The sequence below is a fragment of the Podarcis filfolensis genome, assembly GCF_964270895.1.
Source record: "Podarcis filfolensis genome assembly, chromosome: 11".
In the NCBI taxonomy this organism is placed as follows: Eukaryota; Metazoa; Chordata; class Lepidosauria; order Squamata; family Lacertidae; genus Podarcis; species Podarcis filfolensis.
The window spans coordinates 51,384,694-51,628,486 of record NC_139613.1 but is presented as its reverse complement, the minus strand read 5'-3'; the positions used below and the strand labels follow the sequence as shown (position 1 = coordinate 51,628,486).

The 243,793-nt window shown below is 44.3% G+C and overlaps 2 protein-coding genes and 1 long non-coding RNA gene across 8 annotated transcripts; 1 reads left to right on the top strand and 2 right to left on the bottom strand.

Annotated features, from left to right (window-relative positions):
- Positions 1-575: 575 nt before the first annotated feature.
- On the bottom strand, positions 576-121,262 carry SEMA4D (semaphorin 4D). Of its 6 annotated transcripts, none has more exons than XM_083576732.1 (18): positions 120,878-121,194; positions 100,592-100,634; positions 83,016-83,157; positions 45,964-46,085; positions 33,663-34,052; positions 29,605-29,750; positions 28,145-28,207; positions 22,586-22,684; positions 20,176-20,269; positions 19,162-19,275; positions 18,257-18,408; positions 13,140-13,315; positions 12,893-13,049; positions 11,270-11,492; positions 10,026-10,141; positions 9,637-9,809; positions 5,490-5,536; positions 576-2,970 (listed from the first exon to the last, which is right to left on the bottom strand). In XM_083576732.1, exons 5-18 carry the CDS (start codon positions 33,751-33,753, stop codon positions 2,051-2,053), a joined length of 2,571 nt encoding a protein of 856 aa, XP_083432858.1. In that variant the 5' UTR covers positions 33,754-34,052; positions 45,964-46,085; positions 83,016-83,157; positions 100,592-100,634; positions 120,878-121,194; the 3' UTR covers positions 576-2,050. The 6 variants fall into 6 exon arrangements, with proteins under 6 accessions (XP_083432858.1, XP_083432857.1, XP_083432859.1 ...); XM_083576731.1 differs by lacking the exon at positions 83,016-83,157 and adding an exon at positions 43,723-43,778; XM_083576733.1 differs by lacking the exon at positions 120,878-121,194 and adding an exon at positions 120,691-120,806.
- A 36,919-nt stretch (positions 121,263-158,181) lies between these two features.
- Positions 158,182-165,830, bottom strand: LOC310745156. Its single transcript, XR_014539996.1, has 3 exons — positions 165,592-165,830; positions 160,339-160,484; positions 158,182-158,255 (listed from the first exon to the last, which is right to left on the bottom strand). It is a non-coding gene; the product is annotated as an uncharacterized lncRNA (long non-coding RNA).
- Positions 165,831-183,533: 17,703 nt separating this feature from the next.
- On the top strand, positions 183,534-185,736 carry GADD45G (growth arrest and DNA damage inducible gamma). Its single transcript, XM_083577305.1, has 4 exons — positions 183,534-183,813; positions 184,015-184,146; positions 184,335-184,548; positions 184,957-185,736. The coding sequence occupies exons 1-4, from the start codon at positions 183,761-183,763 to the stop codon at positions 185,065-185,067; spliced, it is 510 nt and encodes a 169-aa protein (XP_083433431.1). The 5' UTR covers positions 183,534-183,760; the 3' UTR covers positions 185,068-185,736.
- The last annotated feature ends 58,057 nt before the right edge of the window (positions 185,737-243,793 follow it).

The window sequence follows — 243,793 nt, the reverse complement described above, 5'->3', positions numbered from 1 at the left end:
CTGACCTCTCTTGCCATTCGACTCCTTGGGCTCATGCAGGAAAGAAGTTAAAGCAAATGCGATTTGGTGAATGCAACCTGCAGGAATGGGTAACAGCATCCTCCGACTTACCCGTAGCTTGGCAGAAGAGGAAGAAGGTGGTCTGAGCACCCACGCGCCGGATCTGGTCACTTAGGAACGGTGGCATCAAGGTGACTGTGGCAAAATCTGCGCTAGACCAAACATCAGGCTGGGGACTGATGGATGGAGGACGTGAGTCACTTTCCATACAGGACAAAGAGGAGGAACCAGTAGGAGGGAAAGTTATGGGAGATGAAGCTGTGGCCGAAGAGGACAGAACAGGAAAAAGAAGAAGAAAAGGGCACTAAGGAAAAAAGTTCTAAGAACATGCCAAAGAAACAGTTTGCAAAGGAGGGAGAAATGAGCAGCAAACATTTAACCAAAAGAAAGTTCCTTCTTATTTCTGTTTTGAAATACAGGAAATCACACCTGTTCAAATCTTACAGCGAGAAAACCCTCTAAGGCTTCTGGTTTTTTAAAAGACAAGTTGTTATTGCTCAAGGACAAGGATGAAATACAATGAACTTCAATATTTATTTCCTTATTTTTTTCATATATACAGAATCAAAAATAGAAAAATAAAAGCAAAAATGAACCATACAAAATCTAGAACAGTTTACACTAAGACCATCTAAGGTGTGTGCTGGGGAAATATTTCAACAGGAACAAAGAAAAGAAAAGGACTTTGGGACATGTTGCCTACTCAGTCGTCTCTATTTCTAACCATATTTACATGAGACACAAAAGACAGCGAGAGACAAGGATTTTTAAAAACTGTACAGCACAAAGGAGTTTTACAGACAAATAGTGCCATTGTTGAGTCCCAGGAGAGATAAAGTGGTCGACCCTTTGGGCAGTTTTCTGCTCTTCTCTGGTTTCTTTTCTCCAGTTGCCTTTTTGGAAAACATTGGTGGAAGTTGTGAAGAAACAGTGAAAATATTTGGCAAAGTTGATTATGGGAGTGAGAGAGGCTGGAGCCCTATTGCTTCCCAACTGCGGGGAAAAGTTACAAAATGCATGACATCCTCAACAGTCTCTTTTGAGAGGTCCATCGCATGTTTGCCAAGGTCCGCATTGTATCTCTGAAACAGAAGCCTCTCACACTGCTGCGGTTCAGTGACTACTGTTTGTCCACAATAATCCACTTTTTAAAACCTTAAAACAATTCCATAAAATCAGTTAATGTGGCAGTGTCCAACTACATCTTTTTAACATCTTTTTTCTAAAGCTAAACTCCCCACAACCCAAAAATGAACATTAAGCTCTCAAAATGATTACCATATCAACGCCTCTAAAAAAAGGGGGGGGGGGAGAGAGACATTTAACCGAAGCTTATCCCTGAGAACCTTATGCAACTCTAGAATACATCATATTCTAAAAAGGTACACAAACAGTTTTGGAAAGATCCAACATTTCTTTCACCAGCTAAAACTACCAGACAAATGCATTAAAATCACTAGATGCAAAGAAATGTCCCAATCTGGACAAAAAGGCTATTATTTACCAATCTGATAAACTAAACATCATTTCCAATTTGGAATTAAACTGAAATTAGATTTTTAATGGCAGTTAAATACGTGCAGGCAGGAGCTACTGAAATCCTTTTTGGTATGGCTCTGCAACAAGAGTTAATTTTACCTTCTATGAAAAAGAGGGATTAATCAAAATAGTCAGTATGTGCAAGTGTTAAATTTTCCTTGGCTGGGGAGCAGGGGAAGGGCAGCTTAGAAGCTCACCGTGTGAAACCGTAACTGGCCATTTAAAATAAAGAAGAAACACATAAGAAATAAGTGTGTAACAGAACCGTTTTCAGAAAATGAGAGATCTCTCTCTGCTCTATCCAGGTGTGAAATGACAATGTGTCACTTCAAAAAAGCTGAGAACACGTAGCCCTTTCTGGCCCAGTTATCAAATCTAAAATGTTTTGTGTTCAGAAACAAACGATTCAGAATGACAGTACTTTCATTAGGGAAGGTGGGGTTTTTCTCCTTTAATCCCCCTCAGCATCCGAGTCAGCAAATTTCAGTTCGCACTTGACATCAAAAGGTTTGTCCTTGACTTCCTTGTAAGACTGCGAATGGTCCTCATCGTGTTGAACATGGCCGTTTCCATAGTCGGCTTCAGTCTCGTATCCCGTGTCATGTGCCGGTTTTGGGTGCTCCCCGCTTTGGGTCAAGAGACTGCCTGGCTCCACCAGGGTCTCCTTCACGCTTTGCTCACAGTCAGAGAAATCGGCCTTGGGCTTCTTCTTCCCAAGCAACATAGCGGAACGAAACTTCAGGCACTGGTCCGGCAGAAACCCTTTGTAACAGTTGTAGGCAAACAGGCACAGGAAGAGCACGAAAAAGAAGAGGAAGAGGAACATCAAGAGGGAGTTATCGTTGGACCTCAGAAACATGGTCTTTGCAGAGACCTCGGGGGGCGAGTTCAAGAGCTCGACGTCAGGTGCGGTGCTCATTAGGGTGGGGACAATGGGATTCGTCACTATCCTGGACGTTGTGACTGGTACCACCGGGGAGGTGGAAGTGTGAGCGGCCGGGTCTTGGATAGCGACAGTCGGCATTTTGGCTGCTTCCGCGTTGCGTTCGGTCGGTGTGGTTGGCTGGGCCGGGCTCAGAGTGGTGTGCTGAACTTTCCTCAGTTCCAAAACATGTTTCGCCAACACTTGCGAGAACTTCTGGTTCTTCACTTTTTCTTCCGACAGGCACTGATAAACGCCGCTGTCGCCCTCGGACAAATTGAAGATCAGCAGCGCCTTCTCCAGCAGCCGGTACTTCGGACTTTCCACCTTGAGCACATCGTCCTTGAATTTCCAAACCACCTGGGCCAGGTTGGACTTCTGAGAGCATTTTAGCTCTGCAGTGCTGCCATGCTTGAAAGTGTGCTGCAGATAATGCTCTCTTACTTTATCTGGAACAGCAAAATAAATGTAAACGAGAACAGAAATGAGTTTTCTTTTCGGTGTGGGGAGCAGGCCAATTCAGCCATGCAGGCATATACTGGGGAAAAAACTATCAGCTCACAACAAGTGTCACGCTAGCCTGAAACAACAACACATATACGCATCACAGGGTACAACTTACAATGGATGTGGCAAGCTATTTGTCTAGGAGAAAGTGGTGGCATTCCTAAGTATCTATGGAACTGCTTGCTAAGTTCCAAAGATGGAGTTGGGAAAAGAAATCTGTGCAATTAGCATATGTTTTGTGTACGGGGATGAGGGGAGTAACACATGAATGTTTCTCTAAGCCTTAAGTCTTAAAAGATGATGTTCAGTCATCGCAGGAACAAAGACTGCGTACACAGGCTCATCCCAATAAAATGAGCACACGTGAAATTGCCAGGGGGAAAAACCCAAACCAACCCAGAAAGTGCAAAACCTCAAAAAAATGAATGATCCGAAGAGTCATAAACATTGCTGAAATATTTAAGTGCAACTACCTTTTATCTGAAATACTGCTTTGCGTTTAAATTCTTTTGCAAGAAAACACAACCACCTGGTTCACACAACACAGTAAGCCAAACTATGGCTTTCTGAGACCATAGTATCTTCCGAGTCTGGCAGCGTTCCCTGTGTGCAATAGGGATTGCCAAACAGAGCTTTCAGTAACTCACACGTGGTGGACAAAGCCAGAAAGTATTTGACCATAAGAAGCTCCGAGTCTATGAAGCTTTGGATCATGTGCCCATTGCAAAGAAAATACTTGGGAGTTCTACTACACCAGGCCTTTTTGGTGATGGCTCCCCACCAATGGAATGTTCTCCCCAGGGAAGTATGCCTGACACTATCACTGGCTACTTTTAGGCACCAGGCAAAAAACCTTTACAATCAGGCTTTTGGTCTTTAGATAGTGCGGTCTCTTTTAGTAGACGTCAATGCCTTTTTATGTATATCACTGCTTTTAGCTTTTATTTGTATTAACTCTGTACTGGTTTCAATTTTCGTATTCTAAGTTGCTTTTCAGCTTTCTCTTTCATTAAAAAACTGACTAAAAGCCCAATAAATAAATAAAAAAGACCAGAATCTCTATTCAATGTATTCACACCATATATTTTTTTCATTAATATAGCAGCAATAGCAACAGCAACTCTTTGCAGAAAATGTGCTGTTATGGCAAGAAATCCCGCGTGTTGCAGCCAAACTGCTGACTGAGGTTGGTTACAGGGAACACAGTTACTCCCTCGTTTAAAACAACCGGATACTGGTCCATTTCCAGGCACAATTCAAATTCCTGGTTATGATCCACAAAGCCATATGTGGCTTGGGCCTAGGCCACTTGAAAGATCGTGTCTCCCTGTGTGAACCTGCCTGGGTGCTAAGACCCTTGGGCCTTCTCTCGGTCCCATCGGCATCACACCTAGTGGTAACACAAGAGATAGCCTTTTCTGTGTCTCAAGAGAGGCTGGACTGTCTCTTTCTGCTAGTTTTCTTTCTGTCCTATTCAGAGAGGCTTTTGGAAAGCAAGGAGCAAGTGATACTGATCAGCGGCGTGCTGTCAGCACAAACTGTTTTAACTGCTGATTCTAGCTGTGCCCTGATGTGTTTAAATTAATGTTTCTATTCTATAATGTTTTTAAATGTAAGCCACCTTCAATGCCAACTTGGGAGAAAGGTGGGATATCAATATGTTGATGTTGTCAATGATGATGATGATATTCAATGGTTTGAGGCATCATCTCTGGGGATGCAAAACTTGTCCTTTTGGAAGGCACACTTTCAGTCAGAAACATTAGATTAGACATTAATATGGTGGTACCTTGGTTTTCGAACACAATCCGTTCCGGAAGACCATTCGAGTTCTGAAACGTTCAAAAACCGCAAACTCAATACAGAAAACTCAATATGGAAGCAGTGCGGCATGTTCGACTTCCGAGACGTGTTCGAAAACTGAAGCATTTACTTCCGGGTTTACGGCGTTCAAAAACCGAAACATTCGTCAACGGAGAAGTTCGAAAACCAAGGTACCACTGTACTGATTTCATAAACCCCATGACAATTCAAGGGTATAAAAGGCCATTTCCTCAAGTGATTACAATAACAGCTAACAGAGGGGTCACCAACATGTGCCCTCAGAGGCCTTCTCTGAGTTTTGGCCCCCTGCTCCTCTGAGAGAAGCCTCCTTCAGCCAACAGAAGACCTTTTTGAAGCCTAATTTGGGCATGGAGGAAAGGTTACAGCTAGGGAACAGTTGCGGCACATGTGAGGGGGCCATAGACTGCGAATTGGCCCTATTTTGGGGGGTGGGGGTGGAGGAAAGCAAAAACAAGCCAAAAATAAAAAGGTGTGTTGTTTTTTTATTGTAACAAAAAGCTACACATTAAATGGAAGCGTTAGATATTGCACCAAGCAATTATGTGGAGGAGCTCAGCCCAAATGTTTATTACACTTATTATTTCACCAACTCTTTTGGAAAGAAAGAAAAGCTTACCAGCAGTACAAGAAGAAGCATCGCCACTAATATTCTGAATCCAGTCCCTACAAAAGTAAACAGACAGTCAGAGAGTCAATACATTTACCATCGTCTACCCTCCCTACCCTCTGTGTGCAAATCTCTTCCCACCTGCAAATCTGTTATCTGCCTCCCTCCGAATGCCTGGAAAGGCAGCACTGACAGGATTTGATAATATCCAAACAAGTGACGCAAGGAGAGGGGGAGAAGAAGGAGCGCAGAAGCCGTCGGATCACCTTTTTGCTGAAGGGCAGCATTCCACAAAGTGACAAACAGACCCTTTATTTAAATAAACAAGTTGTGTGTGTTTGCAACTGTTTGGAACACGGTTTGGGAAAGCCGTTGTTCAGGAACCCTTTTGGAGTAAACACTTCTCAGACGTGGCAGTGATTTTGAGTCTGTTGACTCCAAATTTGTGCCGAAGCCAGGTAGCTTTCTTTACAGACCTTTAAATGGGAAAAATCATTTAAAATATCTGCAGTCTTCTAATACCTTTCTCCTATAGTGTGTGTGCTTAGGATATCTGGTTTTACTTGTGGCCATGGAGGCGAAAGAAAGATCTAGATAAAGAATAGCCCACAATTTTTTTCAGGCTAACAGCTGCTGTGGATTTGGCGGTGAAATGTTTCATAGGATAAGTTGGAACCACGTGTGTTATGTCTTGACATCCCAATACCACGTGTGTGAGCATCGTGCTTCCCTTTACTAAGCCACGCAGAAGATTTCTAGACTTTGGGAAGGAGGTGCCAGACTTTAATACTTCAATACTCTGATTTACCAGGAACATTCAGGGGACTAGCCTAGTCCCGTAGTAGTAGTAGCAATATATTTATACCCTGCCCATCTGGCTGGGTTCTCCCAGCCACTCTGGGCAGCTCTCAACAGAATACTAAAAACACAATAAAACATCAAACTTTAAAAACTTCCCTAAACAGGGCTGCTTTCAGAGGTCTTCTAAAAGTCAGATAATTGTTTATTTCCCTGACATCTGATGGGAGAGTGTTCCACAGGGAGGGCGTCACCACCGAGAAGGCCCTCTGCCTGGTTCCCTATAACCTCATTTCTCTGTGGGGGAACCGCCAGAAGGCCCTCGGAGCTGGACCTCAGTGCCCATGGCTGAAGAATGTGGGTAGAGATGCTCCTTCAGGTATACTGGGCCGAGGCCATTTAGGGCTTTAAAGGTCAGCACCGACACTTTGAACTGTGCTCGGAAACGTACTGGGAGCCAATGAAGGTCTTTCAGGACCAGTGGTGCTGGCGACCACTTCCAGTCCACTGACCGCACACCACTGGGTAGGGAGGGATAATGTAGTGCTGCTGACAGCCTGACTGCTGTAATGGGAAACTGACACGTCCCACCTAATTGGTAAGCCAGAGAAGGAGTGGTGGAAAGTAGGCAATGATCTGACTTGCTAAAACTGCGTACTGCAGCTGTCAGCCTAGGGTGCTATTGGTAGGCAGCTCCTGTAGTGGCCTGGTATTCGTGCCCAGCTTCCTGAGGATGCTTAAGGAGGTTCTCTCAAGGGGAAGCCCTGGAATAACATTATGAACTGCAGAACTGGGCCCTGAGATCATCAGTTGCGGTGCGTCCCCAAATTCCTTCTCGAATAGATACTTTTGTTCTGTTTGAGACCTCCAGGTATAGGGTGGTATATACCGTATTTTTCGCTCCATAAGACACACTTTTTCCTCCTAAAAGGTAATGTGTGTCTTATGAAGCGAATGCTCCGCAGCTCTCTTTAAAGCAGCAAAGCGGGACAGGAGCCACTTACACGGGTGTAAAGCAAGCACAGCGGGAGCCGTGTAATCCTTCCGCCCCCACGCTCGGCCGCCCCACTGGGATGGGTGCGCACACACGCGTACCACCCCCTTGGGACGACGCTCGTGTGGGTGACGTGCCGCCACATAAGACCCTCCCTCCGCCACTGGTCTTGCCAGGACAGTAGTACCTTCCTTTGCAGAAGTTTGAAATTTGAAGGGCGGCTGTGGTTTGGTCCTTGTGTTGTGTACGAAGGTATGAATTAGGTAGGTTTGACTTTAAATGGGAATTGAATCAGATTTCTCCCTCATTCCTCCCTCATATGAAAGCCCCCAGAACTCTCTGCAATGAACAAAATGGAGGAAAGTCCCACTTCTTTTGGCTTTATTAAAATAATTGTGTAGGGCCAAACCATACAGTCCTTAGAACTAAGGGACTCAATGTGGGAAGCTCATATATTTCCATTGCTAGGGGATAAAGTCTCTCTTCATTTGTTAATGACAGGGATGATGGCTCTTAATGCCACTGTTGACTGCTGTTCACTTTACATGGTTGAAATATTATTCTGATATACCGGTAGTTTATTAAATAGTTTAGTACAATATTTGATTCAAAATATTTTTTTCTTGTTTTCCTCCTCTAAAAACTAGGTGAATTATGGAGTGAAAAATATGGTAAATTCAATAAAAAATAATAATTAATAAAATACAAGCAGTGGTGGTGAGGAACAGGCCTTCCAGCAGTGGGCTGTGCTCCTCAGACAGGCTCACCTAGTGCCTACTTCAATGTCCTTTGGGTGCCAAATACCTTTTTCGTTTCCCCAGGCTATGAAAAAGTGAAGCCATTGCTCTTAACAGCTAAGGGCGTCCCTTTTAAAACCCGGCTGCAGACTGGAGCAAAATGGCTGCCATGCTGGTCCACGCTCCCAGTAAACCTACACTCAGCTGCCAGGCTAGAGAGTAGGGTGCCCCTGTGGACAATGTGGCTGGCCAACAAGTATGCATTCCCACCATTTTCATCATCAACCTCTTCCCACCGTTTCCCCTGGGGCCAGACAAAATGGGCGCTCCCATCCGGGAGAAGCTGTCATTATCTTTGTTTTGGCTTTATGTATGCCAAGTACAGCTTAAAAACTATGAAATAAATATATAAAAGCAATACGAAGATGCGGTAAACAATGATTACGAAGATAGTTATCAATTGCAATACCGGTATGCTCTGCAATGACAAAATATCTGTAACTATGGAGCTTCTGGTTGTTGTTTTAAGAACAGTAAGGCAGGTTTGCATGGTTGAAAGATGAACAGCTGGATATGCATCTAGCCAGGGGTGTTCTGACTTGGGCAATTTGTTCTTTCAGAGCCTATGTTTGTGAACTTGTTTTCTTACACTTACAGTCCACCAGTCTTCCAGGCCTGCTACATTTCTTACATTTATATTCTAGGCCTGCTTAGCTTCAGCAAAGAGCCCATCATGGGACCATGTGTTTTTCATACGTAAAGTAAAAAAATGTTAGATTCTGTTGGTATACATTAATTATTATGTTGATTTTGAAAGGCAATTCAAAGTTGCAGCGTTTGGGCTGTGCATTCTCTGTGCTGCTTTTTAAGTAAAAGCCTATGCCCCCAAAAGCCTGAACTCTGCACGAATCTATTTTGCATTATTTACTCTGCCCCTCTTGATTATGCTAAGTGGCAAAGAGCTCTGCACTCCATGATTCAGTAGGAACTTTTTCGGAAATCACTTCTCCTCCTCCCTACAGATTTTTGAGATTTCACTAAAGATTGCCCACACACTAGAAGTGTCTTGCGGTACCTGTTTAGAACAAGAAAGATGACTTGTGAAAATCCTATGCATGTTTACTTCAATGCAAGTTCCACTGAGTTCAAAGGATCTTATTCCCAAGTAAACATGCATAGGATTGCAAGAAGAACAAGGAAAGCTGCAGAGGATTCTTCTTAAGGTGTTGCATTTTGTACCAATTTCTGCTGACAGTGTGCTCTTGCAATTATAGAATACACACGGGGGGGGGGTTGCATTTCTTAGTTAACCCACGTAAATATATAAATTTCCTCTACTTTGCAATACATTGGTGGTACAGTGGTACCTCTGGTTGCGAACATGATCCTTCCAGAGGCCCATTCGCAACATGAAAAGAACGCAACCCGCAGTGGCGCATCTGCGCAGGTTGCGATTCGCCGCGTCTGCGCACGACGTCATTTTGTGCGTTTGCGCATGCGGCAAAACCCAGAAGTAACCCTTTCTGGTACTTCCAGGTCGCCACGGGACGTAACCCGAAAGAACGTAACATGAAGTGGACATAACATGAGGTATGACTGTAACTAGCAAACATTTAAGTGCTTTTACCTTTCGGTCTCCCTCTCTTTGAAGATATCGACACAGAGAGAGGTACGGGCATTCCAAGCACAGTACGGATCTCTTGCCAGGACGCAGTCCACACAGCTGGTGTATTTGTCACAAAACGCAACGGGAGACTGGACTACTCCAGCGTTGGACCCGGCATAGAGATATTGCTTGCCCTGCAGAAAGAACATGGGGGGAAAGTTACAACTTTCTTAGCATCTCACAGGAACAGTGCCTTTGGGACAGTCCAGGACAGGCTACAAAACCCCCAGCAGAAATGACTGAATTCAACAGCTGCTTTCCCTCCACTCCACCCCAATGGCAGGGTTGGGTATTCTTGCTGTTCTGGTATCTCTCTCTCGCCCCCAGCCCAAATTCTTACTCAGTCCTACCTTTTTCGAAGAAAGTAACAGTGTCTGAATGGGCTCAAAGTTTGGGAAGAGCTGCGTTTCTTCAATGATATGCATTCCGTTTTCGTAGCCAATGGCTTTGTGAAGGGCTCCTCGGTCTGAAACAAAAGGACCACACTTTGGTATATGTAAAAATCAAAATACAAAACCAGCACACACAGACTACAGTCTGATGTTTTCACCCTAAGGCTCCTGCTTCTTTCCCCTTGTGCCTTTCATTGTGTGTTTCACTACACAGCTACCCAACCTTGAGCATTTTCATTCTCTATCCAACGTTCATTTCATCCTTTAATTCCATTTCTTCTCCTTAAACTGCAGTCGTTTCACCCCTTCTGAGCAGTCTGCTACCAGGACATGAGCTGGATTCTTATACTTTGGCTGTGAACTTTTTTTTTTTTGGTTAAGCACCAACCTTTTTTAGACCAACCTTGGAATCCAGCAACATTTAAGGTACAAGTTCCCTCAGACCCAGAGAGCTCAGCAAACCTAGGAGCTGTGTTCCATAAATATATGGGGACCCAAGGTTTGGGAACATTATGGACTACTCAAAGTGTCATACTCAGGTGAGGAAATTATTCTTCAACTTGTTCTTAAATCAACATAATGTTAAATGATTTCCTTACAATGCTGGTCTGATAGAGCCATTTATTTATTTTTAAAAATACAATCCACCTTTCCTTGGAAAGAATAATTAAGCCAACTAACAACTGGCAATTAAACAATTGCTTTAAAAAAAGGGGGGAATCACAGAAACAATTACTATACAATTAAACAAAACCACATACAAACAAAACTAAGGTATCAACACTAAGCAGCCATCACCAAAATCTTTACCACATAAAAAGTGAGCAATTCTGAGGGAATTTCACAACAATGGTGCCATGACTGAAAAGGCCTTTTCTCTTGTATCCAAACTGCTGAAGCTCAGAGATCTGGGTGTAGAGGAAGGTTCATATGGGAAGAGGAAGTCATAAACGTATCAAAGTCCTGGGCCATTTCACAGCCTCAAAGGTTTAAAATGCAGGACTCTGATTTACAAATATATGCGTTAGCAAACTAGTTGGGTGGAGTTAAACCCCAATCTCACAGGCAATTTTTGCCAGTCTTAGAACCCGGGATGCTCTGAATTACAACAAATATGTAGCTCACAAGAGGGGCTCAATGAGCTGAAAAGCCACCTTATCATACTGCAATGTTGTCCAGTTCTCAGAGTGCGGAAAACTCACCTGTGCTGATGAACATGACATCATACAAAGTGCCATTCAGGGCCTGGACTCTGTCTACCACAATCTGTGTATACTTCACATCTCTCTTCACCAGTCGGGGCCGGTCTCCAATTGGAATCACAGAGTCATCCATCAGAGGATGGTCTTTGACAAACTGCAGGGTTTTGTCGGGTAAGTTGAGCGTAGTCGTGATATTGTCTGCTCTAGCCTCCTTGTTTATACACTGTCCCAAGAAGAATGTATGTCATATGATTAATGAGAACTTTAAAAAGGAAGAGCAACAGATTACTAATAAGCAAGACAGGGAAGCAGTTCTAAAACAGTTAAAGCATTGTTTAAAATAAAAACATTACAGCTGCTACCTTTTAAAATATGTATTTATTCACCGTGGGATAAGCCAGATTCATATCTTTCTTTTAAGCAGAGGTGTGCTCATTCCATTGACAATCAAGAAATAAGCAAAGCGTCTGCGAAGTTTGTGCAGTCTTCTTCCATGGAGGCCTCTGTTATTTGTCTCAAACATTATCTGATTGTATGAAGCAACAGCCATGTATGGCAAAAACATAACAAGGAGATTCCCAGAAGTGGATAAAACTGTCCTAAACCGTGCAAGTATTCTTTTGTGCAAGCTTTCACTTTATCATGAAGTGGAAGAACATCTCTGTTCTCAGTGGCTAAAATATATCTTGATGATGGAATGCAAATATCTTTATAGGTAAATTACATGTATTTTGGTCTTCTTGCATAGTGCAGTTGTTTTGTGTATAGTGGTACCTTGGTACTCAAACGGCTTGGCTCCCAAACAGATCGGCTCCTGAACAGCGCAAACCTGGAAGTGAGTGTTCCGGTTTGCAAACCTTTTTCAGAAGCCAAACGTCCGACGCGGCTTCTGATTGAGTGCAGAAAGCTCCTGCAGCCAATCAGAAGCCGCGCCTTGGTTTACGAACGGTTTCAGGAGTCGAACGGACTCCCGGAACGGATTAAGTTCAAGAACCAAGGTACCACTGTAGACTGCATTCAGATTTTACTATTCAGAACATTTTCTTACCGGATTCTGAATTGCGTAAGTAGCTTGCAGCCAACTGTTAAGTGTGAAGACCTCCTCACATGGTTCAGGTCACTTCTAACCATGCCTGGGACTCCCACCCCAAGGAACAATTTGCCTTGCATGAATAGGGTTGGTTCAAAACATATGAGCTATCATTTACACTGATAGCTTTGTGGGACTCATGCCATGCAAGCTGAGGTCCTGGAAGCATCCACACCGCACAGGAATATGTGAATGAGGCCGCTGGCAAGCACCCCAACACCTGCCGCTAGGAGATAGAGGAAGCTGCAAATCTAAAATAGCAACCGACTAAACTAGCCAACCCATATTCTCTATGGGTGTGTTTGCAAGGAGCTTCCTGTGGCAAACAGTAAGAGGAGTATGTCATGGGAGAAACCATAACCGGCATTGGGTTGTGTAGGCATCACACACCTGCTGTGCTGGTCCTCTCCATCTGCCAGGAAGGGATTAGCACAGTTGGGGGACCCAGAGGCCCTGAATGAGTGCATGTGGCACATGAACATTTGCCTATTATGAACAGGATCGTAACCAGCCCTCAGTTTATTCAGACTTACCGCTCCAGGCCGGGGTTTAGGAATCTCTCCATTGTATCGCAACCATTTTGTGTGGGACTGCTCAACGGTCGCGATCTGCATGTACTTCCCTTTGGCAAAGACATCCTCCACTGTCGAGATGTTGTAGGCACAAACAGCTGATAGCCCAACGTTGTTCCTTAAAACACACACCAAGGAAACCAAAATCAGCAACTTGTTTCACACTTCCTCAGAAACAAATACTTCCAAATGTTCAAGCGTTACTTACAATTGTGGGGAGAAAACCCCGTAGATCACTGGCTCCTTCGAACTTGGAGTCTTCAGGATGAAGACATCATTGACAACGTTGAAAAACAAATTTTTCTCTGGTACAGAGCAAAGCAACCTGGCCTTGAGATAGGATGTCCATTTTTTCTGTAAAGTTCTGTGTCCACCTTGATCCCCCTTTAAAAGAAAAATGCATTCAAAAGTAAGCAGATGCCTTTTCCAAAGTATACAGAATTCTGCTACATTAAACTGTATAATTGCAACCAATATTTCAAGTACAGTTTGTATGGACAAATTCGCCAAACAAGGTGGATTGAGATTAGCATTAAGAGGTTACTATTAGCACATATAACCTGTGAGAGATAGATAAATTCTGTTCTACATTGTATTGTGTGTCGGCCCATCTAGTCTAGCTTCCAGTTCTTGCATTGACCAGCCAAATGCCTTTGGGGAACCTGCAAGCAAGTCCCGAGTATAGCAGCACTGTCCGCACTTACAATTCCTAGTAGCTAGAATTCAGAGGAATACTGTCTTCCACAGGTGAGGCAGAACATAGCCTTATCCTCCATGGATTTGTCTAGCCCTCTTTTGAAAACATCCAAGTTGGTGGCCATCACCACCTCTTGTAGGACCAAATCCCACCCTTTAACCATGCACTGTGTGGAGAAGTCTCCACTCCCGGACATGAACTGCACACACTTAGGGCCTCAATACTCATGTGTCAGCTGCTTCAGCTGCAAATCAGCAGAGAGACTCCGAGACGAATGGAAAAGTTCATTCTTTTTTCCAAGGAAATATAATACAAACAGAGAAACCTACGGTGAGACTGTCTGCAGGTAAAGCAGTTGCCAGAACTGATGATCTGGGCCTCCCACTTCCCCCTAAGTCTCTTCCCCATCCAGCTGTTTTCCCAGCAGTCTTAAACTCCATCGAGGGACGGGACCCCTTGCACTCTTTGTTCTGCTACATGCAGAAGTCTCTAAGCCCTTGGAAGCAAGAAGCTGAATACAGTAGGACTGGCAGGCTCCAGTGAATCTGTTCCAGTCTCAACCCCACACCTCTTCCTCCGCTGCCTTGTCCTACGTCTGAAGTGCTTTCTGCCTCTCCTTCCTCTCTCTCACTCAAGCCTGTTGCTTGTTCAGCATCCAACCATTTTGCCCCCCACTCCAGCCTCTGACCTGTCTTCCATGTCCCACCACCACGCCTCTGGCTCTGAGCCTTCCTCCTCTGAGGTTCCCCTAGGGGGCGTTCTCCAGCTGCAGCCTCCCACCACTCCTCATTGTCTGGCCAGTCCCTGACAACATGTTACATTCATGGTCTGGGGACTGCTGCAGAAGCTATCCCTGTGAAGGGAGTATCACCGTTTTGGTTTATGGATAAAGGTAAAAGGACCCCTGACCATTAAGTGCAGTCACAGACGACTCTGGGGTTGCAGTGTTCATCTCACTTTACTGGCCAAGGGAGCCAGCGTTTATCCGCAGAAAGCTTCCGGGTCATGTGGCCAGCATGACTAAGCCGCTTCTGGCGAAACAGAGCAGCGCACGAAAACACCGTTTACCTTCCCGCCGGAGCGGTACCTATTTATCTACTTGCACTTTGACGCGCTTTCGAACTGCTAGGTTAGCAGGAGCAGGGACCAAGCAAAGGGAGCTCACGCCGTCGCGGGGATTCGAACTGCCAACCTTCTGATCGGCAAGCCCTGGGCTCTGTGGTTCTGAGGAACGCCTGCCCAGTGTCAGCATTACCCCTCCCCAAAATAGAGCAAATGCCAGTTTGGAGACCAGCTAATGAGTGGGCTCCCTTCCACCACAGTGGAAAGAGCCATGCATACCAATCTAAAAAATGTAACCTTCATCCAGCAAAGAATGAATTTTAAGTGCGAGCCTCTTATGGGTGAAATATACATTAAGCATTAAAATACTAACTGTGCTCTCCCAGCTTTTGCCTTGTCTGCACTTTTCGAAAAAAGCAGATGTCTTAATATGAAATGCATTCGAGGTAAGCAAGGATTTTATTTTTCACCGAGGCGGTTTCAAAATAATGGTAGGCAATTTATTTTCCTATGTAACAAAAAATGCACATATTTTCCTCCTCCAATCTATATATAGTTCCACACAAATCGTTAAGAATGAGAACCCAGTCACTTGACTGTTATAGTGCCGGTTAAAAGCAATGACAGACAGTCAGCAGACAAGAGGACCATCACAGATTTACTTCAAGCTACTGAGATCTCATAAATCTTGCAGAGTGTATCAGGTTCTGTTGCTTAATTACATCCAATGAGTTTTTAAGCATCTGGTTTTAAAATGCAACCTCACTGCCCCTGGAGATATCTATCTATCTATCTATCTATCTATCTATCTATCTATCTATCTATGGCAGACAGCATGCTCAGTAAATGTTTCTGGAAATTTTGCAAACGTTTTAAAAAATAAACCTTGTTTCACATCAAGAGGTTTTCCCCAAAGCCAGGCAGCTACTATTTTGTTTAAAAGGCATGAGAACGACAGAATTACGGCTGGTTGCAATCGTTTTCTTCCAGGCTATGGCAGCTAGCCACCTGTCACATCACAGTCAAGCAAGAAATTTTCTTGGTGTGAGAAAAATGTTGGCTTTGTCTGGTACCCTTTAGAAATGCGTCTGGCATAGCTCAGGCATCCGGCTTCCCTTGAAATTACGATGGCTAGAATTCAATCACAGCTTATGAGTGATGCGTGAAACGAGTGAAGCGGGAGAGTATAAAGAGTTCTTAGTCTCTCTCTTTTTTAAACTAAGAAAATTAATTTCCACCATCATCTAATAATGGGAGCAACTTGGTTTCCCTTACTGACACAGAATCAACCAGTTTTTGAATGCAGAATGCAATCTTGAATCCTTTTTCTTCTTCTGAAGTCTCGCTAAAGCTATGTCCACATGGAAGCATCTAACAGTCAGGGATTGGAGCTACGGTGCTCTGTTGGAAGCACTGTCAAAATCTTGAGGAAGGGAAAGACTCCCCTCCACGGAAAAAGCTCTGGACGCACAAAGGACACAGAGAACCATGCAGACTGTGCTGTTCATGCTAGCTGAGGGACATGCACAGTGAACCCAGACCATCAGGGCAAGGGGCGGGGAAGCAACATGACAACATCTTGGGATTGAAAGGGCCACAACTTTGTTCATTGTATCAGACGGCTTTGGCATAGGCACTGGGGATGTGTCCTGAATCAGCCAACCCAATTGCTGGCTGATTACTTCATCAGGGTCGATTCGGGTTAAGGATCCCTTCCATGACACACATCAAATGTGAGTGATCTCTCCAGGATGCCATTTGAAGAGTTCTATGGCCCATTTGCCCCTGTCAGGGCATTTGGACAGAGTCCTTCTCCCTAGAGGCCTTTACTTAAACTTCTTAATAAGTAAGGGAGTTAGGCTCCTTGCTTAGACCAAGGATCCATGCCAATGACTTTACCTGCCAGCAAGCTGTGACAATTGCTGTGAAATAGGCAACACCTTCAAATGTGGCCCGCGTTGTCCCGAGGCAAATTCCTTCCTGGCGCCAAATATCATTGACAGAGTAAAAAAAGTAAAAGCAGTGCTTTTTTCTAGGGGGACGCATACCCCTAAACATTTTGTGAATCTAGGTTTGGCCTCATTGAGGGGCAGTATTTCAATATGAGTAGGAAAATGAGTGTGCCCCTAAACATTTTTTTTAGGAATAAAAAGTACTGGGTAAAAGGTAAAGGACCCCTGGATCGGAAAGTCCAGTCAAAGGTGACTATGGGGTTGCAGCACTCAACTCGCTTTTCACGCCGAGGGAGCCAACGTTTTTGTCCACAGACAGTTTTTCCGGGTCATGTGGCTATCAGGACTAAACTGCTTCTGGCACAACGGGACACTGTGACAGAAGCTAGAGCACACGGAAACATCGTTTACCTTCCTGCTGCAGCAGTGCCTATTTATCTACTTGCACTGGCATGCTTTTGAACTGCTAGGTTGGCAGGAGCTGGGACAGAGCAACCGAAGCACACTCCATTGCGGGGATTCGAACCGCCAACCTTCCAATTGGCAAACCCAAGAGGCTCAGTGGTTTAGACCATAGCACCACCCTTGTCCCAAATAAACAAGCACACAATCACCATTGTGAGGCTCAAAGCAATGAAGCTGATGCCTCCCCAGCTGTTGCCATTGGCTGTGGGTTTCTTGTGATGTCACAAAAGCACTTGGCAACTGAGGGGATATGAAGGCAGGCCAAGGGGAAAGCCCTTTTCTGTTTCCAGCAGGACACACCTGGCAATGGATGTGACATTCAGCACTGCCCAGGTTTCTTCCACTTGGAGAAGGCAAAGTGGTGAATGGAAGGAGACAATCCTCTGGCAGTGGGATGCTAGGGAGCGATAATAAGGCAAGTTTGCTTGCTTGAAGGCTACTGGTATCACTGATTAGAAGCTGGCGGACGTCTCATGATGGGCCTAACAGTAGCTTCTGGCACAACGGAACACCATGACGGAAATCAGAGTGCACAGAAACGCCGTTTACCTTCCCGCCACAGTGGTACCTATTTATCTACTTGCACTGGTGTGCTTTAGTACTGTTAAGTTTGGCAGAAGCTGGAACAGAGCAATAGGAGCTCACCCTGTTGTGCAGATTCCAACCGCCAACCTTCTGTTCGGCAAGCCCCAGAGGCTTAGTGGTTTAGACCACAGCGCCACCCGCGTCCCCTGAATGACAGAGTAACTCCATAGCAAGGCCATGCACTGCCCGCTTACCTTCGGGCAGGGCCATAACATGTAAGGTGAGCAAGCGGGATGTCCACTGCCAATTGTGCTGCTGGAAGTAGCCTATTAAAATACACTGGACAGACCTGAGTGATAGCTGTGGTTCAGCCAGGTACGCCTCAAAAGTACAGCCCCTTAACTTGGCTGCAACTGGCCAGTTCAAATTTAATTGGTAGAGGACCCCACTGCCAGAGCAGCAAGTCGTCTCTCTGTAAGCCTGGACATCTGGAAATATAGACTGCACATCTGGACTACAGTGATTGGGGGGAAAACTGCTAGCACACAAAGCAGTGAGAGTGTTGTTTCCTCTCACCCCAAAATTATTTGGAAACAATGGGGAAATGGTTCAGCTCATTCTCACCTTACAAACTCTGGCTATCCTTGGAATCATCAGCTTGCCAAGAAATTCATATTCCACAGAAACCTCAGTGAAAAAGAAATACACTTTGTCGTCATCCTCATCGGCACTGTTTGGGTCAGCTCTTATCACATCGGCAAAAATGAAGTTTGGTTCTAGAGAAGTGAAATACAAAATTGGTTAATTTTAATAATTCCCCCGCCTCTCAATATTTCCTGTTAATTACTCATTGTGGAGATTTTATATACACACACGGTAGCTGCTCCTTGGTCCTAATAGTATATGATAACCTAGATCTTTACTGTAGCAAATATTTCGATTTCTATATTTCACAAACCCTTCAAGAAAATTTATATTAAAAAAGAGCTATTTTTGAGATCAAGATCCAAACACACTTTTAAACTGAGAAATCTGCTCTACAATTCCTTGAGTTTTTGGTGCAAGTATTTATATAGCCACAAAAACAACAACACTGCTCTTATGGAATAATTCTTGAAGGAATCCTGTTAAGTTATTACAATTCAGCACTGACTTACAGGAAGAGGTTGTTAGTCCATATTGCATTGCCATTTCCCACCCCTCATCCCCTTTTAAGAGCATCTCAAAAGTCTCCTGATAATCGAAAATCAGATAAAGGATAAACCAAACCACAACATAGTTTCTTCAAGCTACTTTAATGGATTTCATGAACCAAAGGTGTTTACAATTTTTGTTATTTCAAGAGGCGTATAGTCTCCAACCCAGACAGAAGACTGAAACAATTGTGTATTTCTTGGGGAATGGCAGAAGAAAGAGATCTTTCTGGCTTTGGAAAGGTACAAAAGGGGTACTATTTCGGTAAAGAAATTAGTAGACAGTACATTTTAGGCACATTCCAACAAATGTTTATTTCCCCCTCCAGATCTTACCGTTAAGCCAAGGAATTGCATATTCTGTCCGTAAAGGATTTTGCAACGAGTTCCTTGAAATAATTGGTTCACTTCCCAGGAAGTTGTAAGACGTTCCAGAGTAAAGATCCCCATCTTTGCAGCAACAAAGGATTACATGGATTAAAAATATATAGTAGTATTTAGCAATCTTTTTTCAAACTGAATGATGCCATAGGTAAAGGTAAAGGGACCCCTGACCATTAGGTCCGGTCATGACCAACTCTGGGGTTGCAGCGCTCATCTTGCTTTATTGGCCGAGGGAGCCAGTGTACAGCTTCCGGGTCATGTGGCCAACATGACTAAGCTGCTTCTGGCGAACCAGAGCAGCGCACGGAAACGCCGTTTACCTTCCCGCCGGAGTGGTACCTATTTATCTACTTGCACTTTGACATGCTTTCGAACTGCTAGGTTGGCAGGAACAGGGACCGAGCAATGGGAGCTTACCGCAGGGATTCGAACCACCGACCTTCTGATCGGCAAGTCCTAGGCTCTGTGGATTAGACCACAACGCCACCCGCGTCCGCTCCTATTACATCTTCCATCCCCTCCCAACCTCTCCCTCCTGCCTGACACCTGCTTGCAGAAGGCCTGCACTATATGGCTATATTCCCAGCTGCCAGGCTCCAACACACCTCTCCTCCCTCCCTATGTTCAATGAGCTAAGTCAAATTACCTGTTGTGTACGGTCCCCATTGTACCATTATTAAGATTTAATTCAAAAATTACTCCACTGGATCGGCATTTAGCGCTGACCCAAATGACATTGGTTCAAACGGCTTTTAACCAAATTTGATAGTTTAAGAAGCAGAGGACACGATGGGTGACATCCAAAAGATTATGTGTCTGGTCATAATGGGAGGAGGAGCTTTTAACAAAATACTGGGGTAAATAGGAGCGGCTCAAGAAAAAGGAACTCAAGATATTAGCACTAAGCATAGGATCTTCAGTTCTTCCTATAACAGGATACAGAAACAGCAGGAGGTTTGTACTTACCAACCATAACTGATGTATAACTTTGTGCCGGATCAAATGGACACCTTCCTTTCCCATCATCATTTCTACCCACAAGTTTAAACGATGTCAGGTTCTACAAAACAAATTAAAACCTCTTCTTTACTTTCCACATGGAATGCAAACAACCACAACTCAGCATACAGCCATACCTCGGGTTGAAGTAGCTTAGGGATGAATGTTTTCAGGTTGCGCTCCGTGGCGACCCGGAAGTAAAGGGGCGCGTTACTTCCGGATTTCACCGCTCGTGCATGCGCAGAGCCTCAAAATGACATCACACGCATGCGCGGAAGCAGCGAAACGTGACCCGTGCAGACACGTCTAACGTTTACTTCAGGATGCGAACGGGGCTCCAGAATGGATCCCATTTGTATCCAGAGGTACTACTGTATAGATCTGAACGCTTCAAACCAACCCTTTCAGTACGATTAGAGATACAAACTCATGCAACCCCTTTTAGCTCTCTCTCTTACATTATAAAGTCAACCTGGTGGAATAACCGCAATTGTCACATGGCGTTTCCAGATTTCAGCTTATTACATTCAGGCCCATGACTTAAGCAACAGATGGGTGAAATTCAACCTTTAGATATGCTGAGGCAATTTACGGGCCTGGTTCAGTACACAATGATTTCTACACATCAAAATGAAGCTGAAAATAGTTGTGAGAATCAGCCCTCTGTCCCTTTGTTACACATAAGAAGTATACACTTATAAAAGAAATGTGCAAAATCTAATGCTTGTGATCCGGGAGCAGGGAGAGAGAGACTTAAGTCTTTAAAGTCTGTGGCAGTTCCAATGAGATGAAATTAAGGTTGTGCTTAATTAATGCTGGACTGTACATATTTTTAAACAAAATATTTATTTATGAGTGGCATGATATTGTTATATGAATGAATTAATAAAACCATAAAGCGCAAAGTCCCAAAGATTATGATTTGGTGACATAGGAAAAGTTTGTGTCTCTGTAACACAAAGTGTTTGCCTTTAAAAAAAATAATTATAACCTGGTGCTGTTAATTCTCCCATTGCACATACAGGCACATATGCATGGAAGTTGTCCCCTGAAACATATGTGAGGATACCATGGGATTGTGGGGAATGACAAATGAGGACAAACGAGGAATGAAACAAATGAGGACTTCGGTGTGTTATCCTGGTGTGCTAATGCATACAGAGGAGCCAGCAGGAGGGAAGGAAAACATGGAGGTAGGAAGACAACACAGTTTAGATAGCCAGACAGAAACTAGGAAAAGAACAGAGAGATCAAGCAAGCAGCAGAAATAAAGTAGATTGTGTCATGAAGAGTGATTGCACTTGGACAATATTCTCTTGGCTGATTAAGCAGTTTTATGCAAGACCCTTTCACCTGCAAATGCCTTTGTGCCTTCTATTGAGGTGTGCACCACTGAAACCAGGAAGTCACTAATTGGCCTAATTGTTTTCTGAAACTGTGTATTTAAATGTCAAAAGCTGCCCCGAGTGGTACATTTGCACAAGATGGGGAGAAATAAAATAAAATAAATAAAATAACCATAGTAATTTGTACAAATTGGGAAACTATGGTTACCAGCTATGATCTATTAAATCACAGTTATAAGTTAGTTTAATATTGTTCCGAAGGTGGTGCCACAGTGTCCGAATTTGGATAAATGGGAAAGTTCATGAACAGATACGTGAAAGCACTACACATGAGGGGACACACTTGTGCCAAGATATGGGCCGGTTGACTTGGATGGATATACCTATGAAGAATTCTTGAGTGCCAGAAATGTCTCCAAGAAAATGAAAATGAAAATGAGAAAAAGCCAGTGTATATGTGGCAGCTGAGAGTAGAATAACCTTTCTCTTGCCAGAAAGTGCCAGTATACTACCCAAAACAGTAAAGAACTATTCTGATGGAAGATAAGCTTTTTAAAAGGATGAAATTGCATTAATGGAACTGGAAAGTGATTAATATGTAAATAAGGAAGCTGGCTGTGGCAAGGCCAAGAAAGGACAAATTCTGGCAACGTTGCGGAAAAGATGATAGACAGACTTACAGATAAGGGAGACAGAAAGGTCACAGTCTAACGTCAAAAATCCTGTTCTTGGGAACAAAGTAAGGTCCGAGTGAAAGGAGAACGATGGTAGAGTCAAGAGACATGGAAGGTAGACAGAGGTGGATTTTTAAACACAAGGAGGACTTCATTCTGAAGTATTCAAGACTATGAGGCTATGGCATAGCCAGGAGCTGACAGAGACAAGACAGGCAGAGAAGTGAATCAGAGTATTTAGGGAGAGACACAAAAGGGATGTCAGTCACACAGGAAAGTTTGCAAACTTATGTACATGTCCGTGTCCTTTTATCACCCAGCTCAGGAAAACTGCTTCTGCAGTTGCCCCCTGCTTACCAGATGATCACAGATGGGCTGAAACGCGTTAGTTCCACATACATAGAGTGAAGAATCATCCAGCTGTTGTAAGACACGGACGTAGTTAAGGCACTCTGTCTGTAAAAGAGAAAAGGAGGAGGAAAATACTGAGATTTCAGAAAGTGCAATAAGAATAAGAAACCCTATAAGCGACTTGCACAGCTTCAAACCTATACACACAAACAAGTTCAAGCCTTGGTTTAATTAGAAGAGATATGAACGATCCTCACGGCTGTGCATGCAACTGCTTTGCTCTTCTCTTGAACAAGTGAGCAAACCCAGGAAATATCCCATTAACTACAGTTTCCTGTTTCGTCTTGAATAGGAAACCATGGTTGATGGCTTCGGAACAAGCCATTAGAGTAAACCATGGTTTTAAGTTTCCTTAACATCCTGGCTTGTTCAGAAGCTGTTAACCATCGTTTCAGAGCTTTGGCAAAACGGAAAACCATGGTTAATGGAACACTTCTTGTTGTGTTTGCTAAAGGGGCTGTATGCAACAGGATGCTCAAATTCTGGCTATGGACGTCTGAGAATGGCCGAAAGTTCACTCAAAACCCTGCTTGTTTTTCTCTAAAGCAGGAGTTCCCAAACTGGTTCATGGACCACCAATGGCCCATGAACTTCATACAGTTGTTTAGAAGAGTGTTTGTAAAAATGCAATTTAAAATCATATAGCATCTAGCACAGGACATTAGAATTCCTACGAGAGGCAAAAAAATAAGTAAGTGGTCCGTCAAGACCCTCAGCCTTGGTCAAGTGGTCGGGGGTGGGGCAGAGTTCGGGAACCAATGCTCTAAAGCAGAGATGTCCAACAGGTTGATCACGATCTACTGGTAGATCCCTGCGAGGTTTTGGTAGATCGCGGTTGATCTCCTTAGCATCGCTAAAACTGACTCCTGCTTGCCCCCCCCCATTGTTATTTGATCTCTGGAAGGGAAGACGGCTCTTTCTCCGTGCTGCTGTTTTCATCCATAGCAATCTTTTTGTGAGTGACTTTACCCCTTTGTCCCTTGCCTTTAACCCCCCCCCAAAGCTTTTATTTTAATCCCTAAAAAGGGGGCTTCTCTCCTCTCCCAAAAAGCTCAATAACTTTGAGCTGAAACTTTAATTCTGAAAATAGATGGCAGTCTCTTGAGAGTTGGTCACCCCTGCTCTAAAGCATACATGTTCAGCTGGTAGACCGTGATCGAAAGGTAGATCTCTCGGATGCTCCAGGTCAACCTTGGGATTTAATAATAATAATAATAATAATAATAATAATAATAATAATAATAAATAAATAAATTTTATTTATATCCCGCCCTCCCCGGCCAAAGCTGGGCTCAGGGCGGCTAACACCACTAAAACAGTGCAGCATTATAAAAACATTATAAAAATTAATTAAAATCAAAATTGATGGCAACCATAAACTAAAGTTTTGTAAAGATTGCCAAAGGAGGGAGTCAGGCTGCGCCCTGACCAAAGGCCTGGTGGAACAGCTGTCTTGCAGGCCCTGCGGATGTCAAGTTCTGCAGGGCCCTTGTCTCTTGTGACAGAGCGTTCCACCAGGTTGGAGCCGCAGCCGAAAAAGCCCTGGCTCTAGTTGAGGCCAGCCTAACCTCTCTGTGGCCTGGGACCTTCAAGATGTTTTTATTTGAAGACCGTAAGTTCATCTGTGGGGCATACCAGGAGAGGCAGTCCCGTAGGTACGAGGGTCCTAGGCCGTATAGGGCTTTGAAGGTTAAAACCAGCACCTTAAACCTGATCCTGTACTCCACCGGGAGCCAGTGCAGCTGGTATAGCACCAGATGAATGTGATCTCGCAGCGAAGACCCTGTAAGGAGTCTCGGAGCCAGTGCAGCTGGTATAGCACCAGATGAATGTGATCTCGCAGCGAAGACCCTGTAAGGAGTCTCGCTGCGGCATTCTGCACCCGCTGGAGTTTCTGGGTCAGTCTCAAGGGCAGCCCCACGTAGAGCGAGTTACAGTAATCCAGTCTGGAGGTGACCGTCGCGTGGATCACAGTGGCTAGGTCAGGGCGAGAGAGGTAAGGAGCCAACTGCTTAGCTTGGCGGAGATGAAAAAATGCCGCCTTTGTTATAGCTGCAATCTGCGCCTCCATGGAGAGGGAGGTATCGAAGATTACACCCAAACTCTTAACGGACGGTGCTGGCACTAATTGCACCCCTGCAAGAGATGGGAGTTGCCCCCTCAATCCCATATCGTCCCGTCTCAGCCAGAGGACCTCTGTCTTCGAAGGATTTAACTTCAACCGGCTCCCACGTAACCATCCAGCCACAGCTTCCAAGCATCTGATCAGTGTGTCTGGGGCCGAGTCAGGATGGCCATCCATCAACAGATAGAGTTGGGTGTCATCAGCATACTGATGGCAGCCCAGCCCAAAACTCCGGACAAGCTGGGCGAGGGGGCCCATAAAGATGTTAAAAAGGATCGGGGAGAGTATTGCACCCTGGGGCACTCCACACACCAAGGAGTGGCGGGATGACAATTCCCCCCCCAAGCGCCACCCTCTGTCCCCGACCAGAGAGAAACGAGCGCAGCCATTGAAGGACTATGCCCTGGATCCCCACGTCGGCAAGGCGTCCAGGAGTTCGTGATCGACCATGTCGAAGGCTGCTGACAGGTCTAGAAGAATCAGCAGCCCCGACCTGCCTCGATCCAGCTGCCTGCGGAGATCATCTGTTAGGGCGACCAGAGCCATCTCTGTCCCATGACCAGCGCGGAAGCCGGACTGGAATGGATCCAGAGCCGATGTTTCATCCAGAAACCTACCAAGCTCTTCAGCAACCGCTCTCTCAATCACCTTACCCAGGAATGGAAGATTCAAAACCGGGCGGTAATTGGATAGATCTAAAGGATCTAATGATGTTTTCTTTAAGAGCGGGCGCACCACTGCCTCCTTCAGTTCCCCTGGGAATGTCCCGGTGCCAAGGGACAAATTGATGATATCCCCCAGGGGGGCCTGCACCTCGTCTGGACACACTCTAATCAGCCAGGACGGGCACGGGTCGAGAGGACAAGTGGTGGGCTTTCCAGCTCGGAGGAGTCTGTCCACATCGGCTGGGGATATCCGGTCAAAGTGGTCCAATACTGGACCCGAGGACAGTCGAGGGGCCTCCAGTTCCTTTACTGTATCCAAATTGGCAGGGAGGTCATGGCGGAGCAACAGGACCTTCTCCGCAAAAAAGCTCGCAAATGCCTCACAGCTGTGTGTCAAATTGTTATTTAAATTTGGCTGTCCTTCGAGGGACATTAAAGACCGAATTATACTAAATAATTGCGCCGGGCGAGAGCTAGCGGATGCAATGGAGGCTGAGAAGTAGGACTTCTTAGCGGCCTTCACTGCCATCTCGTAGGTTTTCATAAAAACCCTATAAGATGTTCTTGAAGCTCCGTCACAGGCACCCCGCCATACCCTCTCTAGCCGTCTGAGGTCCCGCTTCATTTTCCGGAGTTCCTCGGTAAACCAGGGAGCCCGGTTTCTGCGGGGTCGCAGAGGGCGCTTAGGTGCGATCTCATTGATGGCTGCCAGGAGCTGGGTATTCCAGCCCTCAACAAGCTCAGTCAATGAGTTGCCAGGGGGAGAAAGGTCCCGCAAGGCTTGACGGAATCTATCAGGGTCCATCAGCCTCTGCGGGCGAGCCCAAATCGGCTCGCCACCTAAGCAGGGTGGGGGTGGAACGTCAATCCTGGCTTTCAGAGTGTAGTGATCAGACCATGGCACCTTCATCGAAGGAAACATCTATACCGACGCCAAAGATCAAATCCAGCGTGTGGCCTGCTTGATGTGTGGGGCCCGAAACAAACTGGGAGAGCCCTAGTGTCGCCATGGAAGACACCAGGTCCAGAGCCTGTGAGGAGGGAGTGGCATCAGCATGGATGTTGGAAGTCCCCCAATACCAATAGGTTAGGGAACTCCAAGGCCCAGCCGGCCACCGCCTCCAATAGGCCTGACAGGGTGGCTGCTGGTGCGCTAGGTGGCCGGTACACCAGCCAGACAGCCAAGCTCACCTCAGAGCCCCACACTAGGCCAACACATTCAATGCCGGGGATCGATGGCGATGGTAGAGCCCTGAAAGAATAATCTTCCCGGATTAATAATGCCACCCCTCCCACCCCGGCCCACAGTCCGCGACTGGTGGAGGGCGGAGAATCCCGGGGGCGCCATCTCTCGTAAGGTAACAGTTTCCCCTTTGCGCACCCAGGTCTCCGTCACACAAGCCAGGTCAACTCCCTGCGAGGTGAAGAAATCTCGCAGGGTGGCGGTTTTGTTGCCTATAGACCTGGCATTGCACAACACCAGTGACGGAGGTGAGTAATCCTTGCTCACCCTACCCTCGTCTCTCGGGATGGGGCACAGATTGGAAGGGGTACGAGCATATCCGTATCTCGATCCCCTTCGCCTATGACATCTGCCCCCACCGCCATACCTCCCTTAAAAAAGGGATTGCCTGTGTTCTCCTGTTTGAGCGTGCATTGCCATGGCCCCAGTACTCTGTCCCATCGCTGTGGAAGCTTGCCTTTGTGGATGAAGGAGTGATAACTGTGGGTTGTTGTGATCAACTCTTGCCAATCCTTCTGAAAAGAAGCTCAACAACTCTTGCCAATCCTCCCTCCAAAAAAGCTCGACAACTCTGGTCTATGCTCCCAAGAAAGCTCAACAACTCTTGGCAATAACAATGGGTAGATCACTGCTAGTTTTATTTTACTGGGAGTAGATCACAGTCTCTAGAGAGTTGGACGTGCCTGATCTAAAACAACAGCAACAAGGAGAAAAGCTAAATAAGCTCATCCATCAGTGAACTGCGGCTTCCCATCATCCATAACTTCAAATATGTTGCAGCACAAAGCCAAGGCTGCTTGCAGTTATGGGAGAGGTTGGCTCTTTTTCATACTTGGTACTGCTGCATTGGGGACGCGGGTGGCGCTGTGGGTAAAAGCCTCAGCACCTAGGACTTGCCGATCGAAAGGTCGGCGGTTCGAATCCCCGCGGCGGGGTGCAGAGCCGTCACTCGGTCCCAGCGCCTGCCAACCTAGCAGTTCGAAAGCACCCCCGGGTGCAAGTAGATAAATAGGGACCGCTTACTAGTGGGAAGGTAAACAGCGTTCCGTGTGCTGCGCTGGTGCTGGCTCGCCAGATGCAGCTTGTCACGCTGGCCACGTGACCCAGAAGTGTCTGCAGACAGCGCTGGCTCCCGGCCTCTAGAGTGAGATGAGCGCACAACCCTAGAGTCTGTCAAGACTGGCCCGTACGGGCAGGAGTACCTTTACCTTACTGCTGCATTTGAAGAAGAAGGGAGGAAAGCAGCACTACCATGCGGCAAACCATCAACTCTACATTTTTTATCACACATGCACACACAACTGTTCAGCATCATGACTTACAGGAACTAACACAGCAAAAGAGACACATTAACTCTGCTGAAGGTTTAATTAAAGGGGCATGGAAAATTAATCACTTCTGCAATACTACTAGGGAAAAAAACTTTCTTGAAAGTCAAGCTGATAAAGAGACAAGCAACCAACTCTTCTCACCTGTTTGGATTTGCCCTTTTCTGCACATTTCGTCTTCTTGTCTTCTGTGACCTTCCAAAACACCTGGAGGAAAACAGAACCAGAGTAAGAACAAATCAAAGGACCTTTTCAGTGCTCCCACAAAGAGCAATTAATATTACAGCGTCCAAAGCCATCCTGGGGCAACTGCAAGCAGTTATACACCCCTTTTTTTAAAAAAAAAAAACCTGCTCTCTTGGAAATGGGACTTTTCCCAACACACCTGCAGTACTGGAGTTGGAGAACCTTAAGCACATGTGTAAGATTACAGTAAATTACTTCAAATTATTCACTGTGCTTCCCATGAATTTGATTTGCATAGGAACGGTTTACAATCTATAGTGGTGCCTTGGTTCTCAAACTCGTTGGTTCTCAAACACCTTTGTTTCCAAATGCCAAAACCCTGGAAGTAAGTGTTCTGGTTTTCTAACATTTTTCAGAAGCCGAACATCCAGTGAGGCTGTTGGCTAATGTTTCCGGGGCCCCTACACCAATCTGAAGCCGTGCCTTGGTTTTCAAACATTTCAAAAGTCAAACAAACTTCCGGAATGGATTAAGTTTGGTGCTTTTGTTTTTTGCTATTTATTTTGTGTTTTTGTTTTTGAGGCTTTTTTGGTTAAATTGTTTTTGTGACTGTGTGGAACCCAGTTCAGCTACTGATTGATTGTGTGCCTGCAGAAATGGATAAAAGCCCCCCATCCAAACAATGACTATCATCAGTGCAGGTATGAAAAATATTTAATTTTAATTTTTATAATCCACAATACTGTCTTATTTATTTTATAGTATAGTACATTGATTATTGCTTTCATTTAATGGATCAATCGTCTTCTTAATAGTAAAATTCATGCTGTTTTAGGGGTTGTTTTTAAAAGTCTGGAATGGATTAATCCGTTGTGCATTACTTTCTATAAAAAAGCACCCATTTGGAACAACAGACTTCTAGAACGGATTAAGTTTGAGAGCCAAGGTACCACTGTATAGGGCAAATGACAACCACTCCCCTTCCACCCAGCCATTTCCCAGACTGAGAAAACAATATAAACAACAGGAAAGCAATAATATAAAATGATCTTGCATATTAAAGAATACGCAGCTAGAAAATGGCTTACAGGTTTCACCTGGTAAAAGCAGCTCTCTAGCACTAAGCATGAATTAAGAATGAATAGCTTTTAAGCAAGGGGATTGCATTTTGAAGCTTTACAACAATGCATATTAAGATGCGCTCCTATAGTTAACAGAGGAATGAATCATATTACTTTGAGCATGCATGTTTAAATTAATTAAATATTAATTAATAAATAATTTTATTATTTATACCCCACCCATCTGGCTGGGTTTCCCCAGCCACTCTCAGCACCTTCCAGCACATATAAAAACACAGTATGTTTGGGCTTGGGCTGCTGATCATGAATATTTAGTATACAAAACTGCATACTTACCTCTTGCTTTTTTTCAGTAATGTTCAATGCATTTAGCGCAAAGATCACTTCTCTAGCTCCTACGTACAAAACATCCTTATCTTCGCTTAGCAACAAAGTTGAGTAGTTAAATATTTCGGGCTCTTGAAAATATACTAGATGAACTTCTGTTAAAATACAATTAAATTTCAAGGCAAACATTAATTCAAAATGCATTCACTTCAAGGCAAACTTTATTTACAATTGACTAAATAGTTGCTTGGTTTCAAATCCTGGCCTAGATCCATTGATTTTGAGATGGTTAACTAAAGTGGCACAACCTAATGACTGGACATTAGTGGAATTGAAGGGAGAGAAAGCAATCCAAAAGCTTAAGCAAATGCAAATTTGCTGCCCTGGAGGCCAGGATTGTACAGAGAGTCATTGGAATGTTTGAAATGGGGTTCTTCCTGAGTGAGAAACAATGAAAAGATTTAGGGGGCCCTCTAGTCAAGTGATATGCAGAAGCCACAGAATAATGGCTTTTATTAGAACCAACCTAAATGTTAAAATCTATGTAAGCTTTCCATATCTGTTCATCAGGCTGGAAGTTGATCAAAACTTGGGAGAAAGAGGGAAGAAACACTGACCATGTTGTCACCCAAATTCTACAACGTGAAGATGGAGGAAGGGAGATATGCAGGTGTAATTTATTATCTACATTAGGTGCCTAAGGGATTTCAGGGTGTCTTGTGAGATGCTGGGGAACTCAAAATGGCGGCCTTTTCCTTTTTTTGAAAATGTAACATTGAGTAGTCAGAAAGAATTGGCCCGATGGGGTGGTGCTGTGGCCCCACTCTCCCAACAGCAATTTTGGTACCGCTGACCAGGGTGGGACAACAGCAAGGGCAGGGCTGTGTGGGTGCACAGCTGGCCGGCGATTGATGTATTGATACATCGCTCAGGACCAGTATGAGGGGCAGACCGTGATGGCGGTGTATCGCAGGTGAAGCTGCCATCGTTCAACTCCCTCCAGCATGTGCTGGTAGCAGACACAGCGGCCGTTTCACCAGCGATATACCGTTTAGTGAAGCCGCCATCCCACTCTGCCTTCATGCCGGCGCAGAGGGAGAAACAAGTTGCATCAGCAAGGTGCCAATACAACTTGTTCCTCCCTCTGCTTCTTTAAACTGTTCGGCTGAGGAGCGCATGGCTGCCCTTGCCTCAGCCAAGCTGTCTTGCAGAGGCCCCAACTCACCGCCAGCTCGTGTGAGCCAGCAGCGGGGTGGGAGCTCAGAGTGTAGCCATTCCCCAGCTGAGGGAGCCCCGATACTTCTCTAGCTCACTTCCAAGCGAGAGAAGCATTGGGCTCCCTCACTTGGGGGGCAGGAGGCTTCGCGCTCCCTGTCTGAGTGACCCTAATCCTTCTCCTGCTCAGCTGGTGAGCGGGAGAGTGCTTCCTCACAGAGATGAAGCTGCCATAGCGATCTCCCCCTGATGCCTTGCAGTGGTGTGGTAGGAAGCAGGGTTTTGAACATTGTGATGTAGTAGTAGTAGTAGTAGTAGTAATAGTAGTAGTAGTAGTAGTGATGATAATAATAGTAATACAGTGGTGCCTCGCAAGACGAAATTAATTCGTTCCGCAAGTTTTTTCTTCTTGCGAGTTTTTCGTCTTGCAAAGCACGGTTTCCCATAGGAATGCATTGAAAATCAATTAATGCGTTCCTATGGAGACCGCTTGCCAGGCTGGCGGTGCGGAGAAGGGCTTTTCTCCCCACCGCAAGCCTTCAGGACGGGTCCGGGAACAGAGGGGAAGGCGCGCAGCGCTTCTCCTCTGTTCCCGGGGCTTGCGGTGGGAGGAGGGTTTTTCCTCCCCACCGCCAACATTCAGAACAGCATTCTGAACGTTGGCAGTGGGAAGGAAAACCCTCCTCCCACCGCAAGTCTTCAGGACAGCCATCCGAAGGCTGGCGCGGGGAGAAGGTCTCTCCGCCCCACCGCCAGCCTTCAGAGCAGCCTTCCGAAGGCTGCCGGTGGGGCGGAGAGACCTCCTCCCGCCGCCAGCCTTCGGAGCAGCCTTCCGAAGGCTGCCGGTGGGGCGGAGAGACCTCCTCCCGCCGCCAGCCTTCGGAGCAGCCTTCCGAAGGCTGCCGGTGGGGCGGAGAGACCTCCTCCCGCCGCCAGCCTTCGGAGCAGCCTTCCGAAGGCTGCCGGTGGGGCGGAGAGACCTCCTCCCGCCGCCAGCCTTCGGAGCAGCCTTCCGAAGGCTGCCGGTGGGGCGGAGAGACCTCCTCCCGCCGCCAGCCTTCGGAGCAGTCTTCCGAAGGCTGCCGGTGGGGCGGAGAGACCTCCTCCCGCCGCCAGCCTTCGGAGCAGCCTTCCGAAGGCTGGCGGCGGGAGGAGGTCTCTACGCCCCACCGCCAGCCTTCGGAGGAGGTCCGAGGACAGTGGGGAAAACGCGCTGCGCTTCCCCGCTGTCCTGGAGATTTCCCTATGGGCTTTCGTCTTGCGAAGGAAGCCCATAGGGAAATTCGTCTTGCGAAGCGCATCGAAAAACAGAAAACCCTTTCGTCTAGCGGGTTTTTCGTCTTGCGAGGCGTTCGTCTTGCGGGGCACCACTGAAATTTATTATTTATACCGCGTCCATCTGGCGGGTTTTCCCCAGCCACTCTGGGTGGTTCCCAACAGAATATTAGGTAAAGGTAAATGGACCTCTGACCGTTAGGTCCAGTAGCAGATGACTCTGGGGTTGAGGCGCTCATCTCGCTTTATTGGCCGAGGGAGCCGACGTAAAGCTTCCGGGTCATGTGGTCAACATGACTAAGCCGCTTCTGGCAAACCAGAGCAGTGCACGGAAACGCTGTTTACCTTCCCACCGGAGCGGTACCTATGTATCTACTTGCACCTTGAGGTGCTTTCGAACTGCTAGGTTGGCAGGAGCAGGGACCGAGCAACGGGAGCTCACCCTGTCTCGGGGATTTGAACCGCCGACCTTCTGATCGGCAAGTCCTAGGCTCTGTGGTTTAAGCCACAGTGCTACCCGCGTCCAACAGAATATCAAGAACACGATAAAACATCAAACATTAAAAACTTCCCTAAACAGGGCTGCCTTCAGATGTCTTCTAAAAGTCAGATAATTGTTTATTTCCTTGACATCTGATGGGAGGGTGTTCCACTGGGCGGGTGCCACTACTGAGAAGGCCCTCTGCCTGGTTCCCTGTAACCTTACTTCTCTCAGTGAAGGAACCGCCAGAAGGCCCTCGGCACTGGACCTCAGTGTCCGGGCTGAATGATGGGGGTGGAGACGCTTTTTCAGGTATACTGGTATCGCCAGATCACAAAGTTTGCCGGGCAATACATCGCAATGTTGAAAACTTGACATTGACCTGCCCTACTATATAGGTGGGAGCTCAGGATTTGGCTTGGCCTGTGTGGTTGACCACTTGACCTCCCCCCACAACCAACCATTCTATATGTGGCAGTGATTATGTTGCTGAGGGGCAGGGAAGCAGCAGCCCACTGTGCCAACTGAAAGGAGTTACTCGAGTCAATCCAAAAAACAATGGTTCCTTGTGAGGCACAGAGAAACATAGGAAAACAATAATTGGAAACTAACTATGAGGTAGTTGTTCTTCAAGGTCTCCTCATTAAATACCAAGGAATAACCAAAGATGTAAATGCAAAGGTAGCAAAAAAAAAAAAAGTTGTTTACTATACAATGCCAGACTTCCAACTCTTGCTAGAAAGTTCTGAGTAGGTCTTCCACTTCCATTATTTCACTGAGTTGTCGTGCCAATTCTGTACACATCAACACTATTTTGCATTGGCTATACCAGGGTTTTCTGAACATGGGTCTCCAGTTTTTGGGGGGACTACAATTCCCATCATCCCTGACCATTGATCCTACTAGCTAGGGATGATGGGAGTTGTAGTCCCAAAACAGCGAGAGACCCAAGTTTGGGAAACCCTGGGCTATACTGTATGACAACATTAAACAAGCCTTTAATCTACTGCTATGGAGGATTTTGTATCAGCAAAATACAGAACTACTACTCATTTATTTTATGAATCACTATCCTTACCGTAAGCTACGCTCTTACCTTTGTGTTCCCAGGTAATCCGGGGCACTGGGCCAAATGCTGCTGCCATTCCAAGAAATAAACTCACAGCCCCGTATAGAACAAGAGCCATGTTAAATGTCCTTAGTCTATGAATGCAGATGGGCAACCACAGCAGCAAAAGTTCATTTGGCAGAAGAAACGCCTTTGGAGTTCAGAGGGTCTGCGAAGATATGGGCATCTTCATACTAAACGCACGAGCCGTCGGTTCCTTGCGAGGGTGTTTCCGAATGCCTGCTATCTGACAGATCACTTCCCCCAAGAGGCATGCATTTGCCACAGCAGAGGACGGAAAAGATTTCTAGAAGGAGCCTCAGCAAAACCTCTACTTCTTAAGCACATGCTTCTGATCCGTTGGGTTGGTGTATAAAGCTGCAGAAATAAAAGGCAGAAGGAAGGAAGTTGTCAGGTTTTCACAGTAGCTAATGATTTCCAAGCTACACTCTTTCCTTTGTTAAGAAACGTCCCCACAGCAAAGACTCTGGTTTTATAAAAGGAAACAGTGGCTCATTTTCAGAAATAGCCACAGGAAGCTATTAACAACCATAATTTTCCATGAGCTCTCATTATTCATATCTGTCATATCAATACTTGCAGACAAGCGTTTTGGGGCTATGGAAGGGAGATGTTGCATTTTCGAAGTTCAAGGTGTATTTTAAATATTTTAACAAAAGACTAAAATGGAACTACATATTGCCATGCAGAGGTTTCGGCTGCAGGCAGCTCGAGACATTTCTGTGCAACCCATGGGCTTTCTGTAGGAGTTGTATGAATCCCAGGATTTTGCTTCAAAACTATGAAGCATTCAGAGTCTTAGATTCCCAATTTCAGATACCATCTTGGGGGGAATCTTGAAGGTCATGAAGTGAGCTTTGCGGCTAAGTGAACCCCATCTCTTCACAAAAGAAAGGCAACTCCAAAGATTAATTGCCAAATGCGCTATAATCTACTGAATTCAATTTTTTGGAATTGCTATATTTCACCGAATTAGCAAATTCAGTATATGACTAGACAGCGCTATGCATTTAGCTGAATGTTTTGCACGCCCATTCTCTGCAGATAATGGTACAGAACAGGCTTGTGTTTGAATGCATGCAAAACTGTCCCTATTTTCTAATTATTTCAACCAAGTACCTTTCAGTGGAACTCTAGGCATGAGACCAACAGGAAGTCAGCACAGATGCATAAATATATAAGATGGCAGCTTTAATGACTCAGCTAGATTTATTGTGTCTGGGCAAATTATGTAACTTCTTTGTTCGAGCTATTCCAGTTCAATTTCTCATTTTCAGTCTACATAAAAGGTGAGCCAGCGGAAGAATGTAACCATGGCAACTAATAAGCACCGAGGGATCCTGACATCAAGACAGATGCTTACCAATACCTTTCCTGGGCCTTGCATCTAATATATATAGGAGATTTACAGATCTACTATGAAGATCCCTCCACTGTGGTTCACTGGAGGTGAATACAGACCAGATGAACTTGGGACAGTTTGTTTTGGATTTTTTCCTCTTAAAAACCCTACCATTTTCTCTTCTGTGTTCTCTTCTTTTGCCATGACCTGTGGCAGCCTTCTATGCATGGACGTATACCTATTTTGGACTGCGCTGAGCTCTGTATTTGCAATTCTGAGCTTATGAATCAAGGTTGACAAGTCATGGCAGCTATTGAAAGCCACCCCTGGCTCTATCTAATATTCCACCAGGATAATCCTACTGAGTCCATCTGGGTGACCCATTTTAATAATACTTGATAACTACTTAAGCTTCGCTATTTGCTTAGTTTTCAATTTATGAATATTTAGAACTGTAATTCCCAGTTGTAACAATCGTACTTCCCATTATTTAGGGAACATTCTTCTGCTTAGTAACTGCCAACCCTCATTTCTTTAAAATTCTGATCACTTGGAATTCTAGTAAAAGGTCTTGCTCATTATCTTTTACACTCTGTGTTTCTGAGCAAATATTAAGTTATTCAATGCATTATTTTCTAAAATAAGAGAATTGTTCGTGTGTGTGTGTGTGTTCCTTAAATAGTATATTGGAAAAGCCATTTACTGTTATTTGAAGCCAAAGGCAAGTAGTGCTTATTTTACACAGCGTATCTTTTCATAGACTACAGTCCTACTTCTTTAGATGCCAGAGGTGGTGCCGGAACTGTGCCTGTATACTTCTAAGAATTATAAAGTCAATTTATTTTAATGACTATTTCAACTAATTAGTTTGCACCTTTGTTCAGGAAATAAGTGGCGTACTGATGGGATAAGGCACTGCACAGAGGCCAATTTATCATACAGCAGCAACTCAGGAAACTTCATATACAGTCGTACCTTGGAAGTCAAACGGAATCCGTTCCGCAAGTCCGTTCAACTTCCAAAACGTCTGGAAACCAAAGCGCGGCTTCTGACTGGCTGCAGGAAGCTCCTGCAGCCAATCAGAAGCCCCATCAGATTTTCGGCTTCCAAAAATAGTTCTCAAATCAAAACAGTCACTTCCGAGTTTGCGGCGTTCGGGAGCCAAAACGTTTGAGAACTAAGCTGTTGGAAAACCAAGGTACGACTGTAATTCCTCTTTCCAAAATCATGACTAGAGTGAAAGGAGAGAAGTCGCTCCTACCGTCGCTTGCAGAGACATGAAACAGTTGAATCTAGCTAAATGAAGGGCAAACAAACAAGCAAATCCAATGGCTAACTCTTCAGCAATAATCTTCTTTTTGTTTAGCTCAGTATGTTTTCCTGTGAAGGCATTTCCCCAACTTACTTTGCTTTCTGTTTTCTCTCTAGAGTCTACACTTGGGATTGATATCTGAGGATGGGAGGGTGACGAGGGACACCTAGTGTTAATCCTACCTTCCAACCCACCCTGGAAGCAACCCCCCTAGCATTATTTTGTTGTCTCTGTTGACTTCATAAGTATGAGTTTGGGTGGTATTTAGGGGTTGACTGTATGAGGTGGGCTGGATAACTTTTTCAGCCAAAGAGCTGCAACTCCACTTCTGGTGGCAGAGTGGCAGTTTCCCAGAGAGAACAATTGACCCAGCTCTGGTTTAGGCTGCAAAGCAGCACCAGCAAATGAGAAGGGAAAGAGCTGATAAACGAGAGACCTTCGTTGGCTCTCAGCACATTTCCGAGCACAATTCAAAGTGTTGGTGCTGAAAGCCTTAAACAGCCTCAGCCCAGTATACCTGAAGGAGTATCTCCACCCTCATCATTCAGCCTGGACACTGAGGTCCAGCTCTGAGGACCTTCTGGCGGTTCCCTCCCTGTGAGAAGTGAGGTTACAGGGAACCAGGCACAGGGCCTTTTCGGTGGTGGCACCCTCTCTGTGGAACGCCCTCCCACTAGATGTCAAGGAAACGCAGTCCTGTTTAGGGAAGTTTTTAATGTTTGATGCTTTTTAATATTCTGTTGGAAGCCACCCAGAGTGGCTGGGGAAACCCAGCCAGATGGGTGGGGTATAAATAATAAAATTGTTGTTGTTGCTGTTGCTGCTGCTAAGATGCATGTTGTGTGTTAGGAGGACAAAATACATGCACAGGTAGACTGAAAGTGCTCATCCTTGATGCTGTTTCCATTTCTGCCCCCAGACCAAGGGAGATAAACTTATTTATTTTCCTCGCCCAAACTCTTTTTGAGGAAAGGACTGGTGGCCTCGAACCCTCAAGTTGGGGTTTTATAGGTGGCATCAGCATCAATGAGGAGGATCTTTGTAATGGGTATAATAAGAACTTCGTGCAGACAGGAGGGGCTGTTGCCAGCAACAAGGAGATAGGAGGAGATTGTGGACAGATGTCTAGTCTAGTGCCCTAATCTGTGAAATCACTCCATTCTGGTGGGAACTGATAGTACTACACAATTAAACAAAAGATTACATGTATGAGGTTGGACACACAGACTTGCAGTGAACATGAAGAAACAAACCAAAAAGAATGAGCATTACTCAAAGTTCTATTTGCAACAAGCAGAGACATTTAGACGATCACTTAGAAAGACACCCAACAGAAGGATAATTTTATGACAGGAATTCTGCTACACTATATAATCACCTGCCTCACATAATTAAAAATCAGACAGATGGATGGGGACCGTGTATATGTCTCTCTCAAAAATATGCTTATATTTATTCTTTCACACTGGTTCAATGGCAGCACTAATAATCTTTGTGCCGGGAGAAATTAGTATGTGTCACCAGAACATACAGCTGGTGCAGCCAGCAGCACTATGTTAAAAAACGATATAACAGCTTCCAAAGTTGGGGGGGGGGGAGACACAATCACACAAGTCAGGCCTCCTTATTTTTAAAGGCACTTACAAAAGTCAATTTATGACATAATGTTATGTTTAAAAATACCGTCATGTGGCTTGAACAAAATGGATGGCAGATATGCAATGGCCACCATTAGGGAAACTTACATTGGTTTCATGCAGGAGTAGCTCAAGAGCTCAACTGAAAGAATGCAAGAGAAGCCCATCTGTTTCAGGGATGGGCGTCCCTGTTATTGCACTCCAACTCCCAACAGCCCCAGCTACCATGGCCAGGGGTCAGGAATGATGGGAGTTGTAGTTCAACAACATCTGGAGGGCTAAAGGTTCTCCATTCTTGGTCTACCTATTCAAGGTTCCTGTTTTCTACAGAGGTCAAGAGGCCTTTGGAAAGTCCACAAGCCAAGGTAGGGCTCTCCTCAGCAGCTGGAATTTCCAACTTCTGAACTGGAGTTCCAGTTAGCCATCGTAGCTACTTAGTCACTGGTAGACTTATCCTCCATGAGTCTGTCTAATCCTCCTTTACAGCCATCTAAGTCAATGGCTGTCACCACTGTGGTGGTGAACTCCCTAAGCCAGGCATGTCCAACCAGCAGATCACGATCTACTGGTAGATTCCCGGCTGATCCTGGTCAATCATGGGATCCTTATCGATCATGGGATTAAATAAAGTTTACTGAAAATTAACAAATAAAAGCTGAAGAACTCTGGGCAATCCACCCACCCTACGCACGCTCCTCCTCCCTCCAATAAATAGATCACTGCCAGTTTTTTAATACTGGGAGTAGATCACAGTCTCTTGGGAGTTGGACGTGCCTGCCCTAAGAAGAAGAAGAAGAGTTTGGATTTGATATCCCGCTTTATCACTACCCAAAGGAGTCTCAAAGCGGCTAATGTTCTCCTTTCCCTTCCTGCCCCACAAAAAACACTCTGTGAGGTAAATGGGGCTGAGAGATTTCAGAGAAGTATGACTAGCCCAAGTTCACCCAGCAGCTGCATGTGGAGGAGCGGAGACGCGAACCCAGCTCACCAGATTACGAGTCTACCGCTCTTAACGACTACACATAGCTGTCAAGCGACCCTTATTTGGCGGGACAGTCCCTTATCCCAGCGCCATGTCCCGCTGCTGTCGCATTTTGCTGCTGTCCCTTAAATTTCCTGGGTTTCAAAGGAAGCAGCTCCTCTCCCTCCCTCCTTGCCGGCCAGGGAGGAGGGAGGCTCCAACTGTGTGGCTTGGCTGCGTTGCTCACCCAATAAGGAAGCTAAGAACGACTGGGGGGTGGAGCTTGCATGCCTTGTGCTGATCAAATCGGCTGTGTTGCCTGGGGACTCGCCTTTGCTCAGCGCTTCCCAGCGGAGAGGTGACGGGGTTTTCCTTGAGGCTTGAGGCTTCGTTTGGCTGCTGGCTGGGCTTTCTACCTTTGGCTCGGAGGGGCTCAGAAGTTGAACATACCTGTGCTTGGAAAATCCCTTATTTTGGCTGCTGGTCCCTTATTTTCGAGGCTGTTGGTCCCTTATTTTCAAATCTGTAAGTTGACAGCTATGCCACTATACCACACTGGCTCTCCGTTAATGCTTTGGGTGGAAGTAGTTGTTTTGTTCTGTGCATTCTGAATCTATCACTAATCAATCTCTTTGGATGAACTCTGCTTCAGCTATTATGGGAAAGCAAGGGAAAAAATGCCCACTTTCTCAATGCCAAACCCCTTTCATATTTAGCTCTATCACACATGCTATACAGCTTACAACTTGGATCTTGACACCACCAAAAGAGTATGCAAGCCTCGCCATTCTGCACTGGTAGCTGATTCTACCCAATCCCTGGGAGAAGCAGCAGCAGATATTGGCTTTTCTACATGTTAGCATTCTGCATGCAAGGAATTTTCAAAACAGAGATGGGGTGGGGGTATTTAAAAAGGCAACACTCATCCCACCTACATTCTCAACTGGCCCCAGGCTGAGGAACCTTGCAGGGCCTATGCTTGGCCTGCAGGTGTGCTCTGCCTTCGAGAAACATGGCCGTGCACGATTTGCAGCTAGCCAATCAACGAACAGAACCCGATTCCAACAGATTTACCCTTTGCCTGTAAAGAATACTGCATATCTGCAGCATAAGTAAACAATACGATTTAAGCATTCAATCCGACAGTTGGCTGCTGCTTAATAAAATCCACCCGACCAACCATTTCTCTGCCAAGAGCTCGTTTAATGTGCCCCTTGGGGATGCGGAAGTACCATTTCTCAGGTATGCGCACCAAGCCCTACTGATGCGATCTGGGGCAGAGAGCCAAGAAAATGCGCTTCACATCCAGTTCCACTTGGCTGCTAAGGAAAAGGTCTTTTGCCTGCTACAGTTATGCGAATACAGATAATAAGAGAACCTGGAATGCTTCCATCACGCCTTAAACGCATGGTTATTTTACTGAAAGGGTCTTTTGTGAAAATGGGTGTGTCTCAATATGCATCCCATTTCCAGTGCTTGTTTCCAATTAAGTAGCAACATTTGCTTGCAAACAAATCATGCTGAATTGGGTGAGTATGAAACAAATGTAAATGAAGATTAAGGTTGTTAATTTAAAGCTGCTGTTTAGACACAAGCCCCATATAAAAATCTATCTACATAAGCATCATTCCAAATGCAGCAAAAAGTTTAAAAATTATTATTATTATTCATTTCATTTCTATATTTTTAAGGAAAAAATCTCAAGGCAGTTTTCAACCTACATTAAAACATGCATGTGTTTGTAAAAATGTTGCTGATTCATAACTGGTACAACTACGCATCTCCATGTATTTTCAAGCATTTTCAGCCAAAATATTTTATATACCACCTTTCAAGTCCAGTTCTCAGGGAAACTTACAGATATAAAACAGTATCACATGTACAAACAAGCTATAACAGAATTTGCCAATAGCAGTCGGAGCTGTAACAGAACCTAATTTATCAACCACTTAGAGCCTGTGTGAACTGTTAGAATTCCTGCTCCATAGCTGCAGTCATGGGATTGTTGTCTATCACATGACGGTATATGTTTTGACTCCACAAAGAGGGAAGTGACAGAGACAGGATGTTTGTGTTACTGTGTTCCATGAAGCGGGACTATTGTCCTTTGTTCTTTCTTTCTTTGCTGTCAGATGCTAGAGAGAGAGTGAGCAATGTTGCAGAGCTCCGCGCATGTTTATATGTAAACAAAGTAGATTAGCCAAAATGCTGAGTTGCTGAGGTCTGTTACGCAGCTGCGCAAACTCTGCGGATCCCTAAGTGTGCTGGTGTCTGTTGGCATTGGTCACTGTGATGTTTGGGCAGAAGAAAGCTTTTGAAGCTCCCAAACGATCGACCAGGAGGGCATGTGTCTCTACCAGGGTCCTACTCGAGTATAAGTTGAGCTCCTGACATGAACATCATTTTAATCTGGTGGTTTAGAAGTTATCAGATTATGTGCCAGTTCATATGGACTTACATGGAATGGACTTCAAACAGCACACCAGTACAGAGAAGCCACCGCTACTGGTAACCAACTATCTTACTTTTGAAGGCTTCTAAAGAAGATGCTTGAGTGCTCACTGGAAGGACAGATCCTGAAGCTGAGACTCCAGTACTTTGGCCACCTCATGAGAAGAGAAGACTCCCTGGAAAAGACCCTGATGTTGGGCAAGATGGAGGGCGCAAGGAGAAGGGGACGACAGAGGAAGACATGGTTGGACAGTGTTCTCGAAGCTACCAGCATGAGTTTGACCAAACTGCGGGAGGCAGTGGAAGACAGGAGTGCCTGGCATGCTATGGTCCAGGGGGTCACGAAGAGTCGGACACGACTAAACAACAACAACAAAGAAGACTCTAACAGCCAGATAGGTTCATACGAGAGCATTTGGTCTTTCTAATACACGTTTTAGGGATTTATAGAGCAAAATCAGTGAGTTTCAACATTAGCCATATTTAGGGCAGGTTTGCCCTGACAAAAAAAGCTCAACAACTTTTGGCTGATCCTCCCCCCCCAAAAAGCTCAAAAACTCTGAACAATCCAAAATCCAATGGGTAGATCACTGCCTGTTTTTTTTATAGTGGGAGTAGATCGCAGTCTCTTGGAAGTTGGACGTGCCTGCACTAGAGTATGCCCTAATTCTGAGATGGTAGCCCTCTGGCTAAGCTGTATGGCAACAGGTAGCCCACTGAGGTTTTAAAGACCTGACTCATTTTTGTATGGAAAAACATTCATGCATTTTGAAGACTCTACGACTGAACACTCCTCCAAACAATGGATAGCCCAGACACAGCTTTACCATCCCAGTGAGAACCAGATCTAACACCAGGTCTTGCGTTAGATCGATTCCTCTCTCTCTCTCTCCCAGAGGGCAAAAATGAAGATAGATTTACAGCAACCTTTTCCAACCATCAGTTGCTTACTCCAGTATTAAACTTCACCTGTAAAATACTTCTCCTCACCCCTGTGCTACTGGACATCAAAGCCTTAATCCAAATGACAGTGTTGAAACAAGGGTCTGCTCCAAATCCTGTAACCTGCAGATGCTCCACAGTTTGCCCACCCCAAGCCAACAGTCTTGGCAACACGCGTCAATGAAGTTTAATAGAATCTGCCCAGTAACTGGCTATGTCTAGAGCTGCTGGTTCGACAGCTGAGAAAAGTCAACTGCCTTGAAGACCACCCTTTAATAAAAAAAGATCTTGTTTGCTGTTGTGGGCCACCATCTGTTCTTGAGTTGACGCTCCATTGCTACACAGACATGGCTGATTGAACATGTAACCAAAAAGGAGTGGGCAAGTGAGGAGGTGGCAGAAAAGTGAAGCAGTAGCCACATGGTAGAAAGAATGTATATGCATGGAGGTGACGTGCCTATCATTCAAAAGAACCTGGAGATGGTCCAGGCCAGCCTTCACCACCCTGGTAAAGGTAAAGGAACCCCTGACCATTAGGTCCAGTCGTGACGGACTCTGGAGTTGCGGCGCTCATCTTGCTTTATTGGCTGAGGGAGCTGGAGTACAGCTTCCGGGTCACGTGGCCAGCATGACTAAGCCGCTTCTGACAAACCACAGCAGCGCACGGAAACACCGTTTACCTTCCTGCCGGAACGGCACCTATTTATCTACTTGCACTTTGACGAGCTTTCGAACTGCTAGGTTGGCAGGAGCAGGGACTGAGCAATGGGAGCTCACCCCGTCGTGGGGATTCGAACCGCTGACCTTCTGATCGGCAAGTCCTAGCTCTGTGGTTTAACCCACAGCGCCACCCGCGTCCCTCCACCACCCTGGTACCCTCTAAATAATCTGGACTACAACTCCCATCAGCCCAGCCAGCATGGTCAATGGTTAGAGATGTTAGGAGTTGCCTGGAGGGCAAGTGACTGGTGAAGGCTGCCCAATATATGAATAATGCAAAAGTATTGTTTAGCTGTAAGGAGATGTGCAGGGATATAGTCTCTGAAAATGGCACTACAACCATTTCTGCCCGGAAGTCGTTCTGCATGCTACTTCAAAACCATCCAACTATCTTTTTCTATCAATCCAAGGGAAATAGCAGTGGACAACTGTGCAATTAGCCAGTAGTAATTTAGAGGCAGTGGCAGACAACTGCCATTGTGGATTCAATATTTGCTAAACAAGACCACTGGCCTTTAGCCATTCACAAAAACAAAGCCTTAGCCTTCCTAAGAGTTAACGGAGTGTTTCAACAATCATTCCTTAAGCAGCAGGGTTCAACACGCTGTGAGGGCAATGGAAGAAGCTAGATAATAGACAGAGAAAACAACATGCTCTCATACCTATTTACAGAGTGCAAAGTCCTGCAACAAGGGCCTCAGAGTTCTTGCGGAGATGCCTGTCAAGATGGGTTAAGAGGTCTCAAGTTAAGCATCTCAGCCTGACAGACATTAGTTGCCGAGAAATATTCTTTAAGTCATTCATTACTGTGCAAGTACTACAGCCTTTCCAGACAAGTGACTATGCAGGCTATTTTATCGAATGAAACTCCAGCTCTATAATTGTTTAATTATATGGTTGTCAAAGCCACAAATAGCTTGTTTGAGGAGTACAAAGTTCAATACACACAGACAGAGAAGTTTTCATGATGTTTAGCTGAACGGCTTCCGTTGGCAGAAAGAGAAGCAGTATTTGTCACATGAAATTACTGTTCATTTTCTTAGGAAAGTCCCCCTACCCTCACTTACCTGGTTCATTCCAGACATTCACATTGTACTAGTTCGCTTTCCTGCAACTTTAAAGACACTGGTTCCCAGAAGTAAAAAACAAAACAAGAATGTGTTGTTGTTTTTTAAAAACACCACTTTTGCCATGCCACCACAGGTGAATTGAGGTACCTAAGAATATTTTGGTTTGTCAGACAACTGGCTGGTCAGGATTCACAAGTGGAACATGCCCTGATCTTGGAGTGGGGGGTCCTTACGTGACCTTACCTAAATAATTTATTTTTATTGCTGGGTTTTAAAAAGAACCACAACTAAAAGTTGTAATAGAAAACGTCAAGGAAGGTAGGTTCTATTAGTCATAATATGCAATTGTAGTAATATAAATTCTGTTCGTATTAGAAATAATATGCAACTTCAACATGAAAAGAAACATTTTTTTCATTGCTAGAGAAAAAAGGTCAGAAATTAGCATTCATATAATGCCAATGACACTAGTTTACTGATCATTCTGAAAGAGTAAGGGTCCCCATACCCATTTTCCTCCCTTCCAAATCAGACGACTTTGTACTGTGGCAATAGATCGTCTTGTGCCCCAATTTTTCAACCCAACTGCACAAAAAGCCATTCCATGATAAACCGAAAATACAAGAACATAAGAAGTTTTCTGCAGTGAAGAAAGATACCCAGTTTATCAGAAAATTCAACTAACCAGGCCATTCTACTTTGAAACTATGGTAGAGTCTACTGCTGTTTGTCTATTTATTTCATAAAAGCTATATATCAGTACCACTTCATTATAGAAGAAACCTCAAAGAGGTTCAGAAAAAAATGCCATTTTCTCTAACCAGTATTATATTATTGTTCGGTTGTTTTAATGTAAACTGATAAGCATTAGTTATGTAAAATGCATGCAACCTTTATGATCTATGCAAATAATTTGTTATCTGTAGTTAAATTGTGAAAGTCAAGTAAAAAGATTTCAGAAAAGAAAAGACAAGTCAGTTGACAATGTCAATGGCAGATCCTTTTCTGCACTATGGACTACTTGGATGGGGGGGGGGGTATATAAAACAGAAGAATCCATAAAGTGCTTGTCCCATAAAATTAACATCTCAGAGCCCAGTTGAGGTTCATTATTGTATCGCTACCACAGCAACAAAAACATTTCTAACACAAAGATTTGCTTATTTTTAAAGAGAGAAGTAAAGGACTATTATGATTCTTGAAATAATAAAAAGGGGGTTTTGAGTCATACATTTCACAGCGCTATCTATGCGCCAATGAACACTTTTAAAGATATGCAAACAAAAAGCGGGGAAAGGGGAAATGTAGAACAGTAGAACCACCAGGGGGGAAAATGAACAGAATAAGAAGCTGGCTAGAATCCACTCTGTAAATCAGTAAACTTAACAGCAAATTAAGCTGCAAGATTCACTGTGCTAAGGGTCAAGTTGTTGGAAGAATCTGGATCTAAGTTTCTTCCTACCGGGCAAAGATCACTAGCAACTGAATTTGGGGTGGGGTAAAAGTGATATAAGGGACGTGGGTGGCGCTGTGGGTTAAACCACAGAGCCTAGGGCTTGCTGATCAGAAGGTTGGCAGTTCGAATCCCAGTAACGGGGTGAGCTCCTGTTGCTCGGTCCCTGCTTCTGCCAACCTAGCAGTTCGAAAGCACGTCAAAATGCAAGTAGATAAATAGGTACCACTCCGGCGGGAAGGTAAAAAGAATCCCCACTGAAAGCTCCTAACCATCAATTAACCATCAATTAACTTACTTTGACAGATCTGTGTGTAGTATTAACACACACAAAGGGAGTGGGGTGGAAGTGAAATTGAAAAGATGATATAATACAGTACCTGTCACCATTTGGATATTTTTTTTTTCTATTTTCCTTCCCAGGAATTAACTCTTTAAAGTATCTGTTTTCTTTATGGCATAGTAAATGAGGTCCAGCAAGGTAGCCCAGAAATCTTCAGTACTGTTAAAAAAACCCAAAAATGATTATTATTTAATAACTTTTGTTAGTCACTTTTGTGCCACAGCAACTCAAAGCAAGTTACAATATTTAAAACAAACATGTACATACATTAAAACCAGCATTACAGAAACAACCTAAAATATAATTCTATTTTTTTTGGTTGAAAAACTAGATTAAAACATCAACACACAAAAATTGTAGGTTATGAAAAGGGACACAATCGCCCTGTCTCTCTCCCAAATAGATAATAATAATAATAATAATAATAATAATAATAATAATAATAATAAAATTATACCCTGCCCATCTGGTAATCATTGTAGAGCAACCTAAGAAGTTTCTGTGTCAATACTAGGCCTAAAAACCGATTGAATTTGATCTAGAAAATTCATGCAAGATAGCCTAGTACAACAATATCTGGAGGGCCTCAGGTTCCAGAAACTGGAAGGTGAGTGATACACAAATATAATGCAGCCTGTATTGGCTCTGCCATGATCCCAGTCTACATGCAGATCATCAGGAGGCACGATGGGTTCAATTCACAATGTGCAGGGATGTGAACCGCCCTGAGACTTATGGGTATAGGGCAGTGATGGCCAAACTTGGCCCTCCAGCTGTTTTGGTACTACAAAGCCCATCATCCCTGACCACTGGGTCCTGTTAGCTAAGCATGATGGGAGTTGTAGTCCCAAAACAGCTGGAGAGCCAAGTTTGGCCATCACTGATATAGGGTTATATACAAATTTAATGAATAAATAATAAATATTCTGCACAGGTGAATAACCCCCTACCCTCAATGAAGCCCCACACTGGTGCAACTTGACAATCTTATTTAATACCGGGGTGTGTGTTTTTTTTTGATATTCAAGTTCTGAGATTAGAAAAGTTTTCTGAAATAATTTTTAGGGCTCCAAAATGGCAGTATTTGTTTGTAGCCGACCACTAATTTGTCACTGGTACCACACACAAACCATTTCTGGTGTATAAAAGCTGAAGCACGACACGGCCAAGTTGGTAGGCCGTACCATTTGATATTTACATTCAAAGTTAGTAGCCTCTGACAAGTCTACCATTGTGACAAGATATAGCTGCCAAATGTTTAGTACTTATATGAAATGAGAGGCGGGCAAGAAAGCAAAAGCAACTGCGATTCCTCTACCAACTCAAATTAATTCCAGTTGGAAGTTTATTTCAAGTGGAAGAAATTCCAGGCAAAGTGGAATCGTCAGCCGCCACTGTGGTGATCTAATGTAGCAAAAGCCATATTAAGTGCAGGATGCTTTTAGGGAAAGCAAATGCTTAATTCACACTTTAACATCCATCCACCCCCTCCCCCAGCCTTGGTGGCTTTTAAACAGATTTAAAAGGGGGTGAGTGGAATCAAAGCACTTTTGCAGCTATTACACAGGTATCTCAGCTTTTGAAATAATCACACCGTTAAGTATTTCAAGGCTTTCTGGATAGTCAACAATAGTATCGGGTTGCATTAATTCATGACAGGGCTGGTTATAAATGGCACGAAACAGCTGTTGCCCAGAGGATTTAACTCTGTAGTGTTATAGAGAACTCAAAGAACAAAGAAGACGAAAAAGAAGCAGGAGAAGGAATGCAGGAAAGCTTTTCAGAAGGGAAATGTCTTGCTAAGAAACTCTGCCCTGGTTACTCTTTTGGGTCCCATCAAATGCAACCAGTAATTTAGAAACCAAGAGAAGGTTCTTCCTCTCTAAGGCTGCAATCTTATACCCGGCTGCAATCTTATACCCGCTTTCCTGTGAACAAGATAAAACTTACTCCCAGTAGACATGCATATCGCACTGTAAATTATGAACAAATTTTGAAGTGTCTATGTGCACGCGAGCACACACACTACACACACATACAGGTGCTAGCATTATCTGAAAATGTTAAATGTTATGCTGCCTCTGTTGCTGTTTGACATATAATCAGCAGTTTATACCTCCAACATCTGATTTGCAAGACAAAGCTCTACTTACAATGGAAGTTTACAGTCTGTAGATTACTGAATGATTACTCTTGCTTCTGAGACTCTTGCTGAGCAATGCCACTGAAAAGTTATAGCTCAAAAGACAATTCTAAAGAAAGTATGACAAGCAAAGAACTCAAATTGGTTTCACGAAAATGCAAGATCTTTTTGCATTCTGCAATACATTTGGTGTTCAGTCGAACTTTTACAAACACTCGTTCACTCTTGCCACAAAACTACTCTCTCTCTCTCTCTATATATATATATAGGCGCAGGTGTTTAAACACGGTTAGCCACATCAAATGTACTTTCGCAAGAAATTTCAGTCACATCTTCCTCCAAGCCTACAACCCCACAAAGCAACATAATCTAGTCTTGTATCAAGGTGTTCCTGACCAGCAGCTGAGCTGCCTTAAAAAAAAATAGTTTGGCAACCTTGAAAACTGCACACAATTCAAATTCCACGTTTCAAGCAATCTACAACTAAGTGAAAAACATTTGCAGAAGAACTAAATGAGAGACTCCCACAGCCCTAGATAGGCTTTGTATTTTCATCTCAAATCCTCCCACCTGGCACAGTATTGCATGTTTATTGCAGCTGATTTTATAAGACCTTTTTTTAAAACAAAAAACAACCTACATAGACGATTTGAGCCTACGCACCCTGGGCTAAGCCAACAGCAGTAATAGTTTATGACATGATAAATGGCGAACAGCAGCACCCGCCAGCATCTATGCCATTTTTGTATATTCTGTAGTTCTTACAGCGCTGGGTACCCTTGCAATAAACAAGTTGGTGCACTAGACCAGTAAAGAGTGCTTCATTGATATGCAGAAGCCCAACAAGGCTATTTCCATCTAGACTATCTCAGATGGTTACTAAAAAGTCATTTGTGGGATTACTATATGTTAACTTTAATGTGCCTGTGGCAGCAATCGTTCCCCCAATGCCAAGCCTATGAATTGAGAACGCTGCCCTCAGTTCAAATGAGTGCAAGGGAGGATAGAACTCTATTATTACACGCAGAGCTGGCCTTCCAGCACTTAATATCAGCCATTGGCTTCCTGCCTGCTCAGAAATCAAAACTGTAGAAATAAATTGCTATTCACAGCGTGCCAGTAACTCTGACACAGTTACACATATAAGCACACTGGGAAATGAATCTCAGGCCGTCCAAGACGACATGTTGCAAATAAACTCCCAATAAAACCCTTCATTTATCCCTTTTTAAGCCACGTCCGCCTGGAGGGAGAGGTGTGTGCTTGGGAATAGTCAACCGCTCTGAGGTAGTGATGGATGAACCACTCGTTCTTTGTGATTTGCATGAATGATTGTTCAGAAGTCTCGTTTCCACATTTCTCTACAGGCTCTTTTCGCAAAAGTCCATACTAAAGAAGTGGCGCCCAGCAGATTGCCAGATGAAAGTGCCAATGGTTACTGGCTAAAGCTGTGTCAGGGCATTCAACTCGCTGCTGACAACAGCAACACTTGAAAAATGTACCAAGGCATGAAGACAGGCCAACTGTCAGGAAAACAGCATTGGTGAAAACATTGCTGGAGAGCTCATCTCAGACTTCAGCAAGCAGATGAAGGGTAGGTAAAGGTAAAGGACCCCTGGGTGGTTATGTCCAGTCAAAGGTGACTGTGGGGTTGAGGCACTCAACTCGCTTTCAGGCCAAGGGAGCTGGCATTTGTTCACAGAAAGGCCAAGGGAGCCAGTGTGGTGTAGTGGTTAAGAGCGGTGGACTTGTAATCTGGGGAACCGGGTTCGCGTCTCCACTCCTCCCCATGCAGCTGCTGGGTGACCTTGGGCCAGTCACACTTCTTTGAAGTCTCTCAGCCCCACTCACCTCACAAAGTGTTTGTTGTGGGGGAGGAAGGGAAAGGAGATTGTTAGCCGCTTTGAGACTCCTTCGGGTAGTGATAAAGCGGGATATCAAATCCAAACTCTTCTTCTTCTTCTTCTGGCTGATGTGGCTGGCATGATTAAACCGCTTCTGGAGCAACAGAACACCATGATGGGAGCCAGGGCGCACGGAAACGCCGTTTACCTTTCTGCCAGAGCGGTACCTATTTATCTACTTGCACTTTGACGTGCTTTCGAACTGCTAGGTTGGCAGGAGCTGGGACAGAGCAATGGGAGCTCACTCCGTCGCGGGGATTCGAACCGTCACCCTTCCAATCAGCAAGTCCAAGAGCAGGGGTCAGCAAACCTACCGTACCTCGGGCCGGTGTCTCCAGCGCCGATTGTGCAGAGGGCCGGAGGAGCGCGTCCCCATGTGTGCACATGCTATTTCCGGCGCACTTCCGGGTCGGAGCATTGGAAATAGCTTGTGCGCATGTGCACGGGCCTCCCCTGACCCGGAGGTGCACCAGAAATAACGCTTGTGCATGCGCACAAGCTATTTCTGGTGCTCCTCCGACCCAGAAGTGGGCAACCACGCAGCACAGTACAGCACAGCGCACCACAGGTAAGAGCGGGCGGCACGGGTCGCAGCGGGCCAGATAAACGAGTCCCTCGGGCCTTATCCGGCCCATGGACCTTAGTTTGGGGAGCCCTGCCCAAGAGGCTGTGGTTTAGACAAAGCGCCACCCATGTCCCCATCTGCAGCAAGCAGATGAAGCAATGAGCAGAGCACCAGCAAGAACTATACTTGCATAAAGAAACCATGGTCTCAGAGACTGCAATAGACATCATCCAGACTCTGCCTGTCTTGTAAGAGTTAGATATCCCTCCTCCCCTTGAAGAACTGAAGGATGCTATCAACTTCTAGGCAGGTGACAAAGCCTCAGGACAGGATGGGATCCCAACTGAAGTGCTGAAACCAGCCTCAATTCCTCCCTTAGGACACACCTCGATGGCTTTGTCTTTCAGTGATGGGGGAAATCATCTGTGCCACAAGACATGCACGACTCCAGCACTGTGACCCTCTATATAAGAAGAAAGGTGATTGCCATGATTGTAACAACTACCGTGGAATCTCCCTGCTCAGTACTGTGAGGGAAAGCCATTGCCTGGTGTTGTTCTCAACAGAACACAGTTACTCGCTGACAATGCGACTGTACCGACATCCAGTCTGCTGTCAACAACACAGATCTGGATACTGAACATTTTTTACTGGATTTAGAGGCAGGAGAGAAAGAGCTGGGAGTCAACAGCGCATTGGTCCTATATACAGGCGCACAAACCAGGTGTATGGGAAATTCTCGTGCATACTTACCCCAAACTTTAAATCTCTTCATAACTTATAAAGATTTAATTTGCTTTAAAAAGTATAAACAAAAACCCTGAGATTTTTCACCACATAAGGGTTGTTGCTCTTTGTCCTTTTAGATGCACCTAGCAGTTCTCCGTTACTCTGCTGTAGATCAACTTTCAGATATTTTGGACGGCAATTCCCATCAACCTTAATCCATTTATATGTAAAGCATATTTTAAAAATACAGCTGTGACTGAAAGTTGCATGTGTGTGCAAAATTATAGACGTTTCATGTATAAAACCAACTCGTAATAGCACATACAACCAGCTGTCAGAGCACTCACAGAAACTAATTTAATCAGCCATTTAGATACTAGCAAAATCCTGGGTAAGCACCATTTTAATGAGGAGTCAATATGTGTGGATATTCATTCTACTAGCAGGGGCTGATGGGAGTTGTAGTCAAAAAAAAACCTGGAGGATACACCAGGTTGGCAAAGGCTACTGTAGATATTGAGGTCATGTGATCAATCACACAGCTTATTATCACTGAAGAAAAACAAACCACTAATTATTTTGGCAACTGCATCACACCAACAGGGAGTGGGGGAAATCCATTTGAATATGAATGACTGGAAGCCTGGAACAACTTAAATAGAATAGCATAATAGTGATCTTCAAAGGAAACGTAAGTTTTCTTGAGGCTCTGTTATATGAATTACAACAACGCTCTAGATTCATTATAAAAGTTGGAATTATTACAACTTTGCAGTGCAATGTTCAAAGCGTCCAAATATATAAAAGCAAAAGATACTCCAAGATGCAATTAAAGCATTTATAAACCTCTCTCTTTCTGCTTCCTGTTTATGCCTCCTTACTAGGAGACCCAGGCAAATATCCAACCACTAAATCTAAGTGCTTGTTAATTTCAAAACCCTGCCAAAATAAAAGCTCTGGGGAAAATTAGGCATTAAGGAAAGAACAGCCCCTAACCCCCAACACTGGAAGCCTAATAGTGAACACATACTGTAGAATATGCAAATTTTGGGGGGAAATGGGCAAACTTTATTTATTGTTTTGCAATAATTTTGTGGTGGTTTCCTAGGGGAACCAGTATCTGTGTCACATTCATTCACTTTTAGTGAAGGCAGATCAAAAAGTTACATAGCCACCTTTTCCACATTCCCAGTGTAGTTCTCCTAACTTGACGAAGGACAGAGAGTGCAAGTTTGCAACGTACTTAATTGTCGAAGGTGGGAAAAATCTTCCAATATCAGGCATTTTGCTGTGCTCCGGAGATTCCATAGCTCATGAGCCATGGGATGGCTCCAGAAACTTAATTCCCAAAGGGGGCAACGGCAGAGTAAGCTGGACAGGAATCCACACCTCCAACAGTTATAGTTAGGTGACCACATCCTTACAACAGAGGCCACTGCAGGGTCTATTAGGTCAGAAACGACAGGGTTTTGTTGAGGCAAACTTATTTTAAGGTTCACAGAGGATGCAACAATAAAACCGGCATACACTTAAAATGACCTCGTAAGGCTTGCAGCCCCAAACCTCACTAACTATAAATATGTACATATGTGTTGGCTACTACTGCACGTACCGTTCTAAAAATGGTAGCCACAGAACTGTCCTGTGCACGCTGTGCTTCACCATGAAAGTAAAGTGAGAACATCTGTGAAAAGAAACTTCTGCCAGAGGATGAAATGCTAAACCACAAAGCCTGCATTTCGGTCTACTGTGAGTAATATGCTCCTTGACACTTAAACCTATTAACTTAACACTCCCACTTCCATTTTTTATTTTTTTGTATTTTTACAATAGGTTTAACTGTGAAAATAACCACAGGGTTTTACTGTGTGGTGAGGCTACTGTTTCTTTTTTTATCGTACTGGACCCTGGGACCTAAAACGGCCGTCAAGTGGTTCTCCATCTCCTGCCTGAGAGGCTTTCATAGCGACTTGCTCAACTACTCTTCTGTCATGGCATGTCAATGCAGTCCAACCATATGGGCAAACCACAGCAAGAGAATACTAATGAACACCACAACTTTTCCGAGGTAAGTGAAAGGCAATTCTGTTAAAAACCTTGCAGCAGGCCTGGCCTGACCATGAGGCAGACTGAGGCATCCACCTTGGGCGGCAGAACACCAAGAGGCGGTGTCATGGAGAAGGGGCGGCAGCTTCCTGCGAGATCTCGTGCGCCCCGTGAGATCTTGCTGATGTCATGGGAGTTCTAACTCAATATTGATCCACTTTTCAAAATAAACCAACAAGGAAAATATGGAATAAAAGCCCCCCTGCTTGCTAATTAGATCTAAAGATCTGTTAAAACAAGATTTTGAGTCAAGATTTTGAGTGACAGACTGATAAGATGAAGATGGACAATTAGAATTAGGAAATTGGAACCAAGAGGCAAGAAAGCAGAATATAAACAAAAGATATTGCCTCTAGAAACCAGGACATGGGGAGTCCTCTGAAATTATTTGAATCTGGAATATATAATTGGTGATATTGTATTGTATTTGATTTGTTAATAACTGGAAGATTTTTATTGGAAACTGATATATATATATATATATATATATATATATATCTCCAGAGCAGATTCCAGCATATAGTTAGCAGAGTAAAAACTTAAACATGTTGCAGGATTCCCAAACAATAGACCAGAGGCAATGGTATTTCATCCAGCAGAGCTTCACTGCTACTGAAGGCAAATGAGCATAATGGTCACAAATCCAACACATTCAGGATTGGCACTGCCCACAAGAAATCCAGTTGTGGCAGACTTAACTTAAACTTACAATAACTTATAAGAAGTCTAAACCTTAACTCTCAGCACACTATGTACAGAACACCAGAAGGAAAAGAGATAGAAAGAGAAAGTGAAACCCAGGCTCCTCCTGGCCTTACTTTTATAGTCAGCATGACCTTGAAGAGGAGATAACAGGACCAGTTTAAGCCAACTGTACTCAGCTTCTCTGAAAGAATAACCCAAACATCATAGTCAAAACAAAAAAATTTTTTTCCTTCCAGTAGCACCTTAAAGACCAACTAAGTTAGTTCTTGGTATGAGCTTTCGTGTGCATGCACACTTCTTATCTGAAGAAGTATCTGAAGAAGTGTGCATGCACACGAAAGCTCATACCAAGAACTAACTTAGTTGGTCTTTAAGGTGCTACTGGAAGGAAAAAAAATTTTTTGTTTTGACTATGGCAGACCAACACGGCTACCTATCTGTAACCCAAACATCACAAACCTTCTTGCTTGTTTCTTTCACACGGAGAAGCCTCCCAAACCCTCTTGAAATAATTAGAATAGGAAAGATCTCTACACATCAGATCAATACTTTCTGTACTAAGAAATGCAAACTGACAGCTGGAACCTGCCTCACAACCCAGGTGTGGAAGGCTTTGGTGTGGATGAAACAGTGACACATTCTGCCCCTGGTCTGGGGACAAATGGAGGTGTGTTTTTTCCGTCGGCAGAAAAGTAGGGCAGATTCAGACAGAGTCTCTGGGCAGGCAGGATTTCGCCCCCATACGTCTTCTCTTTTCGTCGCCGCCCGCCACATTCCATAAAAACGTACTCAATGTATGTGACAGTCATTAAAATCAATGTGCTCAAATGAACCTTATTCTTTCCGTACATGCCTTCCTTGACAGGCCTCACCCATGATCAGCACAAGTCCCACCCACCGGTATGCGGCCCAAGAACACCATCAGATGGGGAGATTGCCCTCGTGTCCACCTTACATAAAGGCAACAGACAGACAGAAAAGGATGTTTCGCATTCTTTTCTCGTGCCAACCTTCCATGATGGAATAGGACTACTTAGCAAGAACATTCTTCTCTATATTAAAAAGTGTGCGTGGCATCGTGGCAATCACGAAAAGAAAACAAAGGTAGTTTTGAAGATCTGCCTCCTTGTTTGTTTTTCATCCTCCCTTCCACACAAAAAAGCTCTGTATCTTTTTCTGAAGGCAAAAGCAAAGAACAGGATGAAAACTAAAAAGAAAAGCACCCTGAGGAGGCTTCGCCCTCCTTATAAAAACAAACAACAGCGGGGGAAAGAATACTACTAAACAGAATACAGGGGAACGTTCTGGAAAAGCTGCAAACCTGTTGTCTTTCTAATATCTCCAAAGAATGAATACACATTATATAACAATCAAATTTAATGCTACTGTCAGAGCTACCCTAGGTCCCAGCTCACAAAGGACCAACGCTGCTTCGTTGTTAAGTATAAAAGTCTTTATTGAAGTTCAGTTTCACTTCCAGAGCCGCAGCGCGCAGCCCCACGTCTCAAGTGTCAGACAGCTGATGCTCCGTCTGAGTCTCCTCCCCCTTGACACCAATTTAAGATTCTAGCCTTGCTCCACCTTCTCCGCTGCTCCTTCCTCCTCTGGGTCCGCCTGCCCGCCGGGGTCTCGCCCTTTCTAGCCTCTTCTCCCGCTGATTCCCCTGAGCCTTCTCCCTCCCTCCGGCGGGCTTTAGGAGCTGGTTCCCCATCCGGGTCTCCTGCTGTCCCGCGCGCCTGCACATTTGAACTTGGCGCGCGCGCCCAGCCAGCAGCTTTCCTCCTGACCGTTTCACTGCTGCTGTCACTGCTTCCCCCATCGGGGGGGCTAGCTGCAACTGACCTCCCCTCCGTTGGAGGCGTGGTCAGCCCTGACTCCCTCTCTGGAGGAGACACTGCCCCTGACACATGTGACTCTTCCCCCCACTACGCTCTGGTGGGGAAACTGGTCCCGATCCTCCACTGCTGCTTTGGGGTTCCCCTCTGGCTCCTTGTTTCTGGTGCGTCCCCCCTGGGACCCCCCTTGCCCTGACCATAGGCGCCCCCTTCTGGGAATCTTCTGATTCGCTGGAGAAGCTCATGGAATCTCTCGGGCCACTGTCATACTCCCCTACGCTGCCCTCGGATTCTTCCCCTTCGCTCTCCCAATCCTCTCTCCTCAGTGCTCCTGCTCCTGATTCCCTGACAGCTACCAATGAAGTAAGATTGAACAATTCCCTTGAGGCCAAATCCTTCTGGAAACATTAATTCAGCCTCATTGGTTGAACTCAACATATCAGCGCTCAGAAGCAAAAACTTTGTTTTTGAGGGGGTTCACTTAACAGCCTGTGCTTTGAAAGGGAGCCCAGATCAGAAACAGGAATGGGTTATGTCTGAGTGGCCAAACCATTTTAATGCATTTTACCTGTCTTCCAAATCAATCCAATGGCCACTGAACAAATAATTTAGAAGACTTGACACGCCGGCACAAATTCTCCATCTGTGGTACCGCAAACAGATCTGAGACATCGTGCAAGGCAAACATTGTGGGTTGGTTATGGGAAGTGTCAGATTCAGAGTCATGCAAAATTGTTATGTGGTGCAGAAATCCTTACTGCCATAGCTTTGACTACATGTCCAATGTTCGTCCTTTTTCTTAGTAAGGTCCTAGGACAGGATGGCAACTAGCAGGCAACGCAACAGTTAAGAACTTCCCTTCTTCCGCATACATGAATGAGTGTGCCTTCTTTTGTCAAACGGTGCTGTCATGGCCATAACCAGGGCAAAGTAGTGATCCCGAGCGTGCTAACTTTGTTTCATTTTTTAGATTATTGTTATGGGCCCCAGTCTAGCCAAAAATCGTGGTGAATAAGTCCTACTGAAAGTAAGAGCATGTATATTCAATCACAGCTTAACTTGTTCCATTGGTTTCCAATGGGACTCTCGGTGTAACTACATTAAGGTTGCCTAAAGAATTTTTAAGGGACGCGGGTGGCGCTGTGGTCTAAACCACTGAGCACCTTGGGCTTGCCGATCAGAATTGCACCTAGATTGGGGCATTCAGCCATACATTTGCTCTGCAGCGTTTTAAACACCGCAGAGTAACACAAGAGTTAAACAGTGATGTGAGTTTGCTGGAAATTTTTGAATTGCAAAATTTGCCAAAAAGCCTTCCTGTGCAAATTGAAGGTAATTCATGTTTGTTTGTTTGTTTGTTTGTTTGTTTGTTTGTTTCAGTCTGCATCAGAAAAGTGATATGATTTAGCATGTTTACTGCATTTGTGTTTAGTGAACAAAGCTTAAAAAAAAACAGTGAAATGGTCAAACTTGTCTAATATTTATTTACAATTGGCATCCATTGGTTGTTACAAATGAACTTATAGAAGCAGAAGATTTCCCTGAAGAAATAAAGTTCTGGGAAATTTTAGGCCCTGTGTCACTAGAGCAAGGTCCCTGCCTCCAAGCAGCTTACAGTCCAAAGGAGCCTAGGACTGGAGCTACCGTAATTTGACTTAGCTAATTTGATCTGCAAAAAGAAAGGAATGATTTACAACAGCAATTGGCTGTCTGTGTGTGTGTGTAGGGAGTGGAAAGGAAATCTGTATAAACTGTGGGGATTCGTTACGCAATTCATCATCATTATTTTTTAGCAGGCCCAGAGCAGAACAGAATCGCAGAGAGCAAATTGTGAAACAAACCTGTACTGCCATGTCTTATAAATACTTTTTGGGTCATGTTTTAAATGCATCAGTTCAATTAAGGAGTAACGTAAAAATCACAACACTTTTTAGACAGGACTGCTTGTTCCTTCACACAAAGCTTTGGGTTGGCATGAAGTATAGGTCACTTTTACCTTTATGCTAATAATTGGGTATCAGAAATCTACTGCATTTTTGTATCGCATAATTTGCCTCTCTCCTCTGTTCACAAACCCAGGTGCAGATCTTTCAATACATGAACTTCAAATTTCATATCAAGTTGTGCAAGCGCATGCCTGCGTGGGGATTAATGGAAGCTCTACTTGCACAACAGCCTCATTGGTGTTACATGGATTTTAACTCCTGCAAAGCTTAATACGAGCTTTTCCCCACCCAATCAAAATGAAATACAGGGTGAAGAGCCATTTATGACAAGCTGATGATAAAAAGAGGCACATATGAAAAGGAGATAAAAAGAATTTTCATATCCCAAGACTCTGCTGCCATAACTATTAAGAGTGTATCTGACGAAGTGTGCATGCACACGAAAGCTCATACCAAGAACTAACTTAGTTGGTCTTTAAGGTGCTACTGGAAAGAAAACAATTTTTTTTGTTTTGACTATGGCAGACCAACACGGCTACCTATCTGTAACTGTATTAAGAGTGTGTTTCATGCATAAAGTGATATGGCATGACAGGGAGGGGACAAGAAAACTGAGAACTGATCACAGATGCATCATAGAAGGGTGTTGATAGCCTTGATCCCAGGTTCTGCTAGAAGGGACAGGTACTGAGTCTATTCTTTCACACTCACAAACACAAACTCAGAAGGTCCTGCAGATCTGGTTACTAGAGCTTCAAGTTTCAAGGTGAACAGTCCAGTTTTGCTTGAGAAATTGAGAAACAAAACGGCACAGCAAAAACACTCAGGTCACATGTAAACTGCAAGTATGTGGCCTACCAGAAAGGAGGCAATGGCTGCTTCGCTGCTCCTTGAGCTCTTCTGCTGCTGTGCTGACCTAACCCATGGTTTGGCTTTGGCTGCTGTCCAAACCTAGGTTAGCTCTCCCAGTCAAATCATGAGCTGTAAAAACCCTTTGGTTGCAGCTTGTGGTTTGTGATGGCTGAGCCCAGCTCAGCACCAGAATGACTTGAGGAAGAGCAAAGTGATCATTATCTCTTCTCCAAGAGAGCCTGCATGTTTCCTCATATGCGCCATGCCATGAACTGGCATGAGGGATGCAGGTGGCGCTGCGGGTTAAACCACAGAGCCTAGGACTTGCCGATCAGAAGGTCGGCGGTTCGAATCCCTGCGACGGGGTGAGCTCCTGTTGCTCGGTCCCTGCTCCTGCCAACCTAGCAGTTCGAAAGCATGTCAAAGTGCAAGTAGATAAATAGGTACCGCTCTGGCGGGAAGGTAAATGGTGTTTCCGTGCGCTGCTCTGGTTCACCAGAAGCGGCTTAGTCATGCTGGCCACATGACCCGGAAGCTGTACGCCGGCTCCCTCGGCCAATAAAGCGAGATGAGCGCCACAACCCCAGAGTTGGCTACGACTGGACCTAATGGTCAGGGGTCCCTTTACCTTTACCTTTATGAACTGGTTTAGCTTTATGTGCAAACAAAGTCATTCTCACTCACCTATATAATTCACATTGCCATTCTACTATATGCAGTGGTACCTTGGTACTCAAACGCCTTGGTTGTCAAACGCTGAAAACCCGGAAGTGTTCCAGTTTTCGAAAGCCAAACGTCCAATGCGGCTGTCGGCTATTATTTCTGGGGCGTCTGCACTAATCAGAAGCTGCGTCTTGGTTTTTGAACATTTTGGAAGTCAGACGGACTTCCAGAATGGATTAAGTTTGTTTTTGCTATTTATTGTGGGTTTTTGTTTTTGAGGCTTTTTCAGTTAATTTGTTTTTGTGACTGTGTGACTGCGGAAATGGATAAAAGTCCTCCATCCAAACAATGACTATCATCAGTGCAGGTAAGGAAAAAAAATACCGTATTTTTCGCTCCATAGGACGCACCAGCCCATAGGACGCATCAAGTTTTTTGGGGGGGAAATAAAGGAAAAAAATTTTATTTCCCCCCCAGGCGCTTGTGGTGCCGGCAGTGGGGAGAAGCGCTCTTCTCCCCGCAGCCCGCCTTCAGACCAGGTCCGGGGACAGCGGGGAGACGCGCTGCGCCTCCCAGCTGTCCCCGGAGCTTGTGGGGCAGGCAGCGGGGAGAACCGCTCTTCTCCCTGCCGCCCGCCTTCAGACCAGGTCCGGGGACAGCGGGAAGACGCGCTGCGCCTCCCAGCTGTCCCCGGAGCTTGCGGGGCACGCAGCGGGGAGAAGCGCTCTTCTCCCCGCCGCCCGCCTTGAGATCAGGTCCGGGGACAGCGGGAAGACGCGCTGCGCCTCCCCACTGCCCCCGGAGCTTGCGGGGCTGGCGGCGGGGTCTCCCCTCTCACTCTGCAGGCTTCAGCGAAAGCCTGCATTCGCCCTATAGGACGCACACACATTTCCCCTTCATTTTTGGAGGGGAAAAAGTGTGTCCTATAGAGCGAAAAATACGGTAATTTTAATTTTTATCACCTACAATGCTGTCTTATTTATTTTATAATACAGTACATTGATTATTGCTTTCTTTTTATGGATCAATGGTCTCATTAGATAGTAAAATTCATGTTAAATTGCTATTTTAGGGGTTGGTTTTAAAAGTCTGGAACGGATTAATCCATTTTGCATTACTTTATATGGGAAAGAACACCTTGGTTCTGGAATGTTTTGGTTTTGGAATGGACTTCTGGAACTGATTAAGTTTGAGAACCAAGGTAGCACTGTACATATAACAGAAACTTGAGTTCCAACTGGTCCATAATCAAACACATGCAACCAGTGCTTGCCTTGGTGCAAGCTGGGCTGTTTACCTTGTAGGCTTTTCTTTGCAAACAGCAGGAATTTGATGGAAGACAAAACAGCTGCATTATGCATGGCCATTCAGTGCACTGTGGTTGGCAAAGTGCTTATCAATTACCTGGGTTTTGCAGCCACAAATAAGGAGGTTATCAAATGAGGAACGCCCCACAGCTATGATGTCACAAATGACAGTCTGACAGTCCTGGGAGTCAGAAAGTACAGACCGCAGTTCATGGAGCTCCCTGCACTTCTGCTCCTTATTATTTATCAAAGCTTTCAAACAGAGAGGCAGGATTCAGCATTCAAGAAGAAACAACTAAGAAGAGATTCCCCAAAAGGGTATGAGCAACAGCAGTGCCACAGGGAACAATTACACACACAAACACTGTAAATATTATCAGGGTGCCTTACACAATATATGTATCGCAAGATAGTTACAAAATTAAAAAGCATAAAAGAGTGAATAAAAACCGTGTGGTAATAAAATCATTTGTGGTGTAACAATTAAGCTGAGAAAAAAGAAATGATTTCACCTGCTGCCAAAAAAAGTAGCATAGCAGGCACAGTCTGAGCTTCCCCGGGGATAGAATTTCATGAACATGGTGTCACCATTGATAACACTTTCTCCCGCTGCCACCCACCTCCCTTCTAATGGTAGTGTCGCCTGGAGGACAACGTCAGATGATGATCTGGTGCAATCTTCCCCAAGCCTGGATGCCCAGATGTTGTCTGAACACAATTCCCATCATCCCTGACCATACTGGTTTGGGCTGATAGGAGTTACAGTCCAACAACAACTGGGACTCAAGGTTGGGAAACGATGATCTGAGGTGTGGACAGGCTGATGTGGAGGGACATGTTCCTTCAGGAGGCAGGTGTTTCTTCAGGTACCCAAGGCACATAGGGCTTTCAAAAGGTAAGCAATGGCGCTCAAATTGTGCTCAAAACAAACCAGTAACCAATGTGCTTTTGGCCAGGTTGGCCTTCAGTACCGACTAACAATAAATAAAATATATAGCGTGTTCTCCTTCATGGAGAGGACGTGTTGCGGTGGGGTCTTACAAGACACCCCACTGTTGCTGGGCGGGTAAAGGTAGTTGGCCACCATTGAAATTGGGCTCCTCTTGTCATTGGGGAGAATTTGATGTTGCCATTTTTCGATTGACAGCCAAGAAGTTTTATATTCCCCGTGCACAGCGTTGAGCTTCCTCTTTTCGCTGCGTGCATCAGATTACCTGCCCACCCTCCCTATATTTAGGGTTGTTCGCTTTGACCTTGCCATGCCTGTCATGGGGTCGTCTGCTTTGGGGGCAGGGGCCTGGTAGGAATTTTGTCCATTTGGCTGATTGGCTGGTGCCATTTGGTTTTTGCCTAATGCGTAGCAAATCGCCACAGCTTGTAAGGTTGCGGTTAGGCATTGGTTTTATGAATTGATTGGTGGAGGGGCATGGATTGGCTGTGCCTGCCCCTCTAATGCTGCTGCTGCAAGGGAATTCCGGTAAAGGAATCCAGGGGCTCGCCATGCTTTTGTCCGAACCCCTGTCAAGGGGCTAGGGCCACGCAAGAGCCCCTGGGATCATTTGAGGAGAGGTGAGGGCGTGGTCCCCAGCTCCATCTTTCTCCCCCAAATGTTTTCCCTTTCTGTTTTTTTTTTTATAAAATATTTATTGAAATTTTACAAAAACATAGATTTACAAAATACAAAAAAGGGGGAAAAACATACAAAAATACATAAAAAAGAAAAAAGAAAGATAAACATACAAAGTACGAAAAAAACGGATAGATACAAAAGAGTTAAAAACAAACCCATTTTTTGTAACTTTAAACTCATTAGCTTGTTTCTTTGACTTCCTCACACCTCCCCTTTTTGTATTCCCCTTTAAATAATCAAATCAGCAAATCCTTACCCACTTTCGTTTATCTTAACTCTATATCTTAACATATTATAACTCTATATTTTCATCCATTATCAATTCATTTTTGCATATTCTCACTAACTTTGTTGCTAGTGCCTCTTATTTTCAATCCAACATCATTTTTAACATTCATTAATTTTGCAGTGTTTCTGAAGATAGTCTTTAAATTTCTTCCAATCTTCTTCCACCAACTCTTCTCCCAGGTCTCGGATTCTGCCAGTCATTTCCGCTAATTCCATATAGTCCATCACCTTCATCTGCCACTCTTCCAGGGTGGGTAAATCTTGTGTCTTCCAATCTTGAGTATTCTTGCTGCTGTTGTTGCACAAATGTTTTCCCTTTCTGACTTCTGCAGCGGTGCGAATGTCAGTCTGTCCCCAGGCAGGGACAGATAGTCGCAACCAATGCCTAAGCAACCACTCACATTATTTGTATTTTAATAAAGTTGTGGCCAAAATTATGCCAAAAACCTTAAACAGAAATTCTGTGTGAATTGTGTTTTATTGGGGTGGCTTGGGGACCTCGACACGCAAACAGTCAATAGGTCAGCAGAACGGCATGGCTGGGGCTGCATTGCTCTCCTGCCTTCCCAACAACACACATCACTGCCGCTAACCAAAAGGTCAAGGAAGGTTGTGGGAGCTCAGTGCATGAGCATTGAAGGACTGGTTCTGTTGCTGAGTGAGTCTGCACCATGAATAGCTCCTGCTACCTTGACCTTCTCCTTCTCAGTAAGAGGCAGGGACACGTGGAGAGCCGCCTTGGCTGCTACTGTGCACAGTCTCATCCTTTCCCAGTCCAATTTGCGTAGTGTAGGAGAGGAATAGAAGACTCCTTGTTTCGTATCCTGCCAACACTTCCCCTCAAATCCCTCTTCTCGGAATTATGAATCCAGATGATGTCATATAGAAGCTGCTTTCTGCGAACACCTGTTTCTACAGCAAGGTCAAGACATATCTAAAGAGTCAGGAAATGAAGGATTTGTGTTTTGAATTGCACCACACTTAAATTTCGGGATACAGTGGTACCTCAGGTTAAGTACTTAATTCGTTCCGGAGGTCCGTTCTTAACTTGAAACTGTTCTTAACCTGAAGCACCACTTTAGCTAATGAGGCCCCCTGCTGCCGCTGCGCCACCAGAGCACAATTTCTGTTCTCATCCTGAAGCAAAGTTCTTAACCTGAAGCACTATTTCTGGGTTAGCAGAGTCTGTAACCTGAAGCGTATGTAACCTGAGGTACCACTGTAATGTTTTTTGCATGAGAAACCAGACTGCGCACTTCATCTTTTGAATAAGTGTAACAGGTTTTTTTTTACAAATGCAAGTAGCGAATTTAACAATGAACTAGCTTCAAACCACCTCATAAATTTATGACAAGTTTTTAAATGTGTGCCTTCCAACTTCTGAAGTCTTCTCCACCCCCAAGACTCCGGTCAATACTTTTCCTAGTATCAGAAAGCAGATGCAAGGAGCCTCTGGAATAAAAAAGCACCACACCAGCACTTCTTAGCATATTAGAAAGATGTATATTTCCCTTTTACATGAATTAGCTGGCCTAATTATAGTAATCACACGAAATGTCACATAAAACCCCCCCAAAACCATTGGCATGCCTTATTACCACATGCAACAAGCCGTGTTTTTCTTCGCACTAGTTGCAAACAAACCAGTTTCCCACATGAACTGGGCTATGACACCAACTCAGCCTAGAAAACAAAGACCAGCCAAATCCAGACTGCCATTTCTCCCAGCACTTGTTGCTAGGAAACCTTTCATCCGCTGGCTCATTTGTCGATTATCATTTATTAGGCAGAAGTTTAAATCATTTTAAAACACAGGCTTCATTTTAGCTTTGTTCACAAAGAGAGAGAGAGCGCACACAAACTTTTAACAGTTTATTACCCATCCGTTGTAGGTTCACCCTGAGGGCAGATTTTGAAATAAATGTATTGTAGCTCCTGTAGAAACCAAAAGAACCTTTTTGGTCAGCTGCTTGTTCTGAACACCTCACAGCATGTGTAAGGTATTTGTCATAATAAACCATTTCTTCCATGACTGAACTAAGCTAATGTTCTATATATTGCTCAAGAAAGGAAAGGGGGGGGACTTTAAGTATTTATGGTATTCTGCTATTAAGCTTTTTAGCTTGAACTCATTTTTAAAAATTAAAATAAAAAAAGTTATTTTTAGCTCCGATATTGCTTAAAAGATTAGAAGCCTGCCCTCAGCATCACGGCAAATTGACTGCTAGCCATTACGCTGCTGCACTTACAATGACCCCCATTTTCAAGATTTCCAGCATGCCCTTGACAGGATTGGAGGCCATTTGTTAATGTGGCTTGACACCGCATTTTTAAAAGCAAAAGGTGACGGTGCCAAGCTAAGCTTAGTGATGGCGATCCAGCTACTCACACTTTAAAAGCTATCTGCTCAAACTAAATGCAAGCTATCAATCCAGGGCCCTAATATTTTGTTCCATTCATTCAAGTTCCTGTGCAGAGATCATCCTCTGGATGAGCTATCACATTCACAAAAAGGATGCTGCACACACGGTCCCCGTAACCGGATTGGGTGTGGTGTATTACATTGGGCCCTGGCCTTCGATCAGGGAGGGTGAAGTTTAAATCCCAGCTTAGGTATTAAGTCCTGAGCAAGTCATTGGGAGGTCACTGATTTGACTGCAGCCCTCCGTGGCTCAGGAAGAAGCTTCCCGAGGCTTTCTACCCCTCAAGATCCTATACCTTGGTTCTCAAACTTAATCCGTCCTGGAAGTCCGTTCCAAAACCAAAGCGTTCCAAAACCAAGGCGTGCTTTCCCATAGAAAGTAATGCAAAATGGATTAACCCATTCCGAACTTTTAAAAACAACCCCTAAAACAGCAATTTAACATGAATTTTACTATCTAATGAGACCATCGATCCCTAAAATGAAAGCAATAAACCAGGGGTCAGCAAGGTTTATCTTGTCTGGGCTGGATCGGTCCCACGGAGATCCCTCCATGGGCTGGATTGTGCGCCCGCCCGCAATTTTCAGTATCTGTGTCTGTGCACATGTGATTTTCGGTGCCACGGAAGCAAGTTCCCCCAGTGGTTCCCCCAGCTGACATGCTGGGCGTCCCTGGTCCCCCCTTGGCAATGGCAGCGGCAGTATCAGCAGCCTGGAGCCAGCCTGGTAGCGCAGTAGGCTCTGGCTGGCTTCAGGAGCTGCTCGCTGCCATGGCACCTGCCATTTTGCCTCGCCGGAAGTCCCCTATGATGTGTCTTGTGCCGTTGAACCAGTCACACAACAGTCATTCCCTACTAATAAATCTACAACACTTAAAATATAAATCCGGGGACATCCCGGGGACAGATTTGTAAATCCGGGGACTGTCCCCTGGGAAACAGGGATGTCTGGTAACCATACCCCATACGCCTTGGGGGTGAGCCCCACATGCCTGCCCCAGGCAGCGCAGGCATACGCTCCGCCGCTGTTGCCAGAGACCAAAATAGCATCTTCCACATAAAAGGCACCTTCTAGCACTGAATGGCAGCCCTTTAAGTATACCCAGGCAATTATAGCCACTTAGCCAGCAAAGAATCTCCCATTATATCAATAAGAGAATTTTCATTTTTTTTTAAAAAAAGAACTCTTCAGGGGACTGGAAGGAAAAAGTACCGCATTTTTCGCCCCATAGGACGCACCGGCCCATAGGACGCACCAAGTTTTTTTGGGGGGAAATAAAGGGGGAAAAAATTATTTCCCCCCCAGGCGCTTGTGGGGCCAGCAGCGGGGAGAAGCGCTCTTCTCCCCACCGCCCGCCTGCAGACCAGGTCCGGGGACAGCGGGAAGACGCGCTGCACCTCCCAGCTGTCCCTGGAGCTTGCGGGGCAGGAAGCGGGGAGAAGCGCTCTTCTCCCCGCCGCGGCCTGCAGACCAGGTCCGGGGATAGCGGGAAGACGCGCTGCGCCTCCCAGCTGTCCCCAGAGCTTGCGGGGCTGGCGGCGGGGAGAAGCACGCGTCTCCCTGCCGTCAGCCTCCAAACCACATCAGGAGACAGCGGGATGGCGGCGTTCCCCCTCCCCGCTGTCCCCCGACCTTGTGGGGCTGGCGCTGCGGCTCTCCTGAAGCCTGGAGAGCGAGAGGGGTCGGTGCACACCAACCCCTCTCGCTCTCCAGGCTTCAGCGAAAGCCTGCATTCGCCCCATAGGACGCACACACATTTCCCCTTCATTTTTGGAGGGGGGAAAGTGTGTCCTATAGGGCGAAAAATACAGTATCTCACAACAAGAAGACCGAATGGTTCCTGCTGCAAAGCTCCTGGCTTCATTCACACTTCCTTTGAGCTGCGAACAGAAGCTTGTCTCCCTTTTACACAGGAGAAAGTGACTCATTTCTGAGTGGGCAGTTCACCTCAAGGAATAAACCCATCCCCACATCACCACTGCTACTATTGTTATCAGTAATGTGTGAAAAGAAGTTTTGCAGTGGAAAACTAGGGTGATTTGCATCAGAAAAAAATCTGATGCCCCAGAAAGTAATCTAATTTACCCTTTTTTGGGGGGGGGGGAGGGTTACGTGCATTGAAAAGCTATAAACTTCGAAACTGCCAAGCTTTGATTAACACTGCATTTGCAGTTGGCAACAAATCATTGTTACTAAAAGGATATTTTAATGTGGATAAATAAGGCACCTGAAATGTTTCAACTGTACATCACTGTTTGTTAAATATTATTTGTATAGCACTTGCAATAGAGGCTAACTGCTGGCAAATGAAGTAATGAGGAGACACAAAGAGGGAAGTTTGGACAGAGAAGAAAGGCAGGAAGATTGGACTCTGTAATTAATAAATCACAGCACCTTTATTAAAACAAGCAATTGCCGTTCCAAATGGGCGAAAATATCATTTTTTGTTGCTTTTCTTAAAACATACACACGGGGGGTGGGGGGTGGGAATCCTATAAAGAAGAATCAGAAGTGAAAACAAAAAGTCACAGGAAGTTTTTAAAGGAGAGAAATAAAGAACTGTATGTAGCCTAAAGCAGAAAAGAAAGAAACTAAGACACAAGGCGAAGTGAAATAACAGCAAAAGATGACCAAGGAAGTGTCAAATGGAAAGCCAAGCAGCAGAAGAACAATAGGAACAGAAGTGCAAGAGATCGCTTTACTTGCAACACGGACATTTGAATTTAATAATTTTATTATAAAAATACCAGATTGTTGCATCAAGCACTTAATATTTTCCCTAGTGAGAAACTAGTTTTGCTCTACAGCAACTTTTTCTTTTTTTCTTTTTCTTTTGGAAAGGGCTTGCTGCCATGGCAAAAGAACTAAGTACCAACTCTAGCCAACTCTGGCATCTGGACTGGCAGAACTCCTTTGAAGACCACATTTGACCCAGAGGCTGCCAGTCACTAACGCCTAACTTAAATGCACAATTAATAATGTGCATTCTATGTGCAATTTATCCAACTGTATGGGATAACCATATTAGCCTGATCTCCTTTATTTACTTCCACTGAGAGCCAAATTTATACAAGCACAAAAGAATCTTCGCTACACAATTCTTAGGAAGTTTAGTAAACCTCTGGATTCATTCAGTCTGTCTGCCACACCTCTTCGTTTCAATCTGTTCTGCTAGGTAAACAGCTACTTCCTTCTTGATCCAAAATATCATGTATCCAACACTTCTAGAGAGTGACAAATTGTGTTTTTCCTGAAATAGCCGCTACTGTCCAGTCATTCGTACTAGTTTCTAACACTGATATCTTTGCGTAAAGGTACCTAAAATTCAGATGAGAACAGGTCACACTGCTGGCTAGATGCTGCATCAACTGACGTGGTTGTGTGAGCGCTTGTGTATATTCAGAAGTTGAAATCAATTCCAGAAGCATGGGGTCAGGGCCAGCAACATAAAATCCCCATTGTCTTCCAATTATTGTCACACAGAGCCAGAAACAGAGCCAAATAAATTGATTATAATTACATACTTTAGCAGGGAATAAACAGCAAAACCAAACAAAGGCATCTTGAATCACCAAGTGTGGTATCCCTGAAAAAGTATCTTATGTCAACGTTTTATCAAATTAGATGTTTGTTCATGGATTTTAAACAGGTTGTATGATCAAGAAAGCTCTTTTGCTAATGCTCATCAGGAATGTAAGAACAAGTTTATTTATAAAATATTTAACAGCTTACAATGCAACAATTATTTTCAGGGAAACTACATATTCAGTGCAGCCTGAAAATTTTAAGAGATTCCTAGGTATCTGGTATGCAAGGACTTAAGGCAAACCACCTAATATTTTGAAAAGTTTCCGTGACTTTTTAGGTTACCTGTGCCACTGAACTCTTCAGAAGTTAGAATATAATACTAAACTATAATGAAATTTTATTAGTATGCATATCAAAAAGAACTGCTCAGTGGTTGAGACTTATGCATATAAAATACAGCCTGCATTTCCAGTTGAAACAAAAAAATGCTTTCTTTCACCACTGCCCAAACAGACTCGAATGCAGAACACAAATTACTTCCAGAATTATAAACAACCGAACACGAGCCTACATAATGGCAATTCTCTCTGCATTTGTGGGCAGATGCCAAAAGTTAGAATAAGCAGAGTGAATTTGTTTAATCATAACCACTGTAAGCTGCTCATCTTTGTAGGAGAATGCCATTGATTTGTAGCTAGAATTCCACTGCGTGAACTGGTGGAAACATTTGCTCAGATAAGCTGGTTAGATGTAATTCAGCCCAGATGTCTAACGAGGCTACCAGTCTTTATTAGATGAGATTTCCAAAACACAAAAAGCGAGAAGGACGAGGACAATTATGCTATGTCCATATTAAATTCAGGTTATATACGAGCATTTGCCTCCAAACTGCAAACAATTCACAAAGTGAGAAGCCTGTATGAGTTCAGTTCTGGTACCAAAAACAATTTTCTAGCCTGAGCATATGCTCAGACACCCTGTTCCCCAATTCTAAGTGTTTATCTATCATCCTAAGTCACTGTTTTGCAACCATCTTCGGATTCTAGTAAAGATAAATGAATTCCACAAGTTCTGCCTACCCCTGGTTTATGATACAAATCAACTTCAAGCTGTGGTTTATGAAGCTGGCTTCTTTCAATATTCAGTTGTGCCTTGGAAGTCAAACAGCCTAGTTCTCGAACGTTCTGGCTCCCGAACGATCGAAACCTGGAAGTGACTGTTCTGGTTTTCAAACATTCTTTTGGAAGCCGAACATCCGACAGGTCTTCTGCAGCTTCCGATTGGCTGCAGAATCTTCCTGCAGCCAATCGGAAGCCACGCTTTGGTTTCCAAACATTTTGGAAGTCAAATGGACTTCGGGAACAGATTTCGTTTCACTTCCAAGGTACGACTGTACCACAGTTAAAATTTGACTATAGGAATTGGACATGATGCTATCTGCAGTTAATTGAAATCAGACGTGAAAGCTTTCAATACCGTCCTCACAGCTGCACCAGAGGATTGTACAGAAGTCTGAGGCTTAGTCATTTAATTATAAATCGTTTGTGGCTGCATCTGTAACCCAATTTGCAGGCAGCAATGTGGGTGGACGCTTGAAAAGCCACAACCAGCAGCTCTGCACAACAAACTGTGTGTGTGTGTGTGTGTGCGTGTGTGTGCGCGCGCGTGTGTGTGTGTGAAGTACCTCTCCCCAAACAGCACAAACAGATCCAACTGTTGAAACTAGTGGCGACTTTGGCAGGTTTAAAAAGCATATAACCCGCTTGGAAAATGGCTTTACAGAAACAGCTGTCCACAAGGTTCTGCCCCAATGCAGTCCATCTGCAAATATAAATTGGACCTGAGCCATGTTCATTGAAATTAATGCAGCAATGTTTTGCTGACACACCAGCATTGTTCTCATCTCAAGGGAATAAATCTGTGCATCGCAGTCCCTTGATTATATATTAGTGCTGATTATATTTATTCAATGCCTTGGAAAAGGAATACACCAAAATAGATATCAAAGCGAACATCAACACTTTAAAACATTTTATCTTTTTTAAAATTGCAGTTTTAAAAGACCTAACACTAGAAAAGATGACAGACGCCAGCAGTCTAGGCGTCCAAAGATATCTGGGTGATGATGGGGTCATTTTGTAATAATGGGGTCAGTGGTATAGCCATCCAGCACAAGGTCATTTTCCTTTCTCCGAACGTAGAGTTTATTGATTGTAATTAAGCACAGCCTCCTGCAGCAAGAGTAGCTCATGTGGCGTCTGGGTCAAAAGAGTTTATGGAATTCGTTGCATATGCACAGTACAATTTTACCCTTTAAAATAGCAGGCACCAAAATATTGCTTTCTATACTGCTCCCACCACAACCCTCCCCCCCTCTCCAGTTGCAGGAGCATATAAATTGTGGGTTTCTCAGCTGGGGTTAAAATAAATATTCTTATTACAGAAAGGTTACGCACTAATGTAGGCACTGCACTTAACTAATTTTAGGGCTGAACAAGACATAGCATAAGCAGTGGTGGCAGGTGAAACGGTTTGGTGCGCCACAATTAGCACCATCTATTGCACACAGTTGCTGAGTGGACACTTAGCCCTGCGCAGGCTGCTGATTTCAGCAGGGCAACTATCCATTCAGCAACCATGAAGTGCTATGTTGTCGGCTGCTGTGCTTCTGCGCGGCCAGCTCCTGATGCCAAAAGCGAAGAGCGGGAATACACTCTCCTCACTCAAGTGCCACACATCAGCTACTGGCAAGCCACTGAACTGGCTATTTCTGTGAGCAGGATCTCCCACGAGTAGCTTTCTTTGCTGTTGTTTTTACTAGCTATTATCCCCAGGCAGCCACTTTGAAGAATGAGGAGGTGCCACTCTGGCAATCCTTTCCCCAGTCGAAATTGCCCCAAGCTTTTTACGAGCTCCGCAAGGGGGGAAAGACAGGTTTCTCCCTCTGTAACAAACCCCCTCTGCAAGGGGAAACGGTAAAAGCCACTGTAACTAACTTCGGGGAGGGATTTTGGAATGGGAAAAGGACAAAGGACAAAAGACTAATTATGCTCTTCCCAAGCACAAACTTTCTCTGTCTCAATGGAATCACTAATTAGTTGAATCCACACAGAAATTCCCGAATGTACATCTCCTGTCTCCCATATGGGTGGACTCTTAAAGCTTAATCCTGTCATATTTACTTGGAAAAAATTCCCATATGCCACATTTGCACCTAAGCCATGGTTAGTTACCCAGGGCAGGTTTGGACATTCAAACTATGGCTTGCTTTTCTGCAACAAACCACAATTTGAAACAGTGATTGGTTGTTAGCTTACAAATTTGCTTTAGCTATGGTTTGTCATTTGAGCATCCTGGCTTAATTCTGGTTTGTTCGGTGTCCCTTCTCAAACCACAAAGGCATGAGGTAAATGTGACTAGAAATCTTCTCCTCAGGCTTTCTTCCCCAACTTTTGCTGGTGCTTTTCCAGAAGCATTCTTCTTTTCTCTTTCTGCCTAGCAATAAACTACTTTCTCCACTTCTTCCTGACCAGGTCACATCACACCAACCCACCTAGCTTTGTGAAAGAAAATTTTAAAGGGACATCTTTTTAATTAACTTACATCTATTCAGTACTGCATGTTGAAAGCGCAGAATGTATAGGTTACCACTCCAGAGTAGTGTGCTGCATAGCAAAACAATGGGAATTTTATGTGGGGTGTTATATAGGTCATGACCTGTTCTTGCTTACTAGGCGGTCTCTGAGGAATAATTTGGTAAAACTGGTTTTTCTGGAGGCTTGGAGCTAATTGGTGATTGATATCCCTCAAGGCTGGTGAGGGATGTTTTGAGACTCCATGGGGGAAAATATGATTATTAGGCCTGGGTGATATATCAATATATCACACAGGACTGGTATGAGAAGCAGACTGCAATGTCATTTTCATTCAGCAGTAAGGTAAAGGTAAAAAAAACCCTGGTTAGTTAAGTAAAGTCAAAGGCAACTATGGGGTTGTGGCGCTCATCTCGCTTTTCAGGAAAAGCACACAGCTTTCCAAGTCATGTGGCCAGCAGCACCAAACCGCTTCTGGTGCAAGAGGACACTGTGACAGAAGCCAGAGTGCACAGAAATGCTGTTTACCTTTCCACCGTGGAGGTACCTATATATCTATTTGCCCTGGTGTGCTTTTGAACTGCTAGGTTGGCAGGAGCTGGGACAGAGCAACGGGAGCTCACGCCATCGCGGAGATTCGAACTGCCAGTCTTCTGATTGGGAAGCCCAAGAGGTTTAGTGGTTTAGACCACATCTCCACCTGTGTCCTCAATAAACAAGCACACAATCACTGGTAGGTCCACTTGCCATTGTGAGGCTCAAAGCAATGAAGATGATGCCTCTCCACCTGTTGCCATTGGCTGTGGGTTTCTTGTGATGTCATAAAAGCACTTGGCAACTGAGTGGATATAAAGGCAGGCCAAGGGGAAAGCCCTTTTTTGTTTCCAGCAGGACACACCTGGCAATGGATGTGACATTCAGCACTGCCCAGGTTTCTTCCACTTGGAGGAGGCAAACTGGTGAATGGAAGGAGGCAATCCTCTGGCAGTGAGATGCTAGGGAGTGATAATAAGGCAAGTTTGCTTCCTTGAAGGCTGCTGGTATCCATGGTTGGAAGCTGGCAGACGTCTCATGATGGACCTAAGAGAAGCTGGCGGATGTTGGTGAAAACATTATCTGGAGAGCTCATCTCAGACTGCAGCAAGCAGATGAAGGGTAAAGGTAAAGGTAAAGGACCCCTGGGCGGTTAAGTCCAGTCAAAGGCGACTATGGGGTTGCGGCGCTCATCTTGCTTCAGGCTGAGGGAGTGTTTGTCCACAGACAGCTTTCCTGGTCATGTGGCCAGCATGACTGAACCACTTCTGGCGCAACGGGGGACCGTGACGGAAACCAGAGCGCACAGAAATGCCGTTTATATTCCCACTGCAGTGGTACCTAATTATCTACATGCACTGGCATGCTTTCGAACTGCTAGGTTGGCAGGAGCTGGGACAGAGCAACAGGAGCTCACCCCATCACAGGGATTCGAACCGCCAACCTTCTGATCAGCAAGCCCAAGAGGCTCAGTGGTTTAGACCACAGCACCACCTGTATCCTCTTAGGAGTGCATTTAAATGGTCCCTGCCTCTTCCTTGTGAATTTGGCGTCATGGCTTTGCCTGCCTTGCACCTGAAGCCGAGTTCGAAATTAGCCAGGCACCAGGCGCATTTTGCACCTGGCCTTTGACCACTTGTGACCAAGTGAGGATGCCTAGAAGCCAGAATGGCACCTGACATCTCCACCATCTGGGGATCAGTGGATCTCAACAGTTTTCACACACTAATACATCATCCTGCAGAATTCTATCTGTTATATTTTATCTGCACAATCGTAATGAATTTCTGGAACCATGATGCTTTTTCTGTGCAGCCTGAGCAGGAGCAGTCACCAATAGGAAAAAGAGGAATGGGCCAAAATATATGGGAACTGCCCCCCCTGAATCGAGTGGCCTTTCTTCTTTAAGGTTCTCAAAACCCTTAACCTAGCTTGAGGTTGCCATCTGAACTAGCCAGATGTTTAGCTGAGAATCAATCACAGTCAGTCCATCATTTGAAAAATAAGACTTTAGAGCCATCTTACCCAAAAATGGCAACTAGACATTCCATTTTGATGACTACAACCTTGATTTAAGGAGCCATTTGGCTCCTTATATACCTGCATTTCTTATATATCTGTATTTCTAACACTGAGAAGGACAGGGCATGGTTTGGACTTTTCCATGCAAAGAGAGAAACTGGAAGGTCTGGGAGGTGTAAGTAGCCCCTCACGGGCCCAAGGTTCCCCATCAGCAATAAACTCAGTAGCCATCAACCTTTTCAGAATTGGGATCCTATCTTTAACTCGAACATGTACTTTAGGACCCACTCCTGAATTATTTGTTACTATACATTTGTATGGTGGTAGCACAGATGGGGAAGAAATGGAGGCAGTAAGAGATTTTACTTTCTTGGGCTCCATGATCACTGCAGATGGTGACAGCAGCCACGAAATTAAAAGACGCCTGTTTCTTGGGAGAAAAGCAGTGACAAACCTAAACAGCATCTTAAAAAGCAGAGACATCACCTTGCCAACAAAGGTCAGTATAATTAAAGCTATGGTTTTCCCAGTAGTGATGTATGGAAGTGAGCTGGACCAGAAAGAAGGCTGGTCGCCGAAGAATTGATGCTTTTGAATTATGGTGCTGGAGGAGATTCTTGAGAGTCCCATGGACTGCAAGAAGATCAAACCTATCAATTCTGAAGGAAATCAGCCCTGAGTGCTCACTGGAAGGACAGATCCTGAAGCTGAGGCTCCAATACTTTGGCCACCTCGTGAGAAGAGAAGACTCCCTGGAAAAGACCCTGATGTTGGGAAAGATGGAGGGCACAAGGAGAAGGGGATGACAGAGGACAAGATGGTTGGATACTGTTCTTGAAGCTACCAGCATGAGTTTGACCAAACTGTGGGAGGCAGTGGAAGACAGGAGTACCTGGCGTGCTCTGGTCCATGGGGTCACGAAGAGTCGGACACGACTAAACGACTAAACAACAACAAGCACTGCTAAACAGTGAGGCCCGCCGCACAGCTGAAAACCATTGATCTGACTTGCCATCAACTCCTGCTTCCTTGGAGGTGGAGAAGACAATACAAGTCACTTCCTCCCAATAATTTCATCCTCTCCATGGAAGGAATGTTCCTGAGTGAATTGTCTGCAGCACAGTAAACACCGCCAGATCAGTAATTGAAGTTTAACGGCAATGCACATAATAGAAGTAAGGGAAAGGAATAAGTATATTCACGGTGCTCTTGTTGGCACTTGCAATCAGCAAATCCACAAAACTGCAAGCAGTACGTTCCAACACACAACACACAGCTCCCAGGCTTTTCAGCAGAAAATCAAAACAATTGGGAAAACAGAGAAGCTGTTCCTTGGCAAATTATCCAGGGATAAGGAGCCAAAAATAAATCTGTCAGAATGCATTATCTCCTTTCACACTGCACAACCCATGTGCATCGGTGCAATGGAAGAAAGAGGCTCCACTCTTCCCAATTTTGCATTCTAAGCCACAAGTTACTCACGATCATCACTCTTCTTCTCTGAATGCTGCCCTCGTTCTCTTCCTCCCAATACACCAACTTTTTTTTAAAAAAAACTACTGTTGTATGGGCAGACACACATGCACAAGTATGCTTGGCACTGGTCAGTTTTCACCACAGAGCCAAGGCAAAACTGGAGTGACAGACAGCCCTGAGCTTCTGGGTTTATTTATTTGGCACATTACACAAAGGTTTCAGAGCAACCTACAGTGTAATTAAAAGCATAAGCAGGTAAAAAATACATTATAATACCAGCACACTCACACAATCACACATACAATTTATAAATAACAGGAAAAGCCAGCTGTTTGTAAAGCGTGGAACGGGATGTTCTGCTATATTTGGCTGGAGTTGTTCACCCTTCGCACAGTGGCGCTCAATCTATGACCAGCCTACAACACTGGAATCCCACTAAAGTTGTGCATCTTTTGCGTTTGTTTGTGGATGGGTGCTAGAGTCACATTTCAAGTTTCAGAAACAAAAGTCCTGAAATGTTTCTGCTGGGCATGCCCCGCTTTCTATTCCTTTTTTCTAGCAGCCTTCCAGAGAAACAAGAGAATGAAGAGCAAGACATAGAATTGCTTGGCTAAAGAAGCTACAAAGATAGCTTTCGGTTTTCCTTCTCCGGACACATGAACTAAAGCTATAAATAAATAAATACGGAGGAGGAAGATGGCAAAGGTTCTTAAGGTCAGGTTGTCCGAAAAGCCTGCTTCCTGTAAGCAGCAAAACATTAAGGATATTGATTTTGTTTAATTAAAGCAAATTAACAGTTAAGTGATAGCGAAAGTTAATTGCTCCTTAAAAAGCCATTCATATTTCTCTTGATTTAAATGAAAGCAGCCTTTGTATGAACAAGGAAGATTAATTTTCTGCCCTTGACAAAAGCATTACCAGAATAAGAGAAAGGCAGAACAGAAATTCAATTCATTCAGTCTTTTTTGGGTACATTAATAATTTCCTTTGACATATCCTGTTGCCGCTTTTCCACATGTACTTGCATTTTCAGAATTATATAGATGTCTCCCCCCATTAAAAAAAAAACCCCTCTATTATCCGAACAAAATACAGCAGCATTTTCAAGAAGATAAACCTGCCCTACACACACCTTGAAAGGTAGTGGGAATCTGCTTCAGAAAAGGAACCTTAAATTCTTCCTATTTTTCTTGAGGCGAAGCATGCAAGTTGATTCCTAAAGGAAGTCAGCCATCTTACTCCACCACAACGCTGGTCTTCCTAACCCTACTTGAAGCCCAGTGGTACACTATTTGAAGGAGCACCAACAAATTCAGGAGGAACTGTAGTGCTGTGTAGTTTGAATTCCAGTTCTATACACTGTATTTAAGAGGAGGAACATCAGCAAAACATGCCCTATTTAGATGTTTGAATGCTAAATAATTCAATCCTATACTCACTTAATCTGGGAATAAACAATACAAAATATGATTGCTTCTATACAAGGGTATGGTTAATATCTGGGGTCTATAATGATCCCTTTAGTTCTCTTTTCTATCAATTCAAAACCTCCTGGAAGTGCAGAAGTGAAACTTGGGGGGCAGCAACATTTTACTCCCCCCATCCCACTATTTTTAAGTGGGAAAGAGACTGGAATTTTTTAATTTAAAGAAATGTATGCCATACTTTTCTTCTTTGGAATGGTGAGTTGAAGTACAGTTGTAAAATATACTGCCGCAGACAAATTACACTGCTGCAGAACTCCTAGCTAAAAACATTAGAGGCACTAATGTCAATATTGATAATACTGAGGCCGCAGTTATCTGGATTACTGAACAGGCAACACCAGTGGGATCCAATTAGGAGCCTGCTAAGCACATCACTCCCACAGAATAGTGGCAAGGACCTTGTACAATACAAGCTCAGGGCCTCTGCTTCTCATCCATACATTTGCTCAAACTGAATGCTTTAAAATACACACAGCTACAGAACACAATTTAAGAGCTGAGCATCTTTTTTTCATTCATTGAAACCTTCCATTTCCATTTATGATCAAACCATGTTGTTGTTTAGTCGTTTAGTCGTGTCCGACTCTTCGTGACCCCATGGACCAGAGCACACCAGGCACTCCTGTCTTCCCCTGCCTCCCACAGTTTGGTCAAACTCATGCTGGTAGCTTCGAGAACACTGTCCAACCATCTTGTCCTCTGTCGTCCCCTTCTCCTGGTGCCCTCCATCTTTCCCAACATCAGGGTCTTTTCCAGGGAGTCTTCTCTTCTCATGAGGTGGCCAAAGTATTGTAAACTGGGTTGAATCTCTATCTACAAAGCAGTGGTGTTTGCCAGTTCCATATCCTGGCTTCTACTTCAGAAATCAAACCAGTTTCTGTCCAGATGTCAAGAGGAAACTGTGCTTGAAGAAAGCCTGGAAATTTCCTAAGAAGCCCCAGAGCATGTCTGTTCCTATTTTGCAACACAGTGGTACCTCGGTTTACAAACTTAATCCGTTCCGGAAGTCCGTTCTTAAACCGAAACCGTTCTTAAACCGAGGTGCGCTTTCCCTAATGAGGCCTCCCGCAGCCGGTGCCCTTCCACCATTCAGATTCCGTTCTTAGACTGAGGTAAAGTTCACAAACCAGGATGCTACTTCTGGTTTTGCGGAGTTCGTAAACCGAATAGTTCGTAAACAGGGCTGTTCTTAAACTGAGGTACCACTGTATGTCCAAATATAAAATTGGGTGTTAGTGTGTATATTTGAGAAAATGAATATAAGGTGGGTAAATGAAGGTAGGAACCACAACGTCCCTTGCTTGTTGCTGTTGTATAGTCGTATGCCTGGGGTGGGAGAGGTAAGATGTTTTGCACATTGGAGAGAGACTCAAACCTGCAATCGCCCAGGTGTGTTTGTCATTGCATTAATAGAGCGTATCACAGGGCTCCTCTGGCTGTCTCTACGTTAGGGATACTTCCTTACAAGTCATTATCATTGGTCCATCTAGTTCAGTATTGTCTACTCTGACTGGCAACAGCTCTCCAGGGTTTCAGGCAACATGATCTCTTGAGTTTTGGGGGCATGGCAATGTAACCAACAAACAAATCCCTCAGCCTGTGCACGTTGATTCCCTTTGTGGTAGCAGGGAATGAAGATGTCCTTTTCTACACAAAATAAGTAAACTATATCATACTTATACAGTTCAATATACAGTCATACCTCGGGTTAAAGACGCTTCAGGTTGAGCGTTTTCAGGTTGCGCTCTGCGGCGACCCGGAAGTAACAGAAAGTGTTACTTCCAGGTTTCGCCGCTCACGCAGACGTTCAAAATGACGTCACGCGCATGCGCAGACGCAGCGAATTGCGACCCGTGCATGCGGAGACGCGGGTTGCGTTCTGCTCTGGATGCAAATAGGGCTCTGGAATGGATCCCGTTCGCATCCAGAGGTACCACTGTACTGATTTATGATACACTTATTTCTGCGGGTCTACTCCGAACATGACTTGAGCTGGATGCACACCATGTCTTACCTTCTGGTAAGAATACTTAAGCAAAATCAAGAAAGAGCAACTCTACACTGTCAGGCTTGGTAGTGGTGGATAGAGTTATTTGTTTAGGACAGGGGTGGGAAACCTTTCTGGTCCGGGTGGGGCATAATGTTAGCTCCCCCACCTCTTGCAGGAGAAATGTGACAGACAGATGGGCCTTTTTTGCCCTCAGGTGTCTTCAGAAACCTCTTTCAAAGCACTAACTTGCCCAGCGCTTTGAAAGGGGCTTGTGAAGACCCAACCATCAGCTGGTCGTCATTGTATGGTCTCAAGCATTGGGTATGTGGGGAGTGGAATGAGGAGGCCTGGCAGCCCATGGGCCAGAGGTTCTCCACCATGGTTTAGGTTATTATTCCTGAGACTCAAAACTACCAGCAAATTTCCTTTTTGTCCCCGTCCAAATGCTAGCTCTGAGAAGTTCATAGTGGTTCTGTATGGGGTGGATTTCATTCCAAAGGGGGGGCGGGAATCTGCTTGGCACGGAATCAAATACAAATTATCGGCCTCTGGTGAGCCGCCACAAAACTGCAAGTTTGAACACTTTGAGCTTGCAATCTGATTTCTGCAAGTCTCAACATCATTCGTCTTTCAGACCTGGTTTTATCACACAGGTCACACACAACACTTCAAAGTTCAAAATGTTGCACCGTCACATATTCAGCCTTAAGAGCGTTAATTTTTTCCCCCTCCAGACATTTCTCACTGCATATAGTCAAGCCTCATCATGTCCAAAAACAGCCTCTCCCCACAAAATAGGATGAAAACGATGTTCTAGCAATGCCCTTTGCACTACACTGCAATTCAGAGTGTTTAACCCACTGGTGCTTGTCTGGTCTTATGTACGTCAGAAATCCAAACCAAAAATTTGAGGGTTATCCCACTTATTTGCCAAGTGACCACAAGATGATAGCTAGGCACATTCAAAAGATTCTTTGAATCTACTATCACGCCTCTTAAAGCCAAAATATAGCCAAGGAGTTAGACTAGTCAGATGGTTGTACACTAATAAAAGAATGAGCATGTAACACAACCAAAGATTTCTGCGGCATGTTAAAGGCTAACACATTTATTATGGCACAAACCTTGCAAGGAACAGTCTGGGAGTTGCTTTCAATTTGACATAGATGCTTGTACGTGACAAGAGTTCACACCACAACGGACACATGATTGCCACCTTAAATACATTTTTCTACTGCGACACAACCACAGGAATCTGGTGTGTAAAATGAGAGGTTGTGTCATCAGAGGTCATGGGAGGGATTCGCCTAATGCAGGGGTCAGCAAACTTTTTCAGCAGGGGGCCAGTCCACTGTCCCTCAGACCTTGTGGGGGGCCGGACTATGTTTCGAAGAAAAAAAATGAATGAATTCCTATGCCTCACAAATAACCCAGAGATGCATTTTAAATAAAAGCACACACTCTACTCATGTAAAAACACCAGGCAGGCCCCACAAATAACCCAGAGATGCATTTTAAATAAAAGGACACATTCTACTCATGTAAAAACACGTTGATTCCTGGACCGTCTGCGGGTCGGATTTAGAAGGCGATTGGGCCGGATCCAGTCCCTGGGCCTTAGTTTGCCTACCCATGGCCTAATGAGTCCCACTGGCAAAAGCCCTCAACAAGGTCTTCTGTGTGCACCATGATGCCCCTGAAATGGGGGACAGGGGTTCTGCGAGAACCCTCAGAACAGGAGAGAGGGATCGTTTCATCTGGCAAACCAAAATGCTTGCGCTGATTTAATCATCAACTTAGCATGGCATTGAATTCCTCCCCGTATCTTTTCAGGTGTGTCCCAGGCAGGCAATGAATGGACACGGGAAATGGCATTTCACTGAGACCATGGTCTATCTAGCTCAGCACTGACAATACTAATGGCAGTGGCTCTCCGAAATTTCAGGCAGGATTCTCTCCCAGCCCTACCTAGAGACGCCAGGAACTGAACCTTGTGATTCAACGCTCAATGAAACAGTTCTTAAGCACGACCATGCCATTCTGATCATATGCCTGTTTGACCCTTTACCAGTGTAAATTTGCAAAGTGGGGCAGTGCAGTTGATTCATCATCTCAGTCAGGAAACTTGACAGGCAGAAACAGCACATAGCTTCTTACTGGCATGTCGGGTGGACTGACTAACTCCAGGTGTTTTAAGTTCAGACTAGCTGTCAGAATAGCGAAATGTGACTCATTCAGAAATGGTGTTTACTAATCACCTAAATCACTGCAGACGTCTGAATGGATATCTGAAAATGGTTATCCATTAGGCATGTACAGTGGTACCTTGGAAGTCGAACAGAATCCGTTCCGGAAGTCCGTTCGACTTCCAAAACATTTGGAAACCAAGGTGCGGCTTCCGATTGGCTGCAGGAATCTCCTGCAGCCAATCAGAAGCCATGGAAGTCGCGTCAGACATTCGGGTTCCAAAGAACGTTCGAAAACCGGAACAATCACATCCAGTTTTTGATCGTTTGGGAGCTAAAACGTTCGACTCCCAAGGCGTTTGAAAACCAATGTACGACTGTACTGCTAATAGAAGACTGAGGAAGGCCAAAAGGTTGTGAAATATTAAAGCTACCCACTTTGAACAACTGCATTTGGAAGCCCACAATGGAGATGAAATGATGATTTTTCAAAATGCCTCAAGACCTGCTTGCATTAACGTATTGTATATTTCCCAGCACCATTTGTGCAAAGATTATAGACTTTTAAAGAAACTGGGTCGTAATCCTTTGGGGTTATAGCTGAGGAATTTATTTTCTATCTATTCTTAGGGGAGGAAGTTGAGGGAAATCCCCCCCCTCCTACCTTTCATTTCGACATTATTTCCCACAAGACAAGGCTAATGCATAACAAAATGTATCAGGACTCACCCCCCCCCCCGAACTCTGACAACACTTGCATGTTCCTCTGACAGAAAGGGGGGGCGGGAACCCGAATATGCAATTTGACCTGAGCAATTAAGCTCATTTCTTTTGTGAAACTTATAATGAAATGGATGGAATTTCCTTTTCAATACAGCTGCCTGTTCTAGTAATTGTCAAGGTAAATTGCACAGAAATACCTAATTTATTCACAAAAAGCCGCTGTGAAAGGGGATACTTTAGAGTATAAATGTCTCCTGGGGTTCACCACTTAAGATTTAAAGTGGCAAAGTATTTCTTGTTCATGAGATGTAACACCACAGGGCATTTTTATGGTAACTGGGAAACGAAACATCCCAACTCTGTAATTTATCAGCAATAGTTTTGCTGTACATAGGAATTTGTAGCCATCTCACTTATAAAATGAGGTTTGTAGCATCTAATTTTTAGTTATAAATATTAATAAGGTTTTTTAAAAAAGGAATTTCCATTTCTGAAAGCCAAGTCTTTATAAAATATCCTTTGGTCTATTTGTGTGGCTCAAAATCTGACTAAAAATTATGCTAAACTGCTCCAATCTCAATGTTTTAACTGTTTAAAGATTGGTTATGCAAAAGGAGAGAAAAAAGGAATTTTAAAAATGGGTCAAGTGAGGGCTTTCTGAATCCAAAGGAAACAGCTGCTTATTTCCCAGCAATTTTAGATAGATTGTGTATCAATTTTAGATAGATTGTGTATCAAATATTGCACCACAATGTCCAAAGAGGCAATGACAAGCTTTGCACATAGTCAGGACGTTTTGTGCAAAAGATTCCACGGGAGTAATTTATTTCTCGAGGCAGAAAGGAGCCCTGCAATGGTTTGTGTGTCACGAGCAAGTATTAGAATATAGGAGAGCTCTCGGGGTCTCAGAAGAGGAAGCAGCGGCTAGGAAAAAGCAAGCTAAATAATGCAAAAACCTTCAGCGAGAGAGAGAACGTGTCGGGCCTTGGCCAAGCGCCAAGATGATGCACAACTGGAAGTTCAGTTCTAGTGCCAAGTCGCAAACGGACATGAGGCAGGTAGAGTTCTTTGAAGGCAGGCAGGTGAGGTGGTCAAGGGCTGGAGAAAATGAAAGGAACATTGGAAGCTGCCTTGTCAGACCAATGGTCCATCTCACTCTGCACTGTGTACAGTGCCTGGAAGCAGCTATCTGGCATTCAGACAGGGGTCCTTCCCGGTCCTACAGGGAGATGCCAGGAACTGGAAGCGCCTGCATACTCTACCACTGAACTACAGAAGGCAAGATCACCTGCTGCAGGGTGAGGCCAGGTCTGTGTGGCTACGGTTCGAGACAAGGTGCTCTGCACGACGAACGGGACTTGGATGTTAACTGTCATACAAGCTCTGGACTGTCTCAACCAACTTCTGAGATCAATATTCAGGTTGCGGTGTGCGTTGGCTATATTCAGATTGCTGTGTCTGCCTAGAAGATGCCCTTGCTCTACAGAGGTGTCATCTGCAAGGTTTGTGGAGCAAAAATTAGCATCAAGTGTCACAGAAAATAAGCGAATACAGTGGTACCTCGGGTTAAGAACTTAATTCGTTCCGGAGGTCCGTTCTTAACCTGAAACTGTTCTTAACCTGAAGCACCACTTTAGCTAATGGGGCCTCCCGCTGCCGCCGCGCCACCAGAGCATGATTTCTGTTCTCATCCTGAAGCAAAGTTCTTAACCCGAGGGTTCCAGGCAGGGTTTCTCAAAAGTCCTATCCGGAGGCGCCCAGGAATTGATCCTGACACCTTCTGCATGCAAAGCAGATGCTCTACTATTGACCTACAGCCCTTCCTCACTGGAGACTTTCTGCTTGATGCCATGGTATGGGACTTCCTTCCAGCACCATATAGTATTGTTCCATCAGAAAACTCTAAAACATTTTGTTAGAAGACTGGGAGAGGGAAAATGTAGCTGGTCTATTGATATAACTACGCAATGACAGTGCAAACAGGAGACATCCACTTCCTGCAAGAACTATCATTCTCTAAAGTCTTCTCCCAAAATGGAGACCACTGTGGGCTTGTGCTAAAAGCTGTGGATCTGGCAGGCCTTTAAAGACTCCTTGCACTATCCCCCTTGGCCAGGGCTGCCAGAAGAAGCCGCTACACCAGCACTGAAGCAAGTCCCACATGCAACACAATGATATGCAGCATTTCGCCAGTATTGCGACTCAACCCAGTGTGTTGCAAAAGCAGAACATCGCCACATGTTTAAATGTTGGGCCAGTCACTGTCTCTTAGCCCAACCTACCTCACAAGATTGTTTTCAGCATAAATGGGGAGGGGAAAACTAAGTTTGTAGGAGGAAAAGCAGGATATAAATGTATGTATGTATGTATAAAATAAATATATAAATTCTTTAGAATGTATTATTAGGGTTCTAAACATTAGGCCGTTTTAGCTATGCAAAAGAGGGTTCTTTTTAAGTACCGTATTTCTTCTCAAATAGTTCAAATATACAGTCCAACCTATTGTAAATTGTAAGTTATTCAGGGACACAAAACACATTTCTTGGCGTAAAGAGGACTCGCTTTAACCGGTATTTTCCCACCTTCTGACGTAAATGACAAGCTTAAGTTCATTCTGGCATTGTTTTCCTATTTGATTAGCCATGCTAATTATGTCTCTGACTTTCTTTCTTTTTTGCCAGAATCATGAAACAATGGCAGAGGTTTTAGAGAGTAAGAAGAAGCATTGTCTCAGCCTTGCATGCGCCAACAGAAAAAGTTGCGTGGCCCCGTAATTACTTTCAGAGATTTCCTATGCAATCCTACTACGCACATCCAGCGATACTCACATGAAGTGAGTGGGAAAGGATCACCTCACACAAATATCAGCCAAGTACGTTTCAAAAGGGCTGGTCAGATGTTTCCATTCTGAAGATGAATTTAATGTGCTGATACCTGCAGTAGGTACCTGCAAGACACTTAACCACACCTAACTTCGGAGCAGTGAGAGATTTTACTTTCTTGGGCTCCATGATCAGTGCAGATGGTGACAGCAGCCACGAAATTAAAAGACGCCTGCTCCTTGGGAGAAAGGCGATGGCAAACCTAGACAGCATCTTAAAAAGCAGAGACATCACCTTGCCAACAAAGGTCCGTATAGTTAAAGCTATGGTTTTCCCAGTAGTGATGTATGGAAGTGAGAGCTGGACCATAAAGAAGGCGGATCGCCAAAGAATTGATGCTTTTGAATTATGGTGGAGACTCTTGAGAGTCCCATGGACTGCAAGAAGATCAAACCTATCTATTCTTGAGGAAATCAGCCCTGAGTGCTCACTGGAAGGACAGATCATGAAGCTGAGGCTCCAATACTTTGGCCACCTCATGAGAAGAGAAGACTCCCTGGAAAAGACCCTGATGCTGGGAAAGATGGAGGGCACAAGGAGAAGGGGACGACAGAGAACGAGATGGTTGGACAGTGTTCTCGAAGCTACAAACATGAGTCTGACCAAACTGCGGGAGGCAGCGGAAGACAGGAGTGCCTGGCGTGCTCTGGTCCATGGGGTCACAAAGAGTCCGACACGACTAAACGACCAAACAACAACAACAACAACTTCGGAGCAACGTATGAGTGTGAATGGATTCCCCTGACCTCTGCAATATGTTCCCAAACTGAAAGGAAAGGCAGGTCGTTGTGTAAGGGAAATGTGATGTCGGTTGCCATCTTACAGTGTAAATGTGGCAAATGCAATGAGGCCAAGACTTGCCACCAACCAGCCCCTTGCTCCCTTCAAACAATGTGTATACAAACCTGCACCGTTCTTTGCGGGAAACAACCAAGAAGTTCTTACCTCTAAGTACCCCGTGGAACCCAAGAGCTGTTATATAACTGAAAGCTTACTCAAATCCAATTCCTGTGGCCCGCAGGGCACAGCAAGACGTTCAACGCTACTGGATGTTACCAGCGGTGACAAGTAGCTTAATTCTGCCCCATTTACAACCTGCACCACACATGGGGTGCAATGTGAGAATGCGCTCAACGATGAATGTGGAAAGCTTCTAGGCCAGACGGCACGTAGGCACCACATGAAAAAGCCATGCCACACTATCTCATCCACGGTCGGAAACTGCAGCAAACCCCACAATGAACTAGCAACCCCTGAAAATCAAGCAACGAAGGAAGAACAAGAAACCAATACAGTGCTACCTTGGTTCTCAAACTTAATCTGTTCCGGAAGTCTGTTCCAAAACCAAAGCGTTCCAAAACCAAGGTGCACTTTCCCATAGAAGGTAATGCAAAATGGATTAACCCGTTCCAGACTTTTAAAAACAACCCCTAAAACAGAAATTTAACATGAATTTTACTATCGAATGAGACCATTGATCCATAAAATGAAAGCAATAAACAATATACTGCAGTCACACAATCAATCAATCAGTAGCTGAACTGGGTTCCACACAGTCACAAAAACAAAAAAGGAACAGCCACAAAAACACAAAGTAAATAGCAAAAACAGACCTCAGTGTAACACTCAAATCGGAAGTGCGGCACTCAAATCGGAAGCATAACATTCAAAACGGAGCGTGTGCGGCTTCCGAAAAAAGTTCGCAAACTGGAGCACTTGCTTCCGGGTCTGCAGTGCTTGGGCTCCAAGTTGTTTGAATACCAAGGTGTTTGAGAACCAAGGTACCACTGTACAGTGGTACCTCGGGTTACATACGCTTCAGGTTACATACGCTTCAGGTTACAAACTCTGCTAACCCATAAATATTACCTCAGGTTAAGAACTTTGCTTCAGGATGAGAACAGAAATTGTGCTCCGGCGGGGCGGCGACAGCAGGAGGCCCCATTAGCTAAAGTGGTGCTTCAGGTTAAGAACAGTTTCAGGTTAAGAACAGACCTCCGGAACGAATTAAGTACTTAACCCGAGGTACCACTGTATAGGATCACACAAAATGCCTGCTAGTTTAAGAGAAGCCATCTACACAGGTCTGGGCTTCTCACGTACAATCCTAAACAGAGTCACACCTATCTGCTAGACCAGGGATGGAAAACCTGAGGCATTCCGTATGCTATTGAGAGGGAAAGTCCAATGGTCAGGAATGATGAGAGTCTATGGTAGCATCTGGAGAGCCATCTGTTCCCCATTCCAGCACTAAACCCTTTTCCTTGGAAATAATCACAATTAACGTGCACCGGGCTGTAGTGCCAATAAGTGTTATTTAAGAATGCACAAAGGGGACTTTCAGGATCACATTTTAACTGCAGTGCAATACATTTCTCTAACTACTAACTTAATTTAATGTTTTCTGGAGAATGCCAGCTTTACATGAGATTAATCCCAAAGCTTTACCATAAAGAATAATCATTTCACAAGTAAGATGAATCATATAAGCTTTTCAGCAACAAAACTGCTGAGTATTAATTCCTATTGTTCAACAACAGCAGTAAATGGGAATATGACTAAACAAAGAAATGCCACTAGGATCTTAGAAATCCACTCCATATGAAATTAAGAACGCTGATCATGACCTTTTAAAATCCGTATGGGGAGAGGACAGCTGATGCCAGCAGGCTGACAGATAATTAGATTAAAAGGTTGCAAATTAAAAACAGACAAGTTCAACCTAGAGGGAAATTACACATTTTTAAAAACTGTTGAAAACCACTCTCCATTAGAACAGCAGGTCAGAGCTGCATGAGTTGAAGCTTTAAAGTGCTAGCTTCAGAAATTACTGACTGGAAAATTATAAAGGCTCTGTTACAACAGAATGTCAGTTTAAAAGGGATGCCAGCCTCAGATAAATATTAGAGCACCCTTTCTTTGTCTTCCATCTTGTACAAGCTATTGTACAGTTTAACCCCCTCCGCCTCTGCCAGTAAAAATCCACATTTCCTTCAGATACTGGAAGGGATCTGAGCAAGGGTTTTTGCTCCCCTCCCCCTTTTTTGATGGTTTTGGTGTTAAATGACCAATCGCCTCTGGCCCTCACACTCCCTCTGTCCCCAACCCAGCACACAGATTCGCTCACCAAATTCCCATTTATCACAAACCAACATTTCGTCCTTACATTCAAATGAGCAAATGAGTTTGCGCTCACCCTCCAAGGCAGAATTGCAAGCACCATTAAAAAAACCATGGTTTGGGATTCCAGTACGGATGGACCACAGTTTAATAATAATTCAGCTCTAGGGGCAAAGGGGCTAAACTTTCAGGGAGGAAAAGGGGCTGAAGGAACGTGTGAGCCCAGGGCTTTCTAACACAACTTCAAATTATAGTCTGGTTTTATACGCATCACAAGCTTACACGGGATATGATCCAGCATAAGGGCACTGCCAGATATCTTTAGAAAGGGAAATGAAAAATAATTTTTTGTTCAGCACTGGTAACGCATTGCAAAGGAAACCCTCCCACACTAAAATTGTGAGAAGCAAAGGCAACAGTGATAAGAATAGGAATGTGACGGTAATATTTGTCAAGCGTGAACATTACAAAGAAGCCTGAAGATGGCACGTGTCTTAATATATAGATTCCATTCTGAAGGTGCACTGTAAACTCTGCAGAGATTAAGAAAGGTGACTTGGTCTCAGTTATCCACCCTCTGGTAACCTCCAGGTTAAAAAGGTAAAAGGTAAAGGGACCCCTGACCATTAGGTCCAGTCGCGGACGACTCTAGGGTTGCGGCGCTCATCTCACTTTATTGGCCAAGGGAGCCGGCGTACAGCTTCCGGGTCATGTGGCCAGCATGACTAAGCCGCTTCTGGCGAACCACAGCAGCGCACGAAAACACTGTTTACCTTCCCGCCACAGCGGTACCTATTTATCTACTTGCACTTTGACGTGCTTTCAAACTGCTAGGTTGGCAGGAGCAGGGACCGAGCAATGGGAGCTCACCCCGTCAAGGGGATTCGAACCGCCGACCTTCTGATAGTCAAGTCCTAAGCTCTGTGGTTTAACTCACAGCACCACCCACAGGTTAGACTACTACAATATGTTACATGCAGTACTGCCTTGGAGATGTTGGTAATCTAGAAACTGCATTCAGTACTAATGGGGACTGCATGCTATGACCTGTAAAATTTAAACTGCATTGCTTTCAAAGTGCTGGTTTTGATGTTTAAAGCCCTTCACAGCCTAGGACCAGGACAACTGAAGAACCACTTTTCTCCATACAGTCATACCTTGGAAGTCGAACAGAATCCGTTCTAGAAGTCCATTTGACTTCCAAAATGTTCAGAAACCAAAGTGCGGCTTCTGATTGGCTGCTGGAAGCTCCTGCGGCCAATCGGAATCCATGGAAGCCCCGTTGGACATTCGGCTTCCAAAGGAACCTTCGAAAACACAAACACTTCCGGGTTTCGATCGTTCGGGAGCCGATTTAGGTATGTCTGTATATACTTCCCTTCCATTAATATAGTCTCTTCCTGCAGCTTTTCCTGCTGTCCAAGGTAAAGTTAGTGGCTACCCTGAGAAGTGAGGGACTTCTCAGTGGTAGCACCCCAGTGAGGTTCACCTAGCACCTGCTTTATTGCCCTCAGCACCAGGCAAACACATTATTTTAGAAGCAATGTTAATACTGCTATTTATGCTGCTGTTTTTATTTAGCGCATTACAACTTTGTTTCTCCCCATTCACATTTCTGCTGTTTTGATCCTTCTGTAAACTAGACATACACCATCACAAATAAGATTTTTAAGGGAATTCAACATCATGCAAGGTGATCGATAGCACATGGAACAATATCCCCATATCCCTTCTCCTGTTCCATAGATTTCCCCAGCCCCTCAAGCCAAATTTAGGGTGGGGTGTGCAGGGGCTTGTTGCACAAGCAGAAACTGACAGAACTCATTAACTGAATCCCAGCCTTTCTTACATATTTCTGAACATGACTTTTCCTCCCTTTGTCTCATTTTGATCCCAAACTTTCAGCCAAAGAGCTCAAGGAAAAATATAAGTGTTGCAGCAAGGGGCAGTAATTGAAGAACTCAAAGGCAGGTTAACATTTTTAGTATGAAATTAGTAATAGTGCACCTATGTGTTTTCCCTTATATCTGCACAAGTAAAAGTACTAGAGAGACATACTACTACTTTTCATGTGAGTTGAAAACTCAAGAGGTGGCACACGGATTATCCCTGCTCCAAAGGCCACTCAATGAACTTCAAGGTCCAGATGGCTTCTGAACCCAGGTTTCCCTGGTAGAAGCCTAACAGTCTTTGTGTGAAATCAGCCAGAGACTATTTGCAGCATATAGTTTGTACTTGTTTTGCAAATTAAAAAAAAAACAAAAACTGGAGGGAGAAGGCAGAGACATTATTTTACTCTCTATAAAAACCTCTTAGCAGCAAAGCAATAGCTGAATGCTTTTGCTTTAGAAGCAAATCAATTTGGCTCACACCATATATTCTTTCTCTTTTAGTGCCAATGTTCTAACAGGAAGGCTGAAAGTCTAACAGGAAAAGCATGCAAGCAATAGGAAGAAAAATGTTTGTATGTTTCACACCAATTTACATCCTGCCTTTCCACAAAAACAGCACTCATGGCAGAGCTTCTCCCTATAAATGGCCTAACTCAAGAGTGCATTCCCGTCCTATTTGCATTGATGGCACTTAAAAGCAACTTCCTTTAAAGTGAGCTACGCTGTTCAGACCCTCTTTATTTCCAAGGAAAGCAGGCAACAGCAGCCCCACACCAACATTTATTGCCCCAACATCAAGTCTTCTCATATTTTAATTCCAAGAACTCCTCAAGAACCACTCATGCAAGCTTCCTCAAAACAGCCCCCCAAGAAGAGGTGGGGAACTGTATTTCTCTCTAAGGTCAAGGGTAACCTGTCATCATGGTAGTGCATGGGCCAGAATCACAACAAGTTTTTTCCACCCTCTCCTTGCCCTGATCTTGCCCTCGACAGTAAAATTGGCTTCCAGGTGGAAAAATCAAAATTGGAGACTGAATTGTTAGAATCCAGTACTAAGAATTTGTCAAAAATGTACAATTTACTGCTGAAATGGAATACACAAGATGAAACGGTTAAATCAACTATGATTAAATGGGCTCAGGACATTGGTCATAATATTTTGTTTGCGGATTGGGAAATGTTGTGGACCACCGGGATGAAATTTACGGCATGTAATGCCTTAAGAGAAAATATTATGAAAATGATCTATAGGTGGTACATAACCCCAGTCAAGCTTGCAAAGATTTACCATTTGCCTGATAATAAATGTTGGAAATGTAAAGAAAAAGAAGGTACATTTTTTCACCTTTGGTGGACGTGCCCGAAGATTAAGGCATTCTGGGAAATGATCTATAATGAACTTAAAAAGGTATTTAAATATACCTTCCCTAAGAAACCAGAGGCCTTTCTCTTGGGTATTGTCGGCCAAGGGGTGTTAAAGACGGATATAACTTTCTTTATGTATGCTACAACAGCAGCTAGAATACTCATTGCAAAGTACTGGAAGACACAAGATCTACCCACACTGGAAGAATGGCAGATGAAGGTGATAGACTACATGGGCTTGGCAGAAATGACGAGCAGAATCCGAAACCAGGGAAGAGAAGCAGCGGAAGAGGAATGGAAAAAGTTCAAGGATTATCTAAAGAAATATTACAAAATTAATGAAAGTTAGAATGATGTTGGACTGGAAAGTAAATGGTTACTATTAGTAATGGTTAAGACAAGGAGAATAAGGAAGATTAGCTTAAATTTAAATTAAAATAAGGGAAGATTTGCTGAGTAATTGATTAGAACCTGGAATACAGAAAAGGGAGGCATGAGGAAGTCGGGGAAGAAAGGTTTAAGAAATTAAGATATGAAATGGTACTCGTTTTTTTTTGTTTTTTTTGTTTATGTATTTGTTGTATTTATGTTATGTTTGTGTGGTTATAAAAACTGCTTAATAAAAAATATTTAAAAAAAAAAGATCTTGCCCTCTGCCTCCCCTTTCTGCCCTTGCAGAAAGCTTCCCTCCGCCTCCTACAGTCCTTCTGTTTCAGCTCTCCTTGAAGCCACTTCCCTTCCTCAGTTTCCCCCAGACACATGAGATTCGGCTGAGGGCCACATGCAACTCTTGGTCCACAGATTGCCCGACTCTGCTCTGAATGCATGCTTCTCAAGTTTCCCAGGCCTAAGAGGAAAGCCTTGATTGCCAGTCAAAAATACTTGCAGTCCGAACAGAGAGACGTCAGCAGGAGAAGTGATGAAGGCATCAAAAAGCCACACCAGTCTTAGGCAACATTAAATACGGTACTTTCATCCATGTGCCCTGCACAAATTCATTGCACTGATGCTAGATTTCAGGACGCAGTGCAAGGAGCTGTGACCTCAACCTGGAAGACGGATCGTGGCACCAGATATTGTACATAACACCTGTGAAGACTTCTAGTGGTGCCCTCCATTGCCAGGTATGTCCTGCTGGAAACAGAAAAGTGCTTTCGCCCTGGCCTGTCTTTATATCCACTCAGTTGCCAAGGGCTTTTGTGACATCACAAGAAACCCACAGCCAATGGCAACAGGTGGAGAGGCATCATCTTCATTGCTTTGAGCCTCACAATGGTGGGTGGACCTATCAGTGATTGTGTGCTTGTTTATTCAGGAAGTGGGTGGAGCTGTGGTCTAAAGCACTGAGCCTCTTGGGCTCAGAAAGTCAGTGGTTCGAATCCCCGCGACGGAGTGAGCTCCTGCCAACCTAGCAATTCGAAAGCACACCAGGGCAACTAGATAAATAGGTACCGCTGCGGCAGAAAGATAAATGGTGTTTTCGTGTGCTCTGGTTTCTGTCACAGTGTCCCATTGTGCCAGAAGCTACTGTTAGGTCCATCATGAGACGTCTGCCAGCTTCCAACCACAGATACCAGCAGCCTTCAAGCAAGCAAACTTGCCTTATTATTGCTCCCTAGCATCCCACTGCCAGAGGATTGCCTCCTTCCATTCACCACTTTGCCTCCTCCAAGTGGCAGAAACCGGGGCAGTGCTGAATGTCACATCCATTGCCAGGTGTGTCCTGCTGGAAACAGAAAAGGGCTTTCCCCTTGGCCTGCCTTTATATCCACTCAGTTGCCAAGTGCTTTTGTGACATCACAAGAAACCCACAGCCAATGGCAACAGCTGGGGAGGCATCATCTTCATTGCTTTGAGCCTCACAATGGCGGGTGGACCTATCAGTGATTGTGTGCGTGTTTATTCGGGACATGGGTGGTGCTGTGGTCTAAACCACTGAGCCTCTTGGCCTGCCGATCAGAAGGTCAGTGGTTTGAATCCCCATGAGAAGGTGAGCTCCCGTTGCTCAGTCCCAGCTCCTGCCAACCTAGCAGTTCGTAAGCACACCAGTGCAAGTAGATAAACAGGTACCACTGCGGCAGGAAGGTAAATGGCGTTTCCGTGCACTCTGACTTCCATCACGGTGTCCCGTTGCACCAAAAGCGGTTTAGTCATGCTGACCACATGACCCAGAAAGCTGTCTGTGGACAAACACCAACTCCCTCGGCCTGAACGCGAGATGAGCGCCGCAACCCCAGTCACCTTTGACTGGACTTAATCGTCCAGTTGTTGTTTACCTTTTTTACCTAGGACCAGCAGGGCACAGCTGACTCCCCATGGTAAGTGTAAAGTTATTGGGGTGGTTGTCTCCTCAATTTTGTGTTATGCACGTCCCTTCCATGGCAGCCATTTTTTGACTGGTGTCTCCAGAACTCTTATCGAAATTCGTAATGTGCCCATTCATCCAAAAAGGAAGGCAACCCCTGATGTTTGGCCTCAGCCAATGCCTACTAGAATCAAGTTATTAAAACCAATGTTTAACATCCTGATTCCCAGCATGGAATGGAACTACAAGTCAATGGTGGTGTTTTTTTGGGGGGGGGTCACAGCTACGTTACTGGAAAGCAGAACCAGTAAGATCAAATGGGATTTTGCGTCCAACTAAACCCATTGGGTTGAGTTCCTTGTTCCTGGCTTGGAAAAATATCTCAGGAGGCCAGAATTAATTTAGACAGTACTGATTTTAACAAAATTCTCTTGGCTTTCTAAGGAGAAGCTAAACAAAATGCAATCCAGATCTTAGCTGCTTCCTCGCCTGCACCGATGGAAGCTAACGTGATCGGACGACAACGTGAGCAGTATTTTACAAGCCATTTTCATAATCAAAGCTAGCATGTACTATTGGATCTCGCTCTGGCATGCTGTGCTTTACAAGCCCATCTGGTCCTATTTAAACCAAATGATAGAATAATCCCCCCAAAGTTTGGGGATTCTTTCAAAGGGGAATCATTACTTTCACAACGCTTCTTGGGAGCATTATTTGATATAGACTGAAGCAACAGAGGCGTCGTGGGAAGAACAATGGCTACTCTGTCTACATAATAAAATGCCCAGTGTGCAAGCTGTCTGGCCCATTTAGACTGCTGAAAATATTATTATTTTCCCCCCTGGGTGGAAGAATTAAATTTACATTTTTCTCCCTGACTTACAGGACGCTTAGAAAATCCAACAAGTGAAAAATATTTAAGGGACACCACGGCTAGTAACTGTCACAATTTATTGCTGTTTCTACCATCATGGTCATATCAACCACAGAATATATATATATATATATATATATATATAGATATATACACACACACACACACACACACACACACACACACACACACATATATACATACACACTAAGGGACGCGGGTGGCGCAGTGGGTAAAACCTCAGCGCCTAGGGCTTGCCGATCACATGGTCGGCGGCTCGAATCCCCGCGGTGGGGTGAGCTCCCGTCTTTCGGTCCCAGCTCCTGCCCACCTAGCAGTTTGAAAGCACCCTTAAGTGCAAGTAGATAAATAGGTACCGCTTTATAGCGGGAAGGTAAATGGTGTTTCCGTGTGCTGCGCTGGTGCCGGCTCGCCAGAGCAGCTTTGTCACACTGGCCACGTGACCCGGAAGTGTCTCCGGACAGCGCTGGCCCCCGGCCTCTTAAGTGAGATGGGCGCACAACCCTAGAGTCGGACACGACCGGCCCGTACGGGCAGGGGTACCTTTACCTTTTTATATACACTAATCCAATATTAAAGAACAGAATCAACCCAAGGACATCTTTACATTAAAATGTACCTCAACCTTTGGGCAGCCACTGCAAATCTTGCAGCTCACAACTGATAGTTAGCAGAAACTTCAATGGGTATCTATTAACAGAAAAGGGTTTTGCCGCTGTCCCAGGGTTTTCTTTTGTGTGTATATTTAGGGGTTTTTTACCTCCTGGCTGATAGGATACATAGCTTCTGTTCAATTCCCCCTCCCCATATTTGTATATTTTTGTTGTTTTCACGAACAATATAAGTCAAAAATAAGTCAGAGAGACTTAAGGGGCTGTCGCTCTGCTCACGCTGGAGCCCCCTATGACTCACTCAGCCAGCTCACAGGTAAGGACAGCTTATCCCATTTTTAGCATAAGGTGGGGGGCTAAAAATTGCGGCTCACTTTCAGAGCTGGATCTCAACCTAGGACACTCATCTCATCATCCAACTCTACAGCAGACTCATTGTATGAATTTGGGTGTTTGCTTCTAACATGGAATTAATCTCCATATTGGGGGGAAATATCCACACTATTCTCTGTGCAGGTGAACTTTACACAGAAGTGTCTATATTGCTGTTGATGAACATGTCAGGAAGTCACATGCAGCACCCTAGCTTCCCTACAAAGCCACATGTAGTAACTTAAACATTTTTCTAAAATGATGTACATCATGGGTATGCAAACTAAGGCCCAGGGGCCGGATCCGGCCCAACTGCCTTCCAAATCTGGCCCGCCGACGGTCCAGGAATCAGCGTGTTTTTACATGAGTAGAATGTGTCCTTTTATTTAAAATGCATCTCTAGGTGATTTGTGGGGCATAGGAATTCGTTCTTTTTTCAAAATATAGTCCGCCCCCCACAAGGTGAGGGACAGTGGACTGGCCCCATGCTGAAAAAGTTTGCAGACCCCTGATGTACATGCTCAATATTTTCCTGAAGAGATTAATCCTGTCTTTGCACCACATTTGTTGAAGAAAAAAGTATTGCAATGGGGAAGGGAACAAGGTGTTATGTTCGTTTTCTCTAACAAGGTGCTCCCATATCTATAAATCATCACCCTAGCACAAATGCTATAACTCAAATTCTAAGGACTTTCAAACGGATTATAAAATGTCTGCGACTCCAAAGGATTAGGTCACATGCTGAAGCCTGCAGTTTTCAACTATATTCATGGCTTTCAGGCAGAAAGATGGAACAGCTGCATGACACATTCATCAGGAGAGACAGGGATTCATTTAAAATCGCTTGGGGGCAGGATGTTGGGGTGAAAATCAACTTCTCTCCATTCACAAAAGCTATGAGCTATCAAGCAGACTGCATGCCCACAGGCATTACAAACCCTCAGGATACCAGCCTCTTAAATCAAAACAATTCATCCCTTTGGACAGGTAATATTGTGTGACTAAGCAATACAATAAAGGACAGAGACATTTGCTTTCACCGTGAAGCAGACAGGAAAATGACTTATTTCCTGTTAGTCCCCCTTACTCATATCTCCCTTGTAATGCTACTGTTGCAAAGCACCTGAGCAAAAAACAAAACACAAATTCTGAACTAAGGGGTGTACCTTGCTCACCTTCTGCACAGATGGTTCATAATTCACAAATGCATCGCTTCCATGTTTTGCCCTATTTTGCCCCTCCACCCAAGACGCTGGCTCCCTCGGCCTGAAAAGCGAGATGAGTGACGCAACCCCATAGTCGCCTTTGACTGGACTTAACCATCCAGGGGTCCTTAAAAGGTAAAGGGACCCCTGACCATTAGGTCCAGTCATGACTGGGGTTGCGGTGCTCATCTCGCTTTATTGGGCGAGGGAGCCGGCGTACAGCTTCCGAGTCATGTAGCCAGCATGACAAAGCCGCTTCTGGCGGACCAGAGCAGCACATGGAAACGCCATTTACCTTCCCGCCAGAGAGGTACCTATTTATCTACTTGCACTTTGACGTGCTTTCGAACTGCTAGGTTGGCAGGAGCCAGGGGTCCTTATTATTATTATTAAACAAGTTAATACGTAGATGCAGAAGTAGGATCACAACCACTGGACCCCAACCTTTCCACATTTTCAGCAGAAGGCATAGAATGAATTATAGGAGTGTGTGCTCTCAGTACGCCTGAGCATGCAGATTCCAAACCATGTGGAAGAACCTCTGCACACATAGTTGTATGTCCCCAGAGCCCTATCACACCTTCTACTGAACAAGTGGTTGTCAGGACCAGCAGGCAAGAACACATTCCCCTGCCCGCAAGCTTTCAATACATGTACGAAGTGAACAGGGCTTGCATTGCCTACTGCCTAATGATCACACGAATATTAGTGAGCCAAAGTTGAGCCCGAATACCTTGACCTAATCAAATATAGTCCATCAAAGAGCTAAGCATTCCAGTTTTTAACTGGCATACAGATGAAATCTAGATTCTCCACAAGGGCTGGGGAGTGCATGTGTCACAAACGGCGGCTCTTCTTTTTTTGTCATTTGCACTAACAGCCAATGTCACATACCCAAAGAAGAGCCCAAATGTCTTAACTGAATTATAGTTGGGTTGGATTGATTTAAAATCAAGTTGAGGGCTGCTAGGGCTTCCTAAGGAAATCTGCAAGAGTAGGGGAAGTCACACACATACAAATGCCATCGATCAAGACAGAATTTAAGTTAATGAAGCTTTCTTCGTCTCCGAATAAAGGTCTCCCTGCCATGCAGCTGTTAAAACGTACAGAGCTTTATTTTTTTTAAAAGGACACCAAACGTAGATCATAGGAAGTCCCAGTGTTTCAAGAAACAAAATTATGCAGAACGGTGGATTTTATTTCTGAAAACGGTTTTCGTTAGAATACTCTATTTGCCTCATCCTCAAAGGATGACGTTTTATTTTTCTAAGTAGTTCTACCTGTGCGGTTAGTATCATCGCTGTGCAGGCTTAGCCCCACTGCTAGAGATACATTTCAACAAGCCACATATAAACGAAGGTGTACTAAAATTAACACGCTTAAAAATAGAAAGGCTCACACTGGTTACTCAGTGTGCGTCTGCAAGCTCTGCATGAGCTGCCACATAAACCAGTAGAAACACTTCCCACAGACCCACATGATAGAAGACTTGCTACTCAAAGCCTGCTACACAGGCTGAGGACGGAGGGGATGGATTGACAGTCATTAACAACAATAATTGCCTAATAAGAGGGATAGAACCTAAAAAGCTTTCACGTGTTCCTATAAACCTTTCTCTATTAAAAAAACAACAACCCATTTATGTCCTGATACATGGAAAAAAGTGATTTATGATTAAGATTTTATTTATTATGATTTTCACATCTTTTTTCAGTTTTGGATTAGTGCAGGGGTCAGCAAACTTTTTCAGCCATGGGCCGGTCCACTGTCCCTCAGACCATGTGGGGGGCCGGATTATATATTTTTTGGGGGGGGGGAGATGAACGAATTCCTATGTCCCATAAATAAACCAGAGCTGCATTTTAAATAAAAGCACACATTCTACTCATGTAAAAGCACCAGGCAGGCCCCACAAATAACCCAGAGCTGAATTTTCAATAAAAGGACACATTCTACTCATATAAAAACATGCTGATTCCTTTCTGCCAGTGTAGCAATGGCATATCTATGGTAAGGTAAGGGACCCCTGGATGGTTACGTCCAGTCAAAGGCGACTGTGGGGTTGCGGCGCTCATTTTGCTTTTCAGGGCAAGGGAGCTGGTGTTTGTCCACAGACAGCTTTCCGGGTCATGTGGCCAGCATGACTAAACCGCTTCTGGCACAACGGAACACCATGATGGAAACCACAGCGCAAAGAAACACCATTTACCTTCCCGCCACAGCGGTACTTATTTATCTACCTACACTGGCGCACTTGCAAACTGCTAGGTTTGCAGGAGCTGGGACAGAGAAAACGGGAGATCACCCCGTCATGGGGATTTGAACCGCCACCCTTCCGATCGGCAAGCCCAAGAGGCTCAGTGGTTTAGACCACAGCGGCACCCGTGTCCCTACGCTTATCTATGGACCCAGCATAATGCAAGTTCAGGATTGCTCAGTTCAAACCCTCCCTCTAGTCACAGTTTGTGGCTCCTCAACACAGACTAGTTTACACTGACACAGATTCTTCAATGCTTTACTGAATAAAAAGGAAGATAAGATCACTGACGAATGAAGGATAAAAACACTAGGAAGGAAACACCTACTTTTAAAAAATGTATGCAGACCAAGTAACAAACACATCTTAACCTGTTTCTGAAGAATCTTTGTAATTGAAAATGCAATCCATCTAAACCCAGCTGTTTTGCAAGACTTTTGTTTTTTTTGGCCGTATCCATTTAATAGGCACGTTTTTCATGCTTGAGCAGACCGTGAAAACCTATGCATGTTTACTTATAAGTAAGCCCCACTGTGTTCAATGAGGCTCCTCCCAGGTAAGTGTGTATGGGATTACAAGTTTGTTAAAACTAATGCTTTTTGGTTTTGTTTACTGTAGTTCAAGAGTGCAAAGAACGTCACACCAGGACTCTTAAATGTGCTGGAATGCACTGAACCTTGTATCCTTGATTTGCATATGGCTGCCTTCTTCCAAAGCCTCATTCGGTTATTCAGAAAAAAGGAACAGATTCTTGCAATCGCTCTGCTCAAGCAGAATTACGCAAATAACCAATGCCTTCAGTTTCTCGTACAGTAAGAAACTGCAGGGTCTCACACTATTGTTTACACAGTCTGAAGCAAAAAAACGCCTTCCGTGGTTCTAGGCAACGGCGAGAGATTTGCTGTCAAGTGGAAAGTCCTTTGAGAGAAGAATGACAGCATTCTAAAGCCAGCCGCATTTTTAAATCCCAGGCAGCCTAAACTGGATTTGAGATCAATATTACTTTCTTTAAAACAAAACAAAGCCAACACTGGGAAGGGAAGTGGAAAACACACAGTGAATCCGTAAGGGCAACAGCACTTTGCTTCCGCTTTTCATATTATTACGCAAGATCTGGCGAACCATCAATAATTTTAAAAGTAAATACAATAAGTGTATGCTCACTGGGTCTTGCCAATCCAAAGTATATTTTTAACTGGTGGCAGGCCTCGTGGAGTTCAAAGGGCATTTCTTACAAGTGACCGTATCTAGGATCACAGGCCGAAAGCATAATCCTATGCTCTCTCTTTTTCTAACTCGGAAGTACCGTATTTTTTGCTCTATAAGACTCACTTTTTCCCTCCTAAAAAGTAATGTGTGTGCGTCTTATGGCGCGAATGCAGGCTGTACAGCTATCCCAGAAGTCAGAACAGCAAGAGGGATTGCTGCATTCACTGCGCAGCGATCCCTCTTGCTGTTCTGGCTTCTGAGATTCAGAATATTTTTTTTCCTGTTTTCCTCCTCCAAAAACTAGGTGCGTCTTGTGGTCTGGTGCGTCTTATAGAGCGAAAAATACGGTACGTCTCATTGAGTTCAGCGCAGAAGTAAGTGTACCTAAGATTGCAGGAAGTAACCATAAAACTACTCACCGTGAAGATCAGAAAGTGGTTTATTATGGGACTCGCTGTATTCCTGTAGGGAAGGGAATAAAGAGTTTAATTGGTCTTCATTCTGTCAGTTTCTCGTCGTCCCCCCTCCCAGGAACTGTATCACAATTACACTCTTTCTGGCTGAAAATGACTCCTTGGGACTCCCACTGGAAGTAGTCAATGTCAGTCCCTAATCACTGGCAGGGAAGGTGAGTGATGGGAACCACTTTCACCATTTCCCTTGGGGAAGGATCCTGGCTCCATGACATGGAACTACCGTGTCTAGAATTCAAATGAATCCTTAACATTGTATTCACCTCCAGGAAGGAAAATCAACAATGCAACAAGCAATGAAAGAAAAACCTACCGAGCATTCGTAAGACTGCTCACCATTTTAAGCTAGTTATCAAGGATTGCCAGAAATCCATGCTAATATATGCAAGTTCATACTCGATTGCAGGGTGAGAAAGAAATGTGAGGCAACAAATTGTGATGTGCCCCACCTGGTAAATATATTGCCATGGATGCAGGATTTGTATAAGAGTCTAAACCATGGATGACATGTAAACAATATTAAAATACAGGAAAATGTTTAACGTACACAGAATTTAATACATATACAGAACAAAAAATAGTTTCTAAGTACTTGGAAAGCAGCACAGAAAATGCATTTCAAATTGTTAATCCCCAGTACCAATTTTTAGGTGTGACCTATATGCAGAACTGAATATTTCAGGTGAGTAGGAGCCGGGATGGATTTCTGGGCAATCAGTTAATTAGAGCAAGTTATATTCTAAACAACAAATACCCTTCAATTAATACAGTATTTGTGAACTTGTGTCCAGTTAGGGCAAACTACTGCAAACTGAATATACTTTAAGAAGAAGAGAAATGATGGGGGAACTCCAGCAGGAATTGTTAACATCAGTGTTACGTAACAGCATCAGTGTTCCGGCTACAATGAATCTAATTTCTCCCAAAATCTTCCTCTGCTGATTTTTATTTCAGATACAGTGGTACGGTACCTTGTTTTGCGACCAGGATCCGTTCCGGAGCCCCGGCCGCTAGCCGAAAAGGACACAGGGCAAAGTGCCATGCCTGCGTGGAGCGGTTTGCGCTTCCATGCATGCGCAAAGCACAATTTAGCACTTCTGGGCATGTGCAAGCGGCAAACCCGGAAGTAACCCGTTCCAGTACTTTGCCGCGGACGTTCGCCAGAATGGATGCTAGACGAGCCAGACATTTGCGGAGGTATTACTGTATATCTGTTCAATTACTTGTGAAGCTGATCTGATGTGCCGAAAATAATTTACTTAATTCTTAGAAATACTTAAGAGCACCCATGAGTATTAGATTGGAACTGCTTATTAAAATACATGAAAATTATTTTTTCCACAACTAAATGAGGAAATTGAAAAACAACCCGATTTTACTCAATAATTCCAGGTTTATGAATTGCAAAGAACCACCATGATCAGAAAAAACAGGGATTGAGTAGAAAAAGATGCCTTGCTCCTCCAGTACAACAGTATTGTTCTTAAGCTGTCCCATGAGAAACCATACCTAAACATTTCCTCCTATTATCCTGTTAAAGGAGGAAAAATAAATGCAAAATCTGGATGATGCAGACACTTGTTTCACTGGCAAACATCCATTAATAGTAAAATGTGCAGAACAAGGAAACACCTCATAAAAAATGATCAATGACCACAAATGAGAACTGGAAGACACAAACTAAGATGATCAAATATACTTCCAGTATGGCATGCCTGGGCTTGAGACGAGACATATGACTGGGCCAAATCTGTGCAAGCGACTACAAACAATTTCTCCTAAATTTGACAACAGACTAGAAAGGGCTGTCATTGTACAGTGGTACCTTGGTTCTCAAACTTAATCTGTTCCAGAAGTCCATTCCAAAACCAAAGCATTCCAAAACCAAGGCACACACCATGGAAAGTAATGCAAAATGGATTAATCCATTCCAGGCTTTTAAAAGCAACCCCTAAAACAGCAATTTAACATGAATTTTACTGTCTAACGAGACCACTGATCCATAAAATGAAGGCAATAATCAACATGCTGTACTATAAAATAAATAAGACAGTATTGTAGATGATAAAAATTAAAATAATTTTTTCTCTTACTTGCACTGATGATAGTCATTGTTTGGATGGGGGGCTTTTATCCATTTCTGCAGGCGCACAATCAGTCAATAGCTGAACTGGGTTCCACAGTGTCACAAAAACAAATTAACCGAAAAAGCCTCAAAAGAAAAACGCAAAATAAATAGCAAAAACCAAAGCGCCAAATACAGTGGTACCTTGGTTCTCAAACTTAATCCGTTCCAGAAGTCTGTTTGACTTCCAAAATGTTCAAAAACCAAGGCACGACTTCTGATTGGTGCAGGTGCCCCCCGAAACAATAGCCGACAGACGCATCGGAGGTTTGGCTTCTGAAAAACTTTCGAAAACCAGAACACTTAATTCCGGGTTTTCGGTGTTTGGGAACCAAGGCGTTTGAGAACCAAGGTACCACTGTACTATAAAAATGAGTCTGCTTGAAATAAATTGAGTACACAGTGGTCTTATGCAGCCCTAAGCAGAGGTGCTGGGGACTAAACACATGGCCTTCTGCTTGCTTTCACGGCGCCGGAAATCGCATTTCTTTGTTTTGCATTTCTTAATTTCTCTATTACTTTTAACTGTCATTAACTGATAATTCTTTTCAAAGTCTTCCTTGCAATATTTCACAAAGTCCTCCTTACAGAACTTTTTGCAGTCCTACTAGCGTAACCTGTTTATTACAATTGCTTTTCAAATAGTTCAAATATTTACTCCAGTCCTCTAAGAATCTCTGATCCCGCAGCTTTCGAATCCTTCCTGTTAATTTACCTAATTCTGCATAGTCCATTAACTTCATTTGCCATTCTTCTTTCGTTGGCAATTCTTCTTGCTTCCATTTTTGTGCCAATAATATTCTTGCTGCCGTTGTTGCATATAAAAACTTACTTTCCTGTCTGTTAATATCCTCCCCTACAATGTCAAGTGAAAATGCTTCTGGTTTCTTAGTAAATGTCTATTTCAACATCTTTTTCATCTCATTATATATCATTTCCCAGGAGTTTTTCACTTTCAGGAGGCACCTTTCTTTGGGGAGGGCGAGGCAGGTCAGAGAACCAGAGGCTTTGGCGGCAGCTGCACTGGAGGACTCACAAGGAGAGGGGAGAGGGCTAGATGTTGAAGGAACACCGCACAAGGGAGGGTGTTCGAAAAGGGGTGAGGGGTTGCCAGTTCTGCAGGCAAGGGTTGACATAACCGGGCTCCTGAGCACCTGCACCCGCACTCTCATAGGCAGCCGTATCTGCCAAGCGCATTAAAGCAAAAGCGCAATAAAAGAACAATAATAATAATAAGGGACGTGGGTGGCGCTGTGGGTTAAACCACAGAGCCTAAGACTTGCCGATCAGAAGGCCGGTGGTTCGAATCCCCTTGACGGGGTGAGCTCCCGTTGCTCGGTCCCAGCTCCTGCCAACCTAGCAGTTCGAAAGCACGTCAAAGTGCAAGTAAATAAATAAGTATGGCTCCAGCAGGAAGGTAAACAGCGTTTCCATGTGCTGCTCTGGTTCGCCAGAAGCGGCTTAAGCTGTACACCGGTTCCCTCAGCCAATAAAGCGAGATGAGCGCCACAATCCCAGAGTCAGTCATGACTGGACCTAATGATCAGGGGTCCCTTTACGCTTACCTAATAATAATAATTTATTATTTATACCCTGCCCATCTGGCTGGGTTTCCCCAGCCACTCTGGGTGCCTTCCAACAAAACACTGAAATACAATACCCTATTAAACATTAAAAGCTTCCCTAAACAGGGCTGCCTTCAGATTCTTCTAAAAGTTTGGTAGTTATTTTTCTCTTTGACATCTGGTGGGAGGGCATTCCACAGGGTGGGTGCCACTACCGAGAAGGCCCTCGGCGCTGGACCCCAGTGTCCGGGCAGAACGATGGAGGTGGAGACGCACCTTCAGTCACGCTTGCCATTAGATTCTCTCTCTTCCACGCTATAGCCAACTGTTTACCCTCCTCCTCTCGTCTAGCTCTCTGGAGCTACTACACCCATCACCCGAAATAGGATTTCGAACGCTCAAATTTCAGGCTTTCAGTTTAGTTGTTTTGTCTGCCTGCCAGGGGGCTAAGCGGAGCATTAAGGTCAAAGTCCAGCAGCTCTATAGCGAAGATTTAAGTAGAATTAATGACATTTGATATGTACATACTGTGGGTTCGCTCCTGGAAACATGAAAATGAGTAATTTAATTTCAAGAAGGACTGCTGTTACTTACATTAAGGAAAGCAAATGTACACATTCCTGCCTTCCTCTTCCCATCCTACATTTAATGTATGCACTGAAAAACCTGTTACATTTTCACGGCATGTTTCATGACTGGAACAAGGACAGTAGAGCACAGGATCAAAGCACTTAAGATACACAGTACAAGGGTGGGGTCACATTCTGAGTCTGAGGGCCACTTTCTCTCTGGGCAAGCTTCCAAGGGCCACATGGGCTGGGAGAGAGACAGTGGATAGAGCAACAAACGTAAACTTCACCTCTGTAGGGTAGTTTCTACCAGGGTGGATAAAAATCAATTATTTTAAAAATAAATCAATCAAAAAATCAGATTTTTAAAATTTAAATCAGATATTTAAAATAAAATACTTTTGGAGGAAACATCTTTCTAAAGATTGTTTTCTATTTAATTTACTTTATAGTCCAAAGACAGCATCTTAAAACCTAGACAGCGTCTTAAAAAGCAGAGACATCACCTTGCCAAAAAAGGTCCGTATAGTTAAAGCCATGGTTTTCCCAGCAGTGATGTATGGAAGTGAGAGATGGACCAGAAAGAAGGCTGATCGCCGAAGAATTGATGCTTTTGAATTATGGTGCTGGAGGAGACTCTTGAGAGTCCCATGGACTGCATGAAGATCAAACCTATCCATTCTGAAGGAAATCAGCCCTGAGTGCTCACTGGAAGGACAGATCCTGAAGCTGAGGCTCCAATACTTTTGCCACCTCATGAGAAGAGAAGACTCCCTGGAAAAGACCCTGATGTTGGGAAAGATGGAGGGCACAAGGAGAAGGGGACGGCAGAAGACGGGATGGTTGGACAGTGTTCTCGAAGCTACCAGCATGAGTTTGACCAAACTGCAGGAGGCAGTGGAAGACAGGAGTGCCTGGTGTGCTCTGGTCCATGGGATCATGAAGAGTCGGACACGACTAAACGACTAAACAACAACAAAGAGGGGTTTCACAGTAATTCGTGGTATAAAATGGATAAGGAAGCGTCCACAGTCAGTGAGAAAGGACAGGTGAAAGGACCACCAGGGAGGCAGGAGGGCATAATCTATTGTTCTCTTCAAAGTACAGTCCTCCCTTGGTTTTTGAACAGCTTAGTTCTTGAACGTTTTGGCTCCCAAACACCGCAAACTCGGAAGCCACTGTTTCGATTTGCAAACTATTTTTGACAGCCGAACGCCCAATGGGGCTTCCGACTGGAGCTTCCTGCAGCCAATCAGAAACTGAGCTTTGGTTTCTGAACGTTTTGGAAGTTGAACGGACTTGCGGAATGGATTCCATTCGACTTCCAACGTATGACTGTATTAAAAAGGCCAGACAAATGCTCCAGATGAGTATCTGACAACCTAGTCCCACTATTGATCCACAGCAGCAGTTAAAAAAACAGGCACCCAGCATTAAGAAGCAACAATGCAGAGTTGAAGACTTGTGTTACCAAATGTAGGAAGAATAATTTATCACTCTAGCAAGCCAAAAATGGTTCTGGCACCACCGAGACTTAAAAGGATTCATGCTATGTTGATAAGGATATGAAGAGAGGTCATTTGCATGTTCAGACCCAGACACCTCCCCCCTAAATAAATTCACACTTGACTCAAATTTTTGGTTTGGTTTTTGGCAGAATTTAGGCCACAACTTTATTGATTACAGAAAGTGACTGGTTGAATAGGCTCTGGTTCGACTAGCTCCCTGCCATGCAGGTAGCACTGACCCAGGGTTCCAGCGTAGGTCAGCCAAGGGTGAACACCTGGATAAGCGGAAAGCCTGGAACGGGCTAACTCTGCCACCCAAATGTCCCCCTGGACTCAGGCAAGGGCACAACCCCCTCACAGGAGTTGACCAAACCATCGAGTCCCTGGATTCTTTTAACGGAATACACTTCACATAGGGATGGCGAGAGCGTTCTCCCATCCCTATCACCTGAACCAGAGCCTATCCTAAACCTTACAAGTTGTGACGATTTGCTACGCAGCAGGAGAAACCCAGATGGCAATAGCCAATCAGCCAAGTGGGGGAAATTCCTGCCGTGCCCCTGTCCCAACGACAGACGACACATGACGGCATAGCAAGGTCAAGCGCAAAGCCCTAAAAAGTAGGGAGAGGTGGACAGGTGTTCTGATGCACGAGCCGAAAGAGGAAGCTCTGGGTCACGTGCATGGGCATAAATAGGTCTCTCTAACTGTTTGGACTGCGTCCCATTGGCCAGATTGTACCCAACTTCGACAGACCTACCAATCGGGTGCTGTGGCTTACCAATTGTACCCACCCACAACACAGGGTGTCGGTTGTCCAGGTCTCACCATGATATGTGCCCTCTTTAAGGGAGGACCCGATTTGCACACCTGGAGGGAACTGAATGGGCATCTTAAAGCAACCTACCCTGGCAACAATGCTACCAGCTTATTCCACATGCTGTCTGAACAGCCTCGTGGCAGCAACGTCTTGGACAGCCAAGGCTCCTTGAGAGATTAAGAGCTGCTGTTTACACAGGGTCTCCTTCATTCACCACCAAGCCGGGCTTCTGCAATGAGCTTGACTTACAGTAGGCTACATGGTGCAGCGGAGAGCAAATGGTGCTGAAATCTCTGTGCAAAAATACGACAGAAGAGGCAAAAAGTAGTCTTGAAGGCCTGAGCATCCCTACTTTGACCCTATGTTTGTTTTGCTATACACACCTGTGAACCAGCTCCTAAGTCCCAAACAAAATACTTCAGATTTCTTTGTGGATTGCTCCAGGCTGCCTCGAGCTTATGTTTTTAAAAATAATAAATAAATAAAAACCAAATTGCTTTGTGCAAAACAACGTGCCCATGGCAATAACTTGTTTCATAGTTTTCTGAAAAGCATTTTTTGAAATACAGTTCTTAACCTGAGGTACTATTTCTGGGTTACCAGAGTCTGTAACCTGAAGCGTCTGTAACCTGAAGCGTATGTAACCCGAGGTACCACTGTAAATAAAACAATTAAAATAACTGGCGTTCTATTGCACATGAGGCAGCGAAGGAACTGGACAGAGCCCCTTTGCCAGAGGGATGTGAAGCTCATAAAGAGAGCAATTAAACAACAGAAGGCAGAACTCACTGCCTTTTGAAGGTTGTTTGCACCCCACACCCACTTCCTGTAGAAAGTTTGATAGCGGAGGAAGTGTTAGAAAAAGTCTCAGAGGAGCGGCTTAAAACGCCTATTTACTGAAGTGTTAAGAAAGAAGCTTGGTTTTTTTAAGAAAAAAAAAGCAAGGGAAAGTGTTAGGCAAACCAATCTTTTCCTTGATAAACCACACACAGAAAAAAAAGGTAGAGGTTACAGGTGCCAGCTAAAAAAAACCCCAGACAATACAGCTCTGCTCTTTTGTCTTTAATAGGTTATCTAAACTATAGCTTGATTTGCATGATTCTAATCTGTATGATTCATTATACTGTATCCAAGTCTATCAGATTGAGGCCATCAGGGTGCTTGTCGGTATAAGAGGTGTGTGTTTGTGTGTGTGTTTCTGTAGTTATTAATTTAAAATTACAACCTGCCTTTCAGCCTTAACACAAACCGCAAGTCAGGTTACAACAACTCTCTATTCACTTTGGCCTATTTGAGGCACTGGTAAGATTTTAACTATGAAATAATAATAATAATAATAATAATAATAATAATAATTTATACCCCGCCCATCTGACTGGGTTTCCCCAGCCACTCTGGGCGGCTTCCCACAAAAGATTAAAAATACATTAAAACATCAGTCATTAAAAACTTCTCTAAACAGGGCTGCCTTCAGATGTCTTCTAAAAGTCAGAGAGTTATTTATTTCCTTGACATCTGCTGGGAGGGCGTTCCACAGGGCGGGCGCCACCACCAAGAAGGCCCTCTGCCTAATTCCCTGTAACTTCACTTCTCGCAGTGAGGGAACCGCCAGAAGGACCTCAGTGTCTGGGCTGAACAATGGGTGTGGAGACGCTCCTTCAGGTTTACTACTGAAAGGACAAACAGGGAATACTACTGAGAAGGAGTGCAGGAGCATTTAAGACTAAGATACCCTTACAGTGTCTCTGCAGTACGGATGGGGAACCTGTTCCTGCCTGCTCATGATGCTGCTAGACTGCAGCTCTCATCATCCCCAACTACTGACCATGCCAGCTGAGCTGATGGCAGTTGTAGTCTAACATCATGGCTGCAGGTTTCCCATCCCTGCCCTGTGGGAAATCTAGGAGCAGTAAGTAATATACTGTATGTAGCTGATTTATGCTACCTACAGCCAAGCGGTGTTAGAAACTCAGATATATAAGCTAGGGGCCCAATGGCTCCTTAAACTAGGGTTGCAGTCGCCAAAATGGAATGTCTAACTGCCATTTTGAGGCCAGACGGCTTGAAAGTTGTATTTTTCCAACACAACTTTTGGCTTCCTGAAATTCGTTCTGATTGTGCAGATGAATTAATGCGGGTAGAATTCTACTGGGTATGTTGTTAGTGTGTGAAAACAGGCAAGATCCAAGGATCTCCAGCTCCAGATGGTGGTGGCTTTATGGCGCCCAGGCATCTTCATCTGGTTGCAAGTGGGCGACAGCTGGGTGCACAACGTGCCCAACAAGTTTTGAACGCTGCAGTCAAGCATCTTACATATGCCAATCTATAGTTGGCGCAAGTTTGATATTTGTCAGCTATTGGATTTGAAGTATGTTAGCTGTAGGCAAAGGCCAAATTTTCAGTACAGCAAAACAAAGCAACAAGTATGGGTAGAAAATCCTAGCAGGGTGTGATATTCCTGACATCAGCTACTCTTTGTGTGTGAAAGGAGGGCAGGAGTGGGAATGAATTCAATTCTGAAACTTTTTAGGTACTGACTGCTACCCACAGTGCTCAACACAATATGGCCGCAGCAACAACAAAAATTGGAACTACATAAAATGTTCCGTTTTCCAACAGCGTGCGTCATTTTAATATGTTGCCTATTTTGTACCACCGAATGTCACTGTATGGAGATGTCTCCTATACACTGGTATAGATCATGGGTAGGCAAACTAAGGGCCAGATCCGGCCCAATCGCTGTCTAAATCCGGCCCGCGGACAGTCCGGGAATCAGCGTGTTTTTACATGAGTGGAATGTGTCCTATTATTTGGGGCCTGCCTAGTGTTTTTACATGAGTAGAATGTGTGCTTTTATTTAAAATGCATCTCTGGGTTATTTGTTGGGCATAGGAATTTGTTCATTCCCCCACCCCCCAAAAAATATAGTCTAGCCCCCCACAAGGTCTGAGAGACAGTGGGCCTCCTGCTGAAAAAGTTTGCTGACCCCTGGTATAGATGCATCTATACCTGGTATAGATGGCAGCCAGAAAAAGCCTTCCTGGGCCACACATTTATTAGAATGGCCAGCAGGTCACCTGCAAGCTTAATAAGTGGTAATGCATAGTTGATTTTTCATGCAAAAGGAGACAAAGAAAAAACAAATTGTGACAAGACATTACAACACTAAGGGCTACTAACATTAAATGGTCGGTATTACCCTAACCCAGAGCTGTCCAAACTTTTCATGTTGGTAACACACTTTTTAGACATGTGTCATTTCACAACACAGTAATTCAGTTTTACTAGCAAACCGGAGGTTAAACTAACGCACAGGGAGCATTTGTGCGACACACCCACACACTGCAGCTGATACACAAACGTGTCGCGACACACAATTTGGAAAGCTCTGCCCTGACCCAACAAGTGTTTGCAAAATACTTTGGACAGGAGTAGTGTGGGATTTTCGTATGCGATTCCTCTAAGGTCATAAATCAGTTTTACTTAGACAAGAAGTTAGTTACAGAAAAACCTGAAAATCTAGGAACAGCTGTCGAAATTATGCATTTCTAACCAATACAGGAACAAATAAGCAAACATGAGGGGAATTTCTATGGCTCAGTTAGTCCAGATAGCAGAACAATATTTAGCCACCTAAGGGTGAAGGCAGGCAGATATTCTGACGTTTGTTGAAAGGGGTTCAAAACACATGCTGCCTATGCAGAAATCAAATGCCTCTGAGTTCAGGAAACTTATTCTAACACGCTTTTAAAAGTGTATGTCTACTTAAGGATTAACAGCAACCAGTAGTCTCTAATAATAATAGACTCCATCTTTCCAAGAATGTACACAGAAGAAACCATAACATCCCCTGGCACTTGTAGGCCCGGCAGGATGTGGCAAAACCGTGCCTTGCCAACAGAACCTGCTCAAAATAGCTATGTTGCTAACCCTAGGAGAAACTAGATCAACATATGCAATGGTATTCATACGCTTAAAGCTACTTTAAAATACTTCAATTCTTAAAAATTAAACATGCTATATGCTAACAACTGTCTCTTTCCGTTTTCAAAACAAAAACGCAATTCTGCAGTTAGATATTTATCTGTTTGCCAATGGCTCTAAGGTCAGCCGGCACAGAAGTTTGGACTCACTTCCATGTATCTCATTTCCTTTCCTTCTGCAAGGCAGGAACACTTGAGAAAGCCTTTAACACACAAGTAGTTGTTTCGGCACTTCAGCCACTACAAACGTTAGGGACTTTCCACATGGAAAGAACTTCCATATGGCTGGCGTGGGCGGTATAAAATCTGAGTGCCCCATTATCACCGCGTGAAAGAACGGCCACCCACACCCATCTATTGGGATACTCCAGAATTTCCTGCATTGAAAATGTTTTGGATCATAGGTAGGCAAACTAAGGCCCAGGGACCGGATCCGGGTCAATCGCCGTCTAAATCCAGTCCGCAGACGGTCCAGGAATCCGCGTGTTTTTACATGAGTAGAATGTGTGCTTTTATTTAAAATGCATCTCTGGGTTATTTGTGGGGCATAGGAATTCATTCATACTTTTTCTTCAAAATATAGTCTGGCCTCCCACAAGGTCTGAGGGACAGTGGACCGGCCCCCGGCTGAAAAAGTTTGCTGACCCCTGGACTAGATGACCCACGGGGTCCCTTCCAACTCTGTAATTCTATATGTACATCTCTAAAAGGATTTTGTGAGCATGTTTTAAAAAAATACTTGCAAAACTTCAGTCCACCTATTTGCCTCAGCCACTAAAAAGGTAAAGGTAAAGGTACCCCTGCCCGTACGGACCAGTCTTGACAGACTCTAGGGTTGTGCGCTCATCTCACTCTAGAGGCCGGGAGCCAGCGCTGTCCGCAGACACTTCTGGGTCACGTGGCCAGCGCGACAACCTGCATCTGGCGAGCCAGCGCAGCACACGGAACGCCGTTTACCTTCCCGCTAGTAATCGTTCCCTATTTATCTGCTTGCACCCGGGGGTGCTTTCGAACTGCTAGGTTGGCAGGCGCTGGGACCGAGCGACGGGAGCGCACCCCGCCGCAGGGATTCGAACCGCTGACCTTTCGATCGGCAAGTCCTAGGCGCTGAGACTTTTACCCACAGCGCCACCCGCGTCCCTGCCTCAGCCACTAGCCATAGCGATAAAATAAAATACAATGCACTGAGGACAGAGGTAAAAGGTTAACTATACAAAATACATTCTGGAGGTTTACGTCAATAATCAAATAATAGATCTTATTCTAATTGCCCCTGCTAAATTGTTCTTGCAGTTTTTGCTGTCACCTGGTTACCTTGATCTACTAGAAGAAAAGACATGGTACAAATGGTTGAGGCAGTGTTAGAAACTGAGTTATGAAAACTATGAGCCAGGGGTAGGGAACCTAAGGCCCTTGGGTCACAAGCGGCCCATGGGAGTCGTTTAACTGGCCCCCGAACCGTCCCCAAACCAAGCCACCTGCTCAGTGAGTCCTGGCACGGCACAGGGACTCACTTCTGCGGCGTTGGAAAGCACATCTGTGCAGACACCGGAAATCGTAGGCGTGCACACGCATGATTCGGCCCACAGAGGGATCTCTGCTGGAGTGAACCGGCCCAGACAAGGTAAACTTTGCCAACCCCTACTATGAGCTAAACGGCACCTTAAACCTAGGAATGTCTAGGCACACTTTTTTAATAACAAGAATACAAAGTTGAAAATGAATGAACTGTAGCTGAAATATTACAGCGGACCCTCCGGATACGAACTTAATTCATTCTGGGGGTCCGTATGTACCTCAAAAAGTCCACATCTAGAGGTGCCGCTTCTGCGCACGCATGCGACACAATAGTGCGGTTCTGCACATGCGGCAAAACCTGGAAGTATACAGCCCACCCCCAATAATGAAATCTTAGGCACCGTACTGCACCCAGAGCTCAGAAACTGGTGGCGCTAATAAAATTCCCTGTCACAAAACACACGTAGAACAATGGAAGTTTTGAAGGCTGGGTCCAGCGCAAGAAAGCATCTGACGCCTGTGCTTGATCTATAATGAAGTTAAGAGCAACGCAGACGAAGTGTATCAGACTTCACATAACTGTGGATCAGGCTGCAAAGGCTTAAATAATTCAGGTTTGTAAAGGGGTTGCGTAAACATGTGGGATACTATTGAGCTCCAACAGTTCCCTTTACACCACCACAAATGGGTATTTTCTGTTATGAAATGTTCTTTTCTCACCCTCTAGACTCTTTTCTCATGCAAAGCAGGATAAATAGGTTCTGGGTTAAACATGAGGTGTTATGAATTTCAGAAGTATTTGGCTTAGCCACTTTGACAACAATCACCTATGTTCATAGTTTTTCTGTTCTCCCAGCCATTCTGATAGAAGGAGAATTGATCCCAAGAGCTGTATGACTAAAAAGAGCATCCCCCCCCCCAAACTACGGAGGACAGCCACCCAAACACCTCAGGCAATTCACATCTCATCATGGTCGAGGACTATCCAATTCCTGGAACATGGGAGTTGTGGAAGACTCGCCAGTGGCAGTGTTCGAAATTAGCCAGGTGCCCGGCGCATTTTGCACCTGGCTTTCGACTACAGTGGTACCTTGGGTTACAAACGTTTCAGGTTGCATACGCTTCAGGTTACAGACTCCGCTAACCCAGAAATAGTACCTCGAGTTAAGAACTTTGCTTCAGGATGAGAACAGAAATCGTGCGGCGGCGGCACAGCGGCAGCGGGAGGCCCCATTAGCTAAAGTGGTGCTTCAGGTTAAAACAGTTTCAGGTTAAGAACGGACCTCCAGAATGAATTAAGTACGTAACCAGAGGTACCACTGTACTTGCAAGCATGGCGCCTGACATCTCCACCATCTGGAGCAGTGTTCGAAACTCCCATTGTTCTAGGCCAGGGGTTGGCAAAGTTTTTGTGGCTTGGGCTGGTTCACGGTCCCGCAGACTGTGGAGTGGGCTGGAGTGTGTGTGTGCACGCGCATGCATGTGCAAACACTATTTGCGGCGCTCCTTCTGGCGTGGAGGAGGCGTGCGCAGCGGAGCTTCCTGCAGCCAATGGGAAGCCGGCCAGCATCGCAGAAGGCAGTCCCCGCTCTGCTCTACGCCGTGTGCTCTACGCACACGGGAGCCGACCGAGTGGGTGGCGGGGGTCCCCGAGTGGGCAGTGGGGATCCACGGGCCGGTTAAACGACCCCCATGGGCCACTTGTGGCCTATGGGCCTTAGGTTGTCGACCCCTGTTCTAGGCGCATTTTGCGACAGGGAATTTCATTAGCGAGAACAGTTTCTGAGCTCTGGACGCAGTCCTGTGCCTAAGATTTCAGGTTAAAACTGCAGAGTGGAAGGAAAAGAGGGTCTTTTTCTGCCTCCCCACTTCCAGCTACTCTCTGAAGACTGGAGAAGAGACCCTCTTAAGAATATTAGGGGGGTAGGCAGAGGAAGGACTAGACCATGTGAAAAATGAAGATAATATTTTAGCTGCAGTTCATTCATTTCCAGCTTTGCATTCTTGTTATAAAAAAGCGTGCCTGGACATTCCGTTTTTGTGCCCATAACCTGGGTTTAAGGTACCATATAGCTTTCATATCTCAGTTTCTAACACTGATCTGGAGGTACATGCCTGTGGATCCTTGAATCTGGACTGTTTTCACACACTAATACACCATCCTGTAGTATTCTATCCATTATATTTTATCTGCGCAATTGGAATGAATTTCTGGAACCAAAATGCTTTTTCTGTGCAGCTTGAGCAGGAGCAGTCACCATTAAGAAAAAGAGGAATAGGCCAATATATATGGAAACTGTCCCTGAATCGAGTGGCCTTTCTTCTTTAAGGTTCTCAAAACCCTTAACCTAGCTTGAGGTTGTCATCTGAACTAGTCAGATGTTTAACTGAGAATCAATCACAGTCAGTCCATCATATGAAAAATAAGACCGTAGAGCAGTCTTGCACCAAAATGGCAACCAGACATTCTGTTTTGGCGACTGTTCCCTTGGTTAAAGGAGCCATTTGGCACCTAGCTTATATATCTGAGTCAGTGCTGGTGGGGTTAAATTGACTTCTACCAATGCTAGTAGATGTATTTACACCAGAACAGTCCGTACAAGTGCACTTGACTTTTGTTTGGGTAGTCAGTCCAAACCGTAAATCAGCCTGGAATATACTTGGAGGTAAATTCCACTGAGGTCCGTGCGGCTCTCTTCCTAATAAGCATACTTAAGATTTCAGTTATGCAGTACAATCTGAAACATGTGACACAAAATAAAGGCCTTCTGATTCTAACTAGTCTGACTCCCACCTAAGTGCGCATTAGGACGGCAACCGCAGCCATCGTAATAAAGTAGCTGGAACATCTATGAAATCTTCTTGAAGTCATATAGGGTGGTACCTTGGTTCTCAAACGCCTTGGTACTCAAACAACTTGGAATCCAAACACTGCAAACCTGGAAGGAAGTGTTTCGGTTTGTGAACATTTTTAGAAGCCAAATGTGCTCCGTTTTGAGTGTTACGCTGACAATCTAAGTGCCACACTTCCGTTTTGAGTATTACGCTGAAGTTTGTGTGTTTCTGCTATTTATTTTGCATTTTTTGTTTTTGTGGCTCTTTTTTGTTTATTTTTGTGACTGTGTGAATCCCAGTTCAGCTACTGATTAATTGTGTGACTGCAGTACATTGTTCATTGCTTTCATTTTATGGATCAATGATCTCGTTAGATAGAAAAACTCATGTTAAATTCCTGTTTCACGGATTGTTTTCAAAAGTCTGGTACGGATTAATCCATTTTGCACTACTTTCTATGGGAAAGTGCGCCTTGGTTTTGGAACGGATTTCCGGAACAGATTAAGTTTGAGAACCAAGGTACTGCTGTAAATAGGTTCCATCCCCAGAATGCTACCTTCCAAGTCAGCTCCCGTATCTCGATCGCAACCGCTTTTCTTTCTCACAAGGGAGGCGCAATTCAAACTGTGACATGTACTTTTCCCTCTCCTGCTTGCCTAAGGCCTGAGGCTCACAGGATGCGCCATAGTGCGTTAAACAACTAGAAACACAGCATGGGCTCTGAAAAACAACAACTGATGCAGAACCTTCTTGCACCAACATCAGAAAAGTTGCAAAATAAGCAGCCTCTGTACAATCACCCTATGGGAACCAGAGCTTGATGCGAAGCCACCAGTGTTTTTTAACTGCCATGCACAAGCAGCATATCCTATCCCCAAACCATGCAATCAGTCTCTAGCTCACAATCCATGTGCGTTAGGTGCCTATTCATAAAAACATGAAACTTTCATAAACTGCACCATTGCTGCGCTGCACAGCTGCAGACTCAGTCAACAGGTAAATCAACAGGTGGGTGATTTGTTGCCCAACTTTCAGAAGCCCCTGGATTTGGCTCTGATGAAACTCATGCTAATGATTTAAGACGTCCACTCTGTTGGATGCCTACTGAATAACAATTAAGTTCGCTACCATACATACACATGAGGAAAGGAGGGCAGAGAGAGAATTAGATATTGCATCTTGAAAATGGATCTGCAAACAAAGGAAGGGTATTTTGTTCTTCATCTATGAGCATTTGTAATAGGAGATTTATTTAATCTCCTGTTCAGAAAATCACACAGCTCACTTTAACCCTCTCTTCGCTACCTATGGGCCTGGTGCTATTTGAAGCATGATGGGGGAGGGTAATTTTTCTATTGAGTGCTACTCTCAAACATATATTGCTGGAAACAGCACAGAAAAATCTGATTAAGGAATGGAATGCAATGTTGTAGGACAACAAGTTAAAGAAGCTTCAATATTGCAATACCTTTTGTGTTCCAGAGAATATTATCAGGGAATAAGGCATGGTCTGTGACTAAATAGCAGAAGAATAGCATCTTTCTTTCAGTGTCCAGGGCAAGCTTTGTTTCTCAATCAAAAAATGTCTCATTGTCTTACATTTTTGGAACGCAGCACAACTTGTGCCTTTCTGGTTTCCCCCTCATAGTGGAAAACTATCCTTCTTATCAAATCAGTCAGGAAATCAGCTCCGCAACAACAGAACCACTTGCATGCTGGCCCTTCTCACACGACCAAACTGACAGTGACAGCAAAAATTAGTTTCAATCCAAAAACGTTCTTCATTCATAAGGGCACTATTGCTATTACATAGAATCAAAGCCTTCTAATATGAAAAATCACAGCCGTTCAGATAAAGCAGAAAGCTTAGTACTGACAAGGCTATGAGACTTCTTAATTAAAAAATGCACCCCATTAAAATTCAGCAGAAGTGCAGTTTTGACTTGTTCCTTCACTGCACAGAAGAACTTTATATGCACAAGATAAATGCAAAATCAGTCCAAATAGAAATCAGAGGAAAATTTAAGCAGGGATAAGATAATGGAAAGAAAAGCAGCAATAGATAATTGCATGGGGTAATCTACAATTTCTTAAGTAGTTTGCAATTGGATTACATGGACAAGAGAGATATTTACAGTGGTACCTCGGGTTAAGAACTTAATTCGTTCTGGATGTCTGTTCTTAACCTGAAACTGTTCTTAACCTGAGGTACCACTTTAGCTAATGGGTCCTCCCGCTGCCGCTGCGCAATTTCTGTTCTCATCCTGAAGCAAAGTTCTTAACCCAAGGTAACATTTCTGGGTTAGCGGAGTCTGTTACCTGAAGCATCTGTAACCCGAGGTACCACTGTACTGTTCCACTATCAGACCCACCTGAACAGACAGACCATCAGGTGATAAGACTGCAGGGATTTGAAGTGCTGGGTGAACTAGTCTAATCCTTGGGGAAAATAATGTGTACATACATCTCTAGAAGTGTAGGAGACAGACAGCCTTTAGATTTTTACTGAAAAGGGTGGAGGCTACGTTGAGCCCATGCAAGGAGAGTCTTTGGTTCCTCTACCTACTCAACTTTTAAATACCATTTTTTTGTTGCATTTGCAGGCCATTTCACAGTTCTGGTGCACAGTTTTCCTGGGTGATTTATCCCCATTAATATAATTTTGCATGCATGAACTTGACATGCACATCATGTGAATGCACAGTGACCTTGCAAAATTTGCACACATAAAAACCAAGCTAGTCAGGTCCGTGTTGCCAGGTCTGCCAGTGAATGGTTTGCACCATGGGTCTCAGCTGTCAAGAAGAATGATGAGAACACAGCCCCACGCCTCTCCCCACAAACAAAGCACCCTAGCTCAGGTCTCCTATCCCTAAACCTGGCTAAGATGGAAGATGTACTATCCCAAAAACTCATGTTAATAGGATAAAGGGCTCCAAAGAGCAACTCTCCACCCAATGTTGTTCTTGTCACTCAGTAGTATCATTGCGGAGTCAGTGAATTTTGGGTGTCCTCTGAAGCTGCTGTCAAGAAGGTTCTCTCACCATCTGCCCATCCCATGGCACAACAGCATATAATAGTGCCAACCACTTGTTAAAACCCTTTTATCATGCATCCCTTTTATTGTGGTATTTTTTTAAAAAAAATATTGTGTAATATTACTCTGCTGTGGGCACACCCATTCGTGAAGCACAAAACCCCAACATGAAAGCTACACTTGAAAGCTGCATGGTATCTTCAGACCACAGTCCCAAATAACATGAAAGCAGGAGAGAAGCATCCTACTTCGAACCAGTTTGGAGAGAATGAGGGATTGCCAAAGGGTACCTGATGTCATCTCAGCCCATGCCTTAAAAACAACAACAACACAGCGTCACTGAAAAGGGTTTGCCTTAAAACCCATTAAGGTCAAAAGATAATGTTTTGAAAAACGTATGTATACACGGAATTAAGTTTTGAATGACTTAATGCTAAGAAAATACACATGCAGGTTTAAGCTCAGAAATAGCCCCCAGGGAGCTTTTTGCAGTGTTAGATTTATCAAAAAGCGGGGGGGGGGGGGCGGCAGCTCCTGTATCTTTTCCATGTTTACACTGGCAATCATCGAGAGCCCAACTGAGGGCAGGCGCATGGAGACAACAGGTGCACTGCGGTCCCACTCAACATCCTCTTCTCCAAAATACTCTGTCCATGACCTGAAGACACACAGACTCAGATTCCTTGCCCTAACCCACCCCAGTTTCAGGAGGATATTTCTACTACCCCTATTCCATTGAACAAGATGTACAGCACTCTATACTGCCGCAGGGAAGTAGCTTTCTGAGGGAGGACTTGTCAACAGATCCAGAGAGGAAATTTATCAACCTGTCAAACCGCACTGGGTTCTTGTTTTGTTTTTTAAAACTATCCAGAGCATCACTGGTTATTTTCCACTGGGTCAGTCCGGGCCCATAAGTACCGGCTATTTTTTAATTCCCTTAGCTAGTGGCAATATATTTCCCCATAAATATAAACATTAATGATAGGGGCAAGACAGCAGCCACTCAACCCGGATTAAAATGGAAAGCTAATGATATTGCATCCGTTTCCAGGGAAAAGTTTAGCAGATTAATTCTTCTCTTCCCCACGCCCTCCTTCCTTCAGTTCTTTCCACAGCAACTCCATTATTGCAAAAGGCCCCTTCCCTTCAGCCTTATGTAAAATCTCACCGGGGAGGCAGGGAAAAAAGACCTTTTAAACGTCCTCACCAACCACCACCACCAGGCGGAAGAAACACAGACGCAGCCCCCTAAATCATGACAGGGCAATAGTGGAAGCCCACCTCTTCCCTTGAAGCCTGCACACAAAGAGAGGCTGCGTTGCCCCCATTGATAAAATATAAATAAAAGGGCGTCGGGGAGACGCTGCGGGTTCACCGGAGCGTCTGCACAGGCAGGTGAACATGTTAGACACCGGTTGCAGAGGATGCAAGCATGCATGCACTCCGGCTGCAAAGCGCCCAAGCGGGGAGCCGCTGGGTGGAAGCGATGCAGCGAAATAACGCTGAAATAATGCAAAACGTTCAAACCCACGCTGCGGTCTCTTTCTCGCCGCGTCCAAACCCAAGTTACCTTTGGACGGCGAAAAGGTTTGGGGTCGTGTTTTGTTTTTTTAGCGTATGGGGGGGAGGGTCTGGAGATGGGGAGCCGTCGCCACGCTAGTTTCCCCTGTATCCCTCCCCCAGGCTGCGATGGCAAGGCGCCCACCACTCCCTGCGCGCCCACCGGGGCGGCAAGCGGCGTCGATCCAGACCCCGCGCAACCCTCGCCAAGTCCTCCCGGGGCCCGCCAGCCCCGGGCGCACAGCCCCGGTCCTTTCCACCACCACCCCGCCTCCCGATCGGAAGAATTATGACTGCAGCGATTACGATGGTGATGGGCTTGCCGCTCGCCCTATCCCCAAACACACGCATGCACACACACACACACACAAACACAGCGAGGAGAGAGTGCCTTTCCTCCAGCAACCACCGGCGTCCATAGCTCGCCCTTGCGCTCCCACCAGCAAAGCCCCGCAAATCGCATTCCAGCGCCGCCCTCTCCCCGCGCAAAAACCACTCCAAAAAAGCCCCGTCTTTGCAAACCTGCGAAGGGAGAAGAAGCGCTTCTTTGCTCCCAGCCCGAGATCCTCCAGCGGATCCGAAGGGGGTTGCAGAAGACGGAGGCGGCGGCTCCTCCCGCACGCCGCCTTCTCCTTCCCCTTCTCCTCCTCCCTCCCCGCCTCCCGCGATCCGCTGCAGCATGCAGAAAAAAGAAGCAAGCGCCCTTTACCTGCTGTTGCTCTCCAACTTCTTGATCCTCTCTGCTATTTTGTTGCACTGATCCCCGGGAACAGGTTCGCTGCGCGCTCAGCAGCAACTGATGGGAATGGCAACGGGGGCGGCGAGCGAAGGAGGAGGAGTTGGTGCCAGTGTGTAACAAGTTTGGGTTGCCCCGCAGTATGGCGGCGGAGGGAAGAGGAGAGGCAGCAGCAGCGCAGCGGCGAGGCGCGCTCCTGCTCTGCAGCCAGCCAAGCCAGCCAGCCAGCCAGCCAGGGGAAGGGGCCGGGGGGTGCCCCGGCCGGCGTCGAGGGGCGGGGAGATTCAAAAGCTTGGAGCTCGTCGGGGAAAGGAAGAAAGGAAAGGCGCGGCAGGGAGGCGCTTCGTTTCCCCCAACCTCTCTCCACGTGCGCCTTCCCCAACCACATGCGCCCTCCTCTCGGAAGCGAGAGGCAAAGCTGGACGTCCGAGGCGTAAACACACAAAACACACGTAGCCCTCCAGGATTGGGACACACACCGATTTGCACATTTTCTGTCCGCGTGCTACTGGCCTTTTCTGGGAACAGGTTGCATCAACGCTGCTGGGCAACATCAGGGTGTAAACCCGTGGTTCCCAACGCGGGGCACATGCCCCACAGGGAGGCAATTTGATTTTTTAAACGGGGGCAATTCAAGAATGAGTTATTTAACAGTGAATGGCCTTTTAGGCTTCCTCCACGTGAATAGGACTTCACTTTCTGAATAATAAGAATTATTATTGTCGCAGGACCCAGGGCCGGATTTAGGTATAAGCTAAACAAGCTATAGTTTAGGGACCCACTCTCTTGGGGGCCCCAAAAAAAATTAAAGGGAAAAAAACTGGATGTACATTTATAAAATATAAGATAAATAAAACAAATAAAGCAAACAAACAGATTAAATAAATAAATAAAACAAAATAAAAACAAATAAAATAAAACCAACATACAGCAACAGTGTTTTGTAGGCTCCTATGGTGTAAGTAAAGGGCCCCGCCTGCTAACTAATATATCACTGGTTTGCTATTATTATTTCATGTTATAGCAAGTTTCTAGACACTGGATTATGAGTCTTTGTAATTTGTGTTTCTAAAGGAACTTGTTATTGCCAAATGCCAATGTGTTTGCATTATTTTGTTATGAATAAAAAATCATTTTAAGTTAGAGCTTAATAATTTCACTATTAATATACTTCTTAATTGTATTTCAGTTCAACAATTACTTTGATAAAATACATGTTTTGTTATGTGTGAATGGCTTTAGATACCTATTAGGTCCATAAATTACCGTATACCATATATTCAACACAAAAAAAACAGCAACAGTTTGTTGTTGACAAAGGACAGCTGGACATATAAAGGGCCCCATTACCTTCAGTAGCTTAGGGCCTCATCAAACCTAAATCCGACCCTGGGTGGGCATCAGGATTTTAGAGATGCTTAGGTGGGGCATGGCCAAAAAAAGGTTGGGAACCACTGGTGTAAATGGATACCGCAGAGCTCTGAGATGGCTTTCTTTTCTTTTTTGTAATATTTTCTATTAAATTTTCAAAGGTTTTTAACCAGTTTACTTCACATACAATATACTTGTGGTTCACAGTTAGCTAAGGACTGCAGACCCCCTGCTTTTCAAAAGGCAAGCCATGGACCCCCTACTTTTGAAATTTATGATACCTGTATGGTAGTTTTTGTTATGTGAAGGGTGTCACAGACCCCCCGGACCACCGATGGTGAACCATAGCAATATAGCATTCACTTTTATTTTTATTTTTGACTTCCCACCTCCCTCTCACCCTGATGTTTTTATTCTTATCCTTAGTTGCTGATTTATACTTGTTGCTAAACCCCTGCCTCTCTTATCTTGATTCCTGCTCACGATATCACTAAAATACTGTGGCAGATACTAAAAAAAGGCCTCCAGTTTTCCATAAACAGTCAATCATTTTGTTGATGGCTTGTTTTTCGTAAGGGGGAAGTGTGACTCTCCCACTTTTTTGTTCTTATATTGAGCAACACATTGCATTTTAATGTGTGTCCCTTTCCTGCCTCAGAAGTAAAAGAGAAGTAAAATATTTACCCCACATAAAAGGGTCTCATAAAACTTTTGCTCTTTTTGTCTAACTTCTTGTATAAACTGAAGAAAATGAAGTACAGGAGAGCTGATAGTGATGAAAGGAACAATGATGGAGGCACAAAGCAAAACTAATTTAAAGATGTATCATCACACCCATTGGTTGTTCTACGTAGGATTTGATTGCAAGTATGGGTGGTGGTTTCAAATCCCCGCAACGGGGTGAGCTACCGTTGCTCGGTCCCTGCTCCTGCCAACCTAGCAGTTCGAAAGCACGATAGTGCAAGTAGATAAATAGGTACCGCTCCGGCGTTTCCATGCGCTGCTCTGATTCGCCAGAAGCAGCTTAGTCATGCTGGCCACATGACCCGGAAGCTGTACGCCGGCTCCCTCGGCCGATAAAGCGAGATGAGCGCCACAACCCCAGAGTCAGTCATGACTGCACCTAATGGTCAGGGGTCCCTTTACCTTTACCTATGGGTGGCGGTTGTTTCGTGTTTTGCAAAATATTGGTTTATCCATTAATTTTCAATTCATTATATATCATTTCCCAGTAAGCTTTAACCTTACTACAAGACCAGCACATATAATAAAAAGAACCTTCTTTCTCTTTACATTTCCAACACTGATTTGATTTGGATTTATACATTTTTGCCAATTTACTCGGTGTTAGGTACCATCAATATATCATTTCCATATAATTTTCTCTTAGAGAGTAACATGCTGTAAATTTTTATATCCACATTCCACAATCGTTCCCATGCTTCCATATCTATATTATGACCAATATCTATTGCCGAATGTATCATTGAGGATTTTACTTGCTCATCCTTTGTCTCCCATTCCAGTAATATCTTATACATTTTAGACAACACTTTTACATTACATTACAACAGGTCTCTCTCCAGTTGTGATATATCCCCAAACCCTCATATCCTTTCTTTCTTAAATACTTCATTCAAATGCTATTGTATCCATGTTGTTAATTTTCCTGATAATTCCTCAAATTATTTTAATTTATACACTCCTCCCTCTTGTTTTACTTAAATTTCTCTAAGTTGTCCACCCTTCTATCATATTCATTTTCTTTACCACTATAGCTTCCAATGGTGAGAGCCAAAGTGGTATTTTTACCTCTTAATAGATTTTTGTATTTATCCCATACTCTATATAATTTTTTCCTAAATATATGATTTGTAAATCCTTTATGTACTTTCACCTTTTCATACCATAGATAAATGTGCCAACCAAAATTTTTATCATGACCTTCTAAGTCTAGAATATGTGAATTCTCCAATGTCATCCATTCCTTTAACCAACAAAGACAAGATGCTTCATAGTATAATCTCATATCCGGCAGGGAGAAACCTCTTCTCTCTTTTGCATCTATCAATATTTTACATTTTATTCTCGGTTTTTTCCCTTGCCAAATATATTTAGAAATATCTTTTTTGCCATACATTGAAACAATCTGTCTTGTCAATCACCAGAATTGTCTGAAACAAAAATAACATTCTAGGTAATACTTTCATTTTTATAGTCGATTAATGGTTTATCCATTCATTTTGGGGGATTGATTCCAATGTATTCAGCAACTTTATCCCCTTATATTCAAATGATACCTTTTAGTGTGGAAAGCTCATGAAATGGGCAAAACGATTTGAAATACCACTGGTCTCTGCCCTTGGCATTAGTTTCATATTACAGTATTGGAAACCAGAAGACAGAAAAATCTGGACACTGTAGTTTTGCCGGCTCTCAAGCAATTTCTTAGAATTTTACCTAAAAACCACTTTGAGGTTGTTGCTTTTTACAATCAAGCAATGTATACATTTTATGCAATAAAGTAAATAAATTATTATTTACCTTGCTTCCAAGGAGCTCAGTTGGGTACCGTTTTCCCTTCCTTTTATCTTCACAACCCCACTGTGAGGTGTATTAAGCTGAAAAGAAATGACAGAGGCAAGGTGAGCCTTGTGACTGAGTGGTAATTTGACACAAGACTCCCCAGCCGATCCTAACCACTCTACCACACTGCTTGCTTTCTGCTCATGCACTTTTCCCTCAGTCCCTCATGCACAATAAAGGAATACATCGGTTTGTCACACCTAACTCTCTTCCAGCTTTCAGAAAGGAAACAGTTAAAGGATGATACAGCCAGCCTCTCTTGTATGCAGCTGCTGCTAATTGTGTTTATCAGTCAATGAATGATTATATGACTGTGTCAGCTCAGGATAGTTGAGCATTTATTAGTATAAAGAAGAACAGGGGTTGGTAGTATCTTCAGGAATCATTGCACTGTGCTGATGATTGCTATCATAAATACAGCTCATCTTTTGTGGGGGTTTGCTGTTAATCGCATTCTTAATTTTGCATGTCATTGTGGGTGTTTTGTCTTGTTCTAAACTATTGGACCACTTGTGCAAAATCCTGTAAATAAATGGCCTGTAAAGGAGTGTTTAGCACAGAAATTAGAAGAGAGAAAAATAACCAGTGTCATTTCACAGCATCTATCCATGTAAATTTAAAAGCATTATAGTAATTAAAAGCACCTGAATTTTAAAAGTGGAACTAGGAGGCAATAATAAATGTCTTTCGCCCTGTTGGTCTCTTGCTCCCTTCAGGAATGCCAGAAATTTACTTCAAGACAGCATTAGAAACTGAGATATGAAAGCTAGGAGCTGAATGGCACCTTAAACCAAGGTTATGGGCACCACAATGGAATGTCTAGGCATGCTTTTTTATAACAAGAATACAAAGCTGAAAATGAATGAACTGCAGCTAAAATATTATCTTCATTTTTCACATGGTCTAGTCCTTCCTCTTCCTACCCCCTCTAATATTCTTAAAAGGGCCTCTTCTCCAGTCTTCAGAGAGTAGCTGGAAGGGGGGAGGCAGAAAAAAGGTCCTCTTTTCCTTCCAATGTGCAGTTTTAATCTGAAATCTTAGGCACGGTACTGCGCCCAGAGCTCAGAAACTGCTCACACTAATGGGATTCCCTGTTGCAAAATGCACCTAGAACAATGGGCGTTTCAAACACTGCTTCAAGTAGAAAAGAAATATCCCGAATGATAACACCTATCCTGTCACTCTCGTAGAAAGTTTATTTGCGGCATCAGCCTAACCATGTCTATTAGTAGGTAAGTCCTATGGAATTCAGTAGAGCTTACTCGCAGGTAAGTGGGGTTAGAATTGCAGCCTTACACAACATTATGATGTTAAATGAGGGGGGAAGGAAGGCAATATGCTATATAACTATTCACTGCTTAGATTTCTTACTAAGAACCACTAAGATGTATTATTTTATGTGTGCATTCAGTCACTTAAAAGACTTCTGTACTGCTTTTCAGGCAAGACTGCCTCTCAAAAAGGATTGCAATCAACCAAACACCAGCCATTTAAAACACTTGCAATGCCCAGTCACATATGCTCAACAACTTTTGTGTCCGGATTTTCATTTTTTTGAAATACAGCGACCCTACTTAAACCAAGGTTGCAAATCCAAATCCAAACCCTCTTGCAGTCGCCGAAACAGAATCTCTTGTTGCCATTTGGGGGCAAGATGGCTCTAAAGTCTTATTTGTCAAATGATGGTCTGACTGTGAATGATTCTCGGTTAAACACCTGGCTAGTTCTGATAGAATACAACAGATAGAATTCTATAGAATGGTGTGTTAGTGTGTGAAAAGAGTCCAACATCCAACGATCCTCATGCATGCACCTCCAGATGGTGGAGCCACCAGGAGCCATCCTGGTTCCTAGGCATCTTCACTTGGTTGCAAGCGGTCCAAAGCAAGGTGCAAAATGCTCCTGGCACCTGGCTAATTGCAAACCCTGCAAATGTCTAATGATTGTGCATGAGAGGCGGATGCAAAACAGGCCTGGACAGCATGTGACCTGCCTGCCAAGCTGAAGGTGCAAAACCAGCCACATTTTTGTGGCAGCCTCTATCTTTTCCAGCCCTGGGCAGGGATCAAACCCACGTTTCAGCAGATGTAGCTGATGGCCTGTGCTCAGATTCATAGGTCACATGCCGTACGGCCCTTCCTAAGATAGAAAAACAAATTAACATCACCTGTGTCATGAGGTTTACTGTTAGTGTTTTCATAGCAAGAATGAGAGTTTGCAGAAGATGCCAGGGTGCACTTAGTGAAGTGTGCTGCTGTTGCAACATCTGCAAACTTTGTCTGTCGATGTGTGCCCTGAGGCTGTGTTGCTGTAATTTCTTCCTTGCAAGGGTCTCTGCTGGCACTGCCTAACCAATTCAGAATCTTGTACAGTCGGGAGTTTGCACCTTAAAAGAAAACTGAGAGCTGCGATCCTGCACATCAAATCCAAACATGCCTCTCTGGCCCTACTGTTCTGTGACTCAGCCGGCCTCTGTCCTGTGAGTAGTGACAAGATCGCTCATAATGTGTGACGTGGAACTGACTACCAAATATTTATGTGCAAACCACAAAGCTTGTGGGAAGATTAATCATGGCTAGAATCTAGAGCAGACCGGTCAGGCTGAAGACCAGTCATTCACTGCTTTTTCTTTTTCTTTTTGCAGAGTCATCCAGACGCATGGTCTTGAAGTTACCTTGGTTAATTTAGGTTACGGTAGGAGCTATTGCAGAGTGGTTTTGAGACCAAAACATACAAGACGTAATTAAACACCATTAGAAGCCAAGCACACCCTTTTAAGTAGACATGAATAAGTACCTCAAACAAATATTCAACTCTGGTTCAGTTTGAACATATCTGCTGTTGCGTTCAGAGGAGTCCTTTGCCCCAAGGCATGACCCCCCCATACATATTTTTTAATTAAATACTGTGTTTCTACAACATCAGAAGGAAAATAAATTAAGAACAGAAAATCGAATTAAAGTGAAATGTAAAGACTGTTCCTACTCGCACACAAAAATCATTTCACTCTCACACAGTAAGAGCTATGAATTAAAAAAAATTAAACATAGAGCAGCACAAGGAAACACGTAAGTTAACTTTAGTCAGCACTGAGGGTAGAAAGCCTTTTACAGGAGGGACTGCATATACTGTTTACAGTCGTACCTCAGAAGTCGAATGGAATCTGTTCCAGAAGTCCTTCAGCCAGTCAGAAGCCATGGAAGCAGCGGCGGGTGTTCGGGTTCCAAAGAATGTTCGCAAACCGGAACAATCACTTCCGTGTTTGTGGTGTTTGGGAGCCGAAACATTCGTCTTGCAAGCCGTTTGACTTCTGAGGTACTGATGTATTTGCAAAAGGGAAGAGCAACGCAGGTCCCCATGAGATGTCCTTTATATTATATTGTGCATTTATTCTTACTTGTTTATTTCTTGCATTTATATACAGTGGTACTTCGGGTTACATAGGCTTCAGGTTACATATGCTTCAGGTTACAGACTCCGCTAACCCAGAAATACTGCTTCAGGTTAAGAACTTTGCTTCAGGATGAGAACAGAAATTGTGCTCCGGCGGTGCGGCAGCAGCAGGAGGCCCCATTAGCTAAAGTGGTGCTTCAGGTTAAGAACAGTTTCAGGTTAAGTACAGACCTCCGGAACGAATTAAGTACTTAACCCGAGGTACCACTGTAGTACCTTTGAGTTCAAGGTAGTGTACATGATTCTCCCCTTGCTCCTTTAATCCCCAAAGGAACCTGTGAGGTAGGTTAGGCTAAGAGGCAGTGACTGGCCCAAGCTCACCCAGTGAGCTTCACAGCCAGGTGGGGATTTGAACCCTTGGTCTCCCAGATTCTAGTCTGAGACCCCAACCACTACACCACACTGGCTCTCTCATTTGTGCTCAGATGGTATTGGGACAGTCATACACCTCCCCACTTTCTATACTGTTGATGCCTGCATGTGTTTTTTGGGGGGACATATTGCTTCATTTCCTGTCAGTTCATGGCTTGTAGCTTCCTTCTGAAACCCAGCGATATTTTCTGCTGCAAATGTTGTGGTGCTCTTTTTTTGTTCTCCTTTTCTTCAGGGGTGCCCCTCCAGGTGGCAAAAACGTGGTGACATCACAACATCACCACAAAACAACAGATAAACTGGAATAATCTGTGAACACTCCAATATCAATCCAAAACTATTATTGCATCAATGGCATGTTGCCAAATACACCTGTAAATAGGGCCCCCTAAATGTGTTATGGCATTGCTGACAAAGAATACAGTGGTACTTCGGGTTAAGTACTTAATTCGTTCCGGAGGTCCGTTCATAACTTGGAACTGTTCTTAACCTGAGGCACCACTTTAGCTAATGGGGCCTCCTGCTACCGCTGCGCCGATGTTGCACAATTTCTGTTCTCATCCTGAAGCAAAGTTCTTAACCCGAGGTACTATTTCTGGGTTAGCAGAGTCTGTACCCTGAAGCGTATGTAACCTGAAGTGTATGTAACCCGAGGTACCACTGTATAAAAAGCATATAGATCAAGGATGATGATGTGAAAGAACCAGGTATTTTGCATGACCAGAAAAAAGAAAAAAACTTAGCATATAAGTTCCTGACAAGCATAAAATTTCAAATTTGTAATTCCTTGACAAATACCGTGCTGGTAAATGAGGCCGTAAGTGACACATTCGCTCAGTTTCCAACGTGAATGAAAAAGCTACATTGCCACTTTTAGCAGAGGGCATAATTAATTGCACAAACCGAAAGTTCAGTTATGCGCTCGAATCCCTCTTGCAAAATGCTGACAGTCTGGAGCAAGGGTGGGCAAACTAAGGCCCGGGGGCCGGATCCGGTCCAATCGCCTTCTAAATCCGGCCCGCAGGCGGTCCAGGAATCAGCGTGTTTTTACATGAGTAGAATGTGTCCTTTTATTTAAAATGCATCTCTGAGTTATTTGTGGGGCATAGGAATTTGTTCATTTTTTCTTTCTTGCAAAATATAGCCCAGTCCCCCACAAGGTCTGAGGGACAGTGGACCGGCCCCCTGCTGAAAAAGTTTGCTGACCCCTGGTCCGGAGGCACTGCGATTTGGCTCTTATTCTCATGTTAACACTGTACCGTTTATGGTCTTCCCCTTCCCTTCTCTAGTCAGTGGCTCATTCACATGAGCAGCAAGTACAAAATGTAAGCTGTCAATTGACAGAATGGAGCCACAGTCCCTTTATCCTTGAAGCACACCTGGAGCTGCCTTGATCGCAAGGTAGTTCTTGCTGTATTGTGAGAATGGGCAGAGGTGGAGCTAGCTGCCCTGGCATCCCATGGGCCATGGGGATGAAGCAAGCCGCCCATGGCAGGCTGCTTCCTGGGCAGGGGAAGAGGGAACCCCTCCACTTTGCCATCAGCCTTCCTCCCTTCCCTCTTCCTTTGACAGCTCAGGGGAGACTCCCCCCCCCCAGGAAGCAGCCCGGCAGTGAGGGGCAATGGCGCACCACCTGCCTGCGACTCCCAAGCCTCCCCCAAGCTGTCAAAATGAAGGGGGAAGGGGGAAGGCCACCGGCAAGGGGGCGCAGCTCCACCCCTTTCCCCCGACGGCTCAGGGTAGGCTTGGGAGTCGCCGGTGGGTGGCACGCTGAATTTCACCCCCCTCAGTGATGACACCCAGGGTGAGCTGCCCCCGCCACTCCCTTCCTCTGCCCCTGTGAATGGGCAGCTTATCCCACACCGCTGGTGTTATGTACTGAAGTTCTCACCCTGGGCCAGCAGGGGGATACTGTGGATAGTTTTCACTCAGGTCCACATATGCAAATAAGGGATTGAAAGTGACATTCAGTGATTGGATAGTTACAGAAAGTGGTTACTGTTGCATTGTAGTGGAGCTCTATATAAGCAGGCTGGCTGAACCCTTCAGTTCAGTTCTGTTCTGGCCTGTGAATAAACAAGAGCTGTTTGAAGAATCGCTGTGTTGTCTGATATGTTTACCCATAACTTAACAGCTTGCATGAGTAGACTACTGCACTCCTAACCATGAGGGCTGCCCCAGTTACTGAAACAGAAGCAGTCAGACCACTTGCACACGGATTGCCATGCAAGCATACAGACCGGCTGCCTTCACTGCAATGAATGGGACAACCTGGAAAAGCAAGGATGGGTAAAGGGGGGGGGCAGAAGGGCCATTTGGCCTGGGGCCTCAAGCTCAAAGTGGGCCTCAGATTCAGCCACATTAATTTTTTGCCAGGTGAAACGTTTCACTACTTGTCTTTATGAGCTTCGGACCACATTGTGACATGCTCTCTCAGCTCAGAGCTGCAAATTGAAGCAAGTAAGAGGTGCATTTTGGTAAGAGATTTTTATGGCTGTTGTTGCTAACTGACACACATTTCTTGTCATATGCTTTATTATCAGCCAGAACATTGCATAAAACTGAGGTTTCCCCTCAATAATTAGTGCATTTGCACAAAAAAGGCCAGGGAAGTATTTCCTAAAAAGAAAATTCAATTTATCTCACTCTGTTTCATTTTCATATTTTATCATTTTTTATTTTTATTGTGGTGGGGGCCCTCTGAGAGGGCCTGGCACCAACACTCGTGATGGCTGAGGCCCAAGATCAGGACAATCGCGGAAGATAAGGAATGCCAGAAGTGATGGGGTGAGGTGCACCATGGGAGATGGTACAAAAAAGGGAAATTTAATGGAAAACCTGCAGTCCCTCTGTGGTTTCTGCTTCCCCTAAAATGTGTGTGATCAAGACATCCTGAGGCTGTCATTTAGCAGGAGCAACATTAATTAGGAATCTTGCTGCTGTCATGGCAACATTAAGAACTGTTGTTACATAAGAGTCCATTGCCACAATATATATGCCTACTCCTTTCTGTACTACTACTTACAGACCCTCCATGTGTTCCTATTTTCCAGGGACGTCCCTGATTTAGAGAAGCCATCCCGGTTTCTGATTTGATCTCGAAATGTCCTACTTTTCCTTAAAGGTAAAAGTAAAGGGACCCCTGACCATTAGGTCCAGTTGTGGACGACTCTGGGGTTGCGGCACTCATCTCACTTTATTAGCCGAGGGAGCCGGCGTACAGCTTCCAGGTCATGTGGCCAGCATGACTAAGCCGCTTCTGGCGAACCAGAGCAGCGCACGGAAACGCTGTTTACCTTCCCGCCAGAGCGGTACCTATTTATCTACCTGCACTTTGATGTGCTTTCGAACTGCTAGGTTGGCAGGAGCAGGGACGGAGCAACGGGAGCTCACCCTGTCACGGGGATTCGAAGCGCCGACCTTCTGATCAGCAAGTCCTAGGCTCTGTGGTTTAACCCACAGCACCTCCCTCCCTATTTTCATTGTAGAAATGTTAGAGGGTATGGAGTTATCCTACGTCTGAGTCGTCTGAAGGCAATCCTGTAAAGGGAAGATTTTTGTTAATGTTTAATGTTTTCTTACGTTTTTATAGATGTTGGAAGCTGCCCAGAGTGGCTGGGGCGACGCAGTAAGATGTGTGAGGTATAAATAGTAAAATCATCATTATGGAATGGGACGTCCCTATTTTCATGGGAGAAATGTCAGAGGATATGTACTTATGTTCTGTTACTTCATCATCATCGGTAATGAATTCTATTGCTTTCAGACTGTTAAGCCGTTCCTGCATTGCAAGGCACTGAAACGGTGCTTTGCATCAAGATGAATTGATTCCGAAGGCGTTAATAACTAACGCTAAGAATGTTTGTGAGTGCCCTGACATAGCAGTCAAGCCCCATTTTTTTACTGGTGCTGCAGTCCTTAGGAATGGAACGGGAAGAGAAATAAAAGTGTGATGTGTAATACCGTTCTTGCAGCTGCTTCTCTAATTTCCCTAGAGTCAATTGCGGGTGAACAAGGCACTGCTCCACCAACCTCAGGCTGCTCTCAGCCAGTCCCAACCTCCCGGCCTCTATACTTGCGACCAGCCTTGGGATGGGGGAGGCTGCGGCTGTCAGCATCTTTCCTCCTTAATCTCACTTTTGCTCTTGTAGGGAGGAGGATGGGGACAAAACCAGAATGAGTTGGCCTTGCCCACCATTTTCTCTGGCTCTGCTTGTCATTGGCTCTCGCGCTACCTTAGTGTTGCTGTAAAGTAAAAACCAGGACTTTTTAAAAGAAAGACCCCAAGATTGCTGAACCACCAAAATTGTTGAGTTTTTTAGAGGAGGAAAACCCGAAAGTTGTTGAGCTTACTTTAAACAAACCGTGATTTTCCGTTACGTGATTTTCCGTATGTGAAGATCCAGGACAACCTGCTGCCTTCTGGAAATATCCCCCCAGGCATCACTTCCGACTTTGAAATCCCAGTAATGTCCAGGAAAATCTGGACGTACGACAGCCCTACTTCCATGCTTTCTCTCCCAGTTCCATGGGGCACCAGCCACCACTGACTAGGGCTTGAACTGTTGCAAAAGCTGAGTTCCTGTAATGAATCTGTCCAGCCAACCGCTGAACCACAAAAGAAGAAGTTATCGTCTAAAATAATCCCATGAATGAAATGAGAAACGAGACACTTCCTTTTCATCTGTTCCCTTCTCTTAACTTGCCTTTGTTTTACTGGTAGGTTTTCACTTGCCTATGATCTTTGTCCTTCTCAGTTTATAAAGGCATGCAAAGACCTGATGTAACTTGCTGCCCCGTTAACTGAATCCCTTTTACCTAAGCAAAACCAGGTCATCCTTCCCCGAAGGATAGAGTTTCGCAGGCTTTTTGGTTGTTTCTTAAATTATTATTACCCGCTGTGCAGGGAGACTTTAACGTTCCCTCCACTTGCACCTATTGGATTTCTGTTATTTCAAAAGGGCAAACAATCGTGGATGATCTGATTACCTCTCAAGCATCAATTGAACAAAAGGCTACCAGGTAGTTTGGCAAAGGGTGCATTTTTTTCTGAATAAACATTTTCAACAAACACCTCTGCTGGGAACTCTGCTCTGTCTTCCGAAGAATGAGACACAGACTCATAAAGAATAGACTGGAAGGATAAAGATCAGGGATGTCCTTTGATAACGGGCTATTTAAAGGTATAAAAGAGCATTTTATTGTGGCATAAAATGCAGAGTGGTTTTCAGTCATGCATAGGAAATGAAGAGAAAAGGGCCTTGGAAATTCATACAGAATTTATGGGTCAGCCATTAAAAATGTGACTTGCTCAACAAGTTCAGTTGCACAAGCAGCGATTACCTTCCTCTGTGCGCTTGTCAGACTTACAAGTTGTCACATGCTAGGCCCAAATACTGATCACAGCCCTTCTAATCATGGAGAGGAAGATCGCCCAGATCCAAATTCCCTGACCGTAAAAGGGCAACAGCACTGAACACTTATTCAGGAGTTAATGTCTTTATTTGTTGTGCTTCACTGTTTGCCCCTGTTTTCATCTGTAAAAATGTTGCAAGGCTTGTGCTAGAGTTTCTAAGAAAAGCCCCAACCTTCACATAATTTAAATCACCAGGCTATTTAACTAAAGCTTTAGGTGATTCATTGTTCATGGTCAGCTGTAACTGGTGTGACTGTGAGTCCTCACCGAAGACTCCTGATTAAGCTTAGCAGTCATGGAATAAGAGGCGAGGTCCTCTTGTGAATTCGGAATTGGTTAAGTAACAAACAGGAAGCAGACAGTAGGAATTAATGGACAGTTCTCATAACAGAAAGCGGACCCGTACTTATTAACCAGTTCCATCTGTTACGCCGGCTTGAGACTCTACTTGCCTGCAGACTGTCTCGCCAGAGTGGTGCATGCTCTAGTTATCTCCCGCTTGGACTACTGCAATGCGCTCTATGTGGGGCTACCTTTGAAGGTGACCTGGAAATTACAACTAATCCAGACTGCTGCCGCCAGACTGGTGACTGGGAGCAGCCACCAAGACCATATAACACAGGTCCTAAAAGACATACATTGGCTCCCAGTATGCTTCCAAGCACAATTCAAAGTGTTGGTGCTGACCTTTAAAGCCCTAAACGGCCTTGGCCCAGTATACCTGAAGGAGCGTCTCAAATCCCATCATTCAGCCTGGACACTGAGGTCCAGCTCCGAGGGCCTTCTGGCAGTTCCTTCACCGCAAGAAGTGAGGTTACAGGAAACCAGGCAGAGGGCCTTCTCAGTAGTGGTGCCCGCCCTGTGGAACGCCCTCCCATCAGATGTCGAGGAAATAAACAACTATCTGACCTTTAGAAGACATCTGAAGGCAGCCCTGTTTAGGGAAGCTTTTAATGTTTGATGTTTTATTGTGTTTTTAATATTCTGTTAGGAGCCACCCAGAGTGGCTGTGGAATTTTTATTATTATTATTATTATTATTATTATTATTATTATTATTATTATTATGTTCATACATGATGTAGACATAGGGGTAAGCAAGGTGGTAGCCAAGTTGGCTGATGATACCAAAATTGTTTAGGATGGCTAAAATGAAAATGGAATGTGTAGTTCTCCAAAAGGATTTCTCCAAACTGAGTGAATGTCAATGGGCAGTAAAATGGCAAATGCAGCCGGACTAGATAGGTGACTGGCCTGATCCAGCAGGCCTCGTATTGTGTCCTTATGAGTAATTCTGTTTTCATACTGTTATGATTCTTGTAAGTAAATGAATGTTCGCTGGAGAACGCATCCTGAACAAACTGCTCTAGCTGCTTAACTAGATGAAGACACATCATTACAACATACCAAGGTACTTCCTGCTGAAGATTCTTGATAAAAATGCATTTGAAAAATTCACATATTTTCCAGGTCCAGTTCTCCCCTACCCACTTCTCTGTTTAGTTATCCAGTGCTGGCACACCTTTCCATATGCTAGAAATGCAACTGATGAAACCATTGTCAATGTGGAGACAGGAGCGATGCAGAATTTCTTACTACATTGAACCATGAAACCAAATTCCTGTGAGGATTGTCTCATAGGGCAGGATTATTACACGCCTAGCTCGAAAACAATGTTTGAATGGAGGGCTCCTGTCTTCTAGCTTGCCTTCCTGTAGTTCTTCCCATAGCTGAATCTTTACCTGGCATGGTAAGCAACCGCAATATTCAGGGTTGTGGATGGCCAAGAATGCTTAGGAACGGGCAGGCAGTAAGCACCTTGGAAGGTAAAGGTAAAGGTAAAAGGGACACGGGTGGTGCTGTGGTCTAAACCACGGAACCTCTTGGGCTTGCTAATCAGAAGGTCGGTGGTTTGAATCCCCACAACAGAGGGAGCTCCCGTTGCTCTGTCCTAGCTCCTACCAACCCAGCAGTTCGAAAGCATGCCAGTACAAGTAGATAAATGGGTACCACAGCGGCAGGAAGGTAAATGGCATTTCCGTGTGCTCTGGATTCCATCACAGTGTCCCATTGTGCCAGAATCAACTTTTAGGTCCATCATGAGACATCTGCCCGCTTCCAATCAGATACCAGCAGCCTTCAAGCAAGCAAACTTGCTCCCTAGCATCCCAGTGCCAGAGGATTGCCTCCTTCCATTCTCCAGTTTGCCTCCTCCAAGTGGAAGAAACCTGGGCAGTGCTGAATGTCACATCCATTGCCAGGTGTGTCCTGCTGGAAATAAAAAAAGGGCTTTCCCCTTGGCCTGCCTTTATATCCACTCAGTTGCCAAGTGCTTTTGTGACATCACAAGAAACCCACAGCCAATGGCAACAGCTGGGGAGGCATCCTCTTCATTGCTTTGAGCCTCACAATGGTGGGTGGACCTATCAGTGGGCTTGCCAATCGGAAGGTCAGCAGTTTGAATCCCCATGACAAGGTGAGCTCCCGTTGCTCTGTCCCTGCTCCTGCCAACCTAGCAGTTCGAAAGCACACCAGTGCAAGTAGATAAATAGGTACCGCTGTGGTGGGAAGGTGAATGGCGTTTCTGTGCACTCTGCTTTCCATCATGGTGTCCCGTTGTGCCAGAAACAGTTTAGCCATGCTGGCCACATGACCTGGAAAGCTGTCTGTGGACAAACACCAGCTCCTCCCACCTGAATAGCAAGATAAGCGGCTCAACCCCATAGTCATCTTCGACTGGACTTAACTGTCCCGAGGTCCTTATCTTTAAGTGCCTTGGAGCAGGAAAAGCAACTCTTAGAGCCACAGATGAGATATGTGGAAGGAAATCACATTATCCCAATTGCAAGGAACTCCCATCAATTCCCAGCCCTTATGCTTCAGAGCTGTTGTTTGAGGCAACCCTTACTTTTTCAAGACTCCCTCCAGAACAGACAATTGTCTAAATTCCCACCTTTCTTCCTTCAGAGAATTCAAAAGTGTCACACGTAGCTTGTGCATGGATGCAGCAGAGTTCCACCCAGGTTCCATTTCTTGCAGAGACTATGTGTATTTTGCAGCCTTTAAAAAAGAAAAAGAAAAAGTGAGGCTCTCTCTCTCTCTCTCTCTCTCTCTCTCTATACACACACACACACACACACACACACACATATATATTTAAAAATTGTAATACATAAACAAAGATAAAGAAGAAATAGGTTAATAAAAATAAACTAAACAGGTTTGAAAATCACCCATTTAATTTTACAAAATAAAATAATATGCCACAACTTTCATGAGGATTTTTTGAAAATTGCCAATGCCCCAACCCTGGATTTTCATCTGTAATAAGGGTGTTTTGTATAACCCAGCTGCACTGTAACAAGCAAGCAATGTTTGCCAATGATATAATAGCTGCCAGCAACCATTTTTTCCTTTATATAAGTGAACAATTGCTGGGCTTTGTTTTCCCAGCTATTTGCACTGTTTGTTTTTTCCTCCCTGTTTCCAAATTTCATTGATTTTCAAAACGCCAATACAATAAAACAGCGATTCGAAGCCCTTATTTGTGGCCTTCCCTGTCTCCTGCTGTTTCTGAATATTCTGAATATTCTTCCATTGCTTCCATCCTCCCACCCTTTCCCTCTCATGTCAGAATTATATTATAGCCTCTGTAAATACGCTGACTAGACACCCAAGCCCAGCGGATATTTTACATGCCGCATCCTGATTTTTGGTATGCTACTGAAATTTTGCCCTCAAAGAATGATTATTTTGTCTAAAGCAAGGGCGATTGTTAAATGCTGCACATTGCATCACACTCCATATAAAAGTCTGTGAATCAGCTGACCGACGTGTTGCTTCCTTGTCAAACAGGCGCTACATTTCATGGGGCCAGTTACGTGCGCTATCAAAAGTCCCGTTTACCATTTCGTGGGGCATCAAAGGACCATGCAGTCATTAAACTGATCACTCCATGCCCCGAGGTGGTCTATGGTATAATGTCACGATAGCATATCCACAATTACGGCCTGAGTCATGTCTAACATTGCTGAATGCTCTGTTTATCTCTTCCTCACTACAGCAGAAGCTAAGCAGATTGCTGGGGGCGGGGGGAGTTTGCATCAAAATGCCTAATTCACCAAGAATTCTGCCTCCTGGTCAAAGGAGGATGGCAGTAAACAGAAGATGTAGTTGCGTGTTGAGGACCCCCAAGACACCCCCAAATAAAAACACAGTTCACACATCATTTTTTTGTTTTGGTTTTGGCATAATTTTGGCCACAACGTTATTGAATTACAGTATGTGAGTGGTTGCTTAGGCATTGGTCAGCAACTATCTGTTCCCACTTAGAGGTAGGAACAGAACTGACAACCACAGTAAGGGAAGTCAGTTACAGATAGGTAGCCGTGTTGGTCTGCCATAGTCAAAACAAAAAATTTTTTTTCCTTCCAGTAGTACCTTAAAGACCAACTAAGTTAGTTCTTGGTATGAGCTTTCGTGTGCATGCACACTTCTTATCTGAAGAAGTATCTGAAGAAGTGTGCATGCACACGAAAGCTCATACCAAGAACTAACTTAGTTGGTCTTTAAGGTGCTACTGGAAGGGAAAAAATTTTTTTGTTTTGACTAAGGGAAGTCAGTAAGGGTAAACAATTTTGGGGAGAGAATAAAGCTTGGTGCCAGGCTCTCACCTCTCCCCAAATGCTCCCAGGGGCTCTTGCGTGGCCCTAGCCCTTTGTCAGAGATTCGGACAAAAGCATGGCGAGCAACTGGATTCCTTTAACGGAATTCCCTTGCAGCAGCAGCATTGGAGGTGTAGCCACAGCCAACCACATCCCCGCCACCAACCAAAAATTAACCAATGCCTAACTGCAACCTTACAAGCTGTGACGATTTGCTACGCAGTAGGCAAAACCCAAATAGCACCAGCCAATCAGCCAAATGGTGAAAATTCCTACCAGGCCCCTGCCCCAAGGCAGACGACCCCATGACAGGCATAGCAAGGTCAGCGTGAACGACCCTAAATAAAGGGAGGGTGGGCGCAGTGAAAAGAGGAAGCTCAACGCTGTGCACGGGGCCTATATAACACCCCCATCAATCAAATAAAATTGCAACAATAAATTTTCCCCAGCAGCAATGGAGGTGCCCAATCAAATTCGTGGCCATCCAAACTAACCCACCCAGTAACAGAGGATGTCATGGTTGCTCCCACCGCAACACGTGCTCTCCATGAAGGAGAACCCGCTCTGTTCCACCTGAGAAGCGTTTTGCATCTCAGAGCTTAATCCCAATATTCCCCCCCCCCATTTGCTTTGGGTTTAGACTAACACATACGGAAAGAGAAGCTTTTTAACTGTTGCCGTCAGCTTGAGGATTTCCCGCTCCCTTAAAAGTGTTCTGGATTTTGTTCTCAAAATTAAGTGCATTAATTCACAGCAGATCCAGAAGAGCGGCTGTTTCTGTGGGTTGGCATCTTTGTCTTCAGCCAATCCCTGAGTTCATCTGCAGTTCCTTAATGTCTTCTCCCTCTGGAGAAAAGAACCTGGACTGTGTATCATCCCAGGATAGAAAAGACTGACTCCCTGCTTATACACACATACAGCAACATATCCCTAATTATATTGTACCTTTGTGCAGGTACACTGTAGGTGATTTTGGGAGCAAATGTGGCTGGAAAAAAACTGGGTATAACTTTTGTTCAACAAAACAAAATAAGGCACGAGAGAGAGAGAGGGTACAACTTTTCTGTGCAAGTGTACTAATTGTTGAGGGGGAAAACATCACTTTCGTGCAGGGCCCCAGCTCATGTGACAAATCTGTAATTGGTTAACAAAAGAGAAATGCCCTTTACCATTTCATAAGTCTTCTTTGTTTGAATTTGCAGCTCTAAGCTGACAGAGTGTGTCACAATTGGGTCTGATGTTCACGAAAGCAAGTTGTGAAACGTTTCAAATGCCAAAACATTAGCAAGTCTCCAAAGCGGAGGCCCTCTTTGGGTTTGATACCTTGGACTAAATGACTTTCCTGGTTGCCCCTTTGTAAAGGACCCACCACTAACCACCAGATAATAATGAGCTGGACTCACCCTGCTATCTGCTCCCAATTAAATAGCGTACCACATCTCACGGCATCCTCTTCCCAGGTTCCTGTGGGGCAGTGCAAGGATGCACCTCTCTTTGGGGCAGGGGGTGGTGGCTCAGAGACCAGCCTGGTGGACTCCCAAGGAAAAGGGAGAGCAGAGGAGGCTGAGGGAACTGACCACAAGGGAGGGTGTTCAAAAAAGGGTGAGAAACTGCCAGCTCTGCAGGCAAGGGGTGACATAACTGGGCTCCTGAACCCCACAGAGTTACTGCAGAAAGAATGTAGTTGGTCATGGGAGCCGTGGGCTCAAGAAAGGTTGAAGAGCTCTGATATAGGGTGTGATATGTGTTTTTCTCCCCTGTGCAACCCCCATCTCACTTCAACCCATCAGCTGCCATAACTGTCAAGCTGGTTGCGTATCTCAAGTTCTGCTGATGTAGAGCAGTTCCATCAGATCCTATGGCCCTTGGGATTGTACCTCAAGATATATCTCTCTCCCCCACCATCTCTTTATGATCATCCTTGTCCTTGGAATTCATTTCTTTAACACGACTTGTCTTTCCTGCTTCACAGCAGGTATTTCACAAGTGTGTACGTATGTGGCATCCGATTTGCCCAAAGTGCAGGTGATATTGCCAATAAACCATCTTTGGCCTTTGGGTGTGGTGACATCTGAAATAGCTTCTCCTCCGAACAAGAACTGTTTAATCTTTTTTGAAGACTGATTTGAAGCTTATGTAAAAATATCAGCCTACATTTGGTCTCCCTCTAAGGCCTAGATCTTTCCTCACAGCAAAACAACATACAAAATAGTTATGCTCAACATGGCTGAAATCTATGCCAGCCAGCAGTTTGCCTTCACATGGGCACACAAGATACATGCATATGTGCGCAGGGGGTATTTTGTCTGAACTGTAAATCTGCAATGATGTTACTGAGTGTTTGTGATCCAAATATCAAATGTTGAAAGAACAAATAGGGAGGGTGAGGCTGGTGATGAAATAAAAACCATTTCAACACCCTGAAACAGACAGTTGTTGTTGTAATGGGAAGATGATAATAATCTTATATAGGGCCATTGTATGAAATTTGCATTAATTAGTGAAATTGTTCTACATTTAGCAGAGAATTAGCCGCTTTCTCATCCTGCCCAAAGCAGTCTATGTCACTTGAACGTTATATATATATATATATATATATATATATATATATATATAATCATATATATTGTGTAATCATATGTAAGATATATAATACAAAAACAGATGGCTACAGTTTGAACAGGGAGAACATTATTACCATTTATTCTATTGAATAAAAGTGTTTTGGCTTAAGCCTGTCAGAATGTCATTGCTGTCTTATCCTTCATTCAGAAGCCATTAAAAACCACAACACACAAATGTCTGGGAACTACAGATGTTGGAGAATTCTGACAGAAACAGAAGTGGAAATTCCCCATGTTAACTTATTTGTCCCATGTCTGCAGCAGAAATCAATGCAACAAATATGATCCATATTCACTCTTGTTGTTGCTTTTATTTCACAGTAGATATGCACCATACTTTTCCGTATATAAGACAAGGTTTTTTGGCGCCAAATTAATGTTTAAAAACTGGCCTCATCTTATACATGGGTAGAACCAAGGGCAATCTCCACCCATTTTCTACATTTTTAGTCCCCTTATACAAGGGGGTGTGTTATACACGGAAAAATACTGTAATTGATTACTCCCACCCATTTGAATGACGTTTATTTTGCATTGAAATGAACGGGGTAGTATAACATAATGGCAATGTGACGGCTGTAATTCACACAATTAATGACTGTACATATGCTATGTAAGTTACATAATTTCGCCACAGCAAACAGTATTACAAACTGTTGGCAGAAGACGAACTGCAGCAAAATGGAAACAAAGCAAATGGAGAGCAGAATGGAAACAGATGCCTTCTTATATCCCAGTTGGGAACTGACTGGTGATTCATTTCATGTATTAGGAAATGCACTTATTTTACAATGGTGGAATTGCTTCTGAGTTCCCAGTTCCTCATTTGCATGACAGTTCAAAACCCAGCTCAGTCAGAAAACTAGCACAGGTTAACTGACAAGATCATACAAAAGTCCTGCTGGATCAGGCCTGTTCTCGCAGTGGCCAAACAGACATTTGTGAAAACACCACAAGCAAGACCTAACAGCACTCTTCCCAATTGTGATAGCAACTAATATTCAGAGGTATCTGGCAGTGGAGATAAACTATCATACTCTCCGACATTTATCCGATGAAAATAGGAACGTCTCATTCCCTAATGATAATTTTACTAGTTATACCCCACACATCGAACTGGGTAGCCGCAGCCACTCTGGGCAGCTTCCAACATACATAAAAACATAATAAAACATTTAAAAAGAACTTCCCTATACAGTGGTACCTTGGTTTACAACCATAATCCATTCCGGAGGTCCAGTTGTAAACCAAAACAGGTTGTAACCCAAAACGCGCTTTCGCCAATGGGGCCTCCAAAAAAATTGGTTTGTAATCCAAAAAAAGGGACACGTTTTTCCGGGTTTGACTTGGTTGTAATCCAAAACAGTTGTAATCCAAAATGGTTACAAACCAAGGTTCCACTGTACAGGATTGCCTTCAGACAACTCGAGGGCTGCATAACTCCATACCCTCAAACATTTCCCCAATGAAATAGGGACGTCCTAAGGAAAAGCAGGGACGCGGGTGGTGCTGTGGGTTAAACCACAGAGCCTAGGACTTGCCGATCAGAAGGTCGGCAGTTCGAATTCCCGTGACGGGGTGAGCTCCCGTTGCTCGGTCCCTACTCCTGCCAACCTAGCAGTTCAAAAGCACGTCAAAGTGCAAGTAGATAAATAGGTACCGCTCCGGCGGGAAGGTAAACGGCATTTCCATGCGCTGCTCTGGTTCGCCAGAAGCGGCTTAGTCATGCTGGCCACATGACCCGGAAGCTGTACACCGGCTCCCCCGGCCAATAAAGCGAGATGAGCGCCGCAACCCCAGAGTTGGTCACGACTGGACCTAATGGTCAGGGGTCCCTTTACCTTTACAGAAAAGCAGGACATTCCAGGATCAAATCAGAAACTGGGACAGCTTCTCTAAATCAGGGATGTCCCTGGAAAATAGAGACACTTGGAGTGTCTGGAATATGCACATAATGGTAGGGAGCTATCAACCTCCTTCTGTAACACAAATGCATTTTTATCCCTTTATTTTGATCTAACAGGCACCCTCACTCGAATTATGCCCTTTTTATTTGAAAGAAAGTAAAAAACAACACCTTTTTATTCTAGTTTCCTGGCCCTGCTATGGCTCCTCACCCATCACTCTTTGTTAGACAGCATCCTAAATCTTCAGTGTTGCAGGATTTTTTCATATCCGTAGCAGTTTCACCCACATTCTGATTTGAACATAATCCTCAGCGGACCACACACAATCTACATACAGAAAGCGCAACACTCTGAGACCCACTCTGTGCCAGAAACGAAAAACGTAGAATTGAAAATACATGCGGCAGTGTGAGACAGCTGCAATGCCAGAACAGCAGCAAAACAACACAGAACAATTAAATATCATTTATGGGGAAACTCCCATAAATTCCATTATGGAAGCAGACCTCTTGTTTTGAGAGCTGTGCGCTCTCTTGTTTTCTTAATCGCTGGGAGATATTATCACAGTTGCCGGTGCAAATTGGGAATTTCCATAAGCAGGTGGCTGGCTGTGAATCAAAGTGACATGTGAAGCTGTTCTGTTTGTGTGTGTATCTATAGCAAATGATCTCTGCAAACTCCTCATGCCTTTTTCACTAGGATGGTTCTGTTGCACAGAGAGGCAGATTACTTAACACAGAGATCTGCTGCTACCTGCCTGATTTGAGAACCACGGCTGCTTAAAAGGCCTCAAAACACTCAAGTGGTTATCCAGAAAATCAGGGAGTCTGCGCCCAAGCTGCACAATAGTCCCCAACGCCCTATTTGCTTTTGAAAAATGCATCTGCCTAGACTGTGGGCAGGCAATGCCGCCCAACCCATTTTAATCATTGGAATAAAATAAATTTAAAAGCAAGCAAACACAAAGCAAAAACTTCATGGAAGAATGAGACGTTGCAGAGGTTATGAAATGCTTATTCTAAACATTTATGTGCACTGCTTCGGCTTAGCAAACCCCTGGCTGATAGTGAATTAAAAAAAAAGAAAGTATTGGCAGTCATTATTACATCCAGGCAGGAGTATTCCAGCACAATCTGGTACCCTCTAGATAATACTGGACAATAGTTCCCATTATTCCTGGCCATTAGCCATGCTAGCGGGGACTGATGGGAGTTGAACAACTTCCGAAGAGCATCAGTTGGCTACCCCTGCAATACAATGGGAAGAGTTTTGCCTCTAAAGACCTAATAATAATAATAATAATAATAATAATAATAATAATATCATCAAATGGCACAAGCATGGAATTGGTAGGGAGTATTTGCATTGCTTGTCTCCATTTACAAGTTTCCCAAACTTGGGCCTCCAACTGTTTTTTTGGACTACAACTCCCATCATCCCTAGCTAGGAGGACCAGTGGTCAGGGATGATGGGATTTGTAGTCCCAAAGCAGCTGGAGACTCAAGTTTGGGAAACCCTGATTTACATCATAGCAAATGGTTACCCATGACCGTTGTACAACCACTTGCATTCCACACAGCGGTAATAATAGTAATGGATACGCTATTTGAGGAACGACTTATACTTTTTCCAAGTACAAAATACAGTTTTCAAACAGTGAAAGCAAAATCTCTGAGGGGGAAAAAGCATTGTCTGACGACAACACCTGGACAATGAGCAACAAATAATAGCTATACATTCATCTGCTTGCAGGTAGAAGCTCCCAGGTCCAATCCCAATCTCCTCCCAATTGGGCTGGGAGTGTCCACGGCTGGAAGCTAGGTTCGTGTACTAAGACGCAGTCACCGCTTAGACAAACCAGAATATTTGTACAAAAGGGCCCTTCTTATGGTGTGCTTCAGTTGCACAGCCAAATGTTAGGTATTGTTCCTCCCCTTCCCCAGGCCGGATTTAGGTTTGATGAGGCCCTAAGCTACTGAAGGTAATGGGACCCTTTATATGTCCAGCTGTCCTTTGTCAACAACAAATTGTTGCTGTTTTTGGTGCTGAATATGCGCTGTATGGTAATTTATGGACCTAATAGGTATCTAAAGCCATTTGCACAGAACAGAATAGGTACATCATAGGAGCCTACACAACACAAACACTGTTGTTGTATGTAGGTTTTATTTTATTTGTTTTTTATCTTATATTTTGGAAATGTACATCCAGGTTTTTTTCCTTTAATTTTTTCGGGGGCCTCCAAGAGAGTGGGGCCCTAAGCTATAGCTTGTTTAAAACGGTAAAGAGACCCCTGACCATTAGGTCCAGTCGTGGCCGACTCTGGGGTTGCAGCACTCATCTCGCTTTATTGGCCGAGGGAGCCAGCGTACAGCTTCTGGGTCATGTGGCCAGCATGACTAAGCTGCTTTTGACGAACCAGAGCAACGCACGGAAATGCCGTTTATCTTCTGGCTGGAGCGGTACCTATATATCTACTTGCACTTTGACGTGCTTTCGAACTGCTAGGTTGGCAGGAGTAGGGACCGAGCAACGGGAGCTCACCCCGTCACGGGGATTCGAACCACCGACCTTCTGATCGGCAAGTCCTAGGCTCTGTGGTTTAACCCACAGCGCCACCCACGTCCCTTTAGCTTGTTTAGCTTATATGTACAGTAAATCCAGCACTACCTTCCTACCCCCACCCCCAAAAGGCAGCAGAAGACTTTCATCCCTCATCACCTTAACGAAACATCCCAAACTGCAAGGAGCTTCTATTTCTGGGTGTATTTTAACTCCTGCTGTTTTTGCTCAACCTATTTGGAGCAGGCTGCTTTTCCAGAATGCAGGCATAAACAAGAAAAGGGTGTGGGAAAGGGGTAACGATGTGGGAGAGAAAGATACAGAATAAGCCAGTTGTTTGAAAGGAACAGGTTTGGCACATCACATGTTTTTGTGTTATGTCCCTGAGGAAAGGCCAAGCCTGCCGCTCGTACAGTTTTCCCTCATTCAAGTGCCTCTTTGAAGCATCTGTAGCTTGTAGATTCTGCTGCATGTCTGGAAACTGATGCAGAGTTAGATCACATTCCTATGTTGACAAATAGGCACACAATCATATTTTGAGGAATGTCTTTCTCTGCTCTGTCTTCCTCTGTCAAACCTGTGGGGCAACGAAAAACCCATAGTGGATATTTGTGGGTGAAATCGAGTGAGCACTGTCTTCATTGCACCTTGACCCTGCTCTAAAGTTGTCTTACATTTTCTTCTTCACTTTGTGCTATTGGATTAACCCCGAAAGTCTCCGTAATGAGAGATCGTGCAGAAAGCACGATGATGCTCATTGACGAGTGTTGGGTTGCTAGCTCTGAAATGTCAGACTTATTCACAGCCTACGTCCTCCCTGGTCTATGAGTTCCTTGTGGATTCAGGTAATCTAATGTGTATATACCAAAGTCCTCTGCTCAGAGAGGCTTCCTCATTCAATGATCAAGAATCATTCCAAACACAGAACACGATGGACATGTCGGAAGCTGTCTTTCCATTGTATTTCCATTGAGGTGAAGGGAGAGGCACAAGAATTTTAGAACCTTTCAGAGTATACTATCAGAACTTGGGGCTCCCTAGTCACATTCATTGGGAGTAGGCTTAGTGCAGGCATGTCCAAAGTCTGTTTTGGGGGCCTAATCCGGCCCGTCGGTTGGTTTAATCTGGCCCCTGTGGCAGTTTATTTCCTGGGGTAAAATCCTTTAAAAAACCCTCAACAAATTCAATCCTCAAAAAAAAAACTCAACAACTTCAGTCCTAAAAAAAGTCAACAACTTTGGTTGGCCAGTATGGTGTAGTGGTTAGGAGCGGTAGACTCGTAATCTGGTGATCCGGGTTCGCGTCTCCGCTCCTCCACATGCAGCTGCTGGGTGACCTTGGGCTAGTCACACTTCTCTGAAGTCTCTCAGCCCCACTCACCTCACAGAGTGCCTGTTGTGGGGGAGGAAGGGACAGGAGAATGTTAGCCACTTTGAGACTCCTTCAGGTAGTGATAAAGCGGGATATCAAATCCAAACTCTTCTTTGGTCGGCCCCCATGGCCCTTCACTTCATCAAATCTGGCCCTCTTTGAAAAAAGTTTGGACACCACTGGCTTAGTGCATGCAGAAGAAATTACGAGCTGTTCCCAATGAAGTTTCCCATTTGCACAAGGACTTCCAGTTGTGAAATGGAACTTCCCCTTCTTCTCCTCTTGCACACTCTCAGATGTTGTTGTGAAGGTTTCCCCAACCATCTGGAGCAGATTGGAGGAAGGTGGGGAGAGGAAGTCCCATTGCACAAGCAGAAGCCCTTGGCGCAAAGAGGATTTCTTCACTGGATACAGTCCTACATGATCGGGCAACATACAAATAGCTCATGGAATTCATAGCAATAAGATGTGGATATAGACACTAGACTAAATGGCTTTTAAAATGGATTAGATGGATTCATGGGTTATGTCTCTTGAAAGGCATTCGCATTGACAGCTAAGATGGAATCTCCATATCTAGAGAGAGTACACCTCTGAACATCTAGTTCAGGGGAGGACTTGGCTATTATCTTCGCCATCTAGCTGTTCACTGGATTCTGATCTAGTTAAAATTTTGGTGGTTACTATGGCTTTGGCATGGAGGACATGCTTTGACTTTGAATCCTACATCAACTTCAAAATTGGTTTCATACAAAACCAGAGTCCCAGTGCGTATACCAGCAAAAAGAAGAATGCTTGAGGAATTTGATCTTTGCACATTTAAATATGAAGTAACCTGACTAATACAGGATGCGGGTGGCGCTGTGGGTTAAACCACAGAGCCTAGGACTTGCCGATCAGAAGGTCGGCGGTTCGAATCCCCGCGACGGGGTGAGCTCCTGTTGCTCGGTCCCTGCTCCTGCCAACCTAGCAGTTCGAAAGCATGTCAAAGTGCAAGTAGATAAATAGGTACCGCTCTGGCAGGAAGGTAAACGGCGTTTCCGTGCGCTGCTCTGGTTCGCCAGAAGCGGCTTAGTCATGCTGGCCACATGACCTGGAAGCTGTACGCTGGCTCCCTCGGCCAATAAAGTGAGATGAGCGCCACAACCCCAGAGTCGTCCGCGACTGGACCTAATGGTCAGGGGTCACTTTACCTTTACCTAACCTGACTAATGCACAGATTGGTTGGTTGGTAGCCTTCAGATTTCATACTTCTCTGAATACAGTTCCTGGTTTAAACAAAAAACAAAAAACGTACCAAAACACATATACAAATGCATATTTCAGCATTGAATACATTAGGAAATGAACATTTTGAGATAAAATACTTTTTTAAAAAATGCACAGTTAAATATAAATGTTCATCTAGATTAAAAATATATATCACAGATTGATGCTGAAGTGGGAAGTAATGGACTGGTGGAGGAAAATGTGCAAAGATAATGTGGAGATAACCTAATCCATCCATTCCTAGGCTGAAAGCACAATTACCAACCCATTTCAGGTAATATCTTTATATGTCAAAACAGACTAATTGGTTATCATTATTCCTAGGAAATAATGAATTTAAGCAGGAAATTGCCACATAAATTCTTCCAATTAACGCTTCATTGTAAAAAAAAACAAACCCCCGAGAATTTGCAGCCTTCCAAATTATTCCCCCCCCCCAACACTCTTAATTATAGGCCCTGTTAATTTGGGAGGGTTTAAAAAACTGAGAAGGTTTGAGCAAATTGGTAAGATGGTTGTCTTAAAAGTCATTACCAAAACGAAGGTTTTTTACTATGCCTCAAGGTCAAATCCCAACAGTGAAATCTGAAATGGCTTTAAAAGTAAATTTTAAGTTTTAAAAACCAAACCTTCCTCCAGCCTGCTCCTCGCCTGAAGCCCTTCCGCAATCGAGACACACAATTTAAGTCTCAAATATTGGCAGTGAGCCTGGCTAGCATTAAAAAAGGAGGGACTGTGTGAGAGGGAAACTATGGGTGTTGGATGTTGGGTGATGTTATGTACTGAGTTGAATAGGCTCCAAAATGCAGCAGTCTGATTGGTCCCAGAACAATAGGATCCAAAATGCAGCAGTCTGATTGGTCCTAGAACAATAGGATTGAGAATGCAGCATTCTACTTGGTCCTAGAACAATGCAGCAGTATGATTGGCCGCAGGAGCCACCCAATCCAACTCCAGGTGGAAGTGAATCCACAACATGATTCGCCTACAGGAGAAAACCGGAATTAGCCAACCACGTGCAGCCCATTGTGTAAATAATGTGTATAAAGCAGATATTGTGGGGGAACTTCCATTCCTCCTCACCACTATGAACTGAATAAAGAGCATGAAATCCACTCTCGACTCCGAGTATATTTCAGGTGAACTCAGGAGAACAACAATTCAGACCCCCAACCACAAAAAGAGTTGAGGAATTTTTTGTAAAAGCACCCCATTTACCATGCCTAACATGTTCTGAGTATGATAAATCATTACCTGAGGTAGCAGTCGCTGCTACCCTACTAAATTTCCTTTGTCAGTTGCTCTCGTGAAAGAAAATCTTCATTCTGGAGACATGAAGTGATTACTGCCTGTGATGATGACAAGTAGTTATATTCCAAATGTGTTGGGTGTTACAAGAAAGAAAACACAGGTGCTTAAAAATAAATAAATTACATCTTCATCTAAGTGAGCTTCCCCTCTTTCCTTTCTCCTCCCCCTTTGAGGCTCCCTTCACATTTAAAGACACAAGTCTGCGCCCTCACAAGTTGCTCACATCTCTTGTCTAAAACGTCTTGAAATTCTCAGCAGTAAATTAAGCTTAGCTTCACATTAAATTAAACCAAATATCCTGAGGCTAGGGAAGAAACCGTAGAAGGGTGAAGTATACAAGCAAATGCTGGCTTGGCTTTTATAATGAATAAAACAGAGGTGAAAAATATTGCCTCTGAGAAAGAGACAAATATAGAATGTACAAAAACACCACCTTTGGGGGGCTATTAATGATCAGCTGTGGAACGTGTTCAGAGGAGTCTCAAAGAGACATTTTTTTTTAAAAAAACCCTCACCACCAGAGGAATGCTGCACATTTCTGCAACTTCTCCCCAAATCCATAGGCACTGAACGAGTTGCGGGTAATTCGTTTGTCATTAACTTCCAAGTGCTCTGGATTTTATAGAGTACTCAATTTCCCCCCTCTGCCATCTGGAGCCTGCTAGAGAAATGAATGCAGCTGTGACATCAAGGCATGGAGAGAGTAACGGTATCGCTTTCAGGATGTTTTGCAAGTATATGCTATACATTTAAACTCTTGTGTGCACACATGCACACACACACACACACTTGTCCAAGGCAAGCTGAAACCACATCCCATTTTTTTAATTCTAATATTGACAAGCCTTGGAAAATTATACCAAAGCAGAACAACTTGGATCCCTCAATTCCTCCGTGCAAATTGAAAGTTGATAATGATAATAATACAGTTATACCTCGGGTTACAGACACTTCAGGTTGCATTTTTTCTGGTTACAAACTGGCGAAACCCGGAAGTACCGGAACTGGTAAGTTATAGAGATAAGATAAATGAAAGAGGGTAAGGATTTGCTGATTTGATTATTTAAATGGGAATACAAGAAGGGGAGGTGTGAGGAAGTCAAAGAAACAAGCAAATGAGTTTTAAATTATGAAAAAGAATTGTTTTTAATTTTTTGTATCTTTTTTTGTGAGTGTTTGCTCTTATTTTTTTTCCTTGTTTTTTTATTATGAGTTTTTGTATATCTGTTTTTTGTAAAATCTTAATAAATATTTCTTTAAAAAAAAAGGAAGTACCGGAACTGGTTACTTCAGGGTTTTGGCAGTTGTGCATGTGCAGAAGCACTAAATTGCGCTTTGCGCATGCGCATAAGTGCCAAATCACAACCCGCGCATGCGCAGACGTGCTGCTGCGGGTTGCAAATGTGCATCCCGCACGGATCACATTCGCAACCCGAGCGTCCACTGTAGTAGTAGTAGTAATAGTAATAATAATAATAATACCGGTAATTTATTTATACCCCGCCCATCTGGCTGGGTTTCCCCAGTCACTCGGGGCAGCTTCCAACAAAATATTAAAATTACATTAAAACATCAGTCATTAAAAACTTCCCTAAACAGGGCTGCCTTCAGATGTCTTCTAAAAGTCAGATACAGTGGTACCTCTGGTTAAGAACTTAATTTGTTCCGGAGGTCCAATCTTAACCTGAAACCATTCTTAACCTGAGGTACCACTTTAGCGAATGGGGCCTCCCACTGCGCCACCGCTGCGCAGTTTATGTTCTCATTCTGAAGTAAAGTTCTTAACCCGAGGTACTACTTAGCAGAGTCTGTAACCTGAAGCGTTTGTAACCCAAAGCGTTTGAAACCCAAGGTACCACTGTAGTTGTTTATTTCCTTGACATCTGATGGGAGGGCGTTCCACAGGGCAGGCGCCACCACCGAGAAGGCCCTCTGTCTGGTTCTTGCTCATGCAAAGAGGAAGAGGTAGTTTATTTCTCTCTGGCTGCAGCCCCCCAAAAGAAAGACTCCACATGAATGGAAAGATCCTTTGGAGTAGCTTGTGAATGCAGTGGAAGGGGCTGCAGCTGGGAGACAGAAATCAGCAGTGTTTCTCCTCATCCATGCCAGATCAAATGGAAGTGCCTTTCTCTTCCACAGGGAGGGCTTTGGATTCTAGCCAATTGAAAATGTGCAAAAAGAAACCTCATTGAAATGAATGATGAAAGAAACCCATTTTTATTAAAATGTACAGGGAGGAAAGAAAGACAGGGACAATGGACAGGTAACTTTCCCTGGCTGAAAGAAAAGATTCTCCTTCCTTCTGATGAGGGTCCTGCAGGACAAATTAGGACAGGATTCTTCCACCAAAAACACACCCCTTAGTTTGAAATGGAATCTCTCACACAAGAGGGAAGGTTAAGAAGAACTTCAAAAGCAATTGACAAATAGTTACTGAAGAACTCACTTCCTTGTCAGGCCTAGGGAGTTATAAAACTGTTTTCTTCAAAGCAAATGGAAGGGCATCTTTCTTAAAAGTCCATAGCAATATAGGGAAAGTGGGTGCTTACACGCAGATGCCAGACTAAAGGGTGGGCGTGTTTGTGTGTGTAATTGTCCTTTTAACTTGAATAAATCTGAATTTCCTCAAATGCTCCTCATGGCTTTGTTATTTGCTTTGCCTTTCAGTAACCTGAGTGTAGTCCTCCACTGTTAGTTTGTAAAACAAAACAGGCTAAGCCTCTGTGTATTTACTTGGTAATAAGTCCCATTGAGTCCTGTGGACTTTAGTCTCCAGCAATTATGCATAGTATTTTGCCTGAAGCTGAGGCTCCAATATTTTGGCCACCTCATGAGAAGAGAAGACTCCCTGGAAAAGACCCTGATGTTGGGAAAGATTGAGGGCACAAGGAGAAGGGGACGACAGAGGACGAGATGGTTGGACAGTGTTCTTGAAGCTACCAGCATGAGTTTGACCAAACTGCGGGAGGCAGTGGAAGACAGAAGTGCCTGGCATGCTCTGGTCCATGGGGTCACGAAGAGTCGGACACGACTAAACGACTAAACAACAACAAGCTTATGTAGAACAACAACAACAACCACAACCACACACCTCAAGCATTAAATCCATCGTTTTGAAAATGTTTTTGTACCTATTCCTTCATCTGTAAGAAATATATTCTGGCAATTAACAGAATACAACATATGTATTATATTGTCGCATAATAGTTTTTAGTCTGCCGTCCTATATATGATTATCTCATTGAACTCAGTGGCAATTACCTCTAAGTAGGCATGTACAGGTTTGCACAGCCAACTTCACAGTCTGTTAAATCCTGTGATGCACTTATTAACTTATAAAAAAAAATCACATAATGGCACAAGAAAAATACAGAATATACCCTGCCTTTATCATTATAGTGCCTTGTGTCAATGGTGCCTAGGGGTGCCAACTATTTTTTCACAATAAATTAAAAAAATTAAAAATTGTGCAGTAGTACCTTAGAGACCAACTAAGTTTGTTCTGGGTATAAGCTTTCATGTACACGCACACTTCTTCAGATACATTGATGGACTTCCATTTCAGGGGCTCAATGTGGTGCCTTCCACAAAAGCTTATACCCAGAACAAACTTAGTTGGTTTCTAAGGTGCTTTTTAAATTTTTTTTATTTTTTTTCCGACTACGTCAGACCAACACAGCTACCTACCTGAATCTATTTTTTCCACAATCAGTTCTTCTGCCTCTAAGAGCAGCTTCCAGCTCAATTTGTATATTGATTTGCGTTCTGTGCCACCCTTCCTCCAACCTGGAGCCCAGGGCGGTGAACAGCATCAGTAATAAAACAAGCGTATGTCAGTAAGACATCATTAAAACCACAGAATCAAATGAAATACAATACGGCCCGCAGTGATAGCATCTGTAGGAGCGCACCCTGCATGAGTAAGAGCAAATTTGGAGATATTAACCGGTGATAATGCTCATCTCCTCTGTGTACAGTCATAGGTAAAGGTAAAGGTAAAGTTACCCCTGCCCGTACAGACCAGTCTTGACAGACTCTGGGGTTGTGCGCTCATCTCACTCTATAGGCCGGGAGCCAGCGCTGTCCGCAGACACTTCTGGGTCACGTGGCCAGCGTGACAAAGCTACTCTGGCGAGCCAGAGCCGCACACGGAAACACCGTTTACCTTCCCGCTAGTAAGCGGTCCCTATTTATCTACTTGCACTTTGACGTGCTTTCGAACTGCTAGGTTGGCAGGCGCTGGGACCAAGCAACGGGAGCGCACCCCGCCGCGGGGATTCGAACCGCCGACCATGCGATCGGCAAGTCCTAAGCGCTGAGGTTTTACGCACAGCGCCACCCGCGTACAGTCATACCTTGGGATAAATGTGCTTCAGGTTGAGCGTTTTCAGGTTACGCTCCGCAGCAACCTGGAAGTAACGGAGCGCGTTACTTCCGGGTTTCGCCGCTTGCACATGCGCAGACGCTCAAAAAGGACGTCATGTGCATGCGCGGAAGCGGCGAATCACGACCCACACATGTGCAGATGCGGGTTGCATTTGCTTCAGGATGCGAACGGGGCTCCAGAACGGATCCCGTTCGCATCCAGAGGTACCACTGTATTGAAAAGTTTCACTTGATGATTTGGGCGTGCTAAATTGAATTCCACCCCCACCCCCCTTTTGTGGATAGCTGGTTATCTGAACCATATCCATCGAATCAGCTCGCATATCTAAAATGGTTTATTTTATTTTTTGAAATCATTTTTAGTTGAGTTTACAAAAATAGGTTTGTAACAAAATCAAGTACTTATCCATATGGAGAGGTTTTTTCTGAATCTCGAGACTCCACCCCCCACCCCCTATTCCCTCTATGGGTCCTCTCCATTGTCAATGTTTTCAACTGCATATTATTTCATAATCTCTATTTTAAATCTAACCATATCATCCACAGTATTTGTTACATTACAAGTGAGATTAAAATCCTGCTAATGTTTTCATCTGCTTACAATGGTCTCCTAAATCAATTATAAAAAATTTCCCATTCTTTCTTGAAGCTTTTGTCTTCTGGATCCCTGAGCTTTCCGGTCAGCTTTGCCATTTCGGTGCAGTCTAACAGCTTGATTTGCCATTCCTCTCTGGTAGGGACCCTTTCATTTTTCCATCTCTGGGCTAATAGCATCCGTGCAGCTGTTGTCACGTACGTGAAGAGTCTTTTCTGTTCCATTGGGGATGGTTTCTTATCTTCCACCCACCATCACCTCCCCCGGTCCAGAGCATGGCTCTTAACCATTAAAATGCTTTTTATTGGTTTTTCCTTTAATACAAGCAAACAAAATACAGTGAAATTTAACAGTCATTTGTCCACATTCTTTCCCCACACTCTACCGAGCGTTGACTTCCTTCCCTCCCTTCAACAGGCTTTCTTACTTCAGTTACTTTTACACAGTTTCTTATTGTATCCAATCCTGTCTACGTCATAAGATTTATTTCATTCCTGCCAGAGTCTTCAAATTTCTACAGTTATTACTTATATATTCTATAAATTTACTCCAATCTCTTTGGAATTTTGTTTCCTCCTGATTTCGGATCCTACAGGTCAGTTTTGCTAGTTCCACATAGTCAACCATCTTTGTCTGCCACTCCTCTAATATTGGTAATTCTGATACTTTCCATTTTTTGGCTAACAAAGTTCTAGCAGCAGTCGTAGCATACATGAATAACCTTTGACCTACTTTTTCTATTTCCTCTCCCATCAAGCCTAGCAGAAAAGCTTCTGGCTTTTTCGGGAAAGTATATTTAAATATATTTTTCAGTTTGTTATAAATCAGTTCCCAAAACTGTTTCATTTTCTCACATGTCCACCACATGTGGTAAAAGTCTCCGTCTTTATCTTTACATTTCCAACATGTCTTACTACTCATTCTATACATTTGTTGTTGTTGTTGTTGTTTAGTCGGTTAGGTGTGTCCGACTCTTCGTAACCCCATGGACCAGAGCACGCCAGGCACTTCTGTCTTCCACTGCCTCCCGCAGTTTGGTCAAACTCATGCTGGTAGCTTCGAGAACACTATCCAACCATCTCATCCTCTGTCGTCCCCTTCTCCTTGTGCCCTCCATCTTTCCCAACATCAGGGTCTTTTCCAGGGAGTCTTCTCTTCTCATGAGGTGGCCAAAGTATTGGAGCCTCAGCTTCACGATCTGTCCTTCCAGTGAGCACTCAGGGCTGATTTCCTTCAGAATGGATAGGTTTGATCTTCTTGCAGTCCATGGGACTCTCGAGAGTCTCCTCCAGCACCATAATTCAAAATCATCAATTCTTCGGCGATCAGCCTTCTTTATGGTCCATCTCTCACTTCAATACATCACTACTGGGAAAACCATAGTTTTAACTATACGGACCTTTGTTGGCAAGGTGATGTCTCTACTTTTTAAGATGCTGTCTAGGTTTGTCATTGCTTTCTATGTGCATTCTATGCATACTCGCTAGTTTAACAGGTGTCAAGTACCGGCGATACATCATTTTCATTGTATTCTCTCTTAAGGTGGTACATGCTGTAAATTTTATACTCTCATTCCACAGTTTTACCCAGGCATCATACTCGATGTCATACCCAAAGGCTCTTAACCATTAAAATAGCAATTCTGCACCTCTGAGGGAATGTGTGTGTAACTATCCCCCGTTCTTGCTGTGACATGCAAGGCAATGCAATTGCCCTTGTTAACTTGGCCTCTCTGCAGATGGTACCAGATGGCATCAGACACAGATCAGAGGCAGGGATGGGAGTGCCTCAGCAGCAAGCAGTTGTCTTTGCTAACATGATTATAACCTGCGCGCGGGACCAAAATATATGCTAGGAGAGAGTTAGAACCCTGCAATGTTAAACAACTACATTGCAAAAGCAGTCAGTGCAAGGCTGTCATCTGGTGGGTAATAACCACTTTCCTTCCCCCTGGGAGAGGAGAGGAGGTTTCTGATACAAAGATTGCCCAGTCTGCAAATTCAGTGAATGGGGGGGTTAGCTTCTGCCTCCTTTAAATATAGCAAGCATAAATTATTCACTCAAAATCAAAGGCTAGGAGGAAAAGCGGATCAGAACTAGGATGCCTGCAATTGCTTGAAATCAGGCTGGGGGCTGGCTGCACAAAGCAAGTCATGCTTCGGTCCCTCGGGGATGGACATGATGACCTAAGTGTCTATTAGCGTTTCTCTGATTCTATTAGGCTAATTGCAAGAAGGCAGATAGATCTTTTGCTAATGGAAATCCATGTGACTCCATGCCGGCAAATCTCCATTTATACCAGCCGCGGGTCTGACCTTTCAATCGCACCTATTTTAAAAAGGGGGGAAAGGAAGATAAGCAGTTTCCAAGAGAACGTGAAAATTGTAGCCAATCCACCCTCCTTTCCTGCAACATGCAAGGACAGATGGAAGCAGCAAATGTTGGAAGAACAAAAAAGGAAAACGGCCAACCACAAGATTTTGCTAAAATAACCAAGGGATCCAGAACTCTATAATATAAAAGTTGTTGTTGGCTAAAAAGGAAAATCTCTCTAGGCATTATGTTGCCCAAAACATGGTCTTTAACTTTGCAGAAAGAGGAAATGGAGCAAAAAAAAAAGCCTGAATATGGGTAGTCAGTCAGGGGGATTAAGAAACCAGAGAGGAATGTGTGTTGTCTGGTGGAATGTATCAGTACGCCTCTCCTAGCTTTATGGATAGACCTTCAGTCTGAATATATACAAAAAGGAACATCAACAAAGATGAGAAATTGACTGCAGTGGTACTTTGATTCTCAAACTTAATCTGTTCCGGAGGTCTTGTTAGATAGTAAAATTCATGTTAAATTGCTGTTTTAGTGGTTGTTTTTAAAAGTCTGGTACGGATTAATCCGTTTTACATTACTTTCTATGGGAAAGTGTGCCTTGGTTTTGGAACGCTTTGGTTTTGGAACGGACTTCTGGAATGGATTAAGTGTGAGAACCTCGGTACCACTGTGTTTGAAGGTGTCTTCTATTTGAAGGGCTGCCTTTTCCAAGTCCATTTCCGAAGACTCTTCGAGTTCCGAAACATTTGAAAACCGAAAACTTAATACGGAAGCCTCAGTACAGAAAACTCAATACAGCATGTTCGACTTCCGAGGTGTGTTTGAAAACTGAAGCATTTACTTCCGGGTTTACAGTGTTCGAACACCAAAATGTTCGTCTACAGAGACGTTTAAACCCGAGGTATCACTGTATGCTTCCTTTCACTTATTTATAAACCATTTTGGTTTTCGAAATTATTTTAAGTAACATCATAAATAAAACATTACAGTTAAGCAAATGCTTGATTTAGGGGTTCCATAATCGGAAGCAGAACATCTACAAAATAGTATGTAAACAAAATTTTTGCACTTTATATAATCACAATGTAAAATCCACTTCAGGAGACGTCCCTTCATTGCTGAAGCCTTGTTCTTCTTCTCCTTAAACAAAACAAAACAGCAAAACATATATCAAATTCAAATATTGGCCTAAAATAAATGTAAAGTATTTTTTAAAGCATTCATATGTGCTGACAACATACATTTTACATACATTGTTTTCCAAGGTTCTCCCCACCCCTCCTAATGGACTGTAACAATAAAACACAGAGTCACCAAAGAGGAGAGATGGAAAATGCCCATTAAAGAATTTTCTTGATCCTGTGCCATTATGGGATTATTTTTACAGCATAATGTTGAGAGCTTTGTCTAGACTAGATTTACAGAACCCTGTTAAAACAGCGAGGGCTTGCTTTTTCGTCCATGATAAATTCTCACGTGCTTTGTCCCAGTTCTTCACTCTAACTGCACTCACCTTTCCCTCTCTGCTTAATTCTCATCCTTTTCTTTTGTTTTATCTGGCCTTTGTTATCATTGCTAATGTTAAAACTGCCTTTGCTAGTTCTAATTGTTTTATGGTTTTGTGAGTTGCTGTGCTCCAAAAGGTGGCACAGAAGTAGTTTTATAAATACAGAGAGCTGTCACTTAAGTTATTTGCGAGCAGTCATTATAACACCTTTCATTGCCATCAAACGGCACCTGCGATGACAGATGAGAAACCTCCTTTTATTTCTCTCTGTGTGTGTCTGTGTGAGAGAGATATGTATATATATCTCATGCTGTCAACTACAGCAAGATCAGTTTCTTTTCCAATATTATCTTTCCTCTTCTGTTAGCCCTACTGGGTTTCTAGCAACTGGTATGGATGGGGAAGCAGACCTTGCAGAATCAGCAAATCTCAACACACAAACACACACACTTCTGGTTGACTTAGCCAAAGTGCGGCCGACACCTCAGGCAATAAATACTTTAATTGCATTTTGTCTGGCTCTAACACGATGGACACCCAATGGGTGGGGTAGGAAATGATTTTAATGACAGAACTTGGTACCTAGCTGTCTTGGAACTATAATATTTTGTTGCCTCCAAGAAATAGTGTGTTTGCCTCGGGCAAGTTTATACTTGCTGGCTCCTATTCTAGTTTTTGTATTGTGCTTAGGACCTGCACCAGCTACCCCAAGATTTAAGACTGAAGTCTACAAGAAAGCTTTGCTCAGGCATTGTGCCTGAGCAGGGAGCCTCATTGTGGGGCTGCACACACTGCTCTTGGCCCCCAATGCCTCCATCCCCACCACCTTGATCCCTGTTTATCCCACGTGGTGAGGCAAAACTCTGCAGAGAGTTTTCAACCACCTTTGCTTGCAAGCAAGTAACAGCAGAGGAAACTGCCTTATACCAAGTTAGACGATTGGTCCAGCACATAGGTAGGCAAACTAAGGCCTAGGGGCCGGATCCAGCCCAATCACCTTCTAAATCCAGCCCGCGGACGGTCTGGGAATCAACGTGTATTTATATGAGTAGAATGTGTCCTTTTATTTAAAATGCATCTCTGGGTTATTTGTGGGGCCTGCTTGGTGTTTTTACATGAGTAGAATGTGTGCTTTTATTTAAAATACATCTCTGAGTTATTTGTGGGGTTTAGGAATTTGTTCATTTTTTTTCCTTCCAAAATATAGTCCGCCCCCCCACAAGGTCTGAGGGACAGTAGACCGGCCCCCTGCTGAAAAAGTTTGCTGACCCCTGGACTCCAGCACATAGTGCTGTCCACTCTGACGGGCAGCTGCAATCCAGGGTTTTGGGAAGGCTCTGGGCTGCTCCCAACAGAATATTAAAAACACAATAAAATATCAAACATTAAAAACTTCCCTAATTAGGGCTGCCTTCACATGTCTTCTAAAAGTCAGGTAGTTGCTTATTTCCTTGACATCTGATGGGAGGGCGTTTCACAGGGCAGGTGCTGCTACCGAGAAGACCGTCTGTCTGGTTCCCTGTAACCTCACTTCTCACAGTGAGGGAACCACTAGAAGGCCCTCGGAGCTGGACCTCAGTGTCTGGACTGAACGATGGAGGTGGAGATGCTCCTTTAGGTATATTGGGCTGAGGCCGTTTAGGGCTTTAAAGGTCAGCACCAACACTTTGAATGGTGCTCGGAAATACATGCTGTGGCTATGAGTGTTCTCCCTACCTGGGGTGAGGAATGGAGAAGCTGCTTTGGAGTTCCAGTCTAAAACAGGGGCTCCTGTGTCTCCTTGTGGTTCTTGCATCCTCAGCTGTAGCTCTGGGGTTAGGACTGGGTGCTTATAGATGTAGTCCTGAGGCAGGTTGCCAACCCTGAGATAACTGCTAGTAAAACACCCTTCTAGGCTTGCTATACATCAGGAAAATTCCTAACATGTCCTGGTTTTTGGGTGTAAAAACAGCGGTAGGGGGGAATTTTGCCGAATCGGCAAATGTCAGGGAAAACACAGATGTACGGCAATGTGATGGAAAAAGCAGTGGAAACAGCTCCAAAAGCTTGAGGGAGGTTTCCCAAAAAAAGGCTAAGCAATTTTGGTGGCTTCCTTTAAAAAAGCTCAAAAAATTTGGGGTCTTCGTAAAGAAAGCTCAACTTTGCGGATGTCAGGAATTTTACTTTTTTTGGGGAAAAAGTAAAGGTAAAGGACCCCTGTATGGTTAAGTCCAGTCAAAGGTGACTTTGTGGTTGCGGCACTCATCTCGCTTTTCAGGTCAAGGGAGCCAGTGTTTGTCCACAGACAGATTTCCAGGTCATGTGGACCGCAGGACTAAACTGCGTCTGGCGCAATGGGACACCGTGATGGAAACCAGAGTGCACAGAAATGCCGTTTAGCTTCCTGCCACAGCAGTATCTATTTATCTACTTGCATTGGCGTGCTTTCAAATTGCTAGGTTGGCATGAGCTGGGACAGAGCAAGGCGAGCTCACTGTTTCACAAGCCCAAGAGGCTCAGTGGTTTAGACCACAGCGCCACCCATGTACCAAATAAACAAGCACACAATCACAGATAGGTCCACCCGCCATTGTGAGGCTCAAAGCAATAAGATGATGCCTCCCCAGCTGTTGCCATTGGCTGTGGGTTTCTTGTGATGTCACAAAAGCACTTGGCAACTGAGTGGATATAAAGGCAGGCCAAGGGGGAAGCCCTTTTCTATTTCCAGCAGGACACACCTGGCAATGGATGTGACATTCAGCACTGCCCAGGTTTCTGCCACTTGGAGGAGGCAAAGTGGTGAATGGAAGGAGGCAATCCTCTGGCAGTGGGATTCTAGGGAGCGATAATAAGGCAAGTTTGCTTGCTTGAAGGCTGCTGATATCTGTGGTTGGAAACTGGTGGACGTCTCATGATGGACCTAAGAGAAGCTGCCAGATGTTGGTGGATGGAAGCCAGTGGCTTTTGGATTCAGAAATTGGTGGAGGCTACAAGGCTAAAGCAGACTGATGTTTGTGGATGTCGGCTGATGGAAGTTCACCTTTGGAAGACAGTCATCAGAAGCCAGTGGATATTTGTGGATTAAAGCCAGGGCACAAATGTGAATGGATATTTTTGGGGGGGGATGTCAGCTGGTATATGTTTCTGGGAGTAAATGGGAGGCTCCAAATGTGGTTGAGGCAGAATGGTGTTTGCATGTGCACAAATGTGATGTGTGAAAGGTAGATATTCATGAATAGATGGAACCCATGGGAGGAGGGATATTGGTTTCATGGAAACAAAGAATCAGGGAATCGAGTTTGGGAGGGACCATGAGGGTCATCTAGCCCAACCCCTTACAGTGAAGGAATCTTTTGCCAAATGTGGGGCTCAAACCACTGGTGTGCTTCCAAACTGCTAGGTTGGCAGGAGCTGGGACAGAGCAAAGGGAGCTCACTCCATCGCACTGATTCGAATCGCCAACCTTCTGATCAGCAAGCACTAGGCTCAGTGGTTTTTTCTTAAATATGGCAACCCAATTCCCTTCCCACTTCACTGGAAGCCTTGGCTGTTTGCGTAAAATTTCCCTGGTTTGCCCAACACCAAGTCACACTTGTGTGCTCTACGTTCTATGGCAGAGGTTTTCAACCTTTTTGAGTCCTTGACCAACCACATTTTTTTCTGTGGCTCCCCTGTGGAATACAGGGGAATCCCCCCTTAGGTGGGACTTCCATTCTGGGCCACTGCATCACTTGAACACGCATAAGTGGGGATTCCCCCGTTCCGCCCCTTTCGGGTGCCATTTTCAGCATATGTGTAAGTGGGAGCATTCATGCCAATCCCACACATGTGGGGAATCCCCTGTACCCGGTAAAAACTTGTTTTGTCATTTAGTGGTTTTGCCTATCAAGATTGAAATTTAAGCAGCACAGCTTTGAAAGGGCTTTCTTAAAATTATGAGCCATTCACTGCCCTTCTCAGTGTTGTTTTTATAAGGTGGCACCCAATAAACTAAAACTGAAGCAGGATTTCTACACAGCCTCAACGGGCAGTGGCTCAGTGAATCAGGGCTCCCCTCAGCAGCCGGGATCATAGAGATGGGCTAGAGAGGCGCACACTCGGGGAGCACTCTTTCAAAGGCGACCAGCATCACATAGCACCAAGATACATGAAAAAGTAGAGAAGCGCATCTTCTTCTTTGAATGAAAGAATCGTTATTTGTGTCATCCATTGGACATAGGAATTAAACAGGGGTCAGCAAACTTTTTCAGCCGTGGGCTGGTCTACCGTCCCTCAGACCTTGTGGGGGGCCAGACTATATTTTTTTGGGGGAAATGAACAAATTCCTATGCCCCACAAATAACCCAGAGGTGAATTTTAAATAAAAGCACACATTCTACTCATGTAAAAATACCAGGCAGACTCCACAAATAACCCAGAGGTGCATTTTAAATAAAAGGACACATTCTACTCATGTTAAAACAATGATTTCTGGAACATCCGTGGGCCGGATTGAGAAGGCGATTGGTCCGCATCCGGCCCCTGGGCCTTAGTTTGCCTGCCCCTGCAATCAAACAACAATACGATATAATAATAATAATAATAATAATAATAATAATAATAATAATAATAATTTATTTGTACCCCGCCCATCTGGCTGGGTTTCCCCAGCCACTCTGGGCGGCTTCCATAGAAACCAAAAAACACTAAAATATCACACATTAAAAACTTCCCTGAACTTAAGCTGCCTTAAGATGTCTTCTGAATGTCAGGTAGTTGTTTATCGCTTTGACATCTGATGGGAGATATACAAACAATAGAAACAAAAGTCCATTATATAAAATACATTTTAGGGTTTTGAATCAATAATCAAATAGTGGACCTTATTCTGATTTCCCCAACTAAAAACCTTGCCACCTTTACTGTCACCTGCTCATCTTGATCAGCCATGAGAAAGGATGCTGTGGCAGTGGTTGGGCAACCCGGAATGGACAATGAAAGAGGGGTGATAATCTGCTTGGATTGTTTAGTTTTCCATGATAGAAGACTGTGCAGAGCAGGATACAGAACTTGTGGCCCTCCAGATATTGTTGGACTACAACTCCCAGTATCTCTGAACGTTGACTGTGCTGGCTGGGGCTTCTGGAAGCTGAAGTCCAGGAACATCTGGAAGCCCCAGGTTGCTCACTTCTGCTGTAGGGGACAGAAATTGGACTAACTGGATACTCAGGTGAAAGTGAAGGTTGGGGAATTGCATGCTCCACTATAAAAATGGATGTCTCATTGATACATGGATAGAAGGGCATTGGGAATATTTACATCAGAAACAAAAAAATGGGACGCCTTAAAAAATGAGCCAAATGTTATGCATCTTGTCAGTTAGGGACTTCTTAATTTTTTAAAAATGGAAACTGTACAATATAATGATAGCTGTTTATCAACCTACTTTTACCCCAGACAATGGGCTATGTTTTAAAACATGCAATTCTTTAAAAAAAGCCGCTTTAAAACAAGTTCTTGAAAGACATTAAAACATTTTCCTGTTCATTTATAATCTTATAACATGGCATAATTTTCAGCCGGGCTTGCAAGAACAAAAGAATGAAATCATAGAATCATTAAGACATTTTTATGAACGTAAAACCTGTTGATTACATCTAATTGTAGGGATCTGAGACTTTCTGACTGCTCTTGGGATGTGAATAGCCTGCTAATGGCTTTGGCGGAATGTGTCAGAAAACTGCTCAAAGATTCCTTTTTTGGGGGGGGAACGAATTCTGGCAAGAAGATTTCTATCCTGGCTATTTTGCCTGATTTAATGTCATTTGATTAAATTATGTAGGTAAACATCTATAACACACACAAAACGTTTCCATTTTTTGTGCATCTGAAGAACAGCAATGCTTTACAAAATAGATTAACTTCTTGCATAACTTTCAAACAACTGCAATATGTTTACAAAATTGACAGCAAAATGAATGTCCTGTTATTGTACAGAAATGGGGTGAGGATGCTTTGCCCCTGGGTGTTGCTGAACTCCAACTCCCATCAGCCCCAACCAACATGGCAATCCATCTTAATCTAGGATGCAGAATGTTGCTGAAGGACAATTCCTTCCCCCTTGACAATGGGCGTAACCAGGATTTTTGTTAGGGAGAGGTAGGCCTTTTGTTAGGGGGGGGCAGAACCCCAGTTAGCTATGCATTTGTATTGATTTTTGTTGATTGGAGGGGACAGCTACCCCCTCCCCCCTTGACCACGCCCATGCCCTTTGGTTACGTCTCCCTTTGGTTTAGGTCTCCCTATATGAATCAGTGAAAGCCTTGAATGGTTCCAAGATTATTTGGGAGATTTATTTATTTTAATGCCTGATGTTTTTATTTTGTTTTTAGATATGCTGTAAGCTGCCCAGAGTGGCTGGGGAAACCCAGCCAGATGGACGAGGTAAATAATAATAATAATAATAATAATAATAATAATAATAATGTTATTGTTATTGTTGTTGTTGATGTTGTTGTTGTTATTTCAGCATTAAATATTCTGAACACTTCTCGAAGGTGTTGGGAGGGGAAAAGGGAATCAAGTCTTCATTTGGAACGACATTGCTTTAGGGCTGCAACAATGCACAATGGGTGGTCACAGGAGTTTTCGCAAGAGAAAAATCCTGGGGCTCCTCCGCCATCTAATGGCGAAAAGTATACCGACGGCATTTTTTATTTTGCACAGAATGCCTTGCTGCTACTCAGATCTATTTGCAGCAGGCGAGGAATACCCCTGAATATTTATTTATTTATAAAAGTGTTTGTATCTTGCCAGTTCATACAATATAACTAGATGCGATACAGAATACACAGGATGCGCTGTGGTCTAAACCACTGAGCCTCTTGGACTTGCCAATCAGAAGGTCGGCAGTTTGAATCCCCGCAGCGGAGTGAGCTCCCGCTGCTCTGTCCCTGCTCCTGCCAACTTAGCAGCTTGAAAGCACGCCAGTGCAAGTAGATAAATAGGTACCTCTGCAGCAGGAAGGTAAACGGCGTTCCATGAGCTCTGGTTTCCGTCACAGTGTCCCATTGTGCCAGAAGCTACTGTTAGGTCCATCATGAGACGTCCGCAGCAGCCTTCCAGCAAGCAAAGTTGCCTTATTATCTCTCCCTAGCATCCCACTGCCTGAGGATTGCCTCCTTCCATTCATCAGTTTGCCTCCTCCAAGTGGGAGAAACCTGGGCAGTGCTGAATGTCACATCCATTGCCAGGTGTGTCCTGCTGGAAATAGAAAAGGGCTTCCCCCTTGGCCTGCCTTTATATCCACTCAGTTGCCAAGTGCTTTTGTGACATCACAAGAAACCCACCGCCAATGGCAACAGCTGGGGAGGCATCATCTTCATTGCTTTGAGCCTCCAATGGCAGGTGGACCTATCAGTGATTGTATGCTTGTTTATTCAGGAAGTGGGTGGCGCTGTGGTCTAAACCAGTGAGCCTCTTGGGCCTGCCAATCAGAAGGTCAGTGGTTCGAATCCATGCGAAAGGGTAAGCTCCCGTTGCTCTGTTCCAGCTCCTGCCAACCTAGCAGTTCGAAAGTACACCAGTGCAAGTAGATTAATGGGTACCACTGTGGTGGGAAGGTAAATTGCATTTCCGTGCACTCCGGTTTCCATCACAGTGTTCTGTTGAGCCAGAAGTGGTTTAGTCATGCTGGCCACATGACCCAGAAAGCTTTCTGTGGACAAACGCTGGCTCCCTCAGCCTGAAAGCAAGATGAGCACCGCAACCCCATAGTTGCCTTTGACTGGATTTAACCATCCAAGGATCCTTTACCTTTCTCTCTCTCTCTCTCTCTCTCTCTCTCTCTCTCTCTCTCTCACACACACACACACACACACTGTACATATGGTGATTTAACTCTCTTTTATTAATTTAACCTTTGTATGTTTTAAAGTACGGTCGTGGATTTTTCTCAGTTTTATTGTTTGCTCTTTTTGTAAACTACTTTGAGGGTTTTGGGCGTTGTGTTTTTTTACAATCAAGCAGCATATACGTTTCATGGAATAAAATAAATAAACAATAAATCTAACAACAATCATTAAAATGATTGGCTGATTAAAAAGCCTAAACATTTGCATCATGGGCATTAAAAAATAATAATGATCCAACAAACGCCTGGAAAACAAAAGTGAGGGTGGCTGCTGAATCTCTGTTGGAAGAGGGCTCCACAGCAGGAGATCAGCGACACTCAATGCCTCTTTTCTCTAGCAACAGAGGCAGCTGCCTCCTCCTGCTCTCTCTCTCTCTTCACTCTGTCCCCTGCCTGTGGGAATGTTAAGGATGGTAGGGAACGATATATTGAATAAGTATTATCTTTCCTTCACTCATGCTAGTGATGTAGCAGAGCAAATTCCCCTCAATATAGCTGGAAGCTAGTTTGCAGATTCATTTGAATCTCTTAGTTAAAATTATTTCCTGGTGTCCCCTGTGATCCCTCCTAAAAGAATAAAGACACAAGAGTCTCTCTGAGTAAAGTAACAAAAAGTTTACTCACTTTATTTCAGTTCACGATATGATCCCTGAAAGGCAGGCTTTACTTGGTAGTTACACAAAGAAACTGTGAGTTTATCCTAAGGTTACCAGATTTTTTTCAATGAATCCGGGGACATTTTAATCAATCAATTAATTAAATACTACATGTTCAGGACATTGATGCTGCAGCGATGGCAGTGGCAGAAGGGCGGCTGTCACCTTGACCTCAACCGCCACGTTTTCCCTTCCTCCTAGGCTTTCTCCATGAGCCTGGGCAGCCCCTGAGTTGTTGGTTCTACGGGGGGGGGGGGAGTGGTGTGCGGTGGATCAGGCATGGCAGGCGGAGAAGGAGGGCCGAGAGCGGCAGCGAGGCTCGGGCAGCGCAATGCCTCCCTTCCCATCGAAGCAGCCCCAATCCCATCCCTACTTGTGTGCAAGCAGGAGGGGGCGGGGATCCCTCAGCTGGGAAGGGAGGCTTCCTGTTGCCTAACTGAGAGATCCCTGCCCCCTCCTGCTTGCATGCAAGTAAGAGTTAGGAGGCTGCTCCAATAGGCAGCATGAAGCCTCCCTTCACAGCTTAGTTGCTGGGGCCAGGGAAGGTGGAGGCAGCCCGGAAGCTGCATCTTCGAGCCCCTGCACCACCATCATATGGGGACTTCAAAGCAGCTCCTGAAGCCAGCCAGAGCCAACTGCTCCAGGCTGCTGAGACTGCCGCTGCTGCATTTCCCGGGGACATTAGATGAAATCCGGGGACGGAATTTGTCCAGGGACTTAATCGCAAATCCAGGGACTGTCCCCAGGAAACGGGGACGTCTGGTAACCCTAGTTTATTTTATATGGGGACTGAACTCATGTGCTGCTGCCTGAGAGCCAGCAGACAGCAAAAATATATTAATACAACAAAATGGCTGCAGGAGAGCAGCATGGCAGCAAAAGATCAGCAAGCAAGAGAAGAGAAAAACAACAAGACTGCAAGTGAGACAATGCGGCTCTTTTTGGAGTCAGCCAGAGCCACGCCCATCTCCCAGGTCACATGCAGGGGGAGGGTGCTCCAGTCAGCGGAACAGGAAGTTACACTGACTGGGTGTCCCCCTTGCCTTTGCCCACTCTAGGAAAATAAGGAATGTTGCATTTGACTGCACCAATGGATTACATCCCACACTGCCCTGCCCCACAGACATGGAAAGAGTGAGCAGAGACGAAAGGGATACAGCGCATGCGCTTGCCACCCAGCCGTTCGCGGTGCAACGAGGCGGCGGCACAGCAGACAGCGTGTCCAGAGAGCGCATCGTGGGGCAGCCAAGGGGCAACGGCGCAACCTGTTGACTGAGAGCAGCCCCAAACAAGGGCCTCCTTTTCCTCTCTTCTGCCGCCTTGGCCACCTGCTTTTCACAGCCCCCCTTTTAGCTACGGCTGCTTGCTTGCTCTCCCCACCTTCCATTTACTTTATCACAAGGTATTTTTTCTGCTGGGGGAAGGTGCTGGTACTCTGTACCTCTGAGTACCGCCAGAAAAGAAAGCCCTGGATTAGGGCAATCGAGGCTGATTCATCTCTCTCTCTCTCTCTCTCTCTCTCTCTCTCTCACACACACACACACACACACTTATTTATTTATTTGGGTTTTCAAATTAAAGTTTTACAGTCACATATCCAACATACATCACAAAAACAAGATTCCAGAGAATCTCCCGGACTTCCCCCCTCCCCTTTGTGGGTCCAGTTGTTAATCATTTCCTCCTGTATCTTTTATAATGATCCAAATCTTTTGCATCTCCATTACATCCAAAATTCACCATTAAACTACAAGTGCTATTCCAACCCTACTAATGATTTTAATTGTTTATAGTGGTTTTTAAGATAAGTTATAAATTTCCCCCATTCCTTATTAAAATTTTGGCCTTCCTAATTTCTGATTCTCCTGGTCATTTTAGCCATTTCGGCATAACTCATCAACTTAATCGGCCATTCTTCTCTGTTTGAGACTTTATCTTCTTTCCATTTCTGGGTCAATAATCTGCACAGTCGCATACATAAATAGTATTTTCTGCTCCATTGGGATTTCGGCACCTAAAATTCCTAAAAGAAAGGCTTTGGGGTTATTTTTAGAAAAAGTTATTTTAAACATTTTTTCCCCAATTCACCAGAGGCTAATCTGTCTCCAGACAGGCCCCAGCTAGCCTGGAGAAGTGCTCTAGTGAACCTGGATGCTTAATTACTACTTTGTAACATTAAAGTCACTCTTTATAAAGGTAGAAACTCTGTTGCTGTAATTATAGTCTTCACTCATAATTATATTTTCTGTGTGGTTGTGGAGGCAGCGAAGAAAGTCTTGCTCTGCCAGCCACCATTGCATTCTCTATTAGGTGTCCAGCGATCCTTTTTAAGGTGATGAGTGCTGTAATGAAAGCTTCAGGCCTGAGAACATCACTGCCGTAAAGCCTGCCATGATACGTTTGAGGGACAATTCCAGCAGATTCCACACGAAAAATGCTTCTATCCCAGTGGAGATGGCAGTACTGAATCAGTGGCGCAATGCCCTTCTGGTTTGCACTCTGTTTTATAAAGACTTGCGGAATGAGATTATCACCCCTCTTTTATTGTTCATTCCAGGCCGCCCAACCACTGCCACAGTGTCCTTTCTCATGGCAGATCAAGATGAGCAGGTGACAGCCAAGGTTGCAAGGTCTTTAGCTGGGTCAATCAGAATAAAGGTAAAGGGACCCCTGACCATTAGGTCCAGTCGTGGCCGACTCTAGGGTTGTGGAGCTCATCTCGCTTTATTGGCCGAGGGAGCCGGTGTACAGCTTCCGGGTCATGTGGCCAGCATGACTAAGCCGCTTCTGGCGAACTAGAGCAGCGCACGGAACGCCGTTTACCTTCCCGCTGGAGCGGTACCTATTTATCTACTTGCACTTTGACGTGCTTTCGAACTGCTAGGTTGGCAGGAGCAGGGACCGAGCAATGGGAGCTCACCCCGTCGCGGGGATTCGAACCGCCGACCTTCTGATCGGAAGTCCTAGGCTCTGTGGTTTAACCCACAGCGCCACCCACGTCCCGTCAATCAGCATAAGAGCCACTATTTGACTATTGATTCAAAACCCTAAAATGTGTTTTATATAATGGACTTTTTATTTCTATTCTTTGTATATTGTATTGTTATTTTATTGCTAGGGCTGATGGCTGACGCAAATAAAGATTCATTCATTTGTAAAACACTTTGAGGGCAAAGTCGCGTGCATTCACTCTGATCTTGACACCAGGCCTGGAGAAGTTGTCCAGAGTTTCATTGTCAGGGACTGAGTAGAGGAGGGACAGTGGAGACTGCCTCCTCAGCCTGACCTTCCAGAGAAGACAGTTCAGAATTACAACAGGGGTTTGAAGGAGGTCACAGCTCAGAGGCAGATGAGGGGGAAAGCTGGGAAATAATGGGAGAGGAGGAAGAAGAAGCACCAGAGAGAGGACAGCTGATGGATTCATTGTCCTTAGAAAGCATTCCAGACCCCCTGTCTCCCAAAACCTGGCGAGCCTTGAAAGTAGGAGAGCAGAGAGCTCAAAGGCAGAGGGCACTTTTCAGCACCTATAGCTGTGACGCATGAGAGAGGAAGGGAGTGGATGTGAGAATTCCCGCTCCATGATTGCAGTCATGGGATTGTTGTCTATCACATGACGGTATGTTTTGACTCCACAGAGTAGGAAGTGACGGAGACAGAATGTTTGTGTTACTGTGTTCTGTGAAGTGGGACTATTGTCCTCTGTTCTTTTTCTCTTTGCTGTCTGATGCTAGAGAGAGAGGGAGCCATGTTGCAGTGCTCCGTGTGTGTTTATATGTAAATAAAGTAGATTAGCCAAAATGCTGAGTTGCTGAGGTCTGTTACGCAACAGCGCAAACTCTGCAGATCCCTAAGTGTGCCAGTGTCGGTTGGCATCGGTCACTGTGATGTTTGGGCAGAAGAAAGCTTTTGAAGGTCCTGAATGATTGACCAGGAAGGAGAGAACATGCCAGTTGGGCATGTGTCTCTGCCAGGGTCCTACATGAGTGTAGGCTGAACTCCTAACAGTGGAGACTCACTCGGGGTTATGCCATTATTTCAAGAAGCTGCCTTTCCAAGCCTCTCTCTGTGAATATTGAATAGAAAGGACTTTTCCTTGTCTTATCCGTTCCTGGCAACCTGCCATGGTGTCAGGGCTGAGTCAGTACGTTCGAGTTCCCCGGATGTAGGAGAGAACTTCAGGGAAGAAGAAGAGGACTGAGGGGGAGGGAGCTGGAGGAACTAGCGAAGAAAGGGCAGTGTCATTAGGCGTAGAGGAACAGGAAGACGCAGCAAGCGAGCCAGCAGCTCCACAGGGACAGCAAGGGTTAAGTTCTGGATCAGAGACTGGCGAGAGATTCACGACTGGACAAGGGGAAACTTGAAAGGCGGGGAGATAAATTCCCACATTTTATGAGGTGTTGGCGGTGTAAGCAGAGGCCTCTACCGGTATCTGAACTGAGTGACTCTGATGAATGATAATGAAGTCTTGATGACCAACGTAAATATAGGGCGGTATATAAATTCAATCAATAATCAATAATAAAAATAATAAATAATATAGCAGGAAGAGAAGCAGTCAGTCCAGTTCACATCCACGCTGAATATCTAGTGCACATTCTCACTGATGGTTCAGTACAAATCCACAAATTCGGTTTAAATCCACACTGACAGCATAAAATGTTTCTTGCTGCATATACTTGCAACAGAACACTAATCTGGAAGTGCCATTAGATTCCTGATAGGACATCTGATAAACGTTAAAAATGGTTTCTTTCCTGCTTTATAAAATGCTTTCTTCCCCACTTTATGGACTAAAAGGATGGGAGTGGGCGGTTGCATCTGATGAGCAGTCCAATAATACTCTGGGTGAAAAGTTCAAACAGGTAGGAAGAGGCACAGTAATTTCCAGGTAATTCCCAGTGCGACCACTAGGTGTCGCTTTTGTATGGCTTTCCCTTTTCACAATACCCAGAAAGAAGGGTTATTGACCTATAACTTTTGTATTAAACTCTGCTTCAAGAATGGGGAAGCTTTGGTCCCCCAGATGCTTTTGGAATCCAGTTCATATAATGGCAAGTAGTCAAAGATTATGGAAACCGAAGTCCAATACCACTTACTTTCTGTACCAGGAGTTCAAACATCTGCATGCTTTTTATTCTAGAATCAGTGGCAACTGGGTACTCCCCCCACCCCGCTATGTAATCCACACACACAATCTAGATCTATTGCAAAAAAGTTTTGCCCCTCAAAATATTGGCAAAATATTGCTCAAAAATGATACGCTAATATGGCTCGATTAAAATGTGAAGTACTGGATGGAAGAAAAATTAGTAAGGAAAGATAATAAGAATATATAGATGATTTGAGAAGATTGTAGAATGCAAAGATTATTGTAAATTGTATAATGTGGAGGAAATCGAGTGGGGGCGGAGGGAAGTGGGAGGAAGGAGAAAAGAATAATATGATGGATTGAGGGAATATAAATGTAAATGTATGGAGGGATGGGGAAGAAATGGTGTTGGCTTTGGTACATCATTATTGTAATGTAATATGTGAAAACCAAATAAAATAAAATAAAGCAATGATAAAACTTTTAATGTATGGAAGTGAAAGCTGGACCATAAAGAAGGCTGATTGCCGAAGAATTGACGCTTTTGAATTATGGTGCTGGAGGAGACTCTTGAGAGTCCCATGGACTGCAAGAAGATCAAACCTCTCCATTCTGAAGGAAATCAGCCCTGAGTGCTCACTGGAAGGACAGATCCTGAAGCTGAGACTCCAATACTTTGGCCACCTCATGAGAAGAGAAGACTCCCTGGAAAAGACCCTGATGTTGGGAAAGATGGAGGGCACAAGGAGAAGGGGACGACAGAGGACGAGATGGTTGGGCAGTGTTCTTGAAGCTACCAGCATGAGTTTGACCAAACTGCGGGAGGCAGTGGAAGACAGGAGTACCTGGCGTGCTCTGGTCCATGGGGTCACAAAGAGTCGGACACGACTAAACGACTAAACAACAACAACAAAACTTAAAAAAAGAAAAAAAGAAAAGTGCTTCTTGAGAACCTGGCATCGTTCAAAAAAATAAAATAAAAGCTCATTGCAGATTGATTTGGCATTACGCCGCAGCGTGTCTGTCTGAAAACAGATGCAGGCGGCTCTAGCAATACAGAATGTACCCACAGCCGCCGAGTGATGTTGTGTGGCAGCATGCAGCAAGATTACAACTAGCACTTTCTTCTCCATTCACCTGAATAAAAGGCATGAATATCAAACAGCGTTTTTTCAGACATTCGTCAAGTAACTTTTCCTTGTGGAATCAATCTAGATTGAAAGCAGTGTGTTGAGGTTGAGCATGAAAGATTCTGAATTGAGACAAACGACATTTCTGTGCTACCAATGGGTTGGTATGAATGCAGCCTTAAAGGAGACACACTGAAATCAACGGGGATTTTTTTTTTAAAAAAGGTCAAGGACCCCTGGATAGTTAAGTCCAGTCAAAAGCGACTATGGGGTGTGGCGCTCATCTCGCTTTCAGGCCAAGGGAGCTTTCCAGGTCATGTGGCCAGCAGGACTAAACCACTTCTGGCATGACAGAACACTGTGATGGAAACCAGAGCGCACAGAAATGCTGTTTACCTTCCCGCCACAGTGGTACCTATTTATCTACTTGCACTTGTGTGCTTTCGAACTGCTAGGTTGGCAGGAGCTGGGACAGAGCAATAGGAGCTTGTCCCATTGTGTGGATTCCAACTGCCAACCTTGGCAAGCCCAAGAGGCTTGGTGGTTTAGACCAAGGCACCACCCATGTCCCAAATAAACAAGCACACAATCACTGAAAGGTCCACCTGCCATTGTGAGGCTCAAAGCAATGAAGATGATGCCTCCCCAGCTGTTGACATTGGCTGTTGGTTTCTTGTGATGTCACAAAAGCACTTGGCAACTGAGTGGATATAAAGGGAGGCCAAGGGGAAAGCCCTTTTCTGTTTCCAGCAGGACACACCTGGCAATGGATGTGACATTCAGCACTGCCCAGGTTTCTTCCACTTGAAGGAGGCAAAGTGGTGAATGGAAGGAGCCAATCCTCTGGCAGTGGGATGCTAGAGAGCAATAATAAGGCAAGTTTGCTCGCTTGAAGGCTGCTGGTATCTGTGATTAGAAGCTGTCGGACGTCTCATGATGGATCTAACAGTAGCTTCTGGCACAATGGGACACCGTGACGGAAACCCGAGCGCACGAAAACAATGTTTACCTTCCTGCCACAGTGGTACCTATTTATCTACTTGCACTGGCATGCTTTCGAACTACTATGTTGGCAGATGATGGGACAGAGCAATGGGAGCTCACCCCGTCGCTGGGATTCAAACTGCCAACCTTCTGATCAGCAAGCCCAAGAGGCTCACAGCGCCACCCACATCCAATGGGACTTAGGATAGTCATGACCCATGAAAACCAATGGGTTAGTCACAACTAACCTAAGTTCCACTGATTTCTGCTGTAAGAATGACCAAGTATGGATCTAGCCCAGTGTACGAATCAAGAGTTCTTGAATTTATTCTTTGTCATGCAATGCTTGGATTAGAAACAGGGAGACTTATGTCCAAATGCCCACTTGGCCATGAACCTCAATGGATGGGGCATCTTGGAACAGCTGTTATTTCTTAGCCAAAAGTACCTCAAGAGTTGCCATGAACAGACAATGGAGCTGTGGTTGGTGGAGAGAACTATATTTGCTGAGTCTTGGAGGAAAGGCAGGATACAAAAGGAGTATGTAGAAATAAATAAATGTTATAATCTTTCTTCAAAGTCATCAACACATAAATCCAATTTTTTGAAGAGGTCTACCCATGGATCATCACCTTGCCAACAAAGGTCCATATAGTAAAAGCTATGGTTTTCCCAGTAGTGATGTATGGAAGTGAGAGCTGGACCATAAAGAAGGCTGATCGCCGAAGAATTGATGCTTTTGAATTATGGTGCTGGAGGAGACTCTTGAGAGTCCCATGGACTGCAAGAAGATCAAACCTCTCCATTCTGAAGGAAATCAGCCCTGAGTGCTCACTGGAAGGACAGATCGTGAAGCTGAGGCTCCAATACTTTGGCCACCTCATGAGAAGAGAAGACTCCCAGGAAAAGACCCTGATGTTGGGAAAGATGGAGGGCACAAGGAGAAGGGGACGACAGAGGACGAGATGGTTGGATAGTGTCTTCGAAGCTACAAACATGAGTCTGACCAAACTGCAGGAGGCAGTGGAGGACAGGAGTGCCTGGCGTGCTCTGGTCCATGGGTCACGAAGAGTCCGACACGACTAAACGACTAAACAACAACAACAACCCATGGATAATTTGCACCTGAAGAGATGGTGATCAAATTAGATATAGTCCCTGAGATAGAGAAAAACAATGAATGATGATAATTTGGTGTGTGTGTGTGTATATAATTTTTATTAAGTTTTCCCTTTTACAATTAAAAAAATTCCTTAAGCGATGTTAAAATGCCAATGACTTCCCTTCTTCTCTTTCCATGGATCAATTTGCATATCATAAATCCATGCATATTTTACATTAACTAAACCATTCAGTATTCCATTAATACATCCATCAAAACTTGTTTACATTGTTGAATTTATTTAATGCTGCCCACGATTTCAAGTGTACACAGTTTTTCCCAATATATTCAAGAAACATTTTCCAGCCTTCTTTAAACGTATGTTCTTCTTCTTCTCTTATTCTATATGTTACGTCTCCAAGCTGCGCATATTCCATCAGTTTAAACAGAACGACGATTGTTTTCTACCAGCTTTTAAACTTAGAAAAGGATAGAAATCAAAGAAGAATTAATTTTTGAATGCAATGTTTCACTGCAACATTGCAAACAAACAAATATTTTTTAGCAGTCGCCATATTCCATGAAATGGAGTGCTTCTGTGATAGGAAACCCTCCTCACTCCCAAGAGCAACACCTGCGACCTCACCTTCAGATGAGTTTTCTGCAAGCCAGCAAACACACCAGCTGCAGCTGGTTCAAGGACCAATAGACCCTGGTAATATTGCCAGAGAGAGGCCAGGGATAGGAGCAGTCATCAGGGCCCTCCAGGAAGGCAATTCCCTCTCCATAATGCTCAAGCACCTCTGCCTAAATCTTTTGAAAGGCAAATGACTTTTAAATGTTTTCCCTACACATCATGTGTGACCTGGTATTCCATGCTAGAGATTAATAGGAAAGGAAGAAAACCTGTACATTGCAGTGCCCCTTATTCCAATACACTGGTACCTCGGTTTTCAAGCATCTTGGAAGCCAAACTTTTCGGTTTTCGAACACCAAAAACCCGGAAGTAAATGCTTCCGTTTTTGAACGCATCTCGGAAGTTAAATGGCTTCTACTGATTCCCCCCCCCCAATTATCTTCATTGAATTTACAGAGCACCCTTTGTGCCTTGGTTTTCGAATGTTTCAGAAGTTGAACGGTCTTCCGGAACAGATTATGTTCGAAAACCGAGGTACCACTGTACAGTATATGGTGAAGCCAAACTTGGAACGCTGTGCACAGTTCCATTCTCGGTGGTGGTGCACACACGATACATTTCAAGCACACAACTTCTCCCAAAGAATCCTGGGAACTGTAGTTTGTGAAGGGTGCTGACAATTGTGGGGGTAAACTAGACTTCCCATGATTCTTGGGGGCGGGGGAACGACATCATGTGCTTTAAATATATTGTGCGTGCACAGGCCATCTTTCAAAAAAGATATTGCTGGAAAAGGTCCAGAAATGAACAAGCAAAATGCCCCAGGAAAGGCTGAAATATTTAGTTTATATAATTTTTAGGTTTATAAAATGATGCCTGGTGTGAATAGCTCTTCTCTTTCTCTGAGATCGTCCAGTGAAGCAGAATAATGAGAGATTCAGGACAGATGAAATGACACACTGCCTGGCTTGGGGGTCGCGTAACTCCAACATTTCTCCAATGAAAATAGGGACGCTCTAAGGTAAAGTAAGGGACGCGGGTGGCGCTGTGGGTAAAACCTCAGTGCCTAGGACTTGCCGATCGTATGGTCGGCGGTTCGAATCCCCAACGCGGGGTGAGCTCCCGTCGTTCGGTCCCAGCTCCTGCCCACCTAGCAGTTTGAAAGCACCCCCGGGTGCAAGTAGATAAATAGGTACCGCTTTATAGCAGGAAGGTAAACGGCGTTTCCGTGTGCTGCGCTGGTGCTGGCTCACCAGAGCAGCTTCGTCACGCTGGCCACGTGACCCGGAAGTGTCCTCGGACATCGCTGGCCCCCGGCCTCTTGAGCGAGATGAGCGTGCAACCCTAGAGTCGGACACGACTGGCCCGTACGGGCCGGGGTACCTTTACCTTTACCTTTAAGGTAAAGTAGGATGTTCCAGGATCAAATTGAAAACTGGGATGGCTTCTCTAAATCCAGGTCTGTCCCTGGAAAATAGGGACACTTGGAGTGTCTGGTTCTGAGCTCCAGTTTACTCTTTGTCCAGCATAGGCAGCTGTTAGGAGTTGGCTTAAAATGGGTACCATGACATGTGCATTGGCCCTTGGGCTTCTGATCCTTTCTAATGTTTAGTCAAAGCAGTCACAGCACTGAGGTTAACAGACAGCGAATTACGCCATATCCAGTAGTTCGGCTAAAGAGAGCACCCCGCCTTAGCTACCACTGCTAAATGAGGCAATGTTTTGGACTTCTCCCTCCCTTGACAGTTGGGAAATAAATAAAAATAAGGGTGGTGGCTCTGATTTGAAAGGCACACTTCGATTTTAGGCCGAGCAGCTGGCAGATTGCTCAGAGAGCGTGCGCTTTGTCTGACCTAAAACAGATGACACAAAAGTGAGCTCGCAAAGGTCACCAAATTATGTTTGCTCAGTTGGGTCCATCTCTCGCCATAAAAGTTCCATTAGTGAGTGTCTTCTGGAGACATGAGAGAGAGAGAGAGAGAGAGAGAGAGAGAGAGAGAGAGAGAGAGAGGGAGGGAGGGAGGGAGGGAGGGAGGCCATCTATAATCAGGCAGGGCCACACATCCCGCCAGCATCTGGGTTAAAAAAACACCCACAGAGAGTTCTTGTTTCATTATGACAGAATGCATATTGAAAAACCATGACCCATTAAAAAGACTATCCCAGCAGAAAAAAGTGATAATAATGCTGGATTACATCCCTAACCTATTAATCCGCAGATCACTTAACTTTCAGGGGGTTTTCCCCAGCTGAAATAGGAAGTGCACATTTAAAACTATGTTCATGTAACATAGCTGAAGACATGCAAAAGTGACCATCTGTTGAAAACAATTTGGATGCCTGCAGAAATCATCTATACCAGTACAGCCGTACTTGGTTCACGAACGCCTTGTGAGTCGAATGTTTTGGCTCCCAAATGCTGCAAACCCGGAAGTGATTGTTCCAGTTTGCGAACATTCTGTGGAACCCGAACATCCGATGGGGCTTCCGTGGCTTCCGATTGGCTGCAGGAGCTTCCTTTCTGCAAGGTTAGTGCTCTCAGTTCCACCCCACCAGGCGAGAAGGTCATGTCTAGAACCCTAACAGTGCCCCTCTCTCAGAGCGTCACACAAACACACAACAGGAACCCCCATGATGGTCCCACAAGTGGGAATGCCAGGACAGGGCACCCTTGATATGTGAGAAAGGGGAAGGAGGATATCACTAAAAACAACAAGATGAGGATTAATTATCATTCTGTCCTCAAGAGGGCATCCTTCAGTTGTAAATATTACTTGGACAAAGATAAGTAACAGTTCCTCCATTCTTTTCTTTTCTTTTTAAATAAATAAATCAAAGAATTCTTTAGCTCTGACAGGTTTAAAATTAGGAGTGAATGCTTTTAAGGAGGGCAAATGGGTCTAAATTACTAATGGTTTAAAATGGATTCTGTTGCCCTTAAAAATCGCTAGCACACAGCTTGCCTCTACAGAAGCACACAGCATTCCTCTTTTTACAAAAGAGGAATGAGCAAAGGACAGAGGAGCTGCTACACACAAGAGCAGCTGGAAATCTGCTTTACGAGGAGCCATAAAAAAAGAAACTTGGAGGAGCAGACGCTGGCCATGTCCGTACAATAACTTTATTGCTGACCAATGCTGAACTGAAGTGGAATCCACCATCAGCTAATCTGCAGCGTTGACACAGAAGAACCGGCCCTACCTTTAGGCAGATGTCACGAGGGGGCAACAAATAGTGATCAAATGTATTAATATCATATTCTTACTGACCAAGAAGGGGAGTGGCATGTGTAGGATTTTGAGTGCCAAAGCAATCTGCTCTTGATTCTATGCATGTACAGCATTTGCAGTGGGATCTCAGAGCAGTGGAATGACCCTTCTAATAGTCAGACAGCCTTCCGTGGTCACTAGGCATGCTCAGGCCCCAGTGGACATGTCCTGTATGCCTTGGAAAACCAGTTACTGGGAAGAACAGGTGGGCTTTCCCAGAGGGTGGCGTGGTGCTGGTGCACCAGCGGGCACAATCCAGCACTGCCACCAGTGTACTTGCAACCATGCTGCCCTCCATATCACCTTGCCCCTCCCAGAAAGCAAGAGCAACTTATTAAGTTCTTATTAAGTTCTCTTTTTTGAGGGGGTGTTTCTTCGCCTGAGGACATCTTCTCACAGTTTTTGTTTTGTTTTGCACTTTTGCAAACATTGGGGTCCCCCCCAAAAAAATCCCGCTGATCATAGAATCATAGAGTTGAACGGGATCATCTATTCTAGTTCAACCCCCTGCAATGCAGGAATATAGAGCTGTCCCATACAGGAATCAAACCTGCAACCTTGGCGTTATCAGCACCACGCTCTAACCAGCTGAGCTATCCAGGCTTCCTGCTTGGCAGGTGTGTTTGGCTGCATAGGCACAGACACGCAGATTGCAGAGATCATTCCGATATTTTTTACTTAACATCTTTCTCCGAAAGGTCTGAGGGCAACGTGCAAAAAGGCCAAGATGAAAATCAATTCATGCAATGCAGAAATGCAAGCTGGTTCTTGGCTAGATGTGCCAAAGATGTCAGAAGTAGCCAATTCCACATCAGCAGTTTTCTACAATAAACCCTGAAAGAGTTGCTGGACTGCTCCAATCTGATCGAATCACGCCGGGATCGCCAGCTCTAAGATCGAACAAGATCTTCCCTCCGCAACTGAGTCAGTTTAAGGAAGATACATGTCCTTATCTTACTCCTACATGAAAATGGGAGAAATGTGTGTTTTTTTCCGATTCCGAGGGAAAATTCCAAAGTCGACTGATATGAACCTGTTAATGATGAAGCCTGGCATATGGATGTTTGCCCACAGCCTACAAGCTCCTTGAAAATGTAATGCACTTCCTTTTGTGGCACAGTGCCATTGGGTGCTGGGAGCTTTCTATTCTGTTAAGAGTTAAGGGATGGAAGATTTGCAGAGTTCCATGCCTACGTCATTTTCAGATTTATCTCAGCTGCTGTGCATACCACATGATTCAGATGGATGATCAAATCTTCCAGCATGAAGCTCCAATGTGATTGGGTGAGCTAACTTCTGTTTCAACATGTGGTTCAATCGTGTGTAGTAAAGTGCTTCTGGGTCTGTTTACTTTTGGGTGCCATCGCATAAAATAATGTAAACAAGGCATCCAGGTATTGCAAGTGTGTTGTCAGCAGAAGGGCTTTTTATGCCTGAGATTTTCTGCAGAAAGTGAGGAACGGAGGGCGGCATTTTGATGCCAACAACGTCGTGCGGACATTGCAAAAGAAGGGGGAAAGCTCGTATGCGTGTGAAAGCAGCTGGCTCACAAGAAAACTGGAACATACTCTCCAACATTTCTCCCATGAAAATAGGGATGCAGGTGGTGCTGTGGGTTAAACCACAGAGCCTAGGACTTGCCGATAAGAAGGTCGGTGGTTCAAACCCCCACGATGGGGTGAGCTCCCGTTGCTCGGTCCCTGCTCCTGCCAACCTAGCAGTTCGAAAGGACATCAAAGTGCAAGTAGATAAATAGGTACCGCTCCAGCGGGAAGGTAAAACAGTGTTTCCGTGCGCTGCTCTGGTTCACCAGAAGCGGCTTAGTCATGCTGGCCTCATGACCTGGAAGCTGTATGCTGGCTCCCTTGGCCAATAAAGCGAGATGAGCGCCGCAACCCCAGAGTCGGCCACGACTGGACCTAATGGTCAGGGGTCCCTTTACCTTTTTATTCCACAATGATGATTTTACTATGTATACCCCACACATCTTACTGGGTTGCCCCAGCCACTCTGGGCAGCTTCCAACACATATAAAAACATAATAAAACATTAAACATTAAAAAAACTTTCCTATACAGGGCTGCCTTCAGATGGCTCAGGGGTTGGATAACTCCATACCCTCCAACATTTCTCCAGTGAAAATAGGGACGTCCTAAGGAAAAGCAGAGGGACGCGGGTGGCGCTGTGGGTTAAACCACAGAGCCTAGGACTTGCCGATCAGAAGGTTGGCAGTTCAAGGTAAACGGCGTTTCAGTACGCTGCTCTGGTTCGCCAGAAGTGGCTTAGTCATGCTGGCCACATGACCTGGAAGCTGTACGCTGGCTCCCTCGGCCTATAAAGTGAGATGAGCGCCGCAATCCTAGAGTCGGTCACGACTGGACCTAATGGTCAGGGGTCCCTTTACCTTTTTAAGGAAAAGCAGGACATTCCGGGATCACATCAGAAACGGACTTTTCTAAATCAGGGACGTCCTTGGAAAATAGGGACACTTGGAAGGTCTGCTGAAAGCACCAAGAAGCCACAAGGTGGCGCACACCCAAGTACCATCGCTGTCCTTTCAAAGAGTAAAATATGCAAAAAGCAGCTGCCTCTGTATGCCAGGACAAGCCGGCTTCAGGCTTCCAAAGAGAGGGCAGAGAATTTGCAAAGGGATTAGCGCGCAACACATGCCCCTTCTTTGGTTTGCGAGCATGTTCTGCAAGGCCCCACCGCTCCCCACTTAGAAATCTTGGATCTTCCCGCACGGCAGTTTATACCCGTAAATTTGCTCGTCAGCATCCAGTAGGTAGCGCTCCTCGTCCAGAATTACGCATGGGGGGGGGGGGAGAAACACCACGAGGATTCTAGGATGCCCGAATTTTAAAGCAGAAGAAAATAAACACCAGATCGTGATACGCGCGGTTGACTGGAAAGGGGAATTATGAGCAATGCAATGCAAAGTCTGCGTGCCCAAGGGGGGAAAGTGGCGCAAGTCAGAAGGAGCTGGGCGCTCCTGGTCATTTGCACCTCCCAGGCAGGAACAAGCACAAACTTGATGACTCCGGATTGGCCTGGCCAAGCTTGGCCACATGCCTAGGCCGCCGGGGCAGTGTCCCGCAATGTAGCGAAGCGTCTCGGAAGGGTTAAAACAAAGGAAGAATGGGGGCCCCTTTGGAGAAAAGGAGACGATCGCGTGCTTCGAAAGCCTCCAAATTCAATTGCACACTGGAAGCGTGCGCCAGTGGAGACATTCATCAGCAAGAACAGATTGGGCGACACAAGAGAGCCAGGCCATTGTGTGTGCCACCCCCCTCTTCGCCGCCGCCTTCGGCCAAAAGCAAATCCGCGCCCCAGTGGCAGGTGGACAGTGCAGCAATGGGGAGAAAGCGCCGATTGTGTGCGCTCCAAACTGCCACACGCCAGACCTCGCCTATTGTGCGCCTCTCCATAGAAATGCAAACGAGCAGCGTGTGCCATCCACAATCTGCTCCGCGCAGCAGCTGATGAGGCAGGCGCAGGACGACCCCCCCTCGCCCGGGTGAACTTTGCAGGACCCCTGCTTTGTGCCTTGTTTGCTGGCAGCCAGGCACGCTTGGGGAGGGGGGTCTGCAGAAATGAAATGAAAATAATAAGGCCAAAGTCGTTTCAAGCAGATAGCGCGGCACTCGTGAGCTGCAAAAGTAGAAACTCAGGGGGAGCGATTCCTAGAAACCACACTGGGGATGCATTTTCAGTAAAATGATTTTTTTTTTTGCGCACAAGTGGAGTTGCTGCGTTGCTTAAGCTCTCTTTGTTTCAACAGTTTGCAAAAAGCTTTATATATGTATATATACACACCCCTCCAAAAAAGATGCACATCTGAAGCAACATCCCCCCAACCCCCTTTTAAAAGATCAAGCACGCCGGCTCTGCAGTCTGCCTAGTAACATCGCAACAAAAGCAGCAGTGGCAGATTTGAGGCATTGTAATCCCCCTCTCGCCCCTCGCCCCGTCCCCCTCCACCCCACGGCTACGGTCTCTCTCTCTCTCCCCCCCCCCCCGGTCTCCCACGTGGCCTCCTGGCACGAGCCGGCTTCTCCCCAGCGCCTGCTTAGCATAACAATACACCCCTAGCCTGGCCAATCAGCGCCGCCGAGATTCCAGCAGCTGCCGGCACAGAAGCTCCGCAGCGTATAAATAGGGCGCGCGGCGCTCCTGGCAGCTCACACTTCGCTGGGGACTTTAAGAGTGAGCAGAGATCGGAGAGCTTCGGTGCTTAGCTGTCTACATTTTCCGATCGCTTTTCTTTTTTCCGGGAGAGATCTTTCAGCCGCCGAGCAGAACCTTTTCCTTTGTGTGGATACTTTTTGGGTGCCTGGTTTTTGCTGTTGTTGAAACATTTCTTGTTTGGGGCTTGCCGCTTTTTGCCTGTCTCGGACCATTATGACTTTGGAGGAAATTCACGGGCAGGAGACGATGCCGGAAACTAGCGACAGGTAACTATCCGCCGGGCAGAGGCTCAGCCCGGGATGGGGAAGATGACGGTGGTGGTTGAGGCGGCTTATGATGGAAGGGTCTCGCGCGGAGGGAGGCGGGCGCGCGGGTTGGGTACCGCGGATGGATGGAGGGCTGGGAATGCAAGGCAGGAAAGGTTTCTCCGCGACTGACGGCACTTGCCCTCTTCTTGTCGTTTGCAGTAGCTCTAGCAGCGCCGCCACCGGCAACCGGATGCAGAAGGCCGGCAAAGCTTTGCAGGAGCTGCTGGTCTCGTCGCAGCGCCGCGGCTGCCTCACCGCGGGCGTCTACGAATCCGCAAAACTGATGAATGTGTAAGTATCTAGGCATTTGCACCGCGCCTGTTGTTTTGCATGCCTTGCGCAACACCGGGAAAAGGGAGGGAATCCGGGCGGGAAGAAGAGAGTGCAGAAAGTGCACAGCTCTTCGCTTTATTTTTTTGCAAGAATCTCCGCTTTTAAAGTGGCTAATCGCAAGCTCTCTTCCTTCCCTCTCTCTGCAGTGATCCCGACACGGTCGCTTTCTGCGTGCTGGCCGCGGACGAGGAAGACGAGGGCGACATCGCCCTGCAGATCCATTTCACTCTCATCCAAGCCTTTTGCTGCGAGAACGACATTGACATTGTGCGCGTGAACGACATCCAGAAGCTGGCCGCGATTGTGGGCGCCAGCGAGGAGGCCGGGGAGCCCAGAGACCTGCACTGCATCCTCATCACGGTGAGTTTTCAGCGCCATGTAAGGGGCAAGCCCCACTTTTATTCTGTGCAATGCCATAGCATGCCATGCCTATCTTTAACGCTTGGGCATCGGGCAGGATTTTCTCCCGTGAATCTCTTTGAGGCAGCACATTGGATAGCAAAATAGTGCCAGAGCAACCTTAGGCCAGCAAATAACTGCCACTGACATGATTTCAGTGCTTCTGCCGGTGGCCCATTCCCAAGGAAGCACATCTCCTAAAGTGTGTTTCATTGGTACCTCAGGAATTAGTAGCCGTAGTTGTGGCAATTTTGGACATATATATATAGCCTGCCTTATTGTCCATAGCAGTGAGCAGATTTAGTTTCCTGCTGTATTGTGTTTTGGACTGTGATTTTCACTCATGTATCTTTGTTCTCTTTATTGCAGAATCCCAATGAGGATGCCTGGAAAGACCCAGCCTTAGACAAGCTGAACTTGTTTTGCGAAGAGAGTCGAAATGTCAACGACTGGGTGCCCAACATCACCCTGCCCGAGTGATGGTGACGGTGTTGACGTAGCCGGTGCACAGGAGAGGTTGAAACCTTTTTGTTGCATTATCACCTTGGAGCTGCACATCTGGGCAACCCAGCGAGTGGCTGATTCTGGAGATTAGCCCGGTCAACAGCTTGGATTAAGTCGCTCAGACACAGCACGTGGTGGATTCTTGTGGGGAGAAAAAAAGAGAGAGAAGCAAAGGCGAGTGGATTGTACCAGCAGTGAGTCTCTCCGCTATGCTGCAGCGCTGGAGAAGCTGGCATATCTGTGGAGCTGAAGAAGAACTGCAGTTTTTATTTTAGGAGCAGAAGAAAAGAGAGTGGGGAAAAAAAAAACTGTGGCAGGTTTCCAGGTCAGGTGGAATGTTCATGTTAGAAAGCCAGAGTGAAAGTTGAAAACCGGACATAGGTGAAAGGGCAGGAATGGACACAGTATTGTAACAAGAAACTGCTGGTGGGGGGCATCCAGCTCCCTCCCCAAGAGACTGGACTCTTCAAAGACATTGGTACGATTGCATTTCTGCAGAGATTTTGATGCAGATTGAGCTACCGGAGGAGGTCTTTTGGACTATATTCTGCATTGATAACCAATCTTGCAATAATTCTTTTAAACTGAAATTCATGCTGCTATTGAAATTCTTAACACATTTGTAATAAATTTTTTGATAACCAACTTTCGTGTGGTGGTGGTCTTGCTTGCCAGCTGGTGGGGGAAGAATCCAAAACTACAGTCAGTGGAGTAAAATATATAAATGGGCTGTAAACAGAATGCGGAGAGGGCTGTTTAAGTCATCTTAAAGGTACTGCAGAGAAGCAATGCTTGGGTCACAATCTTAACACACAGTTACATGCACTTAAAGTGGACTTAAGCACAGTTGCCTGGGTTTTTTACAGTTGCGTGTGGCTTTATCTACAACATGTGCCTGCAAAGGCACTTAACGGTTGATGTGTATGCCATAGAAATCAACACACTTCCCTGGGCTGCCTTTCTGTGGTTTACTCAAGTTTGTCATTAAAAAGATGCATATGGTTTAGCTTGAGTAGGTAAAAGTAAAAAACTACTGGTCAAAACTACAATGTGAGTGGCCCACAGATCTCTTATCAGCTGAAAATATCTGAACCGCTGATGCTGGCTGGACAAAAGGGTATATGACTTCTATTTGAAATGACTTGACCTCTCACCCAACCCATGGCAACAGCTGTTTATCGCAACAGCTTGCAAGACTGAAGAGCTGCATGTTTAATAAGCTCTGTTCTGGGCAATGGTCTTTTGTCATGCACTTAAAAAGACACAGCACATGTTCCTAGGCAGCTGAACATTTAAAAGCTGAAATAATAAAAACCACAAAAATAGTTGTACAGTTTCAGATGCTTAGCATTGGTATCAAAGCTACTTGCCTCTAACATTCAGCTGCTATGATTAAAAGTTTTGGGAGAAACTATGTATTTCACGAGCCACAGTTACATTTTGTTCAGTCACTTTCTACCCTGTACAAGTCTAGATTTTTTTCTTTTTCTTTTTAAGATCCAGACTTTTCAGCCTCAAACCCCAGACACAATTGCATTGGAAATATGCAGATGGAGTGCCAATAGCTTGCATCTGCCTCAAGCTGTCGGCTTCTTGTCTGTCTGCCATATGCTGGAACAAAAGAAGCTGTCATTTCAGTTTCCCAATTGTCTACATGCACTATTTCAATGAATAAAACAGTGGGGGGTTTTTTCCTCTCTAAAGGAAGGGGGAAAATGTTGCTAAAAGTAGTCTGTGTGGTCACTCGGATTTCTGGCAAAAAAGTAGCCAGTTTGCATTTCACCTTGGTTTTGAATCGGACAGCCACATTTGTCTGCAATAATTCATTTGTTTTAAAGTCCTGCTGCAGAAGCAAAAGAACAGCCAAGTGGCAGCGTTAAGAACATTGTCGAAGGCATAAGTGGCATTAGATGCCTGTAAGGGAACTGGTAGCACACAAGTTGCCTTTTTAGTTCCACACCCAGTCCAGCACGAGAACACTGTGATACAGGCATCTGAGACATGATGATATCACTTGCTGCCCATGCCTTTGTTTAGTGCTCAGAGCTGAAAGGCTGGTTGCATTTTGGAACAAAGATAACTTGCTGCCCAGCCAATGGAATTTGAAACATTCTGTTTCTAAGCGTGGTCATGTGAATGACATTCCATAGTTCCTCTTGGTATTTGCTTTAACTGTATAAGGTATGGCAGAGGCAGGAGGCACTGACCATGCAAAACCTTTCAGTGTTGCTGTTGACACAACAAGAGTTGGCTACGGCTTCATCATACACACAACAACTTATAGGCAAAAGTCGGTTGTGTAAACGCATTCTGCTGTACTTGCTACTGAAGCTTTGCCATACGAACGATGTGTGATGGCAACAGGAGTTATTTACATCAGTGAAATAACTTTGCTGTAATGAAATCTCTGTTGATAATTGACACAAGTGCTCAAGCTACGTCGTAATCAACTATTACTGAATCAAGTTTTCTGTGCAGAGCTTTCATACCCTCCAACATTTCTCCGATGAAAATAGGGACATCCTAAGGAAAAGTGGGACATTCCAGGATCAAATCAGAAACCGGAACAGCTTCTCTAAATCTGGGATGTCCCTGGAAAATAGGGACCTTTGGAGGGTCTGAGCTTTGTGTCAACGGCTATACAGTGGTACCTCGGGTTACATACGCTTCAGGTTACAGACTCCGCTAACCCAGAAATAGTGCTTCAGGTTAAGAACTTTGCTTCAGGATGAGAACAGAAATCGTGCTCTGGTGGCACGGTGGCAGCAGGAGGCCCCATTAGCTAAAGTGGTGCTTCAGGTTAAATATAGCTTCAGGTTCAGAACGGACCTCTGGAACAAATTAAGTACTTAACCTGAGGTACCGCTGTATTCGAAAATGACAGAGGTTGAGGCTTGAAATCATTTGAAAGCCTTTTCTGCTAAGTACCAGGTATTTCCTGGGCTTATGGTTCATTTTGGAATAAACATGCTTAAGACTGCATTCGATTCATTAGTTTAGGCCATGCATTAGGTGTTAGATTTTTAATCTAAAGAAATGGAGAGTATTCTGTGCAAAGAAGTCCTCTTTGCATTTTCAAGCAATGTGCAGAGCTCTCTTTCTCAGGAACCTTGCACGTTTCACCTGATCAGTTCTTCAGCCAAGGACCACACGAAAACAAGGCAGTATTCCGGGCTATCCTAGAATTACTTTTCTGCAAAGCAATTGCTATAAGCTATGACCTCGAATAACTTAATAAACGGTTGAGCCGATAAGATGGAAGCAAGTCTTTAAAACAAAGCAGGCATATTGTATTATAATCAGAGAACTAACTTGCCCAGTTTGTCCAAATTGTTGTGTACACAAGTTATAGTTGTCAAGAGAAAAGTTACACTTCATTCTTCTAAGCAGGAAAGCAAAACAACATTCCAGGCACTATTTGCCCCGAAGTGACATTGTTTCAGCCACATTGCAAGATGCCCTGTAAAATAGGTCAGAGAATGAAGCAAGATCAGACCAATGTTTTATTTTATTTTTTCAGGCAGTTCACTCCAAATTTTACTCACGCCCTAATCCTACGACACACTTGCTTGTTTAGAATTCCAGATAATGGTATGAAGGTGCCTCCTGTAGTGCTGTCTCTGAAGCTCACCAGATCTCTTACTTGGGATCCGCTCTAGAAAAAATGCCCCAGACTGCATGTGTCAGTTGTAATAGTGACAATCTCTGCAGATGATCTGTGTTGGGGTGTCATCTTGATTTGGGGATGGTGGCTATTGCTTTTGTAACCTTTAAAGCCTTAAACAGCCTCGGCCCAGTATACCTGAAGGAGCGTCTTCACCCACATTGTTCAGCCTGAGGTCCAGTGCCGACAGTCTTCTGGCGGTTCCCTCACTGTGAGAAGTAAGGTTACAGGGAACCAGGCAAAGGGTCTTCTCCTTAGTGGCACCCGCCCTGTGGAACTCCCTCCCACCAGATGTCAAGGAAAGAAACAACTACAGTCATACCTCAGATTACAGACGCTTCAGGTTGCGTTTTTTTGGGTTACAGACTGCTGAAACCCGGAAGTATCGGAATGGGTTACTTCTGGGTTTGGGTGGCTGCGCATGCACAGAAGCGCCGAATCACAAACCACGTGTGCACAGACACGCTGCTGCAGGTTGTGAACGCTGCAGGTTGTGAACGTGCATCCCGCACGGATCACGTTTGCAACCCGAACGTCCACTGTATCTGACTTTTAGAAGACATCTGAAGGCAGCCCTGTTTAGGGACGTTTTTAACGTTTGATGTTTTATTGTGTTTTTAATACTCTGTTGAGAGCTGCCCACAGTGGCTGGGGAGGCCCGGCCAGATGAGTGGGGTATAAGTAAATAATAATAATAATAATAATAATTTCAACTTAATGTCTATGCCATGCTGGCTTTCACACTCACATACTATAGAAGGCTTCCTCAACCTTGGCCCTCCAGATGTTTTGAGACTACAATTCCCATCATCCCTGACCACTGGTCCTGCTAGCTAGGGATCATGGGAGTTGTAGGCCAAAAACATCTGGAGGGCCGAGGTTGAGGAAGCCAGTACTATATGGCCTGCCTTTGAATGTATTTGTGACTCTTGCAGGAATCCACTCTAATGCTTGCAGATGACCTTTCATATTAGCATTTAGTAGTTGGGGAAATATGGTTTGCTATTCAACTGGGAAAGGCAAAATCCAGTTAATACTTAACACATAACTACACCAGCCTGTAGTACGTTACATGACAAACCCACCCCCTGCCCAAATAATGATGGCAATGTAGCCTGAGTTTCATAGGACAGGGTGCAAGACTAACTGCATTCCTGTAGCTTAAGCAGATCCATAGGAGAGGGATTTAATTTTTAGTTAGCCTATGCATGCTAGAGGCTGGGCTCATATGGTCTTCAGCTGTACATATTTGGGAAATATTCTAGGAGGCAGGCACCATTCCAGTAACAAGTTCGGAATGGTGATGGTATGGCAAAGCTAATGTAGGCACCCTTTTTGGGTCATGGCAACTGGTCCTTCAGAGGCACTGGTATCTCTTGGAACTGAAACACCACACCCAGGTTCCACCTGTGTTTACTATGTCCTCCCTTCCAACTAGGCTGAGATGAGCCATTCTTTCTGCATAGGACAGAACATTAACAAGGTGAATGATGCACCCCAAATGTTAGGTAATGGTTCCTTCACCATGCTATTGCAAAGTTGTTCTGAAGGAGACTAATTTTAAATGGGGGATGGATTTGGCACCCAACCCCTGTTAAAAGACATGGGGCCCAGCACTGCATTGTGAATTTTGGGACCCGTTTTCAGCCATACAACACTATTGAGAGATATGTAAAAGCTACATGCATTTCACACACACACACACACACACACACTTTTATTAAATTTTCTGTTTTACAATTTAGAATATTCATTTAAACAACCTTAAAGTATCAATGACTTCCCTTCCTATCTTTCCATGTTTCATTTTGCATAACGTAAATCCCTGCATCTTTTACATAGACTAAACCAATCAGTATGCCATTAGTACATCCATCAAAACTTATTTACACTGTTGAATTTATCTTAATGCTGCCAACGTTTTCAAGTGCACACAATTCCCTCCCCCATATATTCAATAAAGATTTTCCGACCTTCTCTAAACGTATGTTCTTTTTGTTCTCTTATTCTATATGTTAAATTCGCAAGCTGCACATATTCCATCAGTTTAGGTTGCCATTCTTCTTTAGTTAGGATTTCACTCGTTTTCCATTTTTGGGCTAACAAAACACAGGCTGCAGTAGTGGTATACATAAATAGCCTTTTTTTGACACCTGACAGTTTCCATCTGAATTATCCCCAACAATATGGATTTCTTAACCACTTGAATGCTTGCCTGTGATAGGATGCTGGAGGTTCTACCATGTTCTGAACTGTGCTTGGTTTCCAAGGAGACCATTGCAGGGAATAGACTTCTTCTGTGCCTAGGAATTTTCAGGCATTCCAACTCCAGTGCAGCTCTAGTTGTGTGCAAACAAAAGGGCTGCACCTGAATGTGTATGCAGAGGCACCTTGGAATGTACACAGACTGCAAATTCACCCTGGTCTGCATTTGAATGCATGTGAATGGGCACTGGGTTTGGGTGTGCTGTTCCCATTCCAGCATCTGATATAATCAAGTAATCCTGTTTACTCATATGCACATCCTATTCTAGATAAGGGCAACTTTCTGCATAGCAGGAGTCCTGATTTTGCTGGAGCTAGATGCCATAGTCCAGAGCATAGCTGCGAGGAATCCTATTCAGAATAAGGGAATTTCCTTTAAAAAAAGGGAAAAGTTGACAGCTATGCATTTGGTATGTGTGTGTGTGTGTATGCACATGCGCACAAGTTCCATGTTTGATCCTAAGGTGTGCATGTTCAGGCCAAGTCCCTTTGTTCCACTTGGATATATGCTAGAGGGCTCTGGTCAGGCAGATGAAAGAAACCAGGCTAGGTTCACTAAGTTCATGGCTTCCCAGCTCTCAAATCCCCTGGTCATCAAATGTCAGCAGCAGAAGTGCAGTCAGATTACATACTGTCTCAGGTTCAGAATATATAATATTACTGGGAGCCTGTCTAATGACCTATATAATCAGGAATGAGATGGGTCTGGATAGTATCTATGCATTGTACTCTGCATGGACGCATTCATACAAAGGTCAACAGCCTGTGTACAAATGGGGTCCTAAATCCAGTGAATCTGTTAAAGTAGCTGTGACAAAACCCCACAAGAACCAGTCTAAAGGAGGCTTGTGCAATAAATTCATTTTATTCTTTGAGGTGTAATCAAATGTGCCAGTGATTCATTTCACTTTTCATATTTTCAAGATCAAGGCCTCGGGCGTCTGTTGATGGAAAGATGGGATATAAATAATTGTGTTATATAATATAAATAAATACATGGAAATAATTCATGGGCAGAAGCATTAATGGGTTGATAACCCCTAACACACACCAATCTGCAAAGGGGCTCATTTCATTTATCTTCAGTACAATCCAGGAAGATAGATCAAAGGCTACCCAGTGCGCCTCATAGCTAAATTAAGCTCTCCTAAATACAGCACCGACCAAAGTGACACACTCACTTTCTCTCTGGGAACATGTCGTTTCAGCTTTGTGATTATCCAGTATTGGTGAACTGATTCATTCAGCACTGGAGATACCATTGGCTCCGAAAGCCAAACACAAGGCTTCTGTTGCTGGACAATATCAGATAGCTCAGCTGGTTAGAGCACGGTGCTGATAACGCCAAGGTTGCAGGTTCGATCCCCATATAGGACAGCTGCATATTTCTGCATTGCAGGGGGGGGTTTGGACTAGATGATCCACAGGATCCCTTCCAACTCTACAATTCTTTGATATCATATTAATCTGCAGGGACATGAAGGATCTATTTTCTGATTACTCCCAGAATATACTGAACTAGCATGTCAAGGATGCTAACATGCTAGTTTTCTACGAGCAGAGTTAAAATGGCTATTATTATTATTATTATTATTATTATTATTATTATTATTAGGACCATGCAAGGATTTGAGCATTCACCTGCTGTCAAATGCTTCAAGGGAGGCTGCTGTATCGTGTGGTTCGCCTTTCATTGTTGAGTTTCCATAGCAGGTTTATTGGTGGCTGTTCAATCCGGTAAACAGCAAAAGTATGCTGTGGCGAGGAATCACAAGCTCCTCCTACAGGCATGTGCTTTTTCTTTATCCACCCACATACCTTGCATGCTTTTGGATTGTAAAAGAATGACACACTCACCGGAGAATAATGTCTCTTTGAAAAACTGCTTTCATGTGTGTGCAATACACTCCCACTGTCCCACAAAGGAGATTGGGTGTGCACAACAGGTGAAAACTCTGATAAAAACTGTTGCTTATACTATTCACTTTCTCCCCACATTTTTAAAGACAATCAGCTTAAGGAGGAATTCTTTGTCCCCTGCAGATTATTCTGGTATTTAGCATAACAACACCTGCCTTTCCAGACAGGTGCTGCTAGCCTTAAGAGGTATGTTGAGCCCAAAAGCCATGTGCTTGCCATAGGAAGGATTGTAGGTCTTTACCAGCAAAACACATTTTTTAACCCTTAAGATACTAGCCTGGCCAGTTCTATGTACAATTCCCCTTGTTGGGCATGGCAATTCTCCACCTTAGACTCTGCCCTTTGCATGAGCATCATCCATCAGTCATGTTCCTGTCCCATGCAATTGCAATTCTCTGCTGCTAGTGAGCCCTGTATCCCTGATCTTGCATTCCGGCTCCCCTGGCCTGTATACCTGGCAGCCATCTTGGCAATTTCTGGCGTTGGTCTAAATCGTGTGCATGTGCACACACTTGCTATCTAGATCCAAATCCTGACCTGGTGTTTTTTTTTATGTTGGCTACCTCTGATGGCGGGATGTGGGTGGCGCTGTGGGTTAAACCACAGAGCCTAGGACTTGCCGATCAGAAGGTCGGCGGTTCGAATCCCCACGACGGGGTGAGCTCCCATTGCTCGGTCCCTGCTCCTGCCAACCTAGCAGTTTGAAAGCATGTTAAAGTGCAAGTAGATAAATAGGTATCGCTCCGGCAGGAAGGTAAACGGTGTTTCCATGCGCTGCTCTGGTTCGCCAGAAGCGGCTTAGTCATGCTGGCCACATGACCCGGAAGCTGTACACCGGCTCCCTAGGCCAATAAAGCGAGATGAGCGCCGCAACCCCAAAGTCGGCCACAACTGGATCTAATGGTCAGGGGTCCCTTCACCTTATCTCTGATGATGCTCTCATCTGTTCTCGCAAGCCACTCTTCCATGGTTCAGCAGGACCCTCTGAATGGCGAGGTTTGTCTCCTCCAGCTTTCAGCCAGCATGGCCAATGGATGATAGAAGCTATAGGCCAAAACAGGTTGAGGAAGGCTGGTTGAGGCATGCCCCCATATAAAAAAAATTGGTGGGTGTTACAGGTTTCTAAAGGGACGCGGGTGGTGCTGTGGGTTAAACCACAGAGCCTAGGGCTTGCTGATCAGAAGGTCAGCAGTTCGAATCCCCACGACGGGGTGAGCTCCCGTTGCTCGGTCCCTGCTCCTGCCAACCTAGCAGTTCGAAAGCACAATTAAGTGCAAGTAGATAAATAGGTACCACTCCGGCGGGAAGGTAAACGGCGTTTCTGAGTGCTGCTCTGGTTCGCCAGAAGCGGCTTAGTCATGCTGGCCACATGACCCGGAAGCTGTACGCTGGCTCCCTCGGCCAATAAAGCAAGATGAGCGCCGCAACCCTAGAGTCATCTACAACAGGGGTCCCTTTACATTTACCTTACAGGTTTCTAAACTTTCTGTCTCCTCTAGTGCAATAACAGAACAGGGGATCACCATACCCCTCCAACTGGTTTGGGATTCTTCTCTTTCTCCAGAAGTTCTTTCCCCTTCTCACTGAATGGAGACCCAAATAGTGTGTTCTGTAGTTCAGCTGTCCCCAAATCAGCTTCCCAGTTTTCCTCTTGTCTGCATACTCCTAAATCTAATCACTAATCACTGTCTTTCAAACTAAGCTCAGAGACTTCCTTCTCTGGCTACAGATATTGTCCTCAGACAGGATTTTACACACGCTGCTCAGGAACTATATCCTAGCCAGGATAGCTCAATTGGTAGAACATGACTCTTAATTTCAAGGTCATGGGTTTGTACCTCATGTTGGGCAAATGATTCCTGCATTAGGGAGAGGTCTAAATCTGACAAGTTTTGGAGATGAAGTTTTGGAGGGTTTAATTAGGCGCCTTTAGGCAAAAATGTTCCTTTTTAACCAGGCCTTTAGTTGAACTGATTTACTTCCTATGTGGTTTTTTTTTGTGTGTGGTGCTATTGGGTTGTTGTTTTTATTTTTATTAGGTATTTTATGGTTTTATATCTTGATTTTATTCTGTGAACTGCCCTGAGACCCCTGGATATAGGGCGGTATATTAATTCTAATAATAATAATAATAATAATAATAATAATAATAATAATAATAGAGACTGTATTACTGTAAAACCACCATCAGCCCCCAAACTTGCCAGGGTTTCCACCCCTGAAATATATTGCAGAATTGATGTTCCAGTACAGCAGCCTTCCTCAAGCTGCAGCAGCAGCATCCTGAACATTTACTGTATTTTTTGCACCATAACACTCACTTTTTTTTCCTCCTAGAAAATAAGGGGAAATGTCTGTGCGTGTTATGGAGCGAATGCCTGCGGGTGGCAGGGGGGATCTGCTGCAGTCGTGAGCAGAGGATCCATGGTTCCCCTTCCTTCCCTCCTCCGTGGTTACAAAGCATGGATCCACATGGATCCTCAGGATTTTTGCATGGGGCTACTCCAAACTCACTGTCAGATCACATGTCTGTGGCCACAGCATGAACCACAAAAATCATATATCCACTATTTCGTTTAGAATATTTTTTGTCTTGTTTTCCTCCTCTAAAAACTACGTGCGTGTTATGGTCTGGTGCGTGTTATAGAGCGAAAAATACGGTATTTATATTTTGAAGGAAGTCCCACTGGATTCTGTGGATCTCACTCACAGACCCACAACTTTCCCTACTTTTTAGATCAGTTCTATCAATCAGGGACAAAATCTACCCCACACAACTGTGTTTAGAAGGATGTATGCCTTTGGCAGTGAGGAAACTGGGATTCCCAACACAACCTTGGTTGCCCTCATACAGTTCCATATATTCTCTGTCCTTCACATTGTCTTTTGCAAAGTTGCACATTATTTCAAACTTCTAAAAACAACAGCAGCAAATAATAACAACCAAGTCTGCATGACTTGTACTAAACAATTAAATTATAGGTGTATGTTATAGGGTAGTACAGACTGTTCTCTTCGGAATTAAAAATCAGTCTCCTAAATTCACTCCATAGCTTTTTTAACCATATAAAACCCCCAGGTTGGCTTGCTTGGCTTTAAAACACATAGTGCCTTATTTCATACGAAAAAGAGAGAGACTTTACCAGAGATTTTGATCCCCAAGGCATCCATGTATTATAGTGGCCTCACTTTCAGGGCTCACATCATGTATCAAGATTCAGTGATACATAATGTAATCTCTCTTCATTAGATTTTTTGACATTTACATATTATTTTTATGCAAATGGGACTCAGGACAATGTACATTGTTCTCCCTGCCCCCCACAATCCACACACAACAACTTTATGAGGTAAAGTAGGCTGAGAAATAGTAACAGGCCCAGTGCTACCCCGCGAGCTTCATAACCATGTGGGGATTCGAACTGCACTCTCACTAGTTCAAATCCAAGCCTTTGCCCTAGGATTCCAGATGTTGAGACTCCAGCTCCCATCATTCCTGACCACTGGTCTTGGGAGCCACAGGCAGTGGCGTATCATGGGTTGCCAGTGCTCAGGGCCACGCGGAAGGGTGGGTGGATGAGAGGGAAATGGGCGGAGTATGCATGTGCTTTCAGCTGCCTCACCCAGAAGATTACAGCCACAGAGATAAGAAGAGTTGTTCCGTTGTCTGGAGAAGTCACTTTCTGTTTCGCAAAGAGGAGCCGTTTTCAATGGATACCAGTGAGGCTGCTGTATTGAGGCAGCTCCAAGTATTGCGATTTTACGCCCCCTAGCAATTTGCACCCGGGGCAACAGCCCCTGTGGCTCCCCCAGTGCTATGCCACCGGCCACAGGTTTCCTATTCCTGGACTGCATCATGGAGGCTGTCACTCACTTGATGACTCCTCCTTGAACCTATCGATGTACTGCAACTTTGGATATTGTTATGAATTTGTGTGGGCAGGCTGTATTCCTGAGCCGCCTTCTAATTCCTGGATCCATCATGGATTCAATTTGTGTAATAGCCAGGCTAGCTTCCCGGTGAGGTGATGGTCCTGGGTCATCAAAGGAAATGTTTCTGTGCCAGATGACAAATGGGTAGGTCCCTCTCCTTTGACTCACTGGTAGTTAGAAAGGCAAAGGCAGAGTGGAGAGTTGAGATATGTGAGCAAGAAGCTAGAAGCTGCAGGCTGGGAAGCCACAGAGGCAGAAACACGCCTGATTTCTGTTGGAAACCAAGGCAGCGGCTATGGGAGAAGCAGGGCCCAGTGGGGTGTTGATTCCATGATTCTGATTCATCATAGGCAAATATGCTAAAGCAGGGGTCAGCAACCTTTTTCAGCCGTGGGCCGGTCCACCATCCCTCAGACCATGTGGTGGGCCGGACTATATTTTTTGGGAAAATGAACAAATTTCTATGCCCCACAAATAACCCAGAGATGCATTTTATATAAAAGCACACATTCTATTCATGTAAAAAAACCAAGAAGGCCCCACAAATAACCCAGAGACACATTTTAAATAAAAGGACACATTCTACTCATGTAAAAACACGCGTGATTGAGAAGGCGATTGGACCGCATCTGGCCCCCGGGCCTTAGGTTGCCTACCCCTGTGCTAAAGGTACCACTGTCTCCACAGTCCCTCATCCCAAAGGAAACATGAACCCTAGGAATCTCACACCGGGGTTGAATCTCACACCGGGGTGGTGTACAACAGTATATTAACACTGTAGCAATGGTGGAGGAGATACTTACAGGGTCATAAATTAATAATAGCAACAATAATCCAAAATTTTGCTTTTATATATGGAAACAAATCTTCCCATAAACAATTTGCACTGTTTGCCCAAGGGGTCTGTGTAAAGCAAGGCAAGCCGCATGGAAAGATCCTCTTCTCTGCGTGTGGCTTTGCTTAAGAATTATGCAGGACCGGGCTAACTTTGACAGATCCATTCTGCAAAATCTTCAGGAGCCCCGCAAAGAAAGGCCCCAAGACAACATGGGTTAGTTCTTTCCATCAGAAACGAGCAATTGGCCCCATCTCATCCACGTCCCAGCAATTGCAACAATGCTGAAATGAATGAAGGCTAAGGCTATGAGCTGCGATAGCTATATTACTTTCTATATCAGAGGCAAGATATCTCTGAATATCAGTTGTTGGGAATCGCCGGAGAGGAGAGCATGGCTGTGCGCAGGCCTGGTTTTGTTGACTCCCCATAGACATAAGGTTGGCTCCTGTGACAACAGGATTCTAGATTAGGTGAGGCTTTGGTCTGGCCCAGCGGTGACAAAAATGTTTTGTCATTTTAGCTGAATGGCAAGAGGTTTAAATCAGCCGTAGCCCCCTCGTCTATTGAAGTAGAAACAGAGTGCAACCACAAATTCACATCTACCAAATGCACTTACATAAATCTCCCCCCTGCTCTTCACAGCAACTCCTAGAACGGATGGCAGAGAAACGGCAATTTCTTTATTCCTCTTTGGGGGGCAATTATGCAACATAATTGCCTTTAAGAGCCCTCTCCTTTCCATGTGTGCTGCTGCCAGCAATTCTATTTTCTTCCAGGAGCATTTCCCCTACCAGATATGGTTTCCGAATATAAAAATATATCAGGCCGATGGGGGGAAATATGCCAAAAACTCTAAGAGCATTTGACACCTTCCCACTTTTGCTACTATAATTATTTCAGCTAGCTTCTGGAAGGAGTGACAACGGCAGGGCAATGATCAGCAAACACTTGGCTTCCAGAAAACCCCAGCCTGTTGCTGATTCATAGGATTGCAGCTTTCTACCAGCACACTTTTGTACCTTCAACAGCTGGAGAACAGGCTGAAATTCAACCAGTGAACTTTTCCCCAGCGTGGAGAAGGCAAAGGTATCTCCTCATTCATGTCTGACTCCTGTGCTACAAAAATTTTTTTTTCCTTCCAGTAGCACCTTAAAGACCAACTAAGTTAGTTCTTGGTATGAGCTTTCGTGTGCATGCAAACCTCTTCAGATACACAGTGTATCTGAAGTGTATCTGTGTATCTGAAGAAGTGTGCATGCACACGAAAGCTCATACCAAGAACTAACTTAGTTGGTCTTTAAGGTGCTACTGGAAGGAAAAAATTTTTTTTGTTTTGACTATGGCAGACCAACACGGCTACCTATCTGTAACTGGTCCTGTGCTACAGTTAGAGACATAGGGGCCCTGCCAGAATAAACTGATGGTTAGGAATATCAAAAGCTGCCTTATATACTAAAGTGAGGCCATTCTAGTTCAGCATTACCGTTTTTTTCGCTCTATAAGACGCACCAGACCACAAAACGCACCTAGTTTTTGGAGGAGGAAAACAAGAAAAAAAATATTCTGAATCTCAGAAGCCAGAACAGCAAGAGGGATTGCTGCACAGTGAAAGCAGCAATCCCTCTTGCTGTTCTGGCTTCTGTGATAGCTGCACAGCCTACATTCGCTCCATAAGACGCACACACATTTCCCCTTACTTTTTAGGAGGGGAAAAGTGAGTCTTATAGAGCAAAAAATACAGTACCTACGCTGTCTGCATCAGGTTCCCAGCATTTCAGATGCTCTTTCCCAGATCTAGGTAGAAATTCCAGGGACTGGACCTACTACAGTGGTATCTTGGGTTAAGTACTTAATTCGTTCTGGAGGTCCGTTCTTAACCTGAAACTCTTCTTAACCTGAAGCACCACTTTAGCTAATGGGGCCTCCTGCTGCCGCTGCACCGCCGGAGCACGATTTCTGTTCTCATCCTGAAGCAAAGTTCTTAACCCGAGGTACTATTTCTGGGTTTGCGGAGTCTGTAACCTGAAGCGTATGTAACCAGAGGTACCACTGTGTTGTTAGCAGGAACACCAAAGAAAACCCCCTGTGTTGCAAAACAGAACACTCTGAACAACAGCAAGCAACATGTCAGTTAATAATATACTGACAATATTTTTACAACACTATACTGTTTCAAAATTCATAAACAGAAGACATGTAATATGTGCATGGAGTCACAAATTAATAAGAATCAAATCTTCCATGAACAGGAATGGTAGGAGTGGTAAATCACCATCAAAGATCACTGAAACGGAGGCAGAATGCCTTTCCACAGGCAACATCCTATAAATGTGAGATGATAGGTGCTCTGAACGTCACAATAGGGTGCTCTGAGCACAGCGGCAGAGAGAACAGTTTTTCCAGGATAATGAACTGTTTCAATGATAATTCTTCATCAGCACATTAATTGTCCCCAAAGGTACATCAAATAGCCATGGATCAGCGATCACTTAAAGGTGTAGTAAGTTGTAGTAAGTAAGTGTTTGCAGGAATGGCATGTGCTTGGCCACTGAGCTATGGTCCATCCTTGATGGTTGTACAGGATTTTTTATCTCATTTTCCCTTCTTGGAGCGCAAGGCAATACAACCTACATGCATCTTAGCCACTGCCCCTCTGCCCCTGTCTAATATGTGAACAGGGAAAACATAAAGACTAATTGAATGATTTGCAACCTCTTTTGATGGTCTGCAGCATCACAAGAAAATCCAGTTGTAGCTTCTACCCCTCTACTCATCCTGACTGTCCTCACCTCTTGGGGGGCTAAGAAGTCCTTCTTCCTTGTATGGAGGGCAATCTCCCACAACTCCCATCAGCCCCAGCAACCATGGCCAATGGTCAGGCACAATGGAAATCATAGTAAAAAATAATAATATGCAGGCTATCTAGTTGAGGAAGGCTGATGCAAGGAAATGAACAACATTATATTTAGTGAGTCATTTTCAGAAATCTCTAAGAGCTAGTTTAGAAAACACGGTACAGTGGTACGTCAGGTTAAGAACTTAATTCGTTCTGGAGGTCTGTTCTTAACCCGAAACTGTTCTTAACCTGAGGTACCACTTTAGCTAATGGGGCCTCCCGCTGCTGCTGCGCTGCCGGAGCACCATTTCTGTTCTTATCCTGAAGCAAAGTTCTTAACCCGAGGTAATATTTCTGGGTTAGCGGAGTCTGTAACCTGAAGCGTATGTAACCTGAAGTGTCTGTAACCTGAGGTACCACTGTAGTTCCTTTAAACCAGCTGTTTCCCATGTAGAAAATGTGGCTTTCTCTATGCTGTGTGCACCTGTAACAATATGGGCATGGGGACATTTTGCCAGATTGCAACCCAGAGATTCATTTTTTATGTTTAAACCCATTCATCCAATGGAACAGGAAGCGCCTGCAGTTTTTTCTGCTGCTCTTCCTCTGTTCCTGTGTCACCTGCATTGCATTGCTCCTTTAATTCAAGGATGAGGAACTGGTAGTGTAATGGCTTTAGGGGTTGCTTGTGCGTAAGTTACCGCCGCTCTGGGCTAGGTTGCCTGGCTAAACCGTTTCTGTCTGGACAGCCATCCACTCCATGGCGGTTCAGTCGCTAGCAGAATCCGTCAGTGGGTGTTTCTTGAACCTCTTCCAGCAAAGAAGTTCTTTGACGCCAAGTCGCCGCCTACTTTCCCTGCGCGGAAGTCTTCTGCGCAGGGTGGGTGTGGGCAGCGGAAGATGTGTGCTCTCCTCGCTGGTCTCCTGCGAAGAGTCCTGGAGCCTCCTCTCTGCTTCCCCCATCGGCCCCCCTCTATCCCTGGTGTTGCGCTGATTTTCTTCCCCAGCCGGAGACCTGCCTCTCTCCCTGCTTGGCCCCTCTCCAGCATCGCTGTGGAGCCTCGCCTCCTCCTCTAGTTCCGATGGCAGTTCCCTGACAGGTAGCCTCCCAGATGTTGTTGAACTCTAGTTCCCACCGTCCCTGGTCATAAACTATGCTGGCTGAGGCTGATGGAAGCTGGAGCCCATCAAAAAATGGAGGTTCACAGGATCTTTCTCCCTGGTTTAAGTCTTCCCAGCTTTGCAGTTTGACTTCCTGCCTGACTGTCGGTTCAGCAGAGATTAAGCTTGTTGTGACTCTTGGCCTCCCGCGAGTTAATTTATGGCTATGCATATACATAGGATTAGCTTCTCCTTCCTCTGATGTGTGGTATTTCTGGAGTTCTCACTACAGCAAGCCAGGGGGAGGGGTAAAGGACAGAACCAGTTTGGGGAACTATGGTGAGAGGAATCGCATCATCTCTTAATATAATGGGGATTTGAAGATGAAGACTTGCATCCTAAACCTCCTTCCTTGAATGGAATTGAATTTGCGTCCACAGAACAGGGTTTTTAATCCCCTCTGCCTCCCCCCCCCATATGCTCCTGAGAGGTGCAGGTCCCTAAGGCATGAATGACATGATTTATGTGGTGGGGAGACGGAGGAGCAGTATTAATGTCCCCTTCCCCCTTTTATGGATGTACAATTTAGGAGCCAAGGCAAAGATCACATGTCTGGATTATAACCTGCCTAAACCAAACATAAATTGTTTACTGTGTGGTAACACTTGCCACATGGGGTAATCTGAAGCAGTCTCTATGTGGTGGTCATAAAGAGAAAAGAGTTTAACTGCGCAAAAACCTAGCAAACATGCCACAGGAAACAATTATGCAGTGCAAACAGGTATTTCCTGCCTCAAAGTTTCATTTGATAGATGTACTCTGAGGCTTGTTATGAATGCAAGTGTGGCACCAGTTACCTGCCACTTCCTTCACAGACGTTTGGCAAGAACTGTGTTTTTATCCAGATAAAGGAGAGCATCACAGCATATTGAGTGGAAATTAACTCCTGGTGCAACCCAGTTGAGTTTATTGGGCTTATTTATTTTAAAGTGCTTTGAAATAGCATGATTCTTCTTGGGTATTTGATGAACTGTAGCAATGGCTTAAAAAGAAAATAACCACTCCTTTGTTCATTTGCCTTTTGACTCATCTCTTAAATTCCTGCTTTGACACACCAAAGAAACACTTAAAAAAAAAACCCTTGTAAATTTTACACTTTAAAATATAATAACTCTTTAGAATTTATGTGACTAATAGTTACAGTGGTGGTATTCAACTATGTTTTACTCATAGAAGACCCATTGAAATTAATGGACCTAACTTAGTCATGGGTCGCTGGTGGCACTGTGGGTTAAACCGATCAGAAGGTCGGCGGTTCGAATCCCTGTGACGGGGTGAGCTCCCGTTGCTCGGTCCCTGCTCCTGCCCACCTAGCAGTTCAAAAACATTTCAAAGTGCAAGTAGATACATAGGTACCGCTCTGGCAGGAAGGTAAAAGGTGTTTCCGTGTGCTGCTCTGGTTCACCAGAAGCGGCTCAGTCATGCTGGCCACATGACCTGGAAGCTGTACGCCGGCTCCCTCGGCCAGTAAAACAAGATGAGCATCGCAACCCCGAAGTCGTCCACGACTGGACCTAACGGTCAGGGGTCCCTTTACCTTTAAGTTAGTCATATTCCTTATCTTCAGTGAGCCTATTTGTTGTCAATTGATGTTACTTGTGTAGAGATTTCTATTCCATCCTTCTAGTACCTATATGCAAAACAGTGGTACCTCGGGTTACAGATGCTTCAGGTTACAGACGCTTCAGGTTACAGACTCCACTAACTCAGAAATAGTACCTCAGGTTAAGAACTTTGCTTCAGGATGAGAACAAAAATTGTGCAGTGATGGCGCGGCGGCAGTGGGAGGCCCCATTAGCTAAAGTGGCACCCCAGGTTAAGAACAGTTTCAGGTTAAGAACGGACCTCCAGAATGAATTAAGTTCTTAACCCAAGATACCACTGTACTGGAGATGGCTTATAACAATTTAGAATCATAATATAATATAAAACAATGTATCCCACACAAATCCTACACATATGCAAATAGAAGTTTGCAGGTTTACTTCAAAGTGCTTAGTGGGTACATGCATGACTTGAAAGCATTGAGAGATGTCCCCAAATAATCCAGGAATCCACTGATAAAGGTTTTGAGAATGCCAGCACAACACATCTCCAGAACGGGAGATGGAACTGAAAGGACTCCCCAAGAGAAATGTAAAAATGCAAAATGGTGAGATTGTTTAGTTAAAAGGAAATCATTGCTTTGGACAGTAATTGTCTTTTGGTGCAACAAAGAGTATATTCCTACATATTACAGGAATGGATTTGAAATACCGTATTTTTCGCTCTATAGGATGCACCGGACCACAAGACGCACCTAGTTTTTAGAGGGGGAAATCAAGAAAAAAAATATTATTCCCCCCCCCCAGCCCCAAAGAGCAGTGGACAGGCTGTGCGCAGCCTGTCTGCTTCTCCCAGAGCTTCTCGGGGCTGCGGGGGAAGCCCGGGTTTCCCCCCCAGCCCCAAAGAGCAAAGAAGCCAAGACAGCAAGCGGGATCCATCCCGCTCGCTGTCTTGGCTTCTGCCATAGCCGCACAACCTCTCCAGCTTGGAGCTAAACCTCTCCAGCACGGCTAAAGAAGCATGGCTAAAGAAGCCAAGGCAGCGAGCACGATCCATCCTGCTCGCTGTCTTGGCTTCCTCTTTAGCCTTGCGCAGCCTCTCCCGGCTGGAGAGGTTGCGCGTGGCTATGGCAATTCCCCCACCTCCCGCAAAAGCCCACAGGAGCCGCGCACCCTTTAAGGAGCGTGTGGCTCCTGCGGGCTTTTCTATGAGGAGGGAGAAGGGACTGACTGGGGGCTTTTCCTGCCTGCCTCCCCCCCTGCTTTCGCTCCATAAGACGCACACACATTTCCCCTTACTTTTTAGGAGGGAAAAAGTGCGTCTTATGGAGCGAAAAATACGGTATTTAGAGCGATGCTTTTACCCTCCCCTCCCTCATTAATACCCTTCATCAAAAAAGGTCAAAACCTTGACACATATCTGCATAACCACAGGGTAATAAGCAGTATTTTTATTTGTGTATTTGTTTACTCTGTAGCCTGGGGGAAGCCTTTTGCTCTCAGCCAGTCCTACCCTAACAACAATGTTTTGCAGATAAAGGAGACTTGCCAAAGGGAATATTTTGGGCTTTGAGAAGGAGACAACAAAGTGAAGCCACATCAGTGAGGATTGCAGTTGGCATGCAAAGTGTAGGCATGCATCAATATTTCTGCATGGAATTTTTAGAGGGCAAATTGCCTCCATCACTCTGTCATTTCGCACTGAAGTGTGGAGCACATAGAAAGCAGCCGTACTGACTCTGTTCAATCCAGTGTTGGTAAACAAGCTCTCTAAAGGAGTCCTCCACTGGGGATTTGAACAGAAAGCAGCTGATAAGGCTACCACAACATCAGGTTTCTACTCTCTGAAAACACAGAAGGTTATCCAAGGCCCTATCACTTTACTGAGCTCCACGAACAGCATTTGTCATCATCACATGATTCCTCCCTCCAGGGCAACAAACAAAACTATACAGGATTGACTCCAAGGGGGCTATTATTGAGGTCCTGGAGAAATATGTAACAGGCAAGACTTCCTACGAAGAAGTGGTCTTGCAGACTCCACTGAGAGCAGTTCTGTGCCTCATTCATTTCTCCACGTATATCGATCTTTATTCTAGAAGCAGAACATACTGAATTCTAGGGTGGCATGAATGTCCAATAACTAGATTGCAAAAGCCACAGGGCATTTTTCTTTCTTTCTAGGTCATTTCCCCAAGCCTGCTAATTAAGAAACACAAAGGATGGTGGTGAAGAAATATTAAGTTTTCAGGAGCTGAAAGAATCTTGGTGCCTTGGTTAGAAACTCCATCATGGCTGTATTTAATATGACGAGATACTGTTACTTAGGACAAAGAAAAAGGAGTCATTGAATGAAGATTTTCTGATTCTTGACTATTGAAGCTGCCAATTTTGCTTTTGGGGAAAAAAGAATGGAAAGACATTGTGGTAGAGCTGAACCTGCTGGCTGTAGGTAGTAGGTCAATCAATTCATATTCTGTTTGTCCTAGATAAGATATCAGAAGTTACACACACACAAACACACACACAAGTTGGAACAGTCTATCTATCAATTTCTCCACTCTGTTTTGTACCCCACCTGTAGTACAACATGGCTAATAAATTCCATAAAATGACAAAGAACAGTAGAACAAGGCAGTTTCTGTCCTTTGGTCAGACTTAGAACCCAGTCTTGATGCATGTAGTGAAATGTTCAACAGGCTTGAAGGGTGGAGAACCCACACTTCCTCCTCCAGGGGCTCCCTGATATTGTTTATCTCGGTCCCAAGATAAGGTTCAGCCTTCATTGTCTGCCATATGCTGAACTTGTACCTCTTTACCCTAGCCCTTTGACACCTGAGATGCATGTTCTTAGGACTCACCCTTTTCTTTTGATTTTAAATTGTTTAACTGTTTCCAAGAGCGTACCTTTTCTATTGTTGTAACCCTTCCCTCTCAACCCTTTGTTGAAGGGCCGGTAAGAAATCTAATAATAATGCAGGCAGAATGCTTTTATCTCATACCTCAGGCTACCAGTAATGGTTTCTTTATACAGGTATCTATGTAGTGTGGGGTAACTCTCACACGAACAAGAGCCATACACCTTTAAAGATGTATCGTGTTTTACAAAAGCTCAAGCCGTGACAAAGCTGTAGTCATTGGCACCACAAAGCTCTTTCCCTGTTCCCACTGATCTAAAACAGCCACTTCTCTGGAATGTATACAAGATAATTATCAAAAGCTCGAAAAGAAGGGTAATTGCTGCAATGCTATGTTCTGCTCAGCTGCAGCCCAGTGCTCAAAAGCTCCTGGAAGACAACACTATTATGATGCTTGGCGGGTATTGTGAGGAACAGGGGGCTTACTGCACAAGGCTGGCCAATATACGGTCATGGAGGCCTGAATGTGAGTGATAAACCCTTAGGCTCATCATATAGGTTGCAGCCTGGAAGGAGACATATTGGTAATTCATTGCTGAGTCCAACAGAACTTACTTTCGGTTATATTTATTTGATGTTTTTGTACCCCACCCTTCTTCCACTATGAAGCACAAGGTGGTTAAACATTAAGACAACCATGTGCAGTGAAGCATAAAAGCATCAATTTACAACCCAGTGCAACAGAGGAAGTAATAGCCCATGGGATTGCTCTCCTAACATGGACCATGCATGATCCAAATGCCTGGATGAGCAAAAATGTATTTAAAAGTATGAATGATGGAGACAGACTGAATATCCTTCAGGAGGGAGTTCCATAAATGGAATGCTGCCTCAGAAAATGCCCTTCATTGTGTCACTGTCCTGGCTTCCACCAAGGGCAAGCTGAGGGACGTCTTCTGCCAATAATAGCAGCCTGGAGATGCTCCCTCAGGTACCTGAGTCCCAAGCCATTCTGGGCTTTATATCCCAGTGGCAAGGTCTCGACTCGGACTCGGCAGCTTACTGGCAGTCAGGACAGAGCTTTCTGGATCTGTGTGTCATGGTCGCTACAAGGTGCACCTGCTCACGGATATGCTGCAAAAGGAAGAAAGCAATGGGAGGGAGGAGGGGGAAGCAAAGAGTGCCAGTTGCTCCTCTGTGCCCAATTGGGAGCCCCTGTGCACCTATCAGGGTAGAATGCTTAATGGTGACCTTGCAAGGCCTTTATAATAGGAGCTTGATAGGGCCAACGAAGTAAATAATTTGAGCTCTGTTGAGGGATATAGCCTCAATCCAGAAAAGAAGGTGCTTCCTTGGGGATGAGGCAGGGGTGGAGGAAGGGGTGTGTGGTGCAGACGGCTTGCCCCGGGTGCCACCACTGAGGGGGGGGGGTGACAAAATGCCAGGCGGCACTCACCATGGGGCTTGCAGTGTGCCCAAGCCACGCATCTCTCTTGGGAGTGACATGGTGGCTTGGGTACGCGCTGGCTCTGTGCTGCCTAAACGGTCTGCCCGCTGCCTCCCCCCAGCTGTAGGGCGGCTGAGTGGGAGGAGGCAGGCAGACTTCGGGGGCCCCGCGGTGCACCCTGCCCCTATGGGTGGCTATGTTGGCTGTTTGCAGTATGGTAGCGCTGCAGAGAGCTTGCTGGGGAGACCACGCATTAAAAAGAAAAGGACTCAAAAATAACTTAAACAAGGTTTTAATAAGAAAAACGAAAACTCCTTTTACACTAAATACATTAACAACCAAACCAGACCCAACCACCAACCCATCCCCCAGGGTAATGGGAGAGCTAGGTGCTGCTCCTTATATACTACACCCAAAAGCTGACACACCTTAATCAAATACAACTCAGCAGCACCTGCTGTGTTTCACAGCTGTAAAGCTGGGTCTCGTTATCCTGCTCTGGCCCTTGCTCTGGCCCCTTAAAGACATACACATCGGGTGGAACAATGATGAACCTTTACATTTAAAGAAACCATTCAACAGGCTTGCCCCACCCCTGGGTGTGCCGCCCCAAGTGCCCGAGCGGCTTCCTCCACCACTGGGATGGGGTGCAGGCAATGTCTCACAGCCTCTTTTCTGCAGCTCTTGCCTCTCATCTTCAGCTGCGTTCTGGTCCTGGGGCATGAGGTCTTCATATCTACATTAAACCATAAATACAATTAGTTAACAGCAATAAAACAGGGGGGAAATCCACTAACTTTTCAGAGGTTCCTGGCTGCTTCTTAGGTGTGATTTGAATGAGATCCATCAAGAGCTGTGGTTCTGTGGTTTTGTTTTTTGGGACCAGCTCCCATGTTCCTCCTCCTTGTGTTACAAAAAATGCAAAAAACCAGAGGGTGGCATCCAAAATTAACCCCCCCCCCAAATGAGAGTGTATCTCAAGATGCTGATGAATTATGGAGTATATTTTCAGTCTAAACCTTTGGCCTATTATTGTTTAAAAAACAATCTTCAGGGGCTGTAAAAGCATACCACTCATGACTCATACGGCACCATTAAGAAGCACTGTGAGGTAGTGTGAAAATGTATGTGCATGTTAGGATACATGCACTGGCTTCTTAATATGTGGGAGAAAACAAAAACAAAGGAAGCACAGAAAAATGACTAGGTATTATACCTCAGCTGGAACCTCCAGGAACAAAAAGTAACAGAAACGAGATCTGAAAGGTCTCTATGGCTTTGTTGTAGTTTTATTTTTATTTTTTTGTCTCTATCCTAATCCCTTTTCTGGAGTTACAGCCTGCTTCAGATATGGCAAAATTCTAAAATGCAGCATTCTTTCTTGTCAGGACAGCATGCAAAATAGCTATGTAGGATAACTATACACGACCACACTCATTTATGCTCCCGGTATATCTTTTGCTTCTTGTCCTCCTTCCATATATAAGAAACACACAGGGGTTCAGCAAATATTCTGGGAAACGTTTCTTGAAAAACAGAAAGTTCTTTCTGACCACAAGCACACAGAGCTGCAAATTCAAAAAGCAGCCGGCCTCATTATTTTTGTCTTGTGAGCAGAGGGATGTCTGAATGTGGCGAGGCCCTTCGTAGAGATCTGTTTACCAGTAGTTAACATAAGAAAGCGAGGCATGCTATGCTGTGAGGTATGAAAGAAAGCCGTATTTATTTCCATCTCCATATTTCCAATGCCATTCTCATTCCAATGTGCAGCAAGTGATCTGAGGGTTTAGCAAGGGAGCACAACTTTAGAAATGTGGAGCACAGAGTTTGGATTCCCTCAGAAAAGCTGACAACTCCAGTTTGTTTTGGAAAGCCGGAATATTGCTCCTGCATTGTATGTATATTCCCTGAGTGTAGAGAGGAACCATCCTAGCAATGAGTGGCTAAAAATGAGCTTTTATGAGAGGTCAAATGGACTTCAGAGGTTGCCTGAGGTTGTCTCACAAAAATACGTGCAGGCTAAATTATTTCAGGAGCACATGACTGACTTAGCAGCCGAGGCTTCAGTTCAAGAAGTGCTTTTGGATTCAGCCCTGAAGTACACTCATCTGAGGGAAAGCTGTGTCTCAAATGTCTGAACTTGGTCCCCCTGCTTAAATTTATGTTGCCTTTAGCCCCTCCCCATTAACCCTCCACCAATGGTCTGGTCCACAACTGAATGTACCAAGATATCTTTCTTGATTGATTGATCAGGGTGCTCACACATTGCATTCAATGATCGGACAATATATGTGCTTTTGCACACAAGTAATTGGTCTATACATGTGCACAGTTATTTACAAGTAACAATGAGTGTACCATCCGTGTACACCATAGCTGAGCTGTGCAAATCAGCAAGTATACACTCTTTTACAAAAATAACAACAACTTGTATGTGTGTAGAGAGAGTGTTAAGTGCAATATGTAAAGAAAGCTGTGTGATCTATCTATATCTATCATAATCATAATAATTTATTATTTATACCCTGCCCATCTGGCTGGGTTTCCTCAGCCACTCTGGGCGGCTTCCAACCGAATATTAAAAACAATACAGCATCAGACATTAAAAACTTCCTTAAACAGGGCCACTTTCAGTTGTCTTTTAAAAGTAAAATAGTTGCTTATTGCCTTGACATCTGCTGGGAGGGTGTTCCACAAGGCAGGTGCCACTACCGAGAAGGCCTGAGAAATCATCTATCATCTATCTATATCATCTATCTATCTATCTATCTATCTATCATCTATCTATCTATCTATCTATCTATCTATCTATCTATCTATCTATCATCTATCTATCTATCTATCTATCATCTATCTATCTATCTATCATCTATCTATCTATCTATCTATCATCTATCTATCTATCTATCTATCATCTATCTATCTATCTATCTATCTATCTATCTATCTATCTATCATCTATCTATCATCTGTATGAGAGTTCCTTAGCAAAGGGGAGAGACTCCAATGTGCCTTAATAAAAGATGTTTAGATTCAAGTTTTCAAAGTGCTGCATGACCTTTTTAATAGAGCTTCTGCTTCCTCAAGGAGGAATAAAATATTTCAACTGCTCCTTTAGTTATGTCACTTAATTTAAAACAGAGCCGCAGCCAAAAAGTAGCTGCATACTAATCCTCGCTTGCTTTGTTTGCCTTATCTTCTCCCTGGGTCTCCGGTTCTCAACTGAAATTTATTTGCCGGACTGAGCAAAAAGATGACCTTCAGTTTGCTTCAACTGAGGTCACCAGCACCACTCACTGCTATGACTTAAACAGGCACTCAAATATCTACTTCCTGGATATTTCTTTTCCCAATCATGATGGATCTAAACGCTTTCTAAACCTTTAAGACACGTTCAGTCACTAAAATGAGAAAGCACAATCTTAAGAAGTCAGCCTGGAAGTGTTTTATGCTCTTAATACTTCAGAGAAGGTTTAGTTTCGTCACATCTCCAAAAATCTACATTCAAGGTCAAAATGTTTTTATTCGCTGTGCACAGTGACGGTGTTTTGTCCCCCCCCCTTTTTTTGGGTGCTTGGAGAGAATGTTGTTCTTCTGACGGTAGGAAGTAAAATATCTTGGCAAAACTTGAGTACAAGTCCCATCACTTGTATTTCCAGTGCTGTGTTTACTGACAAAGAATCCAGTGTTTTTATGCTTTTGAAAAAGACTGAACACAATGTATTTTTCAAGGTCTCCCAGGGAGACTTTAGTGATAATTCTACATGAAGCTTCGTTGAGGGGGAAAAAAAACAAGGGCAAAAGAATCAATGAACTGAGAGCAAATAAGTAGTTTAGGCTGACTAGTTTTGAAAATCATCCTGGGTTATCGCAACCTTTTCTTTGTCATCCTTTCGGTAGGCCTAAAAAATTGGCAGTGGTCCCTCTTCCTCTAGACCAAACTAAAGGCAAAGTTAAGGTGACCTTTCCCATACTTTGTATGCCAGCTGGGAGTTTGTGCCTGCCCCTCTGCCACTGCCTGTGGAAATGTCTTGTGGTTTCTTTGAGACAAACTTGTAAAGCATGGGTGACGGGTCTGTACCATTCCAGATGTGGTTGGACTCCGACTCTAATCTGCCCCAGCCAGGGCCAGATTTAGGTTTGATGAGGCCCCAAGCTACTGAAGGTAATGGGGCCCTTTGTTCTTTGTCAACAACAAATTGCCACTGTTTTTTGTGTTGAATATATGGCAATTTATGGACCTAATAGGTATCTAAAGCCATTTGCACATGTTGCCATGAGACCAGTCCATGCAGAATGTAGACATCCTTTATATAGAAATGAGCAAGCCAGTGATATTTTAGGGAGCAGGCTAGCAGGCGCGGCCCATGACTTACATCATAGGAGCCTACAAAACACAAAACACTGTTGCTGTATGTAGGTTTTATTTTATTTGTTTTTTATCTTATATTTTGGAAATGTACATCCAGTTTTCCCCCCATTAATTTTTTTGGGGGGCCCCAAGAGAGTGGGGCCCTAAGCTATAGCTTGTTTAGCTTGAACGTAAATCCGGCACTGGCCCCAGCCAACATAGGTTAGGAATGGTGGAATTGCAAGCTAGCAACATCTGGAGGGCTTCAATTTTCCTACCCCTGTGGTCAAGGCTGATAATTCTTACTGAGTAGGATTGGTGAATCAGGTTACAGCCTGATCCTATGCAAGCTTACAGTAGTAATTTCATTTCATTTTATTTTTGTGTATAATTTTTATTACATTTTCTGTTTTACAATTTAAAATACTCATTTTTTACATCCATAAGATATCAATGACTTCTCTTCTTCTCCTTCCATGGTTCATTTTACATATCATAAATCCCTGCAGATTTTACAAAAACTATACCATTCAGTATTCCATTATTGTATCCATCAAAACTTGTTTACACTGTTAAATTTACCATATCTTAATGCTGCCAATATTTTCAAGTGTACACAGTTATTTCCCATGTATTCAATAAAGGTTTTCCAATCTTCTCTAAACATATGTTCTTCTTGTTCTCTTATTCTATATGTTAAGTCTGCAAGCTGCAAATATTCTGTCAACTTGAGTTGCCATTCTTCTTTGGTTGGGACCTCGCTCGTTTTCCATTTTTGGACTAACAAAACATGGGCCGCAGTAGTAGCATACATAAACAACCTTTTTTGACACCTGGGAATTTCAGTCTGAATTATCCTCAACAGAAAGGACTCTGGGTTTTTTGGGGGGAAAGTACTTTTAACCCCCCCCCAATTTATTATGGATCATTTCCCAATACTCTTTTACCCTTTTACAAGTCCACCACATATCCGTGACCTGGCAGAATCCGTGACCTGGGAGAAGAGTTGGTGGAAGAAGACTGGAAGAAATTTAAAGACTATCTTCAGAAACACTGTAAAATTAATGAATGTTAAAATGATGTTGGACTGAAAATAAGTGGCATTAGCAACAAAGTTAATAAGAATATGCAAAAATGAATTGATAAATGGATGAAAATATAGAGTTATAATATGTTAAGATATAGAGTTAAGATGAACGAAAGAGGGTAAGGATTTGCTGACTTGATTATTTAAATGGGAATACAAAAAGGGGAGGTGTGAGGAGGCCAAGGAAATAAGATAACGAGTTAAGGTTACAAAAATGGATTTGTTTTTATTTTCCATTTCTTACTTTATGTATTTTTCTATGTTTCTTTTATTGTATTTCTTTCTTTTTATATGATCTTTTAAATTCATATCTTTGTAAAACTCCAATAAATATCTTTAAAAAAAAAATTACAAGTCCACCACATATAAAAGAACGTTCCCTCAACTTCTTTACACTTCTTTACACTTCTTTACACTAAAGTAATTCCAGTGGGTCTTTGCTTCCAAGTAAGTATGCATAGGGTTGCAGCCTAAGAAAAGAGCTGTGTAAATCAGATCTTTCCAAACTTTTCATGTTGGCGACAGACTTTTTGGGCGTGCATCATTTCACGACACAGTTATTCAGTTTTACTAGCAAACTAGAGGTCAAACTAACCCCTTTCCAGCCCCAGGAGAAGCGTTTGCGCAAGACACCTATACACTGCAGCCGACACACTAACATGTCGCGACACACAGTTTGGAAAGCTCTGGGGTAGATGTTCAGTGAATGCATGATGCAGGAAATCATTCCTTTGTGCCCAACAGTCATACACTGTGATTCTCTGCTGCGGAGCATGTGAATAGAATACAAGTCTGTTGCAGTCTATCTTTGGCGATCACTCGTAACCAAGAAAGATTGTCTTCCATAAACACAGTCTTAACAGGGAGTCCATAAGTGACTGTGGAGGCCAATTCTGGATCCTCATGTCCTTCCACAGTGGGGACATAGGTTTCTGGGCAGGAGTTGATCATGGTGAGGGTTTGCCAAGCGTGCTTTCCTCTTAGCACATTTCTCCCTTTCGTCCTGAGTTCAAATTTCTTCAGAGTTCATGACACTTTTGGTAAAGGCTGTTCTCCAACTGCAGCGCTCGCAGGCCAGTGTTTCCCAGTTGTCGGTGTTTATACTACATTTTTTTTAGATTTGCCTTGAGAGAGTCTTTAAACCTCTTTCGTTGACCACCAGCATTACGCTTTCCATTTTTAAGTTCGGAATAGAGTACCGCATTTTTCGCTCTATAAGACGCACCCGACTACAAGACGGACCTAGTTTTTGGAGGAGGAAAACAAGGAAAAAAATATTCTGAATCTCAGAAGCCAGAACAGCAAGAGGGATCACTGCATAGTGAAAGCAGCAATTCCTGTTGCTGTTCTGGCTTCTGTGATAGCTGCGCAGTCTGCATTCGCTCCATAAGACGCACACACATTTCCCCTTACTTTTTAGGAGGGAAAAAGTGAGTCTTATAGAGCAAAAAATACGGTAGTTGCTTTGGAAGACAATTCACTGCGATTCTCGGCTGCAGAGCATGTGAATAGAATGCAAGCCTGTTGCAGTCTATACTAGTAAGTTCAGGGCTATTCACCATGAAATTGTTACAGTAAGTGCCACATTTTTAACCAGTGCTTTTCTTCTAGAAAAAAAGGATGGTGGTACTGCATACCTTTGAGTACCCCCAGAAAAAACCACTGAGTTAAGTCCCGTGTTCTGGCTTCCACCAAGGGTAAGCTGAGAGACGTCTTCTGCCAATAATAACAACAACCTGGAGATGCTCCCTCAGGTACCTGAGTCCCAAGCCATTCTGGGCTTTATATCCCAGTAGCAAGGTCTCGACTCGGACTCGGCAGCTTACTGGCAGTCAGGACAGAGCTTTCTGGATCTGTGTGTCATGGTCGCTACAAGGTGCATCTGCTCACAGTCTAATGGATATGCTGCAAAAGGAAGAAAGCAATGGGAGGGAGGAGGGGGGAGCAAAGAACATAGTCAGAAAGAGTGTCATTTGCTCCTATGTGCCACATTGGGAGCCCCTGTGCACCTTTCAGGGTAGAATGCTTAATGGTGACCTTGCAAGGCCTTTATAATAGGAGCTTGATAGGGCCAATGAAGTAAATAATTTGAGCTCTGTTGAGGGATATAGCCTCAACCCAGAAAAGAAGGCACATGTTTGATTTTGTGCGTGCAGGAAAAAGAGGCTGTGTCATCAAGATTGCAATCTTTCCCTCCATGTGTTTATTGACCAAGTTCATGTTAGAAGCCTATCCCATTAAGCAGATATGGGGTGCAATCTAGCAAAAGGCATTTGTGCCTAAGGGCTCATCAGCGCTTACCTTTCCTCCGCACTTTCCTTTTTTAAAATTTAAATTTTATTAACATATAAAACACATACATATACATTTACACAATACACGTACACAACACACTACCTTATTTTCATAACATAAATCATAACTACATTACTCTATATAATACCTAGCTATACTGTACATATCAACATACCTACACACCTACCACCACACGGACACCCACCAAGTGACTTGACTTCCAGCCGTTCTTGTTACCCTACTTTATTTTTCCAACTAGCTTAAACACATTTCATTATTTCTTTAATCTCTTCTTCTATCTTGACTTTACTCTCCTTTAATCATTTTCTGGATTCACTCAATATCTGTCAGAAATTCTACTTTTTCCACATAAATTTGGATGTATTCCTTGAAGATAGCCCACTCCTTATTCACTTTTTGTACCATATCTCCTCTTATCCTCCCTGTTAGTTCGACAATATCGAAGTATTCCATCATTTTAGATAACCAGTCTGTTTTAGTTGGGACGCTGCTGCTTTTCCAATTTTTGGCAATCAATAACCTACGGTACCGCCTCTCCTGGTATGCCCCACAGAGGAACCTACGGTCTGCAAATAAAAACATCTTGAAGGTCCCAGGCCACAGAGAGGTTAGGCTGGCCTCAACTAGAGCCAGGGCCTTCTCGGCTGCGGCTCCAATCTGGTGGAACGCTCTGTCACAAGAGACTAGGGCCCTGCGGGACCTGACATCTTTCCGCAGGGCCTGCAAGACAGAGTTGTTCCACCAGGCCTTTGGTCAGGGCGCAGCCTGGCTCCCTCCTCTGGCAACCTGCACAGAGTTTTGCTTAACGGTTGCCATCAATTTGATTTTAATTAATTTTATAATGAAATGTTTTTAGAATGTTTGATTATTTGATTGTTTGAATATTTAATTGTTGTTAGCCACCCTGAGCCCGGCTTCGGCTGGGGAGGGTGGGATATAATTAAAATTTATTATTTAAATTTATTATTATTATTATTATTATTATTATTATTATTATTATTATTACCTTGCCGCTGTAGTTGCATACATAAATATTCGTAAGTCCTCTGCACTTCCCAGGCACAGCCTATGTGTTAAAGCTCCGTGTCTGAGCACACTTCATTTGCTTATTTTGCTCTAGAGCTTCCCCCACGAAAACCGGCTCTTTACCACTGGATTCGGAGCGAACGACAACCTGTGAGAAACCTGAATTGCCATTTGTTCCACTTCAGCTTTAAAGAGTGAGTTTTTGTGGGGACAGCTCCAGAAAAGAGTGCTTGGGCACAGAGCTTTAAAGTGCAGACATGTGCCTGGGCAGGGCAGAATTTAAGTGTGGATAAGCCCTCCCTACGTCCCATTGTAATTAATAGGATCTAAATAAGTTGGGACTAAGAATGGTATTCAAGCAATTATTATTCAGATGAGACCCACTGAAATTGACCCACTGATTATATTATTAATATAAACATTAATAATCATGCTTATTAATTCCAGTGGGTCTACGCTGAGTAAAATGTAGTTGAATACCATCCTAAGTCTCTCTCTTTTTTAAAGAAATATTTATTAAGATTTTACAAAAAAACAGATATACAAAAACACGAAAAAAATAAGAGTAAACACACACAAAAAAGATACAAAAAATTAAAAACAATTCTTTTTCATAATTTAAAACTCATTTGCTTGTTTCTTTGACTTCCTCACACCTCCCCTTCTTGTATTCCCATTTAAATAATCAAATCAGCAAATCCTTACCCTCTTTCATTTATCTTATCTCTATAACTTAACATTTTATAACTCAGTATTTTCATCCATTATCAATTCATTTTTGCATATTCTTATTAACTTTGTTACTAATACCACTTATTTCCAATCCAACACCATTTTAGTTATTTTTTTTTTTACCTATTTATACCCTTCTTCCATATTCTTAAAGCATTACAGCTGGAAACCACTTAATTTCTATCCAACATCATTCTAACATTCATTAATTTTGCAATATTTCTGTAAATAGTCTTTAAATTTCTTCCAATCTTCTTCCACCGCCTCTTCTCCCTGGTCCCGGATTCTGCCAGTCATTTCTGCCAATCCCATATAGTCCATCATCTTCATCTGCCATTCTTCCAAAGTGGGTAAATCTTGTGTCTTCCAATACTTTGCAATAAGTATTCTTGCTTCTGTTGTAGCATACATAAATAAAGTTCTGTCCTTCAATACCATCCTAAGTCTCACACCACCCATTTCAATAGGACTTGCAGTGTAATCCCGTGCATATTTATTTAGAAGTTCAATTGGACTCACCCTGTAGTTGCTTTAGACAGCAGCCACACAGCCCGATCCTATGCACGTTTCCTGAAAAGTAAGCCTGACCTTGTTTGATGAGGCTTACTCGCAGGTAAGTGCTAAGAGGAGTTCCTCAAATAACGCCTGGTTTGGGGACATGCAGAATTCAGCTCAGCAAAACTCAGGAGAATGATTTACACACTAGACACGTGAGAGATGTCTGAAGAACATAGTATAATGAAAACAAAGGCTCACTTAACTACCTGGAAATGCCATTAAGAAGGGTGTATCTTCTGTGCACAGTTTGATTTGGGTCATCTCCACCTGACCTACCTGGATTAAAATTGTGGGTTTGGTACTGTTTCGCTAGGGATTACTTTCCTGGGTTTGGTCCAGGGAATTGCTACATACCTACAGTCTTATCGGACGGTTTCAAGAAAGGTGTGTGTGTGTGTGTGTGTGTGTGTGTGTGTGTGCCAGAGGAGGCGATATTGAATAGGCCTTCAATGAAAAGGAGTTGTTTGATTGTAGGAGATTGCTACTTTTCCAGTGATTGCAGAGGTTTTTAAGCAGAGGTTGGGCACCTTCTGTCATGGATGCTTTAGCTGAGATTCCTGCATTGTGGGGGGTTGGACTAGATGACCCTCAGGGTCCCTTCCAACTCCACAATTCTATGATTCTATGAGAGCAGGCTTCCAAAAATAAAAATAAAAATAAAAATGTGTGCATTGTAATAAATGTAAATCTGCCCTTATAGAGTCCTTTGTAGGTTCTCCATCGGTCGGAGAAAATAACAGAGGCCAACCAGAGAATATTGAGAAGGAAAGCAGCTCGTAAGCTTGATCTTTATTGAACTGTTGCAACAGGGTGCTCCCCTCATATGCAGGAAAGGAGGAGGATCCCGAACCAAGGTGTTCCCACCCTTATATAGACATTTTAAATTGCCAGCCCTGGAGTCCAAGACCACCACCCCCAGAAACATCATGCCTACATCACAGAAAGGACGGTCTACAACAGAAATCTGAGTGTGTTGTTTACTTCCTGTCTGGCAGGTTACCTGTTAATGCTTACTTGATTGGATACCCTGGGGAGCCTGGCCAGTCTTTTGTAATGATAAATACTTAGTTCCTGAGCCAAGTCACAGGCTCACCCTATTCATACACAGACATACCCTTAAGACAGACAATGGGGAGGCTTTTCCATTTTCCTTGACCTTGCAGAGAAATCATTTGGTCAGTTTGGTAGTCAAAATGGTTCTAGGGCTGTTTTCCTGTGCTGCTTCAGACATGTGGTTTATATATTTATGTATGTGTTTGCTTGGTACATTTATGAACATTTATGATATATATAAGACCTTAATTTTTTTATTTCAGCATCTTCTCTTCAACTCCACTCACAAACTTCACCATCAAATGGTGAATGATATTTTGTACAAACTGACTCGTGAGAGACCTGGGCCATCTCAGAAACATTCCAGCTCATGGAAAGAGCATGTGGCTGTCCTTTGGTTTGGCAAAGGAACCTGCAATATTCCGCTGCCCAGTGCATTCTGTTCTGTGCTTGGTCTAGTTATGTATGTGAAAATCATTGAAATGGAGCAGAGAACTGTCAGTTGCTTTGCCTGGGCTCTCCAATGATAAATGGCTCAAGCGGAGTCCCTGGAGCCTGACATTCATTTGGCACGCTTTTTGACCTTCCAGCCCTGTTTCTTTCCCTGTACTCTTCCAACTATTGTTGTATAATCTGTAGAGTCAGATTATAGTTTGTGCAGCGGGGCCCCTTCTCTAAAAATGCAACGTGCCACAATTGTGCTTCTGCAGAGAACCAGCTATGTATAGCTTTATGCCAAAATGCGTCTCACATTTTAAAGTCCAAACTCCGATTGCCGATTGGTTGCAGAGGTATGCCAAATTTTGCCTCCCTTCATGGCTGGGCAACTGGTTCTCTGCACGTCGTTGCAATCAACATGTAAGGAATTGACAGCCTGCCAACATAGATTCACCTGGTTTCGTGCTTACGAATCAAACATTAGTTTTTGGAAATCATTGAAATGGACACTTGTGATTTGTCAATCCTTTCTTCCATTGCTTAACAGAACTGCAGTTTCACACTGAAGTTGTCCAACACCAGAGACTAAGAATACTTCAAATTCTTTAACAGGTAGGGTTTCTCCCCAGAAAACCCATGATATACACCGGGTTTCTTAAGAGGCACACCATGACAAGGAAGTTGAAAACAGGTTTGAATCTGGAGTGTTAATGTGCTGTTAAGATTGCAGTGACATTCCACTAACTCACAGACAGCACAACTCCCCCACTCCACCCCAGAAAGTGGATTTGATACCACCCTTGCAGAACAAGATGACCTCAGTGTAGGGTTAGGTATTAGCAAAGAGGCAATAAAGGCAAGTTACTGGCAAAGAGACAAGCATTTGACACACTAGACTTGCACAATGAATACAGCATATAAGTAGCCAAATGAGAGTGGGGAATGAGACTCCTGAATAGTTTTGTCCATGGAATATGTTACTCTTGTTTAGATTGCAATTCCCAGTGCCCCTTAATCGTATGGGAAGACTTATCTGTTGATTGCATTTGAAATCTATACACGTCTTCCTGGTGGGCTTTGCAGGGGTCTCAGAGTATGGTCTGAAAACATGTGAGGTGGTCTTCTTGCTGAAGCTAAGGAGGTCTGGGTCCAGTTAGTGACTGGATGGCTAAATACCAGGGAACTGAAATGTGGGATGTACAGTGGTACCTCTAGTTACGAACTTAATTCATTCCGGAGGTCCGTTCTTAACCTGAAACTGTTTTTAACTAGAGGCGTGCTTTCGGTATTGAGGCCTCTTGCTGTTGCTGTGCTGCCGCCGTGCGATTTCTGTTCTCATCCTGAGGTAAAGTTCTTAACCTGAGGTACCACTTCTGCGTTAGCGGAGTTTGTAACCTGAAGCGTTTGTAACCTGAGGCGTTTGTAACTCGAGGTACCACTGTAAATGCATTAAAAAGGTCCTCTCTACCTATTCTGAGGATAAAACTTGCCCCCTCATTCCCCCATCAACCAAAAGCAACTCAAGCAGGAGAGTCCTGCTTGATCTATACTGGACCAGTACTATTTTACCAATCACAAATGACTAACATATCCCAGGGAGGGAGGAAGTCCAATGGCAGATGAGCCAACTAATTCCAGACCCTTTCCTCCTCCCTGCTGAATTTCTTGAGGGCAAAAGTGAGAGTAAAGGAGGAGGAGGACAACCAGGGCAACACCTGGACATTCACAGGGAAACCAAAATGCTTGTTTACAAAGGTATTGTACTACCAAGCTTACTGTATGTTTGTGAAACCTGGACCACTTATAAACGCCATCTCTAACTCCTCAAAAAATTCCATCAACGATGTCTCCGAAAAAATTTACACATCACTTGGGAAGACAGGCAAATGAATCCCAGTGTGCTGGAAGAAGCAAAGATCACCAGTGTCGATGATCAATGATTCTTCAACATCAACTTCGTTGGACTGGTCATGTTGTGCGGATGCCTGATGATCGTCTTCCAAATCAACTACTCTATTCCAAACTTTAAAATGGAAAGCGTAATGCTAGTGGTCAACAAAAGAGGTTTAAAGACTCTCTCAAGGCAAATCTAAAAAAATGTAGTATAAACACCGACAACTGGGAAACACTTGCGTGCGAGTGCTCCAATTGGAGAACAGTCTTGACCAAAGATGTCATGGACTTTGAAGAAATTTGAACTCAGGACTAAAGGGAGAAATGTGCTAAGAGGAAGGCACGCTTGGCAAACCCTCACCATGATCAACTCCTGCCCAGAAACCTATGTCTCCACTGTGGAAGGACATGAGGATCCAGAGTTGACCTCCACGGTCACTTACGGACTCACTGTTAAGACTGTGTTTATGGAAGACAATCTTACTCGGCTACAAGTGATCGCCAAAGAAGAAGAAGGTGGTTGTAAGTAAGGAGGTAGACAAGCAGGGCTGTCTGGGGGCAGACTGTGGGTGGCATGGCAGTGACCCATTTACCCTAATGGATCAGCCTCCACTAACTGGTTCAGATCCTACATTTACCTGTCAACCTTTGGGCTTTTGAGAAGTATCTGACTGGTCATCACTGGAAACAGATGGGTGGGATAGATGGAGCCTTGGTCTGATCCAGTGTTCTATGTACATATGTGCATGCTGAAATCAAAAGGAAATATGAACTGGATCTGATGCATCACTTATCATTGGGACTTACTCCCAAGTAAGTGCATATTATGCTGTCAAACTCCTACACAGTGAAAGTGAGGCTGTCAAGGCTTCACTATTCAGATATTTGCTACGTTTCCCTAAAACGCTTGAAAGGGGCCCTTGTGTTTTGATGGCCATCTGTTGTTTCACACCTGACATCTAATCATTATTTTTGACATTCATTTTAGGCCCTCCTCTTTAAAAAAAAACATGATATCCAATCACAGGACCAAGGAAGCTCTCCTGGCTTAGATGGCTCATGTCAACAACCATAACAAAAAATAATGAGCAGCTGGAGTGAATGAAGCCCAGCCCATCTCTAAGCTCATGTTTTGTTCACATGCGAGGCTATTGAGCAAAATAATGCTGGAAAGGCAAAGACCTTTGTGGAAAGCGAGATCAATTCATGAACGAGATAAAGAGCTAAATTTGCAACATATGTTATTTGCAGCAAGCCAATTGGCCTCTCTAATCAGAGGCTAATTGTGATGCAGAACAAATACATGGGACAATCAGTTTTCCCCTTCATAGTCCATTTTACTATTGACTATTCACAAGGTCTGTCTCCCTCACCTTGTAGTACATGTTGTTGTTTAATGCGAAAACGAATGCTATGATTAACTCCGTAAAGAGTGCAGGCATTGCTGTTCTCTTTTATCGCACCCACAGGTAGTGTGACCTATTTTGCAGAAGGTAGTCCCCCATTTGAAGAGCCATGTGGTCCAAGTCCAGTTTAAAGATAAAAGAGCAGGGGCCTGGAAGTTGCTTGTAAGCAGTTAGCACTAACAGTGGTACCTCAGGTTAAGTACTTAATTCGTTCCGGAGGTCCGTTCTTAACCTGAAACTGTTCTTAACCTGAAGCACCACTTTAGCTGATGGGGCCTCCTGCTGCTGCCGCGCCGCCGGAGCACGATTTCTGTTCTCATCCTGAAGCAAAGTTCTTAACCCGAGGTAATATTTCTGGGTTAGTGGAGTCTGTAACCTGAAGGGTATGTAACCCGAGGTATCACTGTACTGAGAAGGTACGTAGATCACCGTCTTCTCCACTGTCATGAGAGTGTATATCTCTTTAAAAAATTATGGTGATTTCCTCCTATATTTGCATTTTTATATATAAATGAACACATGTGCATTTTTTGCAAATTGACACCCACTTTCGGGGTGATGCAACAGCGAACACCTGTTCCACTTTGTTTTTTGTTTTTTTTAAATGATTTTTATTTGATATTACAAATTCATTCACATTCAAAATCACAAATAACAAAAATTACACAAGATTCCTCTGAATCTCTGGACTTCCCCCTTCCGCTCCGTGGGTTCTTTAGTTGACTTTTTCAACTGCATACCATTAATCCTTCTAATTTTCAGCCCTCCGCTGTATCCAAAGTCTATATAACATTTCAAGAGTTATTTAAGACCTGCGAAAGAGTTCAAGTCTTTACAGCGGTCTGTCAAATAGAATGTGAATTTCTCCCATTCTTTGTTGAAGTTCTGATCTTCTTGATTTCATCTATTCCACTTTGGTCCTCGAAGGGATCTTCCAGTACACTCTTGTAGGCAGCCTTGAAGTCCTTGCTTACTCTGTCTGTTCTACTGAGAAAGTTTCAGCGTTTCGGCAGCTCCTAAGAGATGCGGCGAATTAAAGAGCATTGGGCAACACAGTGTTGATGAGACCTTGATCCCAGAGCTAAGATGCATTGGGACTTGGGGAATGGGCAGTCATGATTTAGACTTCTGCAGCACTTAGCTCAAAATCAGCACTGGTTGTGGGGAAGGGTTGTCGCACATGCAAAAGGACATCTCCAGTAGACCCTTGTCTGAAACCCTGGAGAGCTGTTGCACATCACTGTAGACAGTTCTGAGCTTTGTGGGCCAGTGGTCTGATTCTCTGCCAAGTAGCTTCCTATGTCCCTGTTCCAAGAGAAAGGTCCACATTTGACCTGACTCCTCACATTGCGTCTTGGGTGTCTTCACCTCTATTCCCATGGCCATGAAGGAGAGTACTCACTGTGCACGATGACTTTCCAAGTTGCTTACCTTAATGCCAAGAAGAAGCAAGAGTCAGGGCGACTTCCAGAACAACAAACAACAACAAAACAACTTAGCAACTTGGGCTTGCTGTGAAGGTTGTGTGAAGGTTCAGTAACCAACACAACCTAACAAGTTCTGACTGGTTCAGGAAGAAAACTGCTGGCTCCCAAGGGGGAAGGAAAGCTTCTGTTACAATCCAGGCCTAATTCTTAAAAAGAGTCAGGCCATACATGCTGTATATAGAACTGGGATGTGTTCAGTGCCAGACTTATGAACAAACTAAATAAGCCTCAGTTTAAGGTATTAGATGATGCGGAGCTTCTAAATACAACCCTCACTCCCACTAAAATTCAAATTTTACATAATTGGTTAAAAAGAATAGAATAATGCATTTTTTTTAAAAAAAGTAATGTTATGATGACTGTTCAACCTGGCATCGTTCAGGACCTCAGCATGTTTTAATCTGGTCCGGAATGTGCTATTACTGTAGCCCCTAATAATTGCTCAACCCATTCCTGTAAGTTCAGACATAACTCATAGTTTTAGACCTTGGCCTGCCAATGTAGCTTTGCCCCTTACCACACACTCTACTATTCCTTCTCCTGCCCATTGTAGCACACAACTGGAGTTCTTCTTGCATTGGCAATGCTCTGCAGAATTATTTCATATTTATTTATATTTCTACAATAACGTTTAGAGGACAGCCCTTGCATGCAGGTTCACAATGGGCTGTATCTATGAAGCTATCCTATTAGCTGGGGAAACAACAACAACACAACAACAACAACAACAACAACTTATTTATACCCCGCCTATCTGGCTGGGCTTCCCCAGCCACTCTGGCCGGCTTCCAACAAAATATTAAAATACAGTAATGCATCAAACATTAAAAGCTTCCCTAAACAGGGCTGCCTTCAGATGTCTTCTAAAAGTCTGGTAGTTGTTGTTCTCTTTGACATCTGGTGGGAGGGTCTTCCACAAGGTGCCACTACCGAGAAGGCCCTCTGCCTGGTTCCCTGTAACTTGGCTTCTCACAGCAAGGGAACTGCCAGAAGGCCCTCGGCACTGGACCTCAGTGTCCGGGCTGAACGATGGGGGTGGATACGCTCCAGATGGGCGTGGTATATAAAATTATTATTATTATTATTATCTGAATGAGCATTCACTCTGATTTGTTTGTGGAGAGGTGGAACAATTTTTCACCAAGCAAGTGCCACCCAAAACTTTCCAGTGCATCTTTCCATTTCTTTGCTTACTGCAACAAAGTCAGATCATTTGTGGGGGGAAGCAGGGTTTCCCTGCAAGAGTGCCAAATCAACTTTAAGTGCAACACCTGGATTTGCCAGGATGAGATGGAATCCTGCCTGAAAACAGCAACAGGCTGGAAGCACCCCATATGCAAATGGTGTGCAACGGTCCATCTTACTGCCTGACTAACTAACTGAAACTAGATTCTGAAGCTGAGGGGGAAAAGATCTTCTTGTGTGTGCATTCCAGAGGGTTGTATACTCCAACAGAAACAAGTGAATATCTTGGGAGGAGACCCAGCCTTGAGGCATTTCTCTAAAAAACAAAAGTCTGAGCTGGAGGCCTCGGCTTGGTGGATTTACCTGAAGAGAGTGATTCATGAATTCAGTCGCTGTCTTCTAATAATAGCAACAAAAGGGAGGGGGAAATGTGTTATGTGCTATTTCTGAGGCAGGACTGGGTTCTTGGCCTTTTCCTCCCCTCCTCCTGCTTGTCTCATTATTAGCGGCTGTGGTGTTCTGTGTACGCAGAGCGCATTCTTCACATTCCCATCATCAGCCATCAGGCAGAGTTCTTGGAGCAAGTGCTGAACTGAAACCAACATGGTGGACAGCAGCCAGTTTCTTCTGAGATTTGTTATTTTAGCTCAGGCTGCTACCGCTTCGCAGGAAGTCTCCTTCTGAGAAAAGCCTGCAATGGGCTCAGCCCACACTGATCCTGTTGTGTATTTAACCGCTAAGATACATGCTGCTTCTCAGACGTAGGTGTCCATATGGGGTTTTTAACAAGTGATGCATTGCCAATATTTGCCAAAGTTATCACGAGCCTTTATTAAAACTGTGAGCGTGGAGATGTTCTCATTACGACACGCTCCTCTGTGGAGGGTAATCAACGCAGTGTCTCTGCTCTGCCTTTGTTTTTCTTTTAATCACCTCGGAGATGGCGAGAAACAAAACCTTCTGTAGCTTCAGGTGGACACGCATGTCGATAAAACAGAGCGTGCCTTCCGTAACCCAATTCTGGCGGGGGAACAAAAGTGGTTAAGATAGATTCAAGGAGCCATTTGCCCGGTGGCGTGCATCAATATCCGCAACTGCTCTTTAGCTGACTTCCCAGCAGATCTCAAAATTAGCTCAGGCCGAGACTTTACCAACATTGCATGCTGTAGGTGAAATACACCTCCTTGGTTTCGGGACGGACTTGGAGGTATTCGTACCGAATTGACACAAACTCTATGTTGCCATTTCAGGTGCAATTCTCCAATGATACGGCCAGATGTGTAGAGCTGGTGTGCAGGGTAAGATTGGGTTGCCATAGGCCTGGAATTTCCCAGACATAGCTGGGATTCGTCCATCAGCAGCAACGTCCGGGCAGAAATCCCTGAGATGTCCGGGGAAATCTGGACGTATGGCAACCATGTCGGAAGTGTAAATTTTGACAAATTTCCTTAAAAATAGCTCAAAAACTTCAATTCTGTTTTTGAGATTTTGCAAATCTCTTTTTTAAAGGCCCCCTCCCCCCAGTTTTTATATTAACATTATTTCCATACACTCCAAACATTTTTCAGATATACAGTACAGTGATACCTCGGGTTAAGTACTTAATTTGTTTCGGAGGTCCGTTCTTAACCTGAAACTGTTCTTAACCTGAAGCACCACTTTAGCTAATGGGGCCTCCTGCTGCCGCCGCGCTGCCGCTGCATGATTTCTGTTCTCATCCTGAAGCAAAGTTCTTAACCTGAGGTAATATTTCTGGGTTAGCGGAGTCTGTAACCTGAAGCGTATTTAACCTGAAGCGTATGTAACCTGAGGTACCACTGTACTGGGACTATACAAACCCCTTGGACTTACCCCCGTTCCCCCCGGTTTCCATATTTTACCCTCTTTTCTTGCATATAATAATATTTCTCCATTCTATTTCATCTCCTTATTTACAGCTTTTGTTCGTTTTACTTCATAAATGTTATATCAATCCTGCTAATGTTTCTAAGTCACTACAGTGGTTTTTAAGGTATTCTACAATTTTTTGCCATTCTTGATTAATTTTTTTTTTGTCATCTTGGTGTCTGATCTTCCCGGTCATCTTTGCCATTTCGGCATAGCCCATCATTTTGGTAATCCACTCTTCTTTTGTTGGGAACTTCTCTTCCCTCCACATCTGGACTAAAAAGATCTTGCAAATCTCAACAACTGTGGCCCACCCAAAGAATAAAAATGCTGAACAACTTTTGTTTTTCACTTTTTGAAATATTCCAACCCTAGTATAAACCTCATCCTCCTAAGGGCGGGAATGATTTAAAGGTCTTAGCTAGACTTGCAACTTGTGCCACCCAGTTGATTACTAACCATGATTGACAGCCCACCAAGGCATTCATGACCCTACCTCTGCCCCATCTTTGCTGCATGCTTGGACCATAATATAGAGTTGTAAGTCGAGGACCCACCACCTGCTTAGTGATAAATAAGACACAAGGACACAGGTATTTTAGGATAATAGGCTAAATAGGGCCACAACTTTATTGGTTACAGCATGTGAGTGGTATTGGCTTAGGCATTGGGTCAAACGATCTCTACATGACCCAACCCCGCTCTGCAGGGGTCATTAGCAGGTTAACAACCAGTGGGAGGAGCTTGTTGATGCAAATATAACTGGAAGGTTCCCCTGATGTCACCAGGGGGTCGTGCCATGGCCCTAGCCACCAACAGGGCATCGGACAGGATCCACGACTGCTGGATTCCTTTAACAGAATACCCAAAAGTGGAGGGGTAGGTGATGGCCACAACCTGCCCTGGAACATACCACATATATTCCAATATTCTCTTCAAAATCCAGGGACCAAATGAGGGGGCAGCACTGCCGTGGCCGCTAGAGTCTCTTGTCACAAGAGACTAGGGCCCTGTGGGACCTGATATCTTTCCGCAGAGCCTGCAAGATAGAGCTGTTCCACCAGGCCTTTGGTCCGGGAGCAGCCTGACTCCCTCCTCTGGCAATCTGCACAGAATTTTGCTTAACGGTTGCCATCAATTTGATTTTAATTAATTTTTATAATGAAATGTTTTTAGAATGTTTGGATTATTTGGTTTTTGTTAGCCGCCCTGAGCCCGGCTTCGGCTGGGGAGGGCGGGATATAAATAAAATTTATTATTTTATCATTATTATTAGAGTGAGGCTAAACCCCGCCCCCAAACCAGTCCGATTGGCTGGCTGCAGGGGCGCGGTGCGGCAGCCAGGTAACTGAAGCAGGGGGCAGGAACGCCCCCCTGCAAGCGCGGGAACCGGCTCCCACTCACAACCCCTCCCCTCAGGAAGGAGGAGAGGTCCTAGCGGACTGCATTTGGCTTCATGGCTCACAAGGAATGCAGGCCTGCTCTAATTCTACAAATTGCTAAGGACTCCCAAAAAGCGCTAAAGAAGAAGCAGCTCTGCAGACATGCCTGAACTTGTATCGAGCCTCCTGAGAAAGAACAGCTTGAGAAATATCTGAGCCTTGTCCAGCAGCAGCTTCTGTTAGCTTCAGCAGACATTTTGATCGAGCAGAAGGCTCTCCTCCTGTCTGTCTCTTTCTCCATCCATCCGATGATCTTGAGGTTTCTCAACGCTGGTCTGGGCTGCTGAGCAATTGTGCCAAGAACACCATTGGCTCATTGTGTTTTGCAATCGGTAGGATGAGAGCATTAGAAAGTTCCCTGCATTTTGGAATGATAAATATCTTCCCCCGACCCGATTGATATATATATATATATATTTAACAATAACAAATCAACAGTGCTATTTTTTCTAGAAAAAGAGGTGTCAGAACTCACCATGAACACCTCCCTCATTCTTTTAGAATGGCAATGGCGCCCACCTGAGAGGTGCTGGAACTGAGTTCAAGTCCGTTCCAGTGGAAAACAAGCCCTGCAAATAAACAATATACAAAACAAGCATATATGTACATTTATGGATTTATCTTAATGTGCTCATATTGATGTTTTGTTTCATGCTGCAGATGGTTGAGAATCCATCTGTGTTGTGACTCTATGGCCCAAAGATTTTAGCCAAATATTTTCTTGGCCTCCTGAGTTGGCAGGGCAATGGCATTCTCCTTTTGTTACTGAGTTGTGCCAGAATGCCACAGACTTCTCTGGTTTACTTTGCCCCTCTGCCAGATGCAGTTTGTGCTAACATCTCCATGAGGGCCAGATTTTGCCATTCCAGTAATCCACAGAAAATGCCTTTAAGGTTCCACCAAAACCAGGCTGTTGTAAGACTGCTCTATTCAGCCAACACAGCATTACATTTAGCTCTCAGGATTCTCATAGGATGTGAGTGGGGAAAATAATCGCCAAACTCTTTCCCCCAAGCGAGTGCTGCCTAGAAGGACCATTTTTTTTAGCGAGTCATGAAACTGGCAGTGTTTTACTTGATGTTCTCAGGGCCAAGGGCTGAGGGAGAGACCTGCATGTGAGATTTACACTTTTCAACTACCTAAATAGTACATGAGTCATGCATTTGGCGTCCAAAATGGCTGTTCATTTTGTGGTCAGTGTGAAACCTAACTGCTCATTCTGCTTCTGAGAAATTTGTATCGTGGGAATTTCAATGAAGTCCCAGTTTTGCTTGGAAATATAAACAATAAGCGAGTCACATAATTTTCAATGTGTGGGAAAGTGACAGCTTAGCATGTCAGAGATGATGTTACCAGTTGCATTCCCTAGTTTGTATTCTGGATGATTCTGATATTGCGAGAGATGTTACTTCAATGACCTAACTCTAGTTGCAAAGGTCAATGGTTGTGCCACAGTTGTGGATGGGACGCACGTTTCAAAACATACAACTAATTGAAAATAATGCAGTGCAGACAATGGATGTCTCTATTTGTATGTACATTGAATCTATGGTTCCTGTTCTAGAAGCAGAAACTTCCTTTTGCATGCAGATCATCCCTATGTGGATTGCGGCAAATGGATATAAACAGATGCAGGGAAAATAACATTTTATGAGTTAGTTGCTTGCAGCAGAACATGGCATTCTACCACCTGGCATATAGAGTTGTATCTAGCTAACTACTTCTCAGAGTAGACTCACTGAAAACAATGGGGTTAAGTTAGTCTATTGATTCTTGGTGGGTCTACTCTGTGTAGGACTTTCAGCTACAACCCACAGCTTGTCTGCTAGCAGCATAGATGCCCAAATTTGAGAGTCACTCCAGTTAGAGTAGTTGGATCAAGCCTGTTTTGTTGCAGAAAAATCCATCATTGTGAATTCACACAACTCCTAAGAGTATTGCTATACTTTTGGATGCATTCAGTTTCTACTGGCTCTTCGCTGTTCTCAACAGACACAAGAGTAATTCCTTCATAAATATTCCCATGCCTTTTCAAGCCAAAATGTAGTTTCCTTTTCGCTTGAAACCCACTTACATTCATTCCAGTTTTTTTGAAAAAGTTCTTCAGAACTGCAAGACAACATTTCCACTGTTTTCAAGCCTTTAACATTTTGTTCCCCCACCCTTTTGCATCTCCCAAAGGCAGCTTATAATGCAAGATTAAAAACATACAACATACAAAACATGCCGCCTTCTTTTTTTAAAAAAAACAAAAGATTGTAACAGGTAAAATAAAGCTGTACTGCCAATTAAAAATAAGACCCAGACAACATTGTGAAAACCCTGGGAGAATATAAAGGTGTATCAGTGTGTTCAAATCTGAATTGTAAGATTGTGTTGTTATTGTTATTATGGTTTGTGTTGTATGTGTCTTTTGCGGTTGTTGTTTGTATCGAAAAAATGACTAAATAAAATTTAAAAATAATAATAATAAAGGTGTAAGAATGAATGTTTTTGAGATTTCATTGCTTCGGTTTGCTGGCCACCCTCACCCCCAAAGTTTTTCTTTTGCTGCACTTCATAAAAACTTGGGGTTCCACAAAAGCTGCTTATAACCAGCTCCCTGTGAATGAATGTGCCATTTTGGCAACATAAGGATCGATACTATATATTATTATATATATAGTATCATAGAAACTTAGAGCTGGAAGGGACCCAAGGGTCATCTAGTCCAGCCCCCTGCAATGCAGGAATCTCAGCTAAAGCATCCATGACAGCTGGCCATCCAACCTCTGCTTAAAAACCTCCAAGGAAGGAGAGTCCACAATCTCCCAAGGGAGACCGTTCCACTGTCAAACAGCTCTTACTGTCAGAAAGTTCTTCCTGACATTTCCTTGGAATCTCCTTTCTTGTAACTTGAAGCCATTGGTTTGAGTCCTACCCTCCAGAGCAGGAGAAAACAAGCACGTTCCCTCTTTCATGTGACAGCCCTTAAGACATTTGAAGATGGATAGCATATCTCCTCTCACTCTCCTCTTTTCCAGACTAAACATACCCAGCTCCTTCAACCATTCCTCGTAAGGCTTCGTTTCCAGACTCTTGATCATCTTGGTCGCCCTCCTCTGCACAGCTTGTCAACACCCTTCTTAAATTGTGGTGTCCAGAACTGGACACAGTATTCCAGATGTCATCTGACCAAGGCAAAATAGAGTGGCACTATTACGTCCCTTGATCTGGACACTCGACTTCTGTTGATGCAGCCTAGAATAGCATTAGCTTTTTTTTTTGCTGCTGCATCACACTGTTGATTCATGTTAAGCTTGTGGACCACTAAGACCCCCTAGGCCCTTTTCACATGTACTGTTAGTAAACCAGGTGTCCCCCAGCTTATATTTGTGCACCCGGGTCTTCCTGTTTAAGTGCAGTACCTTATATTTGTCTGTCCTGAAATTCAGATACTGCTTTGATCATGGCTCCTGTCCCTCCACATATTCAAGCCAGTTTGCATAAGTCATGTTCACATCCATGCAGTGAAATGCAGTCATGTGAACTGAACCTAAGTCTTGGGCTGGTTCCATGAATCCCATTGCAGTCATTGGTCCTGTGAACTCTACCTGCCAGCATCCACGGGGCAGCAAACCCAGAGACTTATAACGTACAGGAGCCCTTTGCTAGCCCAAAGGACAGGCAGTTCTTTGATCCCTTTTGTTTACTTTCAGCTGGATTGTGCAATTCAAACCAAGATACGGTCAGCTGCATGTTTATACTCTTGTTTCTGCGTCGGTGCCTTGGATTCGCCTTCTAGGTCACATCCCAGCTAGGGAGACGGATGCCGAAGGAGCCTGGCACATTGAGCCGAACGTTTTTGACTAACGTAACTTCTGACACTGATCCTGCTGTGCAGAAATTGCCTGTTGATCTGAAGCAAAGGAAGGAATACATACTGTACAGTACAGGCTGAAATTCACAAGGGAGCCTGATAAGTAATGGAGCTGTCGACAGCTTGTTCTCCCAAGGCAGGGAAGGCAAATCACTGCTCAGCGACTATATGTTGCAATGCTTTCTGTGCACTTAGAATGTGGGTGGATGCTGATGGCACAGCCACTGTCCTCTTTCAAGGGGGAAAAATGCATCTTTGGTAGGCTTGCCATAATTCTGGAATTTCCTGGACATATCCGGAATACTGCAATAGAAAGCAGTGTCTGAGCGGAACTCGGCTAAATCCAGATGTTTGGCAACCGATGTCGTTTTTGCCAATTCCCCCCCAAAATAGCTCAAAAATGTCCATTTTCTTTGCATTTTTACAAAAAAAAACTTAATAACTTTGGGTAAAAGTAAATAAAGCTCAGCAACTTTGCCCCCCTCCCAAAGAGACTTGAGGTGAATGTTCGTTTTTCTTAGGGAGAAAATTTCCATGCAACCACTTTGACGGTTTTAGGCATCAGATGGACATTTAGTATCCCATTTGTTAAGTACTGTTGCAGGGAGTGGAGCAATTTTTAATTATCCACTTCGAACTGTTCCAAGAACCTGTTCCAAGAACAGCTGTTCAACTGGCAGGTAGGTGTCCTCCGGTGACTTCACCTGTGGCATATTTTTCCTTGAAACACGGCTAATCTAAAGCTTGCTTGCTTTGTGAACAATGCAAGGAATTTTAGTGGAGATCTTTCTTCCCAAAACCTGCTGTTCTAGCTGGAATGATATAGTACATTTCTGTTTGTTTGTTTTTAACAAACACACACACACACACACAAAAAAAGCCTGGGAAAATAAAAAAGGGAACCACACTATTTTACCAATTTGATAACTACAGTGGTACCTTGGGTTAAGTACTTAATTCGTTCCAGAGGTCTGTTCTTAACCTGAAACTGTTCTTAACTTGAAGCACCACTTTACCTAATGGGGCCTCTTGCTGCCGCCGCGCCGCCGGAGCACGATTTGTGTTCTCATCCTGAAGCAAAGTTCTTAACTTGAAGCACTATTTATGGGTTAGCGGAGTCTGTAACCTGAAGCGTGTGTAACCTGAAGCGTATGTAACCTGAGGTACCACTGTACAAAGGAAAGGGACACGGGTGGCACTGTGGTCTAAACCACTGAGCCTAGGGCTTGCCGATCAGAAGGTTGGCAGTTCGAATCCCCGTGATGGGGTAAGCTCCCGTTGCTCGGTCCCAGCTCCTGCCAACCTAGCAGTTCGAAAGCACATTAAAGTGCAAGTAGATAAATAGGTACTGCTCCGGCAGGAAGGTAAACGGCGTTTCCGTGAGTTGCTCTGGTTCGCCAGAAGCAGCTTAGTCATGCTGGCCACATGACCCGGAAGCTATATACTGGCTCCCTTGGTCAGTAAAGCGAGATGAGCGCTGCAACCCCAGAGTCGTTTGCGACTGGACTTAACGGTCAGGGATCCCTTTACCTTTTTAACTACAAAGGAAACATTTGGAACTGAATATTGAAGGAAATGATGCACCATGCTAATCTTTCACGATTGGTCAGAAATAAATGTTGCATAACAAACTCGCATACCAAACCAAATGAGAGTTATAATTTCCTAGAGGAATGCTTGCCTTTGGAGAACGCTAAATACTGCCATGGATGAATCGTTGCTTTGACTGAGTGTAAGACTATCCTTTCAGTCTTGAGCACCTTCATTACAGGCCTAATGCCAGCGAGTGTAGGAGATTAGATAACACGTCATTGAAAATATAGGTCACAAATGGATGCAATTAGCAGGGATAAAATTCAGACATGTGAAAAGTCATCAGCTACACAAAATTAAAGAGCAAAATCATGCCATCCCCCTTAAAGAGCAACAGAGTCAGGCAGCCTATTCATATATGATACCAGTGTGCATTTCTGCATCTGTTGAGATTTTTATGTAAGGACTCTCTGCAAATCTTTTCTCTGCATACATAAGAGATGTTGTTATTAAATTGCACGGGCTGTTCCAGAGACGTGGTGTGGTGTGCAGGGAATGCGTAATCTTTACTACGTCGTTTCAAAGGATCCTCAAGCCGTTCTTGGAAACTGATGTGCTAACAGTGAGAAACTGCTGGGAATTGTATCAACTGACATTCCTGCTGCTGGGAAGAAATGGTTTCTTATATGCAACCGCTGCGGCCAGAATGATTATAGCTAAAAATTGGAAGCGAGAAAAAACTCCCTCAATAAGAGAATGGCAAATAAGATTTTGTGAATATATAGAACCAGCAAGACTTACAGCAGTGGTAAGAGGCCAATCGGACCAAAAACTGATAGAGGAGTGGACGTGCGTGAAGGAATACATCAAAAAATATTGTTCTGGTATTAATAGATCAATATGCAACGAATGAAACTTATAGAGTAAAAAATTAAGAAGAAATGGGTATAAGACAGTCAAAAATAATATTGATGACACAGCGAAAAGAAGAAAAGAAACAAAGGAAGTCACATACAGGTGAAGTCAAAATTTATGTCTGTATGTTTAGTTTGTATGTTTGTTTTCTTTTTTGTAATCTAAGTTGAGAGGTGTATGTATCTAGGCATAATAAGTTTGTTTAGTGTTCTGGTTTGTATTTGTATGTATTGCATTTATCAATAAAAGTTTTTTTAAAAAGAAGAGAAACTGTTTTTCCCCAGTTTTTTAACCACGTTGTGTTGCTTTCCATTGCTGTTTTGTATTTTGTGTGCCAATTTCAATATGTTGCGGAAGAGACCCCTTGTATAATGGAGGATGGGGAGTGTTTTTATGTTATTACATATTGTTATAGATTTAAGGGCAGTAATTCAGTTTGGCATCATTTTGCGACACAGTAATTCAGTTTTACTAGCAGACTGGAGGTTAAACTAACCCCTTTCCAGCCTGGAAGCAGCGTGGGGAACATTTGCATGACACACCTACACACTGCGGCCAACACACTAACATGTCGTGACACACAGTTTGGAAACCTGTGCCGTTAGATCTGGACCCTCTCCATGCAGACTGAAGGTTTTAATAGGTGAATAAGCCATATTTCTTAAAGCCACAACAGTCTCAGTTGTGTCTTCCATTCTCCAAAGGGGCACATATCCTGCGGGGGCACCTTGGACACCCCATGGGCCATCAGTAGGCAAACTAAGGCCCGGGGGCCGGATCCGGTGCAATTGCCTTCTAAATCCGGCTCGCGGACGGTCTGGGAATTGGCGTGTTTTTACATAAGTAGAATGTGTCCTTTTATTTAAAATGCAGCTCTGGGTTATTTGTGGGGCCTGCCTGGTGTTTTAACATGAGTAGAATGTGTCCTTTTATTTAAAATGCATCTCTGGGTTATTTGTGGGGCACAGGAATTTGTTCATCCCCCCACCCAAAAAAATATAATCCGGCCCCCACAAGGTCTGAGGGACAGTGGACCGGCCCCCTGCTGAAAAAGTTTGCTGACCCCTGCCATGGGCTCTTGCCACCGCTTGGCAGAGAAAGGGGCAGGCACCTGACTTTTGTAACAATATGAACTTCAGGGTCTGTTGGTACCACTTTATCACTCCAATAAGACTAGCTATGCAGAGTACAACTTCTGGCAAAGGTGGGGTATATATGTATCTTGTTTTCTTTTTGTGTGTTGCAAGCCTGCCAAGATCACTTTAAGTGAACAAAAACATGTTTATTTGCCTGCATGCTGAAAGAGAGAGAGAGAAATACTCTTCTATATTTATTCTTTCTTCTTAACAGTGCACAAAGGAGAAAAACAGCCTCCCAAAATAACTCTGTCATAGGGTACAATAATAAGGCCTTAAGTCTTTGATTAAAACTCGGCTGGTTTACAAAGTAAGCAGCTAGCAGTGACTGTGATTCAGCTGAGTCATGCAGTAAAATCATGACTCTGCAGATCTGCGGGGCAATTTCCCCCCTCTGCTCCCATTCTTCTGGCTGCTTAATGCTGCTGCTAGTGTAGCTGATAAGTACTTATAAAAGGATGTCACATAGAGGAGGGAGAAAGGTTGTTTTCTGCTGCTCCAGAGAAGCGGACACAGAGCAATGGATCCAAACTACAAGAAAGAAGATTCCACCTAAACATTAGGAAGAACTTCCTGACAGTAAGAGCTGTTCGACAGTGGAATTTGCTGCCAAGGAGTGTGGTGGAGTCTCCTTCTTTGGAGGTCTTTAAGCAGAGGCTTGACAACCATATGTCAGGAGTGCTCTGATGGTGTTTCCTGCTTGGCAGGGGGTTGGACTCGATGGCCCTTGTGGTCTCTTCCAACTCTATGATTCTATGATTCTACTTCCACTCTCATATCATGGACCTAAAAAAAAAAAAAGGCTTTTCTTTGTGCATTGGGTCAAATATTTGACTTCTCACAGATTTAGCAGTTGTGCCAGGGCACAGTTCTAAAGCTTTCCTCTGGCCTCTCTGCTTGCCTTTCGTTCGTGGCGTACAGTGGTGCCCCGCAAGACGAATGCCTCACAAAACGAAAAACGCGCAAGACGAAAGGGTTTTTCGGTTTTTGCGTCGCTTCGCAAGACGATTTTCCCTATGGGCTTGCTTCGCAAGATGAAAATGTCTTGCGAGTTCGTTCGCTTTTTTCCTAAAGCCGCTTGAAGAGGCGCAGTTGCGACGGACCGTGCTTCACAAGACGAAAAACATTGCAAGATGAAAAGACTCGCGGAACGAATTAATTTCGTCTTGCGAGGCACCACTGTACATCCAAGTACAGTGGTACCTCGGGTTAAGTACTTAATTCATTCCGGAGGTCCGTTCTTAACCTGAAACTGTTCTTAACCTGAAGCACCACTTTAGCTAATGGGGCCTCCTGCTGCTGCCGCGCCGCTGGAGCACGATTTCTGTTCTCATCTTGAAGCAAAGTTCTTAACCTGAAGCACTATTTCTGGGTTAGCGGAGTCTGTAACCTGAAGCGTATGTAACCTGAAGCGTATGTAACCTGAGGTACCACTGTAACATCAAACGAAGATTCTCAAATGGTGCTGCAAAACTCCCCAGCCCACGGCAGGCTATCTGAATCTCCAAAAGTGAAAAAAGTAAGACTGTGCTGATTCTTGCCCATGGTCCGTCTGCAAGAAGATCAAAGGACTGGGCTGCATAAAAAAGTGACGATTCAATTCTATTCATGTCTACTCAGAAGCCAGCACCATTGAGCTCAATAGTATATGCTGCCAGGCAAGCGAGCGCAGGATTGCAGCCTGAGCCACATACAACTCAAACACCAATCTGCCGTCATTAAAATGGAAAACCAGTTTCAGTCAACGAATTCCAAAATTTTCAAGGTGTGTTTTAGAAATGTCGTTCACTTCTGCAGCAACTTCTCTCCCCCTAAGAATTTATGAACAAATTCTATAAACTATGAGTATGATTTAGTTGGCTGTCATCCATGATCTCCTCTCCCCCTGTTGATCCTTTCATACGTCAGGAAAATTCCTGACGCGTCCTGGTTTTCGGGTGTAAAAAGGACGTCAGGGGATTTTGACGAATCAGCAAAATGTTAGGGAAAACCCAGATGTATGGCAACATGATGGAAAAAGCTCCAAAAGTTTAAAATCAGTATTTTGGGAGGAGGTTTTGTTCCCCCGCAAAAGCTCAGTTTTGGTGGTTTCCTAAAAAGAAGCTCAGCAATTTTGGAGTCTTCCTAAAAAAAGTTCAACAACTTTGCAGGTGTCAGGAATTCTCCTTTCTGAAATACGGCAGCCCTAACCTTTATGGCTCGGTTGCTGCTTTTACGTCCTTTGCTATGAGCTTTCTCCTCTGTCTTGAGTGCACACAAACTGCACTTGCTGCCGCCTCTTGGCAGAACATCCTGTTATGACACCAGATCAAATGCAAACCTTTTGACACCGTCACCAGAGTTATTCAATCACATTACCTTCGCTGTTTGTTATCCCGGGAAGGGCCCTGGAAATCATACTTGCCCTTATTAAAGGTCTCCACTAATATGGAGGGGGAAAAGAAAAGATTGCCGAGCAGAAAAGATCTGTTTGCGTTTAAACAAGTAATGCCAGTCGGCTTGGCTCGTGTGCAAGATCTTAAATAGGTCCCGTTCCTTCGCCCTTTCTGTGCCCCTCCTGTCACTGCATGCCACTGCAAAAGAAGCTCTCAGCAAAAGTTTGCAAGCTATGGTGGCAGGGTGGGGGAATCTATGTTAAGAAAGTCCCCTGTGAACTGCATGACACCAAAGGTTAGTTCAGCTGCTTCTTCCCCAGTCCAAAGTGAGAGTAAACAAGAAAATTATTTCTGCAGAGAGAGAAAAAACAGTTCCCTACACTTCACTCCCACTCTCTCTGTTAAACAAGAATGACAATTAGTGGTGACATTTATTCCTAAATTTGCTCACCTTGAGCTATGCAGGACTACCTACATAATATTAATATGTGTTTGTGTGTGCAGATACCACGTGTGCCTCATATTTGTGAGTTACCGCAGGACAGATGGAAGGGATACTTTGCAAATGACACAATCTTTGTCCTTGCAGTTGGAATTCCTGGGAAAACAGCGTCTGCTGACGGTCACAAGAGAGGCTGAAAAATAAGTGTAGGTTTGTTGTATCTCCACGGGCGGCTGCTGTTGAAACCAGGGCTTGTTTTGTAACTACCTGGCTTCAAAACAGCCCTCTGTAATTACTAACAGGACTGGACTCGGCCAGCGCTCAGCTCTCATAACTTGGCTCCAGCGTCAACTGCTATCGTGCGAGGCTCTCCGCAATCACATGCACACATAATGCCTTGCAAGATCCGAGCAAGACACAGGATCAAAGAAATGCACCCTTGTTTTTCCTTGAGTTGCCATTTGCTGGCCGGCGACCCAATGGTGTTTACCTGCTGTGGACTGTATTATGTAAGGGGGGGCATGATTACCTCGTGCCTGGGAGTTATTTGTAAAGGGGAACTTTGCAGCTAATCCCCCCAAGGCTCACTGCAACTTTCTGCTCGATAAGAGTTATGGGAGAGATTAGCAGGAGTTTTGCCACTGGGTCAAGTGCAGAAACCCTCCTGGAGCCCAATAGCTCTCATTTCTTCTACAGAAGTCCACAGCACCTAGCTAGCGGTACAGGCACATCACAGCCCCTCTCTGCAGGAGAAAATCAACTCAGGCACCAGAAAACAGCCTTTCCAGAAGTATCACCTGGCAAACTGTATAAAGCCGACATCCTTGAGAGCACTAGGTTTAGTGGAGCTTATTTCCTAATAGGTGTTTGTAGAATTGCAGGCTTGGTGGCTTCTGTTAAGTGAGGGGGAAAAGTGCCCTAATGTTTCACATGTTAATCTCCCCTGCGGATGCCTAAGTAAGTAGGCATGGCTCCTTGATGTTAATTTATTTGCTGCACCCTCCAGTGTCCATCTGCCACGAAGCGTGTTCTTCAAGCTATGCATGCAAATCTGCACAGGTGCAATGAGTAAGGAGTGCAAGGATTTACATTTCTGAGGTTTGGCATAAGCTGCAACAGGGACCGAAAATCTTCTCCTTTATCGCCGCTCTAACTGCACGGCAGGCCAACACTCTGCTGTCAATGAGTTAAGCTGGTGTAAATTCAGCATCTATTCTTGGCAAGAATGGGATTCCTTTTCAACAACAGAGATATCCTAGCCAGGGATAGTGACTGTACATATTGTGTGTATTCCTCAGCATACCAGCCTCATATTGCATATATCATACAAAGCTTTTCCATACTAATACACACACACACACACACACACACACACACACACACATGCATATTTTAAAAAGTGCACATGTGATTCTGCTGCCTATAAATCTACTAGGTATGTTCCTGAAACTGCGTCAGATTCATATAACCTTCCCTGCTACACATGATATTTCTCTCTAGGAAACTGGCTGTTGACTTCTAGGAAAATGAGTTGAGTGTTTATGACCTTTCAAATACTAATCTCCCTCCAGCTTGCCTAAATACAAAATAGGTAAGCACGGCTGTTTAGCATCCATTTATTTATAATATCCACCAATGGGCACCTGCTCATTGCTTTTCTCTTCCAGTCTTGATTAAATATGCCATATTCTTCTCTTTCTCCTTTGAAAATTGGTAGCTTTTTACCAAGTGTCTTATGGTCAAACCTAGAATGGCTTTTGTGTGTGTGTGTGTGTGTGTGTGTGTGTGTGTGTGTGTGTAAATTTGTTTTATTTGATTTAAAAGGAGGTATGGGAATGGGCAGAAACAGTCAGATCTACACTATACCAATTTAAATCAGGAAACAGCAGATAATTGGAGATAATTCACTGGCCGAAGTTGTCTTAGTGACAGAACAAGATTTCCATAGATGACCATAGTTCACAGGCGAGTACATGAAGAGGTCTTTCGAATATCCTGGTCCACAGCCACTGGGGTTTCATAACTAGCAACTAGCACCTTGACTTGAGCCCAGAAATGAATAGGATGCTATTACAGTTTAAACAAGACCAGTATAATATGGGCAAAAGAGCATATACCAGATATTATTATGGCCGCAGTATTTTCTACCATCTGATGTTTCCAAATCCCTTTTAACAGCAGTCCCATGAAGTGTGTATTGCAGTTATCTAATCTGGATGCAACCGAGGCATGAGTGACTGTGTCAAAATTTGCTTTGTCCAGGAAGGGGTGCAACTGGCAACACCAATCCATAGTGGGCCACATCAGTCACCTTACCACCCAGAAAAAAACACTAGGTCCAGAAGTGTCCCCAAAACTATGAACCACATCCTTCAGAGGAACTGCAGTCCTGTTCTCCACAGGTTGTATTTTCAATTCCAGGTCAGAAAGTCAACAAATGGATTGGCTCAGTGAGTCAACAGACACAGGATTTACCTCAAATTGTTTCTGTACTGGATTTGAAATGGTTGTTATATACGTATGAAATCCTTTTATGTATGCTTTTACCGCTGATGGTTTCTATTGTTAAATCACTTTGACATACTTCCTATGAAGCAATTCAGACAAAGAATGTAACAAATAAGTAGGATTTTGTTGCCAGTCCACATCCTCTGGCTCTTCGGGTGCAATTGTGGTCTGTCAAGCAGTTCTTGTGTAAGGTTACTACTATAGGGTGCCTGGGAGTGAGTAGAGAAATTCCTTGTTTTATTAGAAACTGTGTTGATGGAGGCAGGAATAGGGGCAGGGGTGGGCGGTGTTTCAGTCAACACCATGCAAGAGAACTGTTTCACTGAATTCTGTTGCTCCACTGACCGAAGCTCTGATCCACGTGAACCTTGGAAACTGAGTGAGCACAGGCAGTTCCCAACAAGATGTCCTAAACAAATACCAGAAATGATCACCCAGCCTGTCACACTTTAACTTAGGACTACCTTACATTCCACCTCTTCCCCCTGCCATCGATAAAGCTGCCTGATTGAAGAGTGTCAGGAAGGCATCCACTCGCGTGCTTCAACTTTGTACCCTTCACCCTCTGTGTTTTTTGGCATATTTAGCAAATTCACACTGGTGGGTCAGAGAGCAACGCTTCCGTGTCCCTGATGCACAAACTGGACCGGCAGGAATTTTCCAAGAGCCCAACTCTGAGAATCCAAATGCACCACCGTTAGATAGTTTGTCGGGATGATCCAAGTTCAGTAGCAAGCAAAGTCTTTCCAGGAAATCTGTGTTTATGAGCTGTGTGTGTGTGTCCATGGAGGGGGAGGGAATGGAAGTTTTGCCAGGTGGTCTGTTTGTTGTTGTGTTGTTTTTTTTAAAAAAAAACTCTCTTGCTTAGCGTAGGTTGAATCTGGGGATTATCACAACTGGGAGGAAACTTGCTGGATTCTCTAAACAGTCTCTGTCGTGAATGGCACTGGAAACCAGCCAGTTGGCTGGCTGTTGCTAAGATGACGCCAAGAAAGAGTGTGGAAAGGGTGCCTTTTTTAAAAAAAAAAGTTAATAACCCAAAGTTATCCCAGCAGGTTTCTTCTTCATTAAGCAAACTGCAAGTACCGTAGGTGTCCGTTCATCCTGATAGCGATTGTTGTTCTCCAGATGAACATATTAAAAGAACAACAAGCCTTAGGATAATGCAAATGCCCCCTCAGTGGATCTTGGTGATCGAGGGAGAAGGTAAGGAATTAGATGTAATTTGTAATTTATTATTTGTACCCCGTCCATCTGGCTGGGCTTCCCCAGCCAATCTGGGCGGCTTCCAACAAAGATTAAAAATATATTAAAATGTCACACATTAAAAACTTCCCTGAACAGGGCTGCCTTCAGATGTCTTCAAAATGTCAGGTGGTTGTTTATCTCTTTGACATCTGATGGGAGGGCATTCCACAGGGCGGGCGCCACCACCGAGAAGGCCCTCTGCCTGGTTCCCTGTAGCTTAGCTTCTTGCAGTGACGGAACTGCCAGAAGGCCCTCAGCGCTGGACCTCAGTGTCCGGGCAGAACGATGGGGGTGGAGACGCTCCTTCAGGTATACTGGGCCAAGGCCGTTGAAATATACTCAGAGTCGCAAAGTGATTTCATGCTCTTTATTCAGCTCATAGTGGTGAGGAGGAATGAATGAATGTCCCCTCAAAGTATCTGCTTTATATACATTATTTACACAATGGGCTGCACATGATTGGCTAATTCCGGAATTCTACTGTAAGCCAATCAGGTTGTGGATTCACTTCTATCTGGAGCATGATTGGGTGGTTCCTGCCAACCAATCATACTGCTGCATTGTTCTAGGACCAATCAGACTGCTGCATTCTGAATCCTATTGTTCTAGGACCAATCAGACTGCTGCCTTTTGGATCCTATTGTTCTAGGACCAATCAGACTGCTGCAGTTTGGATCCTATTCAACTCAGTACATAACAGCCGTTTAGGGCTTTAAAGGTCAACACCAACACTTTGAATTGTGGGAAACGTACTGGGAGCCCATGTAGGTCTTTCAGGACTGGTATTATATGGTCTCGGCGGCGGCCCCCAGTCACCAGTCTAGCTGGTTCTCTTAAGATGCTAGGGTGTGTGCTAAGGAGGTGCCCCAGTCACTGTGAGTTCATTATCACTCTCTATGTGTGGACAGCATGTGGTCATCATTACGGGAACTGTTTTGGGGGCATCAGTGGCGTTTCCAGGGATGCCAGGAGCACTCCTGCCCTTTTTGGGATTTTGTGGTTGTGTGCCTCCCCTTGCCCTGAGAATCCGAGTATACAAGGGGCCGGGCATGCAAAGTGTAGTGCCCTTTTTGCTGGCGCAGCAGTGGATTATCTCTCCTACTGGCTTTTAATTTTGAGCGGAAGCTTGTTTTGTCATAGGACGAATTATCGGCAGAGGCAAGAGTCTTAGCTGGGCATTAATGCAACGCATGAATCAAGGGGGGCACGAAGCAGGTCTGCACCAGGTTGCCCTGCCTCTGACATTGCATGTTCTACCTCTGACATCCGCACACTGAGTGTGCACATCTGTAGGGATGTAATAGGCATCTTCAGGCTCTGGAGCCCCAATCATTCAGGGTTACAGATCTGGGGGTGAAT

Coding starts and splice junctions, on each gene's coding strand:
- SEMA4D (XM_083576729.1), bottom strand. CDS start 33,753: ATGGCTCTTGTTCTATACGGGGCTGTGAGTTTATTTCTTGGAATGGCA. Junction 22,685..28,144: donor AAAAGGGCAAATCCAAACAG/GTGAGAAGAGTT, acceptor TCTCTTTTACAG/ACAGAGTGCCTTAACTACGT. Junction 13,050..13,139: donor GGGGTTTTCTCCCCACAATT/GTAAGTAACGCT, acceptor GTGTGTTTTAAG/GAACAACGTTGGGCTATCAG.
- GADD45G (XM_083577305.1), top strand. CDS start 183,761: ATGACTTTGGAGGAAATTCACGGGCAGGAGACGATGCCGGAAACTAGC. Junction 183,814..184,014: donor ATGCCGGAAACTAGCGACAG/GTAACTATCCGC, acceptor TGTCGTTTGCAG/TAGCTCTAGCAGCGCCGCCA. Junction 184,147..184,334: donor TCCGCAAAACTGATGAATGT/GTAAGTATCTAG, acceptor CTCTCTCTGCAG/TGATCCCGACACGGTCGCTT.